Consider the following 288358-nt stretch of genomic DNA (forward strand, 5'->3'; position numbering starts at 1 on the left):
AGATGGCGACTGTTGGGAGAATCAGCACTGTGCAGTCACTGAGTACCTTCATTTTAAGGGAATGGTGCTGAAAGAAATTCTTAAAAAGGCATGCCACAAAAATTAGTGGAATCATGTCCTTCATACACCATGGTAAAAACTGAGTTGAGAATTTAAGCATGGATGAAGCAGTGTTGAAGATGCTCTCTGCAGTGAAAGGTCTGTTACCCAGTCAACACCTGCAAATGTGGATGCCATTCATGATCTGATAGAAGCACATTGAGACAACAATCATCATCATCTAAAACACTATATTGTGGCGGATGTTTTGAGAATGAAGATTTTTTTTGAGGTGGGTCCCTAAAGCCCTGAATGAAGGTCAGAGTAGGAGAGGGAGAGAGAGGTGTTGTCATGAGCAGAAAGTATTTTGATGGTTAGAAAGTTGAGTGTATATGCAGAAGAAAACATTAAATATTTGGGGCTAAAAGTTTGATTAAGCTATTAACCCATGGTTAGTCACACCACTGAAAGGAACAGTATTCAAGTGGCTATTTTTATTATAAAAAATTAAATTTTAGTTTTCCACTGAATCGAAAATGGTTTCCTTCAGCTCCTGCATTTCTGAAAGTGGTATTTTTCATGATTTATATAATCCTTCCAATTTCTTATTGCTTGAAATTTCTTGTGCCATATGTGTTTTTTTTTTTTTTTTACTGATGAATAATTTTTTAAAAACTGGAAATAATTTCACTCGTCCAGTTTTTGTAAAATTGAAATTATTCCAACTTTGCTTTCATTTAGATAAAACTGGTGGGAAAAAGGTACACAGAAGGATGTAATATCATTACCAAATTTAAAGACTAAAGGAAAAAAAAACCAGTGGTGTTGGTTAGGCACCACACAACTTACAAAGGGATAAATTAATCAAAATGACTCAAGTGGCAAATCTGATATACTAGTGCCACAGATTACAGTAGCATCCAAGTATTACAACATAGGTAGAACTAATAACTAGATGTACTGGCACAGATCCAAAAATAACAGTTATTCCCCAGAATAACTTTACTTTAGGATTGTTATACAGCCAAAAAAAAAAAAAAGTTAAAATTTAGCAAAATTTGGTAGATCAAAGTATCACCTAAACAAATTCCATATTTTAGTCTTATTTTATCCTAGTTGTAATTCCATCTAGAACTAATCCCTGTTATGTAAATCAGTAGCTTTTCTAAAATACTATAAAAATAATTTGTTCATTAAATTATTATTTCCAACAACAGTTTTGATGAATTCATACCTTTACCTATCATTAGACATGACTTATCTTAAACTTTAATACATGTGTGTATTTCTTGAAAAGAGATTAAAAAAATCTAATTATTGCAGATTAACCAAATTTTCCATTAATTTTAATACATGCTGAATTACGTTTGTTCTGAGTAATTGAGAGTCTACTGTATATGGCCGGAACTGAGATAAACTTGTATATTGAGCTACCTAAAACACTAAAAATTGAGCTTAGACCACATTTAAGTAATAAATTCTTAGTCACACTACACAGATTACATTAGCTGTTTCTGTAATTATAAATGTTTTCCAAAATATTCCTTCTAATTTAAATGTGTGTAACGTGTACTACATAATCTAAATGTATGACAGAGAGTGAGTGGATATTACACCATGCAATACAATGCAAGTGTGTACATGGCACCTCCGTAGCCAGGTGAGAAGGAGCAGCAGTGTGTAGCATACGCTTCTTGATTAGACCAGGGTTCGAGCCCATCACCACCAAATACGGAGGATGTGGAAAGGTCAGGGAATAACCACCGCATATCCCCAGAGCAATATGGCCTTAGTTGCTAATGCTCCTAAAAACCAAATAACAACAACAGCAAGTGTGTACACAGTTCTGAGTAGCATAATTTATTTAATTTCATATGTAAAACAAACTATTGTGGAAATGCTCCAGACTACCTAAATTCTGAATTGCTTTACATTAACAGTCGAAAACCTTTGTTTTCTAAATACTCAATAATCTTGATAATAGACATATTCTTGTGGTTCACTATGGGGTTGTTTATGCCTAGTGAATTAGTGATATCAAATTAGTTTGACTTTTTAGTTCAAAATGTTATATCCCATAAAAGATCTTGGGGATTTGTTTAAGTGTGCTTTTCATAAAATAATAAACTTTTTAGCTCTAAAACTTATATTGATTTATTTGAAGTTTAAAGTTAAAAAGCTTCAGGCTACAGAAGATACATGACTATCATAGAAGAAGAGCATATGCATCATTCTGTATGTGGCTGAAAACAGCAAACTAAACTAAATCAATAAATATCTATGTATTTGTCTGGTTGAGGCCAGAAGGCTTTACATTGGATCACAAAAATAATAAATAAAATGAGTCTTATTTACATCAAGAATTGTAAATAATAATAACAATAAAACGCACACGCAGCACTGCAGGTTAGAAGATAGGATGGTATCAACAGTGTTGACTTATATGCTGTAATTATACAGTAATTAAAATTACTACACGGTTTTCCAGATTTTTCAATTTTGGAAGTTGATTGCTGTAGCAAACTAAATCAGAAGGATGATTCAAACTTAACCGTAGGCAGCTGTACTTCCAAAGTCATGGACAATCTAAATTGAGAAGATTTTGTTCTTTTGTTCACTGAACAAGTACTTTATTGCTGTATGTGATTATATGGTGTGTGAGCTCCCATTGAAAAATTGCGTTCTTGTAAAGAACAGAAGAACACAATTAGCAGTGCATCCTTTTCAAATTTGAAATTTTTTGTGGGCAAGTTTATAATATTTCTCAGTATCACTAAAGATAAAGAAACATAAGCAATTGCTATTTTGCAATATCAATTTCATTAATTTTAGTGTTTGAACCCACTAGAAAATATTATAAAAGAAGGAAGAACACTGCAGTCCTTTGTTGGGAACTGACAGGTGCAGAAGGAAACTTGAAATATAAAAAATTATTGCAAGTTATGACTTGCATTTTAACAACTCCCCATAACGATGCTAAAGTTAGAGGACATTCAGCCATTTGTAAAAAAAAAAAAAAAAAAAAGTTCAGTTTTCTGTCTCACTAAACTTTGAAAATGCTGTTGACAGTAAAGCCTAGATAGCAGGGCCTGTACATACTTTATTGTTAAAAATAAAATAATTTATTAATAAGCATTAATTAATTAATTAATTCATTCATTTATTTCGTGGTATCCAACGATCCAAGGCAGATATCCACAAACAGAAAAATCCTAGGCACCTTTCATTTAATCCTAGAGATTAAAAGCATTCCATATGGTACATAATCTTATAGCTGCATATTAATCAAATGCCTGTGCTGTTAGCAAAAGTTAATTTCAAGGCCAAAGTCTGGATAAAAAACTGCTTTCTGGAAGTCAAAGGGTAGTGTACAAAATCATGTTAAAGTTTCTGATGTTCTGTAACAAAATATACTGATTCTGTACTGAGGTTCCATAATAAAAAACTATATACTGTTCCCAAAATCTTTCCAATAATTCAAAATGTTTCTTTCTTTACTTTATTTCAGATAAAACATCTAAGAAGAGTAAAGTTCAGAAGAAAGTTAGAATTAGGTTAGTTTACTTTTATATTGTATATTGAATTTTAGTAGTGTAAATAAGGACTTTAGATTTTAAAATCTGTATATCTTTATTAAAAACTATAATCAGAATACTTTAAAATAATATTCACTATTATAAGGAAAGATCAGTTTTATCAGAATCTGTTAGGATTCTGAAAAAACTGGGTTTGTTCTATTCTGATAAAACAAGACCTTGAATGGTTTGAGCAGGCTCAATGCTGATGGGATACTTTCACTTGCTGAGATTAAGAACCTGAGGGGGCATAAATTCAAATTGAGGAAAGACAGTTGTAGAATAGATGTGTGGAAGTTTGCCTTTAGCCAGCAGATAGTTTACTGCTGGAACAGACTTCCACATGTTGTTGTGGAAGTTGATAGCTTAAATAAATTTAAGGGCGAACTAGACAAACATTTGGAGTGACTGGATGGGTGAAATGGGAAGGGTTTTTTTTGGCTGATGCTCTATAAGCTTGCTTTCTTGCATCATATGGCGCCTCCGTAGCCAGGTGGGCAGGAGCAGAAGTGCGTAGCACAAGCTTCTTGATTAGACCGGGATTCGAGCCCTTGACCACCAGGATGAGGAAAGGTCAGGGAACGACCACCAGGATGCGGAAAGGTCAGGAAATAACCACCGCATATCCCCGGAGCAATATGGCCTTAGTTGCTAATGCTCCTAAAAAAAAAACAAATAACAATAACTTGCATCATATGCCTCAACTAATGCTAATATTTTAATTCATTAATTATATATATATATATATATAATTAATAATGTGCTAAAATTTGTACAATGAGTTGAAATGGAATTATTTCTTCTTCTCCACAAACAGGGATTGGTCCGTACATCTTTTCTCGGATCTTCCAACACCCCTCCATCATTGTGTTCTATAAAACAGAGCCTTCTTAGGTAGTCTTTTATCAGTCATCTTCATTACGTGATCCCTCCACTGTGTTCTATATTTTGTAATATCTTCTGCTATATTGCCGATGCCAAAACCTTGTATAATGGTGTGGTTTGGGATATGTTCTCTCAATGAGTACCCTGCAAGCAGCCTAAGCCTTTGTGATGCCTCCAACCTTCTTTCATCTTTTTTTTCTTCAAAATCTAAGTTTTGGAGCTAAACATTAAGGCTGGTTTTAAGATTATTTTATGGAGTTGTAATTATATATCTTTAGACATATATTTACCAAAATGTATTTTAATAATACCATTCATTTTGTTTAAACTTATTATTTCACTCTCCACATCTTCTTTTCCTAAATCTGAAACCATATTGCTGAGGTATTTAAATGTGTTTACTTGTTCTACTGTATGGCATTATTATATTATATGGAAATATTTTTGAATTTAAAATTAAATTATAAATTAAATTAAATTATTAATTATAAATTATTGACTGAACTGGTCAAAATTTATAATCTAAACTTCGATAGGGTTCTTTTATAAGTCTTATTGAATTTATCAAGTTCACCCTGATGCTGACTGGTTGGTCAGTCTTTTGCACTCTGTTAAAACGAGAGGTAAACCTCTTTTGCACTAAAATTTTTAAACCTGTGTATTATGCCCTTGCACAGTATAGAGTTTTTAAATTTACTTATCTTACTCTCTATGAACTACTTGAGAACATAAAAGATTTTTATGATTTTAACTATATGTCGCCTCTCTAACAAACTGCTTCAGAAAACGGTCATTCAAGAAATCTACAAAAGACTTGCTAGTGTGTGAGTGACCAACTCACAAATTCCAGTCAATATCTGTAAAGATAAAATTCCCCATTATAAGATATTCTGATTTACTGGCCCACTCTGTTTCAAACAGAGTGAGCCAGTAAATCAAACAGAAAATCTCTCTCTAGGAGGGAGTACACATTGAGAGAGCCTTGTCAATCAATTTGGCTCTGGAGAGAATGTACAAAGCTCACGGGGTAGAATTTTTCTCAGCATGGTTTGTGCTTGTTAACAGGAAAGGCTGTTTTTACAGGGATGGGATACACTTAAATAGAAGGGGTGCAAGAATATTTGCTGATGCTATAAAGGCAATGATAGGTGGGTCAGAAAATATGAGATCAATTCATAGTAAACTAAATTTGTTCATTGTTATGTACTAGCTGATGCCAACCTATATAAGGATAATGTTCTATAAATGTTGTGTGCCCAAAGCTTTTGCTCTAAATTTACCTGAGTTTTAAACTTTTGGCAGATTTAATTTAGATCAGATTAATGCAGTGGTGTTTCGACATTAGTAAATGTGCAACAGATTTTATATTTTAATTTGGATGTTTTTTCCGCCTTATAGAGGTTCATAGTGCTTCAAAATAAAATTTAAAAAATGCATCATCGAGCAACAGTATTTATTTTGTAATGCTATTTATTTTGATTTTGATTTATTTATTTTAACAGTATTTATTTTTTAATGTTTATTAACATTAGTCAAAAACATTTTAGCCTTCGTAATTTTATATAATATCCCTTGATTAATTGCCCTGGTAAATTTCATATTTCAGAAAAGTTAATAGTTCAGACTTTAGTGATGCAAATGAACAAGTTAAGCAATCTGAAGAAGGAAATCTTAACTTATACAATTTGACTGAACAAAAATATGAAGATATGGAAACAAACACTTGCAGTTTAGATGTACAATGTGATAAGCTGATTTCTTCCTCTCAGGCAGAAAGGTAAAGTATTTTCACTATCTGTATATATTATTTAAGACAGGCAGAAGAAAATTGGTTGAAATCTGTCAGAAATAAGTTGCTTACTTTGCATGAACCATTCCTACTTGGACCTTGCTGATTTCGACAAGGTCTAGTAGGAATGGTTCATGTAATAAAAAAACATAATATTAATGTAATGATCTGTTAAAGTAATATTCTGTAAAATGAATGAATGACAATTTTATACTTATTTTCTACATTGGGTTTTATTTACCCCTACAACATAGTTTTATAATTTGAGATATCGCTATATTTAGGCCCTCATGGGTAGCACAATTGGTAGAATCACTGTCCTCATGGGTAGCACAGTCGGTAGAATTACTGTCCTCCGGGTGGAAAAGACCTGAGTTCGAGTCCCATTGATGATGTGAGGAATTTTTATGGGACTTTTTCACAACATGGCTGAGTTAGTCAATCTCAGGTGAGGATAGCATGCTTTTTCCTCCTGGAAACTAGGGTATTTTTTGTCTGGCAGACAGATAAATCAACCACAGAACACATGCAACTTACAGACAATATACACAGAGCAATATGGCCTTTGTCACTGATGCTCCTAAAACCCTACAACAACAACAACCCTATATTTATATTTTATAATTTTTCCATATACTAGAATAACTGCTGAATGAAATGATAGACCATCCAAAATGCCTAAGTTTTTCAGCTGGGTATTTTATTTCCTCATTTCATTTGCTATGGTTCTTTTCTCTTATCACTTACTTTAATAATTAGCATTACTAGAGGCATATGATGCAAGAAAGCAAGCTTATGCAGCATCAGCCAAAAAAAAAAAAACCTCCCATTTTACCCCTCCATTTGTTCCAAATGCCTGTCCAGCTCAGCCTTAAATTTATTTAGGCTATTAATTCTGCCCAGACACGATAGGAGGGAGTATATGATGAGAGCCTTGTCGATCAATTCGGCCCTGCAAAGATTGTGCAAGGCTCAAGGGATAGAATTTTTTTCAGCCTAGACTGTACTTGTTAACAGGAGAGAATGCTTCTACAGGGATGGGATACACTTAAATAGAAAGGGTGCAAGAATATTTGCTGATGCTATCGAGGCAGTGTTAGGTGGGTCGGAAAACTGCTAGCTTGGGGGGATACAAGGACTAATAGTTTAACATTAGCCGTAGGCAGAGGTGAAGGCGATTCTTGCACAACTTCTATTAGAATAAGTAGCGACCTGGAGTGAGGGATGTTGGGGGTTTCAGGGACAGATGGCAGTCATCGTGAAACAGGTGGGTATATGGGATGTGTTAGAGTAATTAAGAATAAGAATAGGTGCATTTATACTTGCATGTATACCAATGCTAGAAGTATAGTAAATAAATTTGATGAATTTGAAGTGTTGGGGAGACAAAGACTAATAGATTAACAGTAGCCACTGACAGAGGTGAAAGAGATTCTTGCACTGCTTTTATTGGAATGAACAGAAGCCTGAAAAACAAGATGCAGGGTATTTCAGAGACTGCTGGGAGTCATTGCAGTACAAGTAAACACATCGGTTGTGTTAGGGTAGCTAGGAATAGGAACAGGTGCATCAATGTTAGGAGTGTGTAAATAAATTTGTGAATTTCAGGTATTGCTCAAAACATCGAAGGCAGATATTGTTTGGATATCAGAGATGTGGTGTCACACAGATATAAGGAATGCAGAACTGGAATTAGGGAAGTACAATGTGTACAGGAAGGATAGACAAGATAGGAAGGGAGGAGGGGTTATACTTTTTTTTTTTCCCCCTTGGTTTTTCCCATTATATATGGGGTCAGCGTTTTTTTTTATTATTTTTTTTATTGTTATGGCATGAACTTTTTGCGGCCACATGCCCTTCCTAACGCCAACCCTCACCCTTTATCCGGGCTGGAGATATGCAGTGGTCATTCCCTGACCTTCTGCATCCTCCGTATTTGGTAATCACTGGCTCGAACCCCGGTCTAATCAAGAAGTGTGTGCTACACACTACTTGCTCCTGCCCACCTGGCTACGGAGGCGCCAGAGGAGGGGTTATACTATTAGTTAAGAAACACAAAATCCAAGGAAATGAAGCCAGTCGACATCACTGGGCAGTGCAGTGTCGAGTCAGTTTGGTGTGACATAAGCATTGGGACATCAAAATTGAGAGTAGGAGTGTGTTATAGGCCTAATGACTAAGAAATATTGTTCAAGGTTTAGGCCTAAATGGATGTCAGATGAACTAATGAGACATGTGGCAGAGAAGAAAAATGCATGGGATACATATAAATTAATAGGTGACATGGAAGTCTATGATAGATATAAGCTGGTCTGTAACCAAGTCACAAAGGAGATTAGGCAGGCAAAGGCAGATTATGAGAAATCCTTGGCAAAGGATGCAAAGAAAAACAACAAGGAGTTCTTTACCTAGGTAAACTCTAGAAGGAAAGGGATGAATCAGATTGGTCCACTGGACATTGATGGTTCAACTGTTGATGATCCTTCTCAGGTGGCTAACAAACTAAATGAGTATTTTGCATCTACATTCACCCATGAGGAGTTATTCAGGGAGGAGAATTAGCATTAGCATTAGCATTAGTAGAGGCATTTGATGCAAGAAAGCAAGCTTATGCAGCATCAGCCAAAAAAAAAAAAAAAAAAAAAAACCACTTCCACTTCACCCCTCTGTTCGTTCAAAATACCTGTCCAGCTGAGCCTTAAACTTATTTAGGCTATCAACCTCCACCACAAGGGATGGAAGTCTGTTCCACCAACCAACCACCCGCTGGCTAAAGGCAAATTTCCGCACATCTATCCTACATCTGTCTTTCCTCAATTTGAATTTATGCCCTCTCAGGTGATTTTTCTGAGCTAGAGGAAGAATCCCATCAGCATTGAGCATGCTTAAACCATTCAAGGCTTTATACACCTCTATCAGATCACCTCGCTGGTGCCTAGTCTCCAGACACTGTAATTTGCAAAACTTAAGCCTTTCTTCGTAAGAGCACCCCTTTGTTCCATTCACTAATCTTGTTGCCCTTCTCTGTACTCGTTCCAGCAGCTCTACATCCTTCTTGAAATGAGGCCTCCAGACCTGTATACAGTACTCTAGGTGTGGCCTGACCATCGCCTTATACAATGGAATAATCACCTCCTTATCCCTGCTGGAAAAATTCCTGTATATCATTGACAATACTCCATGAGCTACTCTTGCAGCCCGTCTGCACTGCTCAGAGAACTTCATATCTGCCTGCACAACCACCCCCAAGTCCCTTTCATTCTCTACCACTGTCAGTGTAGTACCACAGAGTTGATACGTTGCTCTGGGGTTGCTGTTTCCCATGTGTAGTACTTTACATTTGTCAATGTTAAACTTCATTTGCCACCTCTCAGCCCATCTGCTCAACCTTTCCAGATCCTGTTGCAGCAGCATAGTGTCAGTAGTGTCCTTGACAACCCTGCCAACCTTTGTATCGTCTGCAAACTTGGACATTAAGCCCGATTGGACATTAAGAATGCCAGAGGTGAGTTAAACTCTGCCAGTGAGCTGGATGATTTTGTAATAACTGAGAGGAAAGTGGAGGAGAAATTGAAGATACACATAAAAAAGGCAACCGGGGTGGATGGGATCTATCCAGTTATATTAAAGGAGGAAGCAAAGAAAGTAAGCAAACCCTTGGCAATAATTATGAGAGATTCTTGGACTCAGGGGAGGTACCCATGGACTGGAGATTTGAAAATGTGACCCTGATTCACAAAGGAGGATCAAAGGGCAACACAAGTAATTATAGCCCTGTTAGTTTAACATCTGTTTCAGGAAAATTAATGGAGGCACTGGTTAAAGAAGCACTGCAGGATCACCTAGACAAGATTTCAGTTATAGCTCGGACACAGCATGGTTTTGTTAAAGGAAAGTCTTGCCTGAATAATTTGATTGAATGCTATGATGTAGTCACAAAGGAACTGGATGCAAAGAATAACTTTGATATCATATATTTGGATCTTAGAAAGGCTTTTAATACTGGTGCACATGGAAAGCTGCTGCACAACCTGGACCAGTGTGGCACTGGAGGCAAATTGCTGCTATGGATAAAAGGATGGTTGAGTGGGAGAAGACAGAGAGTGGTAATCAATGGACACTGCTCATCGTGGACTAATGTTATTAGTGGAGTCCCTCAGAGTTCAGTATTGGGTCCATTGTTGTTTTCTGTATTTATAAATGATATTGATGATGGTATATCAAGCTTAATGTCCAAGTTTGCAGACGATACGAAGGTTGGCAGGGTTGGTAAGGACACTAATGACAGTACACTGCTGGCACAGGATCTAGAAAAGTTGAGTAGATGGGCTGAGAGGTGGCAAATGAAGTTTAACGTTGACAAATGTAAAGCACTACATATGGGAAGTAGCAACCCCAGAGTGACATATCAACTGTGTGGTACTACACTGACAGTGGTAGAGAACGAAAATTCATTTGGTTTTTTTTTTTTTTTGGATCATTAGCAACTAAGGACATATTGCTCTGGGGATATGCGGTGGTCATTCCCTGACCTTTCCGTATCCTCCGTATTTGGTGGGCATGAGCTCGAATCCCGGTCTAATCAAGAAGCGCATGCTACGCACTGCTGCTCCTGCCCACCTGGCTATGGAGGCGCCTCAGAGAACGAAAAGGACCTGGGGGTAATTGTGCAGGCAGATATGAAATTTTCTGAGCAGTGCAGACGGTCTGCAAGAGTAGCTCATAGTGTCTTGTCATTGATATACAGGAATTTTTCTAGCAGGGATAATGAGGTGATTATCCCCTTATATAAGGCAATGGTCAGGCCACACCTTGAGTACTGTATACAGGTCTGGAGGCCTCATTTTAAGAAGGATGTAGTGCTGTTGGAAAGAGTACAGAGAAGGGCAACAAGATTAGTGAATGGAACAAAGGGTTGCTCTTATGAAGAAAGGCATAAATTTTGCAAATTACAGTGTCTGGAGACTAGGCACCTGCGAGGTGATCTGATTGAGGTGAATCAGATGACATAACAGCACTGACAGTAGAGGATCCAGTAGCAGGAAGTGATCATGAAGTTCTATGGTGGATGATGATGAGAGAGTTAGCAGCAGTAAAAGGCAAAGGAATGAGTTTTAATTTCAGAAAAGGAAATTACGATGCCTTTAGGTACTAGCTGGCCTCTATGAACTGGGTAGATATCGCACAGAGAATGAATCCATTTGAACTGTGGTATGCTTTTAAAACATTAATCACAGATGCCTTGAATGCGTATTTACCATTAAAAAAATACTCCACGAGGAGAGTTCCAAGTTGGATGAATAGTGAAGTTGCCACATTACTTGAGCAGAAAAAGGTGGAATGGAAAGGTTACAGTGCAATAAAAAGTACTGAAGCCTATAACAGCTACAAGATGATCTATAATAGAGCCACAGAAAAGGTTCGACAGGCAAAGGCAATTTATGAGAAATCACTAGCAAACAGAGCAAAGAGGGGGGATAAGGACTTCTTCACATATATAAATGCCAAGAAGAGAAGGACAAAACAGATTGGAACTTTATGTAAGGAAAAGGGGATAGTATTCAATACACCACCTGCCATTGCAGATGAACTCAACAGTTATTTTGCATCGATATTTACAAATGAAAAACCTTTTGTGGCAATGGGAAATTCTGGGAGCAAAGTTGAAAAATATGTAATTAATGATATTGAAATTTTGCAAGATTATTTAATGAAAAATCTTTCGAGCCTACAGGCCAGTAAGGCTCCTGGAGTTGATGGAATATTCCCTATAATCTTAAGGGAGGCGGCAAGTGAGTGCATTGAACCATTGAGGCTAATTATGCGAGCATCAATAGACTCTGGGGAGATTCCGTTGGATTGGAAAAGTGTCAATGTATCTCCCATACATAAGGGTGGCTCTAAGAGTGAAGTGAGAAATTATTGACCTGTCAGTCTGACTTCAGTGGTAGGTAAAATTGTGGAGGCAATAATCAAGGGTGGAATTCAGGATCATTTGGATCGAACTGAAATTCTCAAGGATACTCAGCATGATTTTGTAAAAGGAAAATCATGTTTAACAAATCTGGTTCGCTATTTTGAAATGGTCACTCACGAGCTGGATTTAGGGAATAATTTCGACATTGTTTATTTAGATTTCAGCAAAGCTTTTGACTCAGTCCCACATGAGTGGTTGCTTTATAAGCTAAAACAGGTTGGAATCACTGGGAAAATCCTTAGATGGATAGCAGGATGGCTTCAGGGCAGGAGGCAGAGGGTTGTGATAAATGGCTATTCCTCAGATTGGGTTGATGTAAGAAGTGGGGTTCCCCAAGGATCAGTATTAGGACCACTGTTATTTTTAATTTTCATAAACGACATCGATGAAGAGATAGAGGGCATGATGTCTAAATTTGCAGATGTTAAAATTGGTAGAGTAGATAATGATCACTGTCAAGTTGAGCTTCTTCAGAGAGACCTAGATAGACTTCAGGAATGGTCAGAAAAATTGTAGCTATGCTTTAATCCAACAAAGTGTAAGGTATTACACCTGGAAAACTTTTTTTTTTTTTTTTTGGTAGTTGTTGGCGCATAGGCTTCTGTGGCCATAATGCAGCTCCCAAGGTTTTTGCAGTACTTTTATCCAAGCCCGAGGCAGGAATCGAACCCGCGACCTTTGGGTTGCCAGGCAGGCACTTTACCCACCTGGCTAGCCTGGTCGGCTGGGAAACAGTAATCCCAAAATAACTTATTCACTTGGTGGAGTTCAACTAAATCCAGTACTGGAGGAAAGGGACTTGGGTGTTACGATACAGTCAGACATGAAATTCTCTGAGCATTGTAAACAGGTTGCAAGGAAGGCTCATGTTGTCCTATCGATGATCTATCGAACTTTTGCAAGTAGAGATAGGGACGCGATAATCCCGTTATATAAGGCTTTTGTTAGACCACACTTGGAATACTGTGTTCAAGTATGGAGACTGCACCTAAAGAAAGACATCGAGCTTCTTGAAAGGGTACAAAGACGGGTAACTCGCCTGGTGAGATCAGCAAAAGGGCATCCTTATGAAGAAAGACTTCGAATATGTGGGTTGCAGAGTTTGGAAACCAGACACCTTAGAGGAGATTTGATTGAGGTGTTTAAGGCTCTGAGAGGCATCAATAACATGAATGAGGATGAAATTTTCAAGATTATAAATGATGCTAGAACTAGGGGACATAAATTCAAGTTATGGGGGTAAATGTTTAGATTGGACTGCAGGAAGTTTTATTTTAGCCAACGAGTTATAAATTACTGGAATAAGTTACCTACATGGGTGGTAGAGGCTGACAGTTTGGGGAAATTCAAAGTTCATCTGGATAGTACCTTCGGGTGAGGGAAGTGCATAGGATGATAGGTTTAATTTCCTTTTCTTTTATTAATTATTATTATTTATTTTATTTTGTTTATTATTGTTTTATTCGTTTTTTTTTTTTTTGGCTGGTGCAGCATGAGCCATAGGCTTTCTTGCACCATGCGGCCATTACTAATACTAAATATTAATAGTAATAAAGCCTTGAATGATTTGAGCATGCTCAATGCTGATGGAATTCTTCCTCTTGCTCAGAATAATCATTTGAGAGGGCATAAATTCAAATTGAGGAAAGACAGATGTAGGACAGACGTGTGGAAGTTTGCCTTTAGCCAGCGGGTGGTTGGTTGGTTGGTGGAACAGACTTCCATCCTTTGTTGTGGAAGTTGACAGCCTAAATAAATTTAAGGCTGAGCTGGATAGGTACTTGGAAAGAACAGAGGGATGAAATGGGAGCGTGTTTTTTTTTTTTTTTTTTTTTTGGCTGATGCTGCATAAGCTTGCTTTCTTGCATCATATGGCTCTACTAATGCTAATGCTATATCTGTGTGACACCATGTCTTTGATATCCCAACAATATCTGCCTTTGATGTTTTTATTTACCAAACTCCTAGCATTGGTGTACACGCAAGTATACACCTATTCTTAGCTACCCTAATATACTACTTTCCTAGTATATGTGGAAAACTGGGCCAAGCCTTTTGCAGAGATATGTTACTTTAAATGGTTTTTGTGTAATATCCCTCCATCTTGATGTGTTGTTCAACAGTGTGTCCAAAACATAACCAAAATTGACACCAACATAATAAAAGTAACCGATGAAGATGAACTATTCAATGAAGTAAATCATGTGACGAATATATGTGAATCTAAGATTGATCAATGGAAGAAATGTGTTGTGATAACTAGCGACAGGTGGACTGAGACAATTCAGACAATCAAAAATGAAGACATTAGATTTGGGAACATAATATGCATTGTGAGTTTTGTGTTTGAATACCGGGCACACAAATGCATCATTAGAGAGGGTGTTTTCTTTAATCAGCATTAGCATTAGTAGAGGCATATGATGCAAGAAAGCAAGCTTATGCAGCATCAGCCAAAAAAAAAAAACACACCCATTTCACCCCTCCATTCGTTCAAAATACCTGTCCAGCTGAGCCTTAAATTTATTTAGGCTATCAACTTTCACAACAAGGGATGGAAGTCTGTTCCACCAGCCAACTACCCGCTGGCTAAAGGCAAAAAGAATGAATGCATTTTGCACTGATGAAAGGAACCAGTTGTCCATTGAAACTGTACAGGCAATATTAATAACAATAACACGTTTTAAAGACATTTCTTGTAAACAGCCAAACCTTTTGGAAGAAATTCAGTCATCTACAAAATATGACAAAAATATTAGTAGCGTATATCCGGGACCATATGCTCAATAAAGATTTGTGTAATTTAACAATGTTAATATGAGACTAAGACAGCAATAAATATGTAAGTAGCCTATATTAATTTTAATCAAGCTAAACAGTTATGGCTAGTTGGAATGAACAAGTAGAAGAGGTTCGTTTTAACTAGTATGACAGTCGAATCATATCAGCTCGCCCTGAGTGTCCTGTTTTTTAGTTTTATAAATCTGGTCACCCTAGGCTAACTCTAGTGTGGATTTTTTTTACTGCCACATAATGATTAATGTTTAATGATTCTCCAGAATACTGATTTATAAAATCCTGAGATTGCCTCTGGTTGTCCACACAATGGGTGGATTACCAGTACTATAACTGCATATAGCAAGAAGCATTTTTGAATGGGGAACTAAAAGTAGCTTAAGTTTAAAATCTCCAGAAGCAGCACTCAGGAAAGAAGAGTTAACCTTTGTAGGTTTATATTCCAAGTCATTCCTCTTTTTCCTAGAAAGAAATGTATAGGATGGCACTGCTTCCAGAAAATTCCTATTTTATCCATATTAAAAATTTAATTTTCCAGGAAAGCCTCTCTCAAAACAATTTAGAACTGCTTAGAAAAATTTTCGGCTTTCTTTATGTCTGCATCAGCTGATTTACCAATTAAACTTATGCACGTAACCCTCGTATAACATGGTACTTAGGCTCCTATAAAATCTCGAGTAGTGTGAAACTGTAATATACAGCACAAGTTCAATAGCACAGAAACTATAACAAGGATTTCCCAACAAAATAAAATACAAGGATTTCCCAATAATTTTTTTTTTTAGCATAATGACTAGCAAGTTAACAATAGGGATTCACCAAAAAGAATGGAAACGTTGAGGGTTTTCTCCGAACAAAAACTCAAAAATACTGTCTTATGTGAGGTTTGTTGCAATTCTCTAACTGTGTTATATAAGTACTGTGTTGTGTGAGGATTGCTGCAATTTATTAATCGTGTTAGAGCAAAACTGTGTGTAGAAGTACAATGTTATACGGTGGTTGCCTGTACTGTGCGAATTAGTTTGCCTTTTAAAGTGATCAACCTTATTAGTTTTAAAATGATAAACCACCTTCCCAAAGACAAGTTGTTTTATTTGACTAGTTGATCTGATTGAGGTGTATAAAGCCTTGAATGGTTTGAGAATGCTCAATGCTGATGGGATTCTTCCTCTTGCTCAGAATAATCACCTGAGAGGGCATAAATTCAAATTGAGGAAAGACAGTTGTAGGATAGATGTGTGGAAGTTTGCCTTTAGCCAGCGGGTAGTTGAATGGTGTAACAGACTTCCATCTTCCCTATCTCTTCCATCATGCAGTATGATTGATGATTTTTGAGGTTATGATGAATGTCATGGCGAGATCCAATATTCCTTACATTTCGAGGGTACAGCTCTAAAACGGTGTTCGCAGGCCGGCCGCTAGATAGTACACCGGACCTAACCTATTGGTAACTCTCTAGGAGGCTTCCGGATCAGCTAGTGTATAATCTTGCTACCTCTACTCTGCCAGATAGTGACTGGAGGGAGTCCGAGTAGTGTGTATGCGGGGAGCACTGTCGAGGCCACGTTATGTCAAGGATCTGGGTATATTCTTACCACGTGTACGCCATATCCAAACATTTCATTACTTCATACAGCATGTCCCACCCACTTTTTCTTACAAAATAATAGAGCAAGCTTATCTGCGAAAAGATCTAAACCTCCCAAGGACTTCCTAATTCATTTCACATATATACGTGGTCTCAATTCCAATCTCAACGATGTCCATTTCCACTTGCAGTCTTCCAAACCCCATGTACTTTTTCTGACTGAATCTCAGTTATCAGTTGATTCAACTACTGCTCATCTCAGATGTCCAAATTATTTGCTGTATGATTCCTTTCGCCTCAAAGGTGGTACTTGTGCATATGTCCGTTCTGATATTCCCTGTCAGAGACTTAGCAATTTGGAATCTCCTCTCTTTGATCTTCTCTGGCTTAAAATCTCTCTACCTCATTGTGTAAAATTCATCTGTTGTCTCTACCGTTCTCCCAACTCCACTAATCACTTGGAGCTCTTTGACTTCCTCTCTTTGCAACTTGACTTTCTCCAGTCCAACTTTCCTAACAGTGAGGTAATTTTTCCTTGGTGATTTTAACGTTCACAACTCCAGCTGGCTTCCGTTTTCTAGTCACACCGACCCAGCAGGTCGAGATGCTGAGGCTTTTGCAATTACTAATGACCTAGCACAGATTGTTCATTTACCTACAAGAATACCGGACAATCCTAATCATACAGCCAATACGCTTGATCTTTTTCTCACAAACAACCCTTCTAAGTACAAGGTTGAAGTGAGAGGTCCTTTAGGCACTTCAGATCACAACTTGGTGATTGTCTCTTCTCCAATGGAACCTTTATCTCATGGCTATTCCCAACCTCGTATTGTTTGGCATTACAAGAATGCAAAATGGGATGACCTGCGAGACTTCTTTTCTTCTTTTCCTTGGTCTGATTACTGTTTCAAAACTTCTGATGTCAACGTTTGCTCAGATCGTGTCAGTGAAATTATTCTTGCAGGAATGGAATCCTTTATCCCACACTCCACTTTAAAATCTCGTCCTTTATCTAAACCTTGGTTTTCCAATAAATGTGCTAAGGCTGTCCAAGAGAAGAATGTTGCATATCGTAATTGGCTTCTTGATAATTCTTCAGTTTCATTTTCTGACTACACCAAAGCTCGCAACAATTGTAAAGCAGTTATTAATCAGTCCAAACTAGAGTTTGAACAGGCTAAGAGTAGAAAACTTGCTTCTTGCCCTAATGGTAGCCGAGCATTCTGGTCTCTTGCCAAAGCTATTGGCCGCAACTTTTCCCATCTCTGCTCCCACCTCTGTCCAAACCAGATGGTTCTGTTGTCACTTCAGCCAAGGATAAAGCTGACCTGCTAGCATCCCATTTTTCTTCCAGCACATGTATTAATGATCTTGGTAAAACACCTCCCACCATTCCTAACACGCTCCATTCAATGCCTCCTGTGGTCTTCCGTCAAAAGGATATCAGAAGGATTTTGATGAATCTTCATGCTAAGGAAGCTCCAGGTCCTGATGGTATTTCTCCACTTGTTCTCAAAACCTGTGCTCCTGAACTTACTCCTATTCTTTGCCGCCTTTTTTCACTTTCTTATTCCAAAGGTGTTTTTCCTTCTGCTTGGAAATTTGCTCATATCCAGCCAGTTCCTAAAAAGGGTGACAAATCCCTCCCATCCAATTATCGTCCCATTGCAATTACTTCTACTCTTTCTAAAGTAATGGAGAAATCAATTAAGCGCCAACTCTAAACTACCTAGAAACCTTCCATCTGATCAACGATCGCCAGTATGGATTCCGTCAGTGTCGATCCATTGGTGATATTCTGGCTTATGTTACCCATTTATGGACTAATTCAATGGAAAGGTTCGGTGAAACACAAGTAGTTGCTCTTGACATCTCAAAGGCTTTTGATCGTGTTTGGCATAAAGGTCTTCTAAACAAGCTTCCATCTTATGGTTTGCCAACTGTTTTTAGTAATTGGTTATCCAGTTTTCTCTCTGATCGCTCACTGAGGGTGATGGTAGATGGCTCTCTGTCTTCTAACTTCTCCACTAATGCCGGTGTCCCCCAAGGTTCAGTTCTTTCTCCCACTCTTTTCCTCTTGTATATCAATGACCTTCTTCCATTGACTGGAAATCCTATCCATAGTTTTGCCGACGATAGCACATTGCATTCAACTTTCCATTTTGAGAAACCTTGTCCAGCTGAATCAGCTTCAAGTTCTCGAAAATCTGCTGCCAATTCCTTAAATGCCGATCTTCAGGTAATTCTCCAGTGGGGCAAAGACAACTTAGTTGATTTCAACCCTTCTAAAACTCAATCTTGTCTTATATCTCGCAAAAAGGATTCTTCTGCTCCTATGCTTATCTTTAGTGACACTCCGATTTCTAGGCAAAATGATATATCTCTTTTGGGGATTACTCTGACTTCTAATCTCTCTTGGCACAAGCACATTACAAATATTGCTTCCTCTGCATCTAAAAAACTTGGTTTTCTCTTTCGCTCTCGGCGTTACTTTTCTTCCAAACAGCTGCTCACTCTGTATAAATCGCAAATCCGCCCTGCCATGGAATATTGTTCCCACATCTGGGGTGGTGCCCCCAAAACCTCTCTCAGGCTTCTTGATTCCATTCAGAAGAGGGCAGTTAGGTTAATTAACGATTCATCTCTAACAGAGTCTCTCCACTCGCTTTCTCATAGACGCACTGTTTCTGCTGCATGCCTCTTCTACAGATACTTCCATGGGCACTGTTCTTCTGAATTGGCTTCTATAATTCCTGCTCTCTCTTTCAAAACAGTCCAAACACGTGCTGCCACCAGCCAACATCCATTTACTGTCCAACTTCAAACCCACAGAACCAACTTTTCATCTTCCTCATTTATTCATTCAACTGCCGTTTTCTGGAACAACCTTCCTTCATACGTATTTCCTGAAAATTACAATCTACAGAAGTTCAAGTCCAATATCAACAAATATCTTCTTTCGTCTTCTCAACCTCCAACCCAAGCACGGTACTAAGTACTATAGGTTCTAATACCTCTCGTGTTTGGGGTTCTCATAAAAAAAAAAAAAAAAATCTTTTGTTGTGGAAGTTGATAGCCTAAATAAATTTAAGGCTGAGCTGGAACAAATGGAGGGGTGAAATTGGAGCTTTTTTTTTTTTTTTTTTGGCTAATGCTGCATAAGCTTGCTTTCTTGCATCGTATGCCTGTACTAATGCTAATGCTATTTATAATAATTTGTATGCTGATAGGCACAGTTCATTGATTTAAATCCTCTATCCATTTACATAATAAATTTTCCATTTCCATCATTAATATGCTTTGAGTGCAAGAAACTTTGGTGGCTGTCAATAGCAAAACACTTGCTAGCCTTTATGAATTTGTTTTTCATAATTGTCCTTACTGTAGATTCAGAAAAACTGAAAATCTCTGCTCTCTGCACTATAACACTGCTAATTTTAAATTTCATTCCCAGACTCACAGGACTGTTTTTTTAAGCATTATCATTACTCTTGCTGGATGTCTCAGCATTGTATAATTTGAAAGAGGGTTAAAATATAAGGCATAAATAACCTCAGCATAAAGAGATGGTAATGTCTCAGCAGGGAAACTATGCATGTACAATAATTTTAGAAAGCTCATGAGACAATATCCCAACATTAACTCAATAGCAACTGAGGGGTGGTAATGGCGAATCTGTACATAACATGTACATGCTTAGCATGACAGGACTTCATCCACATTTATAGTTCCCTGCCAATTTTTGCATAAAAAAATTAGCTTTTTAATTTTCTGAAATATACACTGCATTATAACAAATTTGCATTGGCTTGGGGTGCACTATGCTGAGGTTACCTGTATATGCATCTTCCCACCTTTATCTTCTTTCATATCAGATAAACAGAAATCTGCCAAACTACAATAGCACAACAGCAATGGTATCCAAATGTTTTGCAAATAAGGACCATACTGATGCATCAGAATGGCACTATCATAATTCCTTAATCAAGCTTGCGTATTTTAGTTGATTATCTTTAAAACTTAATGTAAGCTTGTACAAGGTTGTTATATAGATAGCTTATAGAGATATTCGTTTTCAATCACAGCACCCTGATGGTCATTTATTTCTCATAATAGTACTGTCTATAGGCATATGCTATATACTTCAGTCATAAGTAACACTTGTATGGGCTTGCTGGTTTTTTAATTTTTTTTTTCATTTGGAAGCATTAAGTACATTGACCATAGCACACCAGTTAAACAGGGTGATTCACTACCAGTGCGACAAACTTGCAGGAGGTGTAGGGGGCACAAAGACGAATCGGAATCACATAGCATTGCAGGGTCCAAAATGCCTTCGTCACGCGGTAGAGGACGTTGAACGGGAGGTTGCGTGAACAGTGATCCCGCTGGAAGTCAGCATTTGCAAACCGGTTCCCAAGGCAGTAGGATGGATGAGTATTCAAACTGGCCGACATGCACCTCGCGTATGGAGCTGCAGACTGTAACGGGCGTGCCACTCTGCGTTTGTACCAGGAACGTTTCCCGCACAGGCGTGCTCCACATGATACGATTTTCACACGTGTGCACAGAAGGTTACGTGAGACTGGTTGTTTCACGAGAGGTACCATGAATCGAGAGCGAATGACGAGGACGCCAGACAATGAGGAAAATGTCCTACGTCTTGCAGAAGGCAATCCGAGTACGAGTACTCGAGTGATAGGCCAACAATTGGGTATTTCCCAATCCACTGTATGGAGGATACTGTCAACAAACCAAATGAGTTCATACCATCTGCAATGCGTCCAATTATTGGAACCTGCGGATTATCCACTCCGGAGGACTTTTGCTATTTGGTTTCTTCAACAGAAAAATTTCTCGAATGCTGACTTCCAGTGGGATCGCTGTTCACGCGACCTCCCATTCAAAGTCCTCTACCGCATGACGAAAGCATTTCGGACCCTGCAATGCTATGTGATTCCGATTCGTCTTTGTGCACCCTACACCTCCTGCAAGTTTCTCGCACTGGTAGTGAATCACCCTGTATAAGCATTAATAAACATACATAAAGTCAAACTTTTCTTTCCAGAAGTATAATTTTCTATACCTTCCATATTTAGAAGGTAAAACTAGCAGCTCTTGTTTTCAAATTTTCTATTTGTTTACAAAACCAAAAACCTTGAATGTACATAATCTTATATAATATCAAAATTCACATGCTAATGTACAAAAAGCACACAACTGTAATAGTCTCTGAAAATATATATAATGATGCATCTGGTTTATATTTTCTATAGTTTTATATTCTTTTACAACCTTTTATATTCTTCCTGCACAGACATCTGTGCAGGAAGAATATAAAAGGTGTTCTGTGAGTCATACAAAAAACTTTAAGAGCAGCCTGCAGTGGCATTCAGCTACCCTGTAAATAAACTATAGGTTTAATACTACTGAAATAGGGTATTAACATATAACTAAGTCATATATATATAAAATATTATATTATATACACTGAGTGATCACTGAATTATGACCACCTACCTAATACTTCATAGGTCCTCCTTTTGCCGTTAGTACAGCAGCTATCTGATGTAGCATTAATTCAACAAGATGTCAGAAGCGTTTGGGAGGTATGGCCAACCAAGCTGTGTGTAATGCAGTCAGCAATGCAGGTATGGAGGTGATTGGTATATCCAGACACCTGTTGTTGTTGTTGCTGTGCTTGGATTTTTCTGGTGCTTGTTTGTTATTTGGTTTTTAGGAGCATTAGCAACTAAGGCCATATTGCTCCGGGGATATGCGGTGGTCATTCCCTGACTTTTCCACATCCTCCGTATTTGGTGCTCACGTGCTCGAACCCCGGTCTAATCAAGAAGTGTGTGCTATGCACTGCTGCTCTTGACCACCTGGCTCCGGAGGCGCCTTTTCTGGTGCAAAGGCTACTTAGGCCATATTGCACCATCCAGACACCTGATATGTCTTTCCCACAAGTGCTCTATGGAATTGATATCGGAGGAAGTTCGGAGGCCAATCAATTTGCTGGAAGTCAGAACTGTGTTCCTCAAACCATTCCTGCACAACAAGTGCCTGATGGCTCAGAGCATTGTCATCTTGGAAGACACCATTGCATTCGGGAAAAAGTGTAACATAGCTGGGTGTACACAAGCAGTTGACAATAGCGGAGACCACTGTGGTACCTCCGTAGCCAGGTGGGAAGGAGCAGCAGTGCGTAACACATGCTTCTTGATTAGACCAGGGTTTGAGCCCATCACCACCAAATACGGAGGATGCGGAAAAGTCAGGGAATGACCACCACATATCCCGGAGCAATGGATATGTGGTGGTCATTCCCTGACAAAGGAGACCACTGATACTTTGTTCCCCGTGAACCAGGGGTCCAAGTTCCTGCAAGTGAAACATGTTCCACACCATACAACTGCCTCCACCGGCCTGCACTTTTGATACCGTGCATGATGGATCAAGAGCCTCGTTGTTGACGCCAAATCCGTACACGACCATCCACTGTGTGGAGTAAATAACGTGACTCATCAGACCAGCACATCTTCTTCCAGTTTTCTAACATCCAACTTGCATGCTCTTTGCACCAGGCGAGTCTTTTACGCCGATGAACCTTGGTTAGGAGAAGATGCCGTAGAGGTCGTCTGCTGGTATAGCCCATGCGTGCAACGCATGGTCATGCCAGATATTGTTCGGGGTTGGCCCATGTTGTATTGGGTAGTCAACGCTTGAACAGTGCTGTGCCTGTACAAGTCGTTGGAGCCGGCACTCACCTCTAACTTCAACCTTTCGCTGAACTTTGTAGTTTTCCTGGTACACTTTAACCACGGCGGCTCTCGAAAATCCCACCAGTTCAGCCATTTGGGAAATCAAGACACCAGCTCGTCGAGCACCCACAATCTGTCCTTTATCAAAGTCTGATAAATCCTTGATTTTACCCATCACACTCGGAATTTTACTACCTACTGAACCACTGACATCTTATCTATGCTATGTAGGTCGACTAACTCTGCACTCTCGTACCTCACGTGGTCAATGGGTCACATTCAGTTTTCATAAGGGTGGTCATAATTCAGTGATAATTCAGTGTATATAGCTAAGTCAGCCTGGTTGTAAAAATTTTAAAAAAAATAAAATTTTTGTTTTGCAGATATGTTCCATCATTCAAGAAAAAGTTTATTACAAAAAATAAAGTAACAAAAGAAGAACTTAAGCATAATCTTGACACTTCTCTGTCTGAAACCAAAAATAAAACCATAAGTGAAGATTTTACAGATGTCAAAAATACAATTTTTGAGAGTAAAGATACCAGAAAGTCAGAATGTGAGTATGTGGATTTATTTGAAACCACACAAAATATCACGTTAAGTCCTTTACCACTCCAAAATTTATCTGATGAGAAGCAAATAGTGACTTTCAGAGAAAACTCATGCACAATAACAGCTCCACAAAGTGTTGTAATAGAAACCTCTGATGCTACAAAATGCTCTGTTCTCAAAAATCAGGATCAGTCTTCACAAACTGTAAAAAGTTATAACATTACAGAAACCAGTAACTGTGAAATAATATCTGATTTTAATAATTTTTCAAATAATGAACAGATTCTTACCAATGTATCTCCGTGCATAAATGATTTATTTATTTCACCTCCTTTCAAAATTGAGGAAACTGATAACAAATTCAAACCATTTTGTCATACAATAGGAACATATTGTACTGATGATGTTAAAAATACAGCTCAAGATATGTTCAGTTATAATGAAAGAAAAAATATTCAGCTGCCATCAAATATTACACTGAATCTTGAAACAGAACTATTGTCAATTTCAGAAAAGGAATGTAATGTAGCAAAGATCATAGTAGCTGAACTAATTGATAAAATTACAAGACAACAAACTGAAAAAAAAGGGCATTTATGTGAAGAAATAAGGTATAGTTATTCTGCAATGGATAATCCAAAAATAAAGGCATCCCTTTCTGATTTTAACCATGAAATCACCACTACTGATGCAGAATCATGTGATCCAAATGAGTCAGACAGTTTACTGAAAAGTCAAAGAACATATTTTGGAAGTGTAACAGAATCTGAAGAACCAAAGATCAACTTACATCTTGCTTACAGTGATCCTTTGGAGCAGGCAAATAAAATGCAAAAACCAAGTATAAAGAAATTATTTGAAGAATGTTCAGAAGTTACTACGAAAGTTCAAAGTAACACACTGAATCATCAACTTGAAGAAAGTAACTATCTAGTTATAGACCACCAGAGTGATAAAACCACTCTTACAAGTGAAATTAAAGGTCCAAAAGCAAATTTAGATATTTTTCAAGATGTGACTCTCTGCAAAAGTAATTCAACCCTTATAGAAACTAGTTGTTTTGAGACAGATATTACAAAGATGAAGGCATGTCTTTTTAATGTGCATAATGAAGCTACTTCCATTAATGTTACTGAAGTTGGAGAACCAAAAATTAATTTATATTCCACTCAGAGTAGTTATTTGGAACAAATGAGTAAACCTGAAGAACTAAGTGCAATGGAATCATGTGATGGCTATTCCATGGCTAATGCTGAAATGCAGAACATCACTTTGAATCATCAGACTGAAGAAAGTAATAATACCCAACTAGAGGGGCAAATTTCAAAATCAAGTATACAGGATAAGCAGTCCACTAATGTAGGTGAAACTAAAGTTCTTAAAGGGAAACCTGGAATACTACAAGGTAAGACACACTACAATAATAAAAAATTTAGTTGAAGCTCAATTACTTGAGAAGAGGCCTTGATCACTAGGAATAGTCATAATGAAATAAATATTGCTTCTACTGATAACACAGTCAAAATAAGTAAAGTTTATTAAAAATAAATTAAGTGCATGGATGCCTATAGATAGAATAAAATATAAAAATAAATACATTATGTACAAATTAAACAGCTAATAAATATACGAAAGATAATAAAAGATAAACTATTAATATAAAGATAATAAAACATGATAAAACAAGCATGAAGAAGCTTTCAAAGCAATGAGCCTCTTTATCAACTTAAACAAGATACACAATAACAAGTCCTTACATTATGCCTTGTGTATGCATTAACAACAACAGGTGTGGATCGTGTGTGGTGAAAAGAAAGGACGGGGGGGGGGAATGGAAGGGGAACAACAAAGTACTCAACTGTCAGACTCTGCAGGAATGGTGCAGCGTACACTAGCCCTGTTGTTAACCCATTATTTCTCATCATGATGTAAAATAATGGCCTCCATAATAGGATGTATGTGGGTCCTAGCATTGTGATTAATGGTGGGACCCACCACAGCTATATGGAGGACATCCAACCATGAGAAATGACAAGATGGGCACAGTCTAATATTTCAATATCAGGTTGTGGATTGTAATTAAAATTAAGTTATCATCTATCTTGTTTAAGTTCATAAGGAGAATCATTGCTTTGAAAGCTTCTTCGTGCTTGTTTTATCACTTTTATTTTTATGCTTGTTTTATCGCTTTTATTTTCTTTATATTAATAGTTTATCTTTTATTAATTTTTGTATATTTGTTGGTTGTTTAATTTGTACATTGTGTATTTATTTTTTATATTTTATTCTATCTATTGTCATCTTAGTATTTAATTTATTTTTAATTAACTTTACTTATTTTGTCAGAAGCAATTTTTATTTAATTATAGCTCAATTACTCAATTTGAAAATGATAACTTATCCCTTTGCCTATTAAATTTTTTCCATAGATGAATAGGTGCCATTTTACTACATTATTATGTTTTTTTTTTTTTTTTTTTTTAAACTGGTATCACGCTATGCACATAGGGTAATATTATTCTCAACTGAAATAACTTGAACTTCATGCAGAGGATGAATACAACAGAATCCTGTTAAGCTATTGCTATAACACTCTGTATATTTTGACTCTCTCCAAAGTTGTGCTCCCTTCCTTCAGAATAGCACTATTCGCTCTGCCATGGGAGGACTTTCCCATTAGGAAGTGTTTGGGTACCTAAGAGTCTCTATTGAAGCAAAAAAAGGAAATAAAAAAAAATTACCATAATGCTCTTCAATTCAACTGTCCAATCAATTATAGTTCACAGTACTGTAATTGTCTTTGAAGGGATGTGTGATGATTTAAATCAACTTTTAACATACTGTAATTAAAAAAGAAAAAGCTGAATTGCTGGCTAAACTGGAAATGTGCAAAGTATTTCTAACAAGGAGAAATTTTAAACATTGTCTTTTATTGTCCCAAAAGTTATTTTTCATGTTCATTAATTTACATTGCATTACTGTGATTAATTTTTTTTAGCTGTTTGTACTACCACAAATTTCCTGTATCCATGGCTGTAAAATACTATGGTCATTCACTGCTGTATGTGGAAAATATATTGAGGTGGTCACTGCATACTTTATTGTGTATTATGCAAGAAATGGTAAGAAATATTATGCAATGACCACTGTAAAGTGTAATATATACTTTATACATCATCTCACCTAGCAGTTTTATTGAAAAGGGGAGCACTTGCTTGGGGGAGCAGCTAGGTAGCCAAAGTTTCTTGGAATGTTGTTAATAAAACCTCTTTTTAGGAACTGTCATTTTCTGACAGGAAGTTGCTTTTAAATATACACTGCTCATTAGCATCACTGAGAAGTGCTATTTTCAGTTTAGTTTTGGTTGAATTATTGTTTCTGTGCCTTTTGTGTCCTAGTGATTGATTTTAGTTTACTGTGTATGTGACTTCAGCTTCTCTCTCTCTCCTTTTTTTTTATTTTTTTTTTTAAACAACCCCAAAAAGATTAAGTAAATCAACTAGCACTAGTAACACGAAATGCTATTTGAAAAACCTTTTAATTTACAATTACTCTGAACATTCTAAAAAGACAGGATTTGTGTGAGTGCTAGAATTACACTACATTCAGTGGTTTTGAGCTATTGGAGAATCAATAATATTTATATTATTCTAAATAATATAAATATTATTTATATTATTATAGATAGATAGATATAAGCTGGTCTGTAACCAAGTCACAAAGAAGGTTAGGCAGGCAAAGGCAGATTATGAGAAATCTTTGGCAAAGGATGCAAAGAAACGGCAAAGAGTTCTTTACTTATGTAAACTCTAGAAGGAAGGGGATGAATCAGATTGGTCCACTTGATATTGATGGATCAACTGTTGATGATCCTGCTCAGGTAGCTAACAAACTAAATGAGTATTTTGCATCTACATTCACACATGAAGAGTTATTCAGAGAGGGGAATGCCAGAGGTGAATTAAACTCTAGCAGTGAGCTAAATGATTTAGTAATAAGTGAGAGAAAAGTGGAGGAGAAATTCTTGAAGATAAACATAAGAAAGGCATCTGGGGGTGGACGGGATCTATCCAGTTATATTAAAGGAGGCAGCAAAGGAAGTAAGAAGCCCTTAGCAGCCATAATTATGAGAGCTTCCTTGGACTCAGGGGGAAGGTAATCATGGACTGGAGATGTGCAAATGTGACCCCAATTCATAAAGGAGGATCAAAGGGCAACACAAGTAATTACAGAAATGTTAGTTTAACATCTGTTCCATGGAAATTAATAGAGGCACTGGTTAAAGAAGCACTGCAGGATCATCTAGACAAGACTTCAGTTATAGCTTGGACACAACATGCATTTGTTAATTAAGGGAAAGTTTTGTCTGACCATTTGACTGGATACTATGATGTGGTCACAAAGGAACTGGATGCAAAGAATAATTTTGATATCATATATTTGGATCTTAGAAAAGCTTTTGATACTTTTGATACTGTTGCACATGAAAGACTGCTCCACAAATTGGAGTAGTGTGGCATTGGAAGCAAATTGCTGCTATAGATAAAGGGATAGTTGAGTGGGAGAAGACAGAGAGTAGTAATCAATGAACACTGCTCTTTGTGGACTAATGTTATTAGTGGAGTCACACAGGGTTCAGTGTTGGGTGGATTGTTGTTTTGTGTATTTATTAATGATATTGATGATGGTATATTAGGCTTAAGTTTGCAGATTATACGAAGGTTGGCAGGGTTGTTAATGACACTAATGGCAGTACGCTGCTGCAACAGGATCTAGAAAAGTTGATCAGATAGGCTGAGAGGTGGCAACTGAAGTTTAACATTGACAAATGTAAAGTACTGCATATGGGAAGCAGTAACCCCAGTGTAACATATCAACTGTGTTGTACTACACTGACAGTGGTAGAGAATGAAAAGGACCTGTGCAGTCAGATATGAAGTTTTCTGAGCAGTGCAGATGGCTTGCAAGAGTAGTTCATGGTGTCTTGTCAGTGATATACGGGGAATTTTTCTAGCAGGGATAAGGATGTGATTATCCCCTTGTATAAGGCAATGGTCAGGCCACACCTTGAGTACTGTATACAGGTCTGGAGGCCTCATTTAAAGAAGGATGTAGAGCTGCTGGAACGAGTATAGAGAAGGGCAACAAGATTAGTGAATACAAAGGGTTGCTCTTATGAAGAAAGGCTTAAGTTTTGCAAATTAGTGTCTGGAGATTAGGCACCTGTAAGGTGATCTGATTGAGGTGTATAAGGCCTTGAGTGGTTTGAGCATTCTCAATGCTGATGGAATTCTTCCTCTTGCTCAGAATAATCACCTGCGAGGGCACAAATTCAAATTGAGGAAAGACAGTTGTAGGATAGATGTGCAGAAGTTTGCTTTTAGCCAGCAGGTGGTTGATTGATGGAACAAACTTCCATTTGTTGTTGTAGAAATTGATAGCTTAAATAGATTCAAGGCAGAGCTATAAAAACATTTGGAGCAAGTGGATGGGTGAAATGAGAAGAATTTTTTTTTTTTTGGTTGATGCTGTATAAGCTTGGTTTCTTGCATCATATGCCTTTGCTAATGCTAATTACACCATATAAAGTTCTGTAATTTTAAGGTAAGCTTTCATACATTTTATTGAAAATGTATTTATGTTTGTTTGCATAACTAGTGTTTTAAAGTTTATATTTAAAGTTTTAAACATTTCTGCTACATTTAATATTGTTATATAGAGAAATGGTGCCTTAAAAGTAGCCAGAAACACTGTCACACCAACCAATTAAAATTATTTAAATTATATTCTATGGATAAATCTTCCTTGCTTAATGTGGATTTACTTAGTGCTCTGTTTTTTACAGTCCCAATTAAGAGCACTAAGCAGGGGATGCTGTACTAACTTGAATAAATGAGATTTTTTTATTAAAACATATTTATTATAAATTTTTTTTTTATGAAAACATATTTATTATATTACAAGCCTGTATATATTCACAGGGAAAGGAGTTATACTGTTTTTTATGGATCATACAAAAAAGCGTAGACAATCTGAATGGCACCAGTCAGTTAACCTTCAGGCAGCCTGTGCTACATTTGTAAGTGAAGTTTGATATTTAGATCAACTCAGTAATACTGGCAATACAATATTGTCTACTCTTTGTGTATTTGCTGAGTGAACTGTCCTTTATTACTTTAGTACAGTAATTTTGGTTTCTTACAATTTTCCTTCTTCTCTTTTTGTCTTTTTTTTTTTTACTGCGCTGGTTCACATTAACTAAATTCTTCTATGAGAAATTACAGTAAGTCCCTGACTTACAATAACTTCAGACTTAAGTAAATTTTGTTTCGTGGAATTTTTTTTTTTTTTTAGGATTGTAAAATTTAAAAGAAATTTTAAATAAAATTGTTTTTAAAAAAATTAAGCAATCAATAATGACAAACACGGTACAAACAAATTGCACAAGTGAAGTGCAGAGTGACACGTTTACAAAGCTTAAAATATAGGAATGAAGAGAAGATTCTGAAAATTTATTTATGTTTTTTTATATGACTGAAGATTTCAGTGAAGGGGACACAACATTTCACCATAATAACATAAAAACTCACAGAATTTCAGCTATCTGTATTATCCAAATGCAATAAAATCGAGTTTACTACCCATTTATAATGAATTGCACTAACAGAAAAGTCCAATAAACCAGAAACTGCAAATTGTTTTTTATTGTTTTATGGTAGTGACCTCCAGAAATGTTCTTTAGTAAAATGTGAGCTTGCAGGAGGTGATAATAATGTTTCCACCTTAACCCTGAAGTTCTTTACAGAAAAGTTCATTTTGACCATTATAATGGTGCCTACTAAGAGAATAAGTGATGGTGGTATTAGTAAATCTACCAAGAAAAGGAATACAATCAATTTGGATTGGAAAATAAAAATGATAAGGATAATAGAAAGGGTGCAAGAATATTTGCTGATGCTATAGAGGCAGTGTTAGGTGGGTCGGAAAACTGCTAGCTTGGGGGGGGGATTCACAGACTAAAAGATTAAAAGTAGCCACAAGCAGAGGCAAAAGTGATTCTTGCACTGCTTCTATCGTAACAAGCAGCAGCCTAGAGAGAAAGTTGCTGGGAATTTCAAGAGCTGCTGGGAGTCATCATGGAACAATTAAGTGCATTGGCTGTGTTAGGGTAACTAAGAGCAAGAAAAGGTGAATGTATACTTGCATGTACACCAATGCTAGAAGTATACTAAATATAAATTGATGAATTTGAAGTGCTAATCAAGGCATCAAAGGCAGATATTGTTGGGATATCAGAGACATGGTGTCACACAGATATTAGCATTAGTAGAGGCATATGATGCAAGAAAGCAAACTTATGCAGCATCAGCCAAAAAAAAAAAAAAAAAAAAAACCCTGCTCCCATTTCACCCCTCCATTTGTTCCAAATACCTTTCCAGCTCAGCCTTAAATTTATTTAGGCTATCAACTTCCACAACAAAGGATGGAAGTCTGTTCCACCAACCAACAACCTGCTGGCTAAAGGCAAACTTCCACAGATCTGTCCTACATCTGTCTTTCCTCAATTTGAATTTATGCCCTCTCAGGTGATTATTCTGAGCAAGAGGAAGAATTCCATCAGCATTGAGCATGCTCAAACCATTCAAGGCTTTGTACACCTCTATCAAATCACCTTGCCGGTGCCTAGTCTCCAGACACAGTAATTTGCAAAATTTCAGCCTTTCTTCGTAAGAGCAACCCTTTGTTCCATTCACTAATCTTGTTGCCCTTCTCTGTACTCATTCAAACAGCTCTACATCCTTCTTAAAATGAGGCCTCCAGACCTGTATACAGTACTCAAAGTGTGGCCTGACCATTGCCTTATACAAGGGGATAATCACCTCCTTATCGCTGCTAGAAAAATTCCTGTATATCATTGAAAAGACACTATGAGATACACTTGCAGACTATCTGCACTGCTCAGAAAACTTCATATCTGCCTGCACAATTACTCCCAGGTCTTTTTCGTTCTCTAACACTGTCAGTATGGAGCAGCAGTGCGTAGCACACGTTTCTTGATTAGACCGGGGTTTGAGCCCGTGAGCCACCAAATATGGCGGATGAGGAAAGGTCAGGGAATGACCACCGCATATCCCCAGAGCAATATGGACTTAGTTGCTAATGCTCCTAAAAACCAAAATAACTGTCAGTGTAGTACCACAGAGTTGTTACGTCACTCTGGGGTTACTGCTTCCCATATGTAGTACTTTACATTTGTCAATGTTAAACTTCATTTGGCACCTCTCTTTAGAATTGTTGTGTGTTGTGTTGAAGCAGGTTATGCTGCTAGTCAAAAAACACAAAATCTAAGAAAGTGCATCCACTTGATATGGGTGGACAATTCAATGTTGAGTATTTGGTGTGACATAAACACTGGGAAAGGGTAAATGAGAGTGTGTTATAGGCCTAATGACTCTGATGAGCACAATTAAAAGTTGTGCAGAGAAATAAGAGTGGGCAAGGAAATCAGAATGTCTTGTAATGAGGGATTTTAACTTTCCAGATAATGAGTGAAATTTGTGAGTTAGTCACTTGCATGCTAGCAAGATGTGGATTTATTGGAGGATTGTTTTCTACAGCAACATGTCTGAGAGGCAACCAGAGGGAGAATTTGTAGATAAAGGAACCATTAGATGACAGTGATCACACTGTATTGATGTGGGATTTACTTAAAGATGTAACTACCATCAAGGGTAAAAGAAAGGGTTTCTGCTTTCGTAAAGTTGATTATAGTGGTCTCAGACAGATTTTGAAACATAGAAGCCTATGACAGGTATTAGCTGGTCTGAAACCAAGTTACAAAGGAGGTTAGGCAGACAAAGGCAGGTTACGAGAAATCTTTGGCAAAGGATGCAAAGAAAAACAGCAAAGAGTTCTTTACTTATGTAAACTCTAGAAGGAAGAGGATGAATCAGATTGGTGCACTTGATATCGATGGTTCAACTGTTGATGATCCTGCTCAGGTAGCTAACAAACTGAATGAATATTTTGCATTGACATTCACACATGAGGAGTTATTCAGGGAGGGGAATTCCAGAGGTGTATTAAACTCTGGCAGTAAGCTAGATAATCTTGTAATAACTGAGAGTAAAGTGGAGGAGATATTGTTGAAGATAAACACAAGAAAGGCACCTGGGGTGGATGGAATCTATTGAGTTATATTAAAGGAGGTGGCAAAGTAAGTAAGCAAACCTTTAGCCATAATTATGAGAGCTTTCTTGGACTCAGGGGAGGTACTCATGGACTGGAGATGTGCAAATGTGATCCCAATCCACAAAGGAGGATCAAAGGGAGACACAGGTAATTACAGACCTGTTAGTTTAACTTCTGTTCCAGGGAAATTAATGGAGGCACTGGTTAAAGAAGCATTGCAGGATCATCTAGACAAGACTTCAGTTATAGCTCGCACACAGCATGGGTTTGTTAAGGGGAAGTCTTGTCTGACTAATTTAATTGGATACTATGATGTAGTTACAAAGGAACTGTATGCAAAGAATAATTTCGATATCATATATTTGGATCTTAGAAAAGCCTTTGATACAAATTGGAGCAGTGTGGCATTGGAGGCAAATTGCTGCTATGGATAAAGGGATGGTTGAGTGGGAGAAGACAGAGTGGTAATCAATGGACACTGCTCTTCGTGGACTAATGTTATTAGTGGAGTCCCTCAGGGTTCAGTGTTGGGTCCATTGTTGTTTTCTGTATTTATAAATGATATTGACGATGGAATATCAGGCTTAATGTCCAAGTTTGCAGATGATACGAAGGTTGGCAGGGTTGTTAATGACACTAATGACAGTACACTGGTGGAACAGGATCTAGAAAAGTTGAGCAGATGGGCTGAGAGGTGGCAAATGAAGTTTAACATTAACAAATGTAAAGTACTACATATGGGAAGCAGTATTTCCAGAGTAACGTATCAACTCTGTGGTACCACACTGACAGAACAGAGCTGTTGTTGTTTGGTTTTTAGGAGCATTAGCAACTAAGGCCATATTGCTCCGGGATATGCGGTGGTCAGTCCCTGACCTTTCTGCGTCCTCCGTATTTGGTGGTGACGGGCTCGAACCCCGGTCTAATCAAGAAGCGTGTGCTACGCACTGCTGCTCCTTCCCACCTGGCTACGGAGGTGCCGCACAGAACAGAGCTAGAGAATGAAATGGACCTGGGGAGTAATTGTGCAGGCAGATGTGAAGTTTTCTGAGCAGTGCAGACGGTCTGCAAGAGTAGCTCATAGTGTCTTGTCAATAATATACAGGAATTTTTCTAGCAGGGATAAGGAGGTGATTATTCCCTTGTATAAGGCAATGGTCAGGCCACAGCTTGAGTACTGTATACAGTACTCAAGTTCTGGAGGCCTCATTTTAAGAAGGATGCAGAGCTGTTGGAACGAGTACAGAGAAGGGCAACAAGATTAGTGAATGGAACAAAGGGTTGCTCTTACGAAGAAAGGCTTAAGTTTTGCAACAGTGTCTGGAGACTAGGCACTGCGAGGTGATCTTATTGAGGTGTATAAAGCCTTGAATGGTTTGTGCATGCTCAATGCTGATGGGATTCTTCCTCTTGCTCAGAATAATCACCTGAAAGGGCATAAATTCAAATTGAGGAAAAACGGTTGTAGGATAGCTGTGCGGAAGTTTGCCTTTAGCCAGCGGGTGATTGATTGCTGGAACAAACTTCCATCTGTCGTTGTATAAGTTGATAGCTTAAATAGATTCAAGGCAGAACTTGACAAACATTTGGAGTGAGTGAGTGGATGGATGAAATAATGGTCGGTTTTTTTTTTTTTTTTTGCTGGTGCTATATAAGCTTGCTTTCCTGCATCATGTGGCTTTGCTAATGCTAATTCTATACAGTGGGATCAACTGATGTTACCAGTGGTGAATTCTAAATGGGAAGCCTTCAGGGACTTATTCTTCGAGGCTACCAGGCCTTTCATTCCAACTAAGAAATACTGTTCAAGGTTTAGGCCTAAATGGATGTCGGATGAACTAATGAGGCTTGTGACAGAGAAGAAAAATGTATGGGATGCATATAAAATATCAGGTGACACAGAAGCATACGGTAGATATACGCTAGTCTGTAATCAAGTCACAAAGGAGGTTAGGCAGGCAAAGGCAGATTACAAGAAATCTTTGGCAAAGGATGCAAAGAAAAACAGCAACGAGTTCTTTACTTATGTAAACTCTAGAAGGAGGGTGATGAATCAGATTGGTCCACTTAACATAGAAGGTTTGACTATCGATGATCCTGTTCAAGTAGCTGATAAAACTGAATTAATATTTTACATCTATGTTCACACATGAGGGGTTATTCAAGGAGAGGAATGCCAGAAGTTTATCAAACTCTAACAGGGAGCTAAGTGATTGCGTAATAACTGAGAGCAAAGTGGAGGGGAAATTGTTGAAGTTAAACACAAAAAAGGCACCTGGGGCAGATGGAATCTATCCAGTTAGAATGAAGGAGGCAGCAAGGGAAGTAAGCAAACCCTTAGCAATAATTATGGGAGCATCCTTAGAGTCAGGGGAGGTCCCGTGGACTGGAGATGTGCAAATGTATCCCCAATTCACAAAGGGGATGCGCAAAGGGTGATACAAATAATTATAGACTTGTTAGTTTAACTTCTGTTCTGGGAAACATAATATGAGTCACTAGTTAAAGAGGTGATACTGGATCACCTGACAAGGCTGCAGTAATAGTTCAGACACAGCATTGGGGTGTTAAAAGGAAGTCTTGTCTGACCAATTTGATTGGATACTGCAATGTGGTCACAAAGGAACTGGATGCAAAAAATTATTTTGATATCATATACTTGGATTTCAGGAAAACTTTGATACTCTTGCACATGGAAGACTGCTGTACAAATTGGAATGGTGCGGCATTAAGGATAAGTTGCTGCAATGGATGACAGAATCTCAGCTGTCTCCCACTCAGAATAACCCCTGAGTGGGAGACAGCTGAGAGTGGTAATAAATGGACAGTGTTCTATGTGGACTAATGTTACTAGTGGAGTTCCCCAGGGTTTGGTGCTGGGCCCATTGTTGTTTTGTGTATTCTTCAATGATAGTGATGAAGATATATCAGGCTTAATGTCCAAATTTGCAGATGATACAAAGGTTGGCAAGGTTGTTAATAACAGTAAAGACAGTATGCTACTGCAACAGGATCTAGAAACGTTAGGCAGAGGGGCTGAAAAGTGGCAACTGAAGTTTAACATTGACAAATGCAAAGTACTGCAGAGGGATAGCAGTAACCCAAAAGAAACACACCAACTGTGTGGTACTACATTCAGGGAGGTGGAGAATGAAAAAGACCTGGGGGTAATTGTGCTGTCAGATATGAAGATATGAATTGTGCAGATATGAAGATATGAATTGTGCAGATATGAAGATATGAATTGTGCAGATATGAAGTTCTCTGAGCAGTGCAGATGGGCTGCCAGAGCAGGTCATGGAGTTTTGTCAATGATATATAGGAATTTTGCTAGCAGAGACAAGGAGGTGATTATCCCTTTGTATAAGGCAATATCAGGCTACACCTTGAGTACTGTGTACAGGTTTGTAGGCTTCATTTTAGGAACGATGTAGAGTTGCTAGAATGAGTACAGAGAAGGGCAAAAAGATTGGTGAGAGGAACAGAGAGGTGCACTTATGAAGAAAGTCTTAAGTTCTGAAAGTTGCAGCATCTGGAGACTAGGCACCTGTGAGGTGATCTGATTGAGGTGTATAAGGCCTTGAATGGTTTGAGCATGCTCATTGCTGATGGGATACTTCCACTTGCTCAGATTAAGAACCTGAGGGGGCATAGATTCAAATTGAAGAAAAACAGTTGTAGAATAGATGTGCGGAAGTTTGGCTTTAGCCAGCGGGTAGTTGATTTCTGGAACAGACTTCCATCTATTGTTGTGGAAGCTGATAGCTTAAATAAATTTAAGACTGAACTAGACAAACATTTGGAGTGACCGGTGTAATGGGAAGTTTTGTTGTTGTTTTTTTGGCTGATGCTGTATAAGCTTGCTTTCTTGCATCATATGCCTCAACTAATGCTAATGCTAATCAAAGCATATACACAAAAACTGTACTTTAAGGTTGTCCATGGATAAGAATTGGCAGCAGAAAATTTCTTAATGCTAGTGAGAAGTTGATGTATTGAGTTTTAGCTGAATTCAGTTTCAGATCAAAGAAAGTAAGATAATTATTAAAATTTGAGATGGCACAAGAAACTTAACCTCTCTTCAGCTAGTACTGAAGAAGAATTAAAAAGCTATTTCCGGTTTGAGGGAATAAGAAGAGTGAAGAGGACATCATCAGCATTTGAGAGAAACCACTGATTTTTTATTAAAACGAAAACAAATATAAAGATTAAAAAGAAAACAAATATAAAGATTAAAAAGAAAACAAATATAAAGATTATTAAAGATGACAGCAAAGAGTGATGTTAATAAGGAATCACCTTAGGGGATCCCTGTCTGAGAGTCCTTATTAAATAATTGATCCACAAATTTGAAATAAAGTATTCTCTTTGATAAAATGAGCTAAATGAAAAACGACACAGAATTTTCATTCAAAGAAAAGAACTTTCTCTTTTCCTACTTGAAAGATTTTTTTTTTTGAGTAGAGAAAAACTGTCTCTGTGTGGAAGAATTATTTAAGTAGAGAAAAGAGGAATTTAATGGAAATTGAATCAAATGCAGCTGATATATCAAGAGTAACAGCATGAAGGTACATCTCCTGAATTCCAATAGTTAAGAATTAGGACAAGTATGTTATGGTAGATGATTTTCTCATTTCATAATAGTATATAATTGGTCTTCCACTGAAGATTTGGGATGATAAGTAACAATTCATATATTTTTCTAATGATTTGAGCTACACTGAAAGAGACTGAAACCAGTTGAAAAAATCCTACCAATAAATGATAGATAAAATAATTGGTCTTAAAATCACAAATTTTATCTGTACTTCAAATTGTAGTATGATTTGTGGCCTTTGTATTTCAAAGAATTAGGTTTATATCTACCGTATTTGCCTTAATGCATTGTTATTAATGACAGAAGAGTTTGGCCATGATTTGTTCAAATTTGTATTAATGCGAGCAGATAAAATTAAATATGGTTTGTAAGCTGTTTGAAATATGATGTAAAATTTCAAATAGGTTGCAATTTATTTACTATAAGACAGGCATATCATACTTGTGGTCTGGGGCTATGTGTGGCCTCAAGCATTTGTTGGGCAGCTCCCCAACAAATGCTTGAGGCAAATTTCACAACACATTTTACTGCTTATAAGTAACTCAAATGATAAATGGTGACACTTAAAGGAGACACACTAATATAAAATTCATAAATTATCCAAACCTTCATACATGTTGATGGTTGAGATCTTATTTTTGTGCAAGTAGAAAATTTTTAATATATTTTGCTGAATAATGCCACTAATATGCTATTTGCACACTAGTTTTGCCCTTGAGCCGCCTGAGAACTATTTGTATGGCCCACTAGCTCCCTAAGAACTGTCTGTGTGGCCCTGAGCACTTCTGAGTTTGACACCTCTGCTCTTAGACCTTTGCAATTAGACCTTAGACCACTCCAGAATTTCAAATAAGTACAATTTATAATTTTTTAAAAATTATTTGTCACAAGTTTCAATATTTTTAATGAATACGTATAAATTTAACAAAAAAAAATTGAAACCTGTGATAAACTGAAATCTCGATTTTGAGGGAGAAATTTAGAACAAATAAATTCTTTTTATAGGTGAACTGTTGCAATTAGATCCATTTCCTGAGATTGATGATGATCGTCTAAAAATTGCTGAATCACAGTTTGATTTACTGAACATAGAACATTTACAATGGTGTCATAAAATCCCCAATACTAGAAGTAAAACTGCATCTACACAAACTACTGCTATATATGATCAGTTTCCAAACATGGAGACAACATCTGAGTTTTGCCTCAGTGATGAGTCCTCTGTAACAACAGAAATTATAAAAGAACTTCAGTCCTTAAGGTAAGAAATATACTTTTTTGCTATATATTTCTAGTAGTTGAATACACCCAGTCCCCAACTAATACTGTTGTATTCTTCAAAAATTTTGCATAAGGTTAAATCGTGTTGCATGAATTTCCAATAATGTAAATAGATAAATGTATCACTGCCCTTAACCAGATTGATATATTTAATTTCATCCTCTCTTATGACTATACTTTGATGGGTAATGCTTTGTGTTCTTTACTTGTTCTGGTATATTTCTTATGTGTAACTCATTTTTTGAGAACAGAGAAAATAAAGATAGAAACTAAAAAAAAAGTTAATGTATTATGCTATTTACTTACACTGATAAAAATTTTGGCACATAACTACTATTGGGGATGAAAAAAACAAACAAACTTTAACATGTCTGGATAATATTTGTACAGCAGGAGGATATCCTGGAACACTGTTTAACACTAACAAAATCTGGAAATCCATATTTTCAGCCTTGCAGTATTTCTTGAGTTGTCAAGCAAATTATTCACTAAATATTGGTCCTGTAATCCAACTCTTCTTTCGTGGACATCTAATAAAGGAAGGGATGATTTTAAAAAAGTTCTTGGATTTTCAATATGACAAAATGCAACAACAGGTTTAATGCACACCCTCTCCCAACAACATCACTGTCACACAATCCTTTGCTGCCTTAAATCCTGACACCTTTTGTTTGTCGCTTGAAATATCTACCATCTAAGTTAAACACGTGTTTTGATGTATAAAAATGACCAGAGGTAGGTTTCCTTCAGTCTTATAAATTTTTATTTATTTAATTTAAAGTATTCATTTGATTTACCTGCTTAGAATGAGTTCTGCCTTAATTTTCTCAAGGTAATCTTTCTTCAAGTCTTAAAAACGATGAAAGCCTTTGCTTTCATATTTACAAGGTTTGTCAATGAATTCCTCCTCACAAGTTTTCAATCCAGATCACAGTCATTCTCTCAATGATCATGGGCCTTTCCTGGGATAACTGACTTGAACCTAAGGACGTTGCACTTCCACAGCATGCCATAATGATTCAGGACATTGTTTCACTAATACCTGTATCACAAACAATATCTGAATTCAGTTGATTGTTCTCACAGTACTTTAGTGCATACAGTTTTCAGTCTAACAACTTTTCTGTATTTCTTACTCCCACCATGCTTCTGATCCCTACTATTCATAATTTCACTTTGAGGACAAATATACAATAAAGTTATAGTGGTGCAAATTACTGTCCACAAAATTGGACAGTCACATTACATTGTATTATATTAATGTACCAATCAGTTAAAAGGCACTATATCTCATTTTACCTGTGGGCAACGTTGGGCCCCATCGTGGGCCCAGCGGCTAACAGGCCAGAAGAACAATGGTACACAACATTACACACCACAAGATCCACATACTTTTAAATCTCTGGCCTCTACAGCATACTGTATCACACGACAATGAAAACTATGCAGAGATGGGGGGAAACCCCTGGTGCCATATGACCCTAAACACATTTTACCTGTGGATCCAGTTGTTTTATAAGTACTTTCATGGATCTAAAGAAAAACTGATGTGTTATCAGGCCAAATGTGACAGCTGTATTTGAGATAATGCAGGCAATACCTTCTTTGTTATGTAGAGATCCTCTTATTCAGCATTCTGCACACAAGCAGATCCAGTGAACTGAAACCTGACAAGAGAAATAGTAGCCATTAGCAAATGCAAACCTTTCTTATACATGATATTTCTCAAATAATTGAGAAATAAAGAGCACTCTTTAATTTCTTAGAATTAAAGCACTTTACAATGTTCATAAATTACAGACCTTTTACCAGCCATGGAACAAAACATGAGTTCTTTAACATTATTAAATAAAGTTAGTGTCTGTAATAAGCTAGCTTGTGGTGTTAGTTAGCCCATCTATAATTTACAACATTAAAGCACTAAGAGATAAAATGTCAAATAGGATAATTTTATGCAGAAACAGCATTGGAAAATAGTAGGAAAGTGAGCTTTTTTCAGCTTTCATTTATTGTATTGCCTGAGTACTCAAGTCCTGCACAAACTACATTAGTAAACTATGCCAATTTGCAGCAGATTTATCCTTTGTGAATTTATCCCATAAAATTTGCCTGAAGGTATGAGGAATAGCAATGTGGGGATGTTGGAGAACTACGATCGAGTTTTATAACCTGGAAAAATCTCAGTCATTTGCACACAAGTAGCATAATATGTGCTGGATGCTGTCACCATGCATCATCCACTATTCCTCTGGTAGATAGCTAGGACAGAAGTTGTTTCTGATTTTCTGCAGTGTAGAAGCTCAGGCTCATTAGCTACTGACAAAAGTCATTCTTATAAATGACTTATGAGAAAGAATGACTTTTGTTTTAGCTTTTTTGGGTAATTGATGGGAATTTAGTACAAGTGTAGTTGAAGCAGAGATTTTCCTTAGGTAATGCTTTCGCAAACTGTTTCATCAAACCCAGTTTGATGTGTAAAGAGGGCAGTTTTGGGGGGTCTGCCAATAGTTTATGAACTATGTTCTTTGATCCAGGTAACGAACTGCCCCTCTTTGGCCAGACCTTTACATCCCATGCTTACTCTTTGCCCGACTGTCCCATTCACACAAAAGGCAAGGCATTTTTGTGTAGTCAGATTGCTGTCAAAGTAACATGCCTCTCACTTTAAAGTCAGCACAGACCAACCAACTTAATATTTGTCAATAACAACAAAAAATTAACAAATATTAAGTTTGCCAACTTAATATTTCTTCATACTTAATATTTGTCAACAACATTTTCAAGTTCTCATGTTTCTTTCAAATGCACAGAGTGAGCTACTGGAATTAACCCAATTTATTTCCATTGTGGAGCAACACACCTTTGATGAGTCTATAAAACGTCTGTGCTGTGTAGGATTGTAACTAATTCCTAAATAGTTTGTTAAGTCATTTATATTACTGCAAAAAACCATAGAATTGTCCTCAGAAAAGTAGGGGACTAGTTTTCATTCTCCATGTCCATACCATGAGAAAAACATCCCATGTGTTAGAAGTTTTTTGACTTAAGTCTAGAACCAAGGAGTTCTGCAGATGCTTTTGGTAAATTTAAATCTTACCAGATCATTGAGTTCATGCTGTGAAAACTCAATGTATCCAGATGTGGACTTCAGTTTCATCTTCGGAAGCTTCACTTTCAGCACTCTCTGCTACTACATTCTCCATTATAAGTGAAGGGCATGGAATATTGGCAGATTATCTCCATGTGGGACTGGTCTAATGGCAAATGGAATATTAAGATACACAATGCCCTTCTTACTCTTTGCATTATATCCCTCTGCATTAACTAAGCAAAAATGAATCATCACAGTGGTTTGTAGTTTCCCACCAAATCGTAGGAATTTTAAATGGAATAGACTTATTTATACCATTTTTCCACAATCTTGATGCTTCAACACAGGTTTAGCAAACTTTATGTAGAGCCCATTGTTCATCTTAGTCACCTAGTTTCAGTCCAAAATAAGCACAGTACAGATTTTTTACAAATTCTGTAATATCTTGTCTTTGCTTGAGGACTACATAACTTCCACAAATCTAACAAAATAAATTTTGGTTGTTCAAACACTTGCATGAAAACATTTTACTCACTTTTCAGCACAAGTTTGACATGAGAAACTCAAAAATAAACTGAGTTCACAAAGATAAACACTGTGGCATGGAGCCCTCAAGAAACAAATGATTGAAGTCAGTTTTGCCAATATGTGAAGATTTAGTTTACAAATTTGCAGCATTTACTCCTAACTTAATACAACTCATGACATCAACTTAAGTGATTTGTGAAAAAATAACGTGATAGAAAAAAAACAAATAACATTTCTGAAATCAGCATAAAAAACTGACTTAAAAATAGCTATTAGTTTACAAACATCAAAACCATGCAGGGTGGTGTAATGTTTTTTGATCTTCATCAATCTAGTCAACCTTCTTTGTATCTTCTTCATATATTCTATATCTTCCTTTAGATGCAGCCTCCAGACCTGAATACAATACTCCCAAGTGTGGTTGCACCTCAGTCTGCTTGCAAAATTCCGATATTTGCAGAAAAGTACTGCAAAAGAAAAATACTGGAACAAACTGTTTGTGGCCTCCAGGATAAATCACTTAAGTACTTCCTATACTGCATTAGTATCAAATAACATCTAGTAAGAACTTCAGTTAATACAACTTGAGAAATACATGAGTCCATCATAGTCCCCTTCCTGTAATTAAAGCCCTGACCTTTTCCTTTGACTACTAAAAATGGCTTATATGCTATTCATTTATGACATTATGATCATTCCTTGCTGTTATTTCCTGAACTGTCATATTTTCACTCTGCTTGGACCCTTGTTGAGAATTAGATGAGGGCCATTTGACCCCTTGTTCTTTCTCTAATGTGTTGAAATAAACAGCAGTCATCTAGATAATGCAAGAAACTGGTTCAAGATTCTGAAACTTCAGCAAATCCAATTAATTTAACTTTATTCTTTATTAAACCTTGTAGAGTTTGTTCACCAACATTGTACTCTTTCATTAAAGTTAACACTCTAGCACAGGCCCGGGCAAACTATGGCCCGTGGGCCGCATGCGGCCCTCCGCACATTTTTGTGCGGCCCGCGAGCTTTAATTGTATTTTCGAAAAAAGTTTACTTATTTTATGCCTTTTGCGACGCCTTTTTGAAATATAAATTTGTATATGTAATACATTATAGAATTTGTCGACTTGTAAATTGTTTTATCATCTCTGTATTGTTCAAATTGAGATAGAATTTGAAATTGTGCGCGAACCGGAGCGAGCCAACGGGCGCTTTTATAACGGTATAATTTGCGATTATAAACTAACCACAGGAAACTACGGTAACAGACAACCGGTGATGACGACAGCGGCTTTGCTGCGGTGGCGGAGTAATAGGATAGGACTGCTGACCGGCCGCAGTTCCAATCTGTTTTCTCTGGCGGTCATCCCGCAGTTAGTTTTTTTGCGTTTTCTTCGGTTATCATCTTGGTGCCAGTAGTAGCGATAAAAATAATATTTACCCCCTTTTAAAAATGAATAAAAAACGAAAAATTCAACAAGAGCATCGTGTCTTCAATGAAGAGTGGAACACAAAATATTTTTTTGCTAACATAAATAACGAGACTATTTGTCTCATCTGCCGGGAGAGTGTCTCCGTGTTTAAACAGTACAATTAAAAGATTAAAAAGACATTTCACTACTAAATATTCCGAATATGGTGCCAATTTAACTCCGGAAGCGAGAAAGAAAACTGCTGATGGATTGATTCAAAATTTATCTAGACAAAATATGTTTACGCGGCTAACTAAGGAACAAGAAGCTACTGTAGAGGCAAGTTTCGTTATTTCTCATATAATTGCAAAAAGTAACGAGCCTTTTTCTGATGGAGACTATATTAAAGAATGTATGACTGAAGCTTGTGGAATTATATGCCCTGACATTAAACACAAATTTGAGAATATAAGTTTATCTCGGCGAACCGTAGTAAGAAAAATTGAATGTATCGATACAAATTTGAATGAGTAATTATTATCAGTATTAGAATCCATAACATGGTACTCGATAGCTCTCGACGAAAGTAACGACCAAAAGAATACTGCGCCGTTATTAATTTTCATACGTGGATGTACCTCTAATTTTGAAATTATTGAAGAGCTTCTTTCAATGGAATCTCTTAAAGACCAAACAACGGGAGCTGATATATTTGAAAAAGTTGAAAAATGCTTAACAAGATATAATTTACAATGGAACAAAATGGTAAGCGTAACAACTGATGGAGCACCAAGTTTTACAGGTAAAAATGTTGGAGCGTTAAAGAAAATTCAGGATAAAATTTGTGAAAATTATCCTGATTATAATTTAATTACAATTAATTGTATTATACATCGACAAGTATTATGTAAAAATGTGTTAAAAGTTGAACATGTCACATCTTGTATTATTAAACTAGTAAATTTAATACGATCGAGGGGGCCTGAAACACAGACAATTCGTTAATTTTCTTCAAGATATTGAATCCGAGTACACAGATATTCCTTATCTTAGCCAAATTCGATGGCTTAGCTTAGGAAAAGTTCTTCGGCGAGTATGGGATCTTAAAGATGACACTGTTCTATTTTTAAAACTGAAAAATATTATGGACTTTCCCGAATTAACTGATAATAACTGGATTTGTGATTTTGCGTTTACCCTGGACATCGTGACACACTTAAATACTTTCAACACCGTGTTACAAGGGAAAAATTTATATGCCTTAAGGATATGGTAAAAAGTTTGAATGGATTTCAATTAAAACTCCAGTTGTTCCTTCGCCATTTATTGATTAACAAGGTAGACCACTTTCCAACCATGAAGTTGCTGAAGATTCCAGAAAATAAATTTGAAAAATATTGTGAAATTATCAACGCTTTGAATGATGACTTTTCAAAAAGATTTGGCGACTTCCGAAAAATTGAGACAAGTTTGGCAATAGTGCACGACCCATTTTCAATAGAAATTGATAGTGCACCGAGTGAACTACAGCTTCAGATTATAGATTTGCAGTGTGATACCGATTTAAGGGATTTCACCATCGTGAGGAAATCTGTAAATTTTACAATACTCTTAATTCGGACAAATTCGACGAACTTAAAGATTTTACCCGAAAAATGTTGGTTGTTTTTGGATCAACCTACATATGTGAACAAACATTTTCCATCATGAATCTAAATAAAAATTCTTTACGATCGAGCATCACCAATGAACATTTACAAGTAGTTTTAAGAATCTTAACTACAAAATTAACACTCGAAATTAAAAAAATGTTAAAAGATGTAAAACAGTTCCATTCATCTCATTAAATTCTTGGTTGTTAGAGAATAATTTTTTTATGTTATATTTCTTCTTCATGATAACAAATAATATATATCTAAAAATAGTATTTTACGTGCGGCCCGCCTTCTTTTTGAATTCCTGTTGTGGCCCTTCAGCCCAAAAGTTTGCCCAGGCCTGCTCTAGCACCTTTTTTCATGCTTATTGATGAGTTCAAGTTTTAGTTATATTGAAAGACCAATTCTTTTTCTTTTTAACATGATGGGCAACTTTAAAACTTTTGAAATAAACACAAAAAAATATATATGTACTTACTGAACAACCACAACTCGAAGTGTGCCACCTGCTTAACACAAAACTGATGAACAACAGTACACAACTCTTTGTATGTGCATGCACCTAAGGATTGAAGAAATCCATAATGAACAGGATTGTACAGTAAACTCCCAGTGGCAGATTAATGGTTTGTGGGACCCTAAGTGGTATTTTTTTAAAAACATTTAAATTTAAAAATAAATTATTGTGTGAGTAGATACTTGAATTGATTTTTTTTAAGACATTTAAATGAAATTTTTCTTTGTCCCTGGTTAATCTGCAACCCAGTTAAACCACCCTAGATAATTAGGAGTCTCCTGTATGTTAATATGAAAAAATTGTGTATTATAACAAGCATATGAGTGGGTCAAAAAGTTTTAAGAACAGTGTATATAAAAATAATTAATTTATAGCAAAGGTTTAATTTGTTCAGCACTCACCTCTTAATCCGTATTTTCTTATTGAAGTTCAAAAGAAGAGGTAAAGGTGGAGGTTTAACCGCATTATTAATTAAAACTATGCCCAGAGGAAGAAGGTGCGCACCACTCTTTCCTCCGGTTGTCCTCCCTAAAATCTCGTGTAAATGAAAAAACTAAAAACAGAGTCGGGAGCCAAGGGCCCAAATAGAAGACTTTCGATATATTCATCATCAGTTGGCTAAGTGGTATAAATGAAGGTAAGATTTATATAATAGTTCTAGTTCCCATGGTGTGTCACTCTAAACACTTGGGAATTTGAAGTGCGCAAGGTTCCATATTGTTGAAAGACCAGCTGGTAGTCTTGTGTTTAATATTTCAAGTGATGTATTGTTCTGGAACTGTTCTATTGCTAAGGCTTCCGGAACAATACATCACTCGAAATATTAAACACAAAACTACTGGCTGGTCTTTCACCAATATGGAACCTCGCGCACTTCAAATTCCCATGTGTATCTTACCTTCATTTATACCACTTAGCCAACTGATGATGAATATACTGAAAGGCTTCTGTTTGGGCTCTTGGCTTCTGACCCTACATTCTTAGTTTTTTCGTTTAGATAAGATTTTATGGACGACAACTGGAGGACAGAGCGGTGCACTCCTTCTTCCTCTGGGCATAGTTTTAGTTAATAATGCAGTTAAACCTTCACCTTTACCTCTTCTTTCGAACTTCAATAAGAAAAACGGATTAAGAGGCGAGTGCTGAACAAATTAAGCCATTGCTATAAATTAATTATGAGTAAACAGACAGAACTTTAAGCTTTAACTATAAATTTTTTAACTGTTATATAAAAATGTATTAATAAATTAAAAAATAGGTTATGTTAATAGGTGTAATGTGTCATAAAATAACATGAAAACATTGCATGCCAATATCTTATGCAGTTTCTAAAATTTATTTTTTATGTTAATAAGTGGAAGAAGAATGAATATCCAGCAAATTCAGGATTGTTCAGTAATCAAATTTTTGACCAAAGAATGGGAAGATGCTAAAGAAATCCATGAAAGAACAACTATAGTGTCTGGGAAAGTATCACCCAGTTATGCTACGACTGCAAAGTGCTCAGCACAGTTCAACGGAAGACAGGAGTCAGTTTGGAATGATACAAGGTCTGGTCAGCCATATGCAGAATTTGCTATTATTGTTCAAAAAAAATTTTAGAAAACAGAAGAATTAAAGTATATGAAAAAAAGTATTTAATATTTCCCATGGAAGCATTTTAACATGAGCATTTGAGAATGTCCAAAGTTTGTGCAAGATGGGTATCCAGAAACTTTTCCATCCATGGCAAATATCAGAGAATAGAGTCATCAAAATAGAATTTAAAATTAATTCTTGGTAATCCAGATAGATTTTTATCCTATTTGGTGACTGGTGACGAAACTTGGCTACATTTCTATGATCCTGAATTATAGAAAGCATGCAGCAAAAGCACAATGGATCTCTAACCAAAAAAAAAAAAAAAAAATTCCAAACTCAAAATCAGATGGAAAAATGCTGCCCTCGATTTTGGGATTCAAAAGGATTGTTGTTATTTGATTACTTTGCACCTAAAACCACAGTAACGGAAATATTATGCTAGCCTTTGCCAAAGTTAAAAGCTGCAATTCAGGAAAAAAAATAAAGGAAGGTTGGGTCATTTGGTTTTGCTTCTCCATGACAATGCACCTATGCACAAAGCCTGGTTTGCTTGCACAGCCATGGATTTGTATTTGAATGATCAAACCACTCCCCATACAGTTCAGATTTGGCAGCAGCCCAAGTGCCTATTTGTTCAGAAACTCAGCCTCATCTCGATGGAACTCATTTTAAAGGTGAAGAAGAAGAGCTAAAACAGCTGTGGAAGATTGATTTAATGCCTAACCTGAAATAGTTTTATTTTTTTTTTGAAGGATTAAATTCCTTGCAGATTAAGTAAAATAAGTGTATTGAACTTTGGGATGAATACATTGTAAAATAAAAGACATGCAATTTTAACTGTAAGGATGGAAGTTAACACGGGGTATGTGATTATAGCTTCAGGTAATATAAATATATGTAATTAAAGATAAATGAGATCAGATGGTAGCTTGTGTTCAGTGTATAGAATGCCATTATTATCAACAAATCAACTAAAGCATCATTCACGATGTAAGCTTACATACAATCATTATTCCATGAATACTCTACAATTAAATTCAAACATAAAAGATATTAATTTTCTTGGAATTTTGTACTTAATAATAATGATTTATTACTGCCTAATAGTAAAGGTAAGTTAATATCTTTTCAGATATAAAACGCCTTTAGGTCTCAGCATTTTCCATGCTCCCATTAAAAATTTCTTTAAATTGCTAATAGTGATATATAATAATCTACTATCCACTTGGATTATTAATAATGATCTTATACTCTAATACTCTTATCAGTAATTCTAATCATAACAAAAAAAATATACGATTTCACTAACCTGTTTATTACAGTTTTGGTGGAACTCACCCATTACCTCAATTTAACAAAGATGATCATGTAGCATCTGTGAGATACCCCTTTTTGTTTTAATTATAAAAAAAATTAATTTTTAGCCTTTTGTACTGAATTGAAATCGGTGATCTGTTACTTATGATTCGCTAAACTCAATTAAAAAATATTGTTCAAAAATAACAGTAGAAACAGATAATAATACTAATAATAGAACTAATTTTTATTATATGTATATTTTTTAATTTTCAAGGTCATTCATCTCCTGGATTGAAACCCAGACACAATGTATTTTCTGCTATAGCTATAACATACTCCCTGTTAACTTCCATCCATCCTTGCAGTTAAAATTGCATGTCTTTTATTTTCCAATTAGACATTGAGGTGAACTTCTCTTATTATTTTACAAATATTTATTTTCCAATGTATTCATCCCAAAGTTCAACACACTTATTTTACTTAATCTGCAAGGAATTTAACCCTTCAAAAATCCAGACACAATGTACTGAAACTCAGACACAATCTGTATTTTGTCAGCTGTTCATGTTTAGCTGACAAACTGTTACCAAAACTCTATGGCAAGTTTACCCACCTGTCATTGGCATCTCACAGATATCACGTGGGAATGGCAATTGCCTATAAAAGAGATAGATACTGTGCTTTTACTTGCATAGCATATATGGAAATGAAAACAGAAGGTAGTAGTTAGAGAATCCTGGTCAGAAGTACACAGAAGAATTTTTTTTCATTTACAAATTTAAAAAATAATAATAGTAATTAAAAATTGGCATCTCTCAGATGTCATGCTAACAGAAGGTCATTTTTTTTCTTCTTTTTTTGGCTGATGCTCTATAAGCTTGCTTTCTTGCATCACATGCCTCAACTAATGCTATGTCCTTAATCTTTTTTTTTTTTTTTGTCATATTTAAAGAATAAAGTCAGTCAATAATACTACATAATTACATTGCTCTATGTATATTCAGTATCTACATTTTTGATAGCCCACAAACTTATAAAAATATATTTATTTTTACTCTCATGGGTACCCCAATAATTTGGAGTACCCATGGGAGAAAACATTGTCTTTTTGTGCAAACTTATTTCTGCACTGCTGTAAAGACCAGTATTTAACTAACACTCATTTATTTATGATTGCATTTAAATTTGTTGATGATCTTGTAATTTTTAAGACAACCTTCAGAATTATGCCAGAATTAAGTTTTAAACCATAGGAATTTAAAACTTAATAAAGAAAATAATGGGATAAAAAATGCCAAATTTCCAGACCTTAACATCAATTTAACATATCAATTTAATTCCCAGCCCAACATTATTAACTTATAGGATAAAAGATATATGATAATAGAATTTTAACTTCGAAATGTCACATACTGGAACTTAATATTTCTGTTAAAATCTATAAAAATATATTAGTAACATGAATTGTCAGAATTTCCAAAATATGTAGCAATAAAATACTGTTTAATAAAGCATTGCAGAATATTCTCAATTTAATCACATGTTAATAAACTTACCTTATATGTAAGATGAATTCATAACTTATACGATAGAAAAAATGTCGCCAACATCAGCAGTCTAAGACCATCTTTGAAGCAAAATAGCTGAAAAACAAGATATTTTGATATTTCTAATTTAAGGTGTATCAAAAATTACTGAGAACAAAACATCAATTATTAATACAGATAAAACCTACATTCATACTGTTTCATACTTTTTTATACTGTTCCTAAAGGATGGCATGGTAAAACTGTAAAAAGATTTACCTTCCCTATATCATGAATAATAATAAATCTTTATTTAGATTGATCATTGTTCAGGAGGAGAATGTGTATGTATTTATTTAAAGATATGCTGTTGATATGTGTCTACAAAACTGGAAAAATTGGAAATTATCTTACGGAAAAACTAAAAAAAAGAAATAAGAGGGAAATTAATTTCAAATTGCCAGCTAATTCTGTTGTAATCACAGACAATACAATGTAGCATACCATAATTTTTGGATAAACAAAATGCCATGTTCATCAAAAAAAAAAATGGCTTAGACAAAATAGCATTCCATACAGTGATTTAATGCTAAAAATATAACTATGAATAAAATCAAATAGACTGCATTTGAAAAAGTATTAATTGATTTACTTCTAAAAGATCAGGGATTCTGTTCTTACACTGCTTCCATACCACACATAATTGAATGAATTAATTTGGGCTAATCTAAAAAAAATATACATTTTATGTCTTATGATGTGAAGGTTTTGTGTGAACAAAAATTTGAAGAGAAGAATATGGAAATAGATGGCTTCTGCCAAAAAAAAAAAGAAAAAGAAACAGAATATTTTGAAAAAGGCTTGAATAGAGCCAGAAATTGTGAAAAAAAAATAAAATAAAATAAAAAATAGTAATAATTAGCATTTAAAATGACTCAACAGAAAACACTGGCAAAGATGATTTTTCTGTGCACTGATGTTAATGAAATTTTATGCACCTATTTTTATTTTCTTAAACTAATTGAAAATATTTTTTTTATACATGAGTTTTTAAAATGTAATTTGAAAATTCTCTTGGCAGTTTATTTTAGGTTGCTAATGGCATAATTTGATACATAATAAAAAAAAAAAAAAAAAGGTAAAGTGCAGCCATTATCAACCCACTGCAGGATGGAAGCCTCCTCAACAATTCATGATGAGGGAAATGGACCATAATCTGCCACGCTGGTCCAGTGTGGGTTGGCAGATCGATCGTATTCAGCAGTCAAGGGCTTGAACCCCGGTCTACTCAAAGAGCGTGTGCTACTGCACTCCCGCTCCTGACCACTCGGCTATGCTGCGACATAATAGTTTACCATAAATATTGTTATTCTATCTGAGGTATTTATTTTTATCTTGCTTTAGTGTTAAAATAATAATTCAGCATCTTGTAAAACAACCATCTATATGTGAGACCTTGAAATGACAGTATCTGCTACTCAAAATCATACACCAGTCTATCTAAAATGGATCTATCAGCCAAATCTGGAGTACATGTTACTCCTCTGTAAGTCCTACTGCAGAAACGTAGTAGGATTTTACTATTCATAGGAGTTATGTTCATGAAGATGTCTGCAAACTGGAAATCCACAAATAATGGGGTTAAAGGCCTGTAGGAAAAGAATATTGATTTAGATTCTTTTGCAAGATATTTGTGTATAAAATATATTTTAATAATATAAGATCTCATCATTATAATCATGATATTTTAGTACCTTAATAATATATTTATACATATTGACTGCTCTCAAATTCTACCAGGTATATGTTGAATAGAAATTTATAGGTTATCTAAATGTGGTAATACTAATTTGTAATACTAATTTAATGCACTCCAAAACCCCACTGGAGGTGAAAGTTAGACACTGCAATCATTTGGCAGCAGGAAAGTTAAGTACAGTGTCCTAAATTTTGAATGATTACTCAAAGATGATATCCCACATACAGGAATAAAAATTAAATAAGTAAAGATATCTAAAAGCTTTTATGCCACATATCCTCCTTGGACTATTATTATAATTTACCAGCTATGAATCTGCATTTTTTGTTGATGGAAATGGTCACATGGTTGTCTGCAGGTTTTGATTTAGAGATAAAATGGAAAAATCATGGAAAATTAATTAAAAATATATAATAAAACATACTTTTAATTCATTTTTCAAATTAAAACTCCCATTAGACCAGTTGTTGAACAAAATGGAAATTTAAAAACTGCATGGTTCAATGAATGGCTGCATTTGGATACCAGCCTGTCGTGGCAGGAGTGCTTGCTGCATGAAACATGAAGTTTGATTTCAGATGTTGCTTCAATTTTGATTTTTATTTTAGTTTGATTCCATAATAATATCACAAAACTAGAGAGCATTACTCATTGGAGGAAAATGTGTAAAGCAAGCTTGCTTTCAATAACTATAAGTGACAGATGCCAATCGACATATATATAATTACATTTAACTTAATTCATGAATTTTTCCTAATTGTCCAATAACAGAGATTTCTGAAATTTTCAATAGAGAAATAAAAGAAAACGTTTTCAAAAGCAGCTATGTAAATTATTTTATAAAGCTCTATCAAAATATGAAGCTTTTATATTTTCATTAAATTTTAATGAAATTTATTTTAAAATTTTTCTTTTTGGTCCACTTTTAAAAGAAAGTTGCTTTTAAAAATAAAATTAAATTCATTTAATAACACTTAGCTCTACATTTGGGATGCAATGATTCATTTATTGACTGTAATTTTGATAAATTTTGAATCCACTTTGAGATTCTATTGTAAAAAATGTCAATTCAAAACGGTAATTTGATTGCATTCTTATTATGGTCTGGACATGAAGTTTTCTTAATGTTAAAAAGCCAATAAATGAATTGGCTTTGTAAATAAATAAATATATGAATCACTTTCAAAACATGGAGCTGAGTGTTATTAATTTAACTTAATGTAATTTTAATTTCCATTATCATGCCTTTTGCTCAACATATCACAAGTGTTTTTTTTTTAATCTTCCAGTCTCTTTTATATTGCCCTTACACACAAAATAACTTTCTATAAAGTGAATAACTTTGTGGAAATGAAGATATACTGAATATTTTTCATGATTTTAACTTTATAAATAATTTTACTATGTATGAGGACGAGTGAAAAAAGTAAGGTAACAATTTAATAACTAGAAATACACAAAATAAAACTATAAAAACAATGTTTTTTTTTTTTAATGTAATCAACGTAATTTTCTATATTTTTCCATTGCACTAAAAATTTTTCAAAAGTCTTTAAATAAAATAATTTTTGATTAGTTACATAGCCACTCACATTCTGCAATTTTTACCTCATCAGTTTAAAACTGTGTTTTCTACATAAGTTCTCCTTGAAAAGTCCAAAAGGATAGAAATCTGAGTGTGCCACGTCAGAACTATATGGTCCTGATTTTGTGCCCCCCCCCCTTGATAACTGTACATTGTTCTTCAACAGTGAATGTACAATGTACAAAGAGAGAGACTCTGATGTACAAAAAACAACTATCATCAAGAGAATTTTGAAAATAAAATATTGGATGTATCTAAAGAGCCAGTTGTTCATTAAAACAATTGCTCCTATTTTAAAATTGGGTATATTCTTTTTGTTATTAAATGTGTTACCTTACTTTTTTGACCCTTTTGCATATATTCCTTTGCTTGTGACTTCAAATTGCTCTTAATTTAACCATATTTTTGATATGCTACTTTAATTAATTTCATAATTATAGACTATTATATTATTAAAAAGAGAATATTTTAATATATCTTTGTAAATTGATTTTTATTGTTTGTCTTTTTAAATTTAACAGTCAAACTGTATTAAGAATTCAACATGAAATGAAAAGATTTCGTCAGGAACACTACATGCTTTTACCTAAACAGATTACTACAGCAAAAAACAGAAGACTTCCATAGAGTGTCATTTTTATCACAAAAATGTTTATGATTTAAAATTAAATATAACTGGATAAAATTCTGAATAAAATTAGAAAAGAAAAGCTAGTTACTAATTAGGTGTTATTAAGAATGAAAATAAATTTAAACAAATAAAGGGAACAAAAATATGGAATTGCAGGTAATATATTTTGCAATATTATATTTTTCTTCAAAGTATTCATGCTAAGTAATAGTTAAATGAGACAATAGAAAATCAGTTATGAACTACCGGTATGGATTGGTATATAATTTACAAGCCTAAATCTGCACCTTCATCTAAATCTGCAAGGCAAAGTCATAGGATAACTAAATGACAATGTTACAGTTTGAAACAGGAGGAAAATCTAATTCAGTGAGAACTAGTGATATGCAAAAATGTTATTATTGATTAGAACTTACAGTGTGTGTGTGTCTGAGAGAGAGAGAGAGAGATTACAACTCTTGTTTAACTATGATAACTGAAGTTAAATTACAAATAAGCACTGGGCTAAAGCTTTTTGCATATATATGCAAAGGTGCAAATATAACTTTTTTTCATAAATCAGTAACAGCCATGAAACATTTGATTTCAATGAAGTAAAAATGATAAAAAGGCAACATAAAATAGAAACAGTATAATGAAATGACAGATATTTAGGTACACAAGTTGTATCAGCTTATGTTAGCAAAATTTCAATAATAGAACAAATTTTTTGTTATGTAGTAAATGAAAAAAACAAAAATTTCATTTGATTTAATTTAATTTTTTCATGCCTTTACTTAAAAATTTCAATTCTCGTAATAAAAAAAGCTAATTTATAAGACAAAAAAATTTCTACTAAAGAGCCACTGAACTTTCAGTTGCTTTTTCAGAGTAACTTATCAATATTGAAATAGTTTGCTTGTGTTTAAAAATGTTACTCTAATAAATTTTCAGTCTTTGTTTTTGTAATTATGCATGTTAATTTTTCAGTCATAGAAATGTTGGATACTCTCAACTTAATCATATTTAACCATAGTATATCTTAACTTTTTTAAAAACATTACACTACTTTAAACTCCACATAATTTTTAATCATAATGCTAAAAAAATGAATGTTAAAAAAAGACTTTTTATTAAGCAGCAGCATTCTGTTTTACAGTTAATTTTAAGCACTTGATTATGAAATGGGAATTTATTGTAATATTAGTGTCTATGTGAATGAGAGGAGGAGATATATACCTGCATGAGACCATCTAATTCAACAGCAGATGAGAAATGTAAATAATTTTCTCTACTTTTTGACAGTATTTGAACTATAGATTGACTGGCATCATAGTCATTATGAACTAAACCAGGACACAGAGATCAGAAGATAATTAAAAAAGTAACCATTAGAATTCTTTCATAGCCTGACTTGAATTTTTTTATTTTTAAATGCCATCTAGTTGCTTCCTGTTTAGGTTTTGGTATAGATTATACACATCAGGCATGCATTTCTTAATATGCATACATCTGTGTATTAATGATGTTATTACACTTCATATCCTATTTGTCACAAATAAATATCTTGTACTTTTTTGTTTTCAAATAAAATATATTTGTGTATGTGCAAATAGAATCATGACAACAGCATTTACACACACACACTTCATTGGCACTAATGTTTACATGGCATCTGTCTTTGTTTAAATGCTTAATGGTGCATCAGTGACTACAGCCATAGTACACTAAACTAAGTGTTGATAATAAAATGCTTTTAATTTATAGAGCAACTTTTCTTTCTTTATTTATCTTTTATGTTTCATATTTCATTACCTTTGATAATTGCATCTCTCAATTTATTTTGTCAGCCAGGTTATGTTTTTGAAATATTGTGGTAATAGTAATTTTGTAGCACAAGTCATTTGTATTTTCTCTACAGAGCTGCAAAATTTGACTAACATTTTCTTAGACACTTTGTACATCCTTTTAAGATATGGGCATTTGTTTCAGTGGCACTTTTATTGGTGAAACACAGGGGAGTATCTTCCACCATAAACAAATTACAAGTAATGTTCATGAGTCCTATTCTCATAGACACAAGAAGAGGTAAGATTGCCTCTTGTCTTTTGATTCTTAAACTATCCCCAGGAAAATAAAGGTGGTTTTATTTGTGATAGTTTATTGTTGGTTTGTCCTTTTCAGATTTCTTGATATTGTTTAATCAATGATCTGGGTTCAGATCATTGTTTTATAGTCTGCTTATGTGGAACTTAAAAATCTCAACTGGTTAAGGGATATAACTGGTTTAGTTGGATGGTCTGTTAACTCGTTACCAGAAATTGCCGTGTGTTCAACAACCCAGAGGAAATGAATGTTTTTCTTCTGGGAGATGAATGTGATTAATGTGCCAGATTTGTCTTAGGACTGAATGGGAAATACTTAATAGGTTTTTCAGCACTTTTACTATAATTACATAGTAAGTATAGTAAAATCATGCTTTTCAGTATCTGTATACAATTTAAAGCTAAAACTAAACAGCTTTCAACTCTGCTGTGTAGACGTAAACATGAGCATTCATGTTTCATCATTCATATTTCAAACTGTCTCTATAGACAGGACCATATGTTGAGTACTGTTCACAAAGAGCAGGCATACAGTTGTTTAAGACTTGGCAGAAAAATTATTCATACACTTTCAGCAACTATGTCCCATTAAGTGCTGATTGAGCTGAATCATTACATCAGTCAATCACTTAAACCTATGATGTTGTAGTCTGTTATACCCGTGTGGCAATCAGTGTATCACCTGTTACTTCAGTCATTTGTTTGCATACTCTGCATAACCATTTGAACGTTCCTGTTTGGTGATTAGTTCAGCTGCTACACACCATCAAATACGTTATCCAAACAGCATGAAAAGATACCCAGCTTTTAGCTCTGTACAGCAGAATTTTGGGTATCAGGGACTCGCTTGATATTATATTTGGTACTTCACTTATAATTACTTATGTAAGTGAATCACTGTTCCCAGCTTTTATACATTGCAAAAGTAGGAGAAATAGCATGCATGCACTCACTCTCTCTCTCTGACATATCTTGCTGTTAAAATGGAAACATATCTGTCATAAGTACTAAATATAATATCAAGCAAGTCCCAAATATCCAACATTACCCTATGCTGCCATTTTTTTTTTTTTTTCTGTTAATTTCCTTCTTTTTTTTTTTATCTCCATTTTTAATCAAATCTGTTTTACATGTAAATAGTGAGGCAATGCTTTATTCTTAATATCAGAGCTTACTTTCCCTTAAAAAGCTGCATTTCATGGTAAATTCTTGCAGCCCACTGTGCTCAACAGTAATGACAAACTGATGTCTAAAATTTTTACCAGCAGAAGTAGTTAGGTTTTTCTCTTGTGGTTGAAAAAAATTTCTTTCTCTTAATTGTAATCACTTTGCCATTGGTAAAAATTTGGCACTTCAGTTTGTCATTACTGTCAAGTGCAGTGGGTTGCAATTTTTTTTTTTTTTTAATGAAAACACCAAACATGAAAAGTATTAGAACTTAGAGTACTAAGTACCGTGTGTGGGTTGAAGGTTGAGAAGATGAAAGGTGATACTTGTTGACATTAGACTTGAATTTTTGTAGATTATCATTTTCAAGAAAATATGGGTAAAGCGAAATTGTTCCAGAAAATGGAAGTTGAAGGGATAAATCAGGGAGAAGAAAATTTGGACAGTAAGTTGATGTTGGCTGGTTGTAGCACATGTTCAGACTGGTTTGGAAGACCGAGGGAGAATTATAGAAGCCAAATCAGAAGAACAGCACTCATGGATGTATCTACAGAAAAGGCATACAGAAGAATCAGAATGTCTGTTAGACAGGAATGAAGAGACATTATAAGAGATGGACCATTAATTAACCTAACTCCCCCCCTTCTGAATGGGGCCTAGAAGCCTATTAATGAATTTGTATAATAATAAAGAAATTTTGTATAATAATGCATACCTGATTTGTAATTTTGAATGTCTTGTGAGAATTCTGTGTTGCCATATTATGTCATAGGCTTTCTCTGCATCAAAGCAAACTATAAGAGCTATTAAAATTAGCTGGATGCAAGAGATTACAATTAAGTCACAACTGGGTTATCAGCTCCTAGACTTGGGGTACCTAGTCACTCACCAATGAGGAGAAAACATTCTTTAAATAGCCTCATCTGGGTGATAGAAATATACTTCTACCTTTAGAGAAGGTTCAGCTTATTTGAGGTTTAAGAGTAGGAAACTCTGTTAGGTAATTAAAATTATGCACTGTAATATGATGATGACTGTTGTGCAAAGAATTGCACAACAGTCATCATTTATGTGCTCTGCAGATCACATCAACTGCTTATATATTTTGCAGAATGAAGCTTAATAGCTCTAAAGTTTACATAGATTATAATCTTACGGCATCTCTCATATTATGTAATTAAGTCACAGCTGGCTTGTTGACTCTTAAACTTAGGGTGCCTCTTTACCCACTGATGAGGCAATCATCGAAACAGCATCATCTGAATGACGGTACCCTCTGAATATAATTAGCAATATAACATCCCTTCTAAAGGAAGTACTACTTAATGGAGCAAGTGGGTGTGTGAAAAATGCATGGTACGAAGGGCTGATACACAAGGGCAGCTGAGTTCAGTTGACCTTGCAGATGAATTTCATAAAATTCACAGACAGCTTCCAAAAAATAAAAAAAAAATGAAGAAAATAGAAACACATGTAAAACACCACTACTAGAGAACAACCTCTAGCAGTTATATTTATTGCTTTTCACCCTGAATGAGGCTTTTGCAATTACTAATGACCTTGCACAGATTGCTCATTTACCTACAAGAATACCAGACAATCCTAAACATACAGCCAACAGACTTGATCTTTTTCTCACAAACAACCCTTCTAAGTACACGGTCGAAGTGAGAGGTCCTTTAGGTACCTCAGATCACAACTTGGTGATTGTCTCTTCTCCTATGGAGCCTTTATCTCATGGCTATTCCCAACCTTGTATTGTTTGGCATTACAAGAATGCAAAATGGGATGACCTGCGAGATTTCTTTTCTTCTTTTCCTTTGATGGATTACTGTTTCAAAACTTCTGATGTCAACGTTTGCTCAGATCATGTCAGTGAAATTATTCTTTCAGGAATGGAATCCTTTATCCCACACTCCACTTTAAAATCTCATCCTTTATCTAAACCTTGGTTTTCCAATAAATGTGCTAAGGCTGTTCAAGAGAAGAACGTTTCATATTGTAATTGGTTTGTTTCTAATTCTTCAATTTCATTTTCTGCCTACACCAAAGCTCGCAACAATTGTTAAGCAGTTACTAATCAGTCCAAACTAGATTTTGAACAGGCTAAGAGCAGAAAACTTGCTTCTTGCACTAATGGTAGCAGAGCATTCTGGTCTCTTGCCAAAGCTATTGGCTGCAACTTTTCCCCATCTCTGCATCCACCTCTGTCCAAACCAGATGGTTCTGTTGTCACTTCAGCCAAGGATAAAGCTGACCTGCTAGCATCCCATTTTTCTTCCAACTCATGTATTAATGATCTTGGTAAAACACCTCCCACCATTCCCAACACGCTCCATTCAATGCCTCCTGTGGTCTTCCATCAAAAGGATGTCAGAAGGATTTTGACGAATCTTGATGCTAAGAAAGCTCCAGGTCCCGATGGTGTTTCTCCACTTATTCTCAAAACCTGTGCTCCTGAACTTACTCCTGTTCTTTGCCGCCTTTTTTCACTTTCTTATTCCAAAGTTGTTTTTCCTTCTGCGTGGAAGTTTTCTCATATCCAGCCAGTTCCCAAAAAGGGTGACAAATCCCTCCCATCCAATTATCGTCCCATTGCAATTACTTCTACTCTTTCTAAAGTAATGGAGAAATCAATTAACTGCCAACTCTTAAACTACCTCAAAACCTTCTGTCTGATGAACGATCGCCAGTATGGATTCTGTCAGTGTCGATCCACTGGTGATATTCTGGCTTATGTTACCCATTTATGGACTAATTCAATAGAAAAGTTCGGAGAAACACAAGTAGTTGCTCTTGACATATCAAAAGCTTTCGATCGTGTTTGGCATAAAGGTCTTCTAAACAAGCTTCCATCTTATGGTTTGCCAACTGTTTTTGTAATTGGTTATCCAGTTTTCTCTCTGATCGCTCACTGAGGGTGATGGTAGATGGCTCTCTGTCTTCTAATTTCTCCACTAATGTCGGTGGGTGTCCCCCAAGGTTCAGTTCTTTTCCTCTTGTATATTAATGACCTTCTTCCATTGACTGGAAATCCTATCCATAGTTTTGCTGATGACAGCACGTTGCATTCCACTATCCATTTTGAGAAATCTTGTCCTTCTCAATCACTGTCAACTTCTCGAATATCTGCTACCAATTCCTTAAATGCCGATCTCCAGGTAATTCTCCAGTGGGGCAAAGACTACTTGGTTCAATTCAATCCTTCTAAAACTCAGTCTTGTCTTATATCTCGCAAAAAGGATTCTTCTGTTCCTATGCTTATCTTTCGTGACACTCCGATTTCTAGGCAAAATGATATATCTCTTTTGGGAATTACCCTGACTTCTAATCTCTCTTGGCACAAGCACATTACAAATATTGCTTCTTCTGCATCTAAAAAACTTGGTTTTCTCTTTTGCTCTTGGCATTACTTTTCTTCCAAACAGCTGTTCACTCTGTACAAATTGCAAATCTGCCCTACCATGGAATACCGTTCCCACATCTGGGGTGGTGCCACCAAAACCTCTCTGAGGCTTCTTGATTCCGTCAGAAGAGAGCAGTTAGGTTAATTAATGATTAATCTCTAACAGAGTCTCTCCACTCACTGTTTCTGCTGCATGCCTCTTCTACAGATATTGCCATGGGCACTGTTCTTCTGAATTGGCTTCTATAATTCCTGCTCTCTTTTTCAAAGAAGTCTGAACATGTGCTGCCACCAGCCAACATCCATTTACTGTCCAACTTCAAACTTGCAGAACCAACTTTTCATCTTCCTCGTTTATTCATTCAACTGCCGTTTTCTGGAACAACCTTCCTTCATACGTATTTCCTGAAAATTAGTCTACAGAAGTCCAATGTCAACAAATATCTTCTTTCATCTTCTCAACCTCCAACCCAAGCACGGTACTAAGTACTATAGGTTCTAATTTTACATAAAAAAAAAAAAAAAAAAAGAATAGAATATTGTTTGCATGAGAACTAGAAAACAACTTGAAAACTAGAAAAGTTACTAACTTCCTGCCCATTTTAGGCACAAGTCTCACTGTTTCTAATTATCAACTGGGTAAGAATTATTTACGTATGTAGAACTTGTACATCACATTCAGATGTCGGGGGGGGGGGGTATCTCTTTTCTGGTTAAATGGCCTCTCCCTCTTCATTAACCCTGAATAAAAGTACTTCACACAGCAATTAAATATCTCCACCAAGTTTGTCACTGATGCCTTTTCAAAAGTAATTTTACTTTGCATTTTTTTTCTTTTACCATCACTGACTTATATTATAGAAATTGTTTATTGAAATTTAATGATAATGATATCTGCAAGGGTAAATGTGATTTTGAACACAAACTCATTATAACACTCCTGCTTTTAACACTTTTTTTCTGGCCCCTTGGTCAATCCTGTGAAGTGCCATTTATTTTTAATTTCTATAGCACTCTCATTTAAAACTCTTTCCCACTTTTTTTTCTTTTTTAAAGGTTTCAAGATTGAATAAGCCCAGATAATGTAACCTTCCTTCCTCTTGATTTTTATTTTTGGGGAAAGGAATGATAGAGACTAAATTCTAGGAATTGTTTATGGAACAGTTTGATTTATTTTTCAAAGAAACTATCTCAAGTTCAGCTGGCATTTGTTTATATTTTAATTTGAAGCAACTTTGTGTTATTTTTGTGCGTGTGTGTTCAATGTGGCACTGAAAATTTAATTAATGACAGCATTATTAATATAAAACTATATACAGTGGATGTCGCTTATTGTGATCACTATGGAACGTAGCTTAATTGATAACAATGACACCAAATACAACTGTTCACTGCTGTTTATTGATACAGAGTGGAAAAGTGTACATAAAAAAGGTGGAAGTGTACAGAAATAAAACATTAATATCAAGCAATATAAAGTACTCTAATTTGACTGTCTACTACCTCTTCAAGAAAGTCATCAATAAAAATGAATCTGTCATAATGTTTCTGAACACCCATACAAAAAAAATAAATAAATAAAAATAAAGTCAAGAATTAAAAGGGTTAATGCTCTACTGTAAAACAATCAGATTAATAGAAGTATGGTATCTTTACCTCTATTAATGTTACTCCATGAAAGAAAAACGACACCAACAACCAAACAAACTTTAAGAAACAATAGTAATGAGACATTCAACCTGTTGGAGTTCAAGAACAAATCAGGATGTTATATAATCACTTCCACTACACATGCATAAACCACAATACAGTAAAATGATAACATGAACCAAAGTGCTGATTACAACAAATATTGTTTTTTCTATGTATATGTCCAATCGTGACTTCATAAAAGTAATAACATTACACAAGTAATAATATTATCTGTGATCACAATAAGTGCTATAAACTGTATATCAAATTTACAATACTTATATGTTTAGTTTAAGGAAATATTTTTAAAATTTTTCATTAATTTGAATATGTAACCAAAGTATATCATGTACAAGTTTCCAACTTACATATAAACCACTGTTTCACAAACACTGCAAAAAAAATAATAATTTAAATACTGAAAAATTAATGTTATCTATCAAAATATTGACAAAATAAAAACGTCCCTAAAGGGGAGCCCCCACTCAGAGTAATCCTCAGAGCTAGTCTTCCTGAAACGAAGTATAACGGGAGCTTATTGGGATATATTCCTTTGTATATATATATTCCTTGTATGTATATATTCCTTGGAACAGTCATATGCAGGAACAGTCCAGGTATAACAACACCCATTAATAAAATGAACCATTTCTTTTGCAAAGGCAAAACTAATTATATCAAGAATACCCTTGTCAGAGTGAGATTACATTCAATTTGCCAAAAATCTCAACCAACTTTTTTTTTTGATGAGGGGAGGCAAATTTTATTTCACACACTTAATCTCTTAGTAAGGATGGATAGGCTATGACACACACTGCATGCCATTGTAGTACAACTCACATTGTTGTCTTGGCAGTCCACTGCTGTCCAAGTACATCAGCATTATAGAATAAACTTGGTCTCTACAAACGATCAGGTACAACCTCTGGGTGACAAGGACTTCGATAAAAATTAGCGGATTCATGCCAGACAAGAAAACAACTACTATACAAGGATACCACCACCAGAAGCACATACAGAGAGCGGGATACAATTGGAATCCAGTGTTTGATGCAGCTTCCTATATACCCTTATATATCCATTGATGCTAAACATTGTGAACAACCTAGGGGAGAGTTGCCATAAATTCAAAAACTGATTAGGGGAGAGCATGTTAAAGCATTTTAAAAAACAGATTACAAGAAATCTGTTTTTTCTAGGCAGTTCTGGAAAGAAATATCACTGCATTCCTTAGGAGATACCAATACTTTCAATTGCTCACATAAATATCAGCACTGGAAATGACTCATGAGCTTGTGAATTTGTTCTCTGGAACATAAAGCTATTGATAAAAATTTGGGGAGGGGGGAATTCATATTCATCCTATGTTCAAGCCTGGATTGAATGGTTCCTCGAGGCTTGCTCCTGGCCCATTTTCAGCCTCGTGCTGATTTTTATAAATAAAAATACGCTACAGTAGTAATTTCAGTGTTGATAGAGGAGGCAGTCGCCTTTGAAAGCTGTATTTTAATATTTTACTTTGTACATTCATTTTTTTTTTTTTTTTTTTTTTGCATTTAGTCAGTGATATATTTTTAATAAACCATCATTTTACCATTCATCAGGTTGGTGTGTACTGTTGCAGTTATTATGAGTGATCCAACATATTCCTTCATAGTTTAATTAGTTTATCACCTCAGATTTCACTTAGCAGCATTATTTTTGATTATGTATATGCTATAAATTCCAGAATTCCCTCAATTTTTGCTTCCATTTGAACAGTGAATAGGTGATAACTTTTCAGTTCCAGATGCAGATATAATAATAATAATAATTCCAGGTAGAGGCAATGATCGAAGAGTGCAATACAAGATCATTTAGATAGAAATGGAATTCTGAATAAAACAGATTTTTTAAAGAGAAAATGATATTTAACTAACCTGGGGCTGACTATTTTGATAGGCTCGCTCATGAGCTGGGATGTAGGAAATAATTTCAACAATTGTTTAATCAAATTTCAACTGAGTCTCATATGAAGGTTACTGTATGAGCAGGAACATGTTGGAATCACAGGGAAAATCCTTAGATGGATCAGAAGACAACAGTACGGGAGGCAGAGGATTGTGATCAGTAATAATTCAGATTTTGGCTAATGTAAAAAGTTAGGTCCCCCAAGGTACTGGGACCATTACTGTTTTTTTCTTAAATAACAGTGACAAATGGATAGTGGGTGTGATTTAAAAAATTTGCAGTGATGTCAAGATAAGCCAAGTAGTTAATGATCAGCACTAAGCAAAGCACCTTAAGGATGAATTAGGTAGACTTCAGGGATGGTCAGAAAAGTGGCAGCTAATTTTAATGCAGCAAAATTCAAGGTCTTAACATGGGGAATGGCAACCCCCAAAATAACTTATGCAATTGGTGGGACTGAACTAAAGACAGAAGAGGAAGAAGGGATTTGGAAATTACAATACGGTCAGGCAGGAGACAAGGATTTGTTGTTATTTGGTTTTTAGGAGCATTAGCAACTAAGGCCATATTGCTCTGGGGATATGCGGTGGTCATTCCCTGACCTTTCCGCATCCTCCGTATTTGGTGGTCACTGGCTCGAACCCCGGTCTAATGAAGAAGCGTGTGCTACGCACTGCTGCTCCTGCCCACCTGGCTACGGAGGCGCCCAGGAAAGACCATGGTGTCCTTGAAAATTCATAAAACATTTGCATGTGGACATTGTAGGATTACAAGGTCATAATCCCATTATATAAAGAAATTATAAACAACATTTTGAATATTGTGTCCAAGAATGGAGACTGCACCTAAAGAGACTAAGCTTCTTGAAGGATACAAAAACAACTTACCTTGTGAGGTCAGTAAAAGGGTGTCATATGAGGAAAGACTTCAAATATATGGTTTACAAGCTTAAAAACTAAGCACCTTAGAGAAGACTTTGATGAGGTGCATAAGGCTCTGAGAGGTAAAAGTAAAATGAATGGGGTTGAAATTTTCACTGTTATGATTCCAGAACTAGGGGGGTATAAATTCAGATTACAATAGAAGAGGTTTAGAATGGAATGCAGGAGGTTTTCTTTTATCCAATGGGTTATTAAATTATTGGAATAACTTACTTCCATGAGTGAGTGAGGCTGACAGCTTGGGGAAATTCAATGAACTACTAGATAGACATCTTCAATAGAAGGAAATCAGATAGGTAGTTTATTTCACTATTTATTATTATTTTTAATTAAATAATTTCATTTTTTTGGGCTTCCTTGCATATTTTGATGATGCAAGGAATACTAATATTATAACATGGGGGGGGATGCTTCAAGTTATTCAACAGTCACTAGTCTTGTGGAGTCACCGCTGGCCATCTTCACCACCCCACTCAAATCAATGATTTAATCAGAATCGATTAGAAATCATTGGGATACTTAAATTTTATACATATTAATTACATTACCTCTGCCCATCCTTCAGTCATGCCTCAGGTATTATTTTTTATTACTGTTTTACTGTTCCCACCTTAATTGGCTCATTTCTATTTTATTTATATATTTTTCTAAGGTATACAGAAAGAGGATCACCATATGCAATAACCTCAAATTCATAAAAATAAAAATTTTAATATATGTTTGCTTTATACAGTGGAATGTGTCATCTTTCATTATAGGTTAACCTACATATTTATAGCCTTTATCACACTTTATCATTCAATTCATTATCTGCAAAGTATTCTTGCACACATGTGACCATGAAAATAACTTGGTTGGTGGAAATGAAAAGCACACATTGCTTTATGATTTTCATAATGCAATTTCTGGTATAAAAAATGCAGTAGATCTTATATAAAGCATAAGAAAAATTAATATCAGCCATCAGTTAACATTTTCTTGTATTCAGTATATATTACAGTGTAAAAAAAAAAAGAAGTCCATAATTAAAGATCAAATATATATTATTTTATTAATTCAACAGAAACATTTACACTTAGAAAAATCTATTTCCATAACGACATGAAATTGCGGGGAAAGCAAGATTTTCAATAAACATTTTCTTCACAGCAGATCGAAATCATCATGCTGTAAAAAAATAAAATAAATTAAATTAAAATAAAATAATAGAATTAACAAGTTATAATTTAACTGTTATATAGAGAACTGTTAATAAATAAAAGGTTGCTTCAGCATTTAGCATTTGACATAAAATTACAAAAAGCTTCAACTCAAAATGTGGGCATTTTTAGATCTTAACACATTCATAAGAACTTTTCCTTATTATTGACCCTCCAATGTACTCCCATAGTTTGACAGGAGATGTAAAATATTAAACACAAATTTTATTACACCTTAAATACGGTGATAACACCACATTTAATTTACATTGTTATCAAGAGAGTTAAGAATCAGCAGTACATATATAAAAGCTTACCATTTCATTATACTTCATCACATGTTTTCTAATAGCTGATGTATTAACCCAAGTAACAAAATCTTCTAAATTTCTCGTGACTAAATATGCCGGATCTGTTATTACTTCTGGACCAACACGGACATCTGATTTTGTAATTAAGGTTAATTTTTTATCTGCCCTCACTAAAATCAAGTTCAACTAAAATCCATTCTTTGGAAAAAATTTAGAATTTTGTGGAATTTTTGAAAAATGAACAGTGAAAATGAAACATGGCAAAGAATGTACATCATACTAAAATAAAAACTGCAAGAAAATACATTTTTCAGTTAAATATTTGCAAGGTTAGAGAAAACAAATTTAAAATTAAAAATAATTTCATCTGGTGTTTTCGTTTGTTTGCCTTCTATTCATAGTAGTTGATTTTTGTATTACCTTTCATCCCAGTGTATGAATGCCATCAAACTTGAACCCTGCTTGCTTACATTCCATTTGAAGTTTCCAATTATACTTCCAACAGTAATTCTCAAAGCTCCTTAATGACCAACAGGCCAATGCTTTAAAAATCCACACTAGCACTTGCAGCCATAACAGTTGGATCATAAGAAGCATGCAGGAATGACTTTTGTTTCATGATCTGTGTGAAATCAAAAGATGAAAACCTTAACATCTACAGGAATGTTATCATCATAATTATAATGAATTTATTTAATAAGTACTGATTACCGTGGTTTTTTTTTTTTTTTTTTGTCTATCATCATTGACACTGCTTGTTTTTACAGATATTACAGATATGAAAAGCACTAGTACATTACAGATACGTAACGTACTAGTATATAAAATTACAGGTACATAATTTATATACTGCTAGTTGAATTATTAGTATATAAAACTATTGAACTAGTCAATGGAAAAAAAAATAAGAGAGAAATTGAAAATTGTGAACTGTGTTGAGAATTGTGCTTTTGGACTGGTTCAGTGAGTTTCTATGACTAAATGACACCACAGATTAAAGTGTGTGTAAATATTCAAAAATGGGAAGATTTATCAGAAGGAAGTAGTAGTAGGAAGCCACAGGCTTTTGCTGCACTGGCAAAAAAAATAAAAAAATAAACCTAACCAAGTGGATAAGAAAACAAAAATTATATGCTTCCCCCCCCCCCCCCCCACACACAGGTAACTATCCAGTTGACTTGAATTTATTCAAACTGTCAGCCTCAACTACCTGTGGAGGCAACTTGTTCCAGCAACCAATGACTCACTGGATAAAAGAAAACTTACTACAAGTAAGTTTTCTTTGTAATTTGAATTTATGACCCCTACTTCTGGAACTCTATAACAGTGAGAATTCCACCTTCATTCATTTTACTAATTCTCTCAGAGCCTTATAAACCTCAATCAGGTCACCTCTGAGGTGCCTAGTTGCTAAGCTCTGTAGCCCACATAATCAGAGTCTTACCTCATATGGTTGTCCTGATAATTTCACCATTCGAGTTGCCCATCTTTGGCCCCTTCAAGAAGCTCGATGTCTTTTTAAAATGAGATCTCCATACTTGAACACTCCAAATGTGGTTTTACAATTGTCGTATAGTGGGATTCGATAAATTACCATGGTAGGACATCATGGGCTTTCCTGGTTGCCTGTTTATACTGTTCAGAAAACTTCATATTTGCCCATATTGTAACTCCCAAATCTCTTTCCTCCTCCACTGTTTTTAATTCAGCTCCATCAACTGTATAATTTATTTGTGGGTTGCTATTTCCCAAGTGACAAGTAAGACCTTGCATTTAGCATCATTAAAACAAGCTGCCACTTCTCTGACCATCTTTGAAGTCTGTTCAAGTCATCCTGAAGAAGTACTATAGCAAACACTAGTTTGCTATAGTACTTCTTCAGGATGACTTGAACTGGATAACAAACACTAGTTTGCTATAGCATTAGTTGTATAGATACACATGTGTGCAGTTCATATGGTATGCTAGCTTATATGATTTTTATCACACATTATGTCTGTACAAGTGTGTTTTCATATACTAATCTGCATGTTGTACAAGCTGAAAATCATAGACTAATTCATTGAAAAAACACTACCTTCCACCCAAGACTTGATATCTACAGTATCAATCGAAGAGGCCATTACGAGTTCCTCTATTCTTCAATAGTATCCAAATTAGTGGGAAAAAACACTAACTCTCGTGAAGGACTGGCATGATGATAACAGAAAATTTGCTTCCACTGCAAAAAGCAACAATTAGTATGAGTAAATTGATTACCTGTTAATAAAGACTGCATTGGTTGTTCTCAATGATAAAGACTGATGAGCAGCAATACAGCAAAAAGAACAGTCCTTAAAGAATAGAGAAATTTTCATTGTAACAATTAAAATTAATAGAATGGAGTTTTTACAATCATAAGTTAATTCAAAATAGCTAGTGCCAAAACTGATTAGATTATTAATTCAGACTCTACTTTGTGTTAGAACAAATGGACCTGGCTAACACTGGCTTGATGTTGAAGCACAAAATTCTATATGTGTAAATTTCTACAGCATCGCAACAAAATATGCAGTCCACTGAATAAACTGAGTACCGTGTTACAAAGAAGTTTCTACCCAATATTGAACAAAACTGCCCAACTGGTTCTCCCAAGGTCTACAAGTAACTTACCTCTTAACTGGACATGGAGCGATTAATGCCAAACTGTCTCTACTTGGGATATAAATAAAATTTCTGGGACTAGTCACAGTCATTAGTATCAAAATATAGAATTTTGCACCATGTACTAAAATGCTCGCCACTTTATTAGGTTCATGAGATAACAGCATGTTGGACCGCTACTGGTCCAAATCACAACTGGATCATTTGGACAAGCATGCAATTATACTGCAATCACAGCATGGATTTGTCAAGGAGCGGTCTAACCAATTTGATAGGTTAATATGATGCAGTAACCAAGGAACTGGATCCAAAAAATAATTTTGACATCATATACTTAGATTTCAGGAAGGCTTTTGATACTGTTGCACATAAAAGACTGCTGTACAAACTGGAGCAATGTGGCATTAAAGGCAAGTTATTGCTATGGATAAAGGGAAGGTTAAGCAGAAAAAGACAGGGTGGTTATCAATTGGCACTGCTCTTTGTGGACTAATGTTATTATTAGTGGAGTTCCCAACCCCAGAGGCTCATATCTGATGAGTATGGGCTTGGCACACCCAGGGTCCTGAGCTGGATATCACCATTCTTCTCTTTCTTGGTGATTCCCTTCTACTTCCAACTCTTGTTCTCTCTCGCTTGGAATAACTCAGAAATTTTTTTTTTGGCTGGTGCAACAAAAGCCTCTGGCTTCCTTGCACCATATGGCTAATAATAATAATAATAGAAAATTGTAGGTTGTAGGAAATAATTTCAACATTGTGTACTGCATGAGAGAATTGCAAGATGGTGCAGGACAGGAGGCAGAGGGTTGTAATTAATAGTTATTTTTTAGTTTGTGCTACCATACGAAATGAGATTCCCCAAGGATCACTGCCAAAAGAAATTTTTTCCTAAATGACATCAACAAAGGGATACAGGATGTGATATCAAGATTGATAGAATAGAATAATTGATAGGACAACATCAAGAACTTTTTTCAAGATGACTGATAGACTTTGATAATAATAATAGGTTCCATTATTTTCAATATTTATCAATGATTTTGATGAAGGTATATCAGACTTAACTGCTAAGTTTGCAGATGATAGAAAGGTTGGCAGGATGGTTAAAAACAGTCATCAGGGTGAGCTACTGCAACAAGATCTCTAAGAAAATTGGGTCGACGTGCTGAGAACTGACAGTTGAAGTTTAACATTGACACATGCAAGGTACTGCAAATGGGTAGCAGCAACACCAGAGTAACTTATCAACTGTGTGGTACTAAACTCAAGGTAGTAGAGAATGAAAAAGACCTGGAGGCAATTGTGCAGTCAGACATGAAATTCTCTGAGCAGTGCAGACATGCAGCCAGGACAGCTCATGGAGTTTTGTCAATGATATTCAGCATCTTGGGTACTGTAGACAGGTCTGGAGGCCTCACTTTATGAAGGATGTAGATCTGCTGGAATGGGTGCAGAGAAGGGAACAAAAGGGTGGTGCTCTTATCTAGAAAGGCTTCAGTTCTGCAAATTGCAGTGTCTCAAGATTAGGCACCTGCGGGGAGACCTGACTGAGGTGTTTAAAGCCTTGAATGCACGGAGTAAGCTGAATGTTAATGTTATTCTTCCACTTGCTAAGACTACTCACATGAGAAGGCATAAATTCAAGTTGAGGAAGGATGGTTGCAGAAGAGATGTGCACAAGTTTGCCTTCAGCCAACGTGATTGTTGGAACAGGTTTCCATCTGTTCTTGTGGAAGTGGATGGGTTGAATAAATTCAAGGGACAATTAGACTAATTCTCGGAGATTACGGATGGGTGAACACAAGGTTCACCCATCCGTAATCTCCAAACTTATGTAGCTGATGCTTCATAAGCTTGCTTTCTTGCATGATTTGCCATTACTACTACTACTTTTCCAAAGGAAAATATGAAAAGGAATTAGAATGACCTGCTATCATTCTAAAATGATACAAATTCATTTTAGAATGAAAGCAACCTTTCCAGCATTTATTAATAATTAAAGTTAAAAAGTAATATTCAAAAAAATTTAAATTATTGAAACTAATCTTTAACTGCAGAGAAGTGTTTCAAATGGCATGACTCGCTGGTGTTCTGAAAAAATTCTGTAATGATGAATTTTCTTGGACAAATATAAAACAACTCTGATTAATAAAAGGAAATATTTATACAAGAAATGACATAACTGTACAAAAGAAAAGCACAGCTTAAAAAACATAGCTAATAAAAATTATACAATGTATTAAACGATTTCACTTAAAAATACTGAAAAAGGATACGTCCATGTTCAACAAACTGTGTTGCTGTCTTCAAGTTCTCTGCCATGTGATTTCGCACCATTACCACAGGTAATCGTCTTCTACAAATAAACTGGATGTTTTATTTGGAATTATATATGAGCTGTGCAGCTTTTAATTTAATTTAGAAGAAACAAATTTTTTTTTTAAAATGCACCATACAACTCATTTCATGTTGGATATAACATTATAAATAAATAATAAAGCTAACATGCATTGTCCTACTAAAGCATTAAAAAAAATTGGACATCCCAATAGGCAGGCACTGTCTATTTTTGTATATCTTTCTGATTATTATCTTTCTATATATACCAACTGAAATAATAACCCACCACCTTAGCAGGGTACAGAATTTGACTTAACTATAACTATAGCTGCATAGCTCGGTATTACCATTAGAGCTTCACTATATAAGGATTAGGTGATATAAGATTCACGAGATGTGATTTTTAGGAGTGTGGGAACTTCTCTAAAAGTGCAACATAAGGAGACATGTATCAGTGGAAGATAACAACTCAAAACACTTGCAGTGAAACAGGAACTCCAAAGTACCAAATTTCACCCTCTTCCTTTCACTTTGTTACTATCTGATTACAAGATTACAACAAAATTAACCCACCATTTTGTAAACAGAAAATCTTAAAACTGTTATAATTTTTTTTTTTTTTTTTTATGTGAACCCCAAACACGAGAGGTATTAGAACTTATAGTACTTAGTACCGTGCTTGGGTTGGAGATTGAAAAGATGAAAGAAGATATTTGTTGACATTGGACTTGAACTTCTGTAGATTGTAATTTTCAGGAAATACATATGAAGGAAGGTTGTTCCAGAAAACAGCAGTTGAATGAATAAATGAGGAAGATGAAAATTTGGTTCTGTGGGTTTGAAGTTGGACAGTAAATGGATGTTGGCTGGTGGCGGCACGTGTTCGGACTGTTTTGAAAGAGAGAGTGGGAATTATAGAAGCCAATTCAGAAGAACAGTGACCATGGAAATATCTGTAGAAGAGGCATGCAGCAGAAACAGTACGTCTATGAGAAAGTGAGTGGAGAGACTCTGTTAGAGATGAATCATTAATTAACCTAACTGCCCTCTTCTGACAGAATCAAGAAGCCTGAGAGAGGTTTTGGGGGCACCACCCCATGTTAGGGCAAATTTGCAATTTGTACAGAGTGAACAGCTGTTTGGAAGAAAAGTAATGCCAAGAGCAAAAGAGAAAACCAAGTTTTTTAGATGCAGAAGAAGCAATATTTGTAATGTGCTTGTGCCAAGAGAGATTAGAAGTCAGGGTAATCCCCAAAAGAGATATATCATTTTGCCTAGAAATCGGAGTGTCACGAAAGATAAGCATAGGAGCAGAAGAATCCTTTTTGTGAGATATAAGACAAGACTGAGTTTTAGAAGGGTCGAAATCAACTAAGTTGTCTTTGCCCCACTGGAGAATTACCTGAAGATCGGCATTTAAGGAATTGGTAGCAGATTTTCGAGAACTTGAAGCTGATTGAGCAGGACAAGGTTTCTCAAAATGGAAAGTGGAATGCAATGTGCTATCATCAGCAAAACTATGGATAGGATTTCCAGTCAATGGAAGAAGGTCATTAATATACAGGAGGAAAAGAGTGGGGGAAAGAACTGAACCTTGGGGGACACCAGCATTAGTGGAGAAGTTAGAAGACAGAGAGCCATCTATCATCCCCCTCAGTGAGCAATCAGAGAGAAAACTGGATAACCAATTACTAAAAACAGTTGGCAAACCATAAGATGGAAGCTTGTTTAGAAGACCTTTATGCCAAACACGATCAAAAGCCTTTGAAATGTCAAGAGCAACTCCTTGTGTTTCACCGAACCTTTCCATTGAATTAGTCCATAAATGGGTAACATAAACCAGAATATCACCAGTGGATCGACACTGACGGAATCCATACTGGCAATCGTTGATCAGACAGAAGGTTTCTAGGTAGATTAAGAGTTGACGGTTAATTGATTTCTCCATTACTTTAGAAAGAGTCGAAGTAATTGTAATGGAATGATAATTGGATGGGAGTGATTTGTCACCCTTTTTAGGAACTGGCTGGATATGAGCAAATTTCCAAGCAGAAGGAAAAACACCTTTGGAATAAGAAAGTGAAAAAAGGCGGCAAAGAATAGGAGTAAGTTCGGGAGCACAGGTTTTGAGAACAAGTGGAGAAATACCATCAGGACCTGGAGCTTTCTTAGCATCAAGATTCATCAAAATCCTGATATCCTTTTGACGGAAGACCACACGAGGCATTGAATGGAGCGTGTTGGGAATGGTGGGAGGTGTTTTACCAAGATCATTAATACATGAGCTAGAAGAAAAATGGGATGCTAGCAGGTCAGCTTTATCCTTGGCTGAAGTAACAACAGAACCATCTGGTTTGGACAGAGGTGGGAGCAGAGATGGGCAAATGTTGCGGCCAATAGCTTTGGCAAGAGACCAGAATGCTCGGCTACCATTAGGGCAAGAAGCAAGTTTTCTACTCTACATCAAACTCTACATTCTACTCTACATAATTACATCAAATTGTGAATTTTAATAATCTCAATTTATGATATCCATCACTTTTAATCTACATCAATAACCAAGTAAAATCAAAACTGAAAGCTTTGATTTTACTTGCTTTTTGCCTCTGAGAATCAGAAGCGATATGGTCAGAAAATTAATATTTTAAATTGTTATATTGAAAAAAATTATTTCCTGACACTTACTAAAGATCTTACTTGTTTTTTTTTTTTTTTTTTTTGCCACCAGACAGCTACTGCATTCTCCTTTGTAAATATGTGCTCCCATTTTATATTGATATTAATTACTCTTTAGACCATGACAAAATCACTTATTGTTCAACACTATATTATAGCATCTTTACCAGAGCCTTGATCACTTGCTCTTAAGAGCAAGGTAATTATTTAGAGTGATACCTGAAAAACATGAAGAAATCAAGCTGATGTTCAAAAATATTAATGGCATGTGCAACAAATAGAATACCCTAGAAACAATTTTTCGCTTTGGTCAAAGACTGGGAGCAAAGTGGAAGGGGAAATTGTTGAAATTAAACATTGACAAAGGCACCAGTGGTGGTAGGATCTATCCAGTTATATTAAAGGAGGTGGCAAAGGTAGTAAAAGCAAACCCTTAGCCATAATTATGAGAGCATCCTTGGACTCAGTGGAAGTCCCCATGGACTGGAGATATGCAAATGTATCCCCAATTCACAAAGGGGATTTAAGGGTGACACAAGTAATTACAGACCAGTTAATTTAACTTCTGTACCGGGGAAAATAATGGAGTCACTGGTTAAAGATGCATTGTAGGATCATCTAGAGCAGGGGTGGGCAACTTGATTTGTGATGCAATCTACTTTTCCCCTTCAAAATGTGCCGCAATCTACTTTTTTCCTTCAAAGTGGGCCACAATCTACCATCTCAAAAATTTCATTGCACAAGGTTAAAAGTTAATCAATACACATTGAAAAATGTTGTTTATAAATTTTAAAATTCAATACAATTCGGAATTCATATGTATTTAAATTTTTAATTTATGTGAAGTTTGTGTCTTCATGTCATCTGCCAAGCTTTCAAAACTGGGGATACACTCTGATAAGGCCAACCATAAAGAATCTTCTGTATGCAAGTACAGAAGAGTACAGCAATTCTTCTTTGTTTCAAATATGAAAAGGCTAATTCACATACATGTGGAACCAAAACAGGAATTTAAAAGTTCACTGCATTTTTTTTTACATTTGGGTACTTTTCTCGGCAAACATATTTCCAAAAGTCTTCTTCTGATGATCTGACTTTTAGGAAGATATTGTTTTGCAATGTAATAATTTCATTTTCAAGTAATATTTTCTCCATGTTAAAAATTGCAGCAATGTTTTCTACAATTTGTTTCATATCTAAGTCGACATTAAATAGATAAAAAATATATTGAAAAATGTCTTCAATTGTTTTATAATCACTGAATCTGGTTTCAAAATCGTCCACAACATTCTCAAATTCAGAAACATTATTCTCACTATTAAATTTGCATATTTGCAAAATGGTCGAATTTTTTTCTTTGAGCCATTGCCAAAAATTGATATTTTTGTGCAGAAATACTACTAATCATGTCACCTACATTTTTATTTTTTCCTTGTAATTCCAAATTCAGATCACTTAATTTACTGGTAAAATCTGCCACAACCACTCTGTACCTTGTAGCTGCTGATAATCATCTCCCCTTTGATCACTGAATTTTTTAATTTCATTCAGCAAATTTTGAAATCTCTGCAGAAACTTACTCCGACTCAGCCACCTCACATCTGTGTGTAATATCAGATCTGATTATTTTTCATTAAGTTGCATTTTGAAAAGTCTCCTTTGAAGAGATTGTCCTCTGATGGAATTCACGATTTTGAAAGCGATGTCCATAACACTTTTAGTATTTAATCTTTTGCTGGCTAACACTTGTTGGTGGATGATACAGTGGTAACTCAAAAAATCTGGGAATTCATCATCCTTTTGGCACAATGTGATGAATCTGTTAAGATGCCCAGTCATTGCTTTAGCTCCATCTGTTGTTACTGATACGAGCTTAAATAGTGGTAATTTAATTTTTTCAATAAAATGTTTGAATGAGTTAAAGATATCAAGACCTCTAGTTCTTTATTTTAACAAAACCATACCCAGCAGTTCTTCTCTAGTGGCAGAATCATTGAAAACCATACGAATAAAAACGAGCAACTGAGCTGTATCACTGACATCTGTAGATTCATCTAGTTGTAAAGAAAAGGACACACAATTAGCAATATCAGCACGCAGTTGTTCACTCACATTATTACTCATTTTTTCGATGCGTCGCATCACAGTATTTCGAGATAATTGCACATCTTGAAGGGCACTTTTAATTTCATTTTTGTTCTTAAAATTTTCAAAAAGAGAATCTATTATTTCTAAAAATGCATCTTTGATGAATTGACCATCAGAAAATGATTTGCATTTTTTTGCAAGATGACTCACTTTAAATGATGCTACAGTTACTGTTTTAGATTGTAAATTAGGTGTCATGAAAAAATTTTGTTGCGCAAATAATCTGGATTTAAGTTCTAATTTATTTTTTCTAAGGTCACTATTAGGTGGAAAATACGACTGGTATTTACCATGGTGTGCGTTGAAGTGCCTTTCTAAATTTCCTTTTTTTTTTTGGGTATAGCCACGGAAGCATTGCGAATCAAACAGCAACATTTTTCTTTCACCATTACAAAAAAGTATTCTAGTTTCCACTCTTGATGAAAATGATACGTTTTACTCTTTTTCGTATTATTCATTTTAAATCAAAAGGTATTAAATTAACATATAAGTACTGTCCAGTTATTAAATCAGCAAAAGCAATGCTTACCGATTAAAACACTTTAAGTTTGGCGAACCGGAAAAATATTCTGTCTGAACAGCTAGCGTAGGATAATTGATGAGGAGGATTCCTGAATGAGAAAGTTGTTCCCAAAATAACGAGACAAACACCATCATTTATTGCTCTGTTTGGTTATATCATTATAAGAATCAGTTTTGAATGCCTTTGTGATATTTCTCTAAAGCTATTTCCGGAGGTCATGACCATAAAACAATAAAAACAATTTGCACTTTCTGGTTTATTGGGCTTTTCTGTTAGTGCATTCTAATTATAAACGGGTAGTAAACTCAATCATTTATTGCATTTGCAATAATACTGACTCTGGAATCCTGTGGGATTTTACTTTATTATGGTGAAATGTGTTTCTCCTTCAATGAAATCTTCAATCATGCAAAAAAAACAAAAATAAAAATAAAAAAATAACGTGCAGGTGGCAAAACCCGCTGTGCAATATAAAATTTTGGTAGTATACCTGACCGTGCAAATCGAGGGATGACTGTATATTTAAAATTCATCATGATCGACCAAAATTAAAGCCACGATCGACTCGTTGGCTACCCCTGATCTAGAGAAGACTGCAGTAAGAATTCAGACACAGCATGGGGTTGTTAAGGGAAAGTCTTGTCTGACAAATTTGATTGGATACTATGATGTGGTTACAAAGGAATTGGATGCAAAAAATAATATTGATCATAGTGCTCCTATACTTGGATTTCAGGAAAGCTTTTGATACTGTTGTGCATGGAAGACTATTGTACAAATGGGAGCAGTATAATATTAAGAGCAAGTTGCTACAATGGATAAAAGGTTGGTTGAGTGGGAGAAGACAGAGTGATAATCAACGGACACTGCTCTTCGTGGACTAATGTCATTAGTGGAGTCCCCCAAGGGTTCGGTGTTGGGCCAACTATTGTTTTGTACATTTATCAAAGATATTGAAGGTATATCAGGCTTAATATCGAAGTTTGCAGATGATACCAAAGTTGGCAGGGTTGTTAATGACAGTAATGACAGTGTGCTTCTGCAACAAGATCTAGAAAGGTTGGGCAGATGGGCTGAGAAGTGGCAACTGAAGTTTAACATTGACAAATGCAAAGTACTGCATATGGTAGAAGTAACCCCAGAGTAACGTACCAACTGTGTGGTACTACACTTAGGGTGGTAGAAAATGAAAAATTGTGCAGTCAGATATAAAGTTTTCTGAGCAGTTCAGGCAGGCTGCTAGAGCAGGTCATGGAGGTATTGTCAATAATATACAGGAATTTTGCTAGTAAGGAAAAGGAGGTGATTATCCCTTTGTATAAGGCAATGGTCAGGAAACGCCTTGAGTACTGCATACAAGTCTGGAGGCCTCATTTCAGGAAGGATGTGGAGTTGCTTGAGCAAGTACAGAGAAGGGCAAAAAGATTGGTGAGGAGAACAAAGGGGTGATCTTTTCAAGAAAGGCTTAAGTTCTGAAAATTGCATCCGGAGACTAGGCACTTGCAATGTGGTCTGATTGAGGTGTATAACGCCTTGAGTGGGTTGAGCATGCTCAATTCTGATGAGATTGTTCCTCTTGCTCAGATTACAAACCTGAGGGGGCATAAATTCAAATTGAGGAAAGACAGTTATAGAATAGATGTGAGGAAATTTGCCTTTAGCCAGCAGGTGGTTAATTGCTGGAACAAACTTCCATCTGTTGTTGTGGAAGTTGATAGCTTAAATAAATTCAAGGAGGAACTGGACAAGTGTTTAGAGGGAATGGATGTGTGAAATAGGGTTTTTTTTTTGCTGATGCTACATAAGCTTGCTTTCTTGCATCACAAGCCTCAACTAATGCTAAGACATGTAGATATGCACATGTAGGGTTGTTGTTGTTGTTGTTGTTAGATTTGTTGGTGCATCAGCAACTTAGGCTGCACTAATTACTGTCTAATATCTTATTCATTTGTCTTACAAGTGATATGGTTCATATATTGTGAAATTTATTTATCAATTTTAAAAAGAGAAAAATTTCATCAATGTCCTCATGATCTCCTAGTATACACTGTAATGATAACTGGTTGGAGTTATGAAAATGAGAGAAGAAAGTAGTTTTCCATTCTTTCATAGCCAGGTGGGCAGGAGCAGCAGTGCGTAGTACACGCTTCTTGATTAGACCGGGGTTCGAGCCCGTGACCACCAAATATGGAGGATGCGGAAAGGTCAGGGAATGACCACCGCATATCCCCGTAACAATACGCTTTAGTTGCTAATGCTCCTAAAAACCAAATAACAAATAACTTTCAGATATAGCAGGCATTCTACGATGATATGTTTTACTGTTAATGAGCATAAGCAGTTACTGCATGTGGAGGATCATCGTTTGTTAGTAGGTAGCTATGAGTGAGGAATGTATGACCAATGCATAATCTGGCTAGGATGGTTTCTTCCTTTCTGTTTCGGCTCAGACTGGATTGCCACTGTTTGGGTTCTCTCTTGATTTCCAGAAGTTTATTATTTGCTTGATCTTCCCATATGCATGTCCACTTTTCTTTATACGTCTATTTGATAACGGATTTATGGTCAATATAAGGAGTCCTGAAATTAGGTGGTATCACATTTGTAGCAGCACATTTAACAGCTAAATCTGCCTACTCGTTTCCTGGGATTCCAACGTATCCAGAGATCCAACAAAATATTACGAGCTGTCCATGTCCATGAATTTCTAGTAACTGTGCCCAAATTTTCTGTACCAGTGGATGACTAGGGAAGAATTTACACTGTAGAGCATTAACAGCACTTAACGAGTCCGTATATATGATGGATTTTGTATACAAGTCTTCTTTTATATTCTCTAGGGCTAGAACAATACCATATAATTCTGAGGTATAAGTACTGCATTCTGACAGGAGCTGTTTGGAGATGGTGACATTTGGTAATACTACAGCAGTACCAACTTTACTACCAGTCTTGGATCCATCTGTATATATTTGAATGGAAGTTCTAAACTCAGAGGAGTGGGTCACATGAATTTGCCTAATGTTGGAATCTGGAAGGTTATTCTTTCCCCACATGTAGGATGGCACCTGAACATTGGTTCAACTCTGCTTTGGTACATTTGAAGAATACAAAACTCTGTAAAACCCCAGAATTGTGTATAGTGTTATGTTTGTGCAGTGTGTGTGTGTGTGTTTTGCCATCTGGAAAGCCTACCCAGTGCCCATCTACACCATGAGGAGGAGGATCACAACTAAGCATATACCATAGCTGACATCAAAAACCTCTGTTCTACAACTCTTATGGACCTAAAAATGGCAAGAATCCTTTACCCACTAGAGCAAGTACTGGATCAGTGGTTACCAGCAAATTATCCTGTACCTAGAGTGGCCAAAATACCCAGGATACCAGCAAAAAAAAAAAAAAGGGGGGGGGGGGACAATCATGTGCATATTTTCTGCACATCAAACTACATAATTATAAAATTACACATAAATACTTATGCAAAAATATTTACCTTCAATAGTGGTATTACATACATTATAAGAATTTTAAAGTAAGCTGAAAACAAGCGTTGTCTTACACAGAAAATTATATAATATCGGTGTGTAGATCTTAAAAAACTACAAAGTAGTTGTTGTAGGCATCATTTGCTCTTTCTCATATTGTGCTCTGCCTTCACGATGAGTTGCCATGATATTGCACTACCTCAAATAAGTAACGCTTCACTAATAGAGAAGACTATTGTTACTTATTCTCAGTGAGTACCACCACCCAGACATGTTTCAAGGCTATTGGCCTATCATCAGTGGGTGGGCAGGTACCCTGGTATTGCAGACATGATGACCCAGTTGTGAAGATAATCACACAATATGAGAGATGCCAAAAGGTGTATATGACAATATTTAAAATAACTAAATGCACAAGGCATAATACATTAAGAGTTTAATATCTATATAATATCGGTGTGTAGATACACTATAGACAACTCTTAAAAAACTACAAAGTAGTTGTTGTTGTTGTAGGCATCATTTGCTCTTTCTTATATTGTGCTCTGCCTTCACAATTAGTTACCGTGTATTGCACTACCTCGAATAAGTAACGCTTCACTAATAGAGAAGACTATTGTTACTTATTCTCAGTGAGTACCACCACCCAGACATGTTTCAAGGCTATTGGCCTATCATCAGTGGGTGGGTATCTATATAATATCGGTGTAATATCTACACACCGATATTATATAGATATTAAATTCTTAATGTATTATGCCTTATGCATTTAGTTATTTTAAATATTGTCATATACACCTTTTGGCATCTCTCATATTGTGTGATTATCTTCACAACTGGGTCGTCATGTCTGCAATACCAGGGTACCTGTCCACCCACTGATGATAGGCCAATAGCCTTGAAACATGTCTGGGTGGTGGTACTCACTGAGAATAAGTAACAATAGTCTTCTCTATTAGTGAAGCGTTACTTATTCGAGGTAGTGCAATATCGTAGCAACTCATCGTGAAGGCAGAGCACAATATGAGAAAGAGCAAATGATGCCTACAACAACTACTTTGTAGTTTTTTAAGAGTTATCTATGGTGTATTTACACACCGATATTATATAGATATTAAACTCTTAATGTATTATGCCTTGTGCATTTAGTTATTTTAAACAGAAAATTATATACAGTACATACATAATAATAATACATAATATGTGTCAATAAAATCAACTACATTGTATAATAGATATTTAGACAAAAAGTGTGAGTAAGAAAGAGTGAGAAAGCTTTTGGCGAAAAATATTCCACAAGGACATATAAGGGAATTATTATAAAACATATAAACTGTAAATGACAGTAATGAAGAAAAGAATTTGGTGAAGACTGGAGTAAATAGGACATAGAAAAATAACATGCTCAGAACTCCCAACCTCACCACAACTAGACATCAGAACTTCAAACAATTCAATTTTTTTTCATTTTTTTTTTTGGGTCATTAAGATTAATTTGTATGTCCTCAAAGTCAAAAAACAAATTCTTTCTAATAAAATAGCAAAAGCATCAAAAGATGAAAAATAAATCCAGGGGCACTGAGACTGTTGGAATTTGCAAAGCTGGGGTTGAGACCGTTCTGCAAGTTTTAGATAGAAGAAGGAAACTGGGAGGAAGATTGGCTTATAAATAAGTGCAAGCGTCCTCCTTTTCTGTCCCCAGTCAGCACGGCTAATTCTTGCAATCATGCCAGTGTAGTTTCTTACTTTTTTGGGCAATGTAGGTAAAATATCAGTTTGTTATCAAACATGACACATACTGTAGGTTGTACAGAAAGGACAGACAGGAGGTACAGATGGGGGGGGGGGATTATGCTCTTAGTTAAGAAGCATATTAAATCTAAAATAGTGCATCCAGTCAACATATGGGGGCCAGTGCAATGTTGGGTCAATTTGGTGTGACATAAGCACTGAGAAAATGAGAGGAGTATGTTATAGGTATGATGACATAATGAACAACTATACAGATAAATGGAGTGAGCCAGTAAATCAGAAAGTCTTATAATGTCGGATTTTAACTTTCCAGATACTGATTGGAATTTCGTGGATTGATAACACACACTAGCAAGACTTTTATGGATTTATTGATCTGATTATCAGCAGAAATTCTTCATGTATTAAGAATCTGCAGGTAAAAGACTCACTCACTAGATATATACTAGTTTGTAATCAAATATGCTACTGCAAGAAGATCTAGAAATAATATTCAGATGGACTGAGAAGTGGCAATTGAAGTTTTAACATTGACTAATGGAAGGTAATGTATTTGTCGATGTCACAAAGAAGGTTAGGAAAGCCAAAGCAGATTATGAGAAGTCACTGGAAAAGAATGTAAGGAAAAGCAACAGAGACTTCTTTACAGTACTTATAAACAGTACAAGGAAGGGGTTGAATCACATTGGTCCAGTTTATGTTGATGGAATAACCTGATGACCCTGCTCAGGATGCTGAAAAACTGAATAGGTATTTTGCATCTATAGTGACACATGAGGAATTCTGTAAGGAAGGGGATACCAAAAATTTATAAAACTCCAACATGGAGCTAAATGATTTTGTGATAACTGAGAGGAAAGAAAGTAGAAGAGAAATTGTTAAAGCTAAACATAAAAAAAAGAGAAGCCTGGAGTGGATAATAAAATCTATCCAATTATATTATGGGAGGCAGAAAAGGAGGTAAACAAATCTTGGCTATAATTATGAGAGCATCTTTGGTTTGATGGGAAATCTTTATGGAGTGGGGATGTGCTAATGTATCCACAATTCACAGGTGACAATGAGTAATTATAGACCTGTTAGCTTAACTTCTATTCCAGGAAAAAATAAATGGAGTCACAGCACGGACTTGTTAAGTCACAATCTTATCTGATCAATCGTAGTAACAAAAGAACTGTACGCAAAAAATATTTTCATATCACATAGCTGGATTTCAGGAAAGCTTTTGATACTGTTGCACGTAAAAGATTGCTTTACATTGTGGCATTAATGAAAAGTTATTGCTATAAATAATGGAATAATTGAGTGGGAGAAGACAGTGTTATCAATGGACAATGTTCTTCGTGGACTAAAGTTGTTAGTGGAATCCCCCAGGGTGCAGTGCTGGGCCCCATTGTTGTTTTCTATATTTATTAATGATAGTGATGAATGTTTATCAGGCTTAATGCCCAAGTTTGCAGATGATTCAAAGGTTGGCAGGGTGGTTAATAACCAGAAGGTAATCAAGATAAGCTCTGCAACAAGATCTAAAAAAATTAGGCAGATGGGCTGAGGAATGGTAGTTGAAGTTCAACACTGACAAATGCATTGTAAGACACTGTGTCATCAGTGCACTGTTGGTGAGGCCACAAGCTTTCATCTATCACAGTCAATCACCAGCTTCTGAGCATGTAATATGTATTGGATTTGTTTTTGTGTATTTGTAAAGTATTTTTTACATTTTCACAAAATTAGTGTGCAAGAATAACTATTAAAATTTGTAGTGATTATTTGATTGTATATGTTGGGTGAGTTTGTGGCCTCACCAACAGTGCACTGATGACATAGTATTGGATTGATGTTTCAAAAATCTTGTTTTTAGCCACTTTCCATGTAATATCAGCCCTATACTTAGTATAGTATACTGAACAACATGGATAAGTGGCTAAAAACAAGATTTTTGAAACATCAAACCAATACTAGTTTTTTCATAGATGTAAAGAAACCCTACCGGGTGGTCGACAGTAAGTAAAGATTTTGTGTGATTCTCCAAAGAGCCAAAGTATTGAAAAATATTCTTGATGAACTCAACCATGAAGTTCATCCAGGAACACTCTAATCCTTTTGACACCTCCACTGTACTGTTATCCCCTGCCAAGTAACTTGTCATCTCACTGCCAAGGAAAATTCAGTGAATATAATGTGATATGTAATGTATATAACATCATCTGTAATGTAATATAATATATATATGTTATGTAAAAAAATATGTAAATAGTTTGTGGAAATACAGATACAGTGATTAGAATGAAATAGAGATACAAAGGGTGCATAATTTACCATAATTCTGTAATATATACTTCTGTTTATGCCAATAATAAGTAATTCATCCTACGTTACAATAACATACCTGCAAAAATGTGAAGCAGTCACCTTATCACAAAGCTCCAAACTTTTTGTTGATGAAATCACTCCCATACTATATCTGAAAGGGAGAAAAAAAAATATTTTTAACATGATTAAACAAAGGTTCTTCATCACTTGTTTAGTATTACTTAACACTTACTAATTGTCAAATTCTCAGAGAATAAAACTTCAAAAGCAGCCATTAAAATAATTTTATGCTTTAAAATACACTGTTTCAAGAGTTATATATGCTGCTTGCATAAACTGTAATGCAATAGTAAAATGGAGAAGAACATGAAAAACAAGTATATCTATAATGGTATGATGATACACGTAATAATTCATTCAAAAGTTTGAGGGCAATTGGTATTACACTGGATAAATGATGCATGAAAATGAACTTTTCTGCATTTGATAAAAAAAAAAAGAAGAAAAAAAAAAAAAATCTTAATTACTCACACAAAAGTGACTATCCAGTTTGACTTTAAATTTTACCCAACTCTCTGCATTAGCCACCCTAGCAGATAATTTAATTCAATGATCTATAACATTCCCTCCTACAGATAAACTTCACTGAGATCCAATTTTCTGTTATCTATTTTATATTTTTGCTCCATCTCTCCTGCCCGTAAGAATATATCTCCTGCATTCATTTTACTGATTCCTTTAAAAACTTATAAACCTCAATCATCCCTCACCCCCAAGATGCAAAGTTTTGGGCTCCACACCTAAACTATTCTTTGTATGCTCATCAATTACTGATAACCGGTGTCATTCATTTCACACAAGACACCACTTACCAGTAATTGATGAGTTGGAGTTATTGAGCTGAAATATGCCATTTCAAATTGTTGTGTTGAGTATATCTTGTAGTAAAAAATGGACCTCCTACTGAATCCTCATTCAGTTATCCAAAGCAATTCTCAATTTATTTAGCATTCTATTGCAGAACTGATTGATAGCTAGCATCCTATAGTACGTCAAAATCCTTTCCTTTCTCAAAAAGGCAATCAGCCATAACACAGCTGATGCCTTTTGAGATTTTGATGGGTTATCTTGGCATAGCCTAACACCATCCATTTTGAATGTATGGCTTTCAAAATGGATCCATATACTTCCTCCTGGGTAATAACAGAACAATATATAAATGAACTAGACATAATTTATCCATGGTAACCAGGGCCAATCAATTTAGCAAGTATTGTTGGCACACACAAAGCCTCAAGGAAAATTTACTTTCATCAATAAAAAAGGCACTTAAATTTACATGCAGACATATATAACCCTAGGAATGGTCCTGATGGTAACCTATATCTAAAAATTTCATCACAGAATACTTTATAAAAATACTTTTATAAAGTATTTTTCCAAGTGTGCATCTACTTTCTGATAAGGTGATAGTACAATAGAAATGGCTGTTAGATCAGTGACACTTTAAAGTGTAATCTATTCTTTATGAGGAATGATATTCATTTGAAAGAGGCATTCAAATTCAAACACATCAAATGGGTGTTCATCCAGCTGGATGAAAAACCTACACCATTGGATATAAACTGGTGATGGGCAATAATAAAAAAAATTGCTTGTAATATTTTCATAATCAATTATATGCAAATTAAGTTACAATAAATATCATAACCTAATTTGCTGTCTTTATTGAGAGAGCCCGAGTGAGAATGACACTAGTTGTGATAACTTTGGATTGAATCCCTCCACTGTCAATTCTTTGTTTTTTTTTTTTTTCTTCAGTTTTCAACTATGTTGATTTCATAATCAACCAATTTGCATATAATTAATTATTTCCATTACTGTAAATTTCATAATCAGTTAATTTGCATATGATCAATTATTTTGATTATTGATAATTTGATTAAGAAAATCATTCAATTATGCCCATCACTAGTATAAACCCAGATCACCAGATGAAAAACGGGTTTTCCATGTAGCAATCCCCATCAGAAACAATTATCTTTGATATGATGTAAAAAAAGCATATAAGTTCCTTTCATCTAGATGAGACTGAACCAAGGCTTTTTCCACCCAGGAAAGAGAGCAATCATAAGCAACAAAAACATGTTATTTACATAAAAACTCATTGATAATCATAAGTTGCTAATTATAAAACTGAAGTAAAGCTATGAACCAAAGGAAATAACTAAATGCATACAAAAACAACAACTAAATACATATAAAAGAGAAGAACAGTTCCACAACTGTGATTAAATTCACATCTTTTATTTTCCAGCAGGCATGTTATTCACCTTTGGACCTATCAAGAACTTGAATGTCAATTTTCTTGGTATGACCTCTATACTTAGACACACACACATACATACCAAATACAGTCTCAGAACTGCCTTGTACAATGGAATTATAACCCTTATCTCTAAAAGCAAATTCTTCAATAAATCATTGACAGGCCAAGGTGGGGGTTATTGTGTAATTCCCATATCAACTTTCTTTCTCTACCATTTTTAATTCAACCTCGTCTGTATTCTGAGGTTGTTATTTCCCAAGGGGGTAAACTTGCATTCTGCAGCATTAAAACAGTTGCCACTTATCTGACCACCCCTGGATACAGCCTATTTAAGTCATCCTGAAGGAATACTGCTTGATGCTGGTCACTCACATATGCAAATTTTGACATCATGCCCTTGTATACTTTCATTAGCATCAGTCGAGGCATATGATGCAAGAAAGTAAACTTATACAGCATCAGTCAAAAAAAAAAAAAAAAAAACCTTTCCCATTTTGCCCACCCGGTCACTCCAAATGTTTGTCTAGTTCAGGTTGTTGTTGCTCTGGAGGTTTAATGGCACATCAGCTGCTAAGGCTATAATGTGCCTATTCACTTATTATATAAGACATGAGTTTTCCCTAAATCAAAAGAAAATCAGAAATAATTGAAAAGTCCAGTTTGCCTGAGAAACTCAAAAAATTCAGAAATATTTGCCTTATCACCAATCAGGTTTTCAAGAGTAATTGGTTTATGTAGATTAACCAGTGAGATCAAGGATGAAGTTCTGGCTTGTTTATAATAGGAGCAGACAATAAGAATATGTTTTACAGTCAAATTGTTAGAACAATGTGTACATTGTGGTGGATCATCTCCTCTCAGTAAATGAAGGTGGGTCAGATGTGTATGTCCTATTCTTGCCCTTGAGAGGACTACTTCTTCTCGTCTCGATGTACGGACACTGGAGTGCCAAATTTTCGGGTCTTGTTTAAACTGAAAGAGTTTATTATTAGTCTGAGAGTGCCACAGTGCTGTCCATTGTGATAGGCAAGCAGCATTAATGGTTAGTGCATAATCTGATGCTGGAACAGGGATGTTGGTTAGATCTAAGGTAGTTGGATTTTTTGCAGCTTTATCGGCCAGTTCATTTCCTAAAATACCAGAATGTGCTGGAATCCAGCAAAAAGTGACCTGTTGATTGGGTTCTTTAATTTGCAGTAATAAGCTTCTGATTTCATCCAGAACAGGGTGAACTTTATCTGAGGATTTACATAGCGACATGATTGAACTGAGGGAATCAGTGTAAATAACATATTTTAAGGAAGAGTTAAAATGAAGATTTTCTAAAGCTAGTTTTATTGCGTATAATTCAGCAGAAAATATACTAAATTCTGACGGGAGGGAAGCTGATACAATTGTATTTGGAAACACTGCAGCTGCTCCAACATTTGAATTAGATTTAGAGCCATCTGTATAAATTGGAGAGAAATCAGAATATCTTTGAATGTGAACTGCGTGAATTTGGTTGATATTTGTTGCTTGCAAGGAATTCTTTCTCCATTGACAGAGATAAGTGTCACAGATTGGAAGAGGAGGAGGAGTCCATGGAGGTTGAGTATAAGTTGCTACCTGCTTTACGGAATGGATGGAAATATTCCAAACTTGCACCAGTTCAAGAAGGCGAAGACCAGCTGGTTTTACTATGCTAGGTTTGTTACTGTATAGGGTTTCTAACGGTGGGTTAAAAAGGTACGACCGAATGGGATGAGAAGCACAACTTTGTATCTTGACAGCATATTTCAGTATGCAGTGTTTTCCTGCGTAAATTTAGTGGGGGCTCATGAGCATCAATGTAGAGACTCTGTACTGGCGACGTTCTGAATGCGCCAATTGCAATTCTCAAAGCACTGTGCTGAATGGGATCAAGCCAGCGTAATGCACTCTTTCTGGCAGAATCATAGATTGGAGCACCGTAATCGAGACGAGATCTGATTAATGCCCTGTATAACCGAAGAAGTGAGGTACGGTCTGCACCCCATGTTTGGGCAGATAAAGCTCTGAGTATGTTTAACTTTTTTAGACATGATATCCGTACATTTTTAATATGATCTAGGAAATTTAACTTATTGTCAATGGTTAATCCTAGAAATCGGATGTTGCTGGTGACCGGGACAAAGACGTTAGAAATTTGAAGTTCAGGATCTGGATGAAGTTTGCGTTGTCTACAGAAATGGATGGCAACTGTTTTCTGTTGTGAGAGCCGATAGCCGTTGAGGCTCGCCCATTGTTGAATTTTATTAAGTGATATCTGAAGCTGTCTTTCTATAGACCTCATGTTTTGAGAATGACAAGAGATGGAAAGGTCATCTGCATAAAGGTAAGTCTCAATTGTATTTGGAAGCTGCTTAGTAATAGTATCTATTCTCAGAGCAAAAAGTGTGGCACTCAGTACTGATCCCTGTGGAACACCTTCTTCCTGGATGAAAGTTGGGGAAAGGGCATGTTGATATAGAACTTGAAATGTTCTTGTATGTAGAAAGTTCTGAATGAATATAGGAAGATTGCCTCGTAGTCCGAGAAGGTAAAGATCACTAAGTATACCATACCGCCAGGTGGTATCAAAAGCCTTCTCTATGTCTATTGAAACCATTACTAGATGTTCATGTTTGACAAAAGCATTACGGATGGCAAATTCCGCCTTGACCATAAGATCTAAGCATGATCTGTTTTGGCGAAAGCCATATTGACAATGGCTCATTAGATGTTCCGACTCAATGATCCAGACAAGTCTTCTGTGGATAATTTTCTCAAGGATTTTACTGAGGCAGCTTGAGAGAGATATGGGTCTATAGCTATTTGGGTTGGATGGATCTTTTCCAGGCTTCAGGAATGCCAAAATTGTAGAGTGATGCCAAGATGCTGGAAAAACATTTTCTAAAAATATGCGATTGTAAAAGACCAGGAGGCAGCGCAGAGCTTTGTCATCAAGATGTTGTAGCATGACATAATAAATTCCATCTGGCCCAGCAGCACCATTGCGAGCTGTTCTAATGACATGTAAAAGTTCAGAATATTGCAGAGGTTTGTTATATGGGAGAAGACGGGTAGTTTGAAAATGAATAGCATGCTTTTCTTTAGTGTTTTTAATTCTTTGGAATGAGGTAGTATAGGCTGACGTTGCTGAGATTTCTGCAAAAGTATTGGCTAAAGCATTAGCTATATCTACAGGATTAGAGAGATCTTTTCCATTCCAGGAGAGGATTGGAGAAGGTATGGTAGGAAACTTACCAGACAGCTGTCTAATTTTTTTCCATATTATTTTGGGATCGGTATTTCTGTGAAAAGTGGATGCAAAACGGGTCCAGGATTCTTTCTTTGCTTGTTTTTGTATGAAGCGTGCTTTTGCCCTTAATTTCTTATAATTAATGAGATTGACTGTGCTCGGACATTTCCGAAACAAATTCCAGGCTTTATTTTTTGCTCTCTTTGCTGTGGTGCATTTGTCATTCCACCAGTAATTATAATGCTTTCGGTCCAGCGGATTTGATATTGGTATTGTGTCTTTAGCCACATTTAGAAGATGCGACGTGATGTAATCTGTCACATCATCAATGTGCTGGAGGCGGATTTTTTCCTCATCGAGGTCAATTGATGATTGAAATTTTGCCCAGTCTGCTCGGACAAATTTCCACTTTCTGCAGGGTTGAATTGAAGGAGTCTTTGCTTTTAGAAAGTTGCATACTATTGGGAAGTGGTCACTGCCCATGGGATCGTTTATTACATACCACTCTATGGCAGGGAATAGTACTGGTGAACAAATTGAGAGATCTATTGCTGAGGTGTGTCCTGTTGGAAGCTGTACGTGTGTCGGTGCACCTGTATTGAGTATAGTGAGATTTAGTGCATCCAAAAAACTTTCAATTAGTCGGCCTCGTCTATCCAATTTAGGAGAGCCCCATAATGGGTGGTGCCCGTTAAAGTCCCCTAATATACAGAGAGGTGGAGGTATCTGTACAAAGAGGTCTTCAAGATCTTTTAAAGAGTTAGTACAGTTTGGCGGTAGGTATATTGAGACTAGTGTTATTGCACTATGGAGAATTATACGAACAGCAACAGCTTCTATATTAGTTTGGAGTGGGATATGTTTAGTTGGGATCTTTGAATTTACTAAGATTGCCACACCACCATGGGCAGCGCTAGCGGTATTGCGATCTCTTCGATAAATGCAATAGTTCTTTATCGAAGGAGAAATTTGTGATGTTAGGTAAGTTTCCTGTAAACAAAAGGCAACCGGAGAATATTGATTAATTAGGTATAGAATATCGTCTGTGTTTGAACGAAAGCCTCTGCAATTCCATTGTAAGATGCTGTGGGTCATTTTCGTTTAGTTGAGGATGATTCATCTGACTGTTTTTTGTTTGAGGAGGATTTTTTTCGGTCTCTTTTCGGGAAGGTAGGGCAACCGGTATCCATAGTATCGTTTGCGTGAAGTTCTAGTATTGGTTCTTCATGATCTGGGTTTACATCTACTTCCATACTACCAGTGGATGATTCAGGTTTATTGTTGTGTTTAGTAGTTTTCAGTTTTTCTTTGTCATGCGGGACTGTCCGAGTCTCAACTGGGATACTGATTGGAGTGTTGGTTGATTCACTGATTTTAATTTGATGTGTGTCTTTGACAGGGTTTGATAATGTGTTTTTAACCCAGTTAGCTAGAAATGCGCAGGGAGGTATGGATACATCTGTTTGAGCTGCTGTTGAATTAAAGCTTCGAGTGTGAGCTGCATATGAACGACTGAGCATTGTCGACATAACCTGTCTGCGTGCCTCGGGGTACGTAACTTTGTGCTCTATTTTATATTTTTGGATTTTCTTGCCCATTTTCCACATTTCACAAGATTTGGAAAAGGCTGGATGACTTTCTTTGCAGTTGGGACAAATGGGACTTGAGGCTGAACAGTCTGTTTGTGTATGCTCCTTGGAACCACAGATTGGACAAATGGCATCACCTCTACATGCTTGTTGCGAATGTCCATATTTTTGGCATTTAAAGCAACGTAGAGGATTAGGTATGTAAGGCCGTATTCGGCAGTTTAAATAGCCAGCTTTTACTGAGGATGGCAAGTCTGGGGTGCTGAATGTTAAAATTATGGATCGGGTTGGAACAAGATTTCCATCTTTTTTGGTTTTTATACGTTTTGCACTAATTACTTTTTGATTGCCCAGTTCCTGTACTAATTCCTCTTCAGATACTGTAATCAGGTCCCACTCTGTTATGACACCTTTTGACGAGTTTAACGTATTGTGGGGAGTTATAGATACGGGTATCCCAGCAAAGGTTGTTGTTTTAAGCAGCCATTCTGAATGTTTTGAGGAGGCTGTTTCGATTAGGAGGTCTCCGGATTGCAGACATTTAACCATTTTGGGTGTACCAGCAATGGATTCCAAAAATCTTTGGATGACAAATGGTGATAATTTGCCGACAGGCTGGTTGGAGAGCGAATGTATTACAAGGAAGTTTGGCATCTCATTGCTCTGCACTTCTCTTCGGAGCCTTTTTGGATGGTTTAGGTCATCATCATTTGGTATGTCTGGCCTTGAATTTGAAGGCTCTAGTGGTGGATAGTCATTTATATCCATCGTTACTCCTTTTCGCCCTGGAGGATAACTTTTCCCCCAGGTTACCGGCCCCGCCACGGGGAGGCAGGAGCAGTGCCACTCGGAGGCCAAGCGGTTGAAGTGTTAGTTAATTAGTAAAAATATAAATAGAGGAAAATGTAAAGAAAGGTGTATTTCCTTCCTGTGTTCTACTTGTTACTTTTCAAGTATAGAACTGTTTTTAAAGTAAAACTGTTTATAGAAATGTGAACGTAAAATATAATTTCAATCGCTTATCAAGAGCACTTTATAAATCGCAAGAATATAGCTTGGCCTCGAAATACGCTTGGCACCCGGGGCCTCTAGTTCAGGCTTAAATTTATTTAAGCTATCAACTTCCACAACAACAGATGGAAGTCTTGCCAATGTATCTCCCATACATAAGGGTGGCTCTAAGAGTGAAGTGAGAAATTATCGACCTGTCAGTCTGACTTCAATGGTAGGGAAAATCATGGAGGCAATGATCAAGGGTGGAATTCAGGATTATTTGGATCAAATTGAAATTCTCAAGGATACTCAGCATGATTTTGTAAAAGGAAAATCATGTTTAACAAATCTGGTTCACTATTTTAAAATGGTCACTCACGAGCTGGATTTAGGGAATAATTTCGACATTGCTTATTTAGATTTCAGCAAAGCTTTTGTTTTGACTGAGTCCCACATGAGTCAAAACAAAGTTATAAATTGCTTTATAAGCTGGAACAGGTTGGAATCACTGGGAAAATCCTTAGATGGATAGCAGGATGGCTTCAGGGCAGGACTCATATTGAGTTGACGTAAGAAGTGCAGTTCCCCAAGGATCAGTATTAGGACCACTGTTGTTTTTAATTTTCATAAACGACATTGATGAAGGGATAGAGGGCGTGATGTCTAAATTTGCAGATGTTAAAATTGGTAGAGTAGTTAATGATCACTGTCAAGCTGAGCTTCTTCAGAGAGACCTAGATAGACTTCAGGAATGGTCAGAAAAATGGCAGCTGTGCTTTAATCCAACAAAGTGTAAGGTATTACACCTGGGAAACAGTAATCCCAAAATAACTTATTCACTTGGTAGAGTTCAACTAAACCCAGTACTGGAGGAAAGGGACTTGGGTGTTATGATACGGTCAGACATGAAATTCTCTGGGCATTGTAAACAGCTTGCAAGGAAGGCCCATGGTGTCCTATCTCTCGAACTTTTGCAAGTAGAGAAAGGGACGTGATAATCCCGTTATATAAGGCTTTTGTTAGACCACACTTGGAATACTGTGTTCAAGTATGGAGACCGCACCTAAAGAAAGACATCGAGCTTCTTGAAAGGGTGCAAAGATGGGTAACTTGCCTGGTGAGATCAGCAAAAGAGCGTCCTATTATGAAGAAAGACTTCGAATATGTGGGTTGCAGAGTTTGGAAACTACACACCTTATAGGAGATTTGATTGAGGTGTTTAAGGCTCTGAGAGGCATCAGTAAAATGAATGAGGATGAAATTTTCAAGATTATAAATGATGCTAGAACTAGGGGACATAAATTCAAGTTACAGGGGGAAATGTTTAGATTGGACTGCAGGAAGTTTTATTTTAGCCAGCGAGTTATAAACTACTGGAATAAGCTGCCTACATGGGTGGTAGAGGCTGAATGTTTGGGGAAATTCAAAGGTCATCTGGACAGTACCTTCGGGTGAGGGAAGCGTATAGGATGATAGGTTTAATTTCCTTTTCTTTTATTAATTATTATTATTTATTTTATTTTTTTTTTTTTTATCATTGTTTTATTCGTTTTTTTTTTTTTTTTTTGTCTGGTGCAGCATAAGCCATAGGCTTTCTTGCACCATGCAGCCATTGCTAATACTAATACTAAGTCTTTTCCAGCAATCAACCACCCGCTGGCTAAAGGTAAACTTTGACACATCTATTCTACAACTGTCTTTCTTCAATTTGAATCTATGCCCTCTGAGGTTCTTAGTCTGAGCAAGCGGAAATATGCTGTCAGCACTGAGCCTGCTCAAACCATTCAAGGACTTATACACTTCAATCAGATCACATCGCAGGTGCCTAGTCTCCAGATAGTGATAGTAATAGAGGCATGTGATGCAAGAAAGCAAATGTGAGCTTATGCAGCATCAGCCAAAAAAAAAAAAAATGCAAACAACCATTCCCTCTAAATGTTTGTCCAATTCCTCCTTGAATTTATTTAAGCTATAAATGTCCACAACAACAGATGGAAGTTTGTTCCAGTAATTAACCACCCGCTGGCTAAAGGCAAATTTCCACACATCTATCCTACAGCCGTCTTTCTTCAATTTGAATTGATGCCCCCTTAGGTTCGTAATCTGAGAAAGTAGAAGAATCTCATCAGAATTCAGTGTACTCAACCTTACACCCTCAATAAGATCACCTCGCAAGTGTTTAGTCTCTAGCCGCTGTAATTTGCAGAACTGAAGCCTCTCTTGGTAAGAGGATCCCTTCATTCCCATCATCAATCTTGTTGCCCTTCTTTGTACATGCTCAAGAAAATCTACATCCTTCCTAAAATGAGGCCTCCCGACCTGTACTCAGTACTCAAGGTGTGGCCTGACCATTGCCTTATACAAAGGGATAATCAGCTCCTTTTCCCTGCTAGCAAAATTCCTGTATATCATTGATAAAACCCCACGACCTGCTCTTGCAACCTATCTGCATTGCTCAGAAAACTTCGTATCTGATTGCACAATTACTCCCAGGTCTTTTTCATTTTCTACCACCCTAGGTGTAGAACCACACAGTTGGTACATTCCTCTGGGGTTACTTCTACCCATATGCAGTACTTTGCATTTGTCAATGTTAAACTTCAGTTGCCACTTCTCAGCCCATTTGTCCAATTTATCTAGATCCTGTTGCAGTACTATACTGTCATCAGTGTCATTAACAACCCTGCCAACCTTTGTATGATCTGCAAACTTGGACATTAAGCCTGATATACCTTCATCGATATCATTGATAAATACATAAAATAACAATGGGCCCAGCCCCGAACCCTGGGGAACTCCACTAATAACATTAGTCTACGTCGAGCAGTGTCCATTTATTTGTGTCATTTAAAAAAATCAGAAACAGGAAGAGTCCAAGCCCTCAATCCAAAGGGCCCCATCTCTAATTGTAGCCCATTCTGAAAACTAATATTTATCCCCTATCATATAGCCATAATCCAAGAATCTCACATGTGATTCTAAATATGTTCTAGCAACATCTCAAGTGGAACAAGTCAAAATGCCTTCCTAAACTTCACATAAACAACATCAGTTATTTTCTCTCTCAAATTCATGAGCTACACTGATATAAGTTTACCATGTTAGTTAAAACAAGATTTTCCCTTTTAAAAACAATGCTGTGTTCCCTTGAGAAAACCATTCCTATCCTTTTCATTCTGTACTGCATTCTTAATCACTATTTTCTGTACCATTGAAGACAGACTGACCAGTAGTTAACCACTTTTTTTTCTTTAAACTACTTTATAGATTGGCAATATGCTTCTATAATCCAAGAAATCACTTCAGATTCTAATGACGCCCTCATAAATTAAATTTAATGGTTTGATGATTTTCCTTCATTGCTTCCTTTAACCTTCACTCACTTGCACCCTTAACTGCAACAAGGGCTCTTGTGTGGCATCTATTTAGCTCCTCCCCATTTTGTTTAAATTATAAAAAATTAAATTTTAGCTTTTTTACTGAATTGAAAGATGGTGATATACTATAATTTGTTAAACCCAATTAAAAAATATCAAATGAAAATAAATGAGAGAAACCAATAATAATAATAAAATTTTTATTTTTTGGAATTTAAGGTTACTGATCCCCAGACATTTGCATGGCATCTGACAGACACCACACGAACATTGTATTTTTGTCAGCTGTTCCCATTTAGCCAACAAAATCCAAGCATTACAGCAAAATTTGACACCTATCACTAGCATTTCACAGACACTATGTAGGAATGGGCGTTACCTAGAAAAAAGGTGAACACTTTTGTTCATCTGGTATCTGTTAAATGCCAAACAAAAATTTAATGTCTCATAATTCATAGTAGATCAAATAAAAACAATATAACCAATTAGAAAATACTGGCGGGAAAAGGTACACAGAAGAACCTGTTTTTTTTTTTTTTTTTTTTTTGTAATGCTATAGGATATTATATTGGATCGCGAAATTTGGCGAAATATAAATACAGGTTGCATCCTAAAAATGGCTGGGGATCACTGGATAATCCTTACTTGCCTTCAGCTTCAAAAATTTTTCGAGTGAACAATCCTGAATAATTTCTACATCGCAGATTTTACTGAATTTTTATCACCAAGGTAATTGCTAATAAAGTGTAAGAGGAAGTAGAACTTCCTCTTACGCCCTTATTGAAAATATGTAAAATCCACGTTGATGCCATCAATGTCATGTCATTTGTTTTCCTTTCATGGCAAAACAAAGTCGTCAAAAATGTTTGAAGTTGTAAAGCTACTTTGCAATTTATTATATATATCCAATATTTTAAATTAAATAATTTAAATTAATAAAATTAAATTAATTTAAATTAAAATAATAAAAATTTAATATTTTAAATTAAATAATTTAAATTAAATAAAGAATGGAAGGGTGGTTTGGTTCTTCGATATTTCCGCTTTTGCGATGATTTGTATGACGATTGAAATGCAGCGATTCCATGACCATTATTGGCCTCGTGGTCCTCTGTCGATATGGGGCATGATGGTCAGTCTATTCTATTCTATTTTATTTTAGTTTATTTTGATTTTGTTATCGTTTGGTAATTCCTTTAACCCTCTTTTGGTGATATTTCACGTCTTTCGGAACTGGTACCTCTTGGGGGGGTACCGCTAAATTAATAACTAATTGGCATTATCCTAAATTTTGTATAGTTTTTGTTAATTGGATTTAAAGATCGAAATTATACTAGGGTTTCTGGGCTACTATTTATATCTATTCCTTCTTTTCGTTCGATTGTTTATTTGGGTTATTTTTATGTTAATTTTCGCTCTACAGTTTTTGCCATACTACTGGCTTATGTTTTATTTTATTTAATTTAAAATATTGGATGTATTTCAGCTTCATATGGAGGAATTGCATGTCGCTGCCTCTAATGAATGCTTAATTATTTATTCATTTCATTATAATTTAACTTTATTTAATATAATTCAATGATAGTATATATTTCGGCTTCATATGGAGGAATTGCAAGTTGCTGCCTCTAATGAATGCTTAATTATTTTAATTTTTATTATAATTTAACTTTCGTCAACATTTAATATAATTCAATAGTAATGGGTTGATATGCTAATTTAGCAACGCCTGTGCCGCCATCTATGTTCCTTTTTTCTTCAATATAAGCTGATTCAGCTTACAGTATGTCAGTGGTGTGGCTCTGCTTTAGAGTGCTGTCTGTTCTATATTTTATTTTCGCTGCATAAGGACCACCGGCATGCAATTCCTCTGCATTGGTTGATCTATCGGAGAATGGAAGGGTGGTTTGGTTCTTCGATATTTCCGCCTTTGCGATGTTTTGTATGACGATTGAAATGCAGCGATTCCATGACCATTATTGGCCTCGTGGTCCTCTGTCGATATGGGGCATGATGGTCAGTCTATTCTATTCTATTTTATTTTAGTTTATTTTGATTTTGTTATCGTTTGGTAGTTCCTTTAACCCTCTTTTGGTGATATTTCACGTCTTTCGGAACTGGTACCTCTTGGGGGGGTACCGCTAAATTAATAACTAATTGGCATTATCCTAAATTTTGTATAGTTTTTGTTAATTGGATTTAAAGATCGAAATTATACTAGGGTTTCTGGGCTACTATTTATATCTATTCCTTCTTTTCGTTCGATTGTTTATTTGGGTTATTATGTTAATTTTCGCTCTACAGTTTTTGCCATACTACTGGCTTATGTTTTATTTTATTTATTTAATTTAAAATATTGGATGTATTTCAGCTTCATATGGAGGAATTGCATGTCGCTGCCTCTAATGAATGCTTAATTATTTATTCATTTCATTATAATTTAACTTTATTTAATATAATTCAATGATAGTATATATATATATATTAAATATAACAAAATGCGTCACCCGCCCCCCACCAAGCAAACGAAATTGCTACATTTGGTACAAACTCCAACCTTTTCATCCCGTCCAGAGAACTGTAAATAAATTTTTTTTCTATCTCGCGACAGCGAGTATCGAGTTACCACAGCGAACAATAACCATTATTAAGGCCCAATTCTTATTTATTTCTGATCACTGAATAAACCCTCATAATAATGCTTCCTTTAGCAAAGTGAAAATACTAGTAAATTACAGGATGCATGCCTGAATTCATATACGTCAATAAAAACTCTGGAAAAAAAAAATAAATACGAAATTGAGTGCTGAAGAGCCAACCGTACTTCTGCTTCCTGGGGGCACGGGAGAGCAGAAATTGCAGTTCGTGGTACTTCTATTCCGAAACCGATGCTCTTAAATTTCAATCTGCCATCCTGATTACTTCTTGTCCAGTGAACTGCGTTTTGTTCCACAACGGGATGCATAATTCCGCATAGTGCTGAAGTTCAGCCTCACTTTCTCTGTCACGCCGTTTCGGAAGGAAGAGAATAAGAGCAGAGAATGACCAACGAACCGTAACCACTGCAGCAAAGAGCACAACAGATACTCTTAATGTGGTCTAATTCAACCAGCATTTTCCTAACGCACCCCACCACCAACCATGCTAAAACATAATTCAAAATCTTTAAAAGCTCCTCAACACCGAGTGTACAGTCCAGCTATGATAACCCAAAATCTCTGTACGTCAATTTTATATCTAAATACTCGGATGGGGGGGATAGTGTACCAAGCAGCGTGAGAACATTTTTTTTTTTTAAATATTATTATTACAGATGTCGCTACATGAACAATAACTCGCAAATCGCCAGGCATTATAAATCATCATCTATGATCCAGCGCGCTCTTCACAACGAAAAATTAAGAAGTGCGGGCGGTGGAAGCCGTCGGAGGCACACGCTCCCACAAGCCGCCCCACACGGCGAACTAGTACGCTCCAGTGGTACACTAAAGGTCCAACTTCGTTTCCCACGTCATCCGTCAGGCCGCCTATTGTACATGACTGCTCGTGCTGCACGATGTCCCCCGAAGACCGAAGGCGGTTGGGGAGTTTGGAAGAACGAATAAACGACTTTTCTGAAAGACAACTTGATGCGCGCAGCATTCACATTTCCGGGAGGATGTTGAGGATTAAAGGGGCAATGAAGCCGAAAATAACAAGGAAGTTCGTAAGTTAGGTAAAAAGGAGTAGATGAACAGCGATCAAGTACCAAACCAACATTTCCTTCTTATACTATCCTTTAAATTACCAGAAGACAATGTTTCTTCTCAATAACTGCTTATTTCTCAAGATTCAAAAAACGCAACCGATTCATTGTTTACAATTTCGTCAGAAAAATTCTTCGCAAAATCAATCTTGCACAAAGAAAAACCAATGATGTGTGATTGCTAATTTTTTTATAAATTAACGTGAATGAATTTTATAATGATCTGATCGAAGTTCACATCAGATGTGTAATCTGATGTGAACTTCGCATAATGTCGTCTGCCACAATGTCTTCAGCAGTAATGGGCTACGTCAATTTTCAAGTAGTACATAAATTTTTAATAAATAATTAGTAAATAATAAATTAACAAATCAATAAATAAATAAGAATTAATAAATAAAAAATATTTTAATAAATTACAAAGCGCTAAGGCGTTTTTGCAGTAATCATAATTATTATAATTATCCCAACAAAAAATGTGTAATCTTTTTAATTTATGCATATCAGAGATTATTCAAAGTTGAGAACTACAGATAAAAAGATCTAATGGCCTGTTAAACCCAACTTTGGATTCAACTACGTCAAAGTTGGGTTTAACAGTTTAATCCAGTTTTCTGTACCAAGTTATACAGAAAACTGGATTAAATGTGGAGGGGGGAAATCGGCAGAGAAACTCGCAATTGTAATTCAAGAAATGTTTATTGTAATAATAATAATAAAACAAATGATACACTGCAATATTGCCCTTCACGGCCACAAGGACAGAGGTTAACAGTGATAAATACAGTTTCATTCAATCATAACAGCCAACCACTGTGTGTGTATTACCTACGATAATTTACGCATAGCATCACGGCCGCATGAACTACGAACATACAGTATATGATCACAGGTACGCATGCTGCGCACTCGAATCCATTTGTACACCTCTTAACAAACTGTCTAACTCTTCTTAAAATTCATTCAAACTACCCACTTCCACAACATCAGATGGAAATTTATTCCAACAGTTAACTACCCTTCTGGATGAAAGCAAATTTCCGTACATCTGTCCTGCAACCATCTTTCCTCAATTTGAATTTATGCCCCCTTAAGTGTGCAGTCTTTTTTGATAAGAATACCCTTTTGTTCCCCTCACAAATCTCGTTATAGCAGATCCACATTCTCTAAAAATGAGGCTTCCAGGCTTGTATGGAATACTCAAGATGTGGCCCAAACACTGCCTTATAAAAAAAGAATAACCACCTCCTTATCCCTGCTGGCAAAATTCTTGTATATCATCGACTTTGTCAATGATATACAATAGGCTGAGGAGCCAATTTATGTGTCTGAAACTACGTATATCCTTTGGTCGGTTTGCCAGCTAAACATCCACATTTCCAAAAAAAAAAAAAAAAAAAACTGCACAAGTGGGTAGGTGTCGCCTACGGGCGACACCTACCCACTTGTGCAGCCCTGACTTAGTAGCAAACTTAATTTGTTTAATGCCATGTACAAATTGACGCTATGCCCTACCTACGATAATAATTATCATCAATTAATATCCAATATCCTGTCAATAGAGAAATGATTTGACCAATGTGAACCAGCTTCGAAAACAGGTGATTCTCCCCCCCCCCCCGTCATTAATTTTGATTAAGGAGTTTTCTTTTTGGTTCGCATATGTATTAATATCTAAGGGCAATGACTAACAATGTCAAACTTCCCGGTACCAAACTGAGGGAAGGAGGAGGAGGGAAAGTTCAGCTGAAGAAAAGTTACGAACTTGTGAAAAATACAGCAAGGTCTCTTCGTAAGATGGACAGCTAAATGCTGCTAACTAAAATCACTCTCATTTCGTCCGCTGCATGCCCGGTACCTCCGACCGGAATTCTGACCACCTGCTGACACGAGGGAAATGTGAAAAGAATGATCCATCATCCTTTTTCCTTTGCTCGATTGAATTACGCGGGTCAACAGAGAGTCACCAAAGTCGCACGATAAAGCGAACGCCAGTCTAACGGTAATTAACCAGCAGCAAACACACGAACAACGTGATCGCGTGCCCATTTTAGAACAATGAACATCTAATAAGTTGCACGTGCGACCAGCGATTAATTTGCCAAAAGAAGTTTGGAACCCATTGTCTAATTCTTCTTAATGAAATTAACTCCCATTGCTCCTGCCCACGAAAAACCACACGAGTGCAATTATCTCGTCTGCCACCAATCGATTTAAATGGAATTACTTAACAAACACGAATAGTGGGGCAATCGGGGAAGCCAGCTCGCTTTATCTTATAAACCATCTCCCCCCCCCCTATGTACAAAGGATGCTGTTATGCGCGCGCGCGCACACACACACACACACACACGTAGACAATTAACAGTGCGGCAATATCGGTTAAACTGACATTCCGTCTTATTTAGAATATCTTCATTTCATTTCTGGGCATTATATTCAAGTTTTAAGAAAATGGGATTTGCTTTTAGAAAATGTTTTACAAATTGTTATTCAACGTAGTTGTTCAACCTCCACTTGATGTAACAATGCCCCATCTTTTATAGATTTTTTAGTATCGATTCTCTACCACTCCTCGACTGTATGAATAACATCATTATTTGTCTCCAAGTCCTCGCTCTCCCCCCCCAAACCCTTTTCAGAAAAGGGTGGGAGTAAAGACAATTCATAACCTAAATCGTTGGGTTAGGGAATCACCAAGAAAGAGAAGAATGATGATATCCAGCTCAGGACCTGAGCCTTGTAAATGGGAGCACTGTCCTTCTTATCCTGAGGGAGCATTGTTCCTCAGGAAGAAGATCGCTCTGGAAAGTTTGTTATATCATCTGGCCTTTGATTGTTCATGAAATATCAGCATCATGGAAGAATAATATTCACAGAAAACCGATTCCCGATGGTACCTTTTAAAATTTCTTGTGGCTAGATCGTTCATGGTGTCACTCCATGGACTGGTGATCTCTAAGAGGTGGGAGAATCTATGTGTGACTCTTCTTGTGTGATTACAAAAAATTCCAGGTTTTTTAACTATATTCTTCGCCTTTATAGAGGGCGTTGAAGTGTGGAAAGTGAATGAAGATGGCAACTGTTGGCAGAATCAAGAACCGTACAGTCATTCAGTATCTTCATTTAAAGGGGTGTCGCCGAAATAAATTCATACTAAGGGAATCTTGTCCGCCATACCACGATCAAAAAGTGGGTTGCAGAATTTAAGCGTGGACGAGACAGTGAAGATGCACCCTGCAGTGGGAGGCTTGTTACCATATCGGGATGTGCAAATGTGAATGCCATTCACCACCTGATCATGCAAGACCGCAGATAACATTTAAGCACATTAAGACAACATTCAACATCTCTCATGAGCAAGCTCACGATATTGTGGTGAATATTTTAGGAATGAAGATTTCTTCCGGGTGGGTCCCTAAAGCACTGGATGCACATCAACAGTGAGGTGTTGTCATGAAATTGTGCGGCATTTTGAAGCTAATGAAACAGAGTTCTCAGGGCGGTTTGTCACTATGGACGAAACATGAGTACACAACTTTATTACTCTAAAACGAAATGGACTGAGACCAAATTTTCAACCAATGTTCTGTTGGTCTTTGGGAAAATTTCAGGTCCAGTTACCATTTTACAGCTCTTGACCCCCTTCCTACAAAAATGCGTAAATTAAAATATGTTTTCCCATTAATCGACAACAAAAATGGAAATTGCTGCCAAATTTTCAAAATATATACTCTGTTGGCCCCTGGGATAGTTCTAAGTTCAATCCCGATTTCACAGAATTCCCTCCCAGTTTCTTACAGCAATATTACCATAAATTTGGAACAGCAGCTGCGATCCATTTCAAAATTTAAATGCTTACTTCAGGAATCTTTGTAACAAATGTTCATGCCGATGGATTGACTTATTTTGTTATAAATCATGGATTATTCCTGAAATGTAACACTACGTACATTAACTAACTTGTTACTGATAGTTGTGATGACCAGCCTCAGAAGTAGATATATTTTATTTACTTTTTTTTTTTTTTTTTTTTCTCCCCTTTCCAGTCTACCAAACAGTGAAAGTGGGATATGGACACCAATATGTCTACGATAACAGAAATTATTATTTATTATTATTATTATTAGCTATATGGTGCAAGGAAGCCTGAGGCTTATGCTGCACCAGCCAAAAAAAAAAAAAAAAAAAAATTTCCTTGAGTTACCCTGAGAGAGAGAGAGAGAGAGAGAGAGAGAGAGAGAGAGAGAGAGAGAGAGAGAGAGAGAGAGAGAGAGAGAGAGAGAGCTAGAAGAGAATCACCAAGAAAGAGAAGAATGATATCCAGCTCAGGACCCTGGGTGTGCCAAGCCCATACTCACCAGATGTGAGCTCCCGATAATTGGACAGTCATCCACAGAAACTCTATGTTCACGAAATGTTTGTGCGCGCGTTGGTGGGAGGCGGGGGTCAGCCTTCACGGCTGATAAACTGATGTAAGTAAATCATAAAAACACTGTACCAGCGCTATCTCAGGAAATTAGATGGCAGGACCTGCCAGGGTAAATAACTATAATACTGGTGTACCTGGTCTGCCTCCACGGGGCAGAGTAAGGCAACGTTGGGTCCCATTAGGGGCCCAGCGGCTAAACGACACGACACTACACATATACAAAATCCATACACTTTTAAACCTCTAGCATTGACAGTGTTCTGTTTCACACCCACAATGCATAATAGCATGCGACGGGGGGAACCCCTGGTGCCGTTTGACACTAAACACACTCTACTGCATCAGCGCTATCAAAATTTATCGTGAACAGAGCATATATCAAACTTCGCTTATGTATGTTTTACTACTTTTCTTAAAATGAGAAAGATGACGCCTCCCCGGAATCATTATATGCTTCGACAATGTTTGGCGCCTCTTGTAAGGTTAACTACACTCCCCAATCCAAATCTGTGAGCTGCAGTACGCTACAAGTAGACGACGGCCTTGGCTGATAATACCCACTACATAACGCTAATAGGCAACACCAATTGAAAGTCTCCCCTCTGGAGAGGCACCAAAAATGTGCTAAAAACATGCAAGGGTGTTTGTTGGGATGACCTAGTTTCAGATTGATGCTGTGATTCAGTGAAGTAACAAAAATCTTCCCTAAAATGGTGAAAGAAACTAAATTAAGCCAAAATAATTGCCCACCTTAGACTAATCTATTTCACTCTACACGTCAGAAATAAAGTTGAAGCCAACCGAAAAGGTTGGCTTCAGTCATCTACCGGGTGTTAGTCGATTTCAAGGTAAGTCGAATGGTTTTTCTTATGCACGAACTATCAAACTGACCTTCAGAACAAACGCAATTAGTGGCAGTGGCAAAACTATACATTCTGTAGCTCCCTCCCTCCAAGATTTCAGACGGTCCCCAAGGTGATCTTTAATAACCATTTCCGTCACTGCAGACAATTTTAAGATAGCAACGGAACTTAATCTATCGCGACAGTAATCCAAACCAAACTTTCCTGAAAGAAGAATGTCTAAAATCCATACAGCAGCTTCTGGCCACGGTCAACTCAACTTATTACTCTATGGGCTTGCTCCCAAAGACGAAACTGAAGCTCAAAGGACTGCGATTTGTTGTAAATTCTATAAAAAAATTGCACAACACACCTTGACAAACTTGCTGGCCACGTGTTTAACAAGAAACAAAAAGGCAGTGGTAATAGAAATTAACATAAATGAAAAAAACCGAAGACGGGTGCACTCTTCGGTGGGGAACGGTGAACGAACAGAACTTACAGAAGCATAGCAAAACAAAGGAGAATCGACGTTTTTTGGAGGGATGTAACCCCCCAAATGCGCAACACTGCAGGGTAAGGGAGAAGTCTGCTACGCTGCCGTCCACGAGGTTTATATATTTTACAGATGGATAGTACTTGCCCAACTACCACACAATCGCGACCTCACCCCTTTCCAAGTTTTCAGATGTTGAAGCATTGGGGGGGGGGACATCTCTCAGGGGATCGATACGGTGATGATGTCACTGAATGACAGGGCATTGCAAACTGGGGTATGCACTTATGCGCCGCTCCAAGGTCCCCGATCTAGGGGAGCCATCAAAGGACGAAGTCCCCTAATCTCTTTTGCATCCGGGCCCCAAGTACCTTTGCACGGCCCTGCTGAATGTGATGTGACGGGTTGCTAGGTTGAAAGTTTCAGCATCAACCTGCCTGAATATATGGCGCCTGAGGCAAAATCTTGTAACGGTGTAAAGGTGGTAATTTGAACAGATTTTACTTGTTGCCGCCGCTAGGGGGCGTCACCTGTTTGACATCAGGCAGGTGGCACCTTACCCAAACACTATGCCACCACCGATATGGCAGTCTGTACCGACTTTTGTCTCCCACGATCCTTTGCGCGGATGACGTCATCTCCCCGCACTACACTATTTTTCGCCACAATTTTTTTTATTTAATTTAAATTTTGCTACTGGATGGCGCCACAGGATTTTTTCAAAATACAGTAATTTTCTTTTTATGGGGTCATTCGAACGGAGACTAATAAGACATTTATTTACAACACTGAAAATGTGGTATTCGAATGTAATTTTAACACAATTATTTTTAATAGTGCTTAATCAACAAATTAATTATTTTTAATACTGTTTAATCAACAAATAATATTTGTTGTATTTCCCCAAATGAAAATATAACGTGCATATTTAATATAAAATCATTCATATTCATGAATTTTAAGTAAATATTTTTAATTTCACATTAGTCAGCAAATTAATTATTTTAATTGTGCCGAATCAACAAATTAATAGTGTTTATAATGAATAAAATAATATTTCCCCAACTGAAAATATAGTGTATTTTTTTTAAAGTATTCATAAATTTTAAGTAAATATTTTTTAATTTCACTAAGAAACAGATTTTAGGGTTGGTGTGCAGGCTGGTTCTGGGGATCTGGAGGATGTTGTACGTGTGCTGCTCCTCCGGGTATCTGGACTATTTTCTGCCCACCAAACAGCATGGTCTGATACCTGAAACGTCATCTTAAATGTATAGTGGTTTAGGCCTGTCTGCACTGCTCAAAAAACTTCATATCTGACTGCACAATTACTCCCAGGTCTTTTTCATTTTCTACTACCTTAAGTGTAGTGCCACACATTTGGGAATTTATTCGATAAGAAAAGATCAAGTGGACGCCATATTTTCAGTGTGTGTTTTGTTAATCATCCTCGAGAAGGTGAGACCAATTCTACACCAATTCTAACCCCCAAGTTTCTCCCGGCAAAGAAATCTATATAAATGAAAGTGTTTTCGTACGTTCGGACAATACTCACGAAGGAGAAGTAAGATCAACACAAAATTTTCGTCTTGTGTTCTGTCAGTCACAAGAAAGATCACAGGCCCAATTCCGAATCCACAGCCTGCCAGGTTCCCTCCTACAGAAATCTATATACACAGTATATTCCGGCCTATAAGCCGACCTTTGTAACTATAAAAAAAATTAAGTTGTCTTTGAACTGAGTACAAAATCCTACACTTGAATTAAACACGTGCCTAAGGTAGGGTTAGAAAGACATAAATTAATATCGATATATTTTTATTATTAAATTCTTTATTTCATGTTTCAAATCTTTACAGACACTGTGTTCACACAAAATACACACTGCTTCTCCCTTTACAGTAGAATCCGTTCATCTTCATCAGAAAAACTTCATGAAATTCGTCGGGAGTTATATTTTTTGGTTTTTACTTTTCTAGTTTCAGACAATGTCAGTTTTTTAAATCTAACGCGCGGATACATACCGAGGCGTTGTCTTATGCATGTAAGTTTTGGTACGCTTAACGCTTTCTTTACAATTAATAAAATTTCACGACGTAAAGAATTTTTTTAAAAAAGAGCAGAAATAATGTCAATAACTGGCATAATTTTACTGTTCTACCACTACGCAAAAGATAATTGTAAAGAGAGAGAAAAAAAAAAAAAAAAAAAAAAGGCTGGTCGACTTATAAGGCGAATAATGATTAACTGGAGACACGAATTTTCAAGGGAAAAAAAAGCTAAAATACGACTTATACGCCGAAATACACAACAGTTCGGGCATTATATCATAAATATATTAAAATAAATAATTTTAATATATTTATGATATTTTTTCTAATTTGCCATTTAGTGCGTAAATTCGAATGTACCTTTTCCAGAGCGCGCACAGTTGGTAAAATCGCAGTCCTCTCCACATTAGGCGGGAAAGATCTCAGCTACAGTCCCATCGATGACGTGAGGAATTTATATGGGCCTTTTTCGCAACGTAGCTCAGTTAATTGGCCTCAGGCGAGGATAGTATGGCTTTTTCTGGCGGAATTTCTCGGGTTTTTCTACCAGCAAACAGATCACAGAACGCACGCAATTTACAAGCATAATATATGCAACATGGCCTGACGTTGATGCGCCTAAAATCTTACAAGAGAAGATGGAAGTTTGTTCAAACAATCAACTACCCGATGGTTGAAGGCAAATTGCTGCACATTTCAATCACCCTCTCCAAATTTTAATCGTGCAATCACCCTCTCCAAATTTAAATTTGTGACCCCTCCCCGCCTCATGTGTCCAAGCAAGAGGAAGAATTCCATTAGCACTGAAATTTGCAAAAGAGAATTCCTTCTTTATAACAGTACCTTTTTTGTGTCCTAGACTGATTTCGTTGCTTTTCTCTGCACCTGTTCCAACAGATCCACATTCTACCGAAAATGAGGCTTCCAGGACTGTACCAGTACTCAAAATGCGGCCTATTTATTAAGAATATTTAAAGAGAAACCATTAAATATATAAGAAATCGTTACCTACTCGAGAAGGAAAAGTCGGATCGACAACAAATTTTTAGTGTGTGTGTGTTAATCACTGGGGATTGTTTGGTTCAACTCCGATTCCACAACCTCAGTTCCCAAAACTGCTATAAATGTTAAACATGAGCTCTGATCATTTTCAAAATTTCAGGCCTTTAGAATATTCTTCTGGACCTGTGTAACAAATTTAATGTCCATCTCCCCTTAAAAAGTATCAGTACACAAATCAAAGCTATCCATCACTTGAAAATCACCAGATGAAGTTTTGATAAACACTTCCTGAGTACAATATAGAACCCTTTAATAATCAAATGATGCTATGTTTTCCTCTCCTCCAAAGTGCGAAAGCTGATCCAAACTTGCTGATCTACCAATTCCAAACTGTGGCAGCTCTAACCAAAGTTATCCGGTATATTTTGTGGGTTAACAGAATTACACACAAAATATACAGTATAACTTTGGTGATATTGTACCAGAGAGAGTAAACAAAAATGTTTACTCTACATTTAAGTAATATGCTTCTTTTAGTGAGCGAATCCATACACGAACTGTACAGATGGAATTCGATACAAAGTGAGAGTGAGGTAATACCAAATTCAGTGCACAGTAATAAACTAAATGTGTAAAATGAATGCGAAGACAAATGAAGGGAACAAACACTCGCATCTGCACAGGGCGACCACGCCCGACATATATAAAGTGATGGCTGGCTACAGCGCGGGAGAAAGAAACCGTGGAAGGAAGAGGAGACAGCGGGAAACTGAGGAGATTATACTGGGCGTCGTCTTCTATAGCTGACATCAGAGATAGCATGAATAGGAGCGGCGCCCGTTGTCATTCGAAACACGTATCCACCCATGCTCGGGTCACCTCCCTACAACATCTCCACCAGTGCAAGGTTAAGTGTTCAATTACGTCCAGCAAAATTTCGTCCTCACCTTGGCTGAAACATTTAGTGGTGGAGGCTATGTTGGGAACGATGAACTCGAGACCGCATGCAAGGTAGACCCTCCCCCACCTCCTTGGAAGCGCAATTAAAAATGCTCGAAAACGCCATACCCAGACATGGGAACAGGTAGGTCGGTTCTCTAGCGTTGGAGTGCATTCTCTCGCTGAGAGCGTCAAACAGGTGTGTGATTGTGTGCAAACACACCTTCCGAATACACCACGACCAGCCATTGTCCGAAAACCTCGGCAAACGCGATGCGAAAAAATTATCTCTTACGCTACAAGCATACGGAATCCAACAAGGATATGCAGACCTGGGGGGTATCTCCTAGATTTGCATCACTCCTTCAGTAAGACAGGTCTGGACTCAACACTCATTACAAACTTTGCTTTTTGCACATACATGCTGACAGCCAGGTCATAAACTCCGAAGGATCAAGTCTGGTTATCCTTAATTTGAAACCAATGAGCGAAAGGTCAGTCAGCGAAATACGCCACCTGATGAAGAAGACTCGAAACAGCGAGATATATGAAACCCATCACTTCGTGTTACCAAGAACGATGTCGTATGTGACAGTAAAGTGGGTTTGTTACTACTTTGAAGAAGTCTGGGTTGAAGTCCTGCCGGACATCTGGAGAAATTCTAAAGGACTTTTCAATTGACGTAATCAGCCAATCTCAGGAAAGGGTTTTTCGTGAGTTATTTCTCTTTTATTTCTACACAACATTAAGGTCGGTTAGTGAACATACACAGATGTATAAGGTTTGAAAATTACGTTCAAAGATCGAATCAACTGTAAGAAAACCAGATATTACAAAACCTTTTACAGGATATATTTTTCGAAGCAGCAGATAAACACTTGTGAATTCTTTCGTACAGCTGCTGAAAACATTTTTTGAAAGAATTTTAACTGATCGTTGCCAGTTTGTTCCGTCATACCCCTTTTAATGTTCTCTATACCGTCATATCGACCGTGGATTCGATTTTGGGGAACAAGTGACAGTCCAGAAAGGCTGGCTGTTGTAGGAGTTTAGGCACGTCAACAACTTAGGCCATATTGCCCTGTATAAAATTTCTGTAAATAGCGTGTCGTGTGATCGATTTGCTTTTTTATGGACAAAAACCAGAGTTTCCGGGAGAAAAAACCATGTTATCCTCGCCCGAGATCGACTAATTCATCACGTTGTGAAAAAGACCCATAAAGATTTCTCTCGTCCATGCCAGGATAGCGTGTCGTGTGATCGAGTTGTTTTTTTATGGACAAAAACCAGAGTTTCCGGGAGAAAAAACCATGTTGTCCTCGCCCGAGATCGACTAATTCATCACGTTGTGAAAAAGACCCATAAAGATTTCTCTCGTCCATGCCAGGATTTGAACTCAGGTCTTTTCTACCTGGTACGGGGAAGCCAGTGATTATACCAACTGTGCTACCCACGAGAGCCCAAGACATAGTCAGTGGAGAAGAGGTACCAAGGAAGGTGGGAATCATGGGCGATTATCTAGTTCGGGATGATCACAATGACCACAAAAGGAAAAGACGTTCAAATGTACATTTTTAAGGGGGGAAAAAATTTTTTTTTCATTAACCAAAGAATGATTTCTCTTTCATAATTCACTCTGAATATGTAAGAAAGAAAACGCAAGCAGCACTTTGATTCACCAGACAAGGGTTCACCGGCCCCAGAAGCCCTCACCTAATGATCTGAAACAGGGGTCGGCAGCCTGCGGCTCTTTAACTTTTAGCCCACATGAAGCACAATTTGAAATGGAGTTAGAGGACTTAAAAATCAAGGGCATGTAGAGTGCAAGACTAAAATGCTTTAAAACTGAAATTGAGGATTTGGAGAGGCAAAAGGCTGCCCTTGCAATTCTACACAAATGGACGGCGATAGATGAGTTGAAAAAGCAAGACCAAATTGTGCTCAATGCACAATTTGGTCTTGGACATTACCGGACACGTATACAAATTTGAAAATACAAATTTTAATACAAAAACAATACTTTGGACTTCGCTCAGTTTTCGGTTCAACGAATTTCTGTGGACAAATATTTTCGAACATGAACTATATTAAAAATAAATCAAGAAACCGTCTATTCAATGCGAGTCTCATGTTTAAAGATGAAAATTACAGCATACTCGCCTAATATTGAGAGATTTGCTCAAGAAGTTCAGCAGCAAAAGTTACATTAATTCGTATCTAACTGTATGTTTGTTCCGTTTTTTCAGTATTAATAAATATTTCAAAAAATATATTGTTTTTAATAAAACACCTTCCCACTTTATTCCATTTCTTAAAAAACTCCCCACCCCCTCCTCCCAGCTTGAGCTGAGGTGCGGCTCTTTGAATTCTCTTTTTTTTTTTTTTTTAATTAGATCAAAAATGGCTCTTCACTCAAAAAAGGTTGCCGACCCCTGATCTAAAACATTTCTAAGTGTGTTATACCAATTCCGTTGCATGCATCAACTATCTGGCCATAAGCCTCTGAGAGTAGCATCAAGGTTTTCCTAGGCGTGGAACACTGGCTCCAGAGAAGACTAAATAGGACTGCGAGGAAACCGTTTACCATCTCATGAGCGATCCTGTATGCTAACATAGACAACACATCTTGGATGCAAATCATCATCATTACAAGAAACATTTTAACTCTGACACTGTTATTAACAAATAAACTGGATATGCCTAAAGTAGAAAGTTGAATCACTCGCCCACGAGTGATACGCCTGAGAATAAATGGGGAAGAATCAAAACTCAAGTGCAACATGACACAGTTAGAAACTCTGGGAAGATTTTTCCTAGCAAATACTGTTAGTTTTTTAATACTATGAACATAGACCCAGAGAAGGTATTGTACAAATAAAATATGCGGGACAGAAATCTTTGGTAATGTGTATCCACAAATTCAAATAAAACGAATACAGTACTAATTTAATAATCATATGTTTTGTTTCATGATTTTTCAAATATTGTAAATAAAAATTTTGTGAATTAAGTTTATATATACTGAACTATTGTAACCTCATCCTCTAGCCATATTATCTCCATGTAGCACAGTTGGTAGAATCGCCATTCTCCCCACACCGGGTGGAAAATACTGAGTTCGAGTTCCATCGATGATGCGAGGAATTTTTATGGTCCTTTTTCACAACACGGCTGAGTTAATGGGTTTTTTTTCTCCCGGGACCTAGGATTTTTCGTCCAGCAAAACAAAAAATCAACCACAGAATATACACAATTTACAGAGTATATGGGAGCAATACGGCCTTAGTCGCTAATGAACCTAAAACCCCACAATAACAGCAACATCGGTGACTAAAACAGGCTTGTTTAATGTATCCAGAGCAACCCTATCGAAAGTGATGTCTGCATTTACCAAGTATGGAAAAATAAAATCTGACAGAACCAACTGTGGCAGAAAATCGAAGCCGACTGAAAGGTTCCGGCCTGAAAACTACTGTCACAGAAATAACTGCAGAACTTAATGTGAGTCTCAAAAATCCAGTTTCCACCAAAACAGTTCAGGAAGAACTTCATAAAGCTGAAATTTATTATTATTATTATTATTATTATTAAAATCCGTTTATTAAAATCCGTTTATGGCAGAACCGCTGTTGTCGAGCCACTCATTACTGATGGCAATGCTAGAAAGAGGATTCACTGGTGTAAGGAGCACAAAAATTGGAAACATGTCATATTTTCACATGAATCATCATTTACGATTTGCCTAAAGTCGTGGAGAGTTTAAGTTTGGCGAATGCCAAAATAAGCGCATCATCCTGACTGTCTTGTGCCAGCCATCAAGCATAGAGGAGAATCAACAATTGTTTGGGCAGCAATATCTTGATATTCTTTAAGGCCTATCATCACCCTGAATGGGTGAATTACTGCCGCTGATCACCTTGATATTCTGAGCGATAATGTTCATCCCATGGTTGAAACATTATTTCCCATACACGATTTCACGTTTCAAGATGATATGCTCCAATACACCCAGCCAGTTGTGTCCAGTCTTGTGTGAAGCAAGAAACTGAGGATAAGCATTTCCATGGTCTGCGCAATCACCAGCCACTATGGGCATATTTGAAGAGGAGAGTGAGAAGCAATTTCCTCCACCTTCATCACTCAAGAAACTTGAAACGTTCCTCCATTCAATATTCTTAAGACACTTCAAGATTTATTTGTATCTATTCCACGTAGAATACTAGCTGTTTTAACGGTAAAGGGGTGGCCCAACATCATATTACTGTATATCTATAAGTCTTATCAGAGGTATTTCCTTTATTTTGTTCACTCCCTCTGCAGCTTCTCCCCCCCCCACACCCTACAAGACTGAAATTTGTCTTAGATCTGCTACTTGAACTAATGCTGACATGAGCTGATACTATGACGAAGTCCTTTTCATTCTAACCATAAAACATTAAAATAATAATAAAATAAAATAAAAAACCTGCGGATTCTTAATTAAATGTTTTTATTTCAACAGGCTTGCAGTAAAGAAGTCCATCTTCGTCATCAATTAAGCCTAAACATTCGCAAGCACCAAAACGTCTCCCGCATGTCTTAAAGAAGCCAATTGGGGTCAGTGTCGAGTTTTATCTGTTTGTTTAATTTATTCCAATTAGTTACTTCGTGAAGAAAATATATCAGCGCAGAAATATGAGCCACCCTAAAATAGACCACGACAACGCTGCCTGAATTGGAACAAGCAGAAGAGAGAAGCGACACCTTTACCTGGATGGCATGCATTATCAAGGCCTCTTCTCAACAGGAAAACTCCAAATTGACCGCGCCTTTGGCACCACAGGGGGCGTGCCCGTCACATGGACGCATTCTCATCGTGGAACTCACGCGTACCCTAAAGGGGTTCACTAAAGTTACATTGGCGAACCGTTACGATACGACCAAAACGGATTTGAGGTACGGCGCCCAACTTATTAAAAACATATGACGGACACAAACATCAATCTACGGGTAAGGAATAAGTTGGCCGCGAGACACAATGGGGAGAGGTCGTAGAACGTGTGAGGTAACGGGCGTTCACTATGCGTACTGCATAACAATAAAGCGATGCACTTTGCCAAACCCTGGTTGCGGGTGCTCCATAACGAATCTCTGGTTATTAAACTATGGGGAAAGGAAGGGGGTGACAATGCCGGCATTCTGAGAAGTCTACGCCCTCCTAGGTCGTCAGAATCCTAACAAAAGAATTAAAATCATCATAAAAAATAATAAATGATTCTTCTCGGCACATCAGTTCTGCACGCTGTTTTCTTGGTACTGTCCTTAAAACTACATAAATGAGAGCTTACATATGCTCAATATGTAAGAACCAAGGCACTTAAAGAAGAGCAGGTGTAATAGGTAATTAAACAGTTGTTTGGTTTTTTAGGAGCATTAGCGACTAAGGCCATATTGCTCCGTGTATACTGTCTGCAAATTGCGTCTTCTATGGTCGATTTTGTTTGTTCGACAAAAAAACCCGACTTTCCGAGAGAAAAAAACAGTGCTACACTCGCCTGAGACCGACTAACTCAGCCACGTTGTGAAAAAGGTCCATAAAAATTCCTCTTGTCATCGACGGGACTCGAACCTAGATCTTTTCCAGCAGGTGTGGGGAGGACGACGATTCTACCAATTTTGCTACCACGAGGGAGTAATTAAACAAAGTTTACACTCCTTACAGAATATCACAATGAAAATTAACATCAACCTAATTGAAACATTATTATAATTATCCAAGTAACCAAAGAGACAAGAGATGTTGACCCCTCACGGTATTACGAGGGGCTAGTCAAAAAGATACCGACAATACTTCGCGTGAGTGATGGACCAAAAAACTAAACAGCACTGATTAGTGGATCAATTTGAGAGAACAGTTATAACGGAAAGAAAAGGAAAACTTGCTGTGAACAGTTTGTGTAAACTTTCGAAACAGATAAGGATGTCTTACAGCACCGTAAAGAAGATATGCCGAAGTGTTTATCTACATACCTTTACAAAATTCAGCCCAGCAAGCCATTACCAAGGAATTCAGTGCTCTTAGAGTAAGAAATCTAACATAAACAAAAGTTTTCTGAGAAAGCCCACTTTTCTTTATGTAAGATTTTGGGGTCCAGAGAATCCACGAGTTATTATTGACAACCCATTATATGAATAAAAGGTCACTATGTGCTGTGTATTTAGGATTTTTAACCCAGTGTTGTTGATGGACACATCAACTGTACCTCAACGTCATTAGGGGCAATTTTGTGCCTTTTTTGTATGTTTATGGCATTGGCAACCGGCAACTGATTTCAACAACGACAGAAGGTTTACCCATGAAGGACTGGCATTGTTTCCAATGTGACTTAATTGAAACCTAAGTGATATTATCCACGAACTCCTCCTGCACTGAAAAAAAAAGAAAGAAAAAAAAAAGATTGAAAGATGGCCTTTTTTTTTTTTTTGTGTCACAAGAAAAGTTGGAGTACTTTCTTCGCAAATTCATTCCCAGAGTGTGACACGTTATTGATAAACGTGGAAGACACCAGACTGAACATGTGAAAAATTTATAACTGATAAACGTGGAACGTTTATCAATAACATAAGTGCAGATATGAAGGTCTCACTTTAGAAAGGATGTAAATCTGGTTGGTCTTACCAAGAAAGACTTCAGTTCTGCAAAGTGCAGCATCTGGAGACGTAAATACGTGCGAAGTGATCTGATTGACTGTTTAAGGCTTTGAATGGATTGAGTATGCTCAATGCTCATGGCATCCAACCTCCTGCTCAGACTACGCAAGAGAGAGAGAATGATTGCAGGACAGCAACCAGGGATAGTTGATTGTTGATGCTGTTGTTATTGGGTTTTAGGAGAATCGGCAGCTAAGGCCATGTTGCTCCGTGCATATTGTCTGTAAATTGCATGTGTTCTCTGAGGTCTATTTTCTGTTTGCTGGCCGAAAAACACGGGTTTCCGGGAGATAAAACCGTGCTACCCTCGCCTAAGATCAATTAAGTCAGCCACGTTGTGAAAAAGACCCATAAAAATTCCTCCTGTCATCGACGAGATTCGAATTCGTGTCCTTTCCACCCAGTGTAGGGATTGGTTACTGAAACAAACTTCCATCTGGTGTTGTGGAAGTGGGTAGTTCGAATAAATTAGTGAAAAAAATTTGAGAAACTGTTAGAGGGGATGGACAAGTGATATAGGAAGGCTTTTTGCTGTTGTTATTATTGTATAAGTTGCTTTCTTGCATCATTTGCCACTAGCAATACGAATGTGGCATGAATTTCCCAACACTCATAAAAATATGAGTTAACTTCAGTTTCTAAGCATTTTAAATTCTTCAGATGAAAATGGTATAATGGATAAAAAATCACCTTATATATCGGGAGCCTTAAAATTCCACTTTGAAAAAAATAATTTGCTTTTTTAAGCAATAAAATCTGGCTGGTTGCCAGTAAATGCTTTAAGATACTTAATTTGCAATATTAGCGGAGGGTTAAGAAGAGCCGATGAAACTGCTACTTACAGCGCACAATGGCAAAATCCATCTATAAAGAATCCTAGTGGAAATTAAAACGAAAGAAACTACCATTCAAGCCAATACGTGACTGTTTCCAACCTTCATACTCCTTTGACTAGATCCCTCCTGTAAAAGGTCAACCTCTAGGGTTGCAGTGACCTTGTTTCTCTTAAAGTCTCAGTCCAGGGGCGGAACCACTGCACGGCTAGTAATCTACCTCCAGCGCCCGGGTTTCTTTCTGTCTATTATTCTTTGTGGTGGCCTGTGAGTCCACAAAACCGTAATTGGTGGGCGAGCGAGGAATGAAGAACAATTTTCCGTCGAAAAACTTAGCTTTGTCGTGACGAACGTGACACATACGCATCGGGTGAGCTCGATCTACGTTTAATGAACGGCAAGCAGAGTCGTGATGGTGGGATCCAAATCGACGGCCTTAGGAGAGAAGGGGAAAGGGGGAGGTTCCTTGTTCCATTACCGTGAGGGAGATGATAGCCGAAAGAGAAAGACTTATACCAAACACACGCCATGTAGATACGCGTGCACAAAAACCAAGACAGAAAGCGCTTTCTCCCCAAGTACAAAGTTCCAAACTCTATCTCGATCAATTTAAGGTTTTTTTTTTTTTTTTTTTTTTATTTGCAATAGCAAATAATACGGCTAGTCAAGCAAATGTAGTCGAATAAATGGAGTGGAGTGCTAAGAAAATGCACTGCTATTACAAAAATAAATCGAGAATTTAGGCACAACCGCCTAGCCAGCAAATAAACGAGATTTTTTTTCTGAAAATATTTTTTTGTTTCCAACCCCAATTGCGTATCGGCATTGACATTTAACTCGAACTATAATTTACCAGATGCGTGATTACAATGGAAGCAACCCGACGTTTTGAGGTCTCTTTCATTGGAAGGGAGTAATTCTGCGACGGAACATTTATTTACAAACTGGATAATTAGAATTCCGAGCCTTCGACATTTTTGTCTTCATTTGTTCTTTATTTGAAAGGCAGTAAATAAATATTTACCCTAATCTAGAGATATTTCGGTTGGGGATTTGAAACTTGGCTGGAGATTTCGTCCTTCTCTAGCTACCTTCTAGAGCTACACACTTTTCCCATCTCTGGATAAGTTCTTTCAGACCTATTGAATAGACTTCCTCACATAGCAGAAAGTGAAGAGTTTTTCCACTTCATTAATTACTTCGAAAATCTGCGGTCCTGTAATGGTTTCTTCATTTTAGGGAAGAGATCTGAAGGTGAGGTGGAAAGAATAAGATGGATGCTGAAGATTTTCAAAGCCACACCTTATTGGAAATTCCACTGTGAGAGCAGTCTTGTATGCAGGCGCACTGTAGGCTAGGAGGAGGATATCTGTGAGTAGCTCCTAAATGTGTCCTCTTTTATTTTGAATGGTTTCCCGCGTTTCTTCACCTTGACAGCTTCTCTTTTAACTTTCCAAGGAAGTTTCTGTACACCCTAATGATGCCGTTGCCTTTTTGGTGATAATCTATAAGGATACCTTTAGAGTCCCAGAAGAACCGACAACGTGACCATGTTGCCAGACACTTGAATACTGGCTTTTTTGGTGTTTAGTGAAGATGAATGTTCCCATTGTTTTCTTATCTGCTTTGTTTCTCGGTGATAGTGATGCACCCAGCTTTCATACATCGTTACAATCTGGTCAAAAAAAAAATCAACATTCTCTCTCTCTCTTCCAACATAGATCTAACAATTGTGCAGAACACTCTTTCCTGTGGAATTTTTGAGGAGAAGTCAACAATCTCGGAACCTATTGGGCTGCCATCTCAGACAATGTGCAGGAACTCGCGCATTATGGTGCACACCGACCCACGGCTAATGTTTACTTCGTCACAAGGATTGGCCGTTCCACTTCAGTCAGTCAGGTAGGTCTGTGGTGGGTATATATGAGGAGGATTACCCATATGATGGGTAATCCTCCTCATACATAACTTTTATCTCTTTATGGATTTATTTTGCTTCTGTGCCTTACGAATGAAGAAATTTTATAACGGATTGAACCACAACCTTCTCCAGCATACTCCTCTTCCTGTATTCACGAGTCTAGTTCAGTAACCGATGGATCTCGAAAAACAAATAAATATACATTAACTTATGAGACTTAGTAGTACTGTATATACATAATATCAAAGGCCTAATTCAAATGTTTCTAGGCGAGGGTAAATACTTATTGAGCGCCACCCGTAGTTCCTGAGCATAATGTCAAAACCAGAACTTGCATGAAGTGCATGCAAATTTACCTCTTCTAGTCCATCCTTAACAAAAGGGACAACTCTATGCCATCTATCGTCCTAAATTAATACCTCAATCATTTCTGCTGTAATGGAGAACCTTCATCTTTCAACTCTTACACCATCTTCTATGATTAATAATCGCCAATATGGGCCTATGCACATGAATGATTAATCATGTCTTCACAGATGATTTTCAGAAACGCAAGCACTTTTTTCTCGAGTGCCCCCGAAAGCTTACCGTTTCCTTGATGGGCTTAGAAATAGGATCCGTATGTTCGACAGTTTACTCTCTTACCAACAGGTTGAAGACTGATCCCATACCAATCACCGAAAGGAACTACAGAAAATCAATTCTTAAAATAATTGATTCCTAGGACCCATACACCAATCTTCCTGTTGCTAAAATCCGTTATGTAATCTTATTATTTATTTGTATATACACTTCTCCCCCACAGGGCACACATACCCTAGATAACGGGGAGTCAGTCACGTTACATCAGGAAGGATCATTATAATAATCTAAACAGACTATATCTGTTTAAAATATTAAATAATCTAATAGGTTCATTAGAGGATGGTATATACATCACTTTTTAAAACTTTGGCATGTACAGGATATGTGGATAATATGGTATCTCAAGCAAATGTAATAGAATAAATGCAGGGGAGTGGAATTTTGTAATAGCAATGTATTCTTAACACTCCACTCCATTTATTCTACATTTGCTTGAGTTGCAGTATTATCCATATGTCCTATACATGCCAAAGTTTTAACAAGCGATCGATGTATTTACCATCCTCTAATGAACCTACACTATGCTGCCACTTTAATAGGTACACCCTTGCTGTGCACACAATCTCTGAAACGGCAGTTCTCCTGAACTTTTCACGCACCACAGTTTCAAGGGTGTATCGAGAATGGTGCAACGAACAGAAAACATCCTCTCAACGGCACTCCAGTGAAAGAAAATCGCTTGTTGATGAGAGAGATCAGAGGAGGATGGCTGGAATTATGCAAGCAAACAGACGGGCCACAATGTCGCACACCATGTCGGAATACAACCTTTGTGCACAGAACAAATATCGCAATGGACCACTAGTTGCACTTTGTCGCAAATGGGCTACAACAGCCGACGGCCACATCGCATACATTTGATATCAGTGAAGAACAAGACAGTAAACCTCCTGTGGACACAGCAACACCAGCACTGGACTATCGAGGATTGGAAAACAGTTGCTTGGTCTCACGAGTCGAAGTTTCTGGTGCATCATGTTAATGGAAGGCTCAGAATTTGGCGAAAACAACATGAATTCATGGATACATCATGTCTGACAACTACTGTGCAAGGTGGTGGGGTAGTGTTATGGTGTGGGGAGTGTTTTCTTGGCACACGTTGGGTCCATTGCTACCCATAGATTCACGTCTGAATGCCACATTGTACCCAAACATCGTTGCTGACCAAGTGCATCCGTTCATGTTGACAGTTCATCCTCAGTCAGATGGTTACTTCTAGCAGGATAATGCGCAGGTGCGCAAAGCCCGAAACACTATGGAATGGTTCCAGGAACATGAAAATGATTTTTCTTTGCTACAGTTGCCCGCTCAGTACCTGGATCTCAATCCTATTCAACATCTTTGCGATGAGCCGGCAAGGGCTGTTCGCTGCAGGTGAACAGCCCTTGCCGGCTCTTCGCTACACCTCCGTCGAATCTCAAGGAACTGCGTGACACACTCATGTCTGCATGGTACTCCATTCCTGCACAACGTTTTCAGCATTTTGTTCAATCCATGCCTAGACGAATTCAGGCTATTTTGAAGGCTCAACACGCTAGGTAGGTTCACCTAATAAAGTGGCAGCACAGTGTATTAGATTATGTAATATTTTAAACAAATATCATAGTCGGTTTGGATTATTATAATGATCCTTCCTGATGCAACATGACTCACTCATTAGGCGTCATGCTTCACTATCGTTCCACGATTTCAGTCCTCTTGTGGTGATTGTTGAAAGGCACATCAGCAACTTAGACCATATTGTGCTGTAATAAAATATTTATCTAAATTGTGCGTTCTGTGTTCAATTTGCTGTTTACTAGACGAAAAACCCTTGCCACCTCGCTTGAGACCGACTAACTCAGCCACGTTGTGAAAAATTACCCATAAAAATTCCTTGCACCATTGACGGAATTCGAACTCAGGTCTTTACATCCTGTATGGGGAGGACGGTGATTATATCAACTGTGCTACCACGAGGGCAAACCTTGCAGTACATCTAATAAAAAGAAAATTTCACTTAATGTGTATACAATATTCTTTTCATGAACTACCTACCAGGATTACAGTTCTGACTTCTGCTCCTGTCTCTGAAACATGCAGAATGTAAAATACGACGGTCATTTGAAACGTTTGTGACCTGAGTATGAAGGGTTTATTTAAGGAGTCAATAACATATTACTTTTCAACACAGTTCCCTTTGGAGTAAATACACTTTGGCCACGGATACTGCAAAGGAAGTTTTCTCTTGGGCCTCCAGGAATGCATCTACTGCAGCAATGACGTCGGTGGGAAAATGGATGCCAGCCAAGTATTTTTCAAATGGGAAATAAGTGAAAGTCCGATGATGCTAGATCTGAAGAATACAGGAGACGATCCAAGATTTCAAAGCTGCACTGATGCAGTGCAGCCATGACAATAAAAGACTTGTGAGCAGGCAGTTGTCTCCTGGTGGAACACATCTCCTTTGCTGAGTTTTTCTCGGTGTTTGTCTTTGATGTTTCACAAAAACGTCTCACAAGATCTACATAACATGCCAATGCGATTGTCGGACCTGCCTGAAAGTAATCCACAAACAACACGCCATCAACATTAAAAAAAATGGATACCATCACCTTGCAAGCAGAAGGAATCAACTTTGCTTTCTTTGGAGGGAGAAGAGCTGTTTGGACTGCCCTTTGTCTCAGACTGAAAGTGATGGACCCACGTCTCATCCACAGTCACAAACAGTGCAATGAAATTTGCTGGACCTTCTTGAAAACGATGCAAATTTTCACTTGAATTAAAAACTCTTGTGCGCTTTTGATGTGCTGTCAACAATGTGGGAACCCACTGTACGGACACCATTTTCATAGCGATAACCTGTTATTAGGTGGTACACACATTTAGATGAGATGCCGAAGACGGTGGCAATGTACCGAACTGTCACTCGTCGATCACTCATCAGATCGTGCACACTATCAACAACTTCTATAGTGATGGACGTTGCACGTCTTCCACAGCGCGGGTCATCTCCCTGTCTTGTAAACACAACATGCTGATGTGGTTACAGCACTGCCTTTGAGTAAGTCCCTTTTCCTCCCTTTGAAATCCTTTGTATACCTTAACTACAGTGGACTGAGCAACAGACAAGATGTGCCGTTTCCGATATGGAAGCATTCGACACACGAGCTCCTACATTCAAGCCTTTTTTGAAACTCTATAATATTTTTACTACGTCCCATAATTGCTACTTTATCACTTTGACCTGCACGATCAGATGCAAATTACCTTTGCTCTAGTGTACGAAACTGTTCGGCTTTTGATACTGCGAGCTAAGCGACATAGTCCATTACGGATGGGGTGGTCAGAATTCAATGACCACTGGGTGTATATGCCATCGTACACATTTCTATCTAAATAGGCAACTGAATAGTGTTACTTTCTTCGCTATACCCAGTGAAGGGGTACCCAGGTTGCATAATGTGAGAATAAAAAAGAAAGCAAATTTACAGTTACCATGGTCATATCGAAAAAGTAGTCCTTTTCTTTATGGAAATTTCTTTTACATGAGGACCCAAAAAAAAAAAAAGACGCAGCAAAGGGTGGTGGTGGCGGGAATAATCAATGCCTTCTGTCAAGGGGATGAATTGTAATTGTTGATTTAAGCGGCCTCTGAGTCAGCGCGCATGTGACACGGAGTCATAAATGTGGCGTGCCGAGGGGATGAGACCGGTGTCCTTCAGTTGACTGTCGTACAGCTTCCTTTTCAGCGTTGATTGGCAAATTGCGTACTGCACAGACAGGACACCTCGTGCCGGCCTGTATCGAAGAAGCGCTCTTTTAAACGTCTCTTCAAAGAACTTAACTCGCCAGGGAGGGAAAAAAAAAAAAGTGTCGTTCGTAAAGTTCCTAAGAAGTGACAAAGACGTAATTAGACCGTGAGTCAATTTCGTGAACGTTTAACATGAAAACACGTGATAGCCGGCGAATGTAACTAGGTGGTCATCAACACCATGAACTGAACACAAACGTGTCTTAAAACAGACAGCAGCGAAACTGAAGTGACTCGCTTGGAGTCGTTAAGCCTAACTCAATGTCCTACTTGTCATCGTGATTCAGAATTTCAAATATCATGAACTGAAAGTTAAACCTTTAAAAAAAAGTAAATGTTATGTAAGTTACGAACTCATTCACTACTACAATCACCGGCTAAAACATTAGAAACCTTTATTCAATGTCTAGTAGGGCCACCTTTTGCCCGATTTGCAGCCCGTACACCTCTTTGGCATGCAGATTTGTCCATTCTTCCAACAGAATATTTGTCAGCTGCTGTATTGAGGTCAGAAGACAACTGCGATACCTAACTGCCCTTTCCCACATATCCTAGACATTCTCAGTTGAAGTCATCGGAATATTAGCAGGCTAGGGTAAACTTAAAATCTTGAGACTGTTCCTCATACCATTCAGATATCATTTATGCACGGTGAATAGCATTGCCGTCTTGAAAGTATCCATCACAATCAGATTATAAATGAAGTACTACAGGGTGAAGTTTGGTCCATAATGAACGGACTCAGACCATAATATCACTTCCAACAGATTGGGTGGTAAATAGGGGCAGTCCGGATGCATGGCTTCATGAGGTTCACACTTTCGCCCTACCAGTGGTGCACAACAGTGTAAATCGACACTCTTCAGGCCATTTTTTTAAATATATTTTTTTCCATTGTTCCACAGACGTACATCTTAAAACACACACACAGTCCAGTCTTGGCATTGGCGGCACCACTGCTGTCGAATCTTTCGCATTTTTACAAAAAGCAGTGGATATCATAGAGGCATACGACTACTAAATCTCACATTTTCTTTAACTCCTTCGGCATAGTTCGGACCGAAATGGGTGCCTTTCTTTGCCTAAACTGAATTTTTCATCATTTGGTGCTCACCAGACCTATTCTGATACACAATTCTTTAAAATTCCTGCGATCTCGTTCTTGGAGCACCGACTTTCTGCCTCATTTCTTCCTTTTACAGTTGCATTCACTTTTCGTCTTCCACTCACTGTATGCTTTTGAGATTTTCTTTTTTTTTTTTTTTGCTTTCGACACACCAATGATTTCCTTTATTTTCTCAATTGCGACTCCTGCTAAATGCAGGAGTAATAATACCTTTCTGAAAATCGGAAAGATCGCCATCCTTCCCTATAACCGGATCGACCAAGAAGTCTCAGGAAAAAAGTACAGTATTAATCTGGTACCAAGGAACTTGTGATCATACCATGTGACAACTTAAATTTACACACCGTACATTTAATTCTCCAAGCGGGAGATACGCCTGTACCTGTCGCAGGAGTGCAATAACTTTCAGTGAGATATTTTTAAAGGCCTCGTCACGGGTGATGAGATCTGGATTTCCCACTACGTCCTTATTGTACGCCAGTTTATGGAATGGACATATCCGTCATATCGAATGAAGAAAAAAGCTCGAATTGCCATGACCACAAAAAAATAAATAAAAATGATGCCCCAGTGTTTTGGGACAGAAGGTCCAGTTTTCGTTGATTTTTTTTTAGAGAAAGGTCAAACTATAAATATGGTAAGATATTGATAAAAAAAAAAACTCTTGGTAAGCTTAATATGACTAAAACAAAAAAGGAAAGCCTTTAATAGGACACCAAATCACACTACACCATGATAATGAGAGGCCAAACAACTGCCCACATGACTCAGATGAAAACTGTAGATCTAGGGTGGAGAGTTTGCTTCATTCTGCACAGATCCAGGTCTTAATTCCGTCTTATTTTCACTGTGGGAGACGGAGTGGGATTCTTCTATCAGTACTAAAACGCTTAGAATGATATTTAGTAGACTGTCTACCTCAACGGGGCAGTCACGAAAACCAGTGGGGTGTATATTCTTGCCACACTGGGCTAAGAAGTCGATCATTTAACAGAAAGAGCACAACCCAACACCACATTACGCAGACGCATTCACCATTTCATTGATCGGAATAAACAGAGCAGGGTTGCCATAGTCTGGCCCAGGAAAGCCTTCAAACAAGATGAAAAAAAAAAAGACAATAAAAATATATGAATAAAGTGGCAAGGCCCCTTCAATAGTAGGGGCCATCTTTTTTTTTTTTTTTTCTTTCTTTCTTTTTCCACATAGCATATGTGAATACGGAAAAAAACGATGGTAAAAATGCATTGATAAACAATGTGAATGCATAGAATAATGCATATATATGCTTGCCTAAAGGCCAAATTCTGCCATGATTACAGTTTTCCCGCAGCATAAAAACAAACCTGTAATCATTGCAAAATTTGGCCTTGTTTTTGCGATCGGTTGTAACAAAGTGTATCATCCTCCTTCGATGGAAACTTCTCCAAAGAAGCACTCCATCTTGTTGGAAAACCAAGTCGCCATCATTATCAAAAAGAAGTTCGTGCATTCCTGAACAGTGTTTTCTGGGAGATGGATTGAAAGAAGATGAACGATTTTACAGTCTCCACGATCCCCTCACTTGACTTATTTAGATTTTACTCTCTGTGGATTCGTGAAAGAACAGGTTTATGTATGTTCCAACTATTCCAGGAATCAACCCTAGAATGCATAAACACCACCCTCTTGGCACTTAGCCGCCCCTGAATGGTTCATTTTATGAAATATATAATAATAATTCACGACAAAAAAAGAATCAATCACTTCGATGTACCACCATCGAAATATTGGAGTACAGCCACGAAATCTATGGGAAACCACTGCGCATAGTTCAAGAAATTCTTTCTTGAGAACTTGGCATATAATGATGATTTCGGTGTGTGTCATGTTCGGTTCACATCTCGTTCGATATGAAAGAAGTGGTCAGCTTTTTAGGCTTTTCTCTTCTTTTTGCGACAAAGCCCGAGTTCCAGATAAGAGGAATAACTTAGTACGAACTATAAAAGTTCTTGCCGTCTAGACGGATCTTGAACCTAGGCGGTGTCTAAAGACTGCGTTCGTAACCTTATGCCAGTAGCAAGGCCATCGTGGACAATAATTGTTACATTTATATTCTTGAGCAGTTCTTTTTAAACTGCATTAAAATATATTTTAGGTGGGGGGCCACCGTGCACTGTACTGTACTCTGATATTTATCTGCAGCTTGGAGAACTGCATCGCATGACAGAGAAGCCATTTATGTTGGAAAAGTATCTCCGAAACGTAGAGTACTCTATGACAAAACATGCTACATGAACAGTAAATGTTCAAATTAAAGAGGTGTCACTAGCGAGCAATTATTTAGGCTGGACTAACGTTCCCAGTGAAGAACCATGCAAACCACCATTGAGTCATTCGATTTAAGGGGAAAACACTAAAATTTTGTTCATTCAGGTGGTATTATCGATAAAACGGCATGTTTCCCTTTGGACTATAAGACGAAGAGCAAGATAGGATTCTTTGTTATAACATACATATAAATACACACACATAAACAAACACACAAGGGTGGACAAAATAATGGAAACACGTATGATAAGAGATACAGGTATGCACTAATATGATGGGCCACCCTTTGCTTTTAAAACAGCTTCCATTCTACATGGAATAATTTAAATAAACCTTGAACTGTCTTAAGAGGAACACTCGACCATTCTTCGTGGAGGACCGTTTCAAGTTCTTTGAGTGGAGAAAATGTTCTCACTCTTCTTTCCAAATATGCCCACAGTGGCTTAATAACTACGACTGATGATTGTGCAGGCCATGGGAGATGCTAAGCCTCTGTTTCATGATTCTCACGCCAAGATTGGACATATCTGGCTGTGTGTATTGGAGCATTACCATCTTGAATCATGGCATCGTTTGTGGGAAACAATGTTTCAGCCATGGGATGAACTTGATCACTCAGAATATCAAGACTAATGGCAGAAATTCTTGTGATTGCGCAGGCCATGGGAAATGCTTAGCCTCGGTTTCATGCTTCTCAAACTAAGATTGGACACACCTTACTGTGTGTGTGTGTATATCGGAGCATTATCATCTTGAAACATAGCATCAATTCATACAATGTTTGCAGCATCGGATAAACCTTATCACTCAGAATATCAAGGAAATCAGTAGCAGTAATTCGCTCGTTCAGTGTGATGACAGGCCCTAAATAATATCAAAATATTGCTGCCCAAACCATTGTTGATCCTCCTCCATGTTTGACGGTTGCCATAAGACAGCCAGAGTAAGGCTCTTCCATTCGCATTCGCCAAATGAAAGAATCGAATTAGGTTAACAGCTAGTGGCAAATGGAAACGTAACGTGCTACTGGAAACCCCTTCCCCCTACACACACACTTCAAGCAGGCAAAATACAGCGGTGCAATTTGCCGATGCTTCATGGCCCGAGTGGCCTTGATAGTAACACAAATTAGCTACTTCCAACTTACTGAAATCAGCAGTCTTTCACTAGCATTGCCTTTCAATATTTATTCTCTTTAAAAATTCTTGTACGCCGACTTAAGAAACTCTTAAGCTGCGGGCAGGGATGAGAAAGGAAAGAGAGGAAAGGTGCGACTCACCCAAGTACAGCATTCTTCGAAGCGAAAAGGTCAACGAGTTGACATTCACCTTTACCTCCCCGCGTAAATCTATTCATAGAATGTAAACGTGCGAACAGGTTAATGCCACACTCCCAGCCATGTCGGCAAGTTTTCTTTTCTCTTCTTTATTATTATTTATTTTTAGTTTTCTTTTTAAACTTAATGGAAAAATTACATAAGTATGCTTGAAGTGAGCAGGAATTAATTAGCGCAGGAGTTACCGAAATAAAAATAATAATAATTTTTAAAAAAATACGTTTTGACAATCAACCTTTCTTTTAAAATCCGTTCTTAATAATATTCAACTTTTTGTATTGTTTTCACGTTTCACATATCTTCCTCAGTATTCAAAAATATTATTATAACCATACCCCGCGCTAAGAATGGTATTTGTGTTATATAAAAATTGCCGCATTTTTTTATCAAATGTAAAAAAAAAATAAATAAATAAATAAATAACAAATAGAAACGTTGATGACAAATTTTAAATACAAAGTGTCAGGACCTTCCCTTTCTCCATTGCACGGGTTTCGTACTGACGAACTGACAGGCACTGCCGTGACGTTACTACATATGCTGCGCTGGTCGGTGACGACACTCTTGGATGTTGTGGGATGCGTTCACACGTGGAGTCAAGGGCTGTCATAATGTTTTGGCTCATGAGTGTATAAGTTTCACAGAGTCAGTTATAGTCACCAATGAATTTTTTATCCAAGACGAATCTCAAAATGGGATTGTACAAATTTGTAAATTATCTCCAGAATGACGGGAAGAAGTTGTTTTGAAAGTATGAACTTCTCTGTTATATATTCTGTTGCTATGACAGATAAATGCAGGTTTTGACCAGAATCTACGTGGTAGCACTCTCAGTAACTACTGCTCTCAGATTTTTGGTTCGGAGAATGAGCTAATAACCATTTTCATTGCAAAGAGGATTCTTCTCTTCTGAATAGTTTACGAACAAGCTGCTCAGTTAAAGCTTGAGTAATGAGCGTGGTGCGTTTTTTTGGGGAGGGAGGTAAGTTTTGTCGATGCCTGTTTAAGTAGTTAGCATTCTGAGGACAAGATGGTGTGTTTTTTTTTTTTTTTTACACTCATCGGAGCCGAGGAGGCCCAGGCCTTACCGCAGTAGAGGATTGATGGTGCACTGGGGAGGTATCCTTGACATGGATACGACGTCTTTGAAAGCCAGAGGAGCTTTAAAACCTTCACTGCAGGATTTAGAGGGTTATGGAAGGAGAGCTTTCTGTCAGACAACTTCAAGATTTGTTTAGTAAGCCCATTTGGGATGCCTTTACTCCCAATAAGGATCTGAAGACAAGCTAAGGCCGCGTTGTCTCGTATATATATTATCTGTAAATTGCATGTGTTCTGTGGTCGATTTTCTGTTTGCTAGCCGAAAACCCCGAATTTTCAGGAGAAAAAGCCATGCTACCCTCGCCTGAGACCGACTAACTCAGCCACGTTGTGAAAAAGGCCCATAAAAATTCCTCACGTCATCGACGGGATTCGCACTGAGATCTTTTTGAAAGCCACCGGTGTGGAAAGGAAGGCGATTCTGCCAACTGTGCTACCTAAGAGAGCTAGATAACTTGTCCCGACTTATCTGGACGTATGCAGGCTAAACGAAGAGAGGTACTTCTCAAGTTCAATAGGCTTACTATTAATCAGGTTGGAAATTTCCAGACAAAAATAACTGAACTTGTGCGTGTGAGTGCCTTGAACTTGTCGGCATATGTCATAATATGCAAACCATAACATACCAAAGAGGACCCCACCTTGTAGAATCCCGCATTAATTGCTCTGGTTATTGCCTGGCCGATAAATGTGGGTGAATAGTTCTTATAGGAAGGCGCGTGAAGGGAAATATTTTCTTGACACAAATTGGGTTCCCTAGCAGCGGTGGATCAACGTCTCAATGACATCATACTCGAACAATCTTGCCTACCAAATACATCCCTCAGGCTCACAATTTATCCATCTAGTAACAGTCACTTCCAACGAGATAATGGGCCATATTACAAGCAACGGATTGTTTGGAAAAGGTTCAGAAAATGAAGGTGATTTTAGCACACTTCACTGAACTTCTTAGTCTCTAGTGCCAAATCCAGTTGGACACTTGAGAGATGACGTGGATCGAACTATTCGCGACAGGAATACGCAGTTGTTCAATCTGGGACAACTGAGGGATGCCATCGAGTATGCAAAGAACAGGTGGCAAAAGCTTTTAGTAATTGGTTGAGACCATGCCTCGAAGACTAACTGTTCTGAGTAAATAAGGTGCTAGTTGGTATATAAGTGAAACACTCTACGAATCGTAATGTTATGAAATTGAGAATTCATTTAATAATGCTAGTTATGTAAATTGCCACACTATCTTTTGATAGGTTGTACTAATTAAAGAAAAAAAATCTAAAAATTGAACCTCCAGAGAAGATGAAAGTATTTGAATTGTTTACCTTGTATTTATCTGAGGGATAGTTATAAAAGGTCATATCGAAAACGGTTTTTGTAATTGTAATCATTATATGTCGGAATTTTTAAAAAATAAAAAAATTAGCTCTCTGAGACTGGCAAATTCGAGCGTTTGCTCGTCGTGTATATAAAAAGCTTGAAGCTGTGAACCTGACCCAAGTCCGTTTTAAAATGTTGCCTCAAGATAAAGGATTTTTCAATCAAACTTTATTACAAGAATGGCAATTAGTATTATTGCAACCCTCAAAACGTATCAAATACAGTAAAATGTCTCGTGGCCTCTCTGTTAGAAAAGAACTGCATTTTAAAAATTGGAAGAAATGATTTAAAGAAATGATGAGGTGCAACAACTCTCAGATTTGAATGCCCCGTTTTGATTGTTTATTAGAAAATAAAGGTGGACAGATATGTGGAGATCTGATCGTCGATAAAGATTAGAAAAATTTACCATTGTTATTTTCTAAATTAATCACTTTGGGCTTCCCCTGGTGTTCAAATTTTGATGTATTTTTATTTTAAAAAAAAAGGGGGGGGGGGGAGAAACATACTGACTACAATTCAAAAAGCATCTATTTTCGAAAACTAAGAACACTTTTCGAGTTGTTAATTTTAAAAGTAGGAAAGGACTTCATCTCCACCTTGTATTTAACTCATTTTTTCTATAATTCGGCGATGTCTCGAAAGAAAAATGTTTACGCCGTATACGTCATCTTATATATCTCGAATAAAATATATAAGAATATCTTCCTACTTGAAAGAAGCTGCAGTCAAGCACCCAAATGTTCACTTTCATCCCTAAAAAAAAAGAGGACGAAAAAAATCACAGCGACGGTAAAGCTAACATTACGTCGTGCGTAAATTGAGTAATGAGAAGAAAGCAAAAAAGTACGTGGCAAATATATTACCATAAAAACAAACAGAAAAATAAGCAAGAACGCTGACTCCATCGGATAACAGCTGCAATAACAAGGCGCCAACTGAAGTGAAAGCATGATGGCCCGCTGCACACAGCTTTTCCCAGCCTACCAACAAGGATTGAATGTCCGATAGCTACTGTATTAGATTTCTGAGTGATACAAACATTCGCTGCAACGAATGGAACCTGAGCGACCCTCAACCACGTTCGCCTTGATAATCGCCCTTAAATTCGTAACCGTAGCGATTGCAAGTGTCGCTAATCGAATAGCTTCACTGCTCTTTTGCAAACTCCATCTGGTCGACAGTTGACAGTTCCAGACGTGTCGAGGGCGTTATCCACATTTTTAAGTGATTACACCGGGTCAAAATTTCTCTATGAATAATCAAACGGATAGACGGATTTGTTAAACCAATGGGCGACATAAAGTTGCAGAAACCATAATAAATAACAATGGCTATTCACTAAAAAAATTATTTACTTTTTCAATGTGAAACATATTTTAAAAGACAAATAAAAATCAACTAGCAAAACCTAGCAGGAAAAAAATATTGAATTTAACACTCAACAGAATCTCAATTATTAATAACAATATGTGTAGTTTACTGTACTTCAAATTAGAACTTTGATTAAACGGGGGAGAGAGAGACAGAAAAAAAATCTCATCACAAAACTTAATGTTCTTGTAGGGTTTTAGGAGCTGTTTGTTGTTTGTTTGTTTGTTATTTGGTTTTTAGGAGCATTAGCAACTAAGGCCATATTGCTCCGGGATATGCGGTAGTTATTCCCTGACCTTTCCGCATCCTCTGTATTTGGTGGTCACGGGCTCGAATCCCGGTCTAATGAAGAAGCGTGTGCTATGCACTGCTGCTCCTGCCCACCCGGCTACAGAGGCGCCGGTTTTAGGAGCATCAGCGACTAAGGACATATTGCTCCTTATATACTGTCTGTAAATTGCGTGTGTTCTGTGCGATTTTCTGCATGCTGGACGAAAAACCAGTTTCTGGGAGAAAAAACCATGCAACACTCGCCTGAGACCGACTAACTCGGTCACGTTGTGAAAAAGGTCCACCAAACTCCCCCCGCCATCGACGGGACTCGAACTCAGGTCTTTTCCATCCCGTGTGGGGAGGACGGCAATTCTACCAACTGTGCTAAGCACGAGAGCCACAAAACGTAGGATAAACTGTTAAATCAATAACATTGTTGTGTCGGATACTTTACATTTAAAAATTCATTTACAAAACAGTTTTTCAGTCGGTAAATGATTTTTTGAATGGTTTACTGATGGGAGGGGGAAAAAAAACTTCGGCTGGCACGTTGCTGAATCTTGAATGAATTGAAGAGAATTTATTAAATCCTCAAAATAATAATAAAAATGTTAACCTTGAAAACTTCCACTGGTTAAAGTTAAAATAGAGTTTTATCCTTATATAATGCACTCTCCAGGGAAACAAAGTTGTACGCTACTAGAAAAAACAAAAAGCTTTTTTCTGTAATCAGAATAGACAAGTTACAATTCTGATAACTAGTTATCTCTGTATTTAGAAATCTTTATTGCAATAATAATGATACAAATGGATACATAGCAATATTGCCCTTCACAACCACAAGGTCAGGGGTTATTTGGTTTTTTTAGGAGCATTAGCAACTAAGGCCATATTGCTCCGGGAATATGCGGTGGTCATTCCCTGACCTTACCGCATCCTCCATATTTGGTGGTGACGGGCTCGAACCCCGGTCTAATCACAAGGTCAGGGGTTAACAGTAATAGTACAATATGTAAGAAAAAGAAATTAGTGATGGTAATAGTGTCACGTGATGCAAGAAAGCAAGCGTGTGAGCTTATGTAGCATCAGCCAAAAAAAAAAAAAAAATCGCATAACCATGCCCTCTAAAAGTTTGCCCAGTTCCTTCTTGAATTTATTTAAGCTATCAACTTACACAACGACAGATGGAAGTTTGTTCCAGAAATCTTAATTAATTAAATTTAAATTGATAAATTAAACATAAGAAAATACATATGTGAACGAATAAAAGGAAATACTGTACAGCTCAAAGCAGAATACAATTATATACATCACAAAGTACAAAGAAGATATAGGTGGAAAACTGAAAAGTCAGTAAGCCATCTTCATGTCATAATGCTGGATTGCAGCATTAAGGCAAGCTTCCAGGAGAAGGAGCAGGGACAGCGAAGTACAATTTAAGGATGCGGCGTCTGTATTCCTTGTCACAAGAAAATTTATTAAGGTCAGCATCCAAAGACTGGGCAGATGAAAGTAGCTGAAATGGCAGAAACCTATCGGATAAGTGGTGGGCAGAGTTGGAGTCGCTCTGAGGGACTCTCCAAGAGCACAAGTCCCAGAATGATGGTGCCGAAATTTCATCAATTAAAATAAACAAACCGAGGTTTTATTGTTGCTGACGCTTTCTCGCGAGGTATTTTTTTGTAGTCAGATGAATAAATACGGTTTATAGTTAAGATCTATAACTATAAACTCTTATCACTAGCTTAGGGCTATTCGGATTGTTTAATTATGCAATTTTAAATTTAGCCTTTTTACAATACCTGGAAAAGAGAAAAAACCAGTTAAAATAGGCTTGCTCCTATAAAGGGGAGAGAGAGAGAGAGAGAGAGAGAGAGAGAGAGAGAGAGAGAGAGAGAATTTCAAAGGGTAGACTGTAAAAGAGAACCATCTCAAAGGATAGACCGACGACAATACGTGTTGTAGCGTTCAAGACATAGCAATTCCGGCGTTTCGCAAAATATATCTGAGGGGTTTAAAAAAAAAAAAGAAAAAAAGTTCTTATAGAAAATTATCAAGTTAAGAAAACTGGAAAACCACACCTGTCCTTCTGCATGTCCTTGGGATTCCCAGGCTTGCCTGATAGCCCCAGTAAGTATCTCTGGTAAAAAGTTGTCCCTGGCGCACCTCCTCGTGGCCAAGGTTGAGAGTGAGGGGACCAGGTGTTCCCTGGCTACGAAGTCGCCAAGTGCTGGCACTCAACATAACACCACACATACACACACTTTCCCGCCTTGGCTTCAGGGAGAAACCCTGAAGACCACAAGAAAAACAAACAGACCTTGACACCTTGTCCGTCTGCATGTAATGATTTGATTCTCAGCCAGTGGAAGGATTTCCGTGAAATTATATTTAAATCTTTCAGAAAGATTTGTATAGCCATCCAGAATTTAATTAAAACCCGAATATAGAAATCCGGCAATGTATTTATTTCATACATTTATTATGTGATATGTATTTCATACATATCACATACTAAATATATAAACCATGAATTATTACAGTTTGCTTATTACTTTAATCCCAGCAGAAACGTAAACCTTTCAATTGTTATTAAAATCAACATTACAAAGGTGTTGAGTGCATACTTAAGCTCTAGGTATGTGTTACCAGTCGTTTATTTTATTAAATCACAGATCTGTGAAATACATGTTACATTTTTATTAAAAATCTGGGTGGAAAGAAAGTATCACAAAACTTTGAGTGAATAATACGTTGTGAGGTGTGTAATGTGAAAATAACTTTTATATATTATTAGATAATTAACTGGGAACAAGTTAATTAGTTAGCATTAGTAGAGGCATTTGATGCAAGAAAGCAAGCTTATGCAGCATCAGCCAAAAAAAAAAAAAAATAAATAAATAAAAAATAACCACTTCCACTTCACCCCTCTGTTCGTTTGATCCAGCTGAGCCTTAAACTTATTTAGGCTATCAACTTCCACGACAAGGGATGGAAGTCTGTTCCACCAACCAACCACCCGCTGGCTAAAAGAAAATTTCCTCAGGTCTATCCTACATCTGTCTTTCCTCAATTTGAATTTATGCCCTCTCAGGTGATTATTCTGAGCAAGAGGAAGAATCCCATCAGCATTGAGCATGCTCAAACTATTCAAGGCTTTATACACCTCTATCAGATCACCTCGCTGGTGCCTAGTCCCCAGACACTGTAATTTGCAAAACTTAAGCCTTTCTTCGTAAGAGCACCCCTTTCTTCCATTCACCAATTTTGTTGCCCTTCTCTGTACTCGTTCCAGCATCTCTACATCCTTCTTGAAATGTGGCCTCCAGACCTGTATACAGTACTCTAGGTGTGGCCTGACCATTGCCTTATACAAGGGAATAATCACCTCCTTATCCCTGCTAGAAAAACTCCTATATATCATCGACAATACACCATGAGCTACTCTTGCAGCCCGTCTGCACTGCTCAGAAAACTTCATATCTTCCTGCACAACCACCCCCCAGGTCCCTTTCATTCTCTACCACTGTCAGTGTAGAGAATGAAAGGGACATTTCATTGAGTTGATACGTTGCTCTGGGATTGCTGTTTCCCATATGTAGTACTTTACATTTGTCAATGTTAAACTTCATTTGCCACCTCTCAGCCCATCTGCTCAACCTTTCCATTTCCTGTTGCAGTAGCATAGTATCAGTAGTGTCCTTGACAACCCTGCCAACCTTCGTATCGTCTGCAAACTTGGACATTAAGCTTGATATACCATCATCAATATCATTTATAAATACAGAAAACAATAATGGACCCAATACTGAACCCTGAGGGACTCCACTAATAACATTAGTCCACGATGAGCAGTGTCCATTGATTACCACTCTCTGTCTTCTCCCCCTCAACCACTCCTTTATCCATAGCAGCAATTTACCTCCAATGCCACACTGCTCCAAATTGGGCAGCAGTCTTCCATGTGCAACAGTATCAAAAGCCTTTCTAAGATCCAAGTATATAATATCAAAGTTATTCCCTGCATCCAGTTCTTTTGTGACTACATCAGTCACAGTTTTGAGTTATTTACTATTCACTTTTATTAATCACAAAAAAAGAAGAAAAAATTCAATTAATTTAAGAAATAAAAACCGAATGCACAGGAAATGTAACGTACTGTGCCATTATCTAACTTGTTTGAATTACTGATTATACTGATTGATAAAACTATGACTATGCAAATTGGGTAACTAAATAAAAACAGCCTGTTTCTGAACACCTCTGTATTTCGCATTTATCCCTCCCCTTATCAATTTCAACATTGCCATCACTGTCAACCACATATACTGGACGATTTATCAAAAGTTATCCTGTACCGATAGGAAGGTCAAAATTCCACTGTATAAGGCAATTGTAAGACCACATTTGGAACATTGTGTTGAGGTATGGAGACCTCATGTGAAAAAAAAAAGACATTGAGCTTCTTGAAAGGGTCTAAAGACGAGCAACTCGAATGGTGAGATTGGAAGAAGGACGACTGTACGAGGAAACACTTCGATTATGTCGGCTACAGAGCTTGGCAACCAGACACCTCAGAGGTGATCTAATTGAGGTTTATAAGCCCCTGAGAGTGATTAGTAAAATGAATGAAGGTGGAATTCTCACTGGTCTAAAGAATTCCAGAACTTGGGGTCATAAATCCATATTACAGAGGAAAAGGTTTAGATTACACTGTAGGAAGTTTTCTTTTAGCCAGCGAGCCGTTGATTGCTGGAACAAGTTGCCCTCGCAGGTAGTTGAATCTGACAGTTTGAATAATTTCAAAGATCAATTAAACAATCCCTGTGTGAGGAGAGGGAATCATACAATTTGTATTTTCTTATCTACTTGGTGGGTTGAGCTTCTTTTTTTTTGTTGTTGTTGTTGTTGGTTTTTTTTTTTTTTTTTTTTTTTTTGCCAGTGCATCAACAGCCTGTGGCTTCCTTGCTATGTGTGGTGAATACTACAAATTAAGCTAAGCTATACCTACGATCTAGTGGTGATTATTATTACTATTTTTTGAAGTAGAGCGCAAAAGAAAGAATGTAGGATAATAGAATTAATTTCAAAGTTTGCTATCGAATTGTCAATCACTATTTCGGATAATTAACATTCTACATTAGTTTAATTTAATATATTTTTGGCCACAGATAAACACAGTCGTGAAGTTAAACAATTAATTTATTTTAAATTACCAACACAGAGGAGAACTGAACGATAACCTCTTCTTTTTTTTTTTGGCCTCGTCTGTAAAGTTCATAAATAATGCACTGAACAGAGATATTTCTGTGATGCAACACACAGAAAAAGCAGCCTCAATGTCATTGCCATATGTAAAGAATGACTGATAGGATTGGCAGGTTCGGGTCGCTCCAATCCACTAAGACCTGTGGTCTTAAGAGTTTTAACCCGACATCTGGCAGCGTGAAAGTTTTAAGGTCTTATGGCTTTCCTAGAGGTCATTCAGTACAAGGGGTGGATACAAGTTCACCGCTATGACATCAACATAATTTTTTTTTTCTCCTCTTTTCCAATCCAAGGAGAGCGAAATGATGGGACCGAGCAGTTCCCATGAAATACAATACCTGCTGTTAATTATCGATGGTTTTACTGTTTGTTTGTTAAGTTTAATATTAGTAAGGGTCGTTGACACTTCTCCGAAGAACGGTTCTCTGCAAAAGAGCCTTATAAAATATCTAATATAAAAAAAGGGTCGGCACTCTGCAAGTGTATTTACGGAACACATTCACGCATCATTAAAATCGAGAAACCTATAAAATGAATGGCTCGTGGAGAGAGAGAAAAAAAAAAAAAAATCCCCCGTAGATATTACAAAACATGTGCAAAAAATATGGATTTAAGACCTATGATGTGGCACATGTCATATCCAAAGCATGAATTCGTCTTTGATGATTTAGAATAAAATTATGGGCGGAAATTTTTATTCTAAGGGCTAGTCCACTGCATATACTGAGCACTTCAGATTCAGGAAAAATTAATTAGTTCCTTTTAGGGTTTCAGGCGCATCAGCGACTAAGTCATATTCAGCCATACATATTATGTTTGCAAATTGCCAGTGCTCTGTGTTTGATTTGCCTGTTTGCTGGACGAAAAACTAGAGTTTCCGAGAGACAAAAACCAATACTGCCCTCACCTGAGAAACAGGAAAAAAGAATTAAACCAGCTATCCAAAAATATACATAAAAACAACTACATTCACGGTAGAAGTAAGCACATCAACGAAATACACCAGATGGATCAAGGTGTTGAGCTTAACGATTTCCGATAGCGTCATCATGGAATACAATATTAGCAATCAATCCATTCGTACCACTCCAGCAAAACTGCAACACCACAGATCTATAGCGGTTGATACAATTACCAACTGGAAACGTTACAGTCAACTACAACCGGGAACTTAAGGATAGGCCGCAGAAACTGACAAAAAGAGAACCACTCAAAAAGGTGGTTCGCAGACAGTCCTCGTCGAAGATTATTAATCAGAGTCTGAGGAACCCATAGTAATTGTTGTTATTTGGTTTTTAGGAGCATTGGCAACTAAGGCCATATTGCTCCGGGGATATGCGGTGGTCATTCCCTGACCTTTCCGCATCCTCCCTATTTGGTGGTCACGGGCTCGAACCCCGGTCTAATCAAGAAGCGTGTGCTACGCACTGCTGCTCCTGCCCACCTGGCTACGGAGGAGCCCCATAGTAATTAATATTATACGTAGGAGGCTGCAATGCACCGCACTTAACAGAACAGCTGCAGCACGCAAAGCAGTGTCGACTTTCTGATGCACAAGCATCGTAACTGGTTGCTGAATCGTTGGATGGCTGTGTTATAGAGTAACAAATCACAGTACAGTTCCGATCTGATGGCAGTATTTCGTTCTGGAGGATTCCTAAAAAAACCCACATTATTTGCTAGAATTTGACGAAATGTACACCAGTATGTCATGATGAAACAAAAACAGGGCCGTCCTCCCTGTTTGTGTTTCATCATGACAATACACCAGATCGAACTGCACATCCTGTACTACCACTTGGTTTGAACACGTGGGACATCAAAAGCTTCATTTACCTGACTACAGATCTGATCTTAATGCCACTTAACATTTTTAGCATGAACTGGAACGTCGAATTTGGGCCAGGCAGGCCAGCAGCTGAAGGAGAGATCGATCAAAATGCCTTCTTTAGGTTCCATACTCCCCTATGATCAAAATAATGTCAATTTCTTTTAACTGCTACAGATGACCAAAAGCCTCCCCCACCACTCAAAGAATCCTGGGACTGGCCCCTGGCCTTCCTGTTATCAAAAACTTGTTGAGAGTCTACAATGTGTATTAAGGACAAAAGTGGGTCAACACGTTTTTAAATATGGGAGGAATAAAAAGCTACTTGAGACATGGGAGTATCCGACTACCTTTAGCAATGCAGTGTATACACCTGAAACTGAAAAAATAATGTAACAGTATGGTCAGCTACAGCCAGGACTATTTCCATGGTGCACGCTGGGCACATTCTGAGTGAAAGAGTGAATTAGGAATTATGGTAAAAGGGAATAAATGTCAGTTTTGGTGAAAGAAAGAGGGAATGAATGGGAATGACTCGAAGAGCAAATGTTAACTGGCTGAAAGAATACAAAGTTAATAACTTGCATTACTTTATACATACAAACAAAACAAACATTTACTAACAACACAAACACTATCACTGCATTCTCCCCTACCCTGCAAAAAACTGGCGGCTAGGCCTGCACCACAACTGAAGAATAACAGTAAGTTGGTGCCCAGAGAGTGCAGTGTAGAAAGCAAGAGTCGAACAAATGAACTGAAAGCCAGAAAAACGAATGAGGTGCAAGTGTGTGAGAAAAAGTGTTGAACCATAAATGTTACAGTTAAGTACAACCATAGTTTTAATCTTTTATATTGTTTTTTTTTTATTTAGCTTAATATTAAGCATTAATATTTAAATTTACATTACACACCAAAACAAACAGTGAGAAAAAAGATGAATGAGTGGAAAATATATACATATAACCTAACAGAAAAAAAAATGATAAATTATAAGAAAAAAGTATGAAAACAGAATGCAGACTATGAATGAAGTAAATTGTCTCTCCCATACCTTCTCCTGGCGGGTTCCCCGCTGCCAGCTAACATATTCCACCCCCAGAGCGGGATCGGCAATTTGACCTTCCTACCGGATTCGACACTACATGGACCTGACAACCATCACCGACAAAGACATACTGCGGCTTTGCTGCTAACACGCCATTTGGCGATCTGAACTGGGTACTCTAACCGGGTTCTCTTTAAAACCACATCCCCAGGCAGGGGGGAAACGGGACTGTCTCCCCCCCCTCCCATACTTCGCCTGGTGGAGCTCGTCCCCACTGACCTCTTTGGGGATGCCTACTCTATCATCCCCATCTTTCTACCTGTTTCCCTCCCCACTCTAACTAAACCGACCGAGTACGCCCCTAACAATGCTGCCAAATTCTAATCAGCGTCTAAATTCAACCGCTTTCTCGTAAACCTCTTTTGGCCTTTCCTAATTTTAGTGTTCACCCCCTTTTTATATATATATATGCCATGTCACTGAAATCCTCGGAAATTAGGTGGCGGGGCCTGCCAGAGTACTTAAATAATCTACTGGGTGCCTGTCCTGCCTCCTTGTAAAGTGTGGACAAACGGTGGGTCCCAATGGCTAAATGGTCAGAGAAACAACAGAACATAACACTACACAACATACCACTTCCCACACACTTTTTAAATCTCTGGCCTCCATAGAGTTCTATGTCACACGTACACACAACGCGGAGATGGGGGAAACCCCTGGTGCCGTCTGACAACTAACATACTTTACGCCTCTTGATACCTATTGCTTGCAAATGTTGCCCCATTGTAACCAGGGGTTTGAATTATTATAACCACTGTGCTACCTACGAGGGCATATAACTGATGAAAAAATTGTGCCACACAACGTGATTATTTTGAAAAATTCAATGTGTAATCATCTGTAAATAAATTCGATGGTAGAACTTGATGATCCCACATTATATAAAAAATTTTGTAATATCCTGTGAAATAAAGATGATAAGTAATCCTCTGAAAAATTTTCATAGGAGTAGGTCAACAGTTGATACATTTGAAATTGCTATTATTATTATTTGAAAAAATACCAGGCTTATGAACCATTTCCCACTAAACTTAACTAATGACAACTGCCTGCTCCGTACCTTATGGGGAGGGAAGAATCTCCATTACATTATGAGACCTCCTCCTGGAAAGCGGGAAGTAAGGAATAGAAAAAGACCTTTCGAGTTCCTAGAAACTTTCATCGCATTCTGGCCTTACGTCCAGACATGCGCGAAGGATGAAAGACAGAACCACTAGGCCGATCCCTCTTCACCAGACAACCGAACAGTAATGAGCGGGGGTAATCTGATCCCTCTTCCTTCAGCACTCGTAAACACTGCTTTCGTATGGTACTCACAGAACGAAGCTACAATGGTGCCTTTATAGGAAAAGCCACAAATCTTTTTTTTTTTTTTTCACTCTGTCGTCTCAAACACTATCAGAGAGAGATCCGAAACTGAAAGCTTAATATTATCTATAAGCATAAGGCAATCTTAAGAGCGTTTTATAAATATTGTGAAAATACTGCCAACTAAATAAAAAAAAAATCAATCAGATTGTATTTTTAAGTATCTTTAAAAAATAAATAATAATAATAAAGGGAAAAAAAGAATACCTATAACACCGGGATTAATCTCCCAGCTGCATACGTGTTAATGAATGATATTAATTACAAAGAGGTGTCGATATTGAAAAGTTGTTAAAATTAAACTGCATAGAGGAAAGTACACCGAACTCAATGCTCGTCATAAGTGTTTCACTATATAAAATCACTGTTGGACCAAGAGTCCCAATAGGGAACTTTTGAATCATCGTCAGTTGGTTTTCGTGGTGCAATTCAATTCAGATTCCACTGGCGAAAATGTTGTGGGCAATCTGGCATTAACAACTAAAAACTGCGTGTTTTGTCTATACAATTGTGATTAATTTGTAACTTTGGATGGTAATTTGGTCAGTGTTACTGCTAAATCAGCTTCCGTTGATGACAAGTGGGCTGGATGTGTTGGCTGAATTCAGTTTTATGATATTGTGTATGTACGCTGGCTTGGTGATAATAGGCTCTGGTATCAGATATGTTTGAGGCGTTGTATTTAACCGTAGTGCTGATGTAACATGTATTACATTCCTGTTGACAGTGAATTAAAGGTACAATGTTATTGATGTCTAAAATATTATACCTGAAAGTGAAAGCCATTGCCAGAAAATACATATATAAGTTGTCCAGCTAGCCGATTATGATATGAAATGATTATTTTTGTATTTGTAACAGACTTTTTTCTTTTATTGCTAGGTGAGTTCTTGTTTCATATATGGTATTTTTAATGATCAAATATTTCATTTTTAAAAAAGCATTAGTTAGCATTACTTAACTAATAAATTTATATAAATTCCTTACTTCTTTGTTAAAACGGAATCATCTGCCGTAATAGTATACGATGTCAGCATCTTAGAGAAGTTGGCTATCAGAATTTGCTGAAAATTCTGCACTTTCTGATTGCCCATACCAAAAGACATGCTTTCTAGATCGAAAATATTTTGAAGTTAAACATAAGAAAGGCATTTGGGGTGAATGGGATCTATTCATTTATATTAAGGGAAACAGCAAAGGAAGTAAGCAACCCTTAGCCATAATTATGACAGCATTCTTGAATTCAGGGGAGGTCCAAACGGACTGGAGATGTGCGAATGTATCCCCAATCACAAAGGGGAATCAAAGGGTGACACGAGTAATTACAGATCTATTGGTTTAACTTCTGTTCTAGGGAAAATAATGGAGTCACTGGTAAAAGATGCAATGCAGGATCATCTAGAAAAGGCCGCAATTATACTTCTACACAGCATGGGTTTGTTAAGGAAATCTTATTTCACCAATCTGATTAGTTACTACGATGTGACTATGCGTATGCACTTGTTTTGGGTGGCACCTAGACGTTTAGTCGAACTCCACCTTGGAAAATCTGTATTGAAAAAGTAACTCTTTGTCTACAGCGATCAACACCTGGTCAATCACTGCCCAGTGCCCATATCTAAGCATGCGAAGTTGTTCCTGGTTCTATTATCTAGTGCTGCTGCACCGATTTGTCGTCCAGTGGAAGGAGTGCAATACCAAAGGACAGGTACTACGATGTGACCACAGAGGAATTGGATGCAAAAAATAATTTTGATATCATATACTTGGATTTCAGGAAAGCTTTTGATACTGTTGCACATAAACGATCGCTGTAGAAACTGGAGTTAAGTGGAGGGCAAGTTGCTGCTATGGATAAAAGGATGGTAGAGTGAAGACCAATGGACACTGCTCTTCGTGGACTAATGTTATTTATTAGTGGAGTCCCACCTCGGTGTTGGGACCATTTCTGTTTTCTATATTTATCAATGATACTGATGAAGGCATATCAGACTTAATGTCCAAGTTTGCAGATGATACAAAAGTTGTCAGGGAGGATAATGACAGTATGTTAATGCAAAAGAAGCTAGAAAAGTTAGGCAGATGGGCTGAGAAATGGCAACTGAAGTTTAACAGTGATAAATGCAAAGTACTGCATATGGATAGCCGTATCCCCAGAGCATCGTACCAACTGTGTGATACTACACTCAGGGTAGTGTAAAATGAAAATGACCTGGGGGTAATTGTGCAGTCAGATATGAAGTTCTCTGAGCAATGCAGACATGCTACCAGGATAGCTCATAGGGTTTTATCAATGATATACAGGAATTTTGCTAGCAGGGTTAAGGAGGTGATCATCCCATTGTATAAGGCAATGGTCAGGCCACAGCTTGAGTACTACGGCTTTGGTTTGGTTTTTTAATGGCGCATTGGCAGCTATGGCCATAATGCGCCAAATCAAAAAATAAAACTAATACAAAAATATTGGTCAGCCTTAGAACAGGCTACCGTGTCAAAAAGGTAAAAATGATACAGTGGTTAAAGGTTAAATAAAAGGTATAAAATATAAACTTAAATCTTTGTGTATAAATTGATCGATTGTAAAAAATTAAAAACGTCAGACATGTTGTCTCTGTCACCTAAAATCTGACCGAGTGTAAAGGGTTCAGCCAGATTACTAAAACTGCTAGAAAAAGATTGTCTAAAAACAGGACATTCAATAAAAACGTGAGAGATAGTTAAAATGACGTTACACGTCTCACACATAGGTGGGCCATCCGCCCTCAGCAAAAAGGAGTGTGTTAGATGGCTATGACCTATGCGGAGCCGAGCAAGAACAACTTCCTCTTTTCGGACCCTGCGTACACTGGACTGCCATTGCATGATTACAGGCTTAATACGCTGTAGTTTATTCGCGGTCTGTTCGTGCCAAGAGTCTTGCCATTGGGAGTATAATTTACATCGTATTATTTGCCTGTAGTCTGTATAGGGGACTGACAGGCAATGACTATCCAGGGAAATGGCTGATTTGGCAGCAGTATCAGCTAATTCATTTCCCCGGATCCCAATGTGGCTTGGGATCCAGCAGAAGCGAATGTCAAATTCTGATTCAAAGGCAGAACTTAGCATCTGCCGGATCCGTGACAGGACCGGATGAGAGTTGTACCTCATCGACACTAGAGCCTGTAATACGCTCAATGAATCACAGTAAACCATGTACCTTTGGTAATCGCTATTTATAATGAACTCAAGGGCTATTTCAATTGCATGCAACTCTGCAGTATAAATGCTAGCTTCTCGTGGGATCTTGAATGATAATGTCTTCTGAGGAAATACAACAGCAGATCCCACATAAGATTCTGACTTTGAGCCATCTGTATAGACTGGCAGAAAGTCAGAGTACTGCTCTCTATGCGATGCGAAGAGTTGCTGATAGACGGCCGCCGGTGTATTAGCCTTCTCCATGATCTTGAGGGAGAAGTCGCACATTGGCAAATGTGCATACCAGGGTGGAAGGAGTTGCCTTGGTGACTGGGCAACATTGTTTACCGTCACGTTTAGTTCATTTAATAGCCCTTGCATCCGAATACCAAAAGGTCTGTTGGCAGTCCGACGGGTGTTATAGAGATTTTCCCAACGTGGCTCAAAAACTGATGTCCATGTGGGATGATCAGGCAGGGCTTTCAATTTAAAGGTGTAATGTAAAGACAACTGCTTACGTCGAAAAGATAGGGATGGTTCATTTGCTTCGACGTAAAGGCTTTGGACTGGAGATGTGCGAAATGCTCCTGTGGCTATCCGAATGGCCTGATGGTGAACTGGATTTAACCACCGAAGTGCACTATCTCTAGCAGATCCATATACCTGGGACCCATAATCGAGTTTAGAACGGACAAGGGCTCGGTAAAGACGAAGAAGAGTAGAGCGATCTGCGCCCCATGATGTTGACGAAAGGGCACGAAGGATGTTAAGCCCTTTAACACACCTTGTCCTAAGCTGACGAATATGTTGAACAAATGTCAGCTTTTTGTCGAAGATAAGTCCAAGGAATTTGACTTCTGCTACGACTGGGATGTTGTTTTGCCCAAGCCTTAAATCCGGTTCAGGATGAAGATTACGTTTGCGACAGAAGTGTACACAAACGGTCTTCTGTGATGAAAATCTGAACCCATTAGCCAATGACCAAGATGTAAGGTGGTCAATGGCTTTCTGCAGTTGCCTTTCAATGACCCTCATATTGCATGAATGACAAAATATAGTAAAGTCGTCAACATAGAGGGCATTGTGTATTGTGGGCGGAAGTTGTTCCGTGATAGAGTTTATTTTGATTGCAAAAAGCGTGACACTTAGAACGGACCCTTGTGGGACTCCCTCTTCCTGACAGAACTCTCTCGAGAGAGTAGATCCTAAACGCACTTGAAAATGGCGATTGGAAAGGAAGTTTTTGATAAAGAGAGGAAGGTTACCCCTAAGACCAAAGTTGTAGAGGTCTTTTAATATTCCAAATCGCCAGGCTGTGTCGTACGCTTTTTCAATATCAAAGAAAACTGCTACCAGATGCTCGGATTTAATAAAAGAGTCACGAATGTATGTTTCAAGTCGGATTAAATGATCCAAAGTGGATCTGTCTCTTCGGAAGCCGCACTGAGTCCTGGAAAGCAGGTCATTTGTTTCCAAATACCACACAAGGCGGGCATTAACCATTCTTTCCAGGACCTTGCACAAACAGCTTGTCAGAGCAATAGGCCGATAGTTACTTGGATATCTAGGATCCTTTCCTGGTTTTGGGAAGGCAAGAACGATTGCTTTCCGCCAGGAATCCGGAAATTGTTTATCAAGAAAAATTCTGTTAAATAAAATTAATAAGTGATTTTTAGACTGTGGTGACAGATGTTTTATCATTTCGTAGTGGATGTCATCGGGCCCGACAGCACTTGCATGCGTAAGAAAGAGTGCTGCATTTAACTCTTCCTGTGTAAAGGGCTTGTTATATGGTTCGAGCCCTTTTGAAGAGAAATTTAATGGATGTTTCTCACGTTTTTCTTTCAAGGCCAAGAACTCTGGAGGGAATGATGTTGTTGCAGATATTTTCGCAAATGTTTCACCTAGAGTATTTACAACTGCAGTTCGGTCTGCAATTAGACAACCATTGTGCTCGAGAATCACCGAAGGGCACGGTGGGTATTTGCCCTTCATTTTCCGGATCTTGTCCCAGACTACTTTTGAGTTGGCAGTCTGGGTTATGGATGATGTAAAACGGATCCAAGATTTCCTTTGGCTCTGACGTTGGATATAACGTGCTTTTGCACGTGCACGTTTAAAGGATATTAGATTATCAGTCGTGGGATATCGACGGAATATCCCCCAGGCTTTGTTTTGTGCCTTTTTTGCTGTTGTGCACTCCGAATTCCACCAAGGTTTAGGAAATAGTGGAAACCGGCTGGATGTTTTTGGGATTGCAATTGCAGCTGATTGGACAATACTTTCTGTAACGTACGTGACTGCATCATTGATATGTTCCCGACTGACTGTAGCGAGGTCAAGATTTGCCAGATGTTGAAAGGCATTCCAGTCAGCCTGATCAATCTTCCACCGCGGTAAACTAAATGGCTGACACGGTCTAGCACTAGTTAAGGTGGTGATCACGGGGAAATGATCACTTCCATATGGGTTTTCTTCCACCTCCCATATAGCTGAAGGAAGGAGGGAAGGGGAACAGATAGAAAGATCAATGGCAGAAAAAGTACGGGTAGGCATGTGAAAGAAAGTGTGTCTTCCCACATTGAGAAGGGAGAGGTCATTGTCATTGAGCATACGCTCTATGACTCGTCCCCTTCCGTTAATGTTAGTACTACCCCACAGAGTGTTATGTCCATTACAGTCCCCAAGAAATAATAAAGGGGGAGGCAATTGCGTGACGAGATCATCAAGGTCTTTCTGGAGGATGTCAATACCAGGTGGTAAATAAACAGAGCAAACAGTTAATAAAAACCCCACTTTAAGGCGAATTGCTACAGCCTCTACGTTGGTTGTAAGTTGCAAAGGCTGAAAGGGAATCTGGTTGCTCACGAGGATTGCAACTCCTCCATGGGCAGGACCATCCACAATTCTATCCTTACGAATGATGGTAATGTTATTCATGGTGGGGTCATTATTTGCCTTTAAATAAGTCTCCTGTATGCAAAAGCAAACTGGTTTGTGCTTTTGCAGGAGTGCCTTGATGTCGTCAATATTTTGCCGGAATCCACGACAATTCCACTGTAGGAATTTAGCCATTATTTGGACTTGGTGGGTCCATCAGGCGGCTTCCGAGGTGCTGAGGGCTTAATTTTGTCAGTCTTGGATTTATCTTTTTTGGGGAAGAATGGACGCTGTCCCGTGTCCATTTCCTCCTCCGCAAAGAGTTCCAAAACTGACTCATCATGTACCTCCTTCTGCTCGATATCCATGTTTTCCTGGGTACTAGGTGTTACTTCCCCTTTCTTATTCTTTTCTTTTGCTTTTGTTACTTGTGGAGCATTAGGAGGTACCGATATAGGAGTGGCAGCTGATTGGTCCTTCTGTGCAGGTTTTTGGGAGCTTAAAAGATAACGTGCAATGGGAGTAAATGATTCTTTTGGGGGGACGGACATGTCCGTCTGAGTCCCAATCGAACATTTCCCTGCTACCTTCTGGGCGTAGGTAGGTTTTGTGATGTTAAGAGGTTTCACTGCTTTTCTTGCCTCCTGGTACGATATGTTGAGCTCTGCCTTCAGCCGTTGGATTTCTTTTTCTTCTTTCCACCTCTGGTATGCCCTTGAATAGGCCGGATGTTCTCCCTCACAGTTAATGCAGGTGGGTTTGGTGGCTGAACATGCTGTTGTTTCGTGGTCCTTTGCACCGCACCGGGCGCATGCAAGGACTCCACGGCAGGCCATTTGAGAATGTCCATACTTCTGACATTTAAAACACCGTAAAGGGTTCGGAATGTATGGACGTACTGGACAGTTGATGTATCCAGCTTTGATCTCATCAGGAGGTTTGGGAGAGTTAAAAGTCAGGATAACACTCCTGGTTTTAACAATTTTCCCATCCCTTCGCGCAGTGATTCTCTTGACGGCAGTAACTCCCTGTGGTTTTAGTTCGGAGCAGATTTCCTCCTCGGTGACGTCGAGAAGGTCCCACTCCGAAATGACACCTCTCGATGAATTTAGTGTTCTGTGTGGTGTCACTGTTACGGGTATACCTCCGATTGATGTTACTCGGAGTAGATGTTCAGACTGCCCGTCATTTTTTGTTTCAATCAAGAGGTCCCCAGAACGGAGCCTCTTAACTGACTTGGGTGTACCTGCTAACCCATCCAACCCTTTTTGTATAAAAAAGGGCGACATTTTACCAATCGGTGTTTCATTGGTGGAATGCATTATTAAGAACCTTGGGACTGGCCCTGATGGTAGTTCGGTTCGCTGCCTCTTTGTAGCAATAATGCTATCTGCCTCTCCGTCGTTATTTTCAGATAGGGACCGGGTTGGGGCCCCTGAAGGAATACGTTTATCAGGATTCATGAAGTTATTTAAATTGTTCAGTGCCCGGGCTCCCCACCCACCACGGAGCCCAAAGGGACGCCCACTACCCGGCATGCAATAAATGCGCTCGGGAGTGGGACGCCAGGGCTACCCAGACACTATACCCGCACCGCCGCCAGCCTGAATCCTGTCCCTCGGACCATGAGGGTAGGGGCGTGGCATTGACACGGTTGACCCTCGCAGGCGAGCCTACTAGCCGATTGATCCTAGCCGGGCCTTCCAGGACCACCCGTCTTGTCTAAGCAGGGGCCAAAGTGGTGTATTGAAGCTGGGCCCCTCAACCACCAGGATCCCCCTTTCCGAATTTCCACGGGTCGCAGCGCACGGCAAACACGCCGGATTCCATTGATGTAAGCCCGGAACCTAGGCTGTGGGCGTTGGATCCCAGTGATGCTAGTCTGGAAGTCCAGCAGCATCACTGGGAGGTCCCCTCACCACGTACAGGTGCCCACGTCGAGGGGAGAGTACTACGGCCGCCGTAGCCGAGTGGTCAGTCCGTATGTGCATAAGTACACGTGCCCTGAGTGACTGCTGAATACGGTGCTGTTTCCTGTATTATCTTTACTTGTGAACTCTTCTGACCGTGTGGTCGTCCCGGAGTATAAACAGAAAATTAATTTTTTTTTATTAAGTCTGGAGGCCTCGTTTTAGGAAGGATCTGTAGCTACTGGAACGAGTACAGAGAAAGGCTACGAGATTGATGAGGGTTGTTGTTGTTGCTGCTATTTGGTTTTTAGGATCATTAGCAACTAAGGCCATATTGCTCCGGGGATATGCGGTGGTCATTCCCTGACCTTTCCGCTTCCTCCGTATTTGGTGGTCACGGGCTCGAACTCCGGTCTAATCAAGAAGCGTGTACTGCTGCTCCTGCCCACCTGACTACGGAGGTGCCTATTGGTGAGGGGAATAAACAGGTACTCTTAGCAAGAAAAGCTTCAGTTCTGCAAATTGCAGCTTCCGGAGACTAGGCACGTACGAGGTGATCGGATTGCAGTGTTTAAGGCTTTGAATAGCTTGAGCAAGCTCAATGCTGATTGGGATTCTTCCTCTTGCTCAGACCACCAGCACGAGGGGGGCACAAATTCAAATTGAGGAAAGATGGTTGCAGAATAGATGTGCGGAAGTTTGCCTTTACTTGATTGCTGGAACTTGGTGCTTGATTGCTGGAACAAATTTCCAACTGTTGTTGTAGAAGTTGATAGTTTAAATAAATTCAAATAAGAACTAAACAAATTACTGGAGAGAATGAATAGGTGAAATGGGTGGTGTCGGTTTTTTTTTTTTTTTTTTTTTGCTGATGCTGTATAAGCTTGCTTTCTTAAATCATTTGCCACTGCTAATATAACGATATAAAATACTTTTAATAACAAATTCCACCAAATATTTCAATAGGATAAGAGGCTTATCTGCTTACAGATAAAGAAACCTCAAAGAATTAACATGATTGTAGTAAGTAACGACAATCCGGAAGATCACTAAATAAATAAACATTCAAACAACAAAAAAAAAAAAAAAGAGAGAGAGAGAAAGAAAGAAACATTTTTTTCACTTACAGTTAATGATCGGTACGATATCTAAAGGAAAAAATAATAAGAAAAAATAAATTAGTCTTTGTTAATGCACTTCTTTTTTAATTAAGAATTAGCAAGACCTACGTTTTTCGCCTGAGGCCAGGATCGACGCTTCCTGATAATTAAAGGAGACTAAGACTTAACAGTTCAAGCATAAATGATGACTGCAAACGACCGGGTTTGCACTAACCAAGAAAGAAATAAACAAACGCCTCCTAAATTCGTCTGCTGGGAAGTTGAGTGACGAAAGCAGAAACAACCCACACGATGAACCCGACGAAAAAGAATCGTTTGGGCGCCAGTCATTTGAGTTTTAACTGGACAGCGAGTGCCATTTAAAGCAGAAATTAGTAGCAGTCAAGTTACTTATGCACTCTTTCCTGGAAGCCGATAGTTAAATTTCAAAGAAGACAATAATCAAATAATTATGTGATGGCCAGAGAAAGATGTATATAAAATAAGAGCAAAGTAAAGTTGCTGTTGCAAATGTATATATATGGTAAAATTCCAGTTTAATGGAAATTTTGTGAGAAATGGTATGGGCAATTGGTAAACAAGCTGCGAATTTAGAAATTAAGATTTTCTTAATTTTAATAAGCTTATTTAAGTCTATACATGTTTTTAAAAATAAGAAAAAATAAAGCTTATGTTTTCAATTTTAATAGTTGCGAAATGCACATTTACACACCTATTTTTATCCGCAAGGGGGCACCACTTCTAGGGTGAAATTAAATTATTTTCTTATCTGAAAGTACGTTAACGTCATTTGAAATGTTTCATTTTACATTTTTTATCAATGACAGTATTTTTATGTTTGGTTTTTTTTTTTTTTTTTTTCTGTTGTTGTGTTCCTACAAATTAATTAACCAGTTCTAGAGCGCAATTCAATTTTTCAGTTTTCTGTATGTGAATCTAACACATCTAGGTTAGGTCTAACATATTTTCTTAACTGTACACTGTGGAACCCTAGAGCTCAACGTTGATAACCACATCACTATTTCAAGGCTTACAATTAATAAAGGATGCAGTTTTCCAAATTTGTAAACGTCTAAATTGTATTGTTTTAATATTCCTTAGCCAGGACGAGCCTTTCAAGTAACGCCTCCATCTTGATTTGGTGCTGCAGTCTGTACTCTAGCAGGCTATGGCTGCGTACTTTTTTGTGCAGCATACGGGCTCGACCTCGCAATGTACAAGTTTGTTCTACCCCTGGCCACAGCCAGCCTCCAAATGTTGGATAGTCACTGAATGAAAGTGGATAATGTCTGCATCGATACAGCGTAAACTCCAAACTGCCCATAATGATGTTACAGTGATATTACGAAGTACCACTTATTTGGAGGACATTAAATATTAAATAAAAGATTTAAAAATATGCGGGTAAGCATAATTAGCAAATAAAGTGTTAGCGGGTTTTTTTTTTGTTTTTTTTTTTAAAGACCGATAGATATTTGTTAGTTTTACAACTTCAACTTTTAAGAATGTACTAACAAGAAACCTAACAGTTCCGAGATAAGTATAAATATTGGTGAATTCGCCGATCTCAGAAAGGTTATTTGAACTCATCAGCAAAAATCACTTTTGGAATAGTGTTCAAATATGGTGACCTCATCTGAAAAAAAGACATTGAGCTTCTTGAAAGGGTCAAAAGACGAGCAGCTCGCATGGTGGGGATCGGCAGGACGACTGTATGAGGAAAGACTCCAATTATGTGGGTTAGAAGGGTTGGCAATCAGGCACCTCAGAGGCGACCTGATTAAGGTTTATAAGGCTCTGAGGTGTGCTTAGTAAAATGAATGAAGGTAGAATTTTCACTGTTATAAAGAATTCCAGAACTAACTAACAGTCATAAGGTTTTCTTTTAGCCAGCGAGCCATTGATTGCTGGAACAAGTTGCTCTCGCAGGTAAGTTGAGGCTGACAGTTAGAATAAATTCAAAGAATCAAACTGGATGGTAATTTGTATTTTCTTATCTACTTGTTTTCTTTTTCTTTTCTTTTCCTTTTTTTTTTTTTTTTTTTTTTTTTTTCAGTGCAGCAAAGGCCTGTGGCTTTCGAAGCAAGTGGACAAAGCTCTAAGAAAATAAGAGGTCCATATAATGTCTACCATATATGCTCACATTTAAGTGACCTCAATTAGTTAAGTTATGAAAGAAACTTGAATAGAAGAGAGTGACGTCATATACGAGAAGAGGGGAGAAGAAACTGCAAAGTTTTTGAACAATGAATCACAGTGTTTGAATGCTACTTTTTGATAAGCTCCACACGAGTGTTCATATACAAAACAAGCACTGTTTCATGATGTAAATAAGTCAAAAGAGTATTATGCTAAAAACAATCTCAAGATGCACTAACAAAACTTATTCATCTTCTGTAACAAAGAACTTCAATGTAACATAACAAACGAATTTATCTATCCTCCTCCCTTCTATTTTAACAATTATCGTATACAATAAATTTTGTCGGGCCTGTAAAAATAAAATTGTCAACATGCATCTGACACTTAAGGTGAAGTAATTACGGTGAATGCAGAGATCCAAAGAAAGAAAAAAGGAGGAAAGATGAGAGAACGCGTATTGCTTTGGTAATAACAGGTTTATTTCTTTGGGGAAAAAAAGCTAAGATATAAAAAAATCCAATCACATTAAGTAATGTAATGATAGAGGTAGTAACACATTATTATCACACATTGTATCGCCGATATAAACTTTTTCATCATTATTACCTTTATTTATTTTTTTGGAATGGAAGACAATTCATATTTATTAATGTAGCCTTTATTATATTAAAGTTGCATTAAAAGATGATAAAGAAAATAAAAATAGCAGAAGTCATTTATTATTGAAAATATATTTTTTTTTTAAACTCAATTTTTAATTGGATTACCTGCGGTGTCTGGGCACTGAGAAACGCTATTGTATATATATTTTTTAATTTTCTGATTCCCAAAAGTGAGCATCCTCATGTCTGCGCATGTGCGGATTACGTACTCCATGAGCAGTACAGGTATGTGCGCGCAATAATTTTTTGAGTTTCATTCTTGGAGAGCAAGTTATTTTCGAACTATGCCAGAATAATCCCCGAATAAGCGAACAAACAACCAATGTCGAAAAACAGTGACACACACACACTTGTTTACTGTTCAGACTGCGGCATCCTTGAACGTGTTGTGCACAAAATTAATGGGAATAGCAGAGAACGTACATCAACTTTTTCACACTCCCACAAACTGACTGAACGCGCTTGCAATTAATTACTATTTTTTAATCAAATGAATTTTGGATATAATTATAAATTATTATTCTAATTTACTCGGTACTTTACTACAATTTGCTATACAGTGGTCACAAAAATTGCATTATCGCCTTAAAGTTTATTACCTATTTATTTATTATAATCTTTATTATCTATTTATTATTATTATTTACATTATTTATCGTTTAGTGAAATTATCTTATACACGTGAAATTACATCACCTGAAGACATAATTTCATCATCCAGAAATATTCCTACGCTATTGCATCATACCGAATCAGAGCTCCAGACTGCGTAACAGATGCATATTTTTGCGTCATCCTATGTATAAATGATTAGCAGTTTAATAACTAGGAATGATTATTAGTTAGGAAGTACAGTAGACTGTCGAAACAACGGAACGTTCGAGCTAACGGCACATTGAGTTCGGATGTTTACATACAGCGCAGATGTCTTGCAGAGACACAAAAAAAAAAAAAAAAAAAAAAAAAAAATATATATATATATATATATATACAGGGTGTTTCAGTTAAACGTTTCAGAACTTCTAAGAGGGGTAGGGTACATCCTGACAACTCGAAATCATATAGCAATGTGGGGTCGGAAATGCTTTCCTGAAGCGGTGTTGTACACAGAAGCACCATAAAGAAAAGAGACCGTAAGTGAGAAATCGTTTTAATAATACATGAAAAGAAGCAAAAGGTACATGGATTAAAGTAAGTGTTCGAAGTTTCTTCAACGGGCTACAATGCACGCCTCACATCTCCGACGCATGGACATCCGAACATTCTGGAATACTCCAGGCGAATTTCGAATTTCTTCGGCAGCTACTGCGATTCTTGCAACCAGCTCCTCGGCATTGTCAACAGGGGTGTCATAAACTAGCGATTTCATATGACCCCAGAAATAAAAATCAAGACATGATAGGTCGGGTGACCGAGCAGGCCAACGCACGGGACCACCACGTCCGATCCACTGTTGACCAAATGTGACATCCAGGTAGTTACGAACATCTCCGCTATAATGGGCAGGGGCTCCATCGTGTTGGAACCACATTGTCTGTTGCGTCGATGCAGAAATCTGTTCATCTCTCAAAAGTTGTGGCAATACTTGCTGCAGAAAGATCAAGTAGATAGGTCCGGTTAGACGACACGGTAACAGGTAAGGTCCGATGAGGTGATCTCCCATAATACCGGCCCATAAAAAAAAAGTAAAGTGCAGCCATTATCAACCCACTGCAGGATGGAAGCCTCCTCAACAATTCATGTTGAGGGAAAATGGACCATAATCTGCCACGCTGGTCCAGTGCGGGTTGGCAGATCGACTGTATTCAGGGGCTTGAACCCCGGTCTACTCAAAGAGCGTGTGCTACTGCACTCCCGCTCCTGGCCACTCGGCTACGGAGGCCGGCCCATACATTGACCGAAAATCGAATCTGTGCTGCACGACGACTTCTGTGTACAACACCGCTTCAGGAAAGCATTTCCGACCCCACATTGCTATATGATTTCGAGTTGTCAGGATGTACCCTACCCCTCTTAGAAGTTCTGAAACGTTTAACTGAAACACCCTGTATATATATAACGATAAGTCACGTGATTACTCTATTCGTTTACGACCGCCATTCTGAAAGGGAAATCTGTACTGATATCACGGATTATACCACTGTTTTACATTTATTTTAAATTAAAAACCCTTCACTATGACTCCTAAAGTTAATAAACCTCATACAAGAGAAGAACAACATTTAAGCTTAGTGACAAACGATATAATCCAAACTATTACATTAGGGTCACACGGAAAGTTAATTCATAATTCCAAGTGCGTTGTGTCTGTAACTTGCGTGTGTTCTCTGTTCGATTTGCCTGTTTTTCTGGACGAAAACTCCCAGTTTCTAGGGAGGGACCTTGCTATCTATGCCTGAGACCGACTAACTCAGCTACTGTGTGAAAAAAGCTCATAAAAGTTCCTCGCATCATCGACGAGATGCGAACCCGTGCCTTTTCCACCAGGTGGGGTGGAAGACGGTGACGACACCGCTGTGCTACACGCGCAGACTAAACTTGATATAATAAAGAAAATAGTAGAACGGAGCGTAAGCATGAGTGTATTAATGACAGAATATTTTATTTTATTTTTTATTTTTATTAATAACAAGATACACAACAGGGGTATTAACAGCGTATCTGTGAGCTGAACAATGAACACAATTGATAACAATAATAAGAGATCCAACAGGAAGATAAACATTGATATAGATTCAAACATTAAAATCATATGTACAAAAGAGGTATGCATTAAGTAAAATCAACTTCCATGCTCCTTGGCTACAAGGAGCATGGAAGTTGATTTTACTAAGGATATCAGATGCTTCATAAGTTCCAGTGAGTACTTTAGTTAGAAGGGTGATGTAAGCAATAACTTTTCTAGTGCAGAGGCCTCAGATGAAAGTAATCGCACAGCGATTCATAGTACATAAAATAGAGGATTACGGAACGTAAGGTAACGCACAAATTTTTTTTTGGACTGCTTCAATTTTGTTAATTAATGTCTTTGTGTGAGGATTCTAGATGGGTGAGCTGAATTCAAATATTGGCAGAACAATAGTTTTATAAAGCATAACAGCATATTTGTAGTTTTTGAAATTGTAGGTATCCGTTTGATAAATCCCAGTGTTTTGAATGTTTTGCTGGTGATTTTAAGGACATGGGCATCAAATTTAGCACTACTGGAGAAGAGAATCCTCAAGTCGTTAACTTGGTCACACCTTTCGATAATCACAAAGTTAGTAGTGTACTCCATATTTATTAGTTGTGGAGATCTGTAAGATGAGAAAGAGATTACTTTGCACTTCAAGGGGTTATCAGAGATAGCCACAAAGAGTTTATTGGGGGCGCATTGAAGCTGTTGAGAATCGGTTATCTCCTTCACTGCTGAGTAGATCTTAAGATCATTTGCATAGAGAGCAATTGAACATTGGTGGTGCAGATGAAAGGAAGATCATTTATGAACACAATGAAAAGTAGAGGATCTAAAGGGGGGGGAGCCTTGAGGTACTCCACTTAATGGTATGAAATGGTCAGAGTTCACTTGATTGATGATAACGCTCAAGGAACGTTATGTGCACTTAATAAAATTGCATTCTTAATCTCTCTATTTCATATTTAGCCTCATTATTTCTGCATTAAATATATTAAAAATAAAACTTTCTAGATAATGGAAAATCGAAATAACGGCACATTGAATCCCCGAAGGCGCCGTTATTCTGAACATTTACTGCATTAATGATTCGATTACAATCATAAACCACCCAAAATAGTATTACGCACTCCTTTTATTTTCTCATGGCGGCATCATAAATACTCACATTTTCATCTTTTTATAAACAACGAATTTAGGATCTCTTCTTAAGTGGCCTTTACAAAATCACGTACCGCAAAATCCTATGATTTATGTCCATCTTTGACTTGCAATAAAATAAAAGTAAATTATGAGGCATAGTACCTTTAGGTCATCGCCTATAGAAACAAGCATTTTATTATGAAAACAAGTTACTTTTTTTTTTAAAACGTAATTACTACAAAGCAGCCAAGTTAAAATACTGAATGCGTTTCTCTCCCTTCCCTCAACTTTTCACTCTTAATTACAGACAATTCGTTTAGATTCTAAAATAAAAGCTACAGAAAGCTAAAGATAAAGAAATTTTATGACAGTATAAATCTAACGGGACAATTTCATGAACCGGTTTAATTAACTCTAAATAAATTTTACAAAGAAATGTATATTAATCACGCTATAACAGATATAAATGGCATTTTTATTAAATGATTCCCAAGTTGGTCTATATGAGCCTCATATCAAAATACGAACAGAAAAATTGCAACTTGATTTCTGATGTGTTAATTATTATTACTAGCCACAAGGAAGCCTGCACCAGCCAAAAAAAAAAAAAAAAAAAAATTCCGAGTTACTACCCCAGAGAGAGACGGGAATCACCAAGAAAGAGAAGAATGATGATATCCAGCTCAGGAGCTACAGGTTGACCTAAGCTATTTATTTATAGCTTAGGTCAGATGTTTCCAGAACATTCTAGAAAGTGTAAGAATGTTGTTTCAATATTATAGAAGATTGTAGATAATTCCAGAGTAGTTTACAATAATATAAATTGAGGAATAGAGCTGTAACTTATAAAATCGAACACAAGGTCATTCAGAAAGGGTAGGCTTGTGTGTGTGTTTCGTGATAAACATGGCAAGAAATAAGGAACTGAATGTTGAAAAAAGAAGTGCTATTATATATCTGTATAGAGAAAGCTATTCCATGAGAAGTATTGGCAAAAAATTAGGTGTTCATTTAAAGGAGTACCAAGTACCATTCAAGGAGACTGGCAGTTTAAAGGATAAACCACGATCAGGACGACGGCGCATAACAACTGAAGCACAAGATAAGACCATAACACTGATTTCTAAACGCAATCGATAATTTACTGCACCTGAAATCCGAGTTGAGTTCAATAGGGAGAGAAAAACTCCCGTGTCTACATCCACTGTAAAACTTCGTCATAAACAAGCAGCACTTCGTGGTCAGAATATCCTTATTAAAACCGGAAAATCGAAAGAAACGATTGGGCCAAGAGCCATCAACATTGGACAACTGAAGAATGGAAAAACGTACTGCGGACGGATGAATTGATATTTGTAATTTTTGAATGCAAGCGTACAGTTTGTGAGACGATCAACTGAATTAAAAATGATTCCACGTTGTTTAGTGCCCACTGTCAAGCACACTGGGTTTCGTGAGCTGGAGTTACTTCTGTTTTACTGGAGTGGGTTACACCGTCAGAATTGAAGGAATTTTATGAAAAGAAGGCTATAAAAAAAGGCTTGAACATAATACAATACCTTCTGGACTTGACTTTGTCAAAGAAATTTTATATTGCAAGATAATAATCCGAAGCACAGCTCTAAGTTCTGCACGGACTTTCTAGCAAAATAATCAACAGTAGGGGGGATTGCAAATTATGGTGTGGCCACCCAATCGCCTGACTTAAATCCATAACTTACTACACCTGAAATCCAAGCTGAGTTCAACAGAAACAGAAATGTAGATTCTAGACGGTCATATCAGTGAAGTCTGCCCATCTTCACAAAAAATTAATGAGAAACCTTGCAGACCGCTTGGAATAATGTTAGTTAGTCGAGACACTATTACAAAATTAATTGCCAGAATGCCACGTCTGTGTAACGCAGTGATAAAATCTCGTGGTAGGATATTCTGATGAAAATATCAGTACAGTTATTAATATTAATCATTTCAATATTTTTTCCTGTAAATTTTTCAATTCTTAATAAAAAACATCTTAAAATACTGGTTTTTTTTTATATATAGATATATATATTAAACCTTACACTGTCATAGCTAATTAAAAAAAAAAAAAGCAACGAAAACTATTGTGAAAAACTGATTCCAAACGTTTAGGCGTGAGTGTATACCGGAAGTAATAAAAACACATGCAGAAAAACATTTTTTCCATTGCTCTACAGAATCAACTGTTATGGTCATGCTCATAACATCCTGATTTACAACATCAGTTAGTCATTTGCGCAGACGCACAATTAATTTCGTATTTAAAAATTAATTCATTATATTCTGGGTAATATAATAAACTCCATTCCTGGTCGAGGCCTTTCGAATGAAGTACTATATACGTGCACTAATTCTTATTTCTACCAATAGGGTGAGCTACTGTTTACATTACATTTAATCAAGGAATCTGATTTTTGTGACAATTTCAGAAAAAGGAGCCATTTCCAAATAAATTATTGTATTTTTTACTAAATTTGCTTACAAATAGATACAACAGGGACCCAAAGTGAATAACGATTTATAAAAATATCACTTAACGCTTTCACTACGTATTATTTCCCCCTTAACTCTCCCTCCCTCTTTTTTTGTGGGGGAGGTGCCGATAAAAATACTGCATGTTCAAGATAGGCTTGAAAAAGTAGAGAAAAAAACACGCAGGTCAACAACACTTTCCCACAACCTTCTGTACCGATGTTCTTAGAATGCAGCCACTGGGTGTATCCCAGTAGCACGAGCCTCGTGAGGTGGCCATCCCAGGACGATGCCTTGCGGCTGGAGAGATCCGGGTTGCTAGACCCTGGGGAGGTTGTCTCCAATACAGCACCATGCACCCACCCTGAAGCCTCTTTCTTTTTTCCCTTCTGTATGTTGTGTAGCACGTAGAACCCGTGAACTCTGACCTTCGGGAGACCTTATGTACCAACAAGATGAGAGGAAAATTGAGGTTAACCTATTAAATCAAAAATGGTTGTTTACTGTCATCAAAATTATACACACACTTTCTTTTTCTTTCGGAAGCTATTAGGCCCTGAGATACCATGACTGAATTCAAATGAAAAACCAAAGAAAAGCGCGTAGTACTCTATGGTAATGAAGTTAGCAACCCATAACACTACATTTTCGTAGAATTTTATTAATCCTTCATAACAAAACATGGTAATGAGAGGGGAATTAAAATACCTGTAAAATTCACTACTGTAACTTTCCAAATGTACTTCTGCAGGGTGTCAATTGCAGAGAGTAACCAACATCATTAATAATTCAAGACTGGGTTAATGCAGTTGTATATCCTTAAAAACAGAACCACAGGCGAGTTGCAAGTCATGAGGAGTTGTCTTCTTTTTTTTTTTTTTTTTTGTTAGTTGTTGGCGCATCGGCTTCTGTGGCTATAATGCACCTCCCAAAGTTTTTGCATTTTCTACTCTGATCCAAGCCCGAGGCGGGAGTCGAACCCGCGACCTTTGGGTTGCCAAGCAGGCACTTTACCCACCCGGCTAGCCCGGTTGGCGAGACTTGTCTTCATCAAAATCGCTCTATAAGCCTTCTTGTGAACCTACTACATGTGGCAAAGCAGCCACCAATCCGTTCTAGTAGCATAATGTTTAAATGTTATTGCAGCTCCAAACTCAATAAACTTTTCTTTCTCCTTTATCAGAAAGTTCCCTTCCGAACATATCCTAAAAATACCTACAGGTAATCTATTGAATGTTATCCAAACTATTTTACAATATAGTTTTCCACGATTTTACTCTCGAATTTATCATCCACGAAGACATAGTTCAAACGGTCTTAACGAAAAATCTGACTGACGATATTAATCAGAATTAAATTCATTTTTAATTAAGATAAAAAACAATCGAATGTAAAATATGAGGAGTGACAATAAAGCTTCCGGATCGTTGCTGCTGCAATCACGTTCGATGAGTTTGAAAATAAACGGAAGTGGTATGTTGTAGTTCCGACTTCCACTAACAGATGATGACACAGATTGTCCAGTACAAGTGCAAACCAGGTTAGTTACACCATTTTGCAATAGAGAAACGAACGAAAATCAAATTTTGCTTTAAACTGGGAAAATCTGCAACAGAACCGTATGAAATATTAAAAACTGTTTATGGTAATGAAAAGTTAAGGCATACCAGTGTATTTGAATGGTATAAGCGGTTCAAAGATGGACGTAAGGATGTTCACAAAGACCCATGAAGTAGGCATCTGTCGACTCCAGAAATGAGGACAGATTGCAAAAGTTCAGGAAACTGTGGCAAGAGATTGTCGTTTGACCCTCAGAGTGATGGCTGATGAATTAGATATGAATAAGGAGACGATTCGTCAGATTCTGCATGAAGAGTAAGAGAAGAGGAAAGTCTGTGCAAAATTTGTGCCGCACAGTCTGACAGATGAGAAGCAACAAAGAGTGTCATCATGCTAAGACTTCATCCAGATTGTCAAATCCTAATTTCCTCCACTGTATTGTCACTGGAGATGACTGTTGGGTGTTTCAATATAAACCAGTGAAGAAGCATCAGAGCATGCAGTGGACTTCAAATTCATCAAAAAGGCCCAAAAAGTTTCATTTAATGGAGTTCAGGATCATGGCGATGCTGACCATGTTTTTCGACATACAGGGTGTGATTCAAAAGGAATTTGTACCTGAAGGGGTCAGTGCTGCATTTACGTACAAGTGCTTTCAAATACTATTGAAGTGCATTTCCTAATTGAGTCCGCAATTCAACAGAAATGCAGCTTGTTCTTGTTGCAAGACAATTCCCCCGCCCATTCCGCACTTGTTGTGAAGACATTCCTGACGAAACATGACATTACACAGATCAACCCTCCACCCTACTCACCATCTAGCACCAGTGGACTACTTCATCTTTCCCAAGGTGAAAACTGCTCTCAAAGGAACGAGATTTAAGGATGTTCAGGACATAAAGAAAAACGTTAAAGCCGAACTGAACATCGTCGCTTTTTTGTAAGTCGACCACTTGAATATTATGGAGTTGCAGTAGATCTCGGTGAGTATTTTAACTAATTTAATAACAAATTGTATAATGCATTTCACGTACGAATCAGTTCTGCGAGTGCATAGCCTTATCGATACAGGAGATATACAATTGAGAAGTTTTTTTTTTTTTTATATTTTCTGACAAATAAAACTGAAGTCATTATGAATATAAATAAATCCATAATGAATTCAGCTTTAAATAAACCTTAAAACGTAACTAAAAAAAACAAGAAAATTTATGAAAAAAAAAATGCTACACTGTTATAATGACTAGGAAATCGAATACCACCAATGGTGAAGATAGCATAACAGATAATTAAACGTATGGTATGCAAATATAAGTTATCATATGGTTTGATCACAAGTTCTTTGGTATCAGATAAATACTGTACGCTTTTTTGGTGCTCCTTAGTTGATCCGGTCGTGGGGAAGACAGGTGACTTTTACAATTTTAAGAAGGCGTTATCGTTGGAACACGCTTAGCAGGTGCCACAAATGAGAAAACAAAGAAAAATCACTGGTCTGTTAAAAGCAACCCTATCAAAATATCCCTATCAATGAGTGGAAGATGAAAGGAGAATATAGCACTAAAAGGAAGAAATGTGGCAGAAAATCAGAAAAGAACGAGACCGTGGGAATTTAAAACGATTTATGGGTCAAAATAGGTCCAATGTGCAGCAAATGACTGAAGAATTCAATTTAGGGAAAGAAATGCCTATTTCCAAACGAACTTATGCAGCAGGGTTAGTGTAAAGTGTATTTAGTGTCTAACGGCATCTGGGGGGTTTCCCACCTCTCCGTGTTGCTATCATTGTAGAGGTAAGACAGTACCCTGTCGAGGCCAGAGATTTAAAAATATATGGATATGTGTAACGTTATGTTTTGTTGTTCATCTGGCCATTTAGCCGTTGGGCCCCTGACGGGACCCACATTGCCCACACTTGGCTCCGTGGAGGCAGACCAAGTACCCAGTAGCTCTATTTTACTCTGGCAGGCCCTGCCACCTAGTTTCCTGAGATTTCAGTGGCTAGGGCCTATATACAACAACAAAAAAACCTATCGTAGGGTGAACGCTAGAATTAAAAGGCGAAACATTTGTAATGTGATTAAATTTAGGCGTGATTAAATTTTTGACTTATGGGGCATACGCTGGCGTATAGGTAGAGTGGGGGGAGACTGAAGACTGGAGGTGAAAGGTAAAAATATGGGAACAATAGGGAAGGCGATCCCAGGTAGTCAGTGAGACATGCCCATGCCTCACCAAGCGAAGTAAAGGGAGTGGGCAAGAGAGGAAGGAAACGGAAAAACCGTCTCTTTCCCCCTGCCGGGGAGAAAAATAAAGGTACCAGACAAGAGAGCCGGTACTGATCGCCAACTGGCATTCTGTGAGCAAGGCTACAGTAGTCTTGGTACAGTTTATAGGTCAAGTCCGATAGTAGGGTCTCTCATGGGACAGTGTCCCGTCCAGATTAGTGGCGTCTCCGTAGCCAGGTGGGAAGGAGCAGCAGTGCATAGCACACGCTTCTTGATTAGACCGGGGTTCGAGCCCGTCACCACCAAATACGGAGGATGCGGAAAGGTCAGGGAATGACCACTGCATATCCCCGGAGCAATATGGCCTTAGTTGCTAATGCTCCTAAAAAAAAAACCAAAATAACAAATAACAAAATAACGTCCAGATTGCTCTCCGTCTTTGGTTCCCTATCCTCGGTTAGCACACCTGTCACTTTCATTTAGGTCTCATGTTTGTTAGTGGCAACAAGCAGGGTTTCTTGGTCCCAGTGATAAGTCACGTGACTGTAGAAAGTAAACAATGCGTTTTTTTCTTTTTCTTTCTTTCTTTCGTATTTCTCATTCCGGGTATGGTATCCGAGTAGACGTTTCGGATTATTATCTGGCTGGTCGTTTTTCACTCCTGTTGCACTGCATTTAACGCTCTTCTTGAGAAAAGTTCTTGAGCGAGATTGGATAGGGCTCTGTTAATGGGCAGCAGGGATGCACGGGTCTAGGTACTCCACATTGAAGTCGCTTCCTAGGAAGTTCCGATTTATTGCCTGAGTTCAGGTTTTCGACTGTGCAGTGATAGGTAAGTCCACTTTCAGTGTCGTGAGATCAATTTGATGTCGAGTTCGAGAGTCTCGTTCCAGAGCATAATTTGCAATACACCTTCCAAAGTCAACTTTGTGGTGGTAGGTAGATCTATTTCCAGTGTCCAGAGATGAAATCAGGTTCAACAGTCAAGGTCCAAAGAGGGGACCGTGGGTTCGTGTCCAGTCAGTCCACATCCAGTGGTCGAGTTAGATGTCCAGTTCAGTAGTCAAGTGTCAGGTGAGTCATTTACGTGAATTATCACAGCACAGCAGATATTGCTAGAGGCTGTGGTTGCACTATGGTTGCGGGAATGTTCGACGCCTTTGAAAGGGTTCCTGGGCATAATGTGCCAAGGCCCCATAGTCTCCCTCATTATCCAGTATATGATGTTCCTGATCTTCGGGCGAGAATTGCAGAGTTATGATAAACTGACAGCGTAAATCATCATACAGGGGACAGAAATATATAAGATGTTCCCATGTTTCAGGCTCGGAACAGTGGCATTGGACAGTATCGCTGAGCCCAAGGCTGCTGAGTTTATCTCTGATGGGACCGTACCCCGTAAGGAGGTAAGTGGCCAGGAGTCCAGGGGACAGCCAGTGTGGATGCTTGGGGTATATTCTTCCAACATCTGGAAGGAACTTTCGGGTGATGGCCCCTTTGGAGGAGTTTGTCTAGCAGAACTGCCCGAGCTGCTGCAAGTGGTGGTTGTTGTTATTTGGTTTTTAGGAGCATTGGCAACTAAGGTCATATTGCTCCGGGGATATGCGGTGGTCATTCCCTGACCTTTCCGCATCCTCGGTATTTGGTGGTCACGGGCTCGAACCCCGGTCTAATCAAGAAGCGTGTGCTACGCACTGCTGCTCCTGCCCACCTGGCTACGGAGGCGCCTTGCTGCAAGTGGATGAGAATAAGTCGTTTTTTCAGTTGAAGAATCTGAGATTCGGTAGTTGTGTGCCTATACGAAAGCAACTTCTTTCTGTAATAAATCGAAGATTCAACTGAAGTAGTGCCCCCAAGCGCCAAAACTGGACTGTAGAAACAGTAGGAAAAAATCATATTGTCTGAAGAGTCTCGATTTACACTTTTTTGCACCAATGGCATGGCGAGTGTAGCATGAAGCCATATTACATCAAGAGATTCATTTATTTCATAAATAGAATTAACAACATATTTAATATACGCAGTGCATTACATTTCAGATACATTCGCAAATAGTAATAATTCATGTTTTATAATTAAAAAAATATAAAACATGAATTAAAATTTTTATCGTTTTTTTTAGCGTGCAAAAAGCACGAATTCATGTTTTATAAGCGAACCAAGAACATTTCGTTTCTGTACATCTGTCATATTACCCACTAAATCCTTCAATCATCGCACAACAAACATAATATCTACTTCTTCAATATATGGTCAAACTATGCAATATGAATGAAAAAAAATAATAATAATAAATAAATATATATAATCCAATTATTCCAAAAATTAAGATAAAAATTAATAAAAATGTATATTAAAAATAAATAAGAAATTTTAATTTAGCTTATATATATTCTTGCATTGGCATTATTATTTTTATATATACATAATTGTTGTTTTTCTATTGATCCGATTTTAATGAAATTTAGGAAAGCCCTTTGGGAAGGTTCTAAAAGAGCCAAATATAAATTTTCATGGGAAATTTTTATATGTGGATGGTCTGTCCACTGGGAGCTAAGTTATTGCCTGATAGACTGACTCAACAAATCTTTCTAAAAGAGCCAACTATAAACTTTTATGAGAATTCATTGAGGCATCAAGTTATCATACGGGCATGAAGACAATACGTGCTTTATGCATGTATGTTAATACGCCTAAAAATGGCAATTTTATATATTTCACGTCGAACAAAAGCCCATTTCAAAATGTTTTAAAAAAATTCAGCTTTCAGACATTTTAAAAATCAATATGGTTGAAAGTTTAAAACCATTTCATAAGAAATTTCAAAGATTTTGAAGGTTAAACTTTCAAAGGGAATAGAACTAGGGAGAGCCAAATGAGATGGGAGGAAATCTCGGATGGAATCTTCCCTATCCTTATAGCAATGGCTTTGGCTTCGCTGTGAATGCCAGCGAACCTGATGAAATATTAGTCTTCGGCGGTTTTCAGTCTAGTGTCAACTGATGCAACTCCAAACACGTGTTTCTCATCATTTTTATATGCGAAGGAAGAGGACAGACTCCTAGCACAAGAAACCGACTTCTACGGATAATAAAAAAAAAAAAAAAAAAAAAAAGAAAGAAAGAAAAAGAAAAGAAAGAGGGGAAAGTTGGTGATAAAATGCCAACACAGCCACACTCCCCAGATACAGACAAGAGACAGGAACATCACGCATAAGTCTCCCAAAAAGGTGAAAGGTCAAACAGTGCAGAGCCATCTAATGCTTCCACATCGTGCGACCCAGTCACGTTAAAACCCCCAGATCGTGCACGCGCACTACCAATCCGACAAGGGCAACCGTGCTGAGCGTCTGCAACTACTGCATTTGCCCTTAAACTTGTCACCGGGGTGCGGCGACAAGGTCACGACACTTGAAAAAAAAAAAATAATAAATAAATAATAAAAAAGGAAAGCAAAAGTGTCCACAGTTGGAATACGCTGAGACAGGTGATAAGGAAAGCAAAAATTAAATAGGACGGTTTAAAAAGTCAACCAAATTCCCCGTAATATTTATTGTGATGCACACACGCACAAACCCTCACTGTATGTTAAATATCCAAAAGGCGGAAATAGGAATTAGCAGGTCCATACATTACAACATTTTCCCATGATGTGCTAAAACTGATTACTGTAAATAAAGGAACCTGAACAGGAAGTAGCAAATTTTGATAAGTCATAAAACATCTCAGAACACGAGATTACCCTAGCAGTAAAATGTTATCTTAAACTGGAAGCCATTTACAAAAGCACTTTACGGATTAACTTCACATATTTTATTTATGAAATGTATTCAATTTAAATCAAACACAGTTCACCCCCAGGTCCCCCGAATATGTTTACTTTTTAATGCCAGGATGATTTTTTTAAAGTGTTAACGACCGAAAAAAAAAAAAAAAAAAAATTATTTACATATTCTGATTCCTTACACTTCATAAATTATTCTTGTCAAATAGTTTTCTGATAATACAGATGGCAAATGATATTAATTTATTTGTTTATTTATTTTTTATTATCTATATATTTGTTTATTTTATTCATTTTTTTATTTATTAACCATGGAAAATAATATTTATTTGTTATAACCCCGGGGCTAACATCTGGTGAGTATACGCTTGGCACACCCAGGGTCCTATTTTAGGTACTGTTCTGGGATCTATTTGAGTAAAATGACGAAACCGCTGTAAGATAAAACTGGATTTAAAATGTCTTTCTACACTGTTAAACCCTTTTCAGGTAAGATGACACAAAATAATAAAATAATAGTAATTTCGAAATTCTCAATATTCATTTCATGACTCTTCTGCGGTGATTTAGCTGACTTCGAGGTGGCGCTGCATTCGTATCATCTGTCAGTCAATTATTAGATATTTGACATGCCTGATTCAACGGCGTCCATGATGAAGAACGTCCATTTGAAGAATAAGTCTTTACAATTACAGTCTCTACTACACTTACTATGTTTTCTCGAATAAAGTCAGAAGTGACATCTCATAACCTTTAACTTCATTTTTTATATCAATAATAAATAGTGGGACAAAAATTCTTTCATTATTATTTAATATGCCATATGGTGTGGTGCAAGAAAGCCTGAAGTTTATGCTGCGCCAACCAAAAAAAAATTTGAGTACCCTGAGAGAGAATCACCAAAAAATAATATGAGAGCAAATACAAGTACACCTTTACGATTTTTAATCTTCTTTCTTATTATTTAATGAGTACTTTTAACATTTAATATTCTTTTTAATAATTCTACATATATGGAGAAAATCTTCTCAAGTTTCATATGGCTGAAAACGTCAGAAACATTTATGACAATTTTATTATGCACAGCAACTCTTTCACCTATTTATCAGGTAAGTAAAAAAATATTTAAAAAGTTTTTCCATTATTTCTGAATATCTGCTATCGCAGTTGGCCCATTCATGATGTCAAGATGATTCAAGTCAATTTAATATTCACATCATTTGAATATAGTAATGAAAATCAGTCTAAAAATTTAACAGTAATTGAAATATTGACAAAGTTTGAAAACAACGATTATTTTCATGGCATATTAGCAAACCAATGTACGTGGAATTTGTAAAAGTGGTTGAAATTACTATTTCTATCAGGATTTCACCTATATCATGGGTGAACTATTTCAACTGAATCGTTCCTTTCTCGTGGGCTCAACAAAAGTTCTAAACAGTAGGAATATAACTGGTATATCATGGAATATCACTCTGTAGGAATAGGCTAAAAGTGGGAGGACTGTATACAGAAAAAACCGTCGAAGTGTTGAAAAAGTTCAAAAATGAGACAAAACAAGATTTAGGGATGAGTACTTATGTACTAAGGCAGATTAGCAACCTACCCTGTAAATTTTTAATGAATCAACATATAAGCTGGAACATGTAGGGATCACGGGTAAGATTCTAATATGAATCGCAGAGTGGCTGAAGGAGAGATGACAGGATTGTGATTAATGGTTACTTTTCAGTTTGGTCTAACGTTGTAAGTGGAGTCCAACAAGAATCCATCTGGGATCACTGTTCTTTCTGACTTTCATAAATGACATCGATGAAAGGCCGGAGAGCATAATGTCAAAATTTGCAGATGATGTGAAGATTGAGAGAGAGCAATTAATGATCGGCGCCAAGCAGCGCTCCTTAAGGAAGGTTAGAAAAGCGACAGCTATGCTTTACTGGCAGCAAAATTAGCATTAGCATTGGCAAATGATGGAAGAAAGCAAGCTTATGCAGCATCAGCCAAAAAAAAAAAAAATAGACATGACACCTCCCATTTCATCTATTCATTCCCTCCAATAGTTTGTCTAGTTCTTCCTTTTATTTATTGAAATTGTCAACTTCCACAACAACAGATGGAACAAATTTCCATCTGTTGTGGAAGTTGATAATAATCAATCACCTATAGGCTAAAGGCAAACTTTCGCACATCTATTCTACAACCGTCCTTCCTCAATTTGAATTTGTGCCCCCACATGCGTGTGATCTAAGCAAGAGGGCGAATCCCAAACTTCATTGAGCTTGCTCAATCCATTCAAAGCCTTAAAACACCTCAATTAGATCACCTCGCAGGTGCCTTGTCTCCAGACGCTGCAATTTGCAGAACTTAAGCCTTTCTTGATAAGAGCACTTCCTTTGTTCTACTCACCAATCTCATTGCCCTTCTCGGTACCAGTTCCAGCAGCTCCACATCATTTCTAAAATGAGGCCTGGCCATTGCCTTATGCAATGGGATAATCATCTCTTTATCCCGACTAGCAAAATTCCTGTACTGTATATCATTGACAAAACCCCACGAGCTGTTCTGGCAGCCTGTCTGCTTTGCTCAGAGAACTTCATATCTGACTGCACCATTACTCTCCCAGGTCTTTTTCATTTTCCACTGCTCTGAGTGTAGTACTACACAGTTGATGAGTTAAACTTTGTCATTTCTCAGAATTAAAAATAGTAGAAGAAAGGGGTTTAGGAGTTACGATACGGGCGGGCATGAAGTTTGAACAGTACAGACAGGCGGCAAGGAAGGTCCATGATGTCCTAGCGATGATTTATTGTACATCTACAGAGGAAAAGGAAAAGGAAAAGTCATAATCTCACTGCATAAGGAAATTAAGACCACACTTAGACCATTGTGTCAAAGTTTAAAGAAAGCACGACTAAAAAATATAGGAAGCTTCTTTAAAGGGTCTAAAGACGGGCAACCGACTTGGTAAGATCTACAAAAAGGGCATCCGTATTGAGGCAAGACTTTGAATATGCCGTCATTGCTTGACAACCAGGCTTTTCAGAGGGAACCTGATTGAGGTCTATAATGCTCTGAGAGGAGATATTAAATTAATAAAGTTAATAAATGATTCCAGAAATAGAAGCCATAATTTCAAATTACGGGGAAAGAAATTTAACCTGGATTGTAGGAAGTTTTCTTTTAGCTGGCGAGTTGTTAATTACCTGAATAAGTTACCTTCGTGGGTAGTTGAGCTGATGGCTTGGAAAATTCGAAGTCCAGCTGGAAAGTTACCTTGAGGTGGGAAACGCATTGCTTGCCGATTTTTCTTTTATTTTTTATTTTATTTGGTAATGCAACAAAAGCCTGTAGATTCTTTGCAATATATAATACTAATAAAAAAAAAAAAAAAAAACGGCTATCATAGCTATCTTTATGGCCCGCGTGCAATGCAGCCAGGAGTGCAACAGTGTATTCATGGTTGAACCGGTGGACGTAGTTGGAATAAAAGAGGATTACCAATATCCTCAATGCTGGCGTTGAAGAAAAAATAAGATTCGACTACCGAACGACTGCAAGTTCTGCAGCAGAGGGAGAAAAAACATAGTATTTTATTTTATTATTTTTTTTTCAGAAAGAGATAAAAAAAAAAACCCTACTAATTATGATTATTTTAATACTTCCCCTTCCTACACTATACTGCTTTGCCGCTCCGAAAAAAAAAAAAAAATTTAACTTCACACTTGTATAGTAGGTCAATTTTAACTTTAGGCAATCAAAAGAGCTGCCGGCACATTAGACCATTACTTTTTTCATTGCCTCTGGTATGTGTAGTTTCACAACTATAATATTTAAGATTAATCCTATTGTCTTATTTCAATGGGCGTAATCTATTAGTCGATGGTCACAGGCATTTTTCCCCGTACTCTAGAAGCAATCGAACTATCCCTTCAAGAGGTTTTTTTTTTTTTTTTATTTATATATATATATATATCTCACACTGGACAATGTTGAGAAAGTATACGAAGATTACATACCACTGATCTTTATAATCAATTCACTAAATCACTTTAAAAATAATTTAAAACAATTTTAAACACTACTTCCTTTAAAACTGATGAAACAATTTTATTTCTCTAAATTAATCTGTTTCTGTTAGTTTTCTATTAGAGCCTGCTAGTAGAACTGCTCAGATCTTGACTGAAAAGTATGGCAACTAGGTATCTAAGGAAAGATCTAATTGACGCACTGAAAAGGCTGAGAAAATGAATGAGGAAAGTGTTGCCTCGTAAGTGAGACACGAACCCGGGGATATAAATATAAAATTTCCGGGTATAACAGAGGACTGAATTTCAATTTTCATCTACAGGCAACGGGTTGTCGAACACTGGAATAAATTGTCTCCCAACGCAGTGGGAATAGTGAATCTGGTTAAGTTTAAAGCAGTACGTTTTAATTTTTATTATTCTTATTCTATTTAAAATAGATAAATATAGTTTCTGCTTATACTCCGGGACGACCACATGGTTAGAGGACGTCACAAGATATAGAAACAGCACGTATTTAGCAGACACGGGCTTGAACCCCAGTTATTCAACGCACGTGTACTTATGTACCCTCACACCTAACCACTTGACTACAGCGGCCTACTTTATCTGATGTGAAGAAAGTTCGCTTCCTTGTTGGCCAAAAATACAGTAGGACCTCGCAGATCCGAATGTTGCCAAACTAGGGGCTTCGCGAACGAATAATGTCCAAAATTTCTTATCACTATTTAAAAACTGAAAAAAAAATTGTTAGGAGTGGTGGTCCGCGAAATATTTTTCAAGATAAATGGGGAGTGAGTCCTTATGTCGCTATGGTTTGCCAACTTCTTAGAACATTCAAACATACCAAGATGTTACTTTTTTACAAAAGTTTTTGAATATGTTTTCAGATCACCTCATTAATATTATCTTTAGGACTTAAAAATATTCTTCTAGGACTCCAGACTATCTATATCCGCCATTGGATAGCGTTATATGTAGTCTTAATTTACCATCGATAAGGGAGCACACACTGAATACCTAAAGCTCTCCAGGCCTCAGCCCTCTTTTTTTTTTTTTTTTTTTCGCATGAAAATTTCATAAAATGCAAAACTATAAATCAAGAACACTGTTAGATTTGTGTAAGACGATATAAAGACTGCAGGACGTTTTAAAGACTTATTCATTCATATCTATAGTCGGCCGATCTCGGGCAGAATGAACATGAACAAATCGATATCAACAAATTACAAAGGATTACAATCAATATTTATTCATTATTATTTTTTTTTTTTTTTTATGAAAACCTCAAGCACGAGAGGTGCTGGAATTTATAATACTTCTTAGAACACACCGTGCATGGGTTGAAAGTTGAGAAGATGAAAGAAGATACTTGTTGACATTAGAATTGAATTTCTGTAGATTGTAATTTTCAGAAAATAAGTATGAGGGAAGGTTGTTCCAGAAAACGGAAGTTGAATGAATAAATGAGGAAGAAGAAAAGTTGGTTCTGTGAGTTTGAAGTTGGACAGTAAAAGGGCGTTGACTAGTTGCGGTACGTGTTCGGACTGGTTTGGAAGGGAGAGTGGAAATTATAGAAGCCAATTCAGAAGAACACTGAGCATGAAAGTACCTATAGAAAAGGCATACAGCAGAAAGAGAACGCCTATGAAAGAGAAACTAGAGAGCCTCTGTTGGAGATGAGTCATCAATTAACCTAACTGTCCTGTTTTGAATATAATCTAGAACTGAGAGAGGGTTCGTGAGTACTGCCCCAGATGCGTAACAACATTCCATGGTAGAGTGGATTTGAGATTTGTACAGGACGACCAGCTGTTTGGAAGAAAAATAACGCCGAGAGCGAAAGAAAAAAAAAACAATCTTTTAGATGCAGAGGAGGCAATATTTGTAATGTACTTATACTAAGAGAGAGATTACAAGTCAGGATAATCCCCAATAGAGATATATCATCTTGCCTAGAAATCAGTGTGTCATCGAAGATAAGCATAGGAGGTGAATCCTTTTTACGAAATACAAGACAGGACTTTTAGAGGGATTGAAATCAGCTTAGTTATCTTTGCCTCACTGGAGAACTACTTGGAGATCAGCATTTAAGGAATTGTTAGTTGATATAAGAGAATGTTGCTGTAAATAGGGTTTTAGGAGCATTGGTGACTAAGGCAATATTACTCCGTGTATATTGTCTATAAACTGTTCTGAGTTCGGTTTTCTGTTTGGTTCACGAAAAATGCGATTTTCCGTGAGAAACATCTATGCTACCTCGCCTGAGTCAGAATAACTCCCCTACGTTGTGAAAATGGCCAATAAAGATTCCTCCCGTCATTGACGGGAATCGAACTCAGATCTTTTCCACCCAATGTGGGAAGGACGGCGATCCTACCAAAGGGATATTTGAGAAGTTGACGCGGTTTTTGTAGGGCAAGGTTTCTCAAACTGGAAGGTGGAATGCAATGTGCTACCATCAGCAAAACTATGGGCAGGACTTCCGGTCACTGGAAGGTCATTAATATACAAGAGACAAAAAGTGGAAGAACTGAACCTTGGGGGAAACGCCGGCAATAGTGAAGAAGTTAGAAGACAGAAAGCCATCTACCATCAGCCGCAGTGAGCAGTTAGAGAGAAAACTGTATACTCAATTATAAAAAACAATTGGTAAACCATACGATGGAAGCGTATTAAGACCTTTATGCCAAACACAATCAAAAGTCTTCCACTAATAACTTTAGTCCACAAAGAACAGTGCCCATTGATAATTACTCTGTCTTCTTCCACTTAACCATCCTTTATCCATAACAGTAACTTGCCCTTAATGCCACACTGCTGCAGTTTGTACAGCAGTCTTTTATATCGAACAGTATCAAATGTTTTCCTGAAATTCAAGTATATGATGTCAATTATTTTTGGCATCCAGTTCCTTGGTCACTGTATAATAGCAACCTATCAGGTTGATTATACAAGACCGCACTTAACAAATCCATGCTGTGACTACAGTATATGTACTGTAATTGCATGCCTGTCCAGATGGTCCTGCATTACTTCTTTAAACAGTAATTCCCTTATTTTCCCTCGAACAGACGTTAAAACTAACAGGTCTGTAATTTTGATCCCGCTTTATGAATTGGGGATACATTCGCATATCTCCAGTCCATAGAGCCCTCCGCTGAAGGATGCTCTCATAATTATGGCTAATAGTTTGCTTGCCTCCCTTAACATAACTGGATAGATTCCATCGGCCACAGGTGCCTTTTTATATCTATTTTCAACAATTTCTCGTCCGCTTTCCTTTCAGTTATCACAAAGTCATTTAGTTCCTCGTTAGAGTTTGATAAACTTATAGCATCTCCTTCTCTCAAGAATTCTTCATGTGTGAATGTACATGCCTATTCAGTTTTTAGCAACCTGAGAAGGGTCATCATCAGTTAATCCATAGACATCAAGTAGCCTAATGTGATTCAACCCCTTCCTTCTACTGAAAGTATTTGACTAAAAGCAAGACGTACGCTAGTCAATTTCTGTCATGGGTAAAGCAAGGGGACCCAGGAACGCGTTCCATATTAGTTCCGTCAAAAGTCACACACGTTGCAAAAAAAGCAAGAATGTTCCAAATAAAAAAAAAAAAGGTAAACTGCAGCCATTATCAACCCACTGCAGGATGGAAGTCTCCTCCTCAACAATTCTTCATGCTGAGGGAAATGAACCATAACCTGCCACGCTGGTCCAGTGCGGGTTGGCAGATCGACCGTATTTAGTAATCAGGGGCTTGAACCCCTGGTCAACTCAAAGAGCGTGTGCTACTGCACTCCCGCTCATGACCACTCGGCTACGGGGGCATTTTCGTTCCCAGAGTTACATCTAACTCTATGTAGCATAACACTCCAAGCCGCGTTCTATTATTATTATTTATTAGCCATATGGCGCAAGGAAGCCTGAGGCTTATGCTGCACCAGCCAAAAAAAAAAAAAAAAAAAATTTGAGTACCCTGAGGAGAAAGAGAGAGATAGGAGGGAATCACCAAAAGAGAGAAGAATGATGATATCCAGCTCAGGACCCTGGGTGTGCCAAGCCCATACTCACCAGATGTGAGCCCCTGGGGTTGCTTTAATAAATATCGGTAACAAATAAAATATTTATTTTAGGTTAAGTAAGTTCAGTCGGGCTTCGAATAAAAACGCTGAACTTAATAAAAACTACTAGTGAAAATCCCGAGAATATAAGCGCAGAGTTTTCATTCGCTTTTTGGGTGTGCAGGGTATTTGAGAAAATACCATAATCACAAATTCTGGATTCGACAAACAAAACAATAACTCACAAATCAGTTTGAATATAGTTTGCTCAGTAACAACGTTTAGAATTCGGCAACTCGAGGAGCAGAGCATAATAAACACTTTCATGAAAACAATAAAAACCTTTCAAGCACCCTTTGCAAGGAGAAAAACCGCCTTACATAAGAATTAAAGATCCCAGCGGAATGGTGGGGAGGCCGGGTCAAGGTCTTACATATTTCGGAGTTCACATACGCTCTCCGTCTCATCCAGTAGGCCTTGAGAATGCTGGCTCGCAACTTATCAATCACCTTGAAGTGAGGTTCACAACGAATCGAACCCCAGCCGACAGGTCGTTAAGCCACTGGCACCGGTAGACGTCCACCCTATCCCGCAAAGGCGTGGAAAGAAAAGTTTAGAACAGGTTTTCACACAGGGTGTTATTATGTACGGATTATGATGTCAGAGGACGGTCCATTTTTAAGCGAGCCATTGAATTACGGGAAGCAGCGTCCCTGGCCAGCCGGTTGAATAATTCAACATGGCAACGCCAACGCACAAAGCCTCTCTCACAGTGACACATCTCCTATTCCCCCCCACCCAATCTCCATCCCACCGAGCCTTCTCCCGTGGCTGTAGCTTTTTTAACTCAAATTTCTTATTCGTACGAAGCCTGCAAACATCTTTTGATCAGACACACTCCCCATTCTCGTCATGCAATATGAACCGAGTCTCACCCCTCATTTATAAAACTAACCTAAATTGCAAACCCTATCAGTTCTGTGCAGCTGCATATTTCCTTCCTTCAAGCTCTGATGAATGGCTCCATTGTTATAAGATTCCATAAACCATTTCGACATGCCAAACAGAAAAGTCTTAAATAATGACAGAAAATACACCAGGGGGGAATATGACTTATAATCTCCCAACTGGGAATGTCATTATATACAGTTGCTCTGGTCATATGTCAAACTTCCTCCCTCCCCCCACACCCAACAACGCACACCCTACTGAAATTCCGCAGGCATGCCATTGAGCAGACACTAGTTTAAATGCGAACAAACATACCAAACTTGACTGCGCATAACAGAAGAAGCAAGACCTTTTAAGACACGGCAATTCAGAGACCACTTTGCCCGTTAAGATGCATCTTTTGTCACCCTAATAGCGCTCCTTCGCACGCACATAGTTCATTATGTCACTGATCAAATGAAAGATAGCGTCATTAAAACTTCCGACCAATCATTAAGTGTATTAACATCGTCTAAATGGAGGGTAAAATATTTCTGATTTAGATCACGTTTTTTTTTTTTTTTTTTCTTTTCTTTTTTATCTTTAATCGCTAGTATCGCAGTATTTGAAAGTGGGGAAAACCAGGGGGCACTTATCAACAAGATCAAACATGTGTTCGTGATCTTTATCTAGTTCAGCACATCGTAATTTATTTGGCAAATATTTTAAATCCCCAGACAAATTACAAAAACAATGATTAAAAAATCTAACAAAACAAGAAAAATGCACATTTTATAATGTAATAAAATTATAGTGATTTTGCACATGCGAAATGCGACTAAAATATTTCAATTACTAATCACAGCATTGTGTCTGTTAAGGGGAGGTCATTCCATGGCATTTCCACTGTTATTATTTACTCAGCTATGTATTTATATAATAAACTATGAATCATCTGAAGTTATGAAAATAACCTGGTAAAACTTTAAGGAGTTTTGTACAGATCACATCTGTTTATTCAATAAATTTATTCAATCAATCTATATTATCTTGCACAGATTTTAGGAGTTTCAGGATTTTGATAAATTCATATTTAAGAAAACTGCTATAACGCAGTCAATATGAATTTCCCTAATAAGGCAATTCGATGTGATTACCGCTTCATAAGGCATGACATAGCCAACTGGTCAATGAAATACAGAGTGATGTTGCGTGTTCGATGTTCGAATTCACACGACACCACAAAATATGGTAAACTTTCCTCTACCTTGTAAATTATTCTAAACAAAATAAAATAAAATTTTGAGTGATTCTTGTACAAATACGTATAATACTGAATGTCTACATCTTCCACCACAACCACCAAACTTTCCAGAAACCCAAACCTTGAACATGTCTCCTCAAACAAGTCTCAAGGTCACTGTTGGGATTTTTGCCCCATCAACTACCTTCCTTGATCATAGTGCTGTTTATTTTTTTATTATTATTTTTTTTTTTTTTATGAAAACCCCAAACACGAAAAGTATCAAAACCTATAGTACTTAGTACCGTGCATGGGTTGAAGGAGAAGTATGGGGGGAGGGGGATGCCGGAAACTTTGCTCTAGAAACTAAACATGGGTTTAGTTTCTAGAGTGCAGTCACTTCAAGCCTCCAATAAGCAAAGTGGTGGTATTTCACCGGTTGATGAAAGTCATCTACCACCTAAAAATTTGCTATTACCCGTGGACTCATGTATTATATATAATTATGATGTTCATCAGCCCACAAAGGATGTTCAAAAAGTGTCAGATTCCCCCCAAGAATGATTTTGTACAGCTCTCGGAGCTAACTGTATACCTCAAAACCATCTGAGTCCACCCAAATAACCTTCACTATAAAAAAAGACAGAAGAACAATGTTACTATCCTCCTAGATGACCATTTAGGACCTAGATGGTCATCCCATCAACAGAGTAAAGCATCATGAAGATCTTGGAATGGTTTGGGATGATCAGCCTAACTCCATTTAGTATTGGCAATGGCCACATGGTGCAAGGAAGCCTATGGCTTATGCTGCACCAGTCAATAATAAAAAAAATAATAATAATAAGAAGAAGAAAAATTTAGAAAATAATAATAATTAATAAGAGAAAAAGGAAACAGACAACCTATTTTCCATTCTCTCGTAGGTAATTATCCAGCTGACCTTTGAATTTCCCCAAACTGTCAGCTTTTACCACCAATGTAGGTAACTTATTCCAGTAATTTATACTCACTGGCTAAAATAAAACTTCCTGCAATCCAGTCTAAACATCTCCCCCAGTAACTTGAAATTATGGCCCCTTGTTCTAGAATCATTTATAACTGCGAAAATTTCATCCTCATTCGTTTTGCTTATACCTCTCAGAGCCTTAAATTCCAAGAGAAAAAAGCCCCCCCCCCCAATGGCCCTCTATCTTTTGGTCCCATGCTGTAGCCACAGCTTAGAACTGTCCTTGGCATCAAATATTGAATCGTGCAGTGGCTCATCTGCATTCTGGGAAAGTCTTTTACCATCTCCAGGAGCATACTCCACATTTCCCAAGGATAGACTCTTTGGCAGTTTCATCTGATCAAAATGAGCATTCACTCTTGTAGGCTACTTGGGCATAGCCTCTTTCTGTACAAAGCTATGCACAAATTGGGTTTGCTACTCAGTGCATCAATCTCATATTGTAGAGGCACTTGTCATGAGTTTCTCTGGTACTGTACCACTCTAAATAAAGCACTTCTTTACTTCACATTATACTTCTCCACTGGAGTAGTGCAATACAAAGACAACCGGCAACAAAGTACCTCCACAATATGAAATCGATGAATTAAGTAGTAAACCCAGTAATGTCATGTACAAAACTTTATAATTTGTCCTTGACTTAACTATAAAAAAAATGCGTGGCCTACCCACTATACTATTGTGGCAGACATGCCTTATGGGAGTCAACAAATTCAGATGAAAAGTTACAATCAGATTCAAAATTTTGATACTCACAGGCACAAATTAATATCATTCACAGTTTCTCAAGAAATGTACAACTGACCCTGGTGTAGCAATTGCTGCTGCCAGGGCTATAGTGGTTTGTAGCCTGTTAATGATACAAAAAAGAAATAAAAAAATAAAATAAAAAAAGTCAACTGAAATTGTTGGGAGCTGCCAGAGACAACCACAGCCAGTCCCCCCCCCCCCACCAAATTATTATTATGTAATGGACTTAAGATACAAAGCAGCAGGACAAAATTATGACTAATGAGCATCCAAACTCCAATGACTGCCATTCCACAGCTTGGTTTAGCAAGCTCAAATAAGCAAGGTTAATAAGCGTGGATAAAAATTATTTCATATTCTTGCATCCCTTACTCCAAAGGCTGGACTTTCTTGTTTCCCTGTTCTACAATTATTCCAGCTTCCCACAAAAGATGAAGGCTGGATCTACTCTTTAGCAGAATTAACTTCAGTCAAAATTTGGTCACAATGTGAAATTTTTAAGGTGACCTTGATTAGATGTTTAATTGGCGAAAACGTCAGGCAGAACTTTCAGAATTCATACAAAAAGATTGCAATCAGAGAAAACTACTCAAAGAAAACAAATGAAATCCTTGAACACTGCTAGATTTTTTTAGTCATACATTAGGCCCCAGTTCCTTCTAATGAATAATAAAGCTTCTCCCAACAGAATAAAACTTGCTGCAAGACATTCTTCAGTGTGGGAATACTTTCCAAGTGGAGTGGGCACCACAGTCTTGGAACTCAATCCCACTGAGTATGTATGAAATGCTCTCAGAATTTTTGGTCATTCCTCCATCCCTTAAACCATACATTAGTCATTAAATAAATAAAATAAAAAAAATCAAATGAAATTGTTGGGAGCTGCCAGAGACAACCACAGCCAGTACCCCCCACACCAAAGTTGGAAGTAGGCTTATTTCAGGATTCTTATTTCAGAAAAGAAATGGGGTACTATTTCAATATTATTCAATGATATTCCATTTCTTCACTGAAATGCTGCATTGGGCCAATGCTGTCCAGTAATATTACATACATATGAAGTTTCAGTGGAAGTTGTCTTCTGCATACCTTTTAGCTCCTCATTCGGACTTCATACATTTATTTACTGCTTAACAATCACTAATCAAATCAAGGTGACCTACATGTCTGATGACCAAATAGTTCAAAAACTGGTCAAAGTAATGCCTTTGAGTTTTTAATGAATAATGATTCACCACCTTGGTGATGCTGTTCAATTAAAAACTAAATAAACACAGCCAATTCTAAAGAACATAAGCCAACTCTTCACTGTCAATAAAGGGGAAAATACTATGCCGAGGCAGTAAAGACAGCAAAACATAATTCAGATCAGCTTTATTTTCTCAAATTAAAGGATTCTTATTAATTATTAATTAACAGCATGAGAGCCTAATGTGTACACTGCCATCAGGCGAAAAGTTAATGCACATATTTCAGAAATGCTGTGCTTCACCATTCAGTATCGATGAATAACATGGATACATTATTCTATGTATCCACCTTGTTCATTAATACAGTTTTACCATCGTTCTTTCCAATTCGTATATGCACTGTGCTAAAAGGATGGACTCTGCTACTGAAACTATCCTGTCACAGCCTTGTTCAGCAGCTCCTTATTACTCAAAATGTTTTCCACAAACATACTATTATTATTATTATTAATAGTAGTTTGTTGTTATTTGGTTTTTAGGAGCATTAGCAACTAAGGCCATATTGCTCGGGGATATGCGGTGGTCATTCCCTGACCTTTCAGCATCCTCCGTATTTGGTGGTGACAGGCTCGAACCCCGGTCTAATCAAGAAGCGTGTGCTACGCACTGCTGCTCCTTCCCACCTGGCTACGGAGGCGCCTGGTGGGAAGGAGCAGCAGTGCTCTTTTGCCAATACTACCATATCATTTGCCAATACTACTATATTAATAGTAGTATTGGCAAATGATGCAAGCTTACATAGCATCCATCAAAAAAGAAAAAAACAGTACCCACTTCTACTGCTCATCGCTTATAATGCTGTCTAATTCTTCCTTAAATTACTATTATTATTAGCCATATGGTGCAAAGAAGCCTGAGGCTTATGCTGCACCAGCCTAAAAAAAAAAAAAAATTTCTGATTTACCCTGAAGAGAGAGAGAGAGAGAGAGAGAAGAATGATGATATCCAGCTCAGGACCCTGGGCGTGCCAAGCCCATACTCACCAGATGTGAGCCCCTGGGGTTAAATATTCACACAACCCACTTAAACAGTACTAGATGGTAGTTTCTTCTAATAGGCAATTACTCTCTGGCTGAACATCTATGTGCCCTTATGTATACTGTCTGAGAATACCATCCATCATGATTAAGTTGATTCAGTCCATTTAAAGCAGGGTTTCTTAACCCTACTTTAAATGGATTGAATGTCTGTGAGCTTGGATGGGAAAAAAATCAACTCATTAATTTCCTTCACTTATGAATGTATGTAATAAATTACAATTGTATTAGCTGTATCTGTAGTCACCAATAGAAATAACAGATATTTTCATATCATATTAATAGTTATTGCATATCTCAAAATATCGCTTACGCTCATGGTTACTTTGAAATTACGGCAGTTATTAGACCTGCCGCTAGATCACACTTGATTTCAGTCATGCTGTGGACAGACTATCGTGCAACGTAGTTGTCAAACTATCTGGCAAATCAGCGCCTAGTAGGCCACTTTTAACACGAATAGACACGCTGGCTACGAGTGTAAACCAGGTATGTTCAAACACGTCCTACTTTAGATAACAGTTGAAGCGTGTAATTTAACCTTTTTGCTGCTATGTGCATGTATACCGTTCCAACGGTGGAGGCCCCTGCAGTGCTACAGACGTGTATGCACGCTCACCGTGTGTCTGTCGATGCATACAGCCTTCGTATATGTCTTTCTTAGTTGCTAATATTGCATTAATTATTTAACATTTGTTACAGACCAAATTTAACTTGAAATGTTGAAGAAAAGGAAGTATGATGAAAACTATGTATTATTTGGTTTCACTTGCATTAATGAACTTGACGGGACTCAAATACCCCAGTGTTTTTTGTGCAGAAAAATTCTTGCGAATGGAAGTATGAAGCCAGCAAAACTGAAAGACCATCTCAAGTCTGTCCATTCTGAAAATGCATCTAAAGATGCTGGTTTTTTTTGTGCGAAAAAATCTCAATTCGAAAAAGCAGGGACACTTCCAAAACTTGGATTTGCCATTTCACGAAAACTTTTTCTTGAAGCATCCTATAAAGCTGCTTACCGGATTGCCAAGCAAAAGAAGCCCCACACTATTGGAGAGACTTTAGTAAAGCCATGTGCACTGGAAATGGTCGAACTGGTCTGTGGAATGGAATAGAGAGAAAAAACTGGAAGCTGTTCCCTTGTCAAATGATGTAATACATTCTAGAATAGTTGATATGTCTTTTAATATTTTGAAGCAGGTCATCGAGGAAATGGCAGCCTCACCATTCCCCTTCAGTATGCAATTGGATGAAACTACAGACATTTCTCAATGTAGCCAGCTCCTTGTTTTTGTTCGCTGTATGCATGCTGACGCCATCAAAGAAGAATTCTTATTTTGTGAGTCTTGAAAACTACAAAGGCCGTCGACGTTTTCGAAATGGCAAAAAGTTTTTTTTTACAAATGAAACTTTGAATGGAAAGGAAAACTTCATTCTCTTTGCACTGATGGAGCTTCTGCGATGCTTGGTAATACATCTGGTTTTGCTACTTTAGTGAAAAAAGAAGCTCCTCAAGTCGTCGTCACTCATTGCTTTTTACACAGACATGCACTGGCAACAAAGACTCTTCCAACAACCCTGAAAGAAGTATTGTCAACAGCCATAAAAGTTATCAACTTTATCAAAAGAAGTTCTCTGAATCATCGTATTTTTAAAAGATTTTGTCAAGAAATGGGAGCAGAATATGAAGTGCTTCTCTACCACACAGAAGTGCGCTGGCTTTCAAGAGGACAAGTCTTGAAGCACTTGTTCAAACTAAGGGCAGAAGTTTCACTTTTTCTGGAAGAAAGAGAAAACCCACTCTTGGAACATTTTGAAAGGAAGGATTTTATTTTTTCACACAGATGTTTTTCACCATATGACTGAGATAAATCTTTCCATTCAAGGTCATGAAGTCACCATTATGGATGCAACTGAAATATTACAAGCTTTCTTGGCTAATTTACCAATATGGAAGAAGAGAGTAGAGACCGACATTCTTGCAAACTTTCCACTGTTGCAGGAAGTGCTTTACCAAGATGTTGCTTTTGTTGTTTTTGGTTTTTTTAGGAGCATTAGCAACTAAGGCCATATTTCTCCGGGATATGCGGTGGTCATTCCCTGACCTTTCCGCATCCTCCATATTTGGTGGTGACGGGCTCGAACCCCGGTCTAATCAAGAAGCGTGTGCTACGCACTGCTGCTCCTTCCCACCTGGCTACAGAGGCGCCTACCAAGATGTAGTTGAAATGCAAACTTCTCTCTCAATTTTTTTGAAAAGAGATATCTGCAAACACTTGGAAACATTACAGAACTCTTTTAAAAGTTATTTCTATCTTGATGGCATGAAAATTGAACCATGGCTCCAAAATCCTTTTCTTTCTGATATGAATTGTATCGAAGATGTTGACTTAACCAAAGATGAACTCATTGATCTTAGGTCAAAAAACGTACTACGATTGGAGTTTACCTCAAAAGGCCTTGGAGAATTCTGGTGTTCCCTGAGAGAAGCCTATCCTCGTCTTGTAAAGCGAGCTATGGAAGCTTTGATACCATTTGCAACAATATATCTGTGCAAATCGGGATTTTCAGCACTTGTAACAATGAAAACAAAACATCGAAATCGATTAGATGTCCAACATGACGTGTGTTGCCTTGTCAAATACCACACCACAGTTTAATGTTCTTATTCAAGATAAACAACAAGTCTTCCTATATTTTAAATGTATTGTATTATTATTCAATGTGTTAAGAAACACATATATTATTGTATAATGTTTTTTTAAAATTTTGGTAACTATTTCATTAACCTGGGTTTTTTTTGTAATTTTATTTTATGCATTTAAAAACATTATTCTGAGAAGGGGTCCGTGGCATTCACCTGACTGGCAAAGGGGTCCGTGGAACTAAGAAGGTTAAGAACCCCTGATTTAAAGCTTTAAACATTTCAATCAGGTCTCCTTGCTAGTGCCTACTTTCCAAGTGCTGCAATTTTTAGAACCAATGTCTTTTGTGGTAAGAGACCCCCCCACCCCTTGTGCTTTTGACTATTCTGGTTACTCTTCTATTAGTCATTCCAATAAAAGTCATTCCAATATCTTTTCTTAAAATTAAGCTTCCAGACCTGTATGCAGTAGTCAAGAATAATTACCTCCTTGTCCCTGCTGGCAAAGTTCTGTCAACAATATACAAAATCCCATACATTGTTGACAGAACCACTGAGCTGTTCTACCAGCCTGTCTGTACTGTTCAGAGAACTTCATATCACACTATATAATTACCCCTGGGTCTCTTGTTCTCCACCACCTTCAGTGCGGTACCACCTAATTGGTATGTTATTCTACGATTACTACCACCCATATGTACTAGCATTTAGCAATGTTAAACTCCAAATGCCACTTCTCGCTCATCTGCCTAATTTATTTAGGCGCTGCTATTTGAATCATGTCATTAACCAACCTGCCAACCTTTATACCATCTGAAAACTTACGCAATAAGCTAGATATGCCTTCATCAATATTGTTAATAAATACTGTAAACAGCAAGGGGCCCAACACCGAACTCTGAGGGATTCCATTAATAACGTTAGTCCACAAAGAGCAGTATCCATTTATAATCACTCTGCTTTCTGCCACTCAACCATTGCTCTATCCATAACAGTAACTTACCCCTAATGCCACACCACTCCAATTTGTACAGCAGTCCTGTCAATGTCCAAATTAAAAAAAATCACATGGAGCAACAAAAATCATAATCAGCAGGATGAGGCAAAACTCTCCATATTAGGTTTGCAATTTTCTTCTGAGTCACATGAGCAGTGTGTGTGGTGCCTTTCTTTTTGGTTTTATCACCATATTAAGCTTATCAAGTGTTTGGCAATATTGTTCCTTATTTATTATAGTATAACCTTTCTCTAAAAAAAAAAAAAATCTGCTGTTGGACTTTAACTTCTCTTGCTAACTGCTTGTGTATGCATTTGCAGCATATTTTCCTACAACCTAATGTGTTTAAAATAGTTAATACACTTGTCTTTGAACACCTTAGTGCTTTCATCATTGTATATGTGGTTAGTGACCTGTCTTTTTGAATAATTTCATCAAAAATCTCAGTGTTTTCTTCAGTGCACACAGACGTGGGATTTCTATTCCATGGCTGGTCACAAATGTTACTGACTCCTTTAAACAGTGCCACCATGAGATATTTTTGTGCCCCAGGCAAATCAAGCATTTGGCACCCTTTTAAATAATCCATATAACCACAAAGTGCCCCTACCAATTGGTGCCTTAGGCATTTGCCTGGATGCCTACCATACCATGACAGCACTGCCTTAAAAACATGCAATCCATCTATTAATATTGCTTATATCCATGAATCCAATTTTTCACGAATAAGGATAGCTGAGTTTTGTCTTGACTCGGAAAGAAACTGTATCACCAACTTCTGGCAGAACAGACATCAGTTTGATTGTTTATAACTTCAGATCTGTAATAGACAGAAAGTTTTATTTTAGCATGTTCAGGGGAGCTCCTAGGGATGTGGCACCCGGGTGCAAATCGCAATTTGGTGGCTTTTAAAATTTTCTTCATATGTGTATGTAAGTTTCAGATTTTGAAGAGCCTTGTGAATGTTGGCACCTGGGTGCAGTGCACTTCTGGCATCCTTGGGACAGCCCACCTCTGAGCATGTTTATGTTTTAATATCTATATAATATCTGTACCAGCAATATATAAGTTTTAATATCTGTACCAGCAATATATAAAACTTCATGATGTGAAGTTGATTACAAAAAACTTTTTCACATAAGAAGCATTATTTATGGACCTGACCACTGTATTTTGAAAATTATTGTACTTTTGCCATTAACATTCTAACATCCTTTTCTAACAAGCAACTGTTCAAAATCTGTGAGCACAAAAATAACAAAAATTTGTAATAAACAGATTTGTGTAACTGAAGTAACAGACAGATGCATTCCTTTATCGGTGGTTCCAAATGTGGCACCTGCTGGTGAAAGTTTGATTGCCTGTATATATATTATGTATCAATTACAAACATATGACTGAAATAGCCAAAAAGAAATGTAGGAACTAGAAGCCAATCTGTCGTTTACGTACTGTTATAACAAGTCAAGCAAGTCTACTTTTAGATGTTTGAATGGCATAGTGTGTAATATATTTGCATGGCAATGCAAAAAATTTATATATTTTCATTAATACAGAATGCCCTGTCTTCATTGCTTATCAGAAAATAATGGTGAACACATGAATATTTTATTACCTACAAGTGTGCTTTTAGTATTTATTTAGTAACCATAAAGTACAAAAACAAGAACGTAGAGGCAAATTAACATACATATTAATCTGTCTCCACTTTCTCCATTTCAGTATGCTCATTAATATTGCAGGATATTAATGCATATATTAATATCAGCAGATTATTTAGAAATGTTATTTTTGCAGACAGATTAATAAAAATGTTCATTAAATACTAGTTCAATAATAATTTATATCTGAATTGGTTGTGGGGCAAAACAGCAACTTCTCCAGTAAGACACAATGCACTTATGATTTCAACAAGGGAGGAAAAAGATCTTTATCGATGTTCAGAGAAGTAATTGGACAGGCCATTAAGCATTTGATACCAAATAAGATATTGTTCAAGATTTAGACCAAAATGGATGTCACATGAATTGAGGAGCCCAGTAAAAAAAAAAAAAAAAATGCACTGGATGATTATAAATTGTTAGGAAATGAAATCAGACAATAAGTATAAACTAGTGTGTAATCAAGTTACTCAGAGTCAGACAAGTTTTGAGAAGTCATAGGTTAAAAAATGCAGAGGAAATTAGTAAGAAATTCTGTGTATTCTAACAACAGAAGGAAAGGGATAATTACTTCATCTGTTGAATTTAAATGGTATAACTGTTAATGATTCTGTACAAATTACTGATAAACTAAACAAGTATTTTTCATCTACATTCATACATAATTTTTTTAGAGATGAGGCTAGCAGAAGTTCATCTAATACTGATTTGGAGTTAAAATAATTTTATATTTAACAGAAGAGTAATGTGGAAAAGAAATTGCTGCAGTTAAAAGTGAAAAAAGCATCTGGGATTAATGGAATCTATCTAATTATACTAAAAGAACCTGCAAAAGTGGTAACTAAACTTTTAGGCATTAAAAGCATCTGAAGAACTAATGCAAGATCATTTTGCGAGTAGAGGGCTGTATGGCAATCACAGCACAGATTAATACAATAAGTTAAATACAATGCCTCACCAATCTAATTAGCTATTATCAGGTTGTTACAAAGGAAATGGAGGCAGAGAATGATTTTAATATCATATGCTTAGATTTCAGTAAAGTCTTTCATACCGTACCATAAGCATGAAAGGATTGGTGAAGCATTAGGAGACCAAGAATGGTTATAAGTGGCCATTGCTCTTCATGGATTAATGTGATGAATAGGATTCATCATGTTAGTCAATGAAGTAGTTACTTCATAATAATGGTTGCTACAAGATCCACCTACAATATAAAGTCCAAGGATATCAAAACCCAGACAAAAATGCCTGCAGCCATTTCCAGTGAGAGTTATGAGTTCATCATTTGTATAGCTTGTGGCATGTATTCTAAGGTTGGTCTAGTGGACAAACATAGGAAAATTATGTTTAATTAACTTTTAAGTTATATTTGATACAGTTACTCATGAGCGGGATGTAGAGAACAATTTCAACGTAGTTTATTTGGATTTTAGCAAGACATTTGACTCGGTGCCTTATGAGAGGTTATTGCATAAGCTGGAAGATTAGCATTAGCAGAAGCATATGATGCAAGAAAGCAAGCTTATACGGCATCAGCAAGGAAAAAAAAAAAAACCCTTCCCATTTCACCAATCCATTTGCTCAAAACATTTGTCCACTTCTTCCTTGAATTTATTTAAGCTAAAACTTCCACAATATCAGATGGAAGTTTGTTCCAACAATCAACAACCCACTGACTAAAGGCAAATTTCTGCACATCTATTCTACAACTGTCTTTTCTCAATTTGAATTTATGCCCCCTCATGTTTGTAATCTGGGCAAGAGGAAGAATCTCCTCAGAATTGAGCCTGCTTAAACCATTAAAGGTCTTATACACCTCAATCAGGTCACAGTGCAGGAACATAGTCTCCAGACACTGCAATTTGCAGAACTTAAGCCTTTCTTTGTAAGAGCACCCCTTTATTCCCCTCACCAGTTCGGTTGCCCTTCCCTCTACTCATTCTAGCAACTTTCCATCCTTCCTAAAATGAGGCCTCCAGACCTGTATGCAGTACTCAAGGTGTGGCCTGACCATTGCCTTATACAAGGGGATAATCGTATGAGGCAATTGCCAAGCCACACCTTATACAAGGGGATAAACACTTCCTTATCCCTGCTAGCAAAATTCATGTATATCATTGACAAGACACCATGACCTACTCCGGCACCCTGTCTGCACTGCTCAAAAAACTTCATACCTGATTGCACAATTACCCTGGGTCTTTTTCATTCTCCACTACCCTGAGTGTAGTAACATACAGTTGGTACATTTCTCTGGGAGTTACTGCTATCCATGTGCAGTACTTTGCAGTTGTCAATGTTAAACTTCAGTTGCCACTTCTCAGTCCATCTGCCCAACTTTTCTGGATCCTTTTGAAGCAGCACTGTCATTACTGTCAATAACAACCGTGCCAACCTTTGTATCTTCTGAAAACATCGACATTAAGCCTAATATACGTTCATAAATATCATTGATAATTATACAACACAACAATGGACCCAACACTGAACCCTGGGGCTCCACTAATAACATTAGTCCATGAAGAGCAGTGTTCATTGATTACCACTCTGTCTTCTTCCACTCAACAGTCCTTTTATCCATTGTAGCAACTTGCCATACTGCTCCAATTTGTATAGTAGTCTTCCATTTGCAACAGTATCAAAAGCTTTCCTGAAATCAAGTACAGTGAGGCCCCAATGAATTACCATCCGATGGTAATTCATTCCACAAAACCCATTGTATGTTGAAAATATTGTAAGTTAAAACCAATAATACATTGATTTTCTATAATTCTTCCCCAACAACACAAAAAATAGATATTTCTTACATGTTATACTTCATGTGTACATTAAAAATTAGTGTTTTATAAAGATTATTTAATAAATAGTCAGAAAACATCTTAAAATAAAAATAAAAAATTAGCATTTACCTTAGACTTGAAGTGCAGAGCTGATGAAATCAATGGTGACATAGTGGTGGTGGGACTATATCAAGCATCAGGTGTCTTTTCAGTCTTTTGTTGCTACTGGCAAAAAAACTGTCCAAAGTGGCTGTTTTTGACAACTTTTTTGTAACTTTCTGAAGTAAGAAATGACTTAGTCTTCCATTTTGCACATCATGAGTTCAGTGTTTTCAATGTCAGGGTGTTTTTTAAATGCTCCGAACAAGAAATGACAGTCTTCAACTGTCACTTTTTGTTTGTCTTTTTCTTCCTCTTCCTCTTCAGTGTCACTCTCCATAATTTTCTCTAACTCTTGTAGCTCCTCTGGTGTTAGCTCATGCCCATGAGCATCAATAAGGTCCTCTTGGCTAACTTCCAGACCTATTGATTTACCATGAGTGACAATATCATTTGTCAAAGAACCTTCAAAAAAAACATCTTCAAATCCGTCAACTTTATGAATAATTAAAGGCCAGATGTTTTTCCAAGCTGAATTTAAGCACCTGGTGGAAACATCATTCCAAAAACTTACAATCAGCCTCACGCAATCCAGCATGTTGTTTCAACCTCCAAAAATCTTTGAGGGGGACAGCATTTTCACCAGAGGTTGCTGCAAAGCAACTTGCAAACATTTTTGTGGTGTAGATTTTCTAGAAGTTTGCAATCACTTGCTGGTCCATTTGTTGAAGAAGAGGAGTGGTGTTGGGTGGCAAAAATTTGATTTGAACAAAGTCAAACTGCCTCAAGAGATTGAACAAGGTTGGGATCATGGCGTGGCACATTATCCAGCAGGAGCAGTGCCTTCACAGGAAGCTTATTTTTCTCAAGGTAACTCTTCACTAAAGGACAGAAAACTTCAAGCTCCCATTCATTGAAGACAAATCCTGTAACCAAGGCCTTCTTGTTACTGCACCAAAACACATCCCAGCATAAGTTAAATAAATTTAAGAAGGAACTGGACAAACATTTAGAGGGAATGGTTGTGTGAATTTTTTTTTTTTTTGACTGATGCTGCATAAGCTCATACACTGCTTTCTGCATCACATGCCACTACTACTACTACAGACCTGTTAGCTTAACGTCTGTTCAAAGGAAAATAATATGGTCACTAGTTAAATAAATAATGCAGGAACACCCAGGAGTGCAGATATACTTTAGTCACAGCATGAGATTATTAAGGGGAAACCCTGTATGACCAATTTGATTGGTTTGGTTTGCTTTGGTTTTTTTTTTTAGGAGCATTAGCAACTAAGGCCATATTGCTCCGGGATATGCGGTGGTCATTCCCTGACCTTTCCGCATCCTCCGTATTTGGTGGTGATGGGCTCGAACCCCGGTCTAATCAAGAAGCGTGTGCTATGCACTGCTGCTCCTTCCCACCTGGCTATGGAGGCGCCCCCAATTTGATTGGATATTACAATGCAGTTACCAAAGGAACTGGATGCAACAAATAATTTCGATATCATATACAGTCCATTCTGGTTATTTGGGACACATCGGGACTAGTGCATTTTGGCCCGATTAAGCGGCTGCCCCAATTATCCGAAGTTTCACGTAAATAGTTAAAAATACAATGTACTCCCCCTTTACAATTGGTTCACTGTACAATCAAATCACGTTACAACGAACTCAACATAGTAAAGTACTGTTCACTATATGATGTGCAGTATGCGCCGGTCATTGTGATCATGTTTGTGAATTTAATTTTAATTCTATTAAACAGCAATTCTTATTAGCAAAAATAGGAGGAATATTATCCACAGGCTATAAAAGCAAAGATATATTAAGCACAAATTTACCCTTTATTACCTTACCAATTAAAAAATTAAATGATACGTGAAAATCTGAAGAATATACGTGATAATCGGAATAATTAATATATATTATACGTACTGTAATATGTACTTAAAATAATTAAATGCACATGGCATAATACTTTAAGAGTTTAGTATCTATATAATATCGGTGTTTAGATACACCATAGACACTCTTAAAAAAACTACAAAGGAGTTGTTGTGGGCATCATTTGCTCTTTCTCATATTGTGCTCTGCCTTCACGACGAGTTGCCATGATACTGCACTACCTCAAATAAGTAACGCTTCACTAATAGAGAAGACTATTGTTACTTATTCTCAGTGAGTACCACCACCCAGACATGTTTCAAGGCTATTGGCCTATCATCAGTGGGTGGGCAGGTACCCTAGTATTGCAGACATGACGACCCAGTTGTGAAGTTAATCGCATAATATGAGAGATGCCAAAAGGTGTATAAGATAATATTTAAAATAATTAAATGCGCATGGCATAATACTTTAAGAGTTTAGTATCTATATAATATCGGTGTTTAGATACACCATAGACACTCTTAAAAAAACGTCGTGAAGGCAGAGCACAATATGAGAAAGAGCAAATGATGCCCACAACAACTACTTTGTAGTTTTTTTAAGAGTGTCTATGGTGTATCTAAACACCGATATTATATGTAATATGTACATACGAACTAGTTGATTTCTGTTCACTGACATTTGTGGGTGGGGATTAAAATTTAAAACAAACAGTAAAAAGATAAGCAATCAATAACAAAGAACACGGCACACACAAATTGCAAGTAACACAATACGCGCAAGTAAGAACGGAGTAACGAGTTATAAAGCTTTAAAAATAGGAATGAAGAGAAGATCTGAAAATTAATTTTTTTATATGATTGAAGATTTCATGGAAGTGTAAACACATTTCGCCATAATAACCCACAGAATTCCAGCTGTCGGTATTATCGTAAATTCAGTAAGATCCGAGTTTACTGTCCATTTATGATAGATTTCACTAACAGAAAAGCCCAATAAACAGGTGACTGCTAATTGTTTTTATTGTTTTATGGTAGTGACTTCCAGAATTTCGACCGAACCACGTGGTACTGTTGGAGACAATCGTAGGGTAATCTCCAGTGCTGCGGTTTCCTGCCCCAATTAAACGGCATGCTGTCCCAATTAAGCAAAGTAAACCCTGGCTATTTTCTAGATTGGTTTCTGTTTTTTAAGATTTGCCCAAAATAAACGGCTGCCCCGATTAACCAGTGGCCCAAATAACTGGAATCCACTGTACTTAGATTTCATGAAAACTTTTGATACTGTTGTTGCACATAAAAGACTGTTTTACAAATTGCAGCAGCGTGATATTAAAGGCAAGTTACAACTATGAATAAAGGGATCATTGAGTGGGAGAAAATGTAGAGTAGTTTTCAATGGACACTGCTCTTTGTGGACTGTTATTAGTGGAGTCTGCCAGAGTTCAGTGCTCAGCCTGATGTTGTTTTCAATATTTATTAATGATATTAATGAAGGTGTATCAGGCTTAAGTCTAAATTTGCAGATGAGGTTGTCAGTGTAGTCAGTGAAGGTATACTACTGTGACAAGAACTACAAAAATTAGGCAGATGAGCTGAGAAATAGCAATTAAAGTTTAATCCCAGAATAACGTACCAACTACTACACTCAGGGTAGTGGAAAATGAAAGACCTGGGGATAATTGTACAATCAGATATGCAGTTGTATGAGCAGTGCAGACAGTCTGCCAGGTCAGTTCATGGGGGTCTGTCAATGATATACAGGTATTTTGCTAGAAGGGATAAGGAGGTGATTCACAATGTATAAGGCAATGGTCCAGCTTGATCTTCAGTACTGTATACAGATCTGGAGACTTCATTTTAGGATATAGAGCTGCTGGAATGGTTACAAAGAACGACAACAAGATTGGTGAGTGGAATAAAGGGTGCTCTTTCCAAGAAAAAGAGGTTTCGGTTTTGCAAATTGTAGCATCTGAAGACTATGCACCTGTGATGTTATCTGATTGAAGCATTTAAGGCTTTGAATGGATTGAGCAAGCTCAATGCTGATGGGATTCTTCCTCTTGCTCAGACTACACACATGAGGAGGAATAAATTCAAATTGAGGATGGTTGCAGGATAGATGTGTGTGAGAGTTTGGCTTCAGCCAGCAGTGGTTGATCACTGGCAGAAACTTTCAGCTGTTTGCTTCTTCCATCATTTGTCACTATTAACACTAATACTAGTGATTATCATTCTGTGAATATTACAGGAATTAGAGCTGTTGTATCATTTAATGAATTACTCTTGAATACTTAGGCTGCATGCATACTGTTCAAAAAAAAAACCCATAAATTTTTCAAAAATCCACCTCATGCTGTGTCCCGAAAATTCCTGATTTATGAAGTCTAATGTATTTTGGCATCCTATAAGGACGAATTAGGCATACATCATGGAAAGCCTAATGTATGGTGTCCATAGATTAAATATAAACAGTCCCAAGTACATATATAAATTATCAAATGTTTCTACCTCATAAGAGACACCATCTGCCAGCATAAAGTTTCAAATGTTTCAACCTCATAAGAGACACCGTCTGCCAGCATAAAGTTCAAAAACATCTGTTAATATAATAAATGTTTAGCCACATATCGATATTCTACACGCATTCTCATTTTAAAACAACAACAAAAAAAAAAATGTTCTTTGACCATTCGTTATGATTGAACTGGCAGGAAAGGGAATCGGTGTGATAGTAGAATTTACTATATCGGTAGGAGGGGGAAAGGTTTTGATATGGCTACTGAAGCCCTCGTGGGTAGCACAGTTGATAGAATCACCATCCTCACCACGCCGGCTGGAAAAGACCTCAGTTTGAATCCCATCGATGACAGGAGGAATTTTTATGGGTCTTTTTCACAACATGGCTGAGTTGGTCTCATGCAAGGGTAGCATGGTTTTTTTCTCTCAGAATCTCTGGTTTTTCGTCCAGCAAAACAAAAAATCAACCTCGGGACACAATTTACAGACAATGTATATACACAGATTAACATGGCCTTAGTTGCCTATGCTCCTAAAAAAATTAAAAAAAGATATGATTACTGAAGATGTTCAAGAATTATTGGTAGAAAAAGAGGCTGTTGAAGCGGATTTGGTAGAAATAGCATTGGAGGTAAAACCAAATCAATTCAGATGATGACAGAGCAGATGAAAATTCTAAACTTCCAAATTTTACACTAAAAAGCATACGGGAAGGCATAAAGTTAGCCGAGCAATTAGAATCTTATTTTCTGAATACAGATTATTGAATGAAAGGAGCCCAAAGTTCAAAAGGGAGCTTCAAAAAATGCTTAGTTCCATATGATGAAATTCACAAAGATTTATCAAGCAAAAGCAAACAAACCCAGATTACTGATTTTTTAAAGAGAATAGAAGATACACGAAATCTAGAATGGTGTATTTCTGTTAATGAAATAGTGTATTTTTTAGCTTTTGGAATGTAACCCCCCTTTTTTGTACTTTTTCTTAGTCCCGTATAACATGGTTTCGCACAACATGACATTTTATAGGAACCTAACTACCATTTTATACGAGAGTTACCTGTACTAAAAAGTTACTAAAAAAATTATGGTATATTAAAAATGGGGGATAAAGCCAATTGTCGTGAACAACGGACTTTCATTGTGATCATCTTCGGTTGGCACTAGAGTAAGATAAGTAACAACTCTTTGTTCCTTATGAATTACCAGAAATGTTTTCTTGAACACATGGTATTTTAACTCACGTGAGATTCCAAATGGTGGAAAAGGAAACTGGAAGTTTGGTGTTCAGGACGTCAAAGTTGGTATTAAGATGGCATCATTCTATTATGAGGGTTTCGTATTGAAGGAGCTTATAGCTTGTATTTAATTTAATGATAGTGATTGTCGCAGCAACTGAGGGATTATGATTGTAAGTGCACGCTTTTGAACACACCAAGGAAATATGGAGCTCTCCCAGCATGCGTGCACTTACAATCATATGCTCTCAGTTGATGCAGCAATCACTATCATTAAATTACATACCAGCTATAAGCTCCTTCAATACAAAACCCTCATAATAGAATGGTGCCGTCTTAATGCCAACTTCAACATCCTGAAAAACAAACTACTGGTTTCCTTTTCCCCCATTTGGAATCTCGTGCAAGTTAAAATACTTGTTCAGCAAAACATTTCGGGTACTTAAGATTAATAACAACTCTCTGTTCTTACTATAGCACCAACTGAAGATAATCACAGTCCGTCGTTCACGACTATTGGCCTTATCCCCCATTTTTAATATACCATAACTTTCTTAGTAACTTTTTTAGTACTATAATTGACAACTAGAGGATGGCGTGGTGCACCTCTCCCTCCTCTAGGCTAATTCTTTAATTTACAATTTCTAGTTTATGACTCAGCTTCTTGTTTTAATGTTTTAATTAGAGTACTTCCCTCCCCTTTTCACAATTCATGTAACTATAACGGATCACTGAGGTGAGTTGCCATTTTAATTAAGCCTTGACTAAAGCATATATTTTTCCGATAACTCATTCGGGCCTTCTAAGCTTATCTTCATGCACTTTACAGATACATATATAATAAAAAGATCATAAAATGTATTGTTTATAGGCTGCGACCATACCATCTTGTTTGTGGTATACAAACAAAGAATTATCCGCAAGTAGACTCTCACTGTGAAAAAAATAAATAAAGGGAATGTGAAACCATAAAGTGTAACTGCTGATGATTGAAATAGTGGCTGCAGTAAACTCCTCTCTCTGCCTAGACATTGTTTAGCCCTTCCCCTGAAAGCCACGGGACACACTCTAATTACAATATTCTGAGGTACCAATGAGGAACCTATTCATGGCCTTTAATCCAGTCATTTTGTTTACAAATGAGGAACCTATTCATGGCCTCTAATCCGGTCGTTTTGTTTACAATATACAAACAAAGCATTAGTCACAAGTAGATCATCTGTGTGAAACACTATCAAGAGATGGTTTGTGTGAAAATAAAGGGAACCTGAAAACCATAAAACAAAAATGCTGACACTTGAAATAGTGGCTTTTAGTTACAAGTTGTGCAGCCAGAAATATTTCCCATTTCATTATTTTGGAAATTTCATGTCTTTTGAATTTAAGTGATTTATTTTTGCTGTGTATCACTTAACGAGTACCACACTTAGTTGATGTGAATCTTTGTGTTGTGTTTATTTGACAAAAATTTATTGAATTCGTGTTTTCTAATTACTACATTGTATACTCTGATAATATGGCCCCTAAAAAGCACAGTAAGAAGAAAATTTCAATTAAAAATTAAAAAAAATGTAGCAAAAATTTCAACGTCTGATGTCTTTGAACAAATATTAAAATAAAAATTACTATTTTTCACCAGAGGTGAAACTCACCCCAGTCATCTCCCAGGATTCAACACCGGATGAGGCTCTAAGTCCAAGCATGTGAAGGGGCCTCAAAATATGCAATTATAAATTTTTATCCTCACAAAAGGAAACAGCCAAAACTCCTCGGATAAAGTCCCAAGCCATGTCTTATGCCAAAATCTGGCACTGAATGGGTGCTGAAACGTTTTTACAGCTGCTGTCGAGGAGACATTGCTGCTGTTTTATTCTGTTAACTGTGCTAAGGTTTACACCTGTAGCTGCCACTGCAAGTTTTAGCATTTCTTCAATTAGAATTTCTAATTGCTTTTTCTCAATGCTTCTTCACAAAATTTGATTATTGAATTAATTACTTCACAAGCATGAGAATGATGCATGCTATCCTTCTGCGAAGTAAGCATCTGATGAATACAATAAATTTTGATATAATGACAATGTCAAGCACAAACAAAATATCTTTTGAATGAATGTCTGTGGGAAAGTAACATTTCCAGAACTTCACTATCTGTTAGAACCACTGCCAATGTGAATCATGCCAAGTGTCTTGTCCTGAGATTAAGACAACTCAATTGCTGAAAATCAGTTTTATCATGGCTAAGTTTAACCTTGGTTCTTCTGCTATGTATAACAGCAAAAAAAAGAGCAGACACCAAAAATTTTGAGTCACTTGAAGACTTCATAAGTATTTTAGATCAACATCCAACAACCTGGAATATCTAATAATCTGGCATGCCACAGTGCCATGGAGGACAGATTATCAGATTTCTACAATATAAGTAGCATTTCATGATACTAGTCAAGTAAGATTACATAACTTATCTTAAAAAAAAAATTCAACATACTCAAAAAAATGTCCCAGCTATAAGACAACTTGCAAAATACAATTTCCTTACAAGTATGATTTAAACAAACTCGCATAATTCTTAAAATGAAAACAAACATGCTATTACTCACAGTTTGAGAAGCAACTGAGAGGTAGACTCTGTGCGAAAAGGGTCTCTTGGTTCAAGTTCTTTTATCTTTCTTGCTAGATCTCTAACAGAACGAGCCAATTTGTTATACCTGGAATGAAAAAAAGATTAATTATAAACAGCAGCCATGCTTATCAAATACACAAGAGGACTTCCTAACTGCATTTATGTATATTACTCCTAATGTGAGAACTGAAGGACATTAATAGCACTGAGTAAACTGAACAGAGTAAGAAAAATACTTCAATGTATGTATTGAAGTATTTTCTTACTCCAGTTTACCAAGTCTAAACATAGATGCTAAAAAACATTTAGAATTAATACCACGTTATAATCACTTTTGAGATTTTGACTGTGATTTAAAAAAAAACAAACTGAAAAACTAATAAATTACACACTTAATGCTGACTATTTAAAGTTAACCACATGGACAAATGTAAGTTATCCATGTCATGTGTTCCTTTCAGTCACAATCAAAAATCGCAAAAAATTAATCATAAAACATGATGCTAAGGTGAGTCTAAATTTTTTCAGTGTTTATTAGACCTGTAAATTTAATAAGATTTGTTAATATGTGCAGTCAAGTGATATTCTTATGCTACTCAATTCCATGCTAAAGATCTTAGCATGGAATTAAGTTTATAATATTAACCAGAATTAATTAATGTTTAATTATATGTTAATAAATTTAGATTAAATGCATTATTCACCATTCAACATATTGCTAACTGATACCACCTGATATCTAATGAAGGACCAATAAGTTCAAAAACAGTTAACACGGTGACATCCTGGAGTTTTTAACTGAATAGTGAATTTGCTCTTGTGGGTATCCAAATCAAATTAAATACTGTACAATTTAATTTGATTTGCTTTTGTGGTTATCCTAATCAAATTAAATACAAATATTAATAATTTTAGTTCAACTTTTGTGTATCAATATCATTCCTATAAAGTTAACATAATGTTAACAGTAATAGCAACATAATAGTATTTTATATATTATTATTATTATTAGCCATATGGTGCAAGGAAGCCTGAGGCTTATGCTGCACCTGCCAAAAAAAATTCTGAATTACCCTGAGAGAGAGAAGCAGAAGGGAATCATCAAGAAATAGAAGAATGATGATATCCAGCTCAGGACCCTGGGTGCGCCAAGCCCATACTCACTAGATGTAAGCCCCTATAGTGCAAGGAAGCCACAGGCTTTTAGTACACTGGCAAAAAGAAAAAAAAAGGAGGGAATTTCCATGGGAACTACCTTCAGTATAAACTAATCACTAACTGTTAAGTAATTTTAATCAATACCCTTTTTTAATAAAATACTTTACAGACATCTATTTTAAAGAGATTGTTTTTTTTTTAAATAAATGTAATAAAAACAAGTTCCCAAATCAATATAAAAAAGGAAACAGTTTATTTTAGTGGTTCTTATTGTATATTTATATATTAAATTTAAAACTAAATCCTGATGCTGGCTATACTCCATTTTATCGGTACACCTTGTCACCGTGTCATGGGCGTGGCCAAAGAACGGAGTGATTATCCGGTTGAGTTTTCTTTGTATTCAAGTAGTCGTTATTTAGTGAAAAAAGGTTAGGTTTTTACGCAACTTCAGTAAGGATTCAAACAAAAAACCAGTCACTGGCCACGGCCAGGACTGCTTTATTATTAAAGTCCGGATTATGGGTACAGAGGTGTACCCATAATCTCGAGTATAACCCTTATGTTTTTTCAACTGCAGAGATATACGTACTGAATTTGAAATATGTACACAGTCACCAAAATTAATGCATATCACATTTTCTTTACAACATAATGGTACTATATACTGTATACTGTGAAGAGATTGGAGCTTCCAATCACTGTCAGGAAAGCAATGAGAAGGAGGAGACTAAGCCTGTCAATCACTGCTATTGCAATGATTGATCGGAAGGGATACCACATTATAAAGACTAACCTTAATTTCTTTTCTGTTTCTGAATGGCAGCATCGTATAGATGAACTAGCAAATTCAACACAGATCCAGCTTCTGTCAAGACGCTCATCCCCCCCCCCAGACTTCCCTGAAAACTGTGTTCTCAAAGAAGTTGGGGGGGGGGGAGAATGCATTACTGCTCAACATTAAAGTAATTATAAAAAAATATATAATTAATAATATAAGTTCAAAAATTGAAATCTCCTACACAAATTGTGGTATATTCAAATTATTTTTGAATAATTTTGATATCATATACTTGGATTTCAGGAAAGCTTTTGAAACTTTTGCACATGGAAGACTACTGTACAAATTGGAGAAGAATGGTATTAAGGGTAAGTTGCTACAATAGGTAAAAGAATGGTTGAGTGGGAGAAGACAGAGGGTGGTAATCAATGGGTGCTGCTCTTCATGGACTAATGTTATTAGTGGAGTCCTGCAGGGTTTGGTGTTGGGTCCACTGTTTTGTATATTTATCAATGATATTCATGAAGGTATATCAGGCTTAGTGTCAGAGTTTGCAGATGATACAAAGGTTGGCAGGGTTGTTAACGACAGTAATGGCAGTGTGCTACAGCAACAGGATCTAGAAAATTTGGGCAGATGGGCTGAGAAGTGGCAACTGAAGTTTAACATTGACAAATGCAAAGTACTGCATATGGGTAGAAGTAACCACAGAGAAACGTACCAACTGTGTGGTACTACACTTAAGGTGGTAGAAAATGAAAAAGACCTGGGAGTAATTGTGCAGTCAGATAAGAAGTTTTCTGAGCAATGCAGACAGGCTGCCAGGGCAGGTCATAGGGTTTTTTTCAATGATATACAGGAATTTTGCTAGCAGGGAAAAGGAGGTGATTGTCCCTCTGTATAAGGCAATGGTCAGGCCACGGCTTGAGCACTGCATATAGGTCTGGAGGCCTCATTTTAGGAAGGATGTAGATTTGCTTGAGCGTGTACAGAGAAGGGGAACAAAATTGGTGAGGGGAATGAAGGGATCCTCTTACCAAGAGAGGCTTAAGTTCTGCAAATTGCAGTGGCTGGAGACTAGGCACTTGCAAGGTGATCTGATTGAGGTGTATAAGGCCTTGAATGGGTTGAGCATGCTGAATTCTGATGGGATTTTTCCACTTGTTCGGATTGCGAACCTAAGGGGGCATTAATTCAAATTGAGGAAAGACAGATGTGGAATAGATGTGCGGAAATTTCCCTTTAGCTAGCGGGTGGTTAATTGCTGGAACAAACTTCCATCTGTTGTTGTGGAAGTTGATAGGTTAAATAAATTTAAGGAGGAACTGGACAAACATTTAGAGGGAATTGTTTTGTAGATTTTTTTTTTTTTTTTGGCTGATGCTGCATAAGCTCATACACTTGCTTTCTTGCATCACATGCCACTACTACTACTTTATGGCAAATCACAGGTAAAGTCCAAAAGTTCCTACCAATTAAAATAATAATATATATATATATATATATATATATATATATATATATATATATATATATATGTATATAGTCCAATTTGTCTAACCTTCCTTAAATTTATTATTAGGAATCATATGGTGCAAGGAAGCCTAAGGCTTAGAGAGAGAGAGAGGGGGTAGAAGGGAATCACCAAGAAAGAGAAGAATGATAATATCCAGCTCAGGACGGTGGGTATGCTAAGCCCATACTCACCAGATGTGAGCCCCTAGGGTCAATTTATTTGAACTACACAGTTCCACATCATGATGGAAGTATGTATATCCGGGTTCAGGTAAAGACCACTTAGTGTCTTTGTTTCATTAATTTTGCGTAAACAGTCAATACATTGCGCCTCTTAAATTCATAAACCAGAGTTAAATGAGTGCACGCATATTAAGCCATTATTATATAGTATCGGTGTAAATACACCATAGTTAACCCATAAACTTGAGCTACGTAGAGGACATCGTTTTAATTGTATCTCATATAGACACTTCACAACAAGATAGCTGCTATTGCATTACTTCAAATAAATAACGCTTCTCTAGTAGAGAAGACTTGGGTGGTGGTGCCGCTGAAATTAAATAACAGTAGTCTTCTCTACTAGAGAAGCGTTATTTATTTGAAGTAATGCAATAGCAGCTATCTTATCAAAGAGTCCGTAGAAGTACCGTTCGTAATTACCGCCATTGTAACACGATACAGCATATCCGGATTTCGATAGCATTAGCTTTGTATAGTACAGTGCATAATATAATATTGTCAGTTAATCAGTAAATCTATTAATCTTGTTAAACTTCATTGTCAATTAAATTGTACTTTTAACTATATATATATAACGACTTAGAGTACAAACGTAACAAATAATTAATACATACTTGATACGGAAGTTATATAAAGGGAACTCGTAGATAACACTCGATACTGAAAAATAAATATAGCGTTATAACTGTGTTAGGATACAAGTTTAAGGTTTTAATTTTGTTCTGAAATTGTAATTTTATTGACATTTAAATCAAAATCATGACTCTGACCAGAGCAGCAAAGCAAAAGGCTCAAGCTAATGGGAGTGCTGTGACTCAGGGGAGAACTGAGGGGGGCAGTTGCCCTCTGAATCACAGCCTTTTAAGATGCACTGTTTGCTTGATGTTTGCGGAGCAATCGGGTACGGGACATGATACTGCCATGGGGGATGTCTTTGTGTGTGCACGATGCAAGGAGTGCAAGGAAATTAGGCGACAACTCGGCGTTGTTATGGGCCTATATGAGACCTTGAAGGACAGGGTGGATGCCCTCGAAGGAAATAAATTGAGGGGCCCATCAAGCTCTCAGCTGCCCACATCAAAGCCAGAGCTTGCACTTGGTCATCTTGCAACACAGAGGCGGTCCCCAAGGCAGAATGCGCTGGTCCCACAGGAACTAGTAGTTGTTGGTGACTCTATTGTCAGGGAAACGGGGAACATGCTTTGTAAAAAGGATAGGTGGAACAGGACCAGGGTATGTCTGCCAGGAGCAAAGGTTGATGACGTTGTAGAGCAGATATCATCTTTTAAGGGCACAAAAGGTGATATAGTTGTACACGTTGTCACTAATGATATTAAGAGTAGGAGACCAGCGGAATTACTTAACAAGTACAGGTCACTGTTGAAAAAAAGCCGTGAAGTAGGGTTGAATTTGAAAGTGTCTGCAATTCTGCCCAGACACGATAGGAGGGAGTATATGATGAGAGCCTTGTCGATCAATTCGGCCCTGGAAAGATTGTGCAAGGCTCAAGGGGTAGAATTTTTTTCAACCTGGAATGTACTTGTTAACAGGAGAGATTGCTTCTACAGGGATGGGATACACTTAAATAGAAAGGGTGCAAGAATATTTGCTGATGCTATCGAGGCAGTATTAGGTGGGTCGGAAAACTGCTAGCTTGGGGGGAGACAAAGACTAATAGATTAACAGTAGCCACTGGCAGAGGTGAAAGAGATTCTTGCACTGCTTCTATTGGAATGAGCAGAAGCCTGAAAAACAAGATGCAGGATATTTCAGAGACTGCTGGAAGTCATTGCGGTACAAGTAAACACACGGGTTGTGTTAGGGTAGCTAAGAATAGAAACAGGTGCATGTATACTTGCGTGTACACCAATGCTAGGAGTTTAGTAAATAAATTTGATGAATTTGAGGTATTGCTCAAAACATCAAAGGCAGATATTCTTGGGATATCAGAGACGTGGTGTCACACAGATATAAGGAATGCAGAACTGGAATTTGGGGAGTACAACGTCTACAGAAAGGATAGACAGGATAGGAAGGGAGGAGGGGTTATGCTATTAGTTAAAAAAACACATAAAATCCAAGGAAGTGAAGCCAGTCGACATCGATGGACAGGGCAGTGTCGAGTCAGTTTGGTGTGACATAGGCATAGGTAAATCAAAATTGAGAGTAGGAGTGTGCTATAGGCCTAATGCCTCTGATGAGTATAATAAGATACTGTACAGGGAAATAGAATGGGCCAGTAAATCAGAGAGTCTTATAATGGGGGATTTTAATTTCCCAGATATTGACTGGTCACTCACAACACTAGCAAGGCTTTTGTGGATTTATTGGATGATTGTTTTCTACACCAGCATGTTCGGGAGGCAACTAGAGGGAGTAATACTCTTGATCTGATTATCAGTAGTGATTCTTCATGCATTAGGAATCTGCAGATAAAGGAACCACTGGGTGGCAGTGATCACAATGTGCTGAAGTGGGATTTTCTCAAGGAGGTAACTACCATCAGAGGTAAAGGGAAGGGTTTTTGCTTTCGTAAAGGCGACTATGATGGTCTGAGACAGTATTTAAATTCTATACAGTGGGACCAACTGATGATGTTACCAACAGCAAATTCAAAATGGGAAGCATCCAAGGAACTAATCTTGGAAGCTACCAGGCTTTACATACCAACCAAGAAATATTGTTCAAGGTTCAGGCCTAAGTGGTTGTCAGATGAACTAATGAGACATATGGCAGAGAAGAAAAATGCATGGGATACATACAAATTAAGGGGTGACATGGAAGCCTATGATAGATATAAGTTGGTCTGTAACCAAGTCACAAAGGAGATTAGGCAGGCAAAGGCAGATTATGAGAAATCCTTGGCAAAGGATGCAAAGAAAAACAGAAAAAGAGTTCTTTTCCTATTTAAACTCAAGAAGGAAAGGGATGAATCAGATTGGTCCACTCGATGTTGATGGTTCAACAGTTGAGGATCCTGCTCAGGTGGCTAACAATCTAAACGAGTATTTTGCATCTACATTCACACATGAGGAGTTATTCAGGAAAGGGAATGTCGTAGGTGAAGTAAACATTGGCAGTGAGCTAGATGATTTTCTAATAACTGAGAGGAAAGTGGAGGAGAAATTGTTGAGGATAAACATAAAAAAGGCACCTGGGGTGGATGGGATCTATCCAGTTATATTAAAGGAGGCAGCAAAGGAAGTAAGCAAACCCCTAGCCATAATTATGAGAGCTTCTTTGGACTCAGGGGAGGTACCCATAGACTGGAGATGTGCAAATGTAACCCCAATTCACAAAGGAGGATCAAAGGCTGACACAAGTAATTATAGACCTGTTAGTTTAACTTTGGTTCCAGGAAAATTAATGGAGGCACTGGTTAAAGAAGCACTGCAGGATCATCTGGACAAGAATTCAGTTATAGCTCAGACACAGCATGGTTTTGTTAAGGGCAGGTCTTGTCTGACCAATTTGATTGGATACTATGATGTAGTCACAAAAGAACTGGATGCAGGGAATAACTTTGATATTATATATTTGGATCTTAGAGAGGCTTTTGATACTGTTGCGCATGGAAGACTGCTGCACAAATCGGAGAAGTGTGGCATGGGAGGCAAACTGCTGCTATGGATAAAGGGATGGTTGAGTGGCAGAAGACAGAGAGTGGTAATCAATGGACACTGCTCACGTTGGACTAATGTTATTAGTGGAGTTCCTCAGGGTTCAGTGTTGGGTCCGTTGTTGTTTTCTGTATTTATAAATGATATTGATGATGGTGTATCAGGCTTAATGTCCACGTTTGCAGACGATACAAAGGTTGGCAGGGTTGTTAAGGACACTACTGATGCTATGCTGCTGCAACAGGATCTGGAAAGGTTGAGCAGATGGGCTGAGAGGTGGCAAATGAAGTTTAACATTGACAAATGTAAAGTACTCTACATATGGGAAACAGTAACCCCAGATCAACGTATCAACTCTGTGGTACTACGCTGACAGTGGTAGAGAATGAAAAGGACCTGGGGGTAATTGTGCAGGCAGATATGAAGTTCTCTGAGCAGTGCAGACGAGCTGCAAGAGTAGCTCATGGTGTCTTGTCAATGATATACAGGAATTTTTCTAGCAGGGACAGGGATGTGATTATTCCCTTGTATAAGGCATTGGTCAGGCCACACCTTGAGTACTGTATACAGGTCTGGAGGCCTCATTTCAAGAAGGATGTAGAGCTGCTGGAACGAGTACAGAGAAGGGCAACAAGATTGGTGAATGGAACAAAGGGCTGCTCTTACGGAGAAAGGCTTAAGTTTTGCAAATTACAGAGCCTGGAGACTAGGCATCGGCGAGGTGATCTGATAGAGGTGTATAAGGCTTTGAATGGCTTGAGCATGCTCAATGCCAATGGGATTCTTCCTCTTGCTCAGAATAATCACCTGAGAGGGCATAAATTCAAATTGAGGAAGGACGGATGTCGGATAGATGTGCGGAAATTTGCCTTTAGCCAGCGGGCAGTTGGTTTGTGGAATAGACTTCCGTCGATTGTTGTTGAAGTTGATAGCCTAAACAAATTTAAGGCTCAGCTGGACAGGTATTTCGAACGAACGGAGGGGTGAAATGGGAGTAGTGGTTTTTTTTTTTTTTTTTTGGCTGATGCTGAATAAGCTTGCTTTCTTGCATCATATGCTTCTACTAATGCTAAATGCTAATCGCGTTGTGAAGGCAACCACATTATGAGATACAATTAAAACGATGCCCTATACGCTACATACGTAGCTCAAGTTATGGTGTATTTACACCGATACTATATAGTTAATTATCAAATCCTAGTGCATTTCGTTTTCAAAATAAGCCATTATTATAATTAAATATCATTTTGCAAATACACAGCACGGCATAATGCATTTAGGCTTAGATCAAATTAGTATCCTCTCTTACAAGCTACTTACTTTGTGTAGTCCTCTCGTTTCTGAACAAAAAACTTCCTCATTATTTTCACTTCATGAAGATTATTGTCAACTTTCCATGATATAAAATCAACTTTTTTAAGTAATTTTTGTTCGTGATATTTCAGTTTCCGAACCATGTTTGTTTACGAGATTCACGTGGCCGAAGTCAATGTATGCGATTATAGTGACACCTGCCGTTCGAATTACACTACTCCTGTAAACAGCAATACTGCCGGAAAGCTAGATTAAAATTACGTAATATTCTTATGACAATACAGTATAAAGTAGACAACCAACTCAGAGATTTACGAGTGTGTTTGAGTAATGCTTACCACACGAAAAAGTAACTTCAGTAATAACAGTGAAGCGATGAATCGCATGTTTTACCACTCTGAATTAATTAGGGAAAACACATACACAAAAAAAATTAATAATAATAATAAATAAATAAAGGCACCTACCGGTAGACCTACTTATCTATGTCCCTCTCAAGATTTTTTGGAACTACAATTTTACGCTAGGGATGATCTGAAGTATAGAAAGGTGAGAATCGGCTTATTGCAACCTTATTCAGGGCTGAATAATGATTTGCAAATGCCTTTCTTATTCAAAGAAGTGGATCAAAGAGCAAGGTGCGAGCAAATGTAGCAACAAATTGACTTTTGTCAATGCAGAATAATGGAGTCAGTGTTTAGGAAGTAACGCAGGAACATTTTAACAGGAACACAGTTATAAGGTAATCATGGCATGCATGTGTTAAGGAAAGACAGACTCATCATCATCATCATGAATTTGGTACGGCTTAGGTCTTTTAAGACTTGTTCCGTTGTAGCTCTTGGAGGTGGTCTTCATCTCGCCATGGTTGTCTTGGTCGACCAACAGACTAATCTGATTAAATACTGTGAGGTCGTCACTAAAGAAGTAGATGAAAAAAAATAATTTTGATAGCTTATACTTACATTGCAGTAAGGCTTCTATTCCACAGAAGCTTGATTAGGAATTTTAATACCTGCTGCCAAATATAAGGAATGCGCCTTTGTTTTCATAAAAATAATTAAATTATAATTATAATGAAATATTAATTTATTAATTTCGATTTTTGAATTAATTATAATATTAAATATTATCCATGAGATGCTACATTTATAAAAATAAATAAATAAATAAATAAATAAAGAGAGGCCTTTATAATAATTGACACAGATAACCAAATTGGTCAGGTCTTTAGAATAAATTAGAATAATAAAGGGGTGCTCTTACGAAGAAAGGCTTAAGTTTTGCAAATTACAGTGTCTGGAGACTAGGCACCAGCGAGGTGATCTGATAGAGGTGTATAAAGCCTTGAATGGTTTGAGCATGCTCAATGCTGATGGGATTCTTCCTCTAGCTCAGAAAAATCATTTCAGAGGGCATAAATTCAAATTGAGGAAAGACAGATGTAGGATAGACGTGCGGAAATTTGCCTTTAGCCAGCGGGTGGTTGGTTGGTGGAACAGACTTCCATCCCTTGTAGTGGAGGTTGATAGCCTAAATAAGTTTAAGGCTCAGCTGGACAGGTATTTTGAACGAACAGAGGGGTGAAGTGGAAGTGGGGTTTTTTTTTTTTTTTTTTTGGCTGATGCTGCATAAGCTTACTTTCTTGCATCAAACGCCTCTACTAATGCTAATGCTAATGATAAATTATAAATTCAATAATTCTAAGTCTTTAACTCTATTCGGCATGATTGAGGTATGGTGAGTATGGCCCCAGCCACAGGCTCGGGCCATATAAAATATATCTTAATTATGCCTCACTCTCACATATGAAGTACTGCTGTACAAATTAGAGCAGTATGGCATTAAGGGCAAGTTACTGCTATGGATGAAGGGATGGTTGAGTGGCAGGAGACAGACAGTAATTATTAATGCCATTCCTCTTCGTGGGCTAACGTTATTATCAGAATCGCTCAGGGTTCAATGCTGGGCCCCCTTACTATTTTCAATATATTTTTTAACGATATGGATGATGGAGTTGGGTTTTAGAATCATTAGCGACTAAGGCCATATTGCTCCCTATAAGTTGTCTATAAATTGTATGTGTTCTGTGGTCGATTTTCTATTTTCTGGACAAAAAACCCGAGTTTCCAGGAGAAAAAATCATCTACCCTCGCCTCAGATCGATTAACTCAGCCGCGTTGTGAAAAAGGCCCATAAAAATTCCTCCCATCATCGACAGAACTCGAACTCAAGTCTTTTCCACCCTGTGTGAGGAGAACGGCGATTCCACCGACTGTGCTACCCACGAGGGTATTGATGGCATATCAAGGCATACTGCTGGAACAAGATCTATTTAAAGATCCATAAAAATTAGACAAATGAATTGAGAAGGTAATTAAAGCTTAACATTGAGAAAATTATTAGCCATATGGCTAATAATAATAATAATAATAAAAAAATAAGCAAAGTACTGCAAATGGGGCAGCAGTAATCCCAGATTAACATAACAATTGGGTGGCATCACAGAAAACGAAAAAGACCTAGTGTTAATTGTACACACCAACATGAGGTTTTCTGAACACTGAAGACAAACTTCGTCTAATTTCACTGCTGAGATTCTGTCAATAGTATACAGGAATTTTACAAGCACGAATAAGATTCTCTTATATAAGTTAATAGTTAAGCTGCATCTTGAGAGTACTGTATGAAGGCGTTGAAATCTCGTTTTTTTTTTTTTTTAAGTGATAGATATGTTGGAACCGGCGAAGAGTAGCTACTGGCACAAAAGGGACTTTTATGTAAGTCAGGTACCTTAGGAAGCAAACAATGCAGAGAAAATTAAAAAAAAAAAAAAAAAAAAACGGGGCACCCCGCAGACCGTATACTTTATATGCCATTTTCACAAATTAATTAATTTATTTATTTATGAAAATTGTCACTGCCATTTTTAAATTAAAACCAGCAAAAGTATTTATTTTCAACAGAGATACAATTAAACTAGTATAATTGTATCTCCGTTGTAACAAATGCTTTAAGTTCGAAAATTTTTATTATTATATAGAAGCTTTGTCTAATTTAGGGAAATTAGGCAAAGAGCACTTTTTGTAACCCTATCTGCAGTCACGAAAAAAAAATTAACGAAAGCAGTCAATAATTGCTTAACAAGGCCACCATTCAGCTGGGTTAATTTTCAATGTTTATGGTTAAGATAACGAGTTACTTATATTATGTAAGTAGCCCGTTATCTTAATTAAATAAAACAAATAAAAGAGATAAATGTGCAGCGATCATAATGTCACTACATATTTATCATAAAATAATCAATGATGATGGAATTCTTTCGCTTTCTCAATCTACACACATAGGGCATAAATTCAAATTGAGGAAGGATGATTGTAGATCGGATTTTTGGAAATTTTCCTTCAGCCAGAGGGTAATCGATTGCTGGGGAAATCCATCTGGCATTGTAGAAGTTGGCAGTTTGAATAAATTCAAGGAAGAATCAAATCTGAGGTGTGCTCCAGCAAGCCTCGCGAAATTATATGGCAAGCTCAATACTCGGCAGATTAAAATTTAAAAATTGGCTAAGGATTATAGGCTGGAAATTTGTTGTCAGTTGTGTATTACAGAAGATCTTTGTGAAAGCAGTGGATGGTTTATAAATCGCACTTTCATAGGCCGCGACATTTGCACTCAGTCTGGTCTCTGCATATAGACACTACTAAATTCGCCACTAATTGGAAAATATAAGACTTCAAACACAGCGACGAAACAATAATGGTGTACTTCCACATACAAGCAGCTTTTAGTGCAGTGAACGTGCAGGTTAGATCTACTTGAAAAATCTTCGCGGATGACGTAATAGATTGTCTACAAACGTAGGGTTTCTAAGCAACTACAAACCTCACGACTTGTAGACAGCCTCAACTTGAAAAGCTATTCCAGTATAAAATCCACTTAACAAAACTAAAGATGACAATCAAAATATTAGTAAGGATTATTGAATCTCCATCTTTACGGAAAACAAAGAGATTAATTCCATACCAGATGTTTAGATAACCTCAAGAACTATAAATAGGTCATCTAAGAAATATAGTTAAAAACCCGGAAATATAGTTAAAATGTGAAAAGCCAACTAATCAGAGAAGTAAACGTTAGAACACTGAATGCAGTTAATTTAAGCATCATATAACTTACAGACTTATCAAATAAAGAAGGAAAAAAACGTTACTGTGGCATAATTAAATAAATATATCACTATTATTACACTGTGTCCGCACAAAAGCTACATAACGTAAACTCTTGGTTTACATTATGTAACCATAGATGAAACCAAAGAGGAAACATTCAGGCAGTTGCATTGCAACATTCCATAGAGTAACTTCATCCCAGAGTTACAAGGCGTACACGTGAATGACGCTATCCTGTGTGAGCCCCATCCCAAGCCTTAGAACAGGCCCAAAACCGGACATGTTCACTAAATTTACCCACTAATATTAAACCTCTAACTTTAAACCAACGGCAGTGACATTCAAGACCACTATTATGAAAGCAGAATGAACAATCTACCAGCTCTCTCACTGACACCCCTGTCATTTTAGATCGTTACAAATGGATATGTCTGCGCGGTAGCATAGTGGTATCGTCACCGTCCTCCCCGAACCGAGTAGAAAGGGCCCGGGTTCGAATCCGGTCAATGACGCGAGGAACTTTTATGGGTTTTTTTTTTACTCCGTGCCTGAATTAGTCGGTTTTAGGCGAAAAAACCCTATAGAAACTAGGTTTTTTCGTTCAGCAAAGCAGGCAAATCGACCAAAAAACACACGCAATTTACAGACACAACACATATATGGGTATATGAATTAACTTTCCAGGTGATGACCCCAGTGTGATTGGTTGTTTAATTTTGTCCAAATAAATTATGAGTATAATGGGATAATTTAAGCCACGCTCCTAACTTGGATTAGCATAAGGAAACGTAAACACTACCCCTTTTTTGGGTAAGACAAGCTGTAAACCGCATTTGGGTAGGATTCATTCCCGGCATACGCCTCTTATGGCGATCATCTGGGAGCACCTGTCTCCTATGACTTTACTCCTTGAGGACAGTGCCCTTCCTCACTTCCCCCATTAGCCTTTAAACTCTAGTAGGCCCCCTTCTTTGTGGCCTACTAACTTTTTAAACTTCATTCAGACCCGCCTTTCTTTGCTATTTCCCTGTTTACTCTTTTCAAAAAAAAGCCCAGGTGACCCTGGCGGAGAGCAGCCAGGGTATGGTGGGACAGTGCGGAGTCCCAATAGAGAGCTTCGGCCAAGTAGCTAGAACACAACAGAATCCAACACAATACTACACTTTTCTGTTATTGTGTAGCAGTGTATTGTATTTCTTCACATTATTACTTATGGTGTAGTTGTGAGAAACCATAGGTGGCATCTTACCCAACCGCTATGCCACTGTGTAGCCCTAGTGCGTCTGCGCTATTGTGCCTCAGTAACAGGTCTTGGCAATGGTACTTCATTTTCATTTATTACGAATCTTTAGATTATAAAGGCAATTATAAGTTCTAGGCCCCCTCGTTTACAGGCCGTACCAAGTCAGCTGTTGCTTTTCCTCCACTCCCTTCTGGTGGTGTGTTGGACCTGGCGCTATGCCACTGCTTCACATAAAGGGAACCATTAGGTGATAGACTTTACATCATATTGATGTGATCTCTATAAGTTATTATTTATTTAAATAAATAGCATAAAGTATAAAGGGAAAGGATATTTCTTCCACAAAGGTGATTAAAACTGTCTTTGGCATTTTTGGGTATCTGAGTTTAGGTTAACATTATACAGCACGGCAGACAAAAACTTATAAAAAAAAAAAAAAAAAAACACCAGTAAAGCAAGAAAAAGAAGGACCGGAAGGAGAAGTTGGACATAAAATTTTAAAAATTTATAAAAAGCCCTGTGTTATTGGGAAAGATTAAAAGACTGTGCGCCAACTATGACGAAAATAGTTCTGTATTAAAAACTAAATTCAGACTCGGTGGATTATACTGTCTGAAACGCCATCTGGTTTGGCATGTTTTTATGTAAGTGTTATTATTAATATTATAGATTTGGCTATCCATTATCAGACAGTGCAGAGGTGCAGGGATCTGCATTGGCATACCGTGAGTACTCAAGAACAAATTTTAATTGGACTGTTTCAGACCGATTTCTTATTGTATCTATTATTCGTTTCGTATTTATGAAAGCTCTAATAATAGTTTACGGAAATTACTGCTATAAAACATTTTGTCCTTCACCTGCCTTCAGGAATTTAAAAAGAATTATTATTATTATTTCGGAATTGCATTTCTGTGGTCTCTAATTGGAGCCATTGAAAATAAGATTTTCGTTCGCTCCGATATTTAGACACCACGATTAATTAGGAATATGTTGGAACTTGTAATCGACAAATAAATAACCATCTTAACATTCTGGAAAATCCTTTCGGAAAGTTTTTATTTATTATTATTTTTTTTATAATATCAAATTAAAAAAAAAAAAATTACTCACCATTTTCAAATATTACAGCTGTAATGCGAAACTATGAGTAAATCACTTATTCGACACCAAGACCTTATTTGCAATGTGGTCTTAGAGGAAACCAATAAGAGTTATTGGTCAGGAATTTTTTATTAAATGTTGTAAATGTGTCTGATCACTAAATCTCTGTGTGAGATCATGATCTTCTCCACTCCAAGTCCATATTAACATATACTACCCTCTAGAAGTATCTGAATACACTTGTTTTCATAGTCCATCGGACCTTCTTGGGTAAACAAATCACTCAGACACTGATTTGAACAAATCACTGATACATGTAAGTTGTATTAACCACACATGTCATGATGAAATCAAATTAATTGTTCACATGACACGTACAAAAAAAACCAACCAAACTATTATATTTAGGCCACCCGAATAATTAAATTCATCTTCCGTGCTGTGTCTTATGTCTGTTAATTGCGTGTGTTCTATGGTCGATTTTTTTGTTTGCTGGACGAAAACCCCCAGTTTCTGGTGGGGGGGAGGGAATCCTTGCTATCTACGCCTGACACGTACAGCCGAACTGGCTGATTTCGAGTGAGGTCTGTCAAATCTAGCATTGCTGACAGCGTACACCATCCAACGTGAGATGTTAAGCAGGGTCGGCCATAAGCATGTGCAAACGGTTCTGTTGAACAGGGCCCCACGCTCAAATGGTCTAAATTAGTGCTACTCAAAATGTGATCCACGGACTTGTGCCATTTCGCGAATTGTTTATTACCGGTCCGCGACGAGTAATTTTTCATTTTTCTAGTAATTCATTGTATTCATTATTTTTTTAAATTTATTTTCTAGTAATTTATTGTATTTTACAAAAGTATCGGTCGGCGACGGATTGGAAATAAAAGAAACTGGTCCTTCACCGCAGATAGTTTGAGAAGCACTGGTCTCAATAACAATATCATCCGCGTCTTTTCCGCATTTCTATCAACGAACCTACCACCGTCTTAATGTCTAGTTACCCACATTATCGTCACTCCAAGAGCGCTTGCGCCAGTCCACTTGAAAACTTCTGGAGGTAAGGAAATAACAAACAAGGCACCGCAAGTAATCCTTGAGCATGGCCCCGAAAATTTTAGGACCGGCTCTGGTATGGCCCTTAGGGGATTAGCAAAATGATTGAAGGAGGAATGTTCCCGAAAGGGCCTTATTGCAGTTGGAAGTCAAATAAATGTGCAACGTTCTTGCCTGCTGACACCGACCAAATAAAAAATGAAATTGTTAGTCAACCGATACAACCTTAGTTTCTGCATGCTGACTAAAGGCGCCTTCGTAGCCAGGTGGGAAGGAGCGAGCAGCAGTGCATAGCACGCGCTTCTTGATTAGACCGGGGTTCGAGCCCGTCACCACCAAATACGGAGGATGCGGAAAGGTCAAGGGAATGACCACCGCATATTCCCGGAGCAATATGGCCTTAGTTGCTAATCCTCCTAAAAACCAAACAACAACGCATTGCTGACTAAGTTTTACGACTAAATAAATAAATATTCTGCTAACTTAAGAAGGTAAAATAAAATCTGCCTGTATATCACTTCATCATTCGGACTCATTTTGTCTTTTTCTAAATTCATTTCATCTTGTGATAGCTTTAAGTTAGCAAAAGATATAAAGCGTCTCTCCACTATTTGGGTTTTCGCGTCTAAAATTTCTTCCTGTCATCCTTTATTTTACCTTCTTAAAGTTACTTTCCAAACTCTGTCAGCATATAGGGACTGACTTTTTCAATGTCATTTCTCACTGGTGAGTAAAACAAGAATTATAGGACACAACTACAAAATCTTAGGGTGGAAGAGTAAAATTTAAAAAAATAAATTAAAATCTGTTTATATTACGGAACGACTACATAAGGTTAGAGGAGTTTACAAGATAGAATGATACAAGAACGCCGACCGGGCTAGCCGGGTGGGTAAAGTGCCTGCCGGGTAACCCAAAGGTCGCGGGTTCGAATCCCGCCTCGGGCTTGGATCAGAGAACTGCAAAAACTTTGGGAGGTGCATTATGGCCACAGAAGCCGATACGCCAACAACAAACAAAAGAAAAAAAAAAAAAAAAAAAGATACAAGAACGTATCGCATTTAGCGTCAAGCGGTCTTGAACCACAGTCATCCAAAGTGACCGTGGTTTTTGGGTGACCGTGGTTCAAGATCACTAGAGAGTATAGAGTATGAGGCTAAAGTATAGAGTACTTCTATACTCTAGGCTTTGATCATTCAGCTACAAAACAAATCTACCTAAATAAGATTTTAGGCATGTCCAAATTCATCCTACAGATACTTTATTTAATTTAAATCGGCGCTCGGTGTGGCTATGACATTAAATAAATCCTCTTTGTCTTCAAAACCGAGTCCACAGCCATTCTTGGTGATTTAGGGGATAATGGCGTTGAAAGGAGTGGTATAGGTTCAAAAAATTGAAACCCCCCAAGACCTGCGACATTTTTCAGCATAAGAAGGTAAGCCTCGACATTCATCACACCATGCACTGTGTACAATGTATCGAGACCATATCTCGAGAAATACCCACATAGTATAGCAGTACACTTCATACTTGACAGAATTATGAGTGGAAAAGCTCTCCTGACTTCTCTAAACACAAACACTGGAAGAGTGACAACATTGTACATTGGATTTGGTGGTCAAGGGCTGTGTTGCAGCTCTACCATTGTTCGTGATGTGTAACTCACTGAGAGTTGTGGAAGCGGTTATAGAATTTCCTGCAGTTCCTTCTATCTCCAACGCAAAGCATTTCTAAAGATGGATAGATTGACAGTGTGTGTGTGTATTACCAGTTCTCGTTAAGTCCATTGGCAAGGATTTGGGAGCTACTTGGCCATTTCTTCACCAAAGGTTCAATCTTACGTTTTTGCAGCAAGTTGCCAACATTTCACGTGGTGATGTGTAATTGCTGTGCAGTTAATGCATGCTGATATTTGTCCGATGTGACACCCAATTATAACATCCTTCTGAAAGTCTGCTGACTCTTTCCCATTTTTTTTCCCTTGTTAGTTGTTGGCGCATCAGCTTCTATGGCCATAATGCACCTCCCAAAGGTTTTTGCATTTTACTGTGATCCAAGCCCGAGGCGGGAATCGAACCCGCTACCTTTGGGTTGCCAGGCAAGCACTTTACCTACCTGGCTAGCCCGGTGCACCGGCGCATTATCCTGCTGGAAGTAACCATCTGACTGAGAATAAACTGTCAACATGAATGGATGCATCTGGTCAGCAACGATGTTTAGGTTCGATGTGGTATTAAGACATGAATCTATGGGTATCAATGGATCCAATGCGTGCCAAGAAAACATTCCCCACACCATAACACTGCCTCCACCACCTTGCACAGTAGTCGTCAGACATGACGGGTCCATGGAGTCATGATGTTTTTGCCAATTCTGAGCCTTCCATCATGATGCACCAGGAACTTCGACTCCTCAGATCAAGCAACTATTTTCCAATCCTCGATAGTCCAGTGCTGGTGTTTCTGTGCCCACAGGAGGCGTGCCCTTGTTCTTCATTGATAACAAAGTTACATATGTGGCCGTCGGCTGTTGTAGCCTATTCGCGACAAAGTGCGACTAGTGGTCTTGCGATATTTTGTTCTGCGCACCAAGGTTGTATTCTGACGTGATGTGCGACGTTGTGGCCCGTCTGTATGCTTGCACAATTCTAGCCATCCTCCTCTGACCTCTTTCATCAACAAGCGATTTTCTTCAACAGGAGTGCCGTTGAGAGGATGTTTTCTGTTCATTGCACCATTCTAGATACACCCTTCAAACTGTGGTGCGTGAAAAGTTCAGAACTGCCGTTTCAGAGATGCTTTGTCCAGCACGTCTTGTACCTACTACCATGCCACGTTCGAAGTCCTTTAGATCACTCCTTTTCCCCATTCTTGCTACGGTTTGTACGCTTAACTGATACTAGAAAGGTTGTTCTGCTGCATTTATATCCACAACTGTGGTCATGTGTCTTGCAACGTTGTGGGACAAACCATTTGTGTGCACAGCGGGGGTGTATCTAATAAAGTGGCATCACAGGGTATTTACAATATTATTTACAAAATTGGGGCGTGTTCAAGGGGTGGTGACGTGCATTCCATAACCTCTCCTACCCAAATGTCAACCTCACCTTCTCGGGGCGAACTGACCCGTTTCCACAGACGAGGCTCTGACGACCGAGTCACAGCGGTATAACTGTCCCATCACATACAGAGGAAATGCTGTACCTGAAGTCTGTCTAGAGGCTATAAGGTGGCAGCCCCACCACTAGACTTACCCCGCGAAAGGCTGGTAACCTATCCGGGGGACATTCTAAATACTCGAAATAAGCTCAAGGGAAAAAACTGGACGGATCTCAAGGGTAACGACCTAGGCAATGGATATAGGACTACGATTAAGGAACTTAAAGTAGCAACTTGGAACGTTAGGGGAATAAATCACAAATTATATGAAGTGACCATGGAACTAAGAAACTGAAATATTTATATAGCAGTCATTACCGAAACAAAAAAGAACAGAGGATCCAAAGAAATAGGTAACTTCATAATGATATACTCCGGCGTACCAAGTGAAATGTGGACATCATCGGGAGTCGCTGTTATAATAAAGAAAGAATGGGAAAACAAAATACTAGACTACTCTTGGTTATCACCCAGAATATTGAAATTAAGACTAAAAATTCTATCTTATACAATAACAATCATTGGCATCTACGCACCAGTAGAAGGCAACATTGATGAAACCACAGAATTTTATGACGAATTACAACAGATCATAGACCAAACTGCCGACCGGGCTAGCCAGGTAGGTAAAGTGCCTGCCTGGCAACCCAAAGGTCGCGGGTTCGATTCCCGCCTCGGGCTTGGATCACAGTAAAATGCAAAAACTTTGGGAGGTGCAATATGGCCATAGAAGCTGATGCGCCAACAACTAACAAAAAAAAAAAAAAAAAAAAATAGACCAAACTAACAAAAACGAGTATCTCATACTAGCAGGAAATTTTAATACAAGGGTTGGTGCTCAATCAGTAGACAAATGTATAGGATCAGAAGGCGAACCCGTGGTCAACAATAATGGAAGATGCCTGATAGACTTCTGCATTTTTAATAAACTTAAAATTACAAATACTTTTTTTCAGACACAAGAATATCCATAAATTCACATGGGAAGCAAGAAACACAAGGTCTATAATAGATTACATTATCATTAATGAAAATTTAAATGACAAAATTAGAGACACTAGAGTATTCAGAGGCAGTGAAATTGACAGTGATCACTACCTAGTAGAAAGCACTTTCAAAATAAAAAGAAATTATCTTAATAAAAAGAAGAAAATACCAACAAAAACTACTAAGAAATTAAAAATACATTTGTTGGAAGACGAAAGCACTAAATTCTTGTATGAAAGTCGATTGAAAGATAAACTGAAATCAGATGAAAGTGATATTGTAGGCCGCCGTAGCCCAGTGGTCAGGCGCGAGGGTGCATAAGTACACGTGCCTTGAGTGACCGAGGTTCAAACCCGTGACTGCTGAGTACGGTGCTGTTTGTTGTATTCTGTCTATCTTGTGAACTCCTCTGACCGTTTGGTCGTCCCGGAGTATAAACAGAAAACTTATTTATTAATTTATTTATAATGTTGAGGAAATCTGGTCAAACATGAAAAAATCAATTCTGGGAGCTGCTGAAGAAAGTCTTGGATATAAACCTAAAAAAATAAAAACTGGCTAAGAACTTGGAATGAAGAATTGAAACAAACAATCAATGAGAACAAAAAGACCTATAAAATGTTCCTACAAACTAAAGACCTACATCTACACAAAATATAAAAAGCTTCGAGCAGAAGTCAGAAAACTAACCAGAAGAATCCGACGAGATGACTGGGATAAATTTGTTAAATCTTTAGAACGTGATATCACGGGCCCACAGAGAAGAGGTTTTAAAATTTTTAAGAAATTACAACTAGACACAAATGATCAAATAAAAACCAACTGCATCTCCCAAGCAGAATGGAAGCAACACTATTCCAAACTGTGGTATAACCCAGGCATTAGGGAATTGGAAGATGAATCTGTGATAACCAAAGATGACGAAAATATAACAATGGAAGAACCAGAGTTAATATTAAAAAATCAAAAAAACCGAAAAAGCCCAGTCATAGACCATTTGAATGTAGAACTATTTAAATATGGGGGCACCTTACTGAAAAACGCACTACTAAAATTATTTAACATCATATGGTATAAGCAACAGATACCCAAAGATTGGGAAACAGGAATAGTAATCAATTTACACAAAAAAGGCTCCAGAAATAAACCTAACAACTACAGAGGGATAACACTGCTGTCAACTGCTGCAAAGCTATACTCTAATATACTAAAGAATAAACTTAATAATACAGTGAACAATTCTTAGAGGAAGAACAATGTGGGTTCAGAAAAGGGAGAAGCACAATAGATGCCATTTTCTCAGTACAGCAAATTTTGGAGAAAAGAAGAGAATTCAATCTACCAACATTTCTGCTCTTTATTGATTATGAAAAAGCATATGACAATGTAAACCGGGAGAAAACTTTGGCAGATTCTACGTGAAGAAAATATCCCAACACAACTCCGGAAAGCGATCCAAAGCCTATATAAAAACTCAAAAGTCTGTATAAAATATTCTAATGGCCAACTATCAGACCCAATTAACACCAATAAAGGAGTGAAACAAGGATGTGGACTATCTCCAAATTTATTTAATATCTACATCAATAAAATTCTTAACGAATGGAAACAAACAATTAACAACGGAATACAGTTGAACAACAGGAATAAAATCCAAACTATATTATATGCTGATGATCAAGTTATAATCGCAAAATCCGAAGATGAACTACAGATAGCGGCAAATGGACTTAATAAAATAGGTAAAAAGTACGAGATGAAAATCTCCACCTCAAAAACAAAATCAATGGGATTATGTGGAAAAAACATACAAAGAGTCAAAATTGTTATTGATGATAAAATAATAGAACAAATATCTGACTTCACCTATTTGGGAAATTTAATATCAAATGAAGGGAAGGACATTCACACTAAACTACAAAAATATAATAAAATGAATGGAACGATTAAACGCCACTTCGGAAAACAAATGACAACTGAAACAAAATTACGACTGCACAACATCACTTGAAAACCAGCCCTCTTCTACAGCTGTGAGAGTTACGTGATAAATAAGAAAGATGCACACAAACTAGAAGCAGCACAAATGAAATTTTTAAGACCATTATTAGGCTTTACAAGACTAGATCACCAAAGAAATATAGATATCCGCGAGAAATTAAAAGTAGATAACATAGTAAATGACATAAAACGGTATCAGGAAAAATGGATCAGCCACGTAGAAAGAATGAACCCAGACCGGATCCCAAAATTAGCCTTTAACTACAAACCTACAAGCAAGAGAGATGTTGGTCGACCAAGACAACGATGGCGAGATCAAGACCACCTGCAAGAGTTACAACGGAACAGGTCTTAAAAGACCTAAGCCGAACTAAGTTCATGATGATGATGATGATTTACAAAATGGAATTATTGACAAAATTAAAAGTGGAAATTATTTGCAGTCTCATGCAAAAGTAGATGTTCAACAGTCATTTCACGTTGGCCATTCCATCTTCTTTATCCGAGTAGTTTCCTCGGGGGGGTGGGAATGTTCCCATTCTATAGTTGAAGTAAGCTGTGCCCTTCAGAGAGACTTCACTCTGTACTGCTTGCTTTCGGAGTATTTCACCGGGTCTATTGCCAATGAATTGAAAAGGTTGACTGCGTTGTTTGGGAAGAAATTCTTCAGACAGCATAAAATGTAACGTTAGGTAGGGATTGTCATTACTGCGTCCAGCACGTGGAGTAGAAATAGGTCCTCGAAGACTGGGAGCGTCAGTCACACCAGTAAGCATCTGAGAAAGAAGAAGAATATTCTTGGATGCAACGTGAACTCTCCAGTGAGTGATATTTAGGTTGGCGTATAAAACAGCCGTAGAGATGGTGAATGCGTTGGCCGTGACCCTGTTCATCCATCGAATTACCCAGTACTCGACTGCCAGGCATCTGTTTATATACGACGTCGGGGGCAGAAGACCAGATTGGTGATGCATATAGAGCAATAGGTAACAACAGGTTTAGTGCAACTATCTGCCGCACGACGTTCGGTTGGATTTATAGCGCAACTACATTGCATATTTCCACGTTCAATGCACCCTCCAATCAAAGAGGTGCACCATTACTTTTGAGTACAGTACATTGAATGGTAAAAGCATCGGACCGTAACCATTTAATGCCAAATTCCCAATTGAGATGGTATCTAACGTTCAGACCACTTTAAAATACTTTAAGCCTCACGCTGCAGTCCATATTAACTGCTGCTGATATCTGATACGTTGACCTTTTCCAAACAAACTTAAAATGACGGAGCCCATCATCATAAATACAATACACATTGCTCTCGGATATTTATCAACGTGAACGTTGATGCAAATTAGAAACAAAAGTAGCACTCGCAGAAAGCCAAGATTAATAAGACTTAGTGAACTGTCTTGTCAGACTACTCACCCCTTTCTTCACCGCAGGGATGTCCAGCTGAGTGATAGATGTTTGCGAAATATTTGCCTTCAGCACAACTTTCCGTCACTGTCCGATTTTTAATTATAAATTTCCATGCGTCAGCAGTTTCTTAACTTCCATATTTCAACAAAAGCGAAAAACAAAGGGAGGAGAAGGAGATTTAAGTTTGTGGCATTCTGCCTATTAGAATTTCATCCCACTTAAACATTACTGACAATCGAAATCACCAACTCCGTAAGTGCTGAAGGGTGAGGGAAGAATACAGTTCACCTTGGAAAGGACCAAACAAGCTGCGTCATTAGTAACGTCTGTCTACTGTTATTAGAGACAGTAAAGTTAAGCTTCTTAAAGGGGCGGGCATCGAACTTTCGCCCCTTCATTCAGAAGACAAAGCATATCCCACGGCCATGGAATCTTTCCTAATAGCATAGCAATTGCATACCTGTAGACTTATATGAATAGCAACACGTATTAGACTTCGTCTCATTCAAATAAGAGGTAATGAAAAATAGTTTCATATGACATCACAACCTCTGTCATACTTTTATAGAATTTCTCTCCTCTCTTAGGAAGGAAAGAACTTTTGCGAGATTTTTTCTTTTCTTTTTTTTTTTTTGTTTTTGCACATCCTTATGAATTCTTTTACCGGAGGCTCCGATTTATCATCCCGCAAACGCGAAATCATCCATAAAATACAAGTATTGATGCGTCATGACCTTAATTTCCTTGTCCTACATTCTTAATAATTCACTACAACCCAATATAAGATTAACAGAATAATTAGGAGGATAATTATCTCATGTTTTTGTAAATTACCGTAGTTTTAAATTCATCTGACCCTTTATAACCACCACAGAAACTTTCGTGGTTAACACAGTTGGTACAATCACCGTCCTCCCCACACCTGAGTTCGAATCCTGTCAGTGACGTAAGCAATTTTTCACGTTGTGGCTGAGTTTGTCGGTCTCAGCTTGGGTATTATGGTTTTTCCTCCCGGAATCTGTAGTTTTTGTTCGAGAAAACAGAAAATCGACCACAAAACGCAATATGGCCTGCGTCCTAATGCGCTTAAAACCCTACAACAACCAACCAACCATCATGAAATGTAAAATGTGTTTTATCTGTCTCTAGTTAATTTGACAGACCCAGGCTGACATCCAGTATTCCATTTGTCCATTCCCATATACTACTCCTTATATGCAGTAATTGTCTTTTCGTAAGCGACTGAATATATTTTAGACCTATAATTTGTTCAATGTTTGGCTCGATCTAACTGCCCAATACGAGATTATTAAAAAATCATGAAAAATAAAAAAGGGCAATTATTACTTATTCGATGTAGTAATATTCTCTACATCTATTCGTGTAGTAGTAGTAGCAGGGTATTAGGAGAATCAGCGACTAAAGCCATATTGCTCCATGTATACTGTCTGTGGATTGCGTGTGTTCTGTGGTCAATTTTCTGGACGAGTTTCCGGGAGAAAAAACTATACTACCCTCGCGTGAGACTGACTAACTCAGCTACGTTGCGAAAAAAAGTGCATAAAATTCCTCCCGTCATCAACAGGACTCAAACTGAAGTCTTTTCTACCCAGTGTGGGGAGGATGGCGATTCTACCAACTTTGCTACCCACGAGGATTCCATCGTGTCTTATTCTATTCATTTTCATCAACTTTTAGATCAAAAAACCACAGAATTTATTAAATTTTGTCTTTTGTTAAGCCCAAATTGGGCAACTGAAACTAAGAGATTCGAGCTTTTATAACGATTTTCAAAGCAATTTTCTTGCTGTCATCTATTAAGAATTATGTTTCATTTATTGGAAACAGATAACACATGGTGTTTATCTTAATTTCTGTTGTTTTTTTTTAAATCGGTTGTATCATTTCTTAATTTATTTTTTCCCTAAATTGAGAGGCGCCACAAATGGTCAGCGTGCCGCAGGTTGGTTGGTTGTCGTTGTTGTTGTTTTTGTAGGATTTTAGGAGCATGGGCGACTAAGGCCATATTGCTCCTTGTATATTTTTTGTAAATTGAATGTGTTCTGAGGTCGATTTTTTGTTTGCTGGAAGAAAAACCATCCGACTGAGACCGACTAACTCTGCAAAAGTTTGTGGAAAAAGGCCCATAAAAATTCCTCCTGTCATACGGGACTCGAACTCCGCAGGTTGCCTATCCTTGGTCTAGATTCTAGAACATGTGCCCTAGCAGTAGCACAGTTGATGTAGTCACCATCCTCCCCAAATTGGGTGGCAAAGACCTGAGTTCAAACCACATCAACAACGCGTGAAATTTTTATGGGTATTTTTAACAACGTGGCTAAGTAAGTCGTTCTCAAGAGAGAGTAGCATGGTTTTTTCTTGTGGAAACTCGCGTTTTCAGTCCAGCAAACAGGAAAATGGACCACATAACATTCGCAATTTACAGGCATATTATATACAGCGCAGAATGGTCTAAGTCGCTGATGCACATGAAATCCAACATCTAAAACATGTTACAGTCTTGAATCTATCGCAATTACCAGAGCCTACGATAATTATTTAAATATTCTTTAGAGAGTCTATTAATTGTTTTTTTTACTCTGTAGATTCTTCTTTACAGAGGCCCGTGGAAGGATATTTGTCTAGGATTTGCATACTTATAAATCCTCATTGTTTCGGACATTTTGTCTAGTAGACAGAAAGATCGTCGTACCTTTGTTCACTCTTTTCTTATTTCTTCTAACTAAATTTTGTCTCCATTTTCGAATCACCCAATCTGCGAAATAGTGAAGAAAAATTTAAAATGACCTCTACAATCTGAATTATTTTATTTATTTATTTTTTTCTGGACTGTTCGACGCCTATCTTCTTAAATAAATAAAAAGAAAACAAGAATGAGTTCCGTCATCCTAACAATTAAATTTCCAATTTATCACATTGATGCCTCACGGATCCAAAGTAATAAATTGGTTCAAGGTGACTGGCAGTAGCTGTCAGCTGTCCTTCAACTGTGAACCCTTTTTGCCCTTTGAATCACTGCAATTGGACTGAAGAGCAGCAGTAAAAGAAAAAACAGGTGTGGCTTGATAACAATGGCTATCGTCTGAAGCATAGTGAGCCAGGTACACTTCAATTTTCAGAACTCCACAAATGTCAAGTCTGAATTTCATTAAACTCAAGTATAACTGCCTCGTGTTACAAGAACCTTTCTGGGAACCTTTCAGGAACCTTTCTCTCTAGCTGTTTTTAACTAGAGAGTGAAATAACTTTAAGACAAGGTAGATAAACAAGATTCTCAAACTAACAATCATATCCACTTTGTTGCTATATACACTCAGTGGCCACTTTATTAAGTATACCTGCTCTTTTTCATGAAAACCACTACTTCGGTAACAATATAAGGAGCAATATGGCCTTAGTCGCTGATGCTCCTAAAACCCTACAACAACTTCAGTAACAGTGTTCGTACCATGTGCCATATAAAGCAGGCGGGGAAGATATTTTTGAGACGCCGTTCGTGTGCAATTCACAGCGAGAATGGACAAGACGAAAAATTTAAGTGACTTTGAAGGTGGAGTAGTATTCGATGACAGACGCTTATGTGTATCACAGAACTGCAACCCGGCTGTAGATTTGACAACGATTGTCTCCGATGTATTGAGATTAGTCCAATAACCAAATGACATCCAGCTAACGGCAATCCTGTGGTCGAAAACAGTTCGTTGATGAGACAGGCCAATGGAGGCGGACAAGACGTGTGTCGGTTAATTGAAAGGGTAAGTCAGCCAAATGAAAACCCTGTACAACAGTGATATCCAAAGAGGCATTTCCGAATGCACAAGACCTTGTTACAGATGGGGTATCATAGCCGACAAGAGAATCAGGTTCCGTTTCTCTCAGCAAAAAAACAAGAAAATAATATAGTGGACTCAAGGACACCAACAATAAACTGTGGAAGGCTGGAGAAACGTTGTCCGGTTTGCCCAGTTCTTGCCTTTCTACCCTGTTAGGAGGAGCAGAATATGATGAAAACAGCACGAGTTCATGGACACATCATGTAAGACGGGTCCATTAACAATTCAGGCTAATAATGAGGTTGGAATGGTGTAGTTAGTATTTTTGTGGTGCACGGTGAGTCTATTCATACTAGTAGAATAACATTTAGTTAACAGTGTTATCTGGAAATTGTTTCCGCGGTGCTTCCCTTTGTAATTGCAATGTATCCATTTTAGAATAGATTCTTCTAACAGAATAATGTGATTAGGCGCCATGTCACAAAGTCAATATTGCATAGAATTGGTTCCAGTAATATTAGAGTGAAGTCAGTCTTCTGTGGTGATCTCCCCAACCATATCAGAATCAAATGAAGCACCGGTGGAATGAGCTCTTCGGAGTAGAAACCCCCAGCATTCAAATTTATAACTGTGAGAAGCGATTGAATTAACATAGACCAGCATCACTGTGGCTTCTTTCGTCACCTTTGAGGAGTACATGGCACGACGAAATCAGGCTGTTCTGAAGGCTGAAGGGACAGGATTTGAACACAGGTCTTTTCCATCTAGTGGGGAGGATAATGATTATGCTAATTGATTACCACCAGATCTCACGTGGTGTGAGATGACTAATGGTAAATGAAATACGATAGCTGGGAGTGTGTGACACGCAAACGATTCGAAGAATGCAATAATAATCTCTTGGACAACTTGAGTGGCTAAGTAAGAGCGAATACTTCGTTATGGGCAACTTTCATTTTTCTCCTTACTGATTGTAAATCGAGAAATCATAATGTCATAAAATGGATGGTATCTAAAGAAATTTTGGTAGTCAAAAAGAAAGACTGGAGTTTTAACGCAATTAATAAAATACAAGAGGGGTGATTACGGTGGACCGAGATATTTTTTAAGATGTGATCTGTGAAGTTTAGTAACTAAGGACCATGGTGGGTGAAATTTGATTGAAGTGTACATGGTTTTGAGGGTCATTCCTAAAATGAATGAAGGAGGAATATTCTCGCTGGCGATTGAGACAAAACCAAAGAGCTCAATTATAAAATCTTAGAGAACAGCAACTGTGCAACCCACCAGGTCTTATGTCCTGGTGGGTTGCACAGTTGAAAGAAACGTCGTTCTCCCACAACGGGTAGAAAAGACCGAATTCGAACCCCGTCGATGATGTGAGTGACTTTCATGGCCCTTTTTCATAACGTGGCTGAGTTAGTTTGTCTCAGATGAAGGTAGCATGGTTTTTTCCTCTGGAAACTCGGATTTTTTGGCCAGCAAACAGACGAATCGACCACAGAACACACACTTTATAGATGCAATATAAAAGGTGCAATATAGTCTAAGTCACTGATGCTCCTAAATCAACAACAACCATATCTTATGAAGTTTATATTCGGTCAGAGTGTTGTGGCACGTTGGAAAAGTTGCATAAATGGGTAAAGGTGGAGAGTTTTGAAAAATTCAAAGAATTGGATAGGAGCATTTTTGAAGATGAGAATAATATTATTCTATGTTATTTTTTATTTTTATTTTTTGGCAAATAATTTTGTTTCCTTGCATTTTAATACTAACACTGATTCGTTCACGATGACAAAATGATTCCGTTCCTCATCTAGTTGTAATCAAACAGTACCAAACGTTGTACCCATTGTATCATAATGCTCATAACACGCTGAGGTAGAGTGGTTGACGAAATCCCCAAATAAATACAGATCGAACAAGTGCGCTGCAGACATTGCAGCCCATATAACGTGTAGGGTCCTCCTGGGTACCACAGTTGGTAGAATTATCATCCTCCTCACATCGAATGGAAAAGACCTAGTTTCGAGTCAGATCGATGACGAGAGGAATTTTTATGGGTCTTTTTCACAAAGTGGCTGAGTTAGTCGGTCTCAGGCGAGGGTAGCATAGTTTTTTCTCCCAGAAACTCTGATTTTCTGCAGCAAACAGAAAATCGACTACAGAACACAAGCAATTTACAAACAGTATATACAGAGAAATATGGCCTTAGTTGCTAATACTCCTAAAACCCAATAACACAATAATATAACACGTAGGGATTGTGTTCTAGTCCTAAAAAAATGAGGCTTCCTTGCTTCAGAAGCAAATAGTTTTCATTTTTGCCCTGCAATAAATGCACACTCTGAGAATATTTTTCATGTCGTTTCTGCATGTAGAAGAAAATCTTCATTATGAAGACCTCCTCCGACTGTTTCTGAAATGATATATTCTTTCCCTAGAAAAGGGGTTGTCAGTTCGCCCATGGTTATAAGCCATTACGTGCTCTTTCTTCGAATATCAAAGTTCAAAAATCAGCGGAAGACAGAGCTGTTCCCAATTTACGGCCTCTAAAAGTCCTTTTGCTGCTACCCGGCTATGATTCTGCTGGCTTGTGAAACGAAGGATAGCAAACCGGTATGGTTAATTACTCGAAGCTATTAAAAACTACTTTGCTTGACTCGTCTTTCATGACCCTTTGTCTTGTGCTACGGAATCGTTGCATTAAGTCGGTAATGATCCGTTTTCACGTCACACAGACCATAAACGAGGCGTTCCGATGGTTTCAAGCAATGAAGAATGAATGTTTGTGCCTATCGCAATGTGTGGCCACGAAAAAACACAATGCCTGACATTTCTGAGGTGTGAGAAAAACCCACGGGGATGGTATTGGAATACCTAGGGCAGACCACACCCTTCCGTTAAAAGTTTACAGTTTCCAGTAATTCCATTAGGAAAAAAATTCAAATATAAAATTTGTAATTGGGTGACGAAACCAATTTAACCAGGAGAATTTACCAGAATTAATCGATTTAATAATGGTATAGCTAATCGATTTGATGAAATATTTTCTCTTGCCGTTCGGTTATTTGATTGAAATGTATATGGTCTTGAGGAAGATTCCTATAATGAATGAAGGAGGAATAGTCTCGCTGGCAATTGAGATAAAAACCAGGGGGCTGAATCATAAAATGATAGAGAACAGCAGGCCAGACCTTATGCTCTGGTGGGTAGTACAGTTGAAAGAAACGCCGTCCTCCCACAACGGATAGAAAAGACCGAATTCGAACCCTGTCGATGATGTGAGGAACTTTTACGGTTCACTGCGTCCCCGGTTGATCTCCTAATTCCAGCAAATGCAACAGCGCACCACATTGTGAATTTACGTGGATGCAAAGAAGTTCTCAAAAATCTGATCACTTAGGCCTGTAGCCGAGTGGTTATGTAGACGTGATGGAGTGTAAACAGAACTTTATCAACAGTTTTATTTTTACAGTAGCCTCCTACACACAAGTGGACAATACATTGGAAGGAACAATTTCCCTAAATTTTAACAACGTGCCTTTTCATATTACTTCATGCCTTTATTAGACAGACGTTATTTTCATAACAAACACCGCGGTGGTTCGCCTTCCCAATGGTGCGATCCCCCCACCTCCTAAATTTGAGATAATGAGTAGCTCGTTTACGCACTTCCCTGAAAAGAGAAGGTTTAACCTTGCTTAGGTTCTCCCACCACCCTGACATGATTCAGCACTTATTGGTACTTTGTCAGGCAGTGGACAGAGAGACACCCTTCAAAAGAAACTGCTGATTCTAAAAGTAAATAAGGTACCTGGGGCAGACGGAATCTATCCGATTACAATAGAAGTAGCAGTAAAAGAGATAAGCAAACCTTTAGCAATAATAATAATAATAATAATAATAATTATTATTATCTGTTTATTTCACAAAAGGAACCAACCCGGGACAGCTAAGTACCAGGAGGGTGCTAATTACACAGCACGGTAACGAGGTACAGTACTACGAGCAGTGGGTTACATATTAGTGCTCTTGGATTCAGAGATGCAACTGTCTTCCTGTTCACAAAGGGCGAAGTGAGTAATTACAGCTTGATTTCCGTTCCAGGGAAAATAATTAGTCAGTGGTTAAAGAAGTATTGTAGAAGTATCTTTATAGGAATACAGTTATACGGCAAACACAACTCGAATTTGTTGAAAAGCGATCTTATTTGGCCAATCTGATTGGATGCTGTGACACAGTAACAAAGGAACTGGATACAAAAATAATTTTGACATCACACGCTTAGGTTTCACTAAGGTTTTTATACTGTTTCACATGGAAGAATGCTGTACAAATTGAAGCAAGTTACTGCCATGGATAAGGATGGTTGAGTGGGAGAAGATAGAGTGGTTATCAATGGGGAGAGTAGGCTTCTCGAAAGCTCGCGTAGAATTTAACCGTACTAAACCCTAACCAGCTTTCTGGCCACCACTAACGAAATCCTCACAGCATTTGAAAATGGATAAGAACTGGCAGTCACCTACCTCGACATTGAATCTGTAGTCTATGCTGTGAACGTTCCTTCACTGTCCAAGCTGCTTGAGAACCACTACCAGATTAATGGAGACACGTTGGGCTCTCCTATCGTCCCTGTTTCATAATTGCACCTTTAAACTCTGCATAGATAATAGACAGTACTTCAAAGTGTTATCGGCTGGAGTTTTCCAAGGAGATGTACCATCTGGTCTCTTCTTCATAGTCCTCATTGCACCACTAGTTACCCACGACACCTTGGATACCTTGGCATATGCCGATGATTTAAAAATTCTCGCACCAATCAAAGCTAATCAAGGCCTCTCCAACAAGCCGGGCAAGTACTAATGCTTCCATCTCATCGATGCCCGCCTATCTCAAGAAATTTGATCTGCGCAATCCACAGAAGTCAGAAACCACGATCTTCTCACTAAAACAGCGCCCAGCCAATTTCACTCAGTCATCTTCAGTTCCTGTTCGATTGATTTCTTCCAACAGATGCTTTCGCGCGCCCAGGATTTGGACGTCTATCCAAAGAAATTTGCTCAGAATCTCGTACACAGAAGGAGAATACTCCATGATTGTCGGCCGAGATCACCACAGTTTTCCTACAGCCTGTTAATCTGTATCTTCAGCTGATATCCTCCCCAGATCCAAACCTGACTGGAGAGTTCCTCTAACTTCCATCTTTTATATGTTAATTTATATTGTACGTTTACCCATAATTTAATTATGTAGCTTTATTAGCATGTGGTTTTTTTTTTTAAGAATATCCCATATCTATTGTAATCCCTAGCCAATGTACCATGATGAGACATTGTAATAAGCAATGTATGATTATGATGGGGAAGGTGGTACGAAGTTAGTGGCCTGAGTGTGAAAGAGTAACGGTGCAGTGTTAAAAATTTTTGTACTTAATGTATAACACTTCAAATAAAACCCACCAAGTTTCATGCATTTCAGTAGCGTCTTTTTTTTTTTTTTTTTTTTTTTTTATTCATTACAGGCCCGAAAGTCAAAAAAGTTCTGTTAATGAGGAAAGATGGACGAAATCAGTCACTTGCAGTCATCCTGGTCCTAGCCACTGAAATCCCAGGAAAGTAGGTGGCAGGACCCGCCAGAGTACTCTAGCTACAGTGGTACACCCGGTCAGCCTCCCCGTGGCATGGTGTGGTAACGTCGGGTCCCACTAGGGGCTCGGCGGCTAATAGACCGGAGGAACAAAGGACACAACACAATATACAGCACATGACCCCCACACACTTCAAATCTCTGGCCCCGATACAATGTACACCCGCGGAGATGGGAGAAATCCCAGGAGCCGTTAGACACTAACATACCTTATACCTTATACCTTATACTTGCAGTCATCCAATATTTTGGAAAAAGGCACTAACGCTAAAAGTAATTCAGGAAGATATGGTTGCAACATTGGAGGAGGTGTCCCCTCCTGTTGCCTGGTTAAGAAGTGGGCAGCAGAATTTAAACGGGAGAACCTGGAAGATGATCCACGCTGTGGAAGACCTGCAACGTCCGTTATTCCAGTTGTTGACAGTCTACAAGTTCTGGGGATGAGTGATTGATGAATAACGGTACATTGCCGGCATCTTCTCCTAACGTGTGTTAGAAAGAGATGTCCAAGGTGCACATAAAAAACTGCTGTACAAATTGGAGCAGTATAGCATTAAGGGCACGTTTCTGCTATGGATAAAGGGATGGTTGAATGGGAGAAGACAAGAGTGGGATTCAATGGACACTGCTTTTCTTGGACTAATGTTATTAGTAGAGTCCACCAGTGTTCGGTGTTGAGCCCATTGTTGTTTTCTATATTTATCAATGATATTGATGAAGGCAGATCAGGCTTCATATCCAACTTTGCAGATGATACAAAATTCGGCAGGGTGGTTAATGACAGGAATGACGGTATGCTACTTCAACAGGATCTAGAAAAGTTAGGCAGATGAGCAGAGAAATGGCAACTGAAGTTTAATATTGTCAAATGTAAATACTGCATATGGGTATCAATAACCCCAGATAACGTACCAACTGTGTGGTCCTACACTCATCGACCAGAGAACACACGCAAGTTATAGACACAAATACGAGTTTATGTAATGAATTGCGGGTGACTCTAATATAATAATAAAATAAAAAATGGTCCTACATTCAGGGTAGTGGAAAATGAAAAACACCTGGGGGTAATTGTGCAGTCGGATATGAAGCTCTCTGAGCAATGCAAACAGACATTGCTCTTACCAAGAAAGGCCTTAGGTCAGTGGCGTGTTATACCTTCATAGGGCCGAAGGTAAACTGGAATTTGGGGGTCCCATCTAAAGAAAAAAACTAATGAAGAACATTTTCAATTTCATTTTATTGTGACAACAAAACAAACAAATTATATGACAAGAACTAAATATAAAATTTCATCAAAATCGGTAAAACCATTTTTTGAAAAAATACTTAATTTTAAAATTAATCTTAAAGTAAACTTTATTGAACTTCGCAGGTAGAAAGTTCGGTTTCCGATTAAAAAAAATCACCTAAAAATATTAGTAAAAAACAGCAATGAGTTTTTGAAACAGTGATTTTGGGGCCCACCTCTGATCGGGGGCCCTAGGCAGATGTCTTTTTTGCCTATAGGATAACGCGCCACTGCCTTATGTTTGCAAATTGCAGCATCTGGAGGCCAGGCAACTGCGACATGTTTAAGGTCTGATTGAAGTGTTTAAAGCTTTGAATGGCTTGAATAAGCTCAATACTGATGGGATTCTTCCTCTTGCACAGACCACACGTATGAGGGGGACACAAATTCAAATTGAGGAAGGATGGTTGCAGAATGGATGTGTGGAAATTTGCCTTTAGTCAGCGGATGGTTGATTGCTCGAACAAACTTCCATCTGTTGTTGTGGAAGTTGATAACGTGAATAAATTCAAGGAAGAACCAGACAAACTATTGGTAGGGATGAATAAATGGAATGGAAAGTGTCGTGTTTTTTTCTGGCTGATGCTCTGTAAGGTTGGTTTCTTGCATCATTTGCCCCTACTAATGTTAATGCTAATATGCAGTTGGCAGAAATCGCAGGCTATCCTTCCATCAATAAAGCAACTGATAGCATTGAAGAATAACATTAATGACAATAGTTTTACGATCGAATAATCAACAATTTCGACATAAAAAATATGTACTGTATTTTGAAAAGTTTGTTCCAAACAAATCGATTATCCGAACAAACTGGCATTCTTTGAATGTTTTCTGTTAATCCGAACTAATCGTTCATTACTTCAGATAATCGATGTTTGATGTAATATTATGCAAAACTAGTGGATCTGAGCATCGTAGATTTCTCATTTAGATACAGTTTTCCCTTCAGCTCTCCTCTGTTAAATTGGCTGCTTCACTTGGAATCCATATTAGAAATGGTTATTTATGAGCAAGAAAGCAACAGAAAAAGACAAAGAGGTTTAGGACTATAAATCCTGGAAGGAAAGCATCAGGAAAACGCCAAGAATCCCGCTATCCATTTAAAATATCAGCAAAAAGAAAAGAGGATAGAAAAAAATAGAACGGGGAGAGCTATTCAAAGTCTAAGTAGGACAAAGCGGATTTGTGAGATACTGTCAGATTAGAGCTGTGGTAGATGCAGCACCGGCGTTCCTTCGCGGTTAAGACGCCATTATGATGCGGAGAGAGTCTCGCCACATGTTGTCCTAATATTAAACATGACAAGAAAAGAAATCTTTGGAAACGTTCGTGCGCTAAACCCGAATATCAAAGACAAAGTTCAGGTCAGTGTCCCTTAAATGATTGGTGTACTATTACAAGTCTGCCAGAGGCCATGCTGCATGTAATCCTCGGCTCAGGCTTCTGCTTAAAGGGTTGCATGTCATCCGTAGACAATTACCACGCTCATTATACTAACAGATAAATCTCCCACGTCCTCTAGAGGGATCCGCTATCGAAACGCTAAGTAGAAAAAGGGTGGAAGAAATTCAATTGTAATTTGTGGCCTTATTCCATATAACCGCAATTCAAGGGGAAACAAAACTCCTTCTTTCCTCGCCTTTGTTTTTCTTTTCTTTTCTGTTCTTTTTTTTTTCTTTTTTGGAATTGAAATAAATATAATGGAAATCTCACGCTGGAATGTTGATTCTGGCAGCCAGTTGGATTAAGAAGATAGGTGGAATGAATTTGCTCTTCCTGTTATCTCTCGGTTATCTCGTCATCAGATAATTTGTGTAGTGTTGAACAGTTCATTCCCTTAGGGTTACTGTGAGTTCCGTGTGAGCATGCATGAACTCTGAGATTTCTTTATCAAAGCGGGAAGCTGATTGCAGGGTTCCATCTTACCACTTCTCCGAAAAGGATTGAATAAGGAAGAAAAATACTATTTACCATTACTGAAATAACTCTAATGTGGTTCGATTCCTGAGTACTTTATACTCACAGTGATCGAACACAATATATACTACACTATCAAAGGTATTTGCACACCTCTTTCCCAGTGTAATGAACGATTTTAGATTGTTATGTTTTGTGATGAATTAAGATTTCAACTTGAAATCTTAAGTCACAAAAAAAAAAAAAAAAAAAAGATTTAAACTAACAGCATGTAATTTAATAAGCACATAACTTGGCCACTTTTCAACTGCCGGACAACATCTAAGAAGTTGTATTTGTGCCAGCAGCTCTCGTGAATAGCACAGTTGGTGGGATAGCCCTCCTCTCCACACCGGGTGAGTTCGAGTCCCATCGATGACGAGAGGAATTTTTATGGGCCTTTTTCACAACGTGGCTGAGTTGGTTGGTCTCAGGCGAGGGTAGCATGGTTTCTCTGAGAAACTCGTTTTTCTTCCAATATATACAGAGGAAATACTATTAATTTTCCCTCGTGGTTCAGAAAATTTCATAATCCAAGTTCTGAAGATTGCCGAAAGCTAAAGGACTTCAACTGTACTTTCATTTTCGACATTTCCCACTCACGTTTGCATTTTCTGAAATCAAATAGCGCTATTTAAAAGGTTTGTCTGATTAAAGGAATTTAAACAACAATTCATTAATAAATAGACACAATAAAAGGCTTTGGAATGCACACAATAGGAAGAGGTCATGATCAAATGCTTCAGTTCACGTATTACTATTGTGAATTGAAGCATTTGGTTATCTGGCCATTCTTCTTGCCAACCACGTATTCCTAAAATGATGTAGACGTGCAAGGAATACGATCTCTGGGAAGGTATGGTAGCTCTCCAATAAAAAAAAAAAAAAAGGTAAAACTCTTTTTCTAATGGGAAGCATTAATGTCAAATTGATTTAGATTATTGCTGAATAAACGAGTTTGGTACTAACAAGTATGTCTTAGCTGCGTGTGTTCGGATTGGTTGTGGTAAACAAGAGGTTTGGGTCAAAAAAAAAAAAGAAAGAAAAACATGGCAGTGAATAAGAGTATTTTGCACAGCGAAAGTCGGGAAAAAATAAATCAAGGCAGAAGAGAACAGCAAAGAAGAATACACAGAAAGGAAAATTTGCTACACTCGCCTTTGACAAAAAAAAAAAAAGAAGTAAAAAGTAATATTTAAAGGTAGAGTTAGTTTGGAATGTTTTAAAATAAGCACCAAAGCAATTAATGTTATGGGGTATCAATATATAGTGTTTACAAATTGCGTTTTTGCTTTTCTGTTTGCTTGCTTTGCTGGATGAAAGTCCGTCTCAAATCCCGGAAAAAAACTATGCAACTGTTTCCAGAGATTGACTAATTCTCCCACACTTTAAAAAAAAAAAAAAAGGCACAGCAAGCACTCCTAATCCAGACTGGAATTGAATCTCACTCTTTTTCATATGGTGTTGGAGATGGGATGTCTGATTAGCTAATGTTTTGTTTAGTTAGCAACTTGTGAAAGCAATGCATGTAAGCATCGTCCTCCATATACTAGTTGGAAAAGGCAGCGTTCGAATCTTGTTAATGATACAAGGAATTTTTATGGGCTTTTTTCACAACGTGGCCGAGTCAGTCGGTCTCAGGCGAGCATTGCATGTTTGCTAGATGAAAAACTCGAGTTTTTCACCGAAAATCGCACGCACGCGCACACACACACAACCTCGACAAGGCGTTTAGGACACTAGGATATATGTCAGACCAGTTGAGTCTGCAGAACGCTACACGACAGAAGTTACCGTAGTCGAACAGCTGTCCAAAAGCCAATTATCACCCCGGCTTATGGCTATGCTAACTAGCTTGGTGTAAAGCGCGCTGTTCTTAGATCTTAGACAAATGAAAAGCGGTGGTTTGAAATGAGAGTCATGGTACATAATCAACAATGACGTTTGGAATGTGATGGTCTGGGCTGTTTTTCATGATTTGGCCTGGGATCATTGGCTTTTTTGGACAAAACCACGAATAGAAGTCCTGGACAATAATGCATTACCTACATTATGGCGGTACGTCAGAGAACGCAGCATTAGCAACATGTATCAACAGGACAATGCTCTATGTGGTACTATTCGCCTTGTGACGGATTTGTTTGGAGGACTGAACTTCGAAAATTTTATGTTTATTGCAATCAGTGAATAGTTTTACATGGATGCCTCATGCAATACCCATAGCAGCAGCAACACTATGGATTTAACATAAAAAGGAAAAAACGATGAAAGAAAGGAGAAATACATAAAAAAAATTATTAACACGGAAATTTTAAAAAAAAAATTTTCGTGCTACACACAGCGAGAAGAAAAACAATGGCAGTCACTCAGCTGAAAACGAAAGCTGTTCCCTGATGATACATCTTCTGTAGGATTTATCCTCTAGGAACTTCTTGTAGACGACATCCATCTCCTGGACTTTGTGAAGCATCTCCATGGCAGGAATCTGTCGCCTGTCCTGAACCTCTACGCCAAAGACTGCAGAGAGGGGAGGACTCTTAAGGGTTTCAGGGGGATTCACCAATTACACATCTGCCAAAAACTTGGGGTATTAATTTCGCCCACTAATGAAGATCCAATCCGAGACTTCTCTGTAGTTTAATAGTTTGGTCATTTCTGAAGTGTGTGTGTGAGGCCCAGAGTCCTGATCTCAATCCTATAGAGAACATCTGAGATGAATTGAATTGTCGAATGCCTGTGAGGAGAGTCTGCCCATGAAACAAAGCTGAACTGTTCGCCGCTTTGAAGGCCGAATGGCAGAAAATATCGGAGGACATTTATAAAAAAAAACTGTTGGAGATGTTCCACGTAGACTACAGGCTGTCGTAAAGATTTTTCAGCACACATGATTCGTTTTCTTGTAAATAAAGGTTATTTTTAGACATGCAGGTGTCCGGTTATTAAGGGTAGGACAGTGTATAAACAGCACAATATGGGTCTAAATCGCTCATGCACCTAAAATCCACAACAAAAACACCAACAGGACTTGTGAAAGTTGAAGGACGCATTTATTAACGAAGGTAGCATTTGAAACGATGAATGATAATAGAATGATGAGCAGAAATATTTGCAATAACTTATGGATCAAAGAGCTTTGTTTGTATGAAGTGGAATATGATAATCACTGTTATTTCGTTTCATAACGCTTTCATAGGGAAGTCTTTTATAGGAAATTATAGTTGACTGCATAAATATAGATTGTCAGTCTTCATTTGTATTCATTACACCTCTTGTAACTTTGACCTATGTAAATTAGGGCTTTATTATGGAGTACAGTTTGGTTGATACCAGGTTGGTTGATAAAAATGCCGTCCTGGTATTCTGAGGACTACGCCTTCAATAAAACCAAGTCATTTATATTACAAGATATGCTTAGTAACTCGATTCACTAAGAAAGGGTAAAACAGGAAAGTTAGGGAGGATAATTCTGCAGTGTTTAACATAAATATCTCCATTACTTGGCGCCTTATGGATGCGAAACGGATGAGTGAAAAGAGGAAACAATAAACTTAAAAGATAAATTAAAACCAAGAAAAACAGAAATAGAAAAATGAAACGAAGAACGAAATATGAATCAGAAGTTTTTGATTCATATTTCTTTTTTCATTTCAATCCTCTGCTTTCTGTGTCGGTGTGTACAGGTTTTTAGCCTTCTGTGTGTGCAAATTTGGTCTTTTGTACTTAGGGATAACACTAAAACAATGTAGGAAAACTGTTCTATTCACAGATAACACGCCCTGAGGGTAGCACAGTTGGTAGAATCACCGTCCTCCTCACAACGAGTGGAAAAGACGAGTTTGAGTCCCGTCGACGACGAGAGGAATTTTTATGGACCTTTTTCACAACGTGACTGAGTTAGTCGATTTCAGGCGAGAGTAGCATGGTTTTTCCTCCCAGAAACTGGCGTTTTTCGTCTAGCAAACACAAATCAACCACTTTACAGATAGAGTATATGGCGTAAAATAACATAAGTTGCCTAAAACCCTGCGAAATATGACATGCTGATGACCAGCTGTGCCCTATGGGGTTGAGCGTTGTCGTCCATCAGGACGAACTCTTTGCCTACAGCACCGGCATAGGGAAAGACCATGGCATAGTGTTTGGGTTGGAGCGCCACCGGTGGTTTCCCACAACAGCGCCGTTGTTTCTGTTGTGCGATAAAACAGTAGAATTTTTATTATTAATCTTTATTGTACGTAAGGACAGGATATAATGCACCCATCACGGCATGCTTCCAGGGGTATCACATGGATAATAATATTCTAAAATAAGATCACGTCCCAGATGTTGGGGACAGAAATCTTTTCCGTGAGCATCTTCACAGTGAAAGTTAAGTCTCTGTTCCATCTTTACAGGCAATCGTTACAGACCGAGAGTAATGGCCATCACTGTACTTCGGTGCTATGGAGGTAACTTAGACTTCCACGTGGCCCATTTAAGTAACCAAAATTCGGGTGCATATAGTGGCTTTATCATAGTTTTGGTCGCAGAACCCCAAATCAGTAGAGGATACGTTGGAAGATGGCAGTCTTGATGTATCTCTTGGTATGCCTGGGGTTAGGACATACAGAAGGTTCTGTTTCGCGATTTCGGCTAATTTGAAGGCGCAGATGTTCAAGTTGGTAGTTGAAGCATAACTTTGCATCGAAGGTCACCCCGAGATCCAGATGTTTTGCTACACTTTTGATGACTTTCCCTTCATATGTAGTCAAAGTCAATATCTGTACAGAGGATTTTCGCTCGTTTGGATTGATACCAGTGTTGCTGTTGCTCTGTAAGGCTGGATAGCTGGATAGCGTTCAAGTGCCGATTGCGACAGGAAATGGTCTACTACACCCTGACCTGAACATCTAGGATCGGTCTGGGTTTATTGTAACCGATTTCACACTCTGCTGATGACACTTTGTGACGCAACAAGCGATACCTCAGCTTGGGCATTGTGATTGTGGTTACATAACTGTCTGATCGGGCTTCAATGAAAAGACAATGCAAGCCTACTTGTTTGGATTAATCTTCAAACCAAAGAATTTGAGATAGTTTCTTAGTTGTGTTAGGCTATTGTTGTTAATTACATATTCTATATGTTGCACGTTATCTGAAGGCTTTATCGTGGTTAACATCTCTGTAAAAGTCAGAATTGTGAGTTGTGTGTTGTTTCGTGTAAGTGTAGTGTTGGGTTATGTTGTTCATCTGGCTTTCTTTCTCACGGCCCCTAGTGGGACCCCGCGTTGGGGGAAAGACCATAGGTTACAGGACCTCATACTATACTTGCCTACAGTCAGGGTTCCGTACCTGATGATGTCGGGGTATATACGACCACAGAAAGTGCCGCCACATACCAGAAAACTAATTTCACCACTGGCTTGAACTCTTGTATGTTCACAGGATTGTTTTGAGTTCCTCTTTCACGTCACACTAGAATCCAACTGCAGACTATTTCTGGACTAATTTGTGAAGAGTACCCGGTGCCATTCCTCGTCAGTCCAGTACGTTATTCGAGTGTCTCCATTCTGGCCTTACGATGTCGGACGTTCAATGGAACAAACACACAACATAGGTTTTTCTAGCATAAAGTCAATATCTGTGCAGAGTATTTCCGCTCGTTTGGGTTGATACCAGTGTTGCTGTCGCTGTGTAAAGCTGGGTAGCTGGATAGCGTTCAAGTGCCGATTGTGACAGGAAATGGTCTACTACACCCTGACCTGGACATCTCAGATCGGTCTGAACCGATCGGAATCGGTTCAGCAGAGTGCGGACACTCTGCTGATGACACTTTGCGACGCAACAAACGATACCTCAGGCATTGTGAATGTCCCGCCTCCAGACTCCCAATGCCTGTCCAAGAGAAGATGTGAGCAAATCTGTCCGAGATGATATTTTCAGATATCTCTACGATAATTGACAACTGTGATGTCCTTTTGTTTGACGAAATTATCGTACACCTGAATTTGCATGTTCTCGGCCTGTATTTGTTGTAAAACTTACTACTTTACATGCATATCACTCTAACCATTGTGACATGTAAAGAATATTTGCTGATACTATCGAGGCAGTGTTAGGTGGGTCGGAAAACTGATAGCTTGGGGGATACAAGGACAAATAGTTTAACAGTAGCCGTAGTCAGAGGTGAAGGTGATTCTTGCACAACTTCTATTAAAATAAGTAGAGACCTGGAGCGAGGGGTGTTGGGGGTTTCAGGGACGGATGGCAGTCATCCTGAAATAGGTGGGTATATGGGATGTGTTAGGGTAACTAAGAATAGGAGTAGGAGCATGTATGCTTGCATGTATACCAATGCTAGAAGTATAGTAAATAAATTTGATGAATTTGAAGTGTTGGTCAAGACATCAAAGGCGGATATTGTTGGGATAGCAGAGACGTGGTGTCACACAGATATAAGAAATGCAGAACTGGAATTTGAGGAGTACAATGTGTACAGAAAGGATAGACAGGATAGAAAGGGAGGAGGTGTTATACTGTTAATTAAGAAAAACATAAAATCAAAAGAAGTGCATCCAGTTGATAGAGATGAACAGTGCACTGTTGAGTCAGTTTGGTGTGACATAAGCATTGGGAGATCAAAATTGAGAGTTCGAGTATGCTATAGGCCTAATGACTCGAATGAGTACAATGAACAATTATACAGAGAAATAGCGTGGGCCAGTAAATCAGAATGTCTTATAATGGGGGATTTAAACTTCCCAGATATTGACTGGAACTTGTGGGTTGGTCATTCACACACTAGTCAGACTTTTGTGGATTTATTGGATGATTGTTTTCTGCAGCAACATATTTGAGAGGCAACAGAGAAAGTAATACTCTCGATCTGGTTATCAGCAGTGATCATTCGTGTATTAAGAATTTGCAGACAAAGGAACCACGAGGTGGCAGTGTACTGATGTGGGATTTACTTAAAGATACAATTACCATCAGGGGTAAAGGAAAGGGTTTTTGCTTCCGTCAACGTGAGTACAGTGGTCTCAGACTGTTTTTAAATTATGTACAGTGGGACCAACTGACAATGTTACCAACAGTAAATTCTAACTGGGGAGCATTAAAGGAATTAATCGTGGTAGCTACTAAAAGTTTCATACCTATTAAGAAATATTGTTCAAGGTTTAGGCCTAAATGGTTATCTAATGAACTAATGAGACTCGTGGCAGAGAAGAAAAATGCATGGGATGCATATAAATTATCAAGCGACTCAGAAGCCTATGGCAGATATAAGCTAGTCTGTAATCAGGTCACAAAGGAGGTTAGGCAGGCGAAGGCAGATTACGAGAAATCCTTGGCAAAAGATGCTAAGAAAAATAGCAAGGATTTCTTTACTTATATAAACTCTAAAAGGAAGGGGATGAATCAGATTGGTCCACTTGACATCGATGGTTCGACTGTTGATGATCCTGCTAAGATAGCAAACAAACTGAATGAGTATTTTGCATCTACATTCACACATGAGGAATTATTAAGGTTTGAAAATGGCAGAAGGTTATCAAATTGTAGCAGGATACTTAATGATTTTGTAATAACTGAGAGCAAAGTGGAGGAGAAATTGTTGAAGTTAAACATAAGAAAAGCACCTGGGGTGGATGGGATCTATCCAGTTATATTAAAGGAGGCGGCAAAGCAACTAAGCAAACCCTTAGCCATAATTATGAGAGCATCCTTGGACTCAGGGGAGGTTCCCACGGACTGGAGAAGTGCAAATGTATCCCCAATTCACAAAGGGGATCGAAGGGTGACACGAGTAATTACAGACCAGTTAGTTTAACTTCTGTTCCGGATAAAATAATGGAGTCACTGGTTAAAGATGCATTCCAGGATCATCTAGACAAGACTGCAGCAATAATTCAGACACAGCATGGATTTGTGAAGGGAAAGTCTTGTCTAACAAATTTTATTGGATATTATGATGTGATTACAAAGGAACTGGATGAAAAAAATAATTTTGATATCATATATTTGGATTTCAGGAAAGCCTTTGACACTGTTGCGCAGAAAGACTATTGTACAAATTGGAGAAGAATGGTATTAAGGGTAAGTTGCTACAATGGATAAAAGGATGGTTAAGTGGGAGAAGACAGAGGGTGGTAATCAATGGGTGCTGCGCTTCGTGGACTAATGTTATTAGTGGAGACCCACAGTGTTCGGTGTTGGGTCCACTTTTGTTTTATATATTTATCAATGATATTGATGAAGGTATATAAAGCTTAATGTCGAAGTTTGCAGATGATACAAAGGTTGGCAGAGTTGTTAATGACAGTAATGGCAGTGTGCTACTGCAACAGGATCTAGATAATTTGGGCAGATGGGTAAGAAGTGGCAACTGAGGTTTAACCTTGACAAATGCAAAGTACTGCATATGGGTAGAAGTAACCCCAGAGAAACGTACCAACTGTGTGGTACTACACTTAAGGTGGTAGAAAATGAAAAAGGCCTGGGAGTAATTGTGCAGGCAGATATGAAGTTTTCTGAGCAATGCAGACAGGCTGCCGGGGAAGGGCATGGGGTTTTGTCAATGATATATAGGAATTGTGCTAGCAGGGAGAAGGAGGTGATTGTCCCTCTGTATAAGGCAATGGTCAGGCCACGCCTTGAGTACTGCGTGCAGGTCTGGAGGTCTCATTTTAGGAAGGATGTAGATTTGCTTGAGCGTGTACAGAGAAGGGCAACAAGATTGGTGAGGGAAATGAAGGGATCCTCTTACCAAGAGGGGCTTAAGTTCTGCAAATTGCAGTGGCTGGAGACTAGGCACCTGCGCGGTGATGTGATTGAGGTGTATAAGGCCTTGAATGGGTTGGGCACGCTGAATTCTGATGGGATCCTTCCACTTGTTCAGATTACGAACCTAAGGGGGCATAAATTCAAATTAAGAAAAGACAGATGTAGAATAGATGTGCGGAAATTTGCCTTTAGCCAGCGGGTGGTTAATTGCTGGAACAAACTTCCATCTGTCGTTGTGGAAGTTGATAGGTTGAATAAATTTAAGGAGGAACTGGACAGGCATTTGGAGGGAATGGTGCGATTTTTTTTTTTTTTTTTGGCTGATGCTGCATGAGCTCATACACTTGCTTTCTTGCATCACATGCCACTACTACTACTACTACTACTACATCGATACGGTAAACTATCCAAGAAATTGTGCAGTGATCTTTAAATTGTTTTGTGCAGTGTATATCGAGCATATCTTTTAAAATATATAAGAAGAAAATAGCTTCTAATAACTTTAAAACCAGAATGGTTAACGTGACGTGAAAGGGTCTAAAACTTTTTTCAGTTTTATGAACAATTTTTCTTCTTCCCCAGGTGGATTTTTAATAATAAAAGGCCTAGACAGGTGTAAGTTATTTGTTAGTGCGTCTATTAAATAAATGTGCAGCAGTTAATGCCCTATGTTCCCACCATGTATTCCAAGCTTGAGGACCACTCACATCCTTTTAAACGTGCTGTTCATTTAGCGGTTGTGAAAAATACAGCGTTCCTGCTGTGCCAGACACACCGCTGCAAGAGATTCGCAATTAGGATGCATCGAGTGAAAGAAAGCTTGCCAGCAGACAGAGACCAGTTTCTGTCAGTGCGTTTGCGCAATATTATTTATGGATGACAGTTTGATTGTAGTTGAACAACTGCTGAGAGGTATAAATGGTAAAAAAGTGATTTATATTTACGAGGTCCGAATACTGGACAGCCGTCTTAATTATGATCATGGCAACCTCAGATGGCCTCATAACTAATATTTAGTTACACAGTTCCCTTAGCCAAAAAGTTACTCCCCCAATGTCCCTTTTGTTATTCTAATCGGATAACTGACAAGAAACATTGTCGAAGGAAGTTAATCCCAGTGAACGTGATTTTTTTACTTTTCATTTTAAAAAGACAGTGAGCCAAAGCCATCCATATATGGTGTCAAGGCCAGATTGTTTGCTTGCGGAATGAAAAACTTCTGGAAAAATTTGCTTCTGGAGGAATAATGAATGGTACTTTGCCAGTTTCAATGACATAAAAGAGATCAGGATTCTTTCTGGAATAATTAACATCAAAAAATCCGAAAATTAAGTTGAAGAGCTGCGTTTCGCAAATTTAAATCAATTAATATTTTACAATTCCATTTTAGAAATTAATATTTTACAATTTACATCCGAAATTAATCTGAAAAATTCTCACTTTTGCTGCAGAGATAATTACGCCCTTTATTTTTTGCACTAGATTTAATAATGAAGCACAATATTGTGGCACACGGTAGCCTGGAGTAAATAGAATAAATAGTGTAAATATTTTAAAATATATCTATGCAAATATATTTTTAAAAATATATATCTATTATATATATTCAGGTCACTACAAATGCAATTAATTATTGACAACTGCCTCCATAACGTTCACCAACCTCATGCACGTGATTCACTCTCTAACATTTGATGTTCGATTGTAAAGTTTTTTTTTTTTTGTATATTAATGAATACTGTATATTTGTAAATATTGTAGTTTAATATTTTGTAAATATTTCAGTTAAATATTTTAGTCCTGCTCTTTGGGATGCAACTATATTCCTCATGTATTATGGAACCCGAAGCAAAAGGCCTTTTCCTAAGTGACCTACGTAAACGCAGGTAAATAATTACATAGTGATATTGGCTGAAGTCCAGTATAGTACACTGGTGTGCAAAACTTAAGGACCAACACTATTTCTAAAGGTTACAACCACAAAATCTTTACTTAAGATACTCTTTATTGATGAGAGTAGATTCAGTCTCAGCAGCGATTCTGGACGTCAGCTAATCTGGCGTGAGGTTGGCACACGGTATAACCCCGCAAACATCACTGAAAGGGATCGATATGGTGGTCGAGGTGTTCTCATCTGGGGAGGCGTTATCTTCGATGGAGTCTGCACGGGGAAGGGGTATTTTAAACTTTTAGAATTACAGGAGGGGTATTTTAGACTAGATTGTAGGAAGTTTTCCAGTAATCAGCGAGTCGTTGGTGGGATAGTAGGCTTGATATCAAAATCTGCGGACAACTTAAGGATTGGTAGAGTAGTTAAAGATCAGTACCAAGCACACTCCTTCAGGATGACTTGAGCAGACTTCAAAGATGGTCAGAAAAGTGGCGGCTATGTTTTAATGCTGCTAAATGCAAGGTCTTACACTTGGGGAACAGCAACCCACAAATAAATTATACACTTCATCATAGGGTTGAATTAAAAACAATGGAGGAGGAAAGGGATCTGAGAACTACAATACGGGCAGATATGAAGTTTTCTGAACTGTGTAAACAGGCATCCAGTAAAGCCCATGGTTCGATAAATCATCCTGTCGATGATTTATCGAACGCTATTCTGTAGAGATAGGGTTGTCATAATCCCGCTGTATAAGGCAATTGTAAGACCACATTTGGAATACTGTGTCCAAGTATGGAGACCTCGTCTGAAAAAAGACTTTGAACTTCTTGAAATGGTCCAAGGATGGGCAACTTGCATGGTGAGATCGGCAAAAGGGCGACCATACGAGGAAAGACTCTGTATATGTGGGCTACAGACTTGACAACCAAGTGACTCAGAGGAAAGGGGAAAATGAGAGTAGGAGTATGTTATAGGCCCAATGACTCTTATGAGCACAATGAACAGTTGCGCAGAGAAATAAAGTGGCCCAGTAAATCAGAATGTCTTGTAATGGGGGATTTTAACTTTCCAGATATTGACTGAACTTGTGGGGGTCACTCGCACTCTAGAAAGACTTTTGTGGATTTATTGGAGGACTATTTTCTACAGCAACATGTTAGAGCGGCAACAAGAGGGAATTGATCTCATTATCAGCAGTGATTATTCATGCATTAAGAAGTTTCAGATAAAGAAACAACTAGGTGGTAGTGATCACCGTGTACTGATGTACTGATTTGCTTAAAGATGTAACTACCATCAAGGCTAAAGGGAAGGGTTTTTGTTTTGGTAAAGATGACTACAGTGGTCTCAGACAGTTTTTAAATTCTATACAATGAGATCAACTGATGACGTTAAAAACAGCCAATTCTAAATAGGAAGCCTTCAAGGAATTAACCGTGAAAGCTACTAGGCTTTTCATACCAACTAAGAAATACTGTTCAAGGTTCAGGCCTAAATGGATGTCTGGTGAATTAATGAGACTCGTGGCAGAAAGGAAAAATGCATGGGATGCATATAAATAATCAGGCAACACAGAAACCCACGGCAGATATAAGCTAGTCTGTAATCAAGTCACAAAGGAGACTAGGCAGGCGAAGGCAGATTACGAGAAATCTTTGGCAAAGGATGCTAAAAAAACAGCAAAGAGTTCTTTACCTATGTAAACTCCAGAAGGAAAGGCATGAATCAGATTGGTCCACTTCACATAGATGGTTCCACTATTGATGATCCTGCTCAAGTAGCTGATAAACTGAATGAGTATTTTGCATCTGCATTCACACATGAGGAGTTATTCAAGGAAGGGAATGCCAGACGTTTATCAAACTCCAATAAGGAGATAAGTGATTTTCTAATAACTGAGAGCAAAGTGGAGGAGAAATTGTTGAATTAAACATAAAAAAGGGACCTGGGGCAGATGGAATCTATCCAGTTATAATGAAGGAGGCAGCAAGGGAAGTAAGTAAACCCTTAGCCATAATTATGAGAGCATCCTTGGACTCAGAGGAGGTCCCCATGGACTGGAGATGTGCAGATGTATCCACAATTGACAAAGGAGGTTCAAAGGGTGATACAAATAATTATAGAACTGTTAATTTAACTTCTGTTCCGGGGAAAATAATGGAGTCACTGATTAAAGAGGTGATACAGGATCACCTAGACAAGACAGCAGTAATAGTTCAAACACAGCATGGGTTTGTTAAGGGGGAAGTCTTGTCTGACCAATTTCATTGGATACTACGATGTGGTCACAAAGGAACTGGATGCAAAAAATAATATTGATATCATATACTTGGATTTTAGGAAAGCTTTTGATACTGTTGCACAGGGAAGACTGCCGTACAAATTGCCGCTGTATGGCATTAAGGTCAAGTTACTGCAATGGATAAAGGGATGGTTGAGTGGGAGACGGCAGAGAGTGGTAATAAATGGACAGTGTTCTATGTGGACTAATGTTATTAGCGGAGTCCCCCAGGGTTCGGTGCTGGGGCCCATTGTTGTTTTGTTCATTTATCAATGATATTGATGAAGGTATATCAAGCCTAATGTCCAAGTTTGCATATGATACAAAGGTTGTCAGGGTTGTTAATGGCAGTAAAGACAGTATGCTACTGCAACAGGATCTAGAAAAAGTTAGGCAGATGGGCTGAGAAGTAGCAACTGAAGTTTAACATTGACAAATGCAAAGTACTCCATATGGTTACCAGTAACCCAAGAGAAACGTACCAACTGTGTGGTACTATACTCAGGGAGGTGGAGAATGAAAATGATCTGGGGGTAATTGTGCAGTCAGATATGAAATTCTCTGAGCAGTGCATACAGGCTGCCAGAGCAGGTCATGGAGTTTTGTTAATGATATACATGTATAGGAATTTTGCTAGCAGAGACAAGGAGGTGATTATCCCTTTGTATAAGGCAATGGTTAGGCCACACCTTGAGTACTGTTTACAGGTCTGGATACCTCATTTTAGGGAGGATGTAGAGTTGCTGGAACGAGTACAGAGAAGGGCAACAAGATTGGTGAGAGGGACAAAGGGGTGCGCTTACGAAGAAAGGCTTAAGTTCTGCAAGTAGCAGTAGCTGGAGACTAGGCATCTACAAGGTGATCTGATTGAGGTGTATAAGACCTTGAATGGTTTGAGCAGGCTCAATGATGACGGGATACTTCCGCTTGCTCAGATTAAGAACCTGAGGGGGCATAGATTCAAATTGAGGAAAGACAGTTGTAGAATAGATGTTGAGAAGTTTGCCTTTAGCCTGCGGGTATTTAATTGCTGGAACAGACTTCCATCTGTTGTTGTGGAAGTTAATAGCGTAAATAAATTTAAGGCTGAACCAGACAAACATTTGGACTGACCGGATGGGTGAAATGGAAGGTTTTTTTTTTTTGGTTGATGCTGTGTAAGCTTGCTTTCCTGCAATATATGACTTAACTAATGCTAATTCTAATGCTAATACAATGTCTAATTGAGTCGCTGAACAAGTCGCAACTCGCCATTCCGTACATGCTTTAATTTTTATAGGAACCTGCAGTTTTTAAACATATACAAAAGGTCCTCAGCCGGCTAAAGCTGATTGGATAACAGTTATCTAATAGAACTGTTTGATTTCGGTATGGACACTGCATATACTAGGTGTGGCAATAAAATTCCAGTGCTGGTGCTGTTGCGATCATGTTCGATAAGTTTGAAAATAAACGTAAGTGGTATGTTGTAGTGCAAAGTGCTCGAACAGATGGTAGTAACTACTGTAATTGTGTTACTGCGCAATTGCATTTAATGATTGTAATTGTATTCATTTAATTTAATGATTGTAACTGTGTTACTGACGAGTTGCAAGTAACAACCAGTTTCGTCAATAGCGTTAACTTTCGTATCACAATTTTGCAGTGGAGCAACGAACGAATAACAAATTTTTCTTTAAACTGAGAAAATCTGCAACAGAAACGTACGAAATGTTAAAAACTACTAATGGTGATGACTGGTTAACTCTTACCAGTGTTTGAATAGCATAAGTGGTTCAAAGACGGACGACAGGATGCTCGCGATGATTCAATAGTTGGGCATCCGTCAATCTCTTGAAATGAGGACGGAGTTGAAAAAAGTTCGGGAAATTGTGGCAAGAGATCGTCGTTTGTCTTCAGAATGATGGCTGATGAATTGGATATGAGGGGCTTAGAGGGGAACAGGTATCCTGTGTGTTATCAGACACTCAGCCTAAAACACTGATGGATCCAATATCTCTCTATTACAGAAGACTTAGGAGAAGTCCGGTTGGCCTGCCTCCCTAAAATCCACTCATGCACACCTTCTCGATGGTAAGCCCTGTTACGTCACTTAGGTGGCAACGAACGTGTAGAGTGGTTCTCTTCAAGACGCCTGGTCAGCGTGAAGAGGAAAAGACCAAACCCTCCAGCAATGAGAACACAACAATACAAATGGCCCTCAGTCCCCAGCAGCTTTCACTCTCCCTCTTACGGCAGCGAGAGGATCAGAGTGGAGGCAGAGGGTGCTAAGAATCTCTGGGTACGACCAGGCTGCCATGCACGGAAATTGAACTTTGCCTGTTATAACGTACGATCACTCATCGGTGAAGACAGGATATTAGAGCTGGAAAAGGAATTAGAAAATGTGAATTGGAATATCATCGGTTTGGCTGAAACAAGAAGAAGAAATGAATCACTTATAAATTTATCAAGTGGAAATCTGCTGTACACCAATGGAAACAGTGAAAGGAGTGAAGGTGGAGTTGGGTTTCTGGTCCATAAAGATTTTAAAAACAACATTTTGGAATTCAAAAGTACATCACCAAGGGTGTCAAGACTAATACTCAAGATTTCTAAGAGGTTCGGGTGCTTCAGTCTGGGAAGCTATTTGTCCGGTCTGTGGCTCCTGAACATGTACCACTACGGTGGTTTTTTTTTTTTTTTTTTCCTTGGTTCTCGGGTTTGGGCGGCCTGAGACCAGGGATGTTGGCACCCAACAGTATTGCACTTCCTCTGTTGGGTGCAGGTTAGTGCCTTGCACTTCAGTATACAATAGTAGAGACAGGTCTGGCTCCACGTGCCCAGGGTCGGGCATCAGCCTACAGCTGAAGATATCAGCTGTTTCCTGATGGCAGAGTGACCTGACATAAACAACATACTAAGTTCATAAACATTTCTTTAATACAAGTTTAACCTTTCCTATACAAAATTTGACTATTTTTCTTTAGATATAATTAGTGTAATTTATATCTAAAAATGCTCTTGTTTTGAATATTCAATTTCTTAGCTATGTTTCAGGCCCACTTTACAGTTATCTGTTTTATTTAAAGAATTAGGTGGAGATGGGCATATGCCTGGGAACCACCCCGACACAGTATACACACACACACACATAACGTACGATCACTCATCGGTGAAGACAGGATATTAGAGCTGGAAAAGGAATTAGAAAATGTGAATTGGAATATCCTTTTGTGTCTAGTATTAAGCATTTGGGTTTGATTTTGGATGACCGGCTGGGTTTTCATCTGCACGTGTCACATTTGAGGGATAAACTAAAGAAATTTACTTCTTTCCTGATGCGTATTTCCAGGAAAGAGTGGGGTCTTAATAAACGCACGATGCTATTATACTACAAGACCATTTTCTTGCCGATTGTCGCATATGCTGCGGGAGTTTGGATGAATGCTGTGATCAAGGTCAAAATTAAAAATCAACTTATGTCGCTGCAGAGATCTATGTTGCTAGCATTGCTGTATGCTCCTCGGACTGTCTCGACGGTTGCACTGCAGGTGATCGCAGGTGCTCTTCCAGTTGATTTATATGTATTGTACCGTGGTATGTTATATGCACTAAGAAAAGGAATTTCGGCTCAGTGCCTGGGCATCTCTATTGACCTGACTGCCAACATTAAAGAGGAAAAAGTCAGAATTTGGAACTCCCTCATTGCCATGTGGAGGATTCGATGGAGCTCTTCTGCATTTGGCGAGACAACAAGAAGAATTATTCCAGCGGCGGATTTTGCTATGTCAAAGACAGTGTCTTCTTGGTTTTGTCCTACGATGTTTACAAGTAATATATTGACCGGACACGGATCTTTTCGTGACAAACTATTTTCAAAAGGATTGGAGCCTGATCCGTGGTGTTCTTGTGGTGATGCAGAAACTTGGACGCACGTGTTGTTTGTTTGTCCTTTTTATGGATCAGAGCGTCGTCGACTTTTCGACGAGGTTTCTCCCTTTACTGAGGATAACGTGGAGATCCTTTTACAAGATGCATCTAGCTTCCGGGCTCTGCAGAGATTTGCTGCCGCTGTGTTTGCCAGAAGAACAATCATAAGGAACTTTTCAGATCTAGAGTTGGCAGCATATGTGAATCATGCATGATTGCATCTGGGTTCGGGTGCTTCAGTCTGGGAAGCTATTTGTCCGGTCTGGGGCTCCTGAACATGTACCACTACGGTGGTTTTTTTTTTTTTTTTTTTCCTTGGTTCTCGGGTTTGGGCGGCCTGAGACCAGGGATGTTGGCACCCAACAGTATTGCACTTCCTCTGTTGGATGCAGGTTAGTGCCTTGCACTTCAGTATACAATAGTAGAGACAGGTCCGGCTCCACGTGCCCAGGGTCGGGCATCAGCCTACAGCTGAAGATATCAGCTGTTTCCTGATGGCAGAGTGACCTGACATAAACAACATACTAAGTTCATAAACATTTCTTTAATACAAGTTTAACCTTTCCTATACAAAATTTGACTATTTTTCTTTAGATATAATTAGTGTAATTTATATCTAAAAATGCTCTTGTTTTGAATATTCAATTTCTTAGCTATGTTTCAGGCCCACTTTACAGTTATCTGTTTTATTTAAAGAATTAGGTGGAGATGGGCATATGCCTGGGAACCACCCCGACACAGTATACACACACACACACACACATAACGTACGATCACTCATCGGTGAAGACAGGATATTAGAGCTGGAAAAGGAATTAGAAAATGTGAATTGGAATATCATCGGTTTGGCTGAAACAAGAAGAAGAAATGAATCACTTATAAGTTTATCAAGTGGAAATCTGCTGTACACCAATGGAAACAGTGAAAGGAGTGAAGGTGGAGTTGGGTTTCTGGTCCATAAAGATTTTAAAAACAACATTTTGGAATTCAAAAGTACATCACCAAGGGTGTCAAGACTAATACTCAAGATTTCTAAGAGGTACAAGCTCAAGATTATAATGATTTATGCACCAACATCGAGCCATGATGATGAAGAGGTTGAAGAAATGTACACTGAAATTGAGAGTCTTCTAGATGAGCAGAAAACCCACTACACTATTATTATGGGGGACTTCAACGCTAAGGTTGGAAAAAGGCAAAACAGCGCCGAAAGAGGAACTATAGGAAATTTTGGAATTGGTGAAAGAAATAAAAGAGGTGAAAGACTTGTGGAATTTGCAGAATCTCAAGGAATGTCAGTAATGAACACTTTTTTCAAGAAAAGGGTGAACAGAAAGTGGACATGGAAGAGTCCAAATGGATTAACAACTAATGAAATCGACTTCATCCTCACTAACAGAAGATATATTGTGAATGATGTTACCGTCCTGAATAAGGTAAATGTTGGAAGTGATCACAGAATGGCAAGATGTACACTTGATATAGATGTAGGAAAGGAAAGGAAAAAACTGACTCGAGTAAATAATACAAAGGTCTTTGAAATAACAGAGGAGGAGAAAAAGCAGTATGTACTGGAACTTAAGAACAAGTTTGAGCTTCTGCTGACTGCTCAGGACCAAGATATCGACGAGGAATATTGCAACTTTCTGAAAGTGATAAAGCCCAAGAAACCTATAGGGAAACAGAAATCCAAAGAAGAAAAAATTAGTCAAGAAACACTTGTCATGATGAACCAAAGACGACAAATGAAGAGCAAGAAAAACACTGACAGGGAGAAAATTGAGTACACTGAGTTATGCAAAGCCATTAGAAAGAGACTCAGAGAGGACATAAGAAGATTTAACACAAGAAAAGTAGAACAAGCATTAAAGGAAAACAAAGGGTTTAAATCAGCAGCCATGAGTAGTAATAGTGAAAGACAAATGATACTGAAACAGAAGAATAGCGATGGTGTACTTATAAATAGCAGAGAAGGTATAATTCAAATAGCAGAAGACTACTATAGAGATTTATACAAGGGGCGAGGGAATGATGCCAGCAGTGGGGAAGATGGATTGCAAAGTAGCAACACATACGACATACCCGATATTCTTCCTGATGAGGTAGAACATGCATTGAAGGAAATGAAGAATCGGAAAGCCCCGGGGGAAGATGAAGTTACTGTAGAGTTGTTAAAATTGGGAGGAAGAGACATAACACAAAAACTGGCAAGGCTCTTCACAAAGTGCATTAGAAAAGGTGTGATGCCTAAGCAGTGGAATAATGCAATCATAGTTTTGCTGCATAAGAAAGGAGATAAATCAGAAATTGGAAATTATAGACCAATTAGCTTGTTATCCCATATCTACAGGTTGTTCACAAGGGTCATTACTAACAGATTAGAAAGAATACTTGATGAGAATCAACCGAAAGAGCAAGCTGGCTTTAGGACAGGATTCTCAACTATGGATCACCTTCACGTAATATCACAGCTAATGGAGAAAGCAAATGAATATAAAACACCATTATGCCTGGCATTTGTGGATTATGAAAAGGCATTTGACTCCATACAGCATAAGGCAATGTTTCGGGCACTGGAAAGACAAGGCATAGATACTCCATATATTATGATTTTGAAGAAAATATATGAGAGTGCTACATCCTTTATTAGACTAGACAAAGACAGTAGCAAATTTAAAATCGAGAAAGGAGTTCGACAAGGAGACACAATATCTCCGAAGCTGTTTACTGCTGCCCTTGAGGAAGCTTTCAGAAGATTAGACTGGTCGCAGAAAGGAGTCAATGTGAACGGAGAGTACCTAAACCATTTACGATTTGCAGATGACATTGTGGTCATAAGCCACGATCCCAAAGAATTAGAGGGAAATCTTAATCAGTTATGCACAGTTAGTAAGGATTTTGGACTAAAGATGAATATGGCTAAAACAAAAGTAATGATGAACAAGTATGCCACGGAAAGGGAAATAATGATTGAAGGAGCAGTAATTGAAAAGGTGGAGTCATATACTTATCTGGGACAAGTTATTAGCTGTAATAATGATAAATGGCTGGAAGTCAAGAGAAGAATAAATTTTGGATGGATAGCATTCAGGAAATATAGTCACATACTGAAGAGCGATATCCCAGTTTGTCTGAAACGTAAAATAATGAATCAATGTATACTCCCCACCATGACTTATGGAAGTGAAACTTGGGCACTCACCAAAAGAATGGAAGAGAAGCTGAGAACTACACAGCGAAGAATGGAACGAATTATATTGGGAATCAGACTGTTAGATAAGAAGAGAAACACATGGATTAGGCAGCAAACTCAAGTAAAGGACATTCTTATCAAAACTAAAGAACTAAAATGGTCTTGGGCAGGACACATAGCTAGAAGACATGATGACAGATGGACTAAGAAAATAACAGAATGGTACCCAAGAGGATCTAGAAGAAAACCTGGAAGACAAAGGCGGAGATGGATAGATGAAATTCATGTGTTTTTGAGTAGTAAATGGATGGCCAGTGCTCAAAACAGAAGGAACTGGAAAGTTGCTGGAGAGGCCTTCATCCTGCAGTGGATTGAAAATGGCTGATGATGATGATGATGAAGGAGATGATTTGTCAAATTTTGCATGAAGATTTAGAGAGTAGGAAGGTATGTGCAAAATTTGTGCCGAAAAGCCTCACAGATGAGCAGGAGCAACTAAGAGTGCCATCAGAAGACGATGTTATCCAGACTTGTGAAGGCAATCCTAATTCCTTGACTGTATTCTCACTGGAGAAGATTGTCGGGTGTTTCTGTACGACCTAGAGACGAAGGGTCAGAGCGGGCAGTGGACTTCAAACTCATCACCAAGGCCCAGAAAGTTTTGTTTACAGAAGTATAGGATGAAAACGATGCTGATCATGTGTTTCGATAAACAGGGAGTGATTCACAAGGAATTTGTACCTGAAAGGGTAGGGGAGAGTAAATTATGCGTTTTACGTACAGGTGCTTCAAATATTATTGACCTGCATTTTCCTATTGAGGCCGCAATTCCCAGAGAAAGACAGCTGGTTCTTGTTGGACAACATTTATTCTATACAGTATATTCAATAATTTGTCACCTCAAAGGTATCATGCGTGAAGCTTTGGAAGATTTAGAGACTGGCATCAAAATTGGAGAACTGAAGATAAACTCTGAGGTGAGATCTTAAAGAAACTCTGAGGTGAGTATGTGAAGCAAGTGAGAAAATATGATTGTTTCTGAATGTTTCTGAAACTAAAATTGTGGTGATTGGTGATAATCTCGGTTCCAGTAAAGTGAAGGTCAATGGGAAAGATATCGAAGAAGTTGATGAATTTGATTACTTAGGGTCAAGAATAAATAAAAATAGTCACTGCTCAAACGATGTAAAGAGACGACAGGCAATTGCTAAAACGTTGGTCACTGACAAAATCATGGAGAGATCATGATCTGCCCCTAAAAGCGAAACTGAGTATCATTGATTCGTTAATTTTTCCAGTTGCCACTTATGGATGTGAAGGATGGAATCTGAAAAGAGTTGACAGGAAGAAAATTGAGGCATTTGAAATATGGTGTTACAGGAGAATACCGTTTATTTCTTACTTGGATCGAAGAACAAATGAGTGGGTATTGAATAAAATTGGCAGGCCTAAAATTCTTCTTCATAACATCAACAAAAGACAACTCAAGTTATTTGGTCATATAGTAAGAAGGGAAAACTTTCTGTTGGAGAATATAATGGAAGGAAAAATCGAGAGGAAGAAGTGCAGAGGAAGACCTGCAATTAGGTGAAAGGATGGGATCAATAAACCTCTGGGCATGACACTTTGCGATGCCGGTCGTTGAGCACATGATCGATGCAGATGGAGGAATTCGTTGGTGGCCACAACAGCTCCTCAGGGAACTATGTAACTGGAAGAAGAAGAAGATATTCAATAAATATTGAATATATAAAATAAATATTTTTAATATATTGCTGTGGTAAAACTTATTAGAAAGATATATATTATTTTTGGAATGTATTCAAGTGAAATGTTTGTTTGGGAGGCGCATTAATATTGTGTTTCATTTGTACTTAAGAAAATTTCTTTTAATAATAATACAACAATATTATTTTTATAATTTTAATCGACTGCAATTTAAAATTTTAATGCTTCCTGGCAAAACCATCCCAATTTTTAATGTATATAATATATATATATATATATATACTTGTAAGTTTGCACTTTACTTCACCAAAAAGATTGATGATTCAAAAGAAAAAGAAAACAGGTATCATCCTAAGATAAATAAAACGCTATCTTACAGGTCAATAACCACAAAAGGAATCACGCCAGCTCATTAAAAATGACAAGTTCTGTAGTTCGAAATTTTTCAAGGTGAAGCAATTAATTCAATTTTTCATTTGGACAGATAAAATGGTGTTTGAAACTTTATCTCTGTTAGAAAGCGGGTAGACGAGTGCGAACTATTCTAGAGTAAGTTGTATGTCATTAACGAATAGCTGGAGGACTTCCGATACTTTCTTTTCTATTCACATAAGACATTATACAAAGCACGCAACAATCCACCAATGTTATTTTTCATTCGGTTTTGGTCTAACTCATGCTGGTCAGCTACGAGAGATGGTTGCTCCTTGTAGTGGGGGGTTGTGTATACAGGGGAGAAATAAGCGACCTCTAAGGACAATAGTTTTTTCTTCTGCGTATAAAACGTGAGCAGCACTACCCGTCACAGTTTTGCTAACAACGATTCATGCAAAAGTAACAAATATACCTTGGGGAAAGAGGAGGACCTGTTAAAAGATGCAAGTCCATCTTGAGAACAGGACTCCAGTTCGAGAGATTCAGGACAAGGTGAAGAGGCAAGGGCAGCTCTTTCCTTCGGGAAGAAAGGAACTGCCCATGGAGGAAGTCCGCATCGAGAAGCTTAATCTAGATAGCCAGAACCTAAGTCTTGAAGAAGTCTCAATGACTTTTTTGTGATTTCTATCTGTTGGGGACGGGGTTTCCACGCCTGGACTGGTACCAAGTGCACAGGGTGATTCTGGAGATCCTGGTCTCTAGCTTCGTTATTTCGTAGTATGTTCGCATGATAAACGTATTCATTTCGATGCTCCACTTCGTGCATTGGCGTTTCCTTCCTTCCTGAGTGGTCACTAGCACAGTTACACAGGAAGCATTGCCCTCTAGTTAGCACGGTTGGTAGAATCGCCGTCCTCCCCACACCGGGTGGAAGAGATCTGAGTTCGAGTCCTGTCGATGATGTGAGGAATTTTTATGGGCCTTTTTCAAAACGTGGCTGAGTTAGTCCGTCTCAGGCGAGGGTAGCATGGTTTTCCCTCCCGGGAACTGAGATTTTTTTGTCCAGCAAACAAAACTCACGCAATTTGCAGACAGTATACACATAGCAATATGGCCTTATGGCTGTTGTTGTAGGGTTTTAGTCGTCGACGCTTCTAAAACCTTACTATAACAACAACAATAGCAGGAAGCACTTCCAGTTGGTTGGGCTGAATGGACAAGACTATCCAGCCCAACCAACTGGAAGATCTTCCTGCTCAGTTATTTTATTATTTATTATCTTTCTATAGATTAAAATAATTTTCCTCCTAATGATATTTATTCAGCCAATGGGAGAAGAGAGATGCGGGTTACGTGTAATACGTATCAAATACAAAAATACGTAACAGAAGCTTCTTTTACTGTGGTAAAACAAACTTCTGTTTAAGCTTGGTCACGAGCTAAGTTCATTTAACATGACCACGCGGTACCATTCGAAGCGAAGCCCCCTGGTTATTATTATTATTATTATTTTATAACTAACAGGCGTTTCCTTGCCCTTATCAATAGATGAACTGATTTGATTATTGGAATGATCATTAATTTTTTAAAAAAATTACACTGCTAGGAAATATCAGAGCTCTATAGCACTTTTGTGAACACGTCACACACCATATGACCTCTTCGATCTAAATATTAAATAGTTTTTGCATGAACCGTTGGCATATAGTCCTAATAAAGTGGCCAGTCAGTGTATATGCCACGTTATTATTGCAGTTTACAATATTCTATTGGAGATTTTCGTCAGTTTTTTCACTCAAAATACAATTTTCCGATTAGGGAAATGAAGAAAGAGATGTACGATGTAAAAAACAGTTCAAAAATTTATAATTATGTAAAGAGTGTAATCAGTTGACCATGCACGACTCTTGGTCCTGCCTTCATTTTGTATACGAATGTGTACTTAAAATATTTTTTTAAAAATGGCCGACCAGTTCGTGATAGATATCTTCATCACGGAACTACAAATGATAATACAAAATAAATAACTTTGATAATTACCTTCGATTGTCTTCAGCAGCAGGAAGCTTATCTTAACAAGATGGGATGGCTGTTAAGAAACGAAAAATGCTATGCCGGTAGAAAAATTCAAATATTCCAAGACTTTGGTCTTTTAAAAAATTGTATAATAATATGCGTGCGACGATTTGGTTCCTTCAGTTGGCCGGTTAAGTTTGTTAATGATGCTGGAGATTGCAGTTGCGTGATTGTGTCCAGATGTGTGATCGTAAGAGATAATGCTACTCAACCAGATTGGAAAAGGGATAATATTCAGAAAATTATAATATCAGTTCGAAGTAACGTTATGGTAGTTGCTGCTACTATCTTTCTTCCGCTTTTATGTTACAAAACAAGATTTTCTTTTATTGACTTCGATTTTTTATGTGGATTTATGATAATGGTTCAGAAGTATGATTATCTCTCGAAATTAATTTAATAAGTGCCTGTCAAAACCAGTAATATACATTTTAACTGTTTATAAAGTGTGAACGTCAATAATATACACTGCCTGGTCACTTTATTAGGACTGGTGATGATGCGTGCATTGCAGCGTATTTATGAAAATATAGGCAAATCAATGTAATCGTGTGGGATGTGTGATTTGGAATCTTACCAATTTCAAACGAGGTAGGATCGCTGGTCATCGCAGATACCTTCTTTTTATAGTTTCTGATTTTCATAATGACATCGATGAAGAGATAGAGGACACCATGTTAAAAATTGCAGATTACCTGAAGATTGGGGGGAGTAGTTAGTGATCTATGCCAAACAGCGCTCCTTCAGGACGACTTAGATGATCAGATGATCAGAAAAGTGGAGACTATATTTTAATTCTGCCAAATATGATCCCTTTCTTCCTCTACCGGATTTGGGAGTTGCAAGATTATTAACAAGATCTTCATGATCTTGTTAATCTTCCAGTCCCTACATGACTTTGCATCAAAAGAATTCGCCTTATAAAAACTCTTATACAAAGTTACTGTTGGTTGAGGAACTCGCTGACTATCCTACAGGTGTTTAGGACTGCAATTTTCGGAAGCTTCTTGTAGGTGTTCTCTGGGAGACCTATTGCGGCTAGGCTGTTGTGTTGGGATTTGGCACCATACCGATGTTTGTCATGGTGATCGGGATAGTCGTTGCTTGTTGCATTTGCCACATCTCTTTGATCTCCGGTTTATTAGGTCTTTGTACTTCTTGATCTTTTCTTTGTAGGTTTTCTGGAGGTTGCTAATGTTGGACACCGCTATGTCAATCATATAGGTAGCCTTTTCCTTCTTGTCGACAACGGTTATGTCCGGTCTGTTGTGCGGGATTGTCTTGTCCATTATTATGGCGCAGTCCCAGTACATCTTGTGGGTCGCGGTCTGTAGTACCTGAGGCCTGAGGCCATACTTGTAATTCAATAAGTTTTTCTTTGATTATCCTAGCTGGTCGTGTCTCTGAGTGTAACCGTCTTGGTGATCACCCTGCATCCTGCTGTGATGTGCTAGATTGTTTCTGGGGCCAGGTGGCATCATCGACATGTGTAATCTGTTATTCCGGGGTCTTTATCGATTTATTTCCTGTAGTTCCTAGTGAATGACGATTCTTGGTCTTGGATGGTGGGCATAAATCCTTCGGTCTCGGAGAAGAGCCATTCGTGAGCCAAGCTTTCGAAGCCATCTTATCTATGTAGTCTTAATGGAGGTCACTGTAGTGTCTGCCATGAACTGTCATCTTCGCGATTGGTGCTGTTTTCCTGGAAGTAATCGCGCAGGTTCTTAATCGCCTTCTTCTCTCGTTCAATGAGGTCAATCAATCCTCTCTCTCCTGCTTTACGGGCTATGATTAGTCTCTCGAATGTCGACTTCGGGTGGTGTTGACAGCTCTTAGTCATCATTATTCTGGTCGATCTCATAATCTCCTCCAGCTCAGTGTTCGTCCAATCTATGATCCCGAAGGAGTACGTTAGTACTAGGACTGTGTAAGCGTTTATAGCTGTGACCATGTTTCCACCATTCAGCTTTGATTTTAGCAGGCTTCTCAGTCTCTGATGGTATTTCTCAGTGAGGCAGGTCTTGATCTCCTTGTGTTCTAACTGGTGGGCCTGCATCATCCCAGATGTTTGTATGTCTCTTCCTTTGCCATACGGCAAACACTATTACGCGTGTCAAGTGTTCCAAGATGACTCTTCTTTGACTATGACGAAAGGTATACAGCGTTCGTAATGGATTGTTAAGATATACATCGTTAAAAAACAGTCCAGAGGAGCGTCTTCAATATAGAAAAGTTGCGGTCCATTGGCACTCGTATCAAGCGGAGAAATTTGCAGAGAATAAGGAAGTGAACTGCAAAAAGACAAAAAAAAAAGGCTGCAGAGTACCATCTTGCTGCTGGTCGCGCCTTACCCTAAATACTATGCCACTATGCTGGTGAAGGAATGATTTTGTGGGCATGCTTTAAGCCATACTCTTTGAGTATGTTGCTCGAATACCTACAAGACACACGAAACATATAAGACAGTTTTCTGGAATTCTGTTTTGTACTGATATCATAGGAAAACAGGGATCTAATCTTAGGGGACAGCATCATACGAAAATTTTTCTGTTTACAGATGATGCAGCATAACGTTCAAGAATATGTTTTTAATATAACCTTTGGAGGAGGGTGGAGTAATTACCTCGGTTTCATTTCCCCATCCCGGAGAAACTGAAGGACAGTAATGCAACTTATCATCATACCAAATGTAAATAGTTTGGGAAACCGGACGAAGAACTTATCTAACTGACCGCTGTGGGATGAACTGGAATTACGTCTTCCTAAAAACTCACTTCCATCCACGTCTTTTCAGCAACTGCAAAATGTTTTGCTTACTACTTGGTACAATATTCCTGCTAACACTCTTAAGAAAAAAATAGACAATATAAGTAGACTGAATGAAATGAAATGAAATGTAAAAGCAGTAATCCAAGCGAAAGATGACCTAACAGACCTGCAGCAGAAGACTGAAAAATCAGTTCAGGCAAAGAAAGCCCCATTTCCAACCGAACTATTCGGCAGGAGCTGAAGAATGTGGGATTTGGTTGTCGTCTGTCTATACGAAAATAGCGAGAGATACGCCTGGAGTGGTGCTGGTAACGACAAGACTGGACTTTGAAACAGTGGAAGGTCATGTGATCTGATGGTCTCGATTTAAACATTTTTGCACCAGTCATACATAGGAGTGAATTCAAGAAGCCATGCACCCAATCTGTCTTGCATATACCACTCAAGCGGCTGCAGGTGGTATCATGGTATGAGATGAGTTCTGTTGGTATAGACTGGATCAGCACACACAACATTAGAAAGTCGTGTTACCTTCAATGGATATCTTTCTAACGTTTCGGACCAACTTCACCCTCAATTTTTTTTTTTTTTTTTTTTTTTTTTTATGAAAACCCCAAACACGAAAGGTATCAAAACCTATAGTACTTAGTACCGTGCATGGGTTGAAGGAGAAGTATGGGGGGAGGGGGATGCCGGAAACTTCGCTCTAGAGACTAAACATGGGTTTCACCACTTGAAGCTTCCAATAAGCAAAGTGGTGGTATTTCACCGGTTGATGAAAGTCATCTACCACCTACCAAGAATGCTCAATTTTTACCCGAATTGCGATGGGTCCTTTCAAGACAACAACGCTACTATCCATCCACACAAAAATTGTATCTGAATAATTCGAGGAACATTTACAAGATTTCCAACATCTACCCTGGCTCCCTAATTCTCCAGATCTAAATCCATATATTGGCAAGGACAGTTCTTAGTTTTATACCGACCACAATACAGCAGCTGACAAATATCCTAATGGAAGAATAGTGAAATCTGGAATTAGACTCTCCCAGCATCCAGTGGAATCCATACCACGAAGTTTACGGGCTGTAATTCAGGCAAAATATAGACCTACTAGATATCGAATAGAGGTTCCTAATTTTTTCAGAAGTGAGTGTAGAACATCATGTCTTTCCGCATCTTAATCCAAAAGTATTTCTCATCGAGAACATTCTTCCATTTGCTCGCCCAAATCTATAAACCAATCATGAGTTTCTTTTCTCCAATACCTTGCACTGGCAGCATTAAACTTTACCATTTTTCTGGGGATACTTGCAGTTCATCCAAATCCTTTTGAAGCAGGGCCCTCGTGGGTAGCATAGTTGATAGAATCGCCGTCCTCCCCACACCGGGTGGAAAAGACCCGAGTACACCCGGTTCGAGTCCCGTCGATGACAAAAGGAATTTTTATGGGCCTTTTACACAATGTGGCTGAGTCAGTCGGTCTCAGGTGAGGGTGGGATGGTTTTTTTCTCCCGAAAAATCGGGTTTTTCGTCCAGAAAACAGAAAATCGAGGTCAATTAAATACTGCCGCGCAATTTACAGACAGTATATACGGAGCAATATGGCTTTGGTTGTCGATGCTCCTAAAACTCTATTATAACAATGACAACAACTTTGAAGCAGGATAACTTGGTTCTGATCATTAATCACCTTCCCAATCTTTAAGTCGTCTTCAGTCTTTTACAGCTTCCCCTGTATTCCCTCATCAGTATCATTCAGGAAAATAAGAAAGAAGAGAGCACTCTTCCGAGCACTGATCATCGAAGTACCTCCCTTTCCCTGGTCTACTCGAAAGAATACCCATTTATGACTACCGCCTGTCTCCTGTCCTTTAACCAACCTCTAATCTACTGATGAATCTTCCCTGTTATCCCGATCAGCTGCAATTTATAAAATAACCCCTCATGAATCAATAATTCAAACTGCTCGAGGGATCCTTTCAAATGCTGATGCAGAAAGATCTTTTGCATATCTTTTAACTTGATGCAATTTTTCTATTTTCTTTTATAAAAAACAAATATATATTTTTTGTTTTTATCTCTTCTTAATGTTGTCTTAATTAATATTAAATAAATAATAAGAAGAATGAAGTCTGAAAGAGACGTTAGATAATTTCATCTCCTTCCAGGACAAGATTTATCATCTCGTTCCAATGAAAACAATCATCTACAATGTTTGTGACAACTGATAATTAGCTCTGTTCGGTGCACTTGTAGATGACTAAAATATCATCTCAAATCTATCTACAGCAGAGAGAGAGAGAGAAGGAAAAAAAGAAAGGCTTAGTTAACGTGTCCTAAATACCAACATAATAGAGAGCATGCATTTTGTAGTCTCGGTATGATTGATCGTAGCCTGTCTCGGTACCACGAGGGTGTCTGAGATCAAGTGTGCCTGTGGTCGATTGAGGGTAATTTAGAAAAGAAAAGAAAAAAGAAAGAAAGAAAAAAAGCCTAGCAGTTACGGTACTCTGATTCATGTTATGCACGAGAGCACTTTATTCATTTTCCTTCCTCGTGGAGCTCAGGGCCTCTGAGATATTTCGCCACCTGGGTCTATTTTGGACCTCTTCGTTAGTCTAGATTTCCTCTATTTTTCATAGCACCTTCGATAATTTTGTCTTTCTCTCGTTTATTATAGGAGGGGGAAGGAAGTTTCTTTGTTTCCTTCCTTTTATCATACACACATTTTTTAATGAATTATTTAAAACTTCTCTTTCACTCAAGCTAAAAACAAAATTAAATGTTAGGAATTTCAGCTATTTGTAATGGAGTACCCATTGGCAAAATTCATTAAAAAAGCAGGGCATGAGTTTGTGACTGGTTGTTGTTGTTGCTGTTGTTGTAAGGTTTTTTTGGAGCATCAGCGACTAAGGCCATATTCCATCAGAGCATTTGTGTTCTAAGTTCGATTTATCAGTTTGCTGGATGAAAAACCCGAGTTTCAGGGAGAAAAACCATGCTACTCTCGACTGAGCTCAACTGTCACATTGTGAAAAAGACTCATAAATATTCCTCACGTCATCGACGGGACATGAACTCGGGTCTTTTCCACCCGGTGTGGGGGAGCACGGCGATTCCACCAGCTGCGCTACTCAAGAGGGTCTTGTGACTGAAACTCTCAGACTATTTACGAGTTGTCACCACCCAAAAGGCCATTTCGTTGTCATTGCCATATCGTCAGTAGATGACTAGACACTACCTCGCAGCAGTGCCTAACAATCCAGTGAACAGTTACATTCACTGTCCAAAAATTAGACGCCTTCATTCAATATCTAGTTGGGCCAAGTTTTACCCGAATTTGCCCATGCACATGTCGTGGCATGGATTCCACTAATTGTCTCAGTGAGTGTAACTCCAGATTTGACCATTCTTCCATCGGGATATTTGTCAACTGCTATATTGTGGTCGGCAGAAGACGGTAGAGGTAGGGAATCCATTGCAATCCTGGTAAATATTAAGCATTTCAAAGAATTCGTTAGAAGAAACATAACGCTATGAACGAACCCAGTACGTACAAACAGTATTACTCACACCATGATACTGCTTCCAGCTGCTTGCATGGTAGATATGAGACAGCCTGGGTGCATACAGCACGTTTAATTATCTGTTGACGCCATTTGAAAGAGGTTCCTAAGCTTTTTTTGGCTATTGATCGTAAGTCAGAGAGAGAAAGAGAGAGATAGCAAATGGTTATAAGAAAAACATGGTAATAGAACTTTCCTGTTAACACCTTACCCAACTTGGTTAAATGCCTAATTTTTAGTGCAACATCATGGTAACTTGTGAGAGATAACATTGAAATCTGAGAGATCAATTCTGAATTATGCTCAGTCCACTATGTTTTTTGAATATCTTGTTTAGGTTATAGGGCTCAATAGCGTCCCTCTGAAGTTTCGAAGCTTGAAACTTCTGCTTTTTCTCATTGGAGCTGCACCAATGGTAAAAACTAGTTCTTGGACCATGGAGTATCGTTGACGTCAAATATACATTGAGTGATCACTGAATTATGACCACCTACCTAATACTTCGTAGGTCCTCCTTTTGCCCCCAGTATAGCAGCTATCCAACGTGGCATTGATTCAACAAGATGTCGGAAGCGTTCAGGAGGTATGGCCAACGAAGATGTGTGTAATGCGGTCAGCAATGCAGGTAGGGAGGTGATTGGTGAATCCAGGCGCCTGATATGCCTTTCAATAGTGTCCCACAAGTACTCTATGGGATTGATATCAGTGGAGTTCGGAAGCCAATCGATATGCTAGAAGTCAGAACCGTGTTCCTCGAACCATTCCTACAACAAGTGCCCAATGGCTCGGCGCATTGTCATCTTGGAAGACACCATCGCCATTCGGGAAAAGGTGTAACATAGCGAGGTGTATACAGTCAGCAAGCAGTTGACAATAGCGGAGACCATTAATATGTTGTTCCACATACACCAGGGGTCAAAGTTCCTGCAAAGTGAAACATGCCCCACACCATACAACTGCCTTCACCGGCCTCCACTTTTGATACCATGCATGATGGATGGAGAGCCTCATGTTGTTAACGCCATTCATAGTAAAAATTAATTTAAAAATTTTAAAACTTTTTGTTTTTCGAAAAACATACAAATTTTTTTGATTCTCAATAAAAAAGCATTAAATTTACTCCTTGATGATTTGGATAATCTATTCAAAACAAAATAAAATATAATTTAAAGTGCGTTAAATAATCCATCCATCTTGGAAAAATAGCATCTTAAGAGGCGTTTCCTTTTTTTTTTTTTTTTTTTCAAGGAGCACGTTCCAACTGGCAGTATGACCCCTGCATCAACTAATATATATCTTCTTTTGATGAAATATGGATCGCGCAGTTGCATTTTCCTTATTCCTTTGTGCTTTATAAGACCCTCCCATGTTTTTTGGAATTTCCATTTTCATATCTCCTTCTCGCGAACAATATGAGGCTGGGTGAGATCACAAAGAATGTGACGCGGAATTTAAAGAAGGTTAGCTAGTTCCTGGAGCAGACAAAACTCGTTTTGTGCACTTACATCCTGTAATCAGGGCGACTTAAATTTATTACAACTTAAAAGGAAAAAAAATTTTAAATAGAAAATAAACAAAAACAGATTACAGAGATAAAAAGAGCAGAACAGACTCTTTCTTTTTTTTTAAAGCAACTCTCCAAAAGTTGAATCCTTCACTATGTCCGTTCGTCCGTCTGCATGTAATAATTCGACTCCCAATACTTAGGGATTTTCATGAAATTTTATATTTGGGCCTTTAAAAAAGATTTGTCGATGCATTCCAAATTGCATTAAAATCGGAGCAATAGAAATCCGACAATTATTATTTCTTTGTACGTCCGTCCGCATGTAATAACTCGACTCCAGGTGTTTATCGTATTTTTTAACTCATTGTTCATTATGAATTTATCCGGCATACTCAAATATTGAACTAGGAATTTCCTTGAACAATGATGTTCAAGGAAAATATAGCCGAAAAAGTAGGCTTGGGGAAATTAACGTTTGCATCATAACAATGCTCCTGTACATACGTTTTCTATGTGATAATTTCTTGCGAACCACTATGGTCCTCCATCCACAATACTCACTGGATTTACCTCCCTGTGATTCTTTCTCCCAAACTCAAAGCCCCTAAAAAATTCTCGGATTTCCAACGACAGTAAATTTGGAATATATTCCTGTGTCTTTCTCTGAAATATATTCAGAGAAAGACACAGGAACTACACTGCTCGAAAAAATTAACAGAACATGGAGAAAACGTGCTGTAACTCGTGCAGCTTGCGATGAAGTGGGACAAAATTTCGTATGGTGATGTGCCATAGAATAACGATGAAATTAGGGGATGGCGAGAAACTTCGGGTAGGTATAAGGGACATTTATAGGGTTGGTATAAGAATTACCAGAAAGGTCACACTACAGAATACGATACAAGATGCTCGAAAATATAGTCACATGGCATCAGTACAGCTTGTGATCTCCTCGAACGGCTAAACAGGCGGTCAGCCATGTTCGATATAAGGGTGTCTATAAGATTCTATGGCAACAAATCCCATTCTTTCACCAGCGCAGACCATGTGACCGAGGAGTTGGTTGTCTTGACGCCTAAGGGCGTCCCACACATGTTCGATCGGATTTAAGTCTGGGATTGTGCTGGCCACGGCAGTCCAAATTATGATATTAGGATACCCCTGTAAATGATTACATCTACCTATATATTTATTTTGTCTGTAAATTGCATGTGTTCTCTGGTCGATTTGCCTGTTTGCTGGGCGAAAAAACCCCAGTTTCTTGGGGGGAACCTTGCTATTTACGCCTGAGACCGACTAACTCAGCCACGAAGTGAAACAAGTCCACTAAAGTTTTTCGCGTCATCGAAAGGATTCGAACCCGGGCCTTTTCCACCCGGTGTGGGGAGGACGGTGACGATACCACTGTGACACGCGAAGAATTGGCAGTCATTGGATATCTTCAGTTTAAAGATATTCCTCCACCACATTAGTTTATGTGCAGTGGCGTTGTCGTGAATGAAAAGAAAATCTGCGCCAACCGCACCCCTAAAAGGTCGCACGAAGGGTTTGAGGATCTGTTCTCGGTACCTCAGCGCAGTTACGGTACTCCTATCAAAAACATGAAGAGGGGTGCGGTCTTTGATTATTATTCCGCCCCACACGAGAACCACCTCCACCATAAGTGTCCCCGTCTCTGATATTGGAGGGGATGCTGTCGCATTCCTCCTTGTCTCCTGATGAAATAATGTCTAGAATCTGCTTGTAAGCTAAAACGGGACTCATCAGAGAACAGAACTCTACCCCATTTTGTCCAGCTTGATCGCAAGCTGCACGAGTTACACAGAGTTTTCTACGTGTTCTGTGAATTTTGTCGAGTAGTGTATATGTCACTCGTTAAGGATGCAAGGGAATTTTATAGACCTTTTTCACAATGTGATCGAGTTAGTTGATCTCAAACAATGGGTATGTATGTGCTTGTCCAGCAAGCAACAAAACCGATTGAAGAAGACAGGCAATCACACTGACCCCTCATATCTTAAGTTCCTTTGGCGCTTAACATACAACTAACCTATTGGGAATTAGAATCATGGAACCGGTGTATACAATGAAAAGGAGTCTACTTTGAAGAAGATCCATTCGAATAGCCGGAAGTTTCATTTCACAAATTGCCCTCGTGGGTAGCACAGTCGGTAGGGTCACCATTCTCCCCCAACCGGGTGGGAAAGACCTGCGTTCGAGTCCGCTCGATGATGGGAGAAATTTTTATGGGCCATTTTTCCCAATGTGGCTGAGTTAGTCGGTCTCAAGCAAGAGTAGCTGGATTTTTTCTCCCGGAAACTTGGGTTTGTTCAATTCGTTCTCAGAACACAGGCAATTTAGACAATATAGACGGAATGACATGGCCTTAGTCGCTGATGCTCGTAAAACCTAACATTTCCCAAATATTAGTTCATTCCCCGAACTTTTCCATCACACCACCTGCATTAGTGCTTTTCATCTAAGAAGAAAATTGGTTAGGCCTAATAGTTAAGGATATTCCGATTGATTAATGTTATCGACCGAACAGTTCATCCTAAACATAAATTATTGTCTAAATTTCTGCTGCACGATTGGCTTTACAGAAAGAACCACCCAAGATGCACGAATTGTAAATTCGCCCACTATCACTCATGCCACCGCATTTCTTCTATTTGCATGAGTTGTCGGTGTGGTCAAACAGATCTGATTAGACGAACTTGCTTTTCGATTCCAATCATGAATACAGAGGCGCCCTCTGGACTACTTTTACAATTATTCTCTTTAGCATCTTGGACACGTGCTTATCGCTGTTCACTGCAAAAAAAAAGTGAGTGAAATATTGCAGCCAGATAATGTTTTGAAATTTGATAAACGCGAGTAAATAAACAAGGATTTTTAGTTTGCAAAAATAAACCAGTTAGGATCAAGTGACCAATATATATGGATATCAAGCTCTGTTCCTAAAGCGTGCAATGACTACACACATTAAAAAGCCAGAACTTTTATTTTTAAAAAATACCTTTATCAGTTTGGTATGCAGTCTATTGAAACCATGGACATTTGATAAATTCCTGGCAAAAAACTACAAATTAATCTTCGTACTCTCTTAATTTGTTCAGTTGACTTTCTCTCTCATTTTGTCCTGGTGGGTAGCACAGTTGGTAGGATCGCTGTCCTCCTCCACACCGGGTGGGAAAAAACCGAGTTCGTGTCCCGTCCATGACTGGAGGAATTCTCATGAGCCATTTCACAATGTGGCTGAGTTAGTCGGTCTCAGGCGAGTGTAGCAAGGTTTTTTCTCCTGGAAACTCGGGTTTTTTATTCAGCAAACAGAAAATCGACCACACTGAGCATCATGGCCTTAGTAGCCGATGCTTCTAAAACCCAACAACAACAACGCTCTCATTTTAAATACACTATAGTACCAAAAGTCACGGGATTACAGGAAATTATGTGTGAAGCCAGGTTAATGGAACTATAAAATGCTCTCTACCAGAAATTAGTAGAAATTCTTTCATTTTCGTCAGTTTTCTTATGTTGTAAGAATTTAGGAGCATCCGCGATTAAGGCCATATTGTTCCATGTCTGTAAATTGCGTTTATTGATGTTATTGGGTTTTAGGAGAATTAGTGACTAGGGTTATATTGCTCCTTGTGTACTGTCTGTAAATTGGGGTCGATTTTCTGTTTGCTGGATGAAAAACCCGAATTTTCCAAGAGAAAAAAACCATGCTTCCCTCGCCTGACACCGACTAACTCAGCCACGTTGTGAAATGGCTCATAAAAATTCCTGCAGTCATGGACGGGACTCGAACTTAGGTCTTTTCCAACCGGTCTGGGGAGGACGGTACACCAACCTACCTGTGCCACCTATCAGGGTTAAATGAGAGAGAAAGTTAAACTGAGCAAATTAAGACAGTACGAAGATTTATTTGTAGTTTGCTAGATTTGTGTGAGACCGACTAACTCAGCCACGTTGTAAAAAATAGTCGATAAAAATTCCTCTAGTCATCGACCGGACCCAAGAAGGCCACCGAGACTACGAACTGTTTTACCCCCGAGGGTTTTTGCGTATATTCTGTGGTCAATTTTCTGTTTATTGGATGAAAGCCCTAGTTTCCGGGAGAAAAAAACCAGGGTACTCTCTCCTGAGGCCGACTAACTCCGCCACATTGTGAAAAAGGCCCATAAAAGTTCCTCTCGTCATTGACAGAACTCAAACCCAAGTCTTTGCTACCAGGTGTGAGGAGTACGGCGATCCTACTAACTGTGCCACCCACGAAGGCAAATAATGTTGATCACTTTCTTCGATGTCAAGGAAATCATTCAGAAGGGATTCGTTCCACTAGATGAGAACGTGAATTAGCAGGGTAGGGTGAATATGACTAAGTATTCATCTTTTGGTTAAAAGAATTCACGGAGTAAGATCCAATTTCGAGAAAATGGAGTTACTTCCTGTTATAACAATAGAACTGCGTTCTTCGCTTATCATCGGGCCCTCGCGGGTGGAAATGAGTTTTTATTTGTCTGAATTGAATTTTTAAATCATTTCCTGACCAATTCGACCTTCTGTTCTAAGGCAGAATTCGCTTTAAATTACTGCGGTCTCGTTCATGGAGCAACAACTTTCTGCCTCATCGACTTGCTTCCCTTTTGAGCTGTACTTGTATTATCCATTCCTCTTCCACTCATTGTATACGTAGCACAGTTGGTAGATTCGCCGTCCCTCCCACACCAGATGGAAAAGACCTGAGTTCTAGTCGCACCGACGACGTGAGGAATTTCTATGGGCCGTTTTCGCAACGTGGCCGAGTTAGTCGGTCACAGGCGAAGTAGCATTTTTTTCTTCCAGGAACTTGGGTTTTGAATCCAGCAAAGAGAAAAATCGACCTCAGAACCCACACAATTTACAGACCTTACATAAGGCGCAATATGGCCTTAGTTGCCAATGCTCCTAAAACCCTATTACAACAACTTATTATTGAGGAGTCATTGGCTCAAAGATTTCCAAGATTTCTCTGTGGATAGGAAACTAAAAGATTTTTTTCCTTTCATTCAGAAATAATCGCTAACCATAGTCAAGTGGTCGGCTGTGCACTACACTAATAACAAACAAATAAAACTAATAAATAAATATAATAAATCACACCACGTGACATTTATGCACGAGCGATTCGAAGTGTGGCAGCGACCTCTGTGGCTTTCTCTGCACCGTGCAGTACTTGAATGGGCAGATACTCCAAGATGCGTGTCGAATACGGAATAACCGCACAAAAGGGATCCGAGTTTTCATTTCATTCGCTCGTAATTTTAACGGCATAATTTATCGTTCGCCTAATCGAGCACGACTATTGTTCTACTCGTGCGGTACATGGGTCAGTCTATTGTTCGAGTGACTCCCGTGAAACGACTATAAATTAATCATTTGTCCGGCAGGGAGAGAAAGATAGACGCAGCGCGCGTAAAATGGGCCCATTGTAAAACCGTAATTGCCTGCCCATCGGCCGTCGTGCGTTCGTCATAGTGGATCTCCCCCCCACACACTCCTTCTTCCCCACACGGTAATGGGCATTTTTAGAGACGAAGCGTTTAAGGTCTGCTTGTGATGATCATAAAACCAAGAAGAGGGCGCCCTATTTAGAAGTGATTTCGGACCTCGAAGTCTTTTTATTGCAGCGAATGAGTACAATACAGCTCTGTTACTTCTGTTGGCCACACAAAGGAAGTGCAGTCAGACTGGATTTTAAAAACGTGGCTCGTTAAATTATTTGTTGGAAACGAAAAGCGGGATGAAAAGCAAAGAAGTAGCGCCATTTTGGAAAACAAAGTTGTAAATACGTGAAGAAGCTTATTTATTGTATGCAGTCACAAAGGCAAAATAAAAATTTAAAAAATCAGATCGTGATTTATGAGGGGGTGATCATTTATTTCGCGGACTCGTGCAAGATTTTATGTTAACCGCGCGAACTTTCAACAACTGCCACTAGAGGCGCTCTCCCTGATCGCTACTGAGCAGACTCTGTGTGCGCGTGCCACCACTTGTCGAGCTAGTGTTGTGTGAAGAGAGTTTATTTAGCCGTGTTGTAATGAGTGCTTGGTAGGACGGCCATATTGTGAAGCGGTTTCTCAATCATGACAATGCCATGCCCCATACGGCTAATATTGTGCAGGCAGTGACCACTGCCATAGGTGCCAAGGTTCTGCCACATCCCCCTTATTCACCGGACTTTGCCCCGTGTGCTTTCTTCCTGTTTCTACGTCTGAAGAAAGCTCTGGAAGACAAGCGTTTCGCGTTCGACACAATGATGTTTGCTGAGCCACAATGGAAGCACTTCGCAGTCTCTTGAAAGTGTGGGAAAATTAAAGGGAGAGTATTTCGAGAAGGACAAATCCACAGAAGATTCAGATGATGACAATTAAGATAAGATCTTGCACCAGTTCGCGAATTAAATTATCGTCCCTCGTATATGCTTATCTGTTTGATTTATTACATAACAGTAGTTTATTATAATGTATATCCCCTCGCAGATAGCACTGTGGATTAATCATTGTTCTATCCCCTCTGGTGGAAGAGGCCTGAGTTCAAATTCTGTAACTGACGTGAGGAATGGTTGAGTTAAACAATCTCAGGCAAGGGTTGCATGCTTTTTATTGCAGGGCATTTTATTCAAGCACAAGATCCTTATGGATGATGTCCAAGATGCAGGCTAAGAACATGAAGTTTCCAGCTGCCTTCGACTTCATCATGCGATCTTCTTCCCTGCTAAAGTTAGGCATGGGTCCCAAAACTATCCTTCAAGATCATGACATGTGCACGAAGTTTTAGAAGAACAATCAACATCTGAAGATCCAGATACACAAACTTCACTTGCACTTTTTTCACTAACCCTCGCACAGGACTGAAACAATACATATTTTACCACGCCACACACACACACACACACAATAACAGTCGATTCTTTTATAGACATAAAACGGGAGTTAACTCGCGCAATTTATTACAGTTGACGCTGCAGTAGAGGAAAATTGTGAAAATTCTCTTTCTAAACCTTAACGATATCCAAAGAAATAATGCGTCCAACCAGTGTGTCCCAGCTACCATTTAGTGCTATCTTGATGGCAGTGTCAATGATGCAGCCGCAACTAGCCCAATTCCGAAATGAAAATATTCTCATAGAAAGAGAAAACCGGCTTTTCTTTATGAACCTATTTACTCAGCGGTTTGGGCACGCTAAGTTATATATTTTTATATTTATATATTTTAAATTACTTAAATATATTTCATATTTATATACCAATGGGTTACAGAATACTTGTTTAAAGCATACACCATACTAAATGTCAAAAGAACTGATGACCTTGGTGGCAGAGAAGAAAGATGAACGAAATATTATGAACTATCATAGAGGAACGAGACTCGCAGAGTAAATATGAATTAGTCTGCAATAAATTTACTTAGTGGGTTGGGCCCGCTAAGGTAGATTACAAGAAATCCTTGGCTTATGTTAGCAATAAAAGGAAAAGGTAAACCATATCAGTCCACTTGATATGCATGGCAATAGTATTAATGACCTTGAACTGGTTGTTGATAAGAGAAATAAATATTTTGTATTCACTTTCAAATGTTAAGAACTTTCAAAACTTTGGGATAACAGCATGGCTGTCTTTGTTCCATCATGGACACCCTGCCACACTGAATGTGGGGACCTCAATTTTTGTAATTAATATTTGTAACAAGCGTTCGAACTGGGAGGGGGATAAAAGTATCAGCACATGCATATTTTTTTATAAACAGTTCTTATTAAGATCTTTGAATATATACTTTTTGGGCCCTACAGTCATCGACCCCCCCCCCAGGGCACGTAGATAGCCCATGAGGAAAGACGAGTCTGGATATCAGTACTCCAGTTATTACTAATTCAGAATGAATGATTTTATGCTCACTGAAAAGCGACCAGAATTAGGAAGCAAATGGTAGGTTAGTAGAGTTCTACCTGAAGTCTATCTATTGCCGCTGGACGTTTGCCATGGCAATATACATTTATTATATTAAGAGGATCTCGGAGAATCTTAAACATGCGCCAATAATCTTCACCATGGACTCTAATACAATATCGGTGCTGTGGTTTTATTCTTTCAAAAGGTGGACTCCTTTTGGAAGGATTTTCAGTCTCCGGGAGGATTATTGTCCATAACGTGCCATCGGCAGATTGGGCGTTTTCTGAACGGGGAATCTAATACTGACTTAAGAATCTCGAACAATACTTTAACTCATTTAGCTGACAGGTGGAGAATCAAGGCAGATTGGGTAGGGTACATGGTGATCATCGGACAGTTGTCTTCACTATTTCTGATTGAGTTATGAGGTTTCCCCAGGGCCAGTTACAGCGCTTCTCGTTAAAAAAATAAATGCTAACTGGAATAAGGTTGAAGAATTCGTTCACAGTCGGCTAGATGAAATGGAGGTTGGGAGAGTGCTAATTGAGTGAAGAAGATGCAATGGATCTGTAAAAAATTGAAATCCAATAGGGTATCACAGCTCATGTAATCTAAGTTTGTTTTTTTATTTTATTTATGAAAACCCCAGAACTTATAGTACTTGGTACCGCGCATAGGTTGAAGGTTGAGAAAATGAAAGAAGATATTTGTTGATATTAGACTTGAATTTCTGTAGACTGTAATTTTCAGGAAATACGTATGAAGGAAGGTTGTTCCAGAAAACGGAAGTTGAATGAATAAATGAGGGAAAAGAAAAGTTTATCTGTGAGTTTGAAGTTGCACAGTAAAAGGATGTAGACTGTTTGCGGCACGTGTTCGGACTGGTTTGGAAAAGAGAAAGAGCGGGAATAATAGAAGCCAATTCAGAAGGACAGTGCCCATGGAAGTATCTATAGAAAAGGCATGCAGCAGAAACAGAACATCTATGAGACAGAAAGTGGAGAGACTCTGTTAGAGAGGAGTCATTAATTAACCCAACTGCCCTCTTTTGTATGGAATCAAGAATCCTGAGAGAGGTTTTGGAGAACACCACCAGAATCCTATGATAGGGCGGATTTGTGATTTGTACAGAGTGAACAGCTGTTTGGAAGAAAAGTAACGCCGGGAGCGAAAGAGAAAACCAAGTTTTTTAGATTTAGAGGAGTGATAGTGGCTAGGCTTGATGCCTCGACCCATCTACTGTATTTCTCTTATCTGCTTGCTTCTAGCCGAATGCAGTTTCTTTTCTATCAATTCCTGACATGCGTATGGCAGACATGGTACGCTTTTCCCAAATTGCAGCAATGTCTGGATACTTTTAGCAATGAAATATTCGAAATGAAGCATCATCTTAAACAGCCGAAATTTTTTACAGGTGATCTCCAAGAATATAAAAAGACTAAGTGCTATAAGTATTCAAGACTAGGGGACTATGGGAACCTGCTAATGTTTATGCCCTCTATTTCAATAGCAAATATTCATCTATTAACAGCAACAACAGATGTGGTTATCAGTTATGGTTTTAAAATTTCACAATTTTTTCAACTTTACGCATGCCCTGTTGTACACGAATAATATACTTTTATTATTTTATTTAGAAGACTTTTTTATTATTAGAATTTTTATTATTATTTAGAAGACTACTATAGAGAATTATACAAGGAGCAGGGGAATGATGCCAGCAGTGGGGAAGATGGATTGCAAAGTAGCAACACATACGACATACCCAATATTCTTCCTGATGAGGTAGAACATGCATTGAAGAAAATGAAGAATCAGAAAGCCCCGGGGAAGATGAAGTTACTGTAGAGTTGTTAAAATTGGGAGGAAGAGACATAACACAAAAACTGGCAAGGCTCTTCACAAAGTGCATTAGAAAAGGTGTGACACCTAAGCAGTGGAATAATGCAATCATAGTTTTGCTGCATAAGAAAGGAGATAAATCAGAAATTGGAAATTATAGACCAATTAGCTTGTTATCCCACATCTACAAGTTGTTCACAAGGGTCATTACTAACAGATTAGAAAGAATACTTGATGAGAATCAACCGAAAGAGCAAGCTGGCTTTAGGACAGGATTCTCAACTATGGATCACCTTCATGTAATATCACAGCTAATGGAGAAAGCAAATGAATATAAAACACCATTATGCCTGGCATTTGTGGATTATGAAAAGGCATTTGACTCCATACAGCATAAGGCAATGTTTCGGGCACTGGAAAGACAAGGCATTGATACCCCATATATTATGATTTTGAAGAAAATATATGAGAGTGCTACCTCCTTTATTAGACTAGACAAAGACAGTAGGAAATTTAAAATTGAGAAAGGAGTTCGACAAGGAGACACAATATCTCCGAAGCTGTTTACTGCTGCCCTTGAGGAAGCTTTCAGAAGATTAGACTGGTCACAGAAAGGAGTCAATGTGAACGGAGAGTACCTAAACCATTTACGATTTGCAGATGACATTGTGGTCATTAGCCACGATCCCAACGAATTAGAGGAAAATCTTAATCAGTTATGCACAGCTAGTAAGGATTTTGGACTAAAGATGAATATGGCTAAAACAAAAGTAATGATGAACAAGTATGCCACGGAAAGGGAAATAATGATTGAAGGAGCAGTAATTGAAAAGGTGGAGTCATATACTTATCTGGGACAAGTCATTAGCTGTAATAATGATAAATGGGTGGAAGTCAAGAGAAGAATAAATTTTGGATGGATAGCATTCAGGAAATATAGTCACATACTGAAGAGCAATATCCCAGTTTGTCTGAAACGTAAAATAATGAATCAATGTATACTCCCCACCATGACTTATGGAAGTGAAACTTGGGCACTCACCAAAAGAATGGAAGAGAAGCTGAGAACTACACAGCGAAGAATGGAACGAATCATATTGGGAATCAGACTGTTAGATAAGAAGAGAAACACATGGATTAGGCAACAAACTCAAGTAAAGGACATTCTGATCAAAACTAAAGAACTAAAATGGTCTTGGGCAGGACACATAGCTCGAAGACATGATGACAGATGGACTAAGAAAATAACAGAATGGTATCCAAGAGGAGCTAGAAGAAAACCTGGAAGACAAAGGCGGAGATGGATAGATGAAATTCATGAGTTTGTGGGTAGTAAATGGATGGCCAGTGCTCAAAACAGAAGGAACTGGAAAGTTGCTGGAGAGGCCTTCATCCTGTAATAATGATAACTGCAAATCGTAAATGGTTTAGGTACTCTCCGTTCACATTGACTCCTTTCTGTGACCAGTCTAATCTTCTGAAAGCTTCCTCAAGGGCAGCAGTAAACAGCTTCGGAGATATTGTGTCTCCTTGTCGAACTCCTTTCTCAATTTTAAATTTCCTACTGTCTTTGTCTAGTCTAATAAAGGAGGTAGCACTCTCATATATTTTCTTCAAAATCATAATATATGGGGTATCAATGCCTGATGATGATGATGATGATGAATATACTTTTACTACTGGTGGTATCTTTAGTAGCTCATTCAAGAGATTAATAAAAAACGCAGAATGTGCCATAACTCTTCACAAAATTTCTCACATGGTAAAATAAGACACTAAGGATGGAGCTCTAGTCTAAAAGAGTTACAATCTGTAACGAAACATGATTATATCATGACAATCCTAAAACAAAACTCCAGTCCTAGAAATGGACTCGAAACCAAGTCTTCAAAAAATAATGGCAACTGTCGTTTAGGACCGATATGGAATAATTTTTGTTGATTTTCATAAGAAAGGAATGGCAGTTTGCAAAGAGGGAAACATCTTATCCTCAAGAAAACCTCAAAAGGCCACTGAAGAAAAAAACTAAGCGATCCATCTAAGTGGAGTGTTCAGTAACTTTTCAGGAGGATAATGCCATGTTCCGTTTCACTTACAGCCAGACTGGCCGCAACAGATTATTCTTTGGTTGGTACATTAAAGCCTAATATATGCCATAAATCTTCGAAATAGATATAGAACTCCTTACTGAAGTTAACAGATTTTATTAGAGTGCATACAATTATTGGAAAGGACACTGAAAAAAATGTGTTGATATTGAGGGAGGCCAGATAGAGTGAAGTTTGTTAATCATACTAATGTTTATTGTTAAATGTTTATAGCTCATTTGTGCTCTACTAACTGGGACAGGACTAATTTGGATTAATACTAAGGCAAGAGCCCTCGAAACATAAATGTATCACATTTATAAATCAAGTGTTCTTAACCATAAGTCTGCTTTGTCCGTTTGAGTTGTTGGGTTTTAGGCGCATCAGAATCTTAGGCCATATTGTGCTGCATATAATGTGTGTCTAAATTGCATCTGTTTGGTCGATTTGCTGTTAATGGGGCAAAAAAAAAAAAAAACCGGGAGAAAAAACCACGTTACCCTCGCCTGAGAATGATTAACCCAGCCACTTTGTGAAAAAGACCCACAACAATTCTTCGCATCATTCAATTCGAACACAGGTCTTTTCCAGTCGATATGGGGAAGAAGGTGATTATACCATATGTGCTACCTACGAGCTCTTTTCTTGAGGGACTCAGCCAACTAAAACCTGCTAAGTGAGCCCATCAAGAAAATTTCTCAATAAGATCATTGAGTAAATGATAGGATTCGAAACCGAAGCTTTCCAAATGAATACAGTCGAGCCACTTTAACCACGGAGGCGTGTTCAGTTTGATTTATTGAGGTGCGCGTACGCCCTGTGGATGCTGTATCCATGACAACGAGTTCGGCGTATCAAAAATGGAGTAGTTCAGTGACACAGTGCACAAAAGTCATAATCGTGAATACGAGTGAAAGGAGAACCAACCGCCGTCATTTTCGGGTTGCGCGTTCGTCTGGTTTTCCTTCACTCGCGGGCTAATATCAAGGAACAGCCGAAAACACCCATCACGAGCTGCTCTCTGACAATAACCTACAACATCCACGTGCAGACAATACATCCCAACTAGTAATCTCATTAAAGTTAGTGAACTCTGGTGTGGGTTGGGCTAAACTGGTTTCGCCGCTTCTTTTAATCGTACGGCGACGACGCCAGTACGGAAGGACGTGACGTTCATATTTTGTCGAGGCAAGAATGACGCTTTACCAGTTATTCTCAGACGGCCCTACAGGAAGGTGGCTAGAATCGGTTCCCAGACTTCTTGGTACTGCCTTGAAGCGGCACACATTACTCACATGCCTGCATCGGGCTGTTCGACACCGATTACATCGTGTCGCCACATTTCTGTCCCAGGTAGAAGAGCGTTAATGTTTCCCACTCACATTCTTCGCTGGTGTCAGCCGTCAAGGAATGATTTCTATCGAGTACGATCGATGGAAATATCAAAGGGGCACTCACGTAGGAAAGAAATCTTTTTTAAATCTGTAAGATACGCAAATGAAAAATTTGACCTTACCGATGAAAGTGTATGAAAGGAGAACATTTGGGTCCATAATATCAAAGCGATGACATGTTCCAACAGGCATGCTTAGAAGAAGTCAATGTGGATGATTGTCTGCGATGGTTATGCACATCTCATATTGCTATTCCCTGTGTCATTCCCATTCCGTACATGTTAAGCATGGGTGGGTTGTTCGCTGGTCGGGCTATTATTTTGGATTCCAGACATCGTATTCTTTGGAACACTATCTTTGGTATTTTTGATACGCGCCTGAACCTTTGTGTGTTTCGTGTTATCACCTGGCAAGAAATAAGGAACTGTGTGTTGAAAAATGAAATGCTCTTATAACTCTGTACAAAGAAAGATTTATTAAGTTGTATTGGCAAAAAACATATGTTTCATTTAAAGGAGTACAAACTATCATACAACGATTCAAAGAGCTATCAGTTTAAAGGACAAACCACGACTTGATGCACCTGAAATCCGAGCTGAGTTCAACGGAAACAGAGGAACTTCTGCATCTACATCCACTGTAAAACTTCGTCTTAAACAAGCAGGACTTTATGGTCGCGTAGCAGTCCGAAAACCCTTATTTAAATCGGAAAATTGAAAGAAACAGTTGACTTGGGCTAAGCGCCATCAACGTTGGAGAATGGAAGAGTGGAAAAACATGCTAGGGACGGACGAATCTAAATTTGAAATTTTTGGATCCAAGCGTAGAGTTGATGTAAGACCATCAACTCTACGCTTGGAACACGAAATAAAAATGGTGCCACATTATTTAGGGCCTGCAGTCAAGACAGTGGTGGTTCCATCACGATCTGGGGTTGCTTATGTTTTTTCTGGAGTGGATGACATCGTCATCGTCAGAATTGAAGAAGGCTATAAAACGTTTCTGAACATAATGCAATATCTTCTGGACTTCGACTTTGTGGTAGAAATTTTATATTACAATAAGACAATGACCAGAAGCACAGCTCTAAGCTGCGCAGGGACTTTCCAGCAGCTAAACAACAAGAGGGAGTGTCGCAAATTTTGGAATGGCCTCTCAATCGACTGACTTAAGCCAGGCAATTGAGGTGACATAGAGCTCTTAAGGGATCATCTAGATTGACAAGTCCGTGAAGTCTTGCTACACAATTATAAAAAGCATTAACATTTAGCTAAATAATTTATAATATTTTTATAAGTATGCATACTTTGTTATGATGTAAAAATTTATGAAAGATTCCATTGAAATAATAAAAGTAACCAAGTCTTATTTGTTTTTATTATTAAAATAAGTTACTTTATTTTTGTAAGAAACCACTTATACGATATCTTACACATATACACATTTTATGTTATACTTTTAGATTTTTTCAATAATAATATAATATAATTAATTTTTTTCCAAGAAAATTAACCCAAGGTCCCAGTGAGACCTAGTTTAATTTTCCAAATTAACCCAAGGTCGCAGTGAGACCAGACTTTCTGGATGGCTTTTCCTTGAGCTTCTTGAAAGGATCCAAAGACAGGCGAGAAGCTTGGTGAGATATGCAAAAGAGTGCCCATAAGAGGAAAGACCGAATATATGGGCTACAGAACTTGATAATTATGCATCTTATAGGGTCTTTGAGTAAGGCGTATAAAGCTTTGACAGGGAATCGTAAAACAAATGAAAGTATTATAAATAATACTAGAACTAAGGACCATAAATTCAAATTATGGAGTAAAGAGGCTGGATTGTAAGACGTTTTCTTCTAACCAGCAAGTTGTTAATTACTGGAACCAATTAATTCCGCAGGTAAAAAGTAGCCATTATCAATCCACTGCAGAATGAAAGCCTCCTCAAGGGTTCATGTTGAGGGAAGTGGACCATAATCTGCCACACTGGTCCAGTGCGGGTTGGCAGATCGACAGTATTTAGCAGTCAGGGACTTGAACCCGGGTCTACTCAAAGAGTGTGTGCTACTGCACTCCCACTCTTGACCACTCTGCTACGGAGGCAGATAGTCAGGCACAACTTGGTGAAATATAAAGGTTAGATGGATCGACATCTACGTGAAAAGGGAAACACGTAGGAGTTTGTTTATTGTTTTGGTTGATGCAGCAAAAGCTTGGAGCTTCCTTGAACCATATGGCTGATAACTAATAATATTAATACTATTTTAATGACATTGTTACAAATAATATGACATGTAATTCCATATTAAAATATTTCTGTATTTTTTTCTTATATTGTCTTAATAAAATTCTCAAAAATATTTCAGCCTTTGGAGTTCCCAGATATGGGGTATCCTGGTGTACCTATTAATCTGTGTCAAAGTCACTGCCATACTTTTAAGAGGCTTCTGAATAATGATCAGAATTTTGATATCCTTGAATTAAACATTAAAGACAAACACAGTCTGAATAAAGGCTGACTATGGCAAAAATCATGACCCAATATAAAGTACCAAATGTAGTATGACGTAAATGTATAGTTGCCTAACAGGCGAAACGTGTTCGACAACTGCATCATTTCATCATACTAAGCCCATGCATCTTTCATTCATTTCTTATATCTATTGCATCTTAGTATTTATCCAATTCCTCATTACGTAAGTTTCCCAGGAAACTTACGTAATGAGGAATACTACTAGGATAAATACTAGGAATTGGATAAAAAAAAAGATTTGGCGAGATAAATTAATGGATAACAAAACTTTTTTCCACGTAGTTTTTATCTTACAAGCAGTTTAAAACCTTTGCCATAGAAACATAAGTGTAGCAGAGTCTAATAAAATCCGGATTAGATGATTTTTCAAGTAACCAAGTAACTCTTTAGCTAGAGGGGAAAATTTTCCCATATGTAGTTACAATTATCCTTACTTGATTACATTTATGAACTAATTTTTATGTGATTATACCAGGTGTGGCAATAAAGTTCCTAGACTGGTGCAATAAAAAAAACACAAAGAGAAGGAGCCCAAAATTGTTTTATTTGTATACAAAATAATCACCACCTGATTGAATTCACTTAATTATGTCGTACTAAAAGTTTCTAAAAAGACTCAGTTTCTTTGAACGCCTTGTCCAAAGAGATGATTTTCAGTTCTGCGGTTATGGGTTTCTTTGTGTTCTCGATATCCCGAAATCTGTTTCCTTTGAGAGCAGATTTCATCTTGGGGAAAATGAAGAAGTCCACTGGTGCTAGTTCGGACGAGTAGGGTGGTTGGTTGATCTGTACATTGTCATGTTTCGTCAGAAAAGTCTTCGCAATAAGTTCAGAATGGCGGGAAAATGTCGTGAAATAAAAACCAACTGCTTTTCTCTCGAAATTGCGACCTCACCCCAAAAAATGCACTTCAATAGTATTTGAAAGCATCTGTATGTAGACGCAGCACTGACTTTATCCCCTTCAGGTACAAATTCCTTGTGAATCACCCTGTTTGTCGAAAAACATGACAGAGCATCGTCTTGATCCTGAACTTCAGTAAAAGAAACTTTTTGGGCCTTAGTGATGATTTTGAAGTCCACTACATAATCTGACGCTTCTTCTTTGGATCATACCGAAACATCCAGAAAACCATCTCCAGTGACACAGTCCAGGAAATTAGGATTTGACATTCTGGACGAAGTCTTCACATGATGATACTCATAACACTCTTCGTTGCTTCTTCTCATCCGTGAGGCTGTGAGGAAAAAATTTTGCACAAACTTTCCTTTTCTCTCACTCTTCATGCAGAATTTGACAAATCGTCTCCTTATTTATATCCAACTCATCAGCCATCACTCTGAGGGTTAAATTACGATCTCTTGCCACAGTTTCTTGAACTTTCGCACCTCTGTCCTCATTTCGAGAGTTTGATGGATGCCTACTTCGTAGGTCTTTGCGAATGTCCATCTTCGAACCCCTTATACCATTCAAACACACTGGTACGACTTAACCTTTCTTCACCATAAACAGTTTTTAACATTTCATACGTTTCTGTTGCAGATTTTCCCAGTTTAAACAAAAATTTGACATTCGTTCGTTGCTCCATTACAAAATCGTGATATGGAACGCTAATGCTGCTAACGAAACTGGTTGTTACTTGCAACCTGTCAGTCTACTGGACTTGTACCCTACCTCTTGGAGGAAGCATGAATTATAACATACCACTTCCGTTTATTTTCAACCTCATCCAGCATGAGCGCAACAGCAGGGAACTTTATTGCCACACCTCGTATATAAGAGTCCAAGTTAGGAAATACCGACCCGATTGTAAAAATGAAACACACGTGAATATCACACCAAGTGAAGATGACAAGAGATACAGTATTTAATTTTGTTTCGGTTTTAGCCTGCGAAAAATACAATATCCCTTTTTAATATTCTGTAATAAATTTGGAATACACAATACAGCCCCCCAAAAAGTATATGAAGAATTTATAAAATGGGAACGATACACCGTTAATAAATTGAGGGCACAGAGAGGATCCGCCTGGCTTACTTTTAAATGGATAAATTTTTTGTTTATACTCCGGGACAATCCATGCAAGTGCCTTGCTCCGTTGCTGAATTCCGGAACGTCTTTCTGTCTAGCTGGTTCGGAATACCTGAGAACATCTTTCGATGCCATCAAGCCACGGTTATCGCGGCAATCCAACCCAACACGCAACCCCAAAACGCCATTAGGTAGGTGGTCATAATGTTTTGGATCATGAGTGTATATCTCTTTAGTCATAGGCGTAAAATGTTCATTATAAATAAATGAGCGATTTCCTTGAGGATTTGCTCGTCATGGCATAATGAAAGTGGCACATTGAGTAAAGAGATTGGTTGGTTTTATCGGTAACCTATGACGCATATGGGAGAAAGAAGAGAAGTAAAAGCTAAAATATATTTATACCAAGAATGCGGAAAAAAATTCTTTATATAAATTTGTTCTAAAACTTTAAATTTGTAAGTTTAGACTTTCTTGTACTACGAAAAAGCAATTTCGGACCCAATCGGTCGTTGCTATACTAATAACACACTGTCCAGGACATTTCTTTTATAGCTGCTTTTGTTTCAGAAATGTTGTTCTCAGATTTCGTTTTGTGTCACACCAATACACAATCTGCTTTCTCATTTTGATACTAATTGGACACACAGTGTCACAGTGCCCCAAGATGTAATTTTTAAATGACTGGAATTAAATTTGTAGCAGTGTAGCTTGTTTTTTAATGTATATTTGTTAGATTTTTAATAATGAATTTTTAAATCAGGAAGGTGATTTGTAGTCATCCTGGACTGTATTTTGATTCCAAAAATGGAAAGTCTACAAAATTTTAATTCTACAGAGAATCACGTGACATTCTGTTGAAGTTTGTGAGTTGTGTTATTTTGCTAGTTTTCTCTTGCAGGCGACTGTGAGCTTGTCGCCCTGGCTTATCATCTTGCCATACACACTGTGCCTCTTATTTTAATCAACCCTATTCAAACAAAGAAAGCTGAATCCTCCCTCCTTCCCACTTTTGTCCCCGCGTAATGCTTTTCTATTCCCAGTACCATTGATCAAGATACAACCACATCTGAACTCCTCTCTCTCACACCGTCAGCAGGACCTTAGCGGTGACCTATGGGGTGAGCACTGTCGGTAACAAATCAGGTAAGAGCCAACAATCCCTTGCAGCACGCTACACACGTGTCCTTTACGAGGACACGCGAAAACCCGCTTCTAACGCTCGTGGGAAAGTTAAAACAACAATAGTGATCGCCTGCAAGTGTATGACACGACTCCAACGGGCACCTCTTCATCGACGATTAACGTCCCTTAGCTTCGTGTAACCCCGTACCTGGGTCCGATGTGAAAAGTAAATGCCCTATTCCTCGACAAATGCACAGGGGGGAGTTATTTGATTTGTTTCTATGAAAGAAAGAAAGATGGTTTAGCTACCAGTGTTGAGTTTAACCCAGAAGCTTTACCGATGGGTTGTTTGTGGAGAGAAGGACGAGGGGGTAGAACACATCTGATCACGGTCTACTCGCAAATATCCTATAGCAAAATCTCGTATCAATTGTTATTCTAATCATAGACTTGCTTAAGCAAGGACTATTCATTTCATTGCATTCTACAGTGGAATTTCAAAACAAGTCTCAATTCAATTTCAAGTGATCACTTGGCATCGATTAAGCCTAAACAACTATGCTAAGACAACATAAACATTTAAGAATATTATATAATTTGTAATTAGTTTCAAAAGAATACTTAATCCTATATCGTGAGTTGGGAACAAAAACAATGGTAGCGTGCTATATAAAAACTAAAATTATATATACATATTTGTCTATTGTCTATCGTCACGAAATTATAGAGATAATGTGCTTGTTCTATTACCTGGTTCTTTTATTTTCCTGCTTTGAAGTGTCAGCATTCGTGTTTTATTTTGTTTAAACTAATTAAAATATCCCTTTCTTCTTTTTTATTCAAGCCCGCCAGGTGCCAAATCGACTGGATCACGATTATTTGCCAGAGCCTCTAGACAATACCAGTAGCTACCAGCTTTAGTTGAATACTAAAGTAGGAGGATGGATGCAAGAAGCATGCTGATTAGCGTTTAATGAGGCTGAGTGTTATAAACTACAGTGATGACGACCTGCTTGAAAGACGAACATTAATAATGTGTTTCAGCGAATACTGAATTTGGATATGGGAAACAACTTTTAAGAAACTATTGAAAATGCCGAAGACAACCCTGAAAATACATTCAAATCCCTACTGACCTACATAGAAAAATAATTTCAATTTTAATATTCTGATTGAAATTTTTTAATAGCAGTAACCTAATAATCGGCAACAAACACAAGATTATAAACATTATACACTATTTTTCATTGGTTCTGATATTCGGACGTCATGATTAATTAGCAAGAGGTTCGAAGTTGGAATCAGCAATGACCACAACATTTTGGGAAACATTTTCTGAAAGTTTAGCAACTGGAACGATATTCTAGTCCAATTCGAGCACTGTATATTCATTGAAAATTAACCAGAAAATAGACCAGACCATCTCTTCTGAAACGACTTAAATTAAGCAGTAAATAAATATTAAATAATATTTCTTTTATATTTCCTTATATTTTTATATTAATTTTGTATTTATTTTTATATTTTATATTAAATATAAAAGAAATTACTAACGTTCAACTATATTGAAATATATATCGATTGTAAATTTGATAAGGAATATATTTGCATTATATAAACATAAATTCCACTGCTTAGCAATTAAAAAAATAAGCTAGGTGGCGTGCAAGTTTTTCAAGA

General features: G+C 37.8%; 1 protein-coding gene across 1 annotated transcript; it reads right to left on the reverse strand.

Moving 5' to 3' along the window:
* Positions 1-66908: 66908 nt before the first annotated feature.
* On the reverse strand, positions 66909-208004 carry LOC150087733 (U3 small nucleolar ribonucleoprotein IMP3). The gene is made up of 6 exons (XM_090370083.1): positions 207833-208004; positions 199173-199280; positions 85328-85402; positions 72288-72367; positions 67373-67497; positions 66909-67023 (listed from the first exon to the last, which is right to left on the reverse strand). The coding sequence occupies exons 1-6, from the start codon at positions 207967-207969 to the stop codon at positions 67000-67002; spliced, it is 549 nt and encodes a 182-aa protein (XP_090226209.1). The 5' UTR covers positions 207970-208004; the 3' UTR covers positions 66909-66999.
* Positions 208005-288358: the final 80354 nt, after the last annotated feature.

The sequence above is a fragment of the Mastigoproctus giganteus genome, chromosome 3 (assembly GCF_048544385.1).
Source record: "Mastigoproctus giganteus isolate SK-2022 chromosome 3, ASM4854438v1, whole genome shotgun sequence".
Lineage (NCBI taxonomy): Eukaryota > Metazoa > Arthropoda > Arachnida > Uropygi > Thelyphonidae > Mastigoproctus > Mastigoproctus giganteus.

Excerpts from the sequence above, each read along its gene's own strand:
- LOC150087733 (XM_090370083.1), bottom strand. The coding sequence starts at position 207,969 with ATGGTTCGGAAACTGAAATATCACGAACAAAAATTACTTAAAAAAGTT. Across the intron at positions 67,498-72,287 it reads ACAGTTTGTTGAACATGGAC|ATGTCCGTGTTGGTCCAGAA; the intron begins GTATCCTTTTTC and ends TTACAAAATCAG. Across the intron at positions 67,024-67,372 it reads TGATGAAGTATAATGAAATG|CATGATGATTTCGATCTGCT; the intron begins GTAAGCTTTTAT and ends ATTTTTTTACAG.